Consider the following 288,358-nt stretch of genomic DNA (forward strand, 5'->3'; position numbering starts at 1 on the left):
CCGTTAAGCTGCTGGTTTGCAAAGGCCAACCTCATCCTCTGCGTGGGACTTTCTCAGCCCCAGGCACGGATGCCCTGGGAGTGCCCAAGGTCTCCCCAACCACATCCATTTCTAGCCAGAGCTCCTGCTGGTGAGGCAGTCTCCCTCCCCTTCACCTCCAGATGATGGTCAGCAGGTGTGGAGGCCCCTGTCCAGGCCAGAAGCTTGTCCGTGTGTGCATCTCAAAATCGTCTCAGGACCCAATCCTTAAATTGGTTAACCTTCATGTAGAAAGAAATAATGGCGCTCCTGCTACTAATTTCGAGGGGTTAAATAGTTACAAGAACAATTTCCGGTTTCGGTTTCTCGGAACAGGCGGAGCAGGCGACGGGACGCCTTGACTAAGGAGACTGCAATGCCTAGTGTGATCGCTAGAGGGGAGTGCAGGCTTTCGGAAAGTGGCCCAGACGTATTTCTCAAGGGGCCCGGGAGTTTTCTGTCACTCCCCACAACCCACGCCCCTTAACCACTTCCTCTTCTCCCCGCATGCCTCTTCCTAGCCCCCTTTCCAAGGAGTCACTCTCTACCCTGTAGAAACCCTCACACTTCACCCCCAGCAATCCCTCTGGCCTTGTACAAACTTGGCAGCGACAGGAATCTGCGCCTCCGCCACCAACTGCGGGGTCCCTGAGATTCTGGTTTAGTGGGAAAAGGGTCCCGCCCCACCTCAGCCCCTTAACACAGAAATATTGCCGCCAAATGCCCACAGAATCCGTTCGGGATGACTGGGTTATGACCATGCAATTGCAAGAGGGTAGGACTCTGAGCCTCTTTACCCATCCGGGGCATGGGTAGATGAGAACACGTGGAAAGAGATGTGTACCCATATGCTGCCCCCCCCCACCCCCCGAAGTGCTTCCCTTTCCCTCACCTGAGTTCCATACCAGCAGGCAGATTGGTATAAAACTGAACAGATGGGGTTCAAAATACCTGCTTTCTTCCTGATAAAAGCTACATTGGGACTCATGGCTTAGTATATAGCACAAAGGGATCCTTCAAACTGAACCTCCAAAATGAGCTTATCCACACAGCCTCAAGCTATTCTAATCAATCAGACACAACTTCAGCTTCCCCTACCCCCCCCAACCCCCCAACTTCCTGTCCCTGTGCACTTGACCTTGGAAAAGCCAACAGAGACCTGGCCTTTCCAGGCACCATGAGCCCTGGGAGACCCAGCAAGGAGGGGGCTCACCCCTTCCACCAGAGAGTGTGCAGAAAGGAGGGAAGGTTAGGGAGTCCAGATGAGTCCCACTGATGGATGTCCCTTTCAGGGACATTGGAGCAGGGCCTGAGTGTTCCCACTCACATCCCAGGTGCTGGGTTTCCCTCTGATTCCACATCCACAGAGGTGCCAAGGCTGTTATGTCCTTTCCCTAGCAGCCATTGTGGCTGCTGCCACCAAGCCTTCCCACCCTTGAGTTCCCAGGGACAAACCTCTGGTCCCCACAGGAGTCTCCTGAATTGGAGACTTAGTCCTGCTATGAAAGCGAACAAAAGCTGCTCCTGGGGACATTCACGGAGCCTGTGCCCTGGTGGGTCCTTTGCCCCATAATCCCTCCTCAGCATGCCTCTCCCACCTTCCAGGCCTCCAGGTCCAGCATTGGGCTACTCTGAGGACAGCGCCCTGGTGTCAGTGTTCCTCGCAGCAGCAGCCACCCGTGGATGTCCCCACCCCTGCTGGTCACTCAGTGGCCTCTATTCCAGGTGCCCTGTGCAGACCCACGGAAAAGCTGGCACATATATGCCAATACCCAGTATGGTGGTGGCCCTGGGTCAGTCTGCTGCCCAGGGACAGAGAAGGAGAGAGACAGGGGACACCAGAAAAGGCTGGTGTCATCTGTGTCCCATGGAGGCCAGAAGCAGAGGACAGATGTGCTCAACACTGCCTCAGCTTCCTGGTCCTGCTACCCCTGCAAGTGAGGGAGGGAGGGAGGGAGGGAGAGGGGGAGAGAGGGAGAGGGGGAGAGAGGGAGAGGGGGAGAGAGGGAGAGGGGGAGAGAGATCCAGGTATAGACACCTGGCCCATGGGTAAATAAGTCTTGTCAATAACCTGGAATCCCATCCAGACTGCCATTTGCTCCTTTGGGGGAAAGACAGAATATCCATGGAAACAGGACAGAAACCTCCTTCCCCCAGCGGTTTCAAATGTAATGAAGTCTTCTGGGTCACTTCTCAGGCTTTGTGGAATGATGATTCATATCTGAAGGAGACATCGTGGACAGATGGGACTCTGAGGCAGAGGGTCCTCCTCCCCAAGGGGCTCAACTGCCCATTGGCTTCCAGGTCCTGTCGGTTCCAACCGCCCTCTCCATCCAAGGCAAGCCGATGCTGCTTGGCATTCTGAGGACTGCTTTTCAGGTGTCTCAGGGCTGAATTCCCCGTCTCAGGGAAGTACACTTTAAACCCAGGCACCTGAGATGTTAACCAACATCATCGCCTTGGCTGTGGCCTTGCAGATTTCTCTCTTACCTTTGGTGGATTTCCAGGGACACTGAGCACACTTGCCCTGGTTTAGGATGCTGAGAATTTGGGCTCTCTCCAGTCCTGGGTTCCCACGCTGGCACCTTGCTGGGTCCAGGCTCTCCCACAGGAAGGGAGAAGATGTGAAATTTCTGTCTTTCCCCCTTCCCCCCTCAGCCATGTAGGTGAGGGGAGGGGGCAAATGCGGAGTCCCCACCCCGCCCCGCCCCACCGTGCCCACCCCATTATACTCAGAAACCGTCTTAGACAGAACGTCAGGCAGCACTGGAGGACACAGAGATGTTTCCGTGTCTTTGTGCCAACAAGTGCCCCCCTGGGGCCTAGCTCTGCTCCTCAGGGCCCTGATGTCCCTCCTCGGCCTCCATTCCTGCTGTTCTGTGTCTTGGGGCCTAAGAACCACCGTGGAGCTTCAGGAGGGAAACAATGCCCGGCAACTCAGAAATACTTTCACTTCTCTTTTCCCCATTTGGGCGGAGCTCTCTGAGTGTGAGGCAATTCACAAACTTCCTGCCCTGGGCTCCGGCAGCCACCCCGAACCAGGCCCTGGGACGGAGGGGATCGGAGGCCTCACTTGAGGCCCAGGCGGGGCCCAGGTGGGCCAGAGGGGGAAGATGGCCGATGGAGACAGTGGCTTCAGCACCAGGTCAGTCTCGATCTCCTTCCCTCTCACCTCTGTCTCTCTCTGGCCATGGACTGCTTCCCTGTCTTTCTAAAGACCCTGAAGTTGAGACACTAAACTAAATCTCTACTGAGACCCGGTTTATAAGAATGCTGGCTTGTAATATACTAAGGGCAGGAAGGGGTAACGAGGAAATGAGGTGTTCATCCAGCTTTCCACTACACATGTGACTTTCTTCCTTTCTTTTTTTTTTTTGGTCACCCGGTTCAGCTGGAGTTCTGTCTGAAGTTCCGCCTGAAGTACCGGTCCTTTAAGAGGCTTGTTGACAGGGATTTGCTGTCTCCTCGTGGCCTCTGAACTTTCTCCTTTCCCTCGGGCCTCCTCTCCCTTCCTGACTCACTGCAAAGAAGGCTGTTGAGAAGATATGCAGATCAGAGTCAACACCCGACTTACGCTCAAACATGGGGTGCTGTGGGCTCACACCTATCCTTTGGACAGGCCTCCTTCGGGCCCTGCTCCTCTCTGGCTGGGTCCTCGTCCTCTTGACCAAAGAAAGTAAAAGGAGGAGAAAGGCTCCAGACCACCCAAGAGAAGTGCAGGCTCAGGGGTTTTATCTTGACTATGATTTTCTGTTCTGGAATGGGTTGTGTCTCTGACCAAAAAAAAGGGGGGGATGTGTGGAGTGGGTGAAAATCCTATCTTTTTCTCTAGTAATGGGTCAGAAATAATATTACTTAATGTTTTAGTCAATTTATTATTTACTTCAAAAGAAATGCATTATACATTCTTGTTCATAAAATTTTAAACAAAATGGAAGTATTCAAGGGCAAGAGCCCTGTTTCCCACCTACCCCACTGCAACTTCCAGTTGGGTCCTATTAAGTGTTTCCTGAAGAGCCTTTCAGATCTTTTTCTGTGCATTTCTATATATAGCTTCTTTGCCTAAATGTGCACATTGTGCCTTGTCTTTTTAATAAATGGGATTATATTGTATATCCCATTTTGCATTTTTCATTTTCTCTTATTTTAAGAGTAAAAATCCTAGCGATCACCTTCGTATAGATCTACTTCATTCTTTTTAAGAGCTACATGCTCTTCCATAGAATCGATATATCGTAAGTTTTAAACCATCCCCCCCAGGCCCCACTGATGGACATTTAGGTCATACTCAGTTGTTCGCTTTACCAACAAGCTATGATAAGAATCATCTATTTCCTTATATTTTTGCACATTTACAAGTATTTGTCTCATGTCAACAACCAAAAAAGTGGAATCGTGGAGGCAAAGGTTACTAATATTTATTTGTTTATACATTCTGCCGGATTGTCTTTCTAAGTAGCTGAGCCAATATCAAATGAGAGAAACCCTCTCCCCACACCCAGACTTTGCAAAGGTGGTGGATAAAAGTTGCAACCGGATTTACTGTGCATTTTCCTGATTCCACGGGAGGCTGCATGGTGTTTATTGGCCATTTGCCTCTTCCATAAATTGCTGGTTCATTTATTAGCCAGTGTTACTGAGTTGACATGATTGTCATTTCTTTAACGAGAAAGGAGAATTTGCTAACTATTCTGAAAGTTATAAATATACTCTCCTTGTCTTTGAACTTTGTTTATGATGACTCGATCTTATTAAAGCTTAAAATTTACAGTTTGACTTATTTTACTATTGATTTCATAAGCTAGATGCACCCTCTGTTATAAATAATTCATGTGAGGGGGAAAAGTGACGATGAATTCTGTGCATGGTGTTCAGCCACAGCTCTTGAGCTCTTAAGATGGTGGATTCAAGTCTATCCCCAGTACTGATGGCAATGATTCCATCTTGATCCTAATCCCAAAGGGAAAGTTTTTATCACTGCATAATTATGGATGATGTTTGCTGTAGATTTCTTTTATAAAAAGGTTTTATAAAAGATCTAACAGATTAAAGAAATTTTAGGTTGGTATCTAATACTTGCAACATGGGAGGTGTTTGTGGCTGGCCCTGTTTTCTGTTGTTTCTGCTGCTTCTCACTCATACTTTTTTTAAAAACAAGCTTTTAATTTTGGAATAATTTTACATTTACAGAGAAGTTGCAAAGAGAGTACAAAGCTTTTGCATTCTGCACACCCAGATTCATTTCCTGTGACATTATCCCTCTGACATGACTGTGGCACTTTTTTCAAAACTGAAAAACCAGTATTGGTAACATCACTGTGAATTAAACCCCGGGCTTTTTTTTTTTCTTTCAGTTTCATCAGCTTTTCCATTAATACACATTAATACACTGTTCCACGATCCAATCCAGGACTCCACTCACTTCTGGTGTGTGACAGTTTTTCAGTCTCTCCTTTTCTTTCACGACCTTGACAGTTTGAAGAGCACCGGTCAGGCATTCTGTAGACTGCTTTTTAATTTGCATTCATCTGGATGATTTTCTCAGGATTAGAATGGGCCAATGGGTTTTCTGAGAGTGTACCAAGGAGGTGAAGTGCCCTCCTCATCACACCACATCAGGAGATATATGCCAACCTGACTTATCACCAGAGAAGTTGACTTTCATCATTGAATGAAGGTGGTGTTTGCCAGGCTTCTCCACTAAAAAGTTATCACTTTCCCCTTCCCACAAAGAAAAGGGAAACATTATGTTCTGTTCGCAAAGGTTTCTTTGCTCAGTATTTTTGTGTACTAGCACTGTATTGGGGAAATTATTTTTAGGTAAAATCAAGGACTGCAATGAAGGTACGACTTTGGAAAGAGTTTTGGTTTGCCACATTCAGGTGCCTCCAGGAACTCCTTAACACAGGTCCGGGTCTGAGAGCACCTGGGGGAAGCCACGTCTTTCTAGAGCTGCCCGCTGCACTCCATTCTCACGGGGAAGATGTGGTGTTGGTGGCCGGGACTCCCGCTGGACCCTCCACCTTGTGTGGACTCCAGACTTCACTTCTGTCCCCCTCACCCCTTAAAGCCGTCAAACCTGAGGTTCTGATTCCCTTGAATCAGCATTCCATCAAGTCAAAAGTGGCTCTGTGCCTGCTTCCCTCTCTGGTTTCTCCTTTTGACTTTACTTTTGCCTGCTAATGCCTTAGTTCCATCTCTTCAGTAACATTTTTAAATGTTTTTTTTTTTTCAACTTTCACAGTTTTTCCAACAGAAAGCTATATTGCTTATGGGAGTTGGGGGAGATTTTGAATCCTGCCTCACCACACCAGGAACGTACAGTCATGGATTGACTAGTTAATTAACTGTCAGTTTTCAAAGTTTATTGCTTGAGGTTTGGTTGTGGTTCATGAATTTGTCCTATGAATGCTTTTAAGATTTTTCTCTCAGCACTTATACTGTAGTAAGTCTAGATTTGTTTGTTTCTTAAAATTTTTAAATTTTGTTTTGTGTTTATCCTTTTTGGGGTTTCTAGACTTTCTTAAATTTGCAAGTCGATGTCTTTTGTTTTGTCTTTTTGTTTATTGAGTTCTGTTTTTTTTAAAACAAAGTTTAATTGGCATATAATATTATATTGGTTTCAGGTGTACAGCATAGTGATTTGACATGTATATACATTATGAAACCACCACCACAGTAAGTTTAGTTACTACCTGTGACCATACAAAATTATTACATTATTATTGACTGTATTCTCTGTGCTATACTCTACATCCCCTTGGCTTTTTTTTTTTTTTTTAAGATTTTATTTATTTATTTGACAGAGAGAGATCACAAGTAGGCAGAGAGGCAGGCAGAGAGACAGTGGGAAGCAGGCTCCCTGCTGAGCAGAGAGCCCGATGCGGGACTCAATCCCAGGACCCTGAGATCATGACCTGAGCCGAAAGCAGAGGCTTAACCCACTGAGCCACCCAGGCGCCCCTATATCCCCTTGGCTTATTTATTTTATAACTGGAAGTGTGTACCTCTTAATCCCCTTCACCTGTTTTACCCATTCCCCCCGCCTACCTCCTCTCCGGCAATCATCAGTTTGTTCCCTGTATTTATGAGTCTGTTTCTGTTTTGTTGTGTTCATTCGTTTGTTTTTTAGATTCTGCATGTAAGTGAAATCATATGGTACTTGTTTTTCTCTGACTTACTTTACTTAATGTCATACCCTCTAGGTCCATCCATGTCATTGAAAATGACAAGATTTCCTTCTTTTTACAGCTGAGTAATATTTCATTATATAATATATATTACCGAATCTTCCTTAGCCATTCCTCTCTTGATGGAAACTTAAATTGTTTTCATATCTTGGCTACTGTAAACAATGCTGCAATGAACATGAGGGTGTGCATATCTTTTTGAATTAGTGTTTTCATTTTCTTCAGATAAATATCCAGATGTAGAATTCCTGGCTCACACAGTATTTCTATTTTTAATCTTTTGAGGAACCTCCATACTGTTTTTCATAGTGGCTGTACTAATTTACATTTCCACCAACAGTGCATAAGTGTTTCTTTTTCTCCACCTCCTCACCAACACTTGTTATTTCTTGTTTTTTGATTCTGGCCATTCTGACAAGTGTGAGATGACATCTCATGGTTTGGATTTGCACTTACCTGATCATTAGTGATGTTGGGCATCTTCTATGTCTGTTGGCCATCTGTATGTCTTCTTTGGGAAAATGTCTATTCAGGTCCTCTATCCATTTTTTAATTGGATTGCTTATTTTTTTGGTGTTGAGTTGTAGCAGTTCTTTATGTTTTAGATACTAACCCCTTATGAAATAGATCATTTGCAAATATCTTCTCCCCTCCAACAGGTTGCCTTTTGTAGATGGTTTCTTTCACTGTACAAAAGCTTTTTAGTTTGAGGTGGTTCCAATTGTTTAGTTTGCTTTTGTTGCCCTTGCCTAAAGAGATCCAAAAATATATATATAAATAATATATATTATATGTAAATAATATATAATATATAAATATAACCTATATTATATTTATAAATATAACACATAATATAAAATATAATAATATTTAAATATAAATATATATAAAATATAAAAATATATAAAAATAAAATAATATAATATATAAATAAATATATATAATTTATATATAATATATAAATATATTTATATAAAGAGATCCAAAAATATATATAATATATAAATAATATATATTATTTATAAATAATGTATATTATGTAAATATAATAATATATAAATATAAATAATATATAATATAAATATATATAAGTAACATATATTATTTTATATTATTTATATATATATGTCTTAACCATATATATAAATGGTCTTAACGAGATCTATATAGATTTTATATAGATCTCGTTAAGACCATTTGGGGCACTTGGCTGGCTCAGTTGGTAGATTATGTAACTCTTGATCTCGGGGTCATCAGTTCAAGCCACATTTTGGTCATAGAGCCTACTTTAAAAAAATACTGTTGAGACCAATGTCCAATAGTTTACTACCTATTTTTCTCTTAGGAGTCTTACATTTAGGACTTTAATCCATTTTGAGTTTATTTTTGTGTATGGTGTAAGATAGTGTCCAGTTTTATTCTTTTGCATGTAGCTTTCCAGTTTTCCTAGCCCCACTAATTGAAGATACTGTCTTTTCCCCCATTGTATATTCTTGCCTCCTTTGTCATAGATTACTTGGCTGTACAAATGTGGGTTTATTTTTGGGCTCTATATTCTGTTCCACTGATCTTTCTGTCTATTTTTGGGCTAGTACCATCCTGTTTCGATTATCATAGCATTGTAGTAGCATGAAATCTGGGATTGTCATGCCTCCAGCTTTGTTATTCTTCCTCAAGATTGCTCTGGCTACTTGGGATCTTTTGTGTTTCCATACAAATTTCCGGATTATTTGTTTTAGTTTTTGAAGAATATTGTTGGTATTTTGATAGGAATTATATTGAATCTGTATATTGCTTTCAGTAGTATGAAAATTTTAACATTAATTTGTTTCGATCCATGACCATAGTGTATCTGTCCACTTATTTATGTCATCTTTAATTTCTTTCATCAATGTCTTACAGTTTTCAGAGTACAAGTCTTTTACCTCCTTGGTTAAATTTATTCCTAGGTATTTTGTTATTTTTGGTACTATTGTAAATGGGATTGTTTTCTTAATTTCTCTTTCTGTTAGTTTGTTATTCACGTATAGAAAATGCAACAGATTTCTGTATGTTAATTTTGTATCCTGCAACTTTACCAAATTTGTTTATTAGATCTAACAGGTTTTTTGGTGGAGTCTTTAGGGTTTTCTATATATAGTATCATGTCTTCTGCAACCAGTCACAGTTTTATTTCTTTACTAATTCAGATGCTTTTTATTTCTTTTTCTTGTCTGATTGCTATAGTTAGCACTTCCATTACTATGTTGAAAACAAGTAGCAAGGTAGGGGACATCCTTACCTTGTTCATTATCTTAGAGGAAAAGCTTTTAGCTTTTCGCTGTTGAGCATGGTGTTAGCTGTTGGTATGTCCTTTATGCCCTTTATTATGTTCAGATATGTTCCCTCTAACCCTACTTTGTTGAGAGTTTTTATCATAAATGAGTATTGAGTTTGGTCTAATAGTTTTTCTGCATCTGTTGAGATGATCATAAGACTTGTGTCCTTCATTTTATTAATGTTTGTATCATGTTGATTGATTTACTGATATTGAACCACCCTTGTATCCTTGAAATAAATCCCACATGATCATGGCATATGATCATTTTAATGCATGCTGAATTTGGTTCGCTAATTGTTGAGGACTTTCATTTATCTGGTATTTATAGCAGAAATAAAGTAGTCTTAAAATGATGTAGGGTGTGGCACCTGGGTGGCTCAAAGGGTTAAAGCCTCTGCCTTCAGCTCAGGTCATGATCCCAGGGTCCTGGGATCAAGTCCTGCATTAGGCTCTTTGCTCAGTGGGGAGACTGCTTCCCCCTCTCTCTCTGCCTGCCCCTCTTACCTATTTGTGATCTCTGTCTGTCAAATAAATAAATAATATCTTTTAAAAAAATGATTTAGGGTGATTTGAAAATTTATAAAATTGTATTAGAATGGTTTATTTAATATGGATATTATCTGTTCTTTGAAGGATTGCTGAAAATTTCTATAAAACTATTTGGAACTGATATTGTAGTGGGGGAGGCAGCAGGGTTAGGATTGGTCTTGAAATACATTATACATTCCTATTACTTTTAGTTCTATTTAGTTCTCAGGTTGATGCTTAGTTTTGATGATTCATATTTTCCTAAAAAGTAGCCATTTTTCCTAGATTGTCATATTTATTGGTAGAAAATTATACAAGGATTTCTTTTGTAAAGTTTTAACCTTTTCTTTAACTGCAGTTTTAATCTTTTCTTTAACTCATTTTCTTTCTTCCCAGCATTGTTCACTTATGTCTTTTCTTTTGTTCTCTAGATCAAACTTTGCATTTTGTTGTCCTTTTCAAAAAATCCCCTACTGATTGTTATCCATCCATTATTTTTATCTTTTGTCTGACATTTAATTAAATCCTACTGTTCTTTATTATATTTTTGTATTTTTTTAAAGACTTTATTTATTTATTTGACAAAGAGAGAGAGATCACAAGTAGGCAGAGAGGCAGGCAGAGAGAGAGGCAGAGAGAGAGGAGGAAGCAGGCTCCCTATGGAGCAGAGAGCCCGATGTGGGGCTCGATCCCAGGACCCTGAGATCATGACCCGAGCCGAAGGCAGCAGCTTAATCCACTGAGCCACCCAGGTGCCCCTATATTTTTGTATTTTTTTCCTTTCTTCATTTTTGTCTTTAGTTGGGGGATTACCTTGACATCTTTTCTTAATACTTTGATTTAAAATTTAATTTACTTTTCAATGTTTCTTGTTTTCTAATAAATACATTTTAAGCCATGAATGGGTGCCACTTTGGGTATATCTGGTTTTTATATGTCTGTGGTTTTATATGTTTTCATTAGAGTTTGTTTCTTACTCATCTGTAATTTCTATTTTGATTTACTTTTTAAACTAAGGACAGTTTGGGGGTACCTGGGTGGCCCAGTGGTTTAAGCCTCTGCCTTTGGCTCAGGTCATGATCCCAGGATCCTGGAATCGAGTCCCGCATTGGGCTCTCTGCTCAGCAGGGAGCCTGCTTCCACCTCTCTCTCTGCCTGCCTCTCTGCCCACTTGTGATCTATGCCTGTCAAATAAATAAATAAAATCTTAAACAACAACAGCAACTAAGGACTGTTTGGAAGGAGTTTTGAAAATTTCTCGGTGAATAAGATTGAAGGAGATCTTTCTTTGTCCTGGTTGTTTGTTCTGGTCTTATCAAATGTGGTTAGAAAATGTGTTCCTTAAGATTTTATTTCATTTCATTGTCAATTGTTAATTTTCTTGTGGCCTAGTACATGTGATTTTGCAGCTTCTCCATATTTAAAGAGTAATATAATGTAGCGATTCATAGTGTGTTATTTAATGCTGGTCAGGAGGGAGGATAGGAGCTCAGGGGGTAGGTAGGAAGTTTGGAGAGGGGTGTTCTGAACCCTAGCTCTGCCACTATCTAGCTATAAAATATGTCCTCTCAGTATTTTATTTTTATTTTTTAAATTTTTTTATTTTTTTATTAACATATAATGTATTTCCCTCAGTATTTTAAAGACATTTTCTTATGGATCATGACTTCTACAATATGGTCTGGTGAAGTGTATATTTTATCAGTATGAAATAACCTACATTATTTGTAAGGCTTTTCAACATAACTTTTATTTGCTTCTGATTTTAGGTTTGCTGCAAAGCACTCTTTGCATTTGCTTGGTGTGTCTTTTCCAATCCCTTTATTTTCAGTCTTGAGTTGTTTCATTTTTTTTATATACCCCTTATAAATAGAATATTATGTATATAAAAATTAACCCAAGTGAACTAAAGACTTGAATGTAAGACCTGAAACCATAAAAATCCTAGAAGAAAACATAGTCAATAAACTACTTGATAATGGTCTTCGTGTTGAATTTTTGTATTTGATCCAAAAGCAAAAGCAACAAAAGCAAAAATAAACAAGTGGAATACATCAAATTAAAAAGCTTCTGCACAGTGACAGAAGGCATCAGTCAACAAAATGAGAAGGTAACCTAATGAATAAGAGAAAATATTTCAAATCATATGTTCAATATGGGGTTAATATCTAAAATACATAAAGAACTCAACTCAATAGCAAAAAGCTAATCTGATTTAAAAATTGGCAGAGGCTCTAAATAGACATTTTCCCCAAAATGACCTATAGGTGGCCCACAAACTCATGAAAAGATGCTCAACACCACTAATTATCAGGGAAATGCAGATCCAAACCTCAATTAGCTTCCAGAATGTCTAATACCAAAAAGTCAAGAAGTAACAAGTGTTGGTGAGGATGTGGAGAAAAGGGAACACTCATGCACTATGAATGGGAAAGTAAATTGGCACAGCCACTCTGGAAAACAGTATGGAGTTTCCTCAAAAAGTTGAAAGTAGAGCTACCCTACAACCCAATTGCACTACTGGGTATTTACCCTAAAGACACAAATGTAGTGATCTGAAGGGGCACATGCACACCAATGTTTATAGCAGCAATGTCCACAATAGCTAAACTATGGAAAGAGCCTAGATGTCCATCAACAGATGAATGGATAAAGAAGAGGTGGGGTGTGTGTGTGTGTGTGTGTGTTTGTGTACACACACACACACATATATATTATATATATATATATATATATATGAATACTATGCAGCCATCAAAAAATGAAATCTTGCCATTTGCAATGACGTGGATGGAACTAGAGGGTCTTATGCTAAGTGAAATAAGTTAATCAGAGAAAGACATTTATATGATCTCACTGATATGAGGAATTTGAGAAACAAGACAGAGGATCATAGGGAGGGAAAAATGGAACAAGATGAAACCAAAGAGGGAGACAAACCATAAGAGACTTAATCTCAGGAAACAAACTGAGGGCTGCTGGAGAAGAGGGGGGTGGGAGGGTTGGACCCTGGGGAGGGTGAGTGAGTGCTATGGTGAGTGCTGTGAAGTGTAAGACTGACGAATCATAGACCTGTACCCCTGAAACAAATAATACATTATATGTTAATTAAATAAAAAATAACCACTATAATTGATAATAAAAAGCAATTTAGGGATACACTTATGTGCTTCTTTCCTCCTTTTTGTCTGTTGATGTACTAAATTATCTAAGGAGATGTCCTGATGTTGAACCATCTCTACTCATTTCATTATTTAACTTTTTCTTCCTTGCTATGATGGTTTCATGTTTTTTAGGCTAAATTTTTTTATTATTAATCCTTTTATTAATTGAAGTATAATTAACATACAATGTTATATTCGTTCAGGTGAACAGGGTACTGATTCAACAATTCTCTATATTATTCAGTGTTCATCAGGACAAGTATAATCATCATGTGTCACCATACAACATTATTACAATATTACTGACTGTATCCCCTTTGCTGTACTTTTCTTCTCTGTGACTCATTTATTTTATAACTGGAACTTTGTACCTTTTAATAACCGTTACCTATTTCATCCATTCCATCACCTGGACCTCCCCTCTGGTGACCACCAGTTTGTCCTCTGAATTTAAAAGTCTGATTTTGTTTTGTTTTGTTTGTTAGATTCCGTGTGTAAGTGAAATCATATGGTACTTGTCTTTTTCTCTCTGACTTCTTTAATTTAGCATAATACTCTCTTGGTTCACTCATGTTGTCATAAGTGGCAGGATCTCATTCTTTTAAAAATTAAAAATAAAATACCACATGATTGAGTTATCTACTACTGAGTATTTATCAAAAGAAAAACCAACCACTAATTCAAAAAGACAAATTCACCCCTGTGTTTATTGCATTATTTACAATCGTCAAGATGTGGAAGCAGCCCAAGTGCCCATTAATAGATGAATGGATAAAGAAAATATGGTGTATATATACAATGGAATATTACTCCTCTTCTATTTTTGAAATAGTCTCTAACCACAAGTTCTGTATTATCTTTGATCCAACACAGTACTTGTTTTCTTTTGTAAACTCTCTGGTTGGCTTATTTTCTTTAACCTGCAGCCTGTTCAGCATCCACTTATTATAATTTATTGAGATTTCTTTTGTGGCCAAGATTATGATCCAGATTGTACACATTTCATGGACATTGGGGGAAAATGATGTGTACCTTGTTTTTAGGTCACAAGATTAAATGATAAATTATTCTTGCTTATTTATCCAGAGCCTGTATATTTTTTTAAGGATTTTATTTATTTAGTTAGTTAGTTAGTTTTTTTAAAAAAATATTTTATTTATTTATTTGACAGAGATCACAGGTAGGCAGAGAGACAGGCAGAGAGAGGAGGAAGCAGACTCCCTGCCAAGCAGAGAGCCTGATGCAGGGCTCAATCCCAGGATCCTGGGATCACTACCTGAGCCGAAGGCAGAGGCTTAACCCACTGAGCCACCCAGGCGCCCCAAGGATTTTATTTATTTATTATGAGAGAGAGAGCTGGAGGGATGGGGCAGAGGGAGAGGGAGAGATAAAATCTCAAGCAGAGTCCCTTGTGAGCACAAAGACCTATCCAGGGCTCAGTCCCACCACTCTGACATCATGACCTGAGCCAAAATCAAGAGTCAGATGCTTAATTGACTGAGCCACCCAGGGCTGCCAGAGTGTGTATATTTTGATCATTTTTTTAATATGTGAAGAGTCAAAAATTAGAGGTGAAGTGTTTTCAACATCCATAAAACATTTGTTCCATTATCTGTTTCTTGATTTTGCTTTGATATGGTTATGAATAACCTTATTTTTTGTTTTGTTTACATTTGAATATTAAAATTTGCATATCTTTGATTTTAACAAATTTTATGTCACTCTCTTTTTTGTTTCTCTTCTTGGATTCCATTTTTCATCTGGGCCTTTCAATATCATCTTTTTTTTTGCATTTCCATTTAATATTTTAAATAATATATTTTTCATATGTGTGTTTTTTCTGTTTTAACTTTTAGAACTATTGTTTTTCTTGTTTTTTTCTCTCTAAAAAATGCAAACTACATTTTCTTTTTATTTTAGTTTTTAGTGTTTCATTGAGTTTTATAGAGTCTGGTTTCACTGAACCTGTGGTTCCTAGAATAATTTTCTGCATATAGACCTTGTACACATTTTGTTAGATTAATACCTAAGTATTTCATTTTCTTGTGCTACTGTAAATAGCAAATTCCAATTTTTCAATGCTGGTATATACAAAATCAATATTATATATTAACCTTATATCTAATGATCTTGCTATAGTTACCTATTAGTTCAAGGGTTTTTTTCTTAATTATTTGAGATTTTCCATATAGACAATTCAATAATCTGCAAATAAAAACAACTTTATTTCTTCCTTCCCAAATTCTAATGTTAATTTTGTTGTTGTTGTTGTTGTTTGTACTAACTATGCCTTCTAGTAAGATGTTGAATAAGAGTGGTAAAAGGGGACATCTTAGCCTTATTCCAGATCTTAGGGGAAACTGTGCAGTTCCCTGTAGTACGACATTAGCTATTGGGTTTTCTGTAGATATTCATCCTCAACTTGAAGAAGTTCCTCTCTATTTTTAGTTTACTGAAAGTTTTTACTTGACTGGGTGTTGGATTTTATCAAGTTACTTTTCTGCATCGACTGATATCATTCACATTTTCTTCTTTAGCCTGCTGGTATGGTAGATTCCACTGATTGATTTTGAATATTGAACAAGACTTGCATAACTAGAATAAGTTCGTGATGTATAATTTTTTTTTACATTGTTAGATGAGATTTGCTAATATCTTCTTGAAGACTTTTGTATATATGTTCTGAGAAATATTGATCTGCACATAGAAGGAATTAAGAAGTGTTCTCTCTGTTTCTATTTTCTGGACAAGACTGTGGCAAATTAGCATCATTTCTTCCCTAAATGTTTTGTAGGATTATATGGTGAAAACACCTGAACCTACTTACCTTTTTCAGTTATTAATTACTGACTCATTTTTTTTAAGTGGATATAGGCCTTTTGAAATTACCTGTCTTCCTGTGTAAGTTTTGCAGGTTTGTGATTTTCTAGGATTTTGTTAATTTTGTTTAACTTATCAAATTTGTGGAAATACTTTTATTTATAGTATTCCTTTGTTATCCTTTTAGTATCTATGGAATCAGTTGTATGATTCTATTTTCACTTCGATATTGGCAATTTGTGTCTTTTCTCTCTCTCTCTCTCTCTTTTTCCTGGCTAGCCTGGGTAGAAAGTTATCAATTTTATACATATTTATCAATATCCAGCTTTAGGTTCTGTGGAGTTCTCTCTTTTATTTCTATTTTCAGTTTCAATGATTTCTGCTCTAATTTTTTTTTCTTACTTCTACTGCTTTAGGCTTAAATTGATCTTCCTTTTCCAGTTCCCTTTTTTAAATTAACATATAATGTATTATTTGCCCCAGGGATACAGGTCTGTGAATCATCAGGCTTACACATTTCACGTCACTCATCATAGCACATCCCTCCCCAACATCCATAACCCAGCCACTCTCTCCATATCCCACCACTCTCCAGCAACCGTTTGTTTCGTGAGATTAAGAGTCTCTTATGGTTTGTCTCCCTCCTGATCCCATCTTGTTTCATTTTTTCCCACCCTACCCACCATGACCCCCCACCCTGCCTCTCAAATTCCTCATATCAGAGATATCATATGATAGTTGTCTTTCTCTGATTGACTTATTTTGCTTAGCCTATTGCCCTCTAGTTCCATCCACATCATTGCAAATGGAAAGATTTCATTTCTTTTGATGGCTGCATAGTATTCCATGGTACGTATAAACCACCTCTTCTTTATACACTCTTCTGTTGATGAACATCTAGGCTCTTTCCATAGTTTAGCTATTGTGGACATTGCTGCTATAAACATTGGTGTGCATGTGCCCCTTCCAATCACTACATTTGTGTCTTTAGGGTAAATACCCAGTAGTGTAATTGCTGGGTCGTAGGGTAGCTCTACTTTCAACTTTTTGAGGAACCTCCATATTGTTTTCCATAGTGGCTGCACCAGTGTGCATTCCCACCAAAAGTGTAGGAGGGTTCCCCTTTCTCCACATCCTCGCCAACATCTGTCATTTCCTGACTTGTTAATTTTAGCCATTCTGACTGGTATGAGGTGGTATCTCATTGTGGTTTTGATTTGTATTTTTCCTGATTCCAAGTGATGTGGAGCACTTTTTCATGTGTCTCTTGGCCATCTGGATGTCTTTGCAGAAATATCTGTTCATATCTTCTGCCCATTTCCTGATTGGATTATTTGTTTTTTGGGTGTTGAGTTTGATAAGTTCTTTATAGATTTTGGATACTAGCCCTTTATCTCATATGTCATTTGCAAATATATTTTCCCATTCTGTCAGTTGTCTTTTGGTTTCATTCACTGTTTGCTTTGCTGTGTAAAAGCTTTTGATCTTGATGAAGTCCCAATAGTTCATTTTTGCCCTTGCTTCCCTTGCCTTTGGTGATGTTTCTAGGAAGAAGTTACTGCGGCTGAGGTCAAAGAGGTTGCTGCCTGTGTTCTCCTCAAGGATGTTGGTGGATTCCTGTCTCACCTGGAGGTCTTTCATCCATTTTGAGTCTGTTTTTGTGTGTGATGTAAAGAAATGGTCCAGTTTCATTCTTCTGCATGTGGCTCTCTACTTTTCCCAACACAATTTGTTGAAGAGACTGATTTTTTCCCATTGGATATTCTTTCCTCCTTTATTGAAGATTAGCTGACCATATAGAGTTGTGGATCCATTTCTGGACTGTCTCTATTCTGTTCCACTGAACTATGTGTCTGTTTTTGTGTCAGTCCCATACTGTCTTGATGATTACAGCTTTGTAATAGAGCTTAAAGTCCGAAATTGTGATGCCACCAGCTTTGCTTTTCTTTTTCAGTATTCTTCTGGATATTCAAGGTCTTTTCTGGTTCCATACAAATTTTAGGATTATTTGTTCCACTTCTTTGAAAAAAAATTGATGACATTTTGATAGGGATTGCATTAAATGTGTAGATTGCTTTAGGTAGCATAAACATTTTCACAGTACTTGTTCTTCCAATCCATGAGCATGGAATGTTTTTCCATTTCTTTGTGTCTTCCTCAATTTCTTTAATGAGTATTTTATAGTTTTCTGAGTACAGATTCTTTGCCTCTTTGGTTAGGTTTATTCTGAGGTATCTTATGGTTTTGGGTGCAATTGTAAATGAGATTGACTCCTTAATTTCTCTTTCTTCTGTCTTATTGATGGTATACAGAAATACAAGTTATTTCTGTGCATTGATTTTATGTCCTGACACTTTACTGAATTCCTGTATGAATTCTAGCAGTTTTAGAATGGAGTCTTTTGGGGTTTCCACAAAAAGTATCATAACATCTGCAAAGAGTGAGAGTTTGATTTCTTCTTTGGTGATTCAGATGCCTTTAATTTCTTTTTGTTGTCTGATTGCTGAGGCTAGGACTTTTAGTACTATGTTTATAGCAGTGGTGATAGTGGATATCCCTGCCACTTCCTGACTATAGGGGAAAAGCTCTGTTTTTCCCCATTGAGAATGATAGTTGCTGTGGGTTTTTCATAGGTAGCTTTGATGATCCTGAGGTATGTACCTTCTATGCCTACACTGTGAAGATTTTTGATCAAGAAAAGATGCTGTACTTTGTCAAATGCTTTTTCAGCATCTACTGAGAGTATCATATGGTTCTTTTTCTTTATTTTATTAATGTATTGTATCACATTGATTTGCAGATGTTGAACCAATCTTGCAGCCCAGGAATAAATCCCACTTGGTCGTGGAGAATAATCCTTTTAATGTACTGTTGGATCCTACTGGCTAGTATTTTGGTGAGAATTTTTGCATCCGTGTTCATCAAGGATATTGGTCTGTAATTCTTTTTGATGGGGTCTTTGTCTGGTTTTAGGATCAAGGTAATGCTGGCCTCATGAAATGAGTTTGGAAGTTTTCCTTCCATTTCTATTTTTTGGAACAGTTTCAGGAGAATAAGTATTAATTCTTCTTTAAATGTTTGGTACAATTCCCCTGGGAAGCTGTCTGGCCCTGGGCTCTTGTTTGTTGGGAGATTTTTGATGACTGCTTCAATCTCCTTACTGGTTATGGGTCTGTTCGGGTTTTCTATTTCTTTCTGGTTCAGTTGTGGTAGTTTATATGTCTCTAGGAATGCATCCATCTCTTCCAGATTGTCAAATTTGCTGGCGTATAATTGCTTATAATATGGTCTTGCTGTTTGTATTTCTTTGGTGTTGGTTGTGATCTCTCCTCTTTCATTCATGATTTTATTTATTTGAGTCCTTTCTCTTTTCTTTTTGGTAAATCTGGACAGAGTCTTATCAATCTTACTAATTCTTTCAAAGAACCATCTTCTAGTTTCATTGATTTGTTCTGCTCTTCTCTTGGTTTCTATTTCATTGATTTCTGCTCTGATCTTTATTATTTCTCTTCTCCTGCTCTGTTTAGGCTTTCTTTGTTGTTCTTTCTGTAGGTTAGGTTGTGTATTTGAGACCTTTCTTGTTTCTTGAGAAAGGCTTGTACTGCTATATGCTTTCCTTCAGGACTGCCTTTGCTGTGTCCCAAAGATTTTGAACAGTTGTTTTCATTTTCTTTTGTTTCCATGGATTTTTTTCAATTCTTCTTTAATTTCCTGGTTGACTCATTCATTCTTTAGTAGGATGTTCTTTAGCCTCCATGCATTTGAGTTTTTTCCAACTTTCCTCTTGTAACTGAGTCCTAGTTTCAGAGCATTGTGGTCTAAAAATATGCAGGGAATGATCCCAATCTTTTGGTACTGGTTGAGACCTGATTTGTGACCCAGGATGTGATCTATTCTGGAGAATGTTCCATGTGCACTAGAGAAGAATGTGTATTCTGTTGTTCTGGGATGGAATGCTCTAAATATATCTGTGATGTCCATCTGGTCCAGTGTGTCATTTAAAGCCTTTATTTCCTTGTTGATCTTTTGCTTAGATGATCTGTGCATTTCAGTAAGGGGGGTGTTAAAGTCCTCTACTATTGTTGTATTATTGTTGATGTGTTTCTTTGATTTTGTTAGTAATTAGTTTATAAAATTGGCTGCTCCCATGTTACGGGCATAGATACTTAAAATTGTTAGATCTTCTTGTTGGACAGACCCTTTAAGTATGATATAGTGTCCTTCCTCATCTCTTATTATAGTCTTTGGCTTAAAATATAATTTATATGATATGGGGATTGACACCCCAGCTTTCTTTTGATGTTCATTAGCATGGTAATTTGTTTTCCACCCCCTCACTTTAAATCTGGAGGTGGCTTTGGTTCTAAAATGAGTTTCTTGTAGGCAGCATATCAATTGGTCTTGCTTTTTTAATCTATTCTGATACCCTGTGTCTTTTGATTGGGTCATTTAACCCATTTACATTCAGGGTAACTATTGAAAGATATGAATTTAGTGCCATTGTAGTGCCTGTAAGGTGACTGTTACTGTATATTGTCTCTGTTCCTTTCTGGTCTGTTACTTTTAGGCTCTCTCTTTGCTTAGAGGATGCCTTTCAATATTTCCTATAGGGTTGTTTTGTGTTTGCAAATTCTTTTAGTTTTTGTTTGTCTTGGAAGCTTTTTATCTCTCCTGTTTTCAATGACAGCCTAGCTGGATATAGTATTCTTGGCTGCATATTTTTCTCATTTAGTGCTCTGAACATATCATGCCAGTCCTTTCTAGCCTGCCAGGTCTCTGTGGATAGGTCTGCTGCCAATCTAATATTTCTACCATTGTATGTGACTGATCTCTTGTCCCAAGTTGCTTTAAGGGTTTTCTGTCATTGAGACTTGTAAGTTTTGCTATTAGATGATGGGGTGTGGACCTATTTTTATTGATTTTGAGGGGGCTTCTCTGTGCCTCCTGGATTTTGATGTTTGTTCCCTTCGCCAAATTAGGGCAATTCTCTGCTATAACTTGCTCCGATATACCTTTTCCCCCTCTCTCTTTCTTCATCTTCTGGGATCCCAATTATTCTAATATTGTTTCATCTTATGGTATCACTTATCTCTCAAATACTCCCCTCGTAGTCCAGTAGTTGTTTGTCTCTCTTTTGCTCAGCTTTTTTTTTTTTTCTTAAAGATTTTACTTATTTATTTATTAGAGAAAGAGAGAGAAAGGGAACATGAGAGGGGAGAAGGTCAGAGGGAGAAGGAGACTCCCCATGGAGCTGCAAGCCCAATGCGGGACTGGATCCTGGGACTTTGGGATCATGACCCGAGCCAAAGGCAGTTGCCCACCCAAATGAGCCACCCAGGCATCCTTGCTCAGCTTCTTTATTCTCCATCATTTGGTCTTCTCTGTCGCTAATTCTCTCTTCTGCCTCATTTATCCTAGCAGTAAGAGCCTCCATTTTTTATTGCATCTCATTAAAAGGCTTTTTTTATTTCAACTTGGTTAAATTTTAGTTCTTTTATTTCTCCAGAAAGAATTTCATTTCTCCAGAAAGGGATTCTCTAATATCTTTCATGCTTTTTTTCAAGCCTAGCTAGCACCTTGATAATTGTCATTCTGAACTCTCATTCTTACATATTACTAGTGTCCATATTGATTAGGTCCTAGTCATCAGTACTACCTCTTGTTCTTGTGTGTGTGTGTGTGTGTGTGTGTGTGTGTGTGTGTGGTGAGTTCTTCTGCCTTGTCATTTTATCCAGATGAGAATGGATGAATGACAGAACAAAATACTAAAAGGGTAGCAACGAACCCAGAAAAATATACACTACCCAAATCAGAAGAGACCTGAAAGGGGAGAAGAAAGGGGGGAAAATGAATATATATATTAGACTGGTGAATAGAACAGAGTCACACAGTTGATTTGGGGTATATTTTCATCTGTTAGAAGAAACTACCTCCCAAAATTTTAAAGAAAGAAAAACTGATTTATATACAAAATTAAGGGTAAACATGATGAAGGGATGGAATATGACTGTAAAGATGAAAATTAAAAAAGATTCTGAAAAAGGAATTGATAAGAAGTTGGTTTGAAAAAAGAAAAAAATAGAGGAAAGAATGTGATCCGGCTGGAGACTAAACAAAGCCATGTGCTAGGTTTAGGGTATATTTTGATATATTTAGAAGAAATTTTATCTCAAAGTTTTAAAGAAAAAAACCCCTATATGTATACAAAAAATAAGGTTAAATGCAATGAAGGGATAAAATATGACTATAGCAATGAAAATTTTAAAAGTATTGCATGGAAGCATTGGGTATGGTGCATAAACAAAGAATCTTGGAACACTGAAAAAATTAAATTAAATTAAAAATAAGAAATTAAAAAAAGATTTTTAAAAAGGTATTGATAAGATAGAATAGTTTAAAAAACTTTAAAATAAGAAAGAGGAAAAGTTAAAAAAATAGAATATGAAAAAAAATTCTAAAAATTTAACTTTGAAAGACTAAAGGATCATGGTATCAGGAAAAAAGCCATGAATTCTATGTGTTGTTTTCCCCTGGCTCTGGAGTTGTGCAGTTCTCATTGATTTGTGAACTTGGACTTGGCTGGATGTTCTTGCTGATCTGATCAAGGAACCTGTTGCAGTGATTCTCAAATGTCTTTGCCCAAGGCAGAACTGCCCTGCCTTTGCCAGGGGCCAGGCTAAGCAATCTGCTTGGGTTCACTCTCTGGAGCTTTTGTTCCCTGAACACTTTCCATACAGCTTTGGAAGATGGGAATGAAAATGGCGGCCTCCCAATCTCCAGCCCAGAGGAGCTGAGAGCTCAGGGCCCCACTCCTCAATATGCCCTCAGAGAAAAGCAGTCAGTCCCTCCTGTCTCCCTGGTCTCTGGCCACACTCTGTGCTCACCCAGTCTGTGACCAAGCATTTCTATCTCTGGGCATGGCCCTGTTTGGAGTCTCCAAACCCAGCAGATTCCTGCCATGTGCTTCCACACCACTCCTCCCCTAGGAGCAAGAAGGGGGTCTCTCCAGATCTGCCACTTGTGAGGTCCCTGCTTAAAGAGCAGTGTCCTGACTGTGCCTCAGATCATGGTTTAAGGTAACCCCAAGCTGAGCGCGCACTCCTCGGCTCTGTCTCTGGAGCCAGTTTCCCCACTCCGATACCTGGCAGGTCTGCCACACTCAGACATCCCTGGTCTTTCTGTGACCCTGTGGGTCCTGAGACCACACTGTCCCCACAAGGGCTCCACCCCCACTTTGCCTCTGGAGTGATGTCCCTCAGTGGAGCAGACTTCTAAAAGTTCTGATTTTGTGCTCCACTCCTCTCTCACTTGCTGGGAGGTGGCCCCTCCCCCTGAGGTCTATCTTCCCGTCACCTCAGATTCACTTCTCCACACGTCCTACCTTCCAGAAAGTGGGTAATTTTCTTTTCCTAGAATTGCTGCTCTTCTTCTGTTCTATCTCCTGTTGAGATTGTAGGTGTTCAGAATGGTTTGATAACTATCAAGCTGAACTCCTGGGACCTGATATTTTGGACTCCTACTCCTCCACCATCTTGCTCCTCTCTTCCCTTTTCCAGTTTCTTAAGTGGAGAAACATAGATTATTGATTTTAGATCTTTCTTCTTTTCTAATATTTGCATTTAATGAAATGCATTTCTCTCTGATCACTGCTTTTTCTGCATCCCCCAATTTTTTTTAAGAGAAATAAAGAGAGTGGGGGCATGCACACACAAGTGAGTGGGGTGGGGGAAGGGGCAGAGAGAGAGAGAATCTTAAGCTGGCTCCACACCCAGCACAGAGTCTGATGTGGGGCTCAAACCCACAACCCTGAGATCATGACATGAGCTGAAATCAAGAGTCAGATGCTTAAATGAGCCACCTAGGTGCCCCTTCATCCCACAAATTTCGATAAGTTGTATAATCATTTTTATTTAGTTCAAAATATTCTAAATTTTTCTTGAGACCTCTTCTTTGACCCAGACATTTTTAGAAGTGTATTTTTAAATCTCCAAGTATTGGGCATTTTCTACCTCTTTCTGTTATAGATTTGTAGTTTAATTCCTTGATGTCTGACAATATACATTTTATGATTTCTATTCTTTTAAATTTGTTATGTGTTTTATGGCTTTCAGTGTGGTCTGTCTTAGTGAGGGTTGTTATTCCCTGTAATCCATTGAGAAATATGTGTATTCTGATGTTGGATGGAGTATTCTAAAAATGTCAAATAGATCAAGTAGATTGATAGTGATGCTCAGGTCAACTGCATTCCTAATGCTTCTCCACCTGCTTGATCTATTAATTACTAAAAAAGGACTTTTCATATATCCAACTGTCGTAACAGATTTGTCTATTTCTATTACTGTTTATCAACTTTTACCTTCTGTAATTTGATGCTGTGTGTTTAGGTAGATACATGTCATGGGTTATTAAGTCTTCTTGGAAAACTGAACATTTATTGTACAAAATGCCCTCTTTCTCCTTGAAAATTTTTCTTGCTCTAAAGTTTTTTTGTGTAGAAATAATGTGACTACTCCATCTTTTTTGTCTGTTTGTTTTGTTAGTGTTAGCATGGTATCTCTTTCTCCATTCTTAACCTAAATCTTTATATTTTGGGGTTTTTTTCTTGGTGATGATATGTGGTTGGGTCTTGTTTCTGCAGTCACTTTGGCAATCTCTGCTTTTTTTTTTTTTCCAATTTTTAATTTAAATTCCAGATAGCTAACATATAATGTTTCAGGTATAGAATTTAGTGATTCAGCACTTACATACAGTACCCAAGGCTCATCACAATAAGTGCCCTCCTTATTACTCATCACCTATTTAACCCATCCCTCTGCCCACCTTCCCTCTGATAATCATCAGTTTGTTCTCTGTAGTTAAGAGTCTGTTTCTTGGTTTTCCTCTTTTCCCCCGCCCATGTTCATTTGTTTTATTTCTTAGATTCCACATATGAGTGAAATCATATGGCATTTATCTTTCTTTTACTGATCTATTTCACTTAACATAACACTCCATCCACATCATTTGAAATGACAAGATTTCTTTCCTTTTTATGGCCGAGTAATATTCCACTGTATGTATATGTGTGTGTGTGTATATATACATATTTATTTATTTATTTATTTATTATCATACCTTCTTTATCTGTTCCTCAGTTGGTGGATATTTGGGCTCTTTCCATAATTTGGCTGTTATTGAAAATGCTGCTATAAACATCATGGTGCATGTATCCCTTCAAATAAGTATTTTTGTATTCGTTGGGTAAATACCTAATCGTGCAATTGCTGGATTGTAGGGTAGTTCTATCTTTGACTTTTTGAGGAACCCCCATACTATTTCCCAGACTGGATGCATAAGTCTGCATTCCAACCAACAGTACAAGTGTTCCTCTTACTCCACATCCTGGCCAGCACCTGTTGTATCCTGTGTTGTTAATTTTAGCCATTCTGACAGGTGTGAGGTGATATCTCACTGTGGTTTGGTTTGTATTTCCCTGATGATGAGTGATGTTGAACATCTTTTCATGTGTCTGCTGGCCATCTGTATGTCTTCGTGGAAAAATGTCTATTCATGTTTTCTGCCCATTTTTTAACTGGATTATTTGGGTTTTGGGTGTTGATTTTTAAAAGTTCTTTGTCAGTTTTGGATACCAGCTCTTTATCAGATGTCACTGGCAAGTATCTTTTCCCATTTTGTAGGTTGCCTTTTTGTTTTGTTTATTGTTTCCTTCACTGTGCAGAGATTTTATTTTGATGAAGTCCCAACAGTCTATTTTTGCTTTTGTTTCCCTTGCCTCAGGAGACATATTTAGTAAGAAGTTGCCATGGCTAATTTTTTTTTTAAGATTTTATTTATTTATTTGATAGACAGAGATTGCAACTAGTCAGAGAGGCAGGCAGGGAGAGAGAGGAGGAAGCAGGCTCCCTGATGAGCAGAGAGCCTGATGTGGGGCTTGATTTCAGGACCCTGGGATCATGACCCGAGCTGAAGGCAAAGGCTTTAACCCACTGAGCCACCCAGGCGCCCCTGCCATGGCTAATGTTAAAGAGGTTACTGCCTATGTTTTCCTCTAGGATTTTAATGGTTTCCTGTCTCATATTTAGGTCTTTAATCCATTTTGAATGTGTGTGTGTGTGTGTGTGTGTGTGTGTGTGTGTGTGTGGTATGAGAGAGTGGTCCAGCTTCATTCTTTTGCATGTTGCTATCCAGCTTTTCCAAGACTATTTGTTGAAGGGGCTCTTTCCCATTGGATATTCTTTTCTGCCTTGTCGAAGATTAATTGACCATATAGATGTGAGTTCATTTCTGGGTTTTCTATTCTGTTCTGTTGATCTGTGTGTCTGTTTTTTGTGTCAGTACCAATACTGTCTTGATCACTACAGCTTTGTAATATAATTTGAAGTTCTGAATTGTGATGCCTCCAGCTTTGGTTTTCTTTTTCAACATACTTTGGCTATTTGGAGTCTTTTGTGGTTCTATACAAATTTTATAATTGTTCTAGCTCTGTGAAAATGCTGTTTGTATTTTGATAGGGATTGCATTAAATGTGTAGGTTGCTTTGGGTAATACAGACATTTTAACAACAACTGTTCTTCTAATCTGTGAGCTTGGAATGTTTTTCCACTTCATTGTGTCCTCTTCAATTTCTTTCATCAGTGTTTTATTGTTTTCACTGTATAGATCTTTTACTTCTTTGGTTAGCTTTATCCCTAGGTATCTTACTGTTTTTGGTACAATAGTAAATTAGTCTGATTCTTTGATTTATCTTTCCACTGCTTCATTATTGGTGTAGAAAAATGTAATAACAGATTTCTGTATGTTGATTTTGTATCTTGTGACTTTACTGAATTCACGTATCAGTTCTAGCAATTTTTTTGTGGAGTCGTTTAGGTTTTCTATAGAGTATCATATCATCTGCAAATAGTGAAAGTTTGACTTTTTCCTTGCTGGTCTGGATGTGTTTTATTACTTTTTGTTGTTTGATTGCTGTGGGTAGGACTTCCAGTACTATGTTAAGTAACAGTGGTGAGAGTAGACATTTCTGTCTTTTTTCTGACTATAGAAGGAAAGCTCAGTTTTTCCCCATTGAGGATGATATTAAATATAGGTTTTTTCTTTTTCTTTTTTTTTTAAGATTTTATTTATTTATTTGACAGAGAGAGAGATCACAAGTAGGCAGAGAGGCAGGCAGAGAGAGAGAGGAGGAAGCAGGCTCCCTGCGGAGCAGAGAGCCAGATGCGGGGCTTGATCCCAGGACCCTGAGATCATGACCTGAGCCGAAGGCAGCGGCTTAATCCACTGAGCCACCCAGGCGCCCCTTCTTTTTCTTTTTGTATATGGCCTTTATTATATCAAGGTTTGTTCCCTCTAACCCTACTTTGTGGGTTTTTGTTATGAAAGGATGTTACACTTTGTCAGATGCTTTTTCTCCATCTATTGAAAAGATCATATGGTTGTTACCCTTTCTTTTATTAATGTGGGGTATCACACTGATTGATTTGCAAATATTGAATCACACTTGCAGCCCAGTATTAATGATTCTTTTAATATACCATTGGACTCAATTTGCTAGTATTTTACTGAGAATTTTTGCATCCAAGTTCATCAGGGATATTTACCTGTAGCTCTTTTTTGGAGTCTTTTCTGGGTTTGGGATCTGCATGATGATGGTTTTATTAAATGAATTTGGAACTTTTCCTTCCATTCCTATTTTTTTGGAATAGTTGGAGAAGAATAGGTATTACTCTTCTCTAAATGTTTAGTAGAATTCATCTGTGAAGCCATCTGGCCCTGGACTTTTGTTTGTTGGGAGATTTTTGATTACTGATTCAATTTCTTTATTGGTTATCAATCTGTTCAAGTTTTCTATTTCTTCCTGTTTCAGTTTTGATAGTTTATGTTTCTAGGAATTTACCAATTTCTTCCAGATTGCCCTATTTGTTGGTATATAGTTTTTCATAATATTCTCTTATAATTGTTTGCTTTTCTGTGGTGCTGGTTGTTATTTTGCCTCTCGTTTGTGATTTTATTTATTTGTGTCCTTCCTTTTTTCTTTTCCATAAATCTGGTTAAGAGTTTATCAATTTTATTAATTTTTTTAAAAGATTTTATTTATTTATTTGACAGAGAGATCACAAGTAGGCATAGAAGCAGGCAGAGAGAGAGGCAGAGAGAGAGGCAGAGAGAGAGGAGGAAGCAGGCTCCCTGCGGAGCAGAGAGCCAAATGCGGGGCTCGATCCCAGGACCCTGAGATCATGACCTGAGCCGAAGGCAGCAGCTTAATCCACTGAGCCACCCAGTGCCCTAATTTTATTAATTTTTTGAAAGAACAATCTCCTGGTTTCATTAATCTGTTCTATTGTTTGTTTGTTTGTTTAGTTTCTATCTCATTTATTTGTTCTAATCCTTATTATTTCCCTTCTACTGCTGGCCATAGGCTTTGTTTGTTGTTATTTTTCAAGCTCCTTTAGGTGTAAGGTTAGGTTGTTTATTTGAGATTATTCTTTCTTCTTGAGGCAGGTGTATTGCTATATAGTTCCCTCTTGTGACTGTTTTGGCTGCAAACCAAAGGTTTTGGACTGTAGTGTTTTCATTTGCATTTGTTTCCATGTTTGTTTTTTTGTTCACTTTTGAGAGAGAGAGAGAGAGTGCCCATGAGCATGGAGGTGGGGCAGAGGGAGAGGGAGAAAGAATCTTAAGCAGGCATGCCCAGCATGGAGCATGACACTGGCCTAATCTCATGACCCTCAGATCATAACCTGAGAGTTGGATGCCCAACCAAGTCACACAGGCATCCCTTTGTCTTTGTCTTTTTCTCTTCCTTGTATATTTAAATTTCTTATTTGATATCCTGGTTGATTAATTCATTATTTAGTAGCATGTTGTTTAACCTCCATGTGTTTGTAGTCTTCTAAATTTTCCGTAGTTGACTTTAAGTTTCATAGCATTGTGGTCAGAAGATATGCATGGTATGATCTCAGTCTTCTTGTACTTGTTGAGGCCTGACTTGTGAGCCAGTATGTGACCTACTGTGGAGAATGTCCCATGTGCATTTGAAAATAATGTGCTTTCTGTTACTTTAGGATGGAATGTTCTCAATATATGTGTTAAGTTCATCTGATCCAGTGTGTCATTCTAAGCCATTGTCTCCTTGCTGATTTTCTGCTTAGATGATCTATCCATTGATGCAAATGGGCTGTTAAGGTCCCATACTATTATTGTATTGTTATCAATGAGTTCCTTTGTTTGTTATTGTTTTATATATTTGGGTGCTTTCATGTTGGGGTCATAAATATTTTAATTGTTAGATCTTCTTTTTGGATGGTCCCCTTTCTTATGTCCTTTGTAGTGTCCTTCATCTCCTATTACAGTCTTTGGTTTAAAATCTAGTTTGTCTGATTAAGTATTGCTACTCCAGTTTTCTTTTGACATCTATTTGCATGGTAGATATTTCTCCATCTCCTCCCTTTCAATCTGCATGTGACTTTAGGTCTAACATGAGTCCCTTGTAGGCAGCATATAGATGGGTCTTGTTTTTTTTATCCATTCTGATACCCTATCTCTTTTGATTAGAGAGTTTAGTCCATTACATTCAGAATAATTATTGATCGATATGCATTTAATGCCATTTTATTATTTGTTCTGACATTTCTGGAGATTTTCTCTGTTCCTTTCTTGTCTTTTTCATTTTTGGTCTTTCCTTTCCACTCAGAGTCCTTTTTAATATTTATTCCAGGGCTGGTTTAGTGGTCATGAACTCTTTTGGTTTTGTTTGTCTGAGAAACTCTTTAGCTTTCCTTCTTTTCTGAATGACGGCCTTGCTGAATAGAGTATCCTTGGCTGCAGATTTTCCCCATTCAGCATATTGAATATATCATGCCACTCCCTTCTGGCTTGCCAGGTATCTTTTGAGAGATCTGAAGCTAGCCTTATGGGTCTTTCCTTGTAAGTTAGGGACTTCCTTTGTCCTTTTTTGTCCTTTAGGATTGTTTTCTTTATTGCTGTATTTTGCAAATTAATTATAATATGTCTTGGTGTTGGCCTGCTTTTGTTGATTTTGTTGGGAGTCCTCTGTGCCCCTTGGATTTGGATGTCTGTTTCCTTCCCCAGATTAGGGAAGTTTTCAGCTATTATTTCCTCAAATAAATTTTCTTGCCCCCTTCTCTCTCTCTCTCTCTCTTCTTCTTCTGGGACTCCTAGGATATGAATGTTATTGTGCTTTATGGAGTCACTGAATTCCCTAAGTCTATTCTCATGTTCTGTAATTCTTTTTCCTGTCTTTTTTCAGCTTCATTATTTTCCTTTATTTATCTTCTATATCACTTATTTATTCCTCTGTTTCTTCCATCATGGTCATTATATCCAGTCTGTTTCAAATATCAGTTACTGCATTTTTCATTTCTGACTGTTTTTTAACTCTTTCATCTCTACAGTAAGGGCCTCCCTGAACTATTCCATTCTCTTCTCATGCCCAGTGAGTGTCCTTATGATTATTGCTTTAAATTCTCTCTCGTTTATTATTTATATCTGTTTCAATTAGCTCTCTGGCTGTGACCTTATCTTATTGTTTCATTTGGGATGAATTCCTCCATCTTTGCATTTTATCAAAGTCTCTGTCTTCTTCTGTGTGTTAGAAAAGCCCATTATGTTCCCTGCTCCTGCGAGTAATGTTTTCATGAAGAAGATGTCATATAGTGTCCAGGACCTGGTGCTTCAGGGATTGGGTCTGGTGTGTGCTACATGCAGTCTGCTATTGCACTTTGGCTGCTCTGTCCTTCAGGTTAGTCATCTGCAGAGGCTCTCCTTGTCTGCAGTAGGCAATGTTTGGTCCTTGGTCAGCATGTGACAAGTTTTAGCTAGATGTGCTCAGGTCTGCTTATTAAATGAAACCTGATGCTACTTCCACTAGAACTGAAGGCTTGCAGAACAATCTGGTTGGGAGATATGGTTGGGCCGGGGTTTCTGCTGGTGTTCTAGGGAAGAGGCCCATGTGCTGGGATTGAGGCAAATTTGACCAAGAATGGCAGTACTGGCAGAGCACAGGGATGTGGGACTTGGTGTAAACAGGTTAAGCAGCTAGTGTCAGTGCTGTGTTGTTTACTGCAGGTGGTTCTGTGTTTATGCTGAGGGGTGGAGCAGGGAAATGGTACCAGTCAGCTGCTTTGTTCCCAGACAGGGGTCTCCATGCTTGCTTTCTCAGGAAAGCATTCCTAGAAGAGTGAATAATATCCCCCTTTGCATCCCAGGCATTTTTCAGATAGCTGTTTTCACACTGTCTGCTCTGGGTTGCTTACTTACCTGCCTTTTCTCCTGCAGCAGCACAGTGCCTTCCAGGCTCTATCCCAAACCTGCTAACTTTTAAAACTCCAAACTTGCGCACCTGGGTGGCTCAGTTGATTATGTGACTGACTCTTGATTTCAGCTCAGATCATGGTCTTGGGGTTGTAAGATTGAGCCCCGTGTCAGGCTCTGTGCTTGGCATGGAGTTTGCTTGGGATTCTCTCCCTCTGCCCCTCCCCCTGCTTACACTCACTCACTCTAAAAAAAAAAAGTAAATAAAAATTTTAAAACTAAAAACTTTAAGGATGTGCTGTGGTGGGAGACTATGCTGGTCTTCTGGGGGAGGGTCTCACTGTGCTTGGGCTGAGGGAGAGCTAACCAAGAAGGGTAGTCATGCCAGATTGCAGGGGTGTGGGACTTGGGACAAGCAGACTAGACAGCCAGTGTTGGGACTGAGCTGCTCTAGTCAGGTGGCTCCATGCTTAGGCTGAGGGGTGGGGACAGAAATAGTGTTCATTGGCAACTTTGTCCCTGGAGAGGCATTTCTGTGAATGCTACCTCTCAGGGATGTGCTCCAAGAAGAATGAATAACCTCCCCACTGCATGCCCAGGGGACCCTCATGTTGTACCATCTGTCCCAGGGTTGTTCCCCTGCCTTTTCTCCAGGACCAGGGCAATGCCCTCAGGGCTCTATCTCACCATGCCCACCAACCTTTAAAACTCCAGTCTTCAAGCCCCACTGGTTGCAAGAACTCATGAAAATCAGCCCTTTTCATTTTCCCAGCCAGTGGCTTTGGGAAATGTTCTCCTTGTGCATAACTCTGTGTGCTTCTCTCTCTCTCTCTCTCTCTCTCTCACCTTTCTCCACAACCAGGGCTCCCTTCCCTCTGCAGCACCCATGATCTGTATCACTCCTCAGTCATGTCTCTGCACTTCCTACCTTCCTCAGTGTGGTCTCTTCTATCCCTCTCATCATGAAGTTTGTTCTGTCAGTCCCGAGGTTGATTTTTTGGGTATTTGGAATGATCTGATAATTATTTAGTTGTGTTTGAGGGACAAGATGAGCCTAGGGTCCTTCTACTATGCCACCATCTTAGCTCCCCCACAGACAAGCTGTGCTTTTAATTGGAATATTTAGACCATTCACACTGGATGTAATTATTTATAGAATGCATTAATATCTAGCATGTTTGTTATTGTTCCTTAGTCCTTGCATTTGCTTTGTTTCTTTTTCTTTCTTTTTTCCTGCCTTGTCTGGTTTTAAGTTAGCATTTTATATGATCCTATCTTGTCTCTTCTATTAACATATCAGTTGTACTTCTTTTCTTTTCTTTCTTTTTTTTTTTTTTTTTGTTTGTTTGTTTGTTTGGTTTTTAGTTTTCAAACCTCTATGAATTTAGGAATTTTTTAAAATTTCTTTTAGTGTTCTAGAATTCATTGTTTATGCACCACACCCAGTGCTTCTTGCAATACGTGCCCACCATAATACCCACCACCAGGTTCACCCAACCTCCCAACCCCCTCCCCTCCAAAACCCTCAGTTTGTTTCCCAGAGTCTATAGTCTCTCATGTACTTCTTTTCAAATGTTTTTAGTGATTGCCTACAGATTTCAGTATAGTTTCTACCATTTCATCTAGCACAGGTACCTTGTAACAGAGTATTCCCAATTCCTTCCTCCCATCCCTTACGATATTACTGTCCTTCATTGCACTCATCTGTACCTGGTAATCATCATCAGAGAATGTTCTTGAACTGCTGCTGGACTGCCCTCTTGGGTTTCCTTTTAATGTCTCTGGGATTAGATCCACTGGTTTCTAAATTTCACATCTTCCTCAATATTGGATTACTTGCCTCTTTTTCTGAATCCAACACATTGAATTATTTTTAAAGATTTGTTTATTTATTTTAAAGAGAGTGAGTTGGGGGAGGCAGAGGGAAAAGAGCAGAGGGAGAAAAAAAATGAGAATCTCAAATAGGATCCATGCTCAGCACACAGCCCAAAACAGGGCTCTGTTGCATGACCCCAAGGTCATGACCTGAGGCAAAATCAAGAGTCAGAAGCCTAACTGACTAAACCACCCAGGTGTCCCCATATTGAATGTTTTTAAGAGTGAGTGTGTGCTGCTCAGTATTAGACATCTGTTTATTAGATAAATAAATAAACACATTAGAACCATGCTAGGTGACTTAGTTTTAAAACTTTTTATATACATAAAGGAAATTTTAAAAATTATAGGAAAAATACTCAAGATTGATGTTTGTAAAGTAAAATTTCTGAGCTTACATATCCAAAGTTGTCCTGATTAGCTCTGAGTATTGCAGAGCTGGCTTTACAGTCACTGTTACTGATGGGATGTCTCTTTCAAGTTATTCTTGCCATCATTCCTCCACAGTTAACCAGTTTCTTGATTCTTACTAGGAGCTTTTAAGTTTCTATCTTTGTTTTTTAGATGTCATTTCATAATGAGGTGCTTTGGTTTATGTCTTTTTAAATTTAAAGAATTTAAAAATAAATTAAATTTCAAAATGTAAAAAAGTTTTTGAAAATTTAATTTTTAAAATTTTAAAATTTTAATTTAAAAAAATTTTTTAAATTTTTTAAATTAAAATTTTAAAAATACCCTTTAAAAAAATTTACGTCCCTCCACTCTGTGATATCTTTTTAAGTAATTCGCTTGATATGTTCCTCCTCTGCAATGTCCTTGCACAGCTTTCTTGACTGCAGTTAAATGGCTATTAGACTACCTAAATTTATCTTAATGCTCTTATATTTTCTTTCAAATTTAGGCTTTTTTTTTTCCCTTTTAATCTCTTAATTTTCTGGAAGACTTCTTCAACTTTGTTTTACAAGCATTTTAGTAAACTTTAGTAAATTTCCAAAAATCAATTTTAAAATTATGTAAGACCACAATCACTTTCTTTCTTTGTGTCTTGGCATGCAGTGTGTATTCTCAAATATCTCTAAAAATATTAGAGGTTTTGAAAGTTTCTCATTTCCTACAGTATCTCCGTTTCTCCCAGGATAACTATTTTCTCTTTTTGTATGTTATTCTTTCTGATATTTGAGAATTTTCTTAAAACTCTGCTGACTTGTGGTTATCTGTTCCTACTTAAGAGAAGACTCTGGAAATTAATTGATGTGATTCACTAAATTAAAGAATAAAGAAGGAAACTCATAGAAATATCTCAGCAGATGCACTTGATAATATTCAACATCTATCTCAGCAAACGAGGCATAGACAATATCTTCCTCAGTCTCATTAAAAATACACACACACACACACACACACACAAACACACAGTGTATACAGCAAACATCATACTTACTGGTGATACTAAGTGCTTTTTGTTCTAAGATTGAAAACAAGACAAGGAAGTCTACTACACTTTACTACTTTTCTTCAACATTGTGTCTAAACTCCTAACCAGTATAATGAGAAAGAAAAAGAAATAATTGTTGGAAAAAGAAAAGTAAAGTTTAGCTTGCTGCTGACGTGATTATTTATTTTCTATAAAATCTAAAAGAAATCTACAAATATATCACTGGAATACAATTTAGTGGGATTATAAATACATAGTTAATATTTTCAAAAACCAGTTTTATTTCCATCCAATTATAACAAGCAATTTAATAAGCAATACCATTTAAAGCAATACCAACTTAAAAAGCAATACCATTTCTAGTTAGGAATACATTTAATGAAAGATGTGTATGGCTTCTTTTTTTAATTCAATTTAGTTAACACATAATGTATTATTAGTATCGAGGTAAAATTTGTTCATCAATTACATATAACACCCAGTGCTCATTACATCAAGTGCCCTCCTCATGCCCATCACCCAATTACTCCACCTCCCATAACCTCCCCTTCAGCAACCTTGTTTGTTCACTATAGTTAAGAGTCTACTATAATTTGCCTCCCTCTCTGTTTTTGTCTTATTTTGTTTTTCCTTCCCTTCCCCTTTGTTCATCTGTTTTGTTTCTAAAATTCCCCAGCCTAGAGGTATAGGGAATTTACTGAAAACTATGAAATCTTCTAGAAGGAAAACTATGAACTCTTCTAGAAGGAAAACTAAATAAATGGAGAACGATACAATGTTAACAGATTGGAGCTCCATATTGTTATCAGTTGTCACCAAATTTATCTGAAGTTTCAATGTAAACTGAATAAAAATCCCAAAGGCTTTTCTTGTAGAAACTGACAAATTTATTTTAAGAGACATATGGAAAAACAAAAGACCTAGAAAAGTCAAGATAATTTTTCCCTAACTGACTTCAAGACTTTCTATAAGCTATAGAGTCTGCAAGCCAATATGCTATTGGCATAAGGACAGACAAATAGATCAGTGGTACAAAATAGAAAACCCAGAAATAAACCCATGCTTACATTGTAAATTGCTCTTTGAATATTTCCATTAACTTGTGGTAGGCAAAGATTTCTTAGTACATTAAAGTTATTAACCACAGAAGAAAAGAATTGATGGAATTGGCTTCCTCAAAATTAAAAATTTCTCCTCATCAAAACACATGGTTAAGTGAACCACAGACTGGAAGAAAATGTTTGTAGTACATGAATTAAACGAAAACACTTCTCTCCATAATGTAAAATAAACTGCTACATATCAATAAGTAGTAAAAGACAACCTGACAATATAAATGGGTCAAAAACTTGAACAGACACTTTACAAAAGGAGATGCATGAATTGCCAATAAGCATATGAAAGTGTGCTCAATATCATGAGTCGTTAAAGGAATAAAATTAAAACTGTATGAGATCCCACATCATACTCATGAGAATGGCTAAAATGAGAAAAGCTATTTCTAATAGACTTCGAAAAACAGTTTGGCAGATTCTGAAGTGGCTAAGCGTACTCATGCAATGATCTGCTCCTAATTACCCAAGAGAAATGAAAATGTCATGCCATAAAAGGAAGGGTACAAGAACAGCGGCTTTATTCATACAAGTCCCAAACTGGAATCAATCTAAGTGTCCATCAACAGGAAAATAAATAAGCAGATTGTGGTAGGTCCACACAATGGAATACTTGCAGCTACAAAAGGAACAAACTTCCATTCATCCAGCAGTATGGGTGATGAGCAAATGTCAGGCATAAAGGAAACATGATGGATTATCCACATATATGAAACCCAGTAAGAGGCAAAATTCACACATGTGATAGGTCAGCAATGTTTGCCTTTGAGAGGCTGCTTGGCTCTAGGTGGTCAGCTTGTAGGGTGAGGATTAGAGGTGCACTGTTCCGTTCTCCATTTTTAAAATAACATGTACGTTTTCAGCACCCTGTCTCCCTTGTGATCTCTACTGCCTCTTCGGGGTTCTTCAGGCATACCTGTTGTTTTTCTGACCTCTGGGAACACCCTTCACCTACAACAGTAATTATTAGCACTCTTCTGACCACTTTTGTCATTGAGATTTTCATTGAAATCTCTCTTGGGCTCATTGCCCCACAATTCTCTTTGTCATTGTGAATCCAATTTCTTTATTATCATTTTAGCAGGGCTTTTAATAAAAGGGAAGACAAATGCTTCTTTTCTATCTGCAATCTTTGAACTGAAACATTTCTTTTACAGGAATTTGACATAACGATGTGACATTATTATTCTCCGAGGCATACTAAGTGCTGGGAAGTGGGAATACTTCTCTTCTGGTTTGACAAAGAAAGCCCCTAAGTCTTTGTGTAATACAAGATGTTGATTAAAACATTATTATCAGAGCAATAAAATGATCAACTAAAAATTGGAATTATAGACTGAGGTTTAAAATTACTTTCACAGGAAACATCAGTGATTTCTGAAATTCAGATGCCTGAAAAGATTCACTATATATAACAATAATCAGGATAGATTTATATTAACACAAAGTAGGACCAGATGTCCCAGGAGAAATGTTTGATATTCTTGTGATATTATAAATTTATACTGTTTCATGTCACTATTAACCACATCTTATCCTTTATAAACTAATCTTATAATGTAGGATAGCATTTCTCTTAACAGCTCTAAGGGGAGAACTGGTTTTTATCTTTCTGATACTTTTTTTCCTCTTAGTTGTTAAGTATTTTCAAGGTTAAACTTTTATCCCATTGCTTTCCTTTTTTCTAAAATTGTTTTATTGGAGTACAGTTTATTCCATTGCTTTTCATTCCTTTGTTCACTCCATCTCAATTTTGTTTAAATTTAATTTTTTTAATTACAAAAATATTTCAGATATGTGAAGGTATCTTTATAATGGCTTTGATCCACACAGATTGGAATAGACTTTTTCAGTCCCACACTTAAGTCTTTCTTAACCTTCATGCTTTCTTCATCATGTCTTTGCTTATTACTTCAATTCCATTTATTCTGTCTCTGCTCAGCCCTATTTACTTTATGCTAGTTTTCCCCAGCTTATTGTTCATATAAATCTTACAGCCTCCACAAGCATCTTGGAATCTTCATGACCATTTTCACATGGTATCCTTTCTTCCTAGGACATCCACAGAAGACCAGTACAATGATGACAGACTTGTCTGTGAGACTCTATTCAAACACTTCAAAAGACACAAGGTGGAGATTTCAAGTGCAATAAAAAAGCCATTTCCTTTCTTTGAGTGCCTCCGGGATCGTGAACTCATCAGCAATAAAATGTATGATGTAAGTGATGTTTATTATGTCACTATTTGGTAAACTGGCCCCAAATGGAGTTATATTTTGATATATTGGACCCAAACGTCAGGCACAACTAACTGACTGAGGAGTCTCCTATGAGTGGGGACTTTTTCAAGTATTGTTGCAGGTGTTACCATAAGGTAAAAAGGAAAAGGAGAATCAGTTGTCAGCAGAGATAATCCCGCTTCTCACTGAAGGAAAGGTGCTTTATGCTGCCCCCTGGAGTTGGGCTGAATAGCATAGCAAATGGGCTGAACCTGAAGCAGAGGTGCTCCATAGATGTATAATGCCTTGTAGGAACACGTAGAATATAACATAAACTGAGAATTAAAGGTAATTTTAATAAATTGATGTAAAACTTAAAAGAGTTAATTTAATAAAATAATAACTGACAGATATCATTTCAGTGGGCATCAATTTGAGTGCTTAGATCTGAGAACATTAAAATCTACAGGGAATTGATGTCCTATTAGGAAATTTGGGAATTGATGATTATTATTCTTTTGCTAGCAGTTTTCAGTTTTTAGGGCTTTTTTGTTTTGTTTTTTCCTATTTCTTTTTCTTTTTTGTGGTATTTCTGGAGTCTTGGAATTTGGGTTTGATTTTATCAATAGGCATTGCTGGACATACAGAGATTCAAGTCTTCTCTTTGCCGTATGAATATACATTCTCTGTGGCCAAATTCACAAAAGGAGAGAACTGTCACATGGTTTCCTTGAGTTCTTCCAGGCCAAGTCCATCCTGGGGAAAGGGTAAAGGTCATCCCTGGAACAGGACAGCTGCTCATCACCTCTTAGTCTAGTCCTAAAACATCTGGCCAGGTTCCTAAAGCGCTACACATCATTTAGCTTTGAACCCACTGTTATTCTTCAAAACTGCTCTTACTTATATGTAATGTAGATGAAGGTGAAGAGAGATCTGTTTCACAAGTGAATGTTTTTAAGGAGGCAGGATTTACTTGTTTCATGTAGTATCTAAACAAATAAATAGAAATTCTAAAACTTTATGAGAAGATACCTATGGAGGGAAATTGGAAGACATTACCCATGAAATCACTTTCTAGGGCTCTTCTGTAACTTGGAAGTCTGTATTTATATTCTCTCCATTCAATATTTTTTTAAGGATTGTCAAGAGTCTTTTAGAAACCTGGTCCCTGTACCAAGAGTGGTGTATAATGTTCTCAATGAACTGGAGAAGACATTTGACCTGCCACTTCTGGAAGCATTATTCAGTGAGGTCAACAGGCAAGAATACCCTAATTTAAATCACATTTACAAGAGCTTCGAATTTGGTAATTGGGTTTATTATCTACCTTTTGACATCCAGGGCCACTTTTTTTTTTTTTTTTGGACAAATATATATTAAGCGCCTACAGTTTTCCACAGGCAGTGCTGGGGCAAGGGTAATAGTAGAGAAAACACAAATCATGAACCTTCTCAAAGCTTATGGTATAATAACTATGGTACAACAACCACCTAGAGTAGAGGTCTGCTTAACAGGCATTTAGACTCACAGGACAATCAGAGCCAAAGTGGCTTCAGATTTACTTAGAAGGACAAGTGATAGGAAACCCAGCATCCCCACAGGGCAGCATCACTTGCTCCTCTTCTGTGGGACTCCTTGTGGAGACCCCCACGGTGGTCCACCAAGGTGACTACTACTCGCCTCGAGTGTCTGTGGATGTAGGCTGCACCCTGGCTTAGCAGCGCCATGCCCATGTAACAGTGCTCAGTCATGTAACAGTCTATAGTCGCAACGTTCGGGAACCCTACTAGGGACAAACCAAGTTGTAAGTGTCACCTCTTTGAAGGAAGACCAAAGCCTGCTTTGTAGTCTATAGATAGTCCCTCCCCGTCCACATGCAATTTACTGGTCGTTTTTAACTCTCAACTAGGGCTAAACTAGGTATTAACCAGGCCGATGTTGGTCTAGTAGAAGAAAAGCCACCTTCATCAGGTTTCCAAAGTAATGAGTCAGAAAGTTAACCCAAGGTCAAATTTACACGTAAAGAAGGAGAATTGGTTTCAGTAACTCTTTGTCCACAAGGGGTGAAACAAACATTATTCAAATAATCACAAAACTAAAGGCTTGATTCTCAGGTTTTTTCCTGGGAAAACATGATTTTTATTTTATTTTAAAAATAACTTTATTTTAAGACCTGCAAGAGTTAAGAGAATGCTCTTTATATATATAAAGTATATGAAGTATATATATATATATATAAAGTATATAAAGTGTATATACACACACACACACACACACACACACACACATACTTTTTTTTTTTTAAACTTGCCTGGAAAACTTTTTATTCCAACACAGTTTGGTACCAGTGGAGTTCTCCAGATAAGGGATTAAAAATATAAGAAGAATGTCCCTGTGTCCTGAAGTGGGTTGGCACTGTGCAATCAGGCATGGAGTGTGAAAGGACCTAGTGTGTATTCATAGACAAATTCAATTTGTCTCAGAGAGTGAGAAGCAGAATGTGGAGCTTATTCCTGAGAGATAAATTTGAAGAAAATTTTAGGAAGCTAACCATATAAAGCTAAGCAATTGAAACGTTATTAGTAGGCAATAAAGAGATATCAACAGTTTTTATAAACAAGGAAAAAATTAAAAAGCATGTATAAAGCATGTGGTTTGTCGACTTGTGTCAGTAGTAACCCTGTCTAATTAAAAACAAAATAATTTCAACAGCAGGTCAGTCCAGTTTGAAATGGAATAAAGGCAATTAAGTCAATATTATATTGGTAACCAGCATGTCCTGGGCCATGGGAACAGAGAGAATGGTGGATACCTGTACTGCCCACATCTCAGGGGTTCTGATTCTCTTCATGGACTGCAGGGAACCCCCCCTTTCCAGGTTCAGTGTGCACATCACCTGTGTTAGGTTCTGGAGCTCCCTAAGCTGGGATGCCCTTCACCTACACTTGTTGCCACCCACCTGCCCCTGGGAGATGGCAGCGGTCGCCTCCCATACACTGTTGTCCACAAGAGCTGTGCACCAGTGACCCAAAGCCCAGAATCTGGAGGCTGTGGCCTGGGGTGCAGCACCCACTCCTGCTGCTCAGTCCCACTTTCATCCCATGCTCAGAGCCCCCGGAGCCCCCATGGGACCACCTACACACACACACACACACACACACACACAGACCCCCTTCACCTTTCCCTTTGTTCTCCTTGAATCTTCTACCTGGTTTTGCCAGGGTCTGAGGCCAGGTCCTGAGACAACAAACATCCGTAGCTCCCACTGTCCCGTGCAACTCGCCCCTGCAGATCCTGCCCCAGGAGGAGCTCCTGCCATGGGTCCTGGAGGAGCAGGTTCCCTGACTCTGTGGGGTCCCCTCCTCCCTGAACTCCCCACAGACATCCCCCCGACCTCCCTCTAGGCTTCCTGGTTTATTTCCTTCCTTCCATGTGTGCTGGGTCACCTACAGGCAGGGGTGCTGGGCTGGTGTCCCTCCCTCCCCTGACTGGCGACCTCCCCAGCCCTGGGCAGGCCAGTGGGGAGTTCCTCCAGTGCGGCTATCCATGCTCCCTGCTCAGAGCTGCAGAGTGTCCTTCCTCTGTTCCTGGGATCTGGGCCCCTGGGAGGTCTGTCTTGTTCCTCCAGGTGTCCTCTGCTTTGTGTCTTTGGGAAGCGCTCACCCTCCCTGCCCCAACCCTCCTCTTGTCTAGCAGCATCTTCAGAGCAGCTGGACTTTTTCTTTCATACCTGTGGATCTCTCTGAGAACCTAGCTCTTCCCCAGAGGAAATACCTATTTCTTCCTTTCAGTTTGAACAGTTCAGAAACACATTTCACTTCTATTATTTACTCTGATATATGCTTTTCCTGCCCATCCGCAAATTCTTTTACAAGAGTAACAGCATCATGATGTTTCCTTACATTGGAGTGGCTCCTTTCTGTGTGGGAAACATAGACTCTCTTGCTGGGAGTTCCCTTTTCTATCCCAGGGATGATGGGGGAGCTTTACAAGGAGGATCAGAGGCACTGAGCTTGCATGACCTGAGGCTTGGGAGTTGTTAACTGTGTAATTTGGAGATGTTGTTCCTGGTCTCTGATGGGATCCCTGTTGCCTCCTTCTGTCTCCCTGTCTTCAGCAATCCAAGAGAAAATTAATTACCAAGAAAGTGATGAAGAAGAGGTGGACAACAGTCCTAATACCCAACTGAGCATTGAACAAGGTGATTGTAACCTGATAAACTCTGATTCTCATCTGCAAAGAGGAAAAGGAGAAAGGGAACTCAGCCCTGAGTCCTGAGTGTATTTGGGGAATTGGGGAAAAAGTGTTAAGGACCAAGGAAAAGGCAGGGAGGGGTGTTTGCATGAGTGTCTAAGTAGAGGCCAGATCCTGGAGGAGTAGCTATGGTAAGAGACTATTGGCTCAATAACCAAGACAAAGGGACAGAATCTCAGTGTGAGAGTAAACAAGATTTAAGCAGATTCGCTGTCAGGAAGTAATTGTGATTTAGAAAAGTCCCCATAGGAAAAGGTCCATGTGAAGCCCTAAAGGGGCCATGGTCAAAATCAAATGACAGCGGAAGGGCTGATTTCAATGTGGGGATGTTGTTCAAGAGCCCAGAGAGTCAAGGAGAAAGCCAGTCACACATAGAGAGAAAAGAGGAAGTGGTAAAAAGATGGAAGGGAGGGTGTGGGTACTTTGAGTGAGAGAAGGAGGGAAATGAAAGAGAAGAAAGGATTAAAGGACACAATAGAAATAGCTGTGTTATTAACATCTCACTGGTTGAACATTTATGGGGACAGTTGTAGGTTTAGTGGTCAGGCTACCATTGGAGGTTGGCATTGCTTATGTGCCCATTTTACAGATAAGGAAATTGAAATCCAGAGGCTGTGTGTTTTGTTGGCATAGGGTCAAATGAGCAAGGGTAAACTCGGGCCTTCTGAACCCAGAGCCTGTGTGTGTGTGTGTTAATTGAAGTAAAAATTCACATAACTTAAAATTAACCATTTTAAAGTGTATGGTTAATGATATTTGGTGCATTCACAATATTGTGCAACCGCTACCTCTGTCTAGTTGCAAAACATTCTGATGACCTCAGAAGGGAACTCCATATCACTCCCTGTGCCCCTCTTGCCTAGCCTCTGGCTACTACTCATCTCGTTTCTGTCTCTTTGGATTTACCTATTCCAGACATTACATGTAAATGGAATCATATCAACATGCCCTTCATGTCTGGCTTCTTTCACATCTATGTTGTGTATGTTTTTCATCTATGTTGTGGCATGAATCAGTTCTTCATTCCTTTTTCTTGAAGAGCATTCCCTTGTATGGATATATTCATCACATGTTGCTTATTCATTCTTCAGTTAATGATGGGTTGTTTCTACCTTCTGGCTGGGACAGAGCCTGCATTCTTAACCCTGTACTGCCACTCCAGTATTCTAATGGAAAAGACAGAAGCATGAGACAAAAGGGAAATATATTCAGAGAAAGATACAGGAAAAAAAGAATACCAAGAATGGAAGGAGGTAGAGGAAATTTGGACATGGAATCCTCGAGGAAAGGCCAATGAGAAAGACCGAACAGATGTGTAGAGGGAGGGTGTAGAGGAAGAGGAGGTGGGGACGAGTCAGCAGGTCTATGTAGGACCTGAGTAATTCCACTGGTTAGGGAAAGCTCTGGGGACAAAGGCAGCTTCACTATGGCCATGGGAGTCAGGATAAGCCATCACCAGTTACTCAAGTGCCTTGAGTTGGACATGCAGTGAGGTGGTCTGGCTGAGACCCTTTTAGCCAGGGGTGCAGCTGACCCCATTCCTCTACTCTGCCAGTTGGGGTCTGACTGCAAGGGTTGCATAGGATCTGTCAAGTCCACATGATCTCTGTGGGGCTACCTGGGGGGGATCTTCGATTCTTGCTTTATAAAAAATGGGATTAGGGGAGAACGGCACAGACAATACTTCAATTTCTGAAATGAACTTGCAATTTCTTCCCCCTAGGAACTGATGAAAACTCTCATCGAAGCCTGACCTCGTCATGCCCCCAGTCCTCGTCTCACCAGGGTCTGTTCCTGTTGACTGTATTCTGATCCTTTGTGTTCTTATCCTATTCTGGAATGTGCTGAGAGGTGGTGGGGTCGGGGGCGGGGTGCAGGGGTGTGTGTGTTTTTTTTAATCACTGATTGCCCAAAATTTCTTTCTTTACTTCTCAATTTCTGTAAGGAAGTCCTGGGGTGTTTGCCCTAGGATTCATTCCTTACCTTCCCCTGTTCTGCTCTGCCCTCTATCTCTGACCACTGGCCCCTGTGGACTTACCTGCTAGCTCCCTTTGTTGCTGGCTTCCTGCTGGGTTCCTGACATGGGACACTAACAAGGTATCAGAGAACAGGAAAAAGGGAGAAGCTGGATATTTCCCCATCACTGCCTTTGTCTATAAATCTGACAGTGGCTGCATCTCATCTATGATACCACTTCCCACCAAGCAGGCCAGCCAAGGGCCAGCTTCTATCCACCCAGTGACCCTGACCTCTGAGCACACCCTTGGTCCCTCCCACAGCTTCCTATTAAGTATTCTTCTGGTCACTGCATTCTTCTATTTGGACTTCTCAGCTCTCCATCAATTGTATAACCAACCCCTGGATGGAATTCCCTGTGCTGCAAAACCTTAGAGTGATTTGTATTTTCTTGTTGGACCCTGATTGACACAGAGGGCAAATAAAATATCTATGAATTAAAACATGGTTTAGGTACAACCCCATCCGAAAATGCGCCCTTGAAGAACCTCTGCGAACCAGAGCAGATAAATGGAAACAGAACAGATATAACCAGTGACAAAAATGATGCACAAGAAATCCAACAAGCAAATGAGGAATATGCCCAAGAATCTGAGCCAGCAGGTAAGACTGATTGCCTGGGTTTGCATGATTGTAGAGGCCTAAGCAGTCCTTGTTGGTGGCGGAGAATGGAGTCACGCTGAACTTAAGGAAACATCTATTAACAAAGAAGGGAAATTCATGCAGATATAGAGAAGGCAAGAATGCAGCTGGATATATTGATGGGAGGAAGAAAATTAGGAAGTGTTAGCTTTTGCAAGCTACTTATTTTTTACTGGATTAAAAGCTGGTATTGGGTGAGATCAGAATTGCCAACTTCTACAATTTTCCTGCTGATAAAAATGCTAAATGAACTAATTTGCACTGTTTAACTGAAAAAGCAATATTTGCCTACATGTAATGGAAAATATACAAAATATGTTCCTGGTGCTTTTAAATTTTCTCAATGTTGGAATACCTCTTATTGATAAAAAAGTTGCAGTGCTAGGGACTGAAAATGTATTCTGACTTTAAGATCTTCAAAAGCTACTAAGAAAATTAAAGGAGTACACAGACAAATAAAATACAAAGCAAAATAAAATATATGGGCTGTGAGAGACATGGGTACATGCTATAGAAATTTAAAGAGAAAAAAAGATTGTTTCTGGCTAAGGAGCAAGGCAGAAAAAATCAGGACATGCTATAGTAGTATCAGTTTGCATACAGCCTCAGCAGAAGAAACTGGATATTAAGTTTAAAGATACCCAAATTTGAAGAAGAAAGAAAAATAAAACTTCACAGTATATATTCAAGTGTTGGGGCCCAGGGCAGGCTGCCCTAAAATGTGCCATTTAGGCATAAAGATTATTTTGAGTTAAAATTAAAATGTAGCAGGTGCAGGAAAGGTGCTCTGCCTTCTCCATAACTGCCTCAATATACCCTGAAAAGGAGAGCCTATTCCAGGAAGAGAAATACTAACAGAGACTCTGCTTTACCTAAGAAAGAACTTACCTGTATAATAGAACAATGTTACATGTTTTTCCAAACATCTCCTTTGACTTTCTTGCTAATGACTTTTCTCCCGCTGTATCCTCGGGCCTCTATCCCTCTCCCAAGCTCATATAAGCTTCATGTTGTCTCATGATGTTTGGAATCCCATGTCCATGTGGATTCCCCATATGTATGCCTATTAAATTTGGTTTTCCTTTATTAAAAAAGAAAAAAGAAAAGAAGAGAAAAGGAGAAAAGAAAAGAAAAAAAGGGAAAGGAAAGGAGAGGAGAGGAAAGGAAAGGAAAAAGGAAGGATAAATGAAGAGACAAAGGGTGAAAAGTTACAGTGCCCCATCAGGGAAGACAGACAGAAAGAAAATTTCAAAGTAGTCAGGGAGAGCTTGATCACAGAATCACTGAAGCACCAACACTTTCATGGGGTGAAGGTTAAGGTGGCAATATATTACAGACAATCTATAAAGGGAAACATGAGAAGAAAAGAGAAGTCAAGTGCGGTGTAACAAAATGCAAATAGGCAGAACAGGGAGGGTTCTGCGGTCTCAGCTGTGGTTTTTTTCATCCTCAGAGTCCTGTGAACAAGAACCCAACCAAGTGAATAATGGAGACACAAGAGAAGACACACCCAACCCATTGCCCTGTGATGGAAAAAGTAATTATCACTTATCTTACCAATTTTCTATCTTTGTTTTTCTATGAGAGCAAAAGCTTTCCTTTGTTCTCTGATACTAACCACCTCCCTGACCATAACAATATCCAAGACCCACAGCCTTGTGCACAGCCTCTGGCTACTTCTAAGTCATGTGAGATGCAAGGGGGTAAAAGAGCTGAGCTCTTTGATGAAGGGCATGTCCCTGAGGAGAGAATACAGAGAGAGAAAATATTTAAAAAGTGAACCAAAGAACACCAAATGACAAATCACAGGAACAACACGGGCTTTAGATAAATTGACATAGAATCTAAACGGTACCATTTTGTGGAGTTGGTGAAAAGAAATAAGTTGCAACTTGCTTCTCAGAAGTTGTAACAGAAACATGGAAACCATGCATGATACTGCTGGTCGGATTTGCAAGTACAGAAACTCTGGTGAAGGACTTTTAGAAAAGACGTGGCAACTGGAGGGACTTGGAGTAGGGGACAGTGACATAGGAGGAGAACTTTGGTGATGACTGGAATGCTCGAGATGAGAAAAATGAATAGGAAGACAAAAATCAATATGGAAGAGGCATACAGAAAGACACACTAATAATTAAGAAACAGAGATCAAGTAGGAGAAAGTAGGAAATGTAACAGAGAATGGATAAACTGAAAAATCTGGTAGGGGAGAGCAGGGCTAGTTCTAGGATGAGGCAAGGAGGTCCTAGGACACATGGGAAGAAAATCTTTATTCTTGGTATTTTCTTGTCCCCTTGGCACCTCTTCTGACTCTCCCTAGAACCTGCTGGATCCTGGGAGATAGTGATAAAGAATGTTGAGAAAAAGAGTATGAATAGGGAAATAGGCAGAAGGAAATTAATACCAGTAAATAGAAAAAATAGGGAGGACGCCTAAGGAGAATGAGTAGAGGATAGGTTAAGGGACCGTGAGTGAAAAAGTGATGAGAGTGGACCAAATAAAGAGAGAGAAGACAAAAATGGAACATTGTTCCATTTGAAAAGATGGTCACCAGGAAAAAGACACAGAGGGCTCTTCCTAATACCACTGAGAAGACATCATTAAGGTGTCTACAATTACCAAAATGACCCTTTCACTCCCTCAGAAAAAAATGGGCCTCTATCCAAGCATCTTATGTCTCCATGGCTTCAGTCACCATCTGTGATCTGTGGATTCCTACACACACCTCTGCTCCAGACCTGTCTTCAAGTTTCATTCCTTTAAGTGCCTGAAGACTTGCAGTCAAAGATCTGAAAGTCATTTCTATTCGGAAGCTATATTAGTTACCTATTGCTGTATAAAAAGCAGTCCTGAAATGCAGTGGATAAAAATAACTATTACTTTATTTGCCATTGTTGTCAATTCCAAGTTCAAAATATGTCCAACCTGCCCATTTCTCTCCATGTCCAGGATGCTTATGCTAATTCAGATTCCTATCACTTCTCACTTCGAAGTAGAGGAACTTTCCTGCTGGCCTCCTCCCTCCTATCTTGCTCCCCTCGATCTGCTCTCCATACTTCAGCTCAATGAGCATTGCCAACCAGTTCATATGGCTTTCCTATTTAAACCTAGTGCCCTCTTGTGATCCTCAGCATGAGGTCAACATAGCTTGGTGTGGAGTGTTGAAGGGTACCTCCCATACAGTTGCATAATCTCCCCCAACACTCTCTTCCACCACATTCCCACCATACCAAATTCTGCTTGTTTACTTGAATTGTCAAGCCCTCTCAATTGTATCTCTGCCTTTGCACATGCTTTTGGAAAACAGTTTGGTATACAGTCCCAAAGTTGAAAATACACTTAGCTTGTGACTTGGCAATTACATTCCTCAGCTGAAACCAATAGAAATGCACACTATGTTCAAAAAGAGAAAAGAAACACACAGAAAAGCAGTGTTATTCATAATAGCCAAAATCTTGAAACAAGATCCAATAATCCAAAAAAAAAAAGGGGGGGATTTTTTTTTTTTTATGGTTTTTTCCCCCATGGGTTATTTCTACAATGGAATACTATACAGATGTTAAAAAGCAAAATGAATACAGATGATTCTCACAAACATAATGGTGAGAAAGGAAGCCAAATCGTCTCCCTGCTCCCACCAAATGACAGAGACAGAGAAAGAACAAATGAGGGAAGAGACATAATTCAATTTATACAAACATGTATATTTTGGAAGGGGCAAAAGTAATCATAAGTGGTATTAAAAGTCAGGATGAGGGGCACCTGGGTGGTTCAGTGGGTTAAAGCCTCTGCCTTTGGCTCAGGTCATGATCCCAGGGTCCTGGGATCCAGCCCTGCCACGGACTCTCTGCTCTGCAGGGAGCCTGCTTCCTCCTCTCTCTCTGCCTGCCTCTCTGCTTACTTGTGATCTCTGTCTGTCAAATAAATAAATAAAAATCTTAAAAAAAAAAAAAAAGCCGAGATGAGCATGTCGTTAACTTGAGCTACATGCTGGAGACAGTTAGCGGGAGGCATCACTAAGAAGCTCCCAGGGTATGAGTAATCTTCCATTTCTTGACCACAGTGACAGTTACCCAGATATGCTTACTTTGTGATGATTCAAAATTTATGATTTGCCCATTTTTTTTAATGCACATTTTACTGAGAATATAATTTTTATTTTTAAAAGAGCAAAAAGTGGGGCTCCTGGGTGGCTCAGTCAGTTAAGCCTCTGACTCTTGGTTTCAGCTCAGGTCATGATCTTGGGGATGTGAGACAGAGCCCCACGTCCGGCTCCATGCTCAGCACAGAGTTTGCCTGAGATGCTCTCTTCCTCTGCCCCCACTAAAATAAATAAATAAATCTTTAAAAACAGAAAAGCAAAAAATAATTCATCAAAGGATGAGAAGAGAAAATAAAAACAAACAAAAAACCCCCCAAACCAGGGAGGGAGGCACAGAGAAAGGGACACAGTTAAGCAGCAGGAAAGAAGGGGGTGGGGCGGGGCAGAGCTTCACCGCTGCAGTGGATTTACAGGGAGAAGGACTTATCGGTAGTAGTGAACAGTGTGTACTCCCTTTGGGGGAGACAAATGAAAATTCTTCATTCATTAAAATTTTATCTAGGCTCACTGTTGCTATCCAACCATGGAATCCAAGTCAATTCCTGTTCTGTGTGTCTGGTGGATATAAAGAAGGAAAAGCCATTTTTCAGCTCGACACTTAACCAGGCATCTGACATAATAGGTAAGGCTGACTGAAAGAGTGTGTAATTTGAGTCACCAGTTCCAGGTAAGGGGCTGAGACTTGTCATCAGGGTCCATCGAAGCAGCCCAGTTGACCTTGGATGGAGGCAAGAGGGGAGGAACCAGCATCATACACAGTGAGCTCCATAGGAGAAAATCCCAGTAACCAGAAAAAGAAATAGTAGATTTAAGTACTAACGTATGGAAGACTATTTCTAAAGCAATAGAAGAAAGTATTGTGGTAGAAGTTGAAGAAAAGGGAAAAAACTTCAGAGAGCCAAGGTATTCATGAGAATATGAATGGACACACATGAAGACAAAGAGAGGTATAGAGGGATACCACTGCCAGAAAGACAGGCATAAATAAGGGCAATAGGCAAAGCCAAGAAGAAAGTGGAATAAATTGAGACTAAAAGATATAGGGAGCCCAGAAGTGGGGGTAGGGAGGGAGGAGTAGGAGATCACATGAGGGCAGGGATAGGAGGTCACACGAAGGTGGGGGAAGAAGAGTGTTGGCAGGGTGGGCAACGCTGCCCTCTGTGCATGAATTCCATCCCTTTTAGTTTAGGACTGGAGCAACCTGCAGGTCACACACATTCAAGCACAGACCAGGGTGCTTTGAGTTAACTTAGCTTCTAGGTTTCCCTAGTGGTCCTATTGCTGAATTGCCTGCTATGTGGGCTCATGGGCCCCACCCAGAAGCTAAAGGGCTTTGCTCCTCTGTGCAGTGATCAGCAGTGACTCGGAGGAAACCAGTGATGAAGACAAGGTCCCAGAAGACTCCATGTCAACACTGGAAAGTGGACCCGGTAAAGAAGTGGGAAAGCAGGCTTTGGCTACAAGAATCTGAATTAAGAACTACTGTTTGATGCACCTTATTCTGTGCCTATTCTGTATGATAGATTCAGTTTATCCTGGAATCTCAGTCTCTGCATTTATTTTACTCTACCTTTTTGGAAAATGCAGGAAGATTGAAAAATCATTGTATATATAGTTTTTTAAGATGAGGCCTATTAATTGATAGGTCCTATTTTTCAATACAAGGACCCATATATTGATTATATAGGAGAAAGGGGCTACCAAAATGATGAATTTTTTTTTTTAACTAGCTAGTTTCTGTGATTATATGGTATTGGATTTTTACAGTGATTTTTGTAGGGAACAGAAAGCTAAATAGTCCTTTATTAGAAGATCATATCATCATCTGAGCACAAACTGAATTGTGTCAAAGACAACTCAATAAGCTAACCGGTGTTAGCAATGCACTGGGTTGGGCGGGACCAGAAGAGGTTGTTGACACAGGATTTCCAAGGTTAGAAACAGCAGAGATGAAGAAAGTGTGAAGTGACAGTGGAAGGGGTAAGAAGTAGAAAAGAGGTAACATGGAAAGAGCAAACAGGGCAAAGTTGCCCCTTGCCTCTGGGGACAGGGAATGGAGTGGGACTACCATTCAAGGCAGGTCGCTTAGAAGGACAGACCAGGCTGGCACTGTTGCAGACCACAATTTGCATGGGTTTTCTAGATTTTTCTAGCTTTTCTTATTAGGATATTTCCTGCTAGTATTTCAGTTTCTTGGTCATACGCTGAGACCCCTAAAAAGCCCTTTTCCTTTGTGCAGCAACCAATAATCTTGACTCATTAGAATCAAGCGAGAGAGGAGAATCCCAAGAAGCTACCTGCTCACGACTTCAGATTACGCTGGGTAAGAGCATTAGGATTGCAGCCCTGGAGGACAAATACTCGGAGTCTAAGTCCAGAGCTGTTTTTCTGATGAACCTTGTTTTGAGCATGCTCTGTGTGCCTTGATTCTATAACTTCTAGGGACTATTTTCTGCATTTAATTTCTCTCACCCTGTTGGGAAGTGGAGGGAGGCAGGACGGCATTATAGATTGTTATTTAACTGCATGGGCCCATTTGACTGATATATAGAAAATGTAGCAAAAATATGCTGGTAAAATGACAAACTTTTTTTCTATGCGCTATCATGTATTAATGCAAAAAAGTTGCAATAATGTATCTATTCTGTACCAATATGCTTTATATTCTATTCAAAAGAGTAAGCATGGTGCACCTCTGTTTGTTGACAGCATTATCTTTAGTTCCAAACTTAAAAAGCCTTCAAAGAATAATTTATACTATTTAATTATTGATGGGAGAATGACTTCTGATCAGCTATTCTTAAACCCAAATTACTTAACTATTGGCTCACATTGTGAATTTTTAAAGGGATTTTATAAATAAAGCTTCATTTTGTTTTCATAAAAAACCTTAACAGGGAGATAGGGTAACTAGGTTATCCCTGCTTTATAGATAACGCAACTGTGGCTAGTAATGTTGAAGAGTCATTTAAAAATTTACATGGAGAGCAAAAGGAGAGCCAAGCAGGAATCCAGCATTATACTCCAGGCCATCAGAACTGGATTCAGTTGAAGGAAAGAGAGAAAAATGATCATCAAAGGATTGTTATGATTGCAAGCCCATTGAGCTGTCACAGAATTTTTAAGATCGTTGCATATAAATAATTGTTTCTTCCCTTTTACTTTATAGACCCCACGGATTTCAGAAAATTGCCTATATCCGAAGAAAGAGTTTGGAAAGTAGATAAGGGAAAATAAAAACTCTTGGTGGTTACAAATGAACAGTGTTTTCTACAAAAGATCCATTCTAATTCTTTGTTATATCTTTCAAAGTAGAATATAAGTTTGTTTTAATTTAGGATGGTTTATATTTTAACTTTAGTATTAATTAGTTGGGCTAATGGTTGTAGCAAGAAAATCACAAAAAGTCAAGGGCTCAAACACAATAAAATTAAATTTTTTTCTCAAGTAAACTTTCCAAGGAGTTTTAGATGGGGGAGGTATGGAACCCTGTTTCAAGTGGGCTTTAGGGAAGCAGCCAAGTGGGAAATCTGCCTTCTTCGCTACCGGACTCCCAAGATGTCCTAGGGATATTCTTGCCATGGCTTTTTAACCATTTGGTTCCTTTGTCATAAACTGAGACTTTCAAGGGACACTTGCTTCTTCCGCAGGGAAAAGATTTGTTGAGTATTTGGAATCCAGTGAGGATGAGGGGCCCCCAAGAGCCTCGTGCTCTGTACTGAGCAGTGATCCTGATGAGGAAGGTAAGTACTGACATCACTGGACTCCCAGACACGAGGAATCTGAATTCAGAGTTCTTGATTCCTGGGCATTTATCTCCGAGCACACTCCACAGCCTAGTATCCTATTCTCTGCATTTATCACATCTGGCCATTCTGAAAAGTGCAAAGAGAGAAATCATGATAAATTATTAATATAATTAATAATAAATATAAATAATATAATAATAAAATAATTAATTTATAATTTATAAATTATTTATATATTTATAAATTTATAAATTTATAATTAAATTTATAATTTAAATTAAATTTAAATTAATTTTAAATTAAATTTAAATTTAAATTTAATTAATTTAAAATTAAATAAAATTAAATTTATAAATAATAAAATTATAAATATAAGGTTTAACAAGATAAATTTATATATTTATAAATTTATAATTAAATTTATAATTTGAATTAAATTTAAATTTAAATTTATAAATAATAAAATTATAAATATAAGGTTTAACAAGATGGCTCTAGTTGATTGGTAGTGTCATTTTTATGACATGCTCTCAGGTTTATTGACCCCAAAGTATTGAATTATGTAGTGATTTCCACCCCTGCCCACTCTGATTTTCTAGAGAGCAGAGAAAATGGATATCTGCTGTTGCTTGATTTTGTTGCACACTTGTTCAAAAATCAGAAGATTCTGATCATAGACTCTGATTATTGACAGAAAGAAAAGCTTCTGGTTATGATCATCAAATTTAATTTATACCTTTTGGCAGATGACCCCAATATGACATTGGCCTATACAATATTTGAAAATATCTTCACTAGTAAGATATCCTTTTATAACAACTTCAGAGGTAGCCAGATAACTGTTACTGTCTCCACTTCACAGGTGAGGAAACTCTGGCACATAAACATTTAAGGATCTTCACACATCTTGTGTGGAAAGTTACTAGAAGAGACAAAACAGCCTGGACTCTTTGCAAACATCCATAGTTTTTTATTCAAAACCTTTGAAGCCAGGCATAAAATACCAATCTGTTAGAGAGACAATGTGGTTTATATCCTATATATTACCCCCCTACCAGCCACCACCAAAAATCCAACAGGGTCTGGGACAGAATCCCACTCTCAAATATACTATATTGATATTCCTGCAACAAATTGTGTGATTTCACACCAAGTGTGAGAAATAAAGTTTTTATATGGAGTCATGTCAGCTCAAGTCCAGATTCGCTGCCGAAGTAGTTAGCTGGAAACCTACAGGAAAAATATGGATTTTCAAAACTTCTTTGATTTTGCAGTTGGGGCCAAAGGATTATGGTTCTCTGTTCCATTTAGTAGTGATCTTTCTCCTTTAGATGGGAAGAGCCAGAAATGATCATCATAGTGTCTTTCTAGTCCAAATCCTGTCTACAGCGTGAATAGTCATAAGATTTACAACTCTTAGTTGTAGATTACTGGTTGTGTTTTCCTTTACTTTTTAGATCCTGTGGATATCCGAAACAAATCTATTTGGGGGATATGCAAGAGGAAAAGATGTAAGAGCAATTAAAAATCTTGATGTAACAGATACCTTTCTTTACTACAAAAACTTTGTTCAAAAAATTTTGTTATATCCTCTGAAATAAAAAAAATTAATTTGTTGGTAATTTAAAGAATTCACATTATACATTTTGAATTGGGTGGGCTGGACTAATTGATACAACATGTAGGCCTCAAAAAGTTCAATGGTACAAGTGCACTATAAATATATTCTTCATTTGCTTAAATAGGATAAAGTAACTCCAGGAGTGGAGGTCTGTTCTGTTCTGTATGATTATTGAAGACCCCAGCTGGCAAAGGTCTTGACATCTTGAAAATGTTGTTTCCACAGACTCCCTGGATAAGCAAGGGAACTGGAAGAGGAAGTGTGTTCCAACAAGTGGAGAGGGTAAGACTTGATGACAAAAGGGAGTGCCTTCCATGGCAAAGTTGTCCCCCAGCCAAGCCCTGGGGGTGGTTCCTTGAGCAACCTTGACCAACAGGTCAGAGGGAGCTACAAGGTAGCCTGGTAGTAGGAATATTCCTGCTTCTCCTACATGAACTTCCTTTTCTAATTTTCCTTTTAAAGAATTTGGTGCCAGATTGGTTCCTAGGACACAGACTGAGACGGCTAAGGAATTTTGTTTCTTTCTGCAGGGATCAGCAGTGCTAACTCTTCAGAATTAAGTCGTACAGAAGAACCTCAGGAATCTTCTAGCTCAGTCCTAAGAAGTGGATCAGGTAAAGAAGATTAGGATGCCAAGCCTTGTTATGCAGAATGTCAGGAATTAAAAGCTACTGTTTCCTGATGCATTCTATTCTGAGCACCTTGAAGACCTGTATCCAGTTAATCCTGAGAACTCCTTTTCAGCATTTTAGAAACTAGGAGACAGGAAATTATTATAAATTCATGTTTAACAGGCTGAATCCTATCAAATAAATTATAATTATAATTTATTTGTAATTGTACAATTTGTAATTGTAATATAATGTAATTATATACTGCTGTTGTGGAAAAAATGAATAGCAAAACGGTAGTATCTTTTTAATACCTACTGTCATGCCTACTACCACTAAGATCTTAGATTTCTATAGTGATATATTGACTGGTACTAATGTCATTTGCAATTGTAAAATTCTCAAAAGACGACTGGTCCTGCTATGTAATTATAGACAGAAATAAAAGCTTCAGATCCACAACTTTCAAACTTTAGTATAGTTCTTGACAGATGTCCACCACATTGTAACTTGATTATATTGTGTTATTTTAAAGTCCTTTGGCAAATAAGATCTTACTTTGTCATCACAATATCCTCAGGACTTAGGCAGGCTAATTTCTGTTATCCCTATATTGGGATGAGGAAATACACATTTGACCAAGTTGTCCAAGGTGACCAAAGGTCAAAAAGTATGACTGTTGTATTAACAGGCAGGAATATAAGAACTGTATCCAGTGATCAAAATCCAAAAAGGAGGTACAAGGGACCTGTGATATAGTATCAGAGAATGTATCAGTGCCTGATGCAAGAAAACTTAACACCTATATAGATGATTAGATAGATAGATAAATAGACAGATAAAAATGAAAATCGTGAAGAAAAATAAGATGGTAGGAGTGGTGCCAGCTATAAGGTATACAAAATACCTGGAAGGGCAGAACCAAAAGAATGAATAGAGAAATAAAAATGTGGACACCTGGGTGGCTCAGTTGGAAGCAACTGCCTTCAGCTCAGGTCATGGTCCTGGAGTCCCAGGATGGAGTCCCACATCAGGCTCCCTACTGAGCAGGGAGTCTGCTTCTCCCCTTTGACCCTCCCCCCCTCATGCTCTCTCTCTCAAATAAATAAATATAGTCTTTTTTAAAAAAGAGAAATAGAAAGGCACAGAGATTAAGAACATCACTGATGAAAAGAGAGAAAACAACACAGAGGACAAGACAAAGCTCACAGAATCAAGTAATGGAGATAGAAATGTGTAAGTCCGGGAAAGGGCCAGAAAATTGAGAAATAAGGAGGAGAATGAGTTGTGGCCAGATAGAAAAAGTGACAGAGCACATCTTTGTTGGATATAAGGTGTAGTCATTGGAGTGGGTGTTTTCTCAATTGACCTGAATAGTGAATATAAATGGGCTTGACCACATCAAAGTGGTCCCTGTCTGTAGTCTGTCATTTTCTTATTTCTCTTCAGTATCCTCTTGTGAATTCAAAGCTCTTCAGATGAATAGAGGAAGAGAGTTAGAAGAGATGCCAACATTTAAGCATCTGATGGAGATTATGATATTAATTATCTTTGTTTTCCTGTCTGCAAAGAGGGAAAGCTCTTCCTTCTTTAACTTACCTCTTCCCCCAAAACATAGCATGTACATACACACACAAATGCACACACACTCCCATACATAGACTTGTGCCCAGATTTGGACTGCTTTCAGCAGGTTTAGGGAGCAAAAAGAGAAAGAAGAGCTGTGCTCTTGAACAGAGGGAGTGACACTGAATGGATAATGTAAGGAGGAAGAATGGAAAAGATCAGCTGCAGTCTCCAATTGGAAAGACATCTGACTGAGTACACTTCAAGTTTTTCCAAGTGGACATGGAACCCAAATATCACCAGACTGGGGAGTTTTGTGGGGAAGAGTGATGATTTTCAAGATAACTCTCAAGAGTTGTACCAGAAACATGGTAATAAAGTCCATGACTGGTTGAATCTTGCAATGTAGAAAAGCCCATAGGGAACTGGCAAAAGTAATAATGGCCAACAGTGTGGTCAGTGTCAAAAGAGTAGGCCTTTGATTCATGAATGACAGTAGCAGTCTGTGAGATTAAGCCAAATATAGATAAAATATAAAGACAAAGATTGTAATTGTAGAAACAGCCAAAAGATCAAGAGAAGATTAAGAGAAACACCAGAAGCAAAGAGAAAATGGAAAAGGAAGTGACATGAGAAAGAGGATTACTTCAATAATAAAACTAGATCCAGGGATAAAATCATAGGAAAATAGATGGAAACAAGTACACATGTTAGGTTAACAAATGGAGAAGAGAATGAAGAAGCACACCAAGGACCATATAAAAAAAGAGTTAAAAGATGAGTGAAAAATGGTGAGTGTAAAAGGAAGAAAAGCAAGATGGGGAAATTGTGGGCTCTGAAATGGTCAGGAGATGAAAGCAATGTTGGTGCAAGGAGTGATTCACAGTAGCAGTGAGTTTTCAGGGCAAAGTGTTCCCAGGTATCAGTGTCCCCTATAACTCATCCGGATTACAAGAAACATCATCCCGGCATCTCATCCACTCCTATGGTTTCAATCACTATCCACAACTTAATAGTTCCTAAACATAACATATCCAGTCTAGCCCAGTCCTCTAAGCAGCTAAGCTCATCCCTTATGTAACTGAGGTTATCCATCCAATGGCAGAATGACCTCTGTCCGAGGTTCTGAAGCTCCTAGCCTTCACCACTTTAGGTGTCTTTCAAAACCTTCAAACTCGACATTTCCAAAACTGAGCAATTATCTTCCGAAAATCAGCATCTGCTCCTCCAGTGTTCGGTTGCTAAAACACACTATTAATTGTCCCATTCTTTCAGGCTGAAATTCACGGAGTCATGCATGACACTGCTATCTCCTCAACTGATACACCACATCTGTCACCTAACTCTATCAATTCTTCCTTTTAAATCTCCAGTCTGTCCCTTCTTCTCCATTCCCAGTGCTGACACTCTAGTCCATATCTGTATCATTGCTCACTTAAACTAGATATACAAGTTCCTGTTCTCCTTCTAATCTCCTTCTAATCTTGTTCCCACCAAATGTACTCTAAGTGATTTAGCTAAATTGGTCTCTCAAAACTGCATCCCATGTTCTTTAACTTCCTTTAGGATTAAGTCAGTTCTCCTTCATGTGACCTCCAAAGCTACTTACCTCAGGGCTCTTGCTTCTTTTCTCCATCCCATCAATGCTCCTTATTCTTTCACTTCGTGCTCAGATATACTAAACTCCTTGTGGTTACTGAATCTAGACCCTTGCACATGCTTCTTCATATTTCAATATATTCAGTCATTTGTTTCTGTGTTAATTCTCTGGTGACTCATAAGATTGACAAGCACTGATGCTTCAGTAGTCTTGTGTCTGAATTATTATCAGCACCCATCTTATTATCTCAGCACCTGGCACCTGAAAGAGGCTTAGGAAAGTCCTTGAGTAAGTGAAAAATACTGTTCATTTCCTGTATCCCAACATTTGGAAATTTGTCTGGCAAAAGTAACCTTATTATAGTGTTTATACAGAATATTTATAGAATCTATTTTAATTCATAATATATATATAAATAAAAATAATATTTCTAGAAAAGAATAATATCACAAAATAAATATAAAAGTATGTTAAAAATGTCATAAATGGATGGATGGGAAAAGTTATTAATGAAAATAGGAGAACAAAAATACATATTTGGGTAAAAAGAAAAGGATAAAAGGGAAAAATTAGATTGAAAGGAAGGGACAAAGACAATGGGGAACAAAGAAAGAGATTTCAGAGGTGGAGACATCCTTTAGTGGAGGGGTGGGGGAAGGGAGGATCATTGAGATGCAAAGGAAGACTTTTTACAAATCATAATTTAGGAGCAGAGCCACAAGGACTTGGAAGTGAAAAGTGTTCCTGTGTCATGTGTTTTTCAGAAGGTATTTCAAGAGACCAAGGAGCAAGGACTGAGAGTAGCCAAGCATCTGACATGATGGGTAAGGCTGCCTGAGGGTCTTGGGGTAGAGGTGGTTCTTCGGATACCACAGACCCTGAGTATGTAGTTAATCAGAGGTCAAGGACATCAGGCACCTCACCAATGGAATGGCCAGTTATGGAAGTGAAAGTTCACTGGGCCCTCGGCTGCAGGATGCCTGAAGTCTGAAATCAGAGCTTTTGTTTCTTGCTGCACTGGACTCCTAGCACACTTTGATAGGGAAGGGATACATCCATGCCAGAATCCCATTTTCTGCATTTGCTTAACCTGAGCCTTTTGGGAATGGCAGGGAGGCAAGAGATCCTTATAAAGTCATGTTAAACAAGGTGGGCCTTGTGGATTTACATGGATGATCTGGTAGAAATACACTGGTAAAAATGGCAGTATCTCATTTACTATATTAGTGAATCAGTACTAAAGTATTGGATTTATATAGGGACATCCACCCCTGTCCATGGAATGAAAAAATCCAAGCATACTTCAGCTGGTAGATAATAGTGTCACTTTGTCTCAACCTTGAAAAGCCTCAAAAGACAAACGGTCCTGTTTACCCGTCAGGAAACAAAGGCTCTAGATAACTATTCTTAAACAGCATATAGTTTTGAAGGATGCCCTCCAGAATGTTGACTGATACAGTGATTTCTCATTAGCTTTTATAAATAAGGTCTTATTTAATTGTCATAAAAAATTTAAAGCCTGAACAGGGTAACAGTTGCTATTCCTATTTCATGAACAAGGAAACTGATGTCCTTAAGAACTTAAAAGACTTTTCAAAGTCCCAGAGAAATAAAGGAAAACTTTTGATATCAATTCAGTACCTGTCTGTTTTCTTTAGAAGGAAGACAGAGAAATGATACTCAGATCATTATAAACTCAAGTCTTCCACAGTGTGAATTGTCATAAGATTTATAACTTTTATTTATAAATTACAGTTATATGACCACCACCTGTTACTTTCTAGATACCGTGGATATTGGAAACAATTCTACTTCGGGAAAACACAATGAGAAAATAAGTAAGAATGAATAAGAATTTCCTTGATTTTTATGTTACAAATGAAGTGGTGTTTAATGCTAAAGCTTATCATCATTTTTTATACCTTTCATAAGATAAACACATTTTTTATACATTTCATAAGATAAAAAATGAGTGTCTTTTAAAGTAACGATTTTTTTCCAAAATGGTTATATCTTCATGTTGCATTTTATTCTGATTTTAAAATATATTTCTTATAAGCATTGGTGTATGTCTTCCCAGAATTTTTCTATGCATATATTAACTCAGTTTGGAATATATTTTTATATATCTTCATGTGATAACTCTATACATATTTTTCCTTTTCATACTTTTTAAAATTAATATATCTTACCTAAGCAGTAAAAACATTCAACATTTTGATTGAACTATAAAAAGTCTTACTTGGTGCTTTCACATGTACTAGCCTTCATTTTTAGGGTGGTAGAGCATTTTTCATTTGTTATTGGTCATTCATTTTTCCTCTTTATTGAAGTATCTGTCATAGAGTGCTATGTCAGTTTCCTGTTGTGGTATTTGTCTTTTTCTTACATTGCTGAATGAATATAGAAAAGCTTATCTGATATGTACATTAAATCTTTGTCTTATGTGTTGCTAATATATTGCCCCATTTGTTTTCCTTTTATTTTATTTATTTATTTATTTATTTTAATTTAAGATTATTTCTTTATTTTAGAGACAGAGAAAGCATGAGTGGGGGTGGGGGGCACAGGAAGAGGAAGAGAGAGAATCCCAAGCAGACTCCTTGCTGAGCATGGAGCCCTACTGGGGGTTCGATCTTACCACCTTAAGATCATGAGCCACGCCGAAATCAAGAGTCAGGGGCTTAACTGACTGAGCCACCAGGTGTCTCTGTTGTTTTCCTCTTCGGTTTTGTTAATGGACTCTTGTCCTAGAGACGTTACAAATTTTTAGGTACTCAAATTTGTCAGCTTTTTTCTCTCTGGCTCCTGGGTTTCCCATCATTTTTATAATAGCCATTTCTAGCTGAAGACTTAAAAAAATAGTGTCTCATCTTTGATTCTAGAATCAAATGTTTGAAGAACCTGGTCATTTTTAATGTTTACATCTTTAATTCCATGGGTTTTGCCTCTTTGTTTTTATGTGAGGTTGGAATTTTAAAAATATTACCCACACTACTACATTGCGATTGAACTGCCACTTTAATCACACAATGCCTTTGCCTGTCTATATACTAGATTTTCTCTTGCAATCAAAGGGGCTGCAGAAAAGAAGAAAGAGCTCAAAGGTAGCACAATCCTGATGACTCACTGGGGGCAAATATTAGAATCAAACTCAAAAGACCCTCTCTTCACCTCCTTCCCAAATCCACTGGAATCCCTAATTAGATACTCACTGGATGTTATATGTAAGTGATGAGCCACTGAATTCTACACCTGAAACCAGTTTTACCATATATGATAACTAACTAGAATTTAAACAAAACTCAAAAAAAAGGGGGGGGGAATGCATTAAAATGCAGATTGATTTTGGGAGAACAGAGACTTTTAACCACATTTTTACATCTTATTTAATGTTCTTCCAATAAGAATTTTCTTACACTTTTAAAAAATTCTTACATGGTGTACAAATTTTTTATTATGAATATCTTTTTTCCCCATTACATAATACCTGGAGTGAATTTAAAAGAGACAAGGCTCTCAAAATCTTTATTTAAGTAGGAAATCTGTGGTCATTTTACTACCTACTTGCATGTGAGGAACTCAGAATGCCAAGAATTTTTTTCTAATTTAATATAAAATCTCAAAAGCATTTATATAGTTTAGGGATCCAGATATCAGTTAAAATATGATAGCCAGTATGGAATAGTTGAATCACTATAATCACTACACCTGAAATTGGTATAACACTCTATGTTAACTACATGGGAATTAAAATTTTAAGCATTTTGATGGCCAGGCCCAAGAATTATTAAGACAGCTGATCAGAATTAAGGTTTCTTTGGAACTGGTTTCATGAGAAGTGGTAATTTCTAATTTGGGCGAATATTACAAGACCCATTCAAATTAACTCTCCCAAGGACAAATTTTTATTAACAGAGAAAAGAACAAATTGGTAATGGTTATGAATAGACATATCTCCATATTTTACTATAGAATAAGGCTTACTTTTTTATGAAATTTCTCAATTTAATGCTTTGTCAAATCATATTCTTCATATTAGTTTATGGTGCACAATGCTCTCTCTCCTTCCACAGCTATAGGCTGAGGAGAAATTTCCCTCCATCTCTTTCTGTAATAAAGGCTTTTATTTATTTATTTGAGAGAGAGAGCATGAGAAAGAGCACAAGTGAGGGAGAAGGGGAGGGAGAAGCAGACTCCCTGCCGAGCAGGAAGCCTGACTCAGGGCTCCATCCCAGGACCCCAGGATCATGACCTGAGCGGAAAGCAGATGCTTAACCGACCGAGCCACACAGGCACCTGTCCTTGTTAGTTATAAAGACTTGTGTTTTTCAAATCTGACTACTGGATTTTGTTAGATAACCATATAAGAAATGCAAGCCCATAGAGTTCAGAAATAGTTACTTGGCAGAAAATAGAGAAAGGCATGAAAAGAATTTCACCTAAAAACAGTAATACAGGTACATAGAGATTTTTTTCTCCTATGGCTTCCTCTCTTATTTCTTAAACCAGAATCAGCTTGAGATCCTCTGTGTTTTTTATTTTCAGATTTCCTTTCTTGTCTTCACCTAAATACATGATGTGAATGATTTGTTCAGTATTTAGCTGATGATGCTTATCATACCTTTTTAATATTTATTTATTTGAGAGAGAGAGAACACAAGTGGGGGAAGGGCAGGCAGAGAGGGAGGAGCAGACTCCCCGCTGAGCAGGGAGCCCAAGGTGGAGCTGATCTCAGGACCCTGGGATCCTGACCTGAGCAGAAGGCAGAAACTTAACTGACTGGGCCACTCAGGCCCTCCAATGATACCTTTTCTTAAAAGACTACATCTTAATAATATTATATACACATTATTACATATAGGCTAAGTATTATTACTGGCATCATTAAGATACTTTCTATATTTTTTTCTTTTATCTCCAAATACTGACAACCTTCTTTATCCACATTCCATTTACCAGAACTCATCCTCATGAGCTTCATCATGCTTCCCTTTTTCTCTGCTCTGTTTACCCACTGCACCTCCCAACCCGCCCACAACTTCTCTTTCCTTTTAAATCAGACCACATCTACATTGACAACCACCAAAACTTAAGTCTCCTGTGAAAGTACTCATTTTGAGCTAAGATCCACAGCCTTCAAAACTGTCTATGATTACTGACTGGACTAGCATGAGGAATTCAGCAGAATGGAAGAAAGAGCCAGATTTGGGGGCAATAGGAATATCCCCCTAAACAGGGGTGTGAAAGGCTTCAGTAGAGAGGTCAAGATTTTGAAAGACTGGACAAGCTCGTGCTCATGCTAAAGACTGGGTAGAACCTTGTTGGCTGCGTTTAACTCCCCATAGCTCAGCCCGAGGTATAGAGCAGACAATTCACAGTGACCCCCTACTTCCACAGAATAAGGGGATGAACCCAGAGCTCCCTTTTTTTTTATAAGCTCGAAGTTTCACCCAGAAGCAGAGTCAAGGATCTCATTTGCAGCGTGGCTTAAGGTAGAATCACGACACTCCTTCCCAGGGACACTTGGGCTTATTCACAGAGCCCCACATTGCAGAAATCTTGAGTTTTTAAATGCAAGGTGAGAGGCTCCATATTTGCCTATGATAATGAAACAGAGAAGGGCTAATTCTGCAAGGTTAGGCCATTGTTGTACCCCAAATATTTAGCATGTTTTCCTCTTTTAGCTGTCCTTGCCCCAGGTCCAATGTACTAGTGTCACAGGAATTCCTTCTTCCTGCTACATGGCAGGCGAGAAAACACTGTGCATTAGAAATAGTTAAGATTTTATATATTGATGCATCCAAGAATATTTTGGGTGAGTAATTTAAATGAATAAATTAATTCTCTTTGTGAAAAATGGAATCCATGTATATAATTGTACAAAATATGTACTTAAAGCAAAAAAAAAAGGAAAGCACAGTAAAATGAAGAGAGGGATAAAGAAATATCAGAAAACTACAAATTACAAATTGACATGTAGATTCTTGTTTTTTTTTTTTTAAAGAGAAAGAGAAGGCGCACACACATGCATGAGTTGGGGGAGGGGCAGAGGGAGGGGAAGAGAGAGAATCTTTTTTTTAGATTTTTATTTATTTATTTGACAGACAGAGATCACAAGTAGGCAGAGAGGCAGGCAGAGAGAGAAGGCGGGGCGGGGGGAGGTTTGGGAAGCAGGCTCCCTGCTGAGCAGAGAACCCGATGCAGGGCTTGAGCCCAGGACCCCGGGATCATGACCTGAGCCAGACAGAGGCTTTAACCCACTGAGCCACCCAGGGGCCCCAGAAGAGAGGGAATCTTAAGCAAGCTCCACGCTAAGCTTGATCTCACGACCCTGATATCATGACCTGAGCCAAAATCAAGAGTTGGAGGCTTAACTGACTGAGCCACACAGGCACCCTAGTCCCTTTCTTTGAAGTTTTGTGATTTTTGATTGTTGACTTTTTGTTATGGATAGAAATGTTGTAATCAATGTTGTTGGTTAATGAGGGTTCTCTGTAGATTCCATTATGAAGGCGAGGCTACCTCTGGATTACCTGTTCTCGGGAGGACTATAAAGATTGACCATAGCTGGGTGGACCTCACAGGAGAGGCAGGGGGAGGCAGCATGTGTGGTGGAAGGGGAGGCAGACCTCTTCCCAGGAGCCTGGGCCTGAAGGGCTGTGAAGAAGTCTGTCCCTGACAAGCTGGTTTCTCCAGTCAAGAGGATGGAGCTAGTGTGGCTTGTCTGAGGGTGGCCTGCAGTGATCACCTGATAATGGCCTTTCTTTTTTTTTTTTTTTAACTTTTTTTCATTTTTCCGGTGTTCCAAGACTCATTATATATGCACCATACCCAGTGCTCCATGCAATCCGTGCCCTCCTTAATATCCACCACCAGTCTCACCCAACCCCCCAGCCCTCTCCCCTCTGGAATAGTCAGTTTGTTTCTCAGAGTCCACAGTCTCTCATGGTTCATCTCCCCCTCTAATTTCTCCCAACTCACTTCTCTCCTTCTCCCAATGTCCTCTGTGTTATTCCTTATGCTCCACAAATAAGTGAAACCATAGGATAATTGACTCTGTCTGCTTGACTTAGTTCACTCAGCATAATCTCCTCCAGTCCCATCCATGCTGATATAAAAGTTGGGTATTCATCCTCTCTGATGGATATAAATGGACCACATCTTCTTTATCCATTCATCTGTTGAAGGGCATCTTGGCTCTTTCCACAGTTTGGCGACTGGGGCCATTGATGCTATGAACATTGGGGTACAGATGGCCCTTCTTTTTACTACATCTGTATCTTTGGGGTAAATACCCGGTAGTGCAATTGCAGGGTCATAGGGTAGCTCTATTTTTAATTTCTTAAGGAATCTCCACACTGTTCTCCAAAGTGGCTGCACCAACTTGCATTCTCACCAACAGTGTAAGAGGGTTCCCCTTTCTCCACATCCTCTCCAATACATGTTGTTTACTGTCATGTTAATTTTGGCCATTCTAACTGGTGTAAGGTGGTATCTCAATGTGGTTTCGATTTGAATGTCCCTGATGGCTAATCATGATGAACATTTTTTCATGTGTCTGTTAGGCATTTGTATGTCTTCTTTGGAGAAGTGTCTGTTCATGTCTTCTGCCCATTTTTTTTATGTGAGTATCTGTTTTTTGAGTGTTGAGTTTGAGGAGTTCTTTATAGATCTTGGATATCAGCCCTTTGTCTGTAGAGTCATTTGCGAATATCTTCTTCCATTCTGTGGGTTGCCTTTTTGTTTTGTTGACTGTTTCTTTTGCTGTGCAGAAGCTTTTGATCTTGATGAAGTCCTAAAAGTTCATTTTGGGACTTTTGTTTCCTTTGCCCTTGGAGACATGTCTTGAAAGAAGTTGCTGTGCCTGATGTCGAAGAGGTTATTTCTATGTTCTCCTCTAGGATTTTGATAGATTTCTGCCTCACATTGAGGTCTTTTATCCATTTTGAGCTTTTATCCATTTCTTAACCAAAGAAAGACAGGATCCAATGAATAAATACTCTCTTTGATTTCTAAGATGAACAATTTTTAAAAATAGTTCTTCAAAGGATCCCCACCAAGATCAGGACCCAGTTAACCATAGTGGCAACCATCCCAATTGGCTTTCTCTCCTACTCTTTGCTTCTTCCCAGTTCCCCACCCCAGATCCTTGACACAGTTTCACAAGTAAACTTCCTGAACACAAACCCTTATCTCAAAATCTGCTTTTGGGAATACCAGGCTAAGACACTCCTATTTCTCTTCTCATTTAGATCTTTAATCCTTTTGGAATTGACTTTTTTGGTGTGATATGAAGTAGAGGTCAAGTTTTCTTCCAACATGGATAACCAATTGTCCCAGCTTCTCCAGTTACTCCAATATAATGTCGCATAGGGCATGCATCATGCTACCATATATCTATATGGTTTTGTTGGGGGGCTTTCTAGTCTGAGCCATTGCTCTATCTAATTCTACATCGATACATAGCACATTCTAGTACTATAACTTTGTAATATCTTGATATCTAGTTGAGCAAGTTTCTTTCGATTTGTTTTTCAAAATCATCTTAGCTATTCTGGACATTTTCTCTTTCATATAAGTTTTGGTAACATCTTGTCAAGTTCCCTTGAAAATCTGATTGAATTTTTATAGAAATTGCTTAGGATTAATTTGGAAAAAATTGACATATCTAAAATATTGAGTCTTCCAATTCATGAACATGACATATCTCACTACCTATTCATTCTGTTTTCTTTTTATATTCTTCATTTATTTATTCAACAAGTATCTATTGCCAAAGCTGCCCATTAGGGGTAAAGAAGTGGACAAAATCTCATTGAACTTACATTCTGGCTAGGGTAATATAGACAATACACAAATAAATATATAATATTTTAGATGCCTCTGATTACCTCTTGAAATCTCATTTCTCTCCATCCTTTTCTTCACATACCATTCCGACCTCCTCAAACAAACTAAATAATTTTCTGCTTCAGGACCTTGGCACTTGATTTGACATCACATCAAATGCTTTTCCCTTCATTTCAGCTCAAGTGAGGAAAAAAATACAGTAATGGAGGTATAGAGCAACAGAAACCATGTCTGGCATTTTCACTGTAAGCATCTTTGCCTTAGATATTTTTGCTACATTTTTTCCCACATAACTAATTGGCTGTAAGGTAATTTTGTCATAAAAATTTCAGAAATAACTGGTTGACAGTTTGGTTTCATTTCTTCATTGACTCAGTACTCACATTTTTCTATTACATAAAATTGTTGACTTCATAATGGTTTATGCAGTGGTACAATTTGAGCCTACATTTCCCACAGAATTTTGGAATGTCTTTCAATGGGCATGTGGCAATATGCTCAGAATAAACAACACTGTAGAAAACTTTCACAATGTAATACAAAGTTCAGTTACATATATGCATCCCAGTATTTGGAAACTGATACTTCTCTTAATGATGGAGGAAATTTTAGTGGAAAAAGAAAAAAATGCCATGCTGAACAAGGAGAAAAATCAACAGTAAAAATAAAATGTATAATACTATGAACAAAAGACTTTGAAGACAAGTGCTTGGGTATAATTCACAAAATAAAATCAGTTACTTGTATAGTATTGCCATGAATCTGCACTACACATTTTGAATGTATTCAAATATTTTTGAATTGCCTGGTAAAGTCCTTTGAATTTTGCTATTCATTTTTCATGTTTCATTATGTCCTTTTTAATGAATATCCCTCTTTTATTTTTCATGATTTTATCTTTCATGGCAGAATTGCCTTATGCATGGCCAGTTAGTCAAGCTGCAAAATGTTTGTAGTGAAAATGCTTGCAGCAAATATGCTTACTGAGCAACAACCTAGCATGAGCAGAAACATGCCATCTTATATGGGGTGGCCAGTGAGAGTCTCATTGACAAGCTGAAACATAAGTAGATGTCACATGAAGTGAAGGAATAATCCATGGTGCTTAGGCTGAGAAGACCTCAGGCCAAAGGCTGAGGCAGGATGTGGTGGATCTTTCAAGGAATGGCAAGGGGACTACTGGCTGGGGAACTAAAGAGGGAGAGTGGAAAGTGATTTTTAAGGTTATGAAGATCTTATAGGCCATGATAAAAAATTTTAGATTCTTGTCTCAGTAAGAGGAAAAGACACTGTTGAGTTTTTTTTGTTTTTTTTTTGTTTTGTTTTGTTTTGTTTTTTTAAAGATTTATTTATTTGACAGAGAGAAATCACAAGAGAGGCAGGAAGAGAGAGAGGAAGGGAAGCAGGCTCTCCGCTGAGCAGAGAGCCCGATGTGGGACTCGATCCCAGGACCCCGAGATCATGACCCGAGCTGAAGGCAGCGGCTTAACCCACTGAGCCACCCAGGCGCCCCGACACTGTTGAGTTTTGAGCTGGGGAATGATATAATCTCAGTTAAGTTTTTAAAGGATTGCTCTGTAAGCCACATGGAGAGTAGACTTCAGGTGGGATGAGAGATCAGTAAGGAGGCTGTTGTAATGACCTAGGCAAGGGTGTTGCTGGACTGGACTAAGCCGATAGTAGTGCAGGTGTTCAGAATTCGGCAGATTCTGGAAACACACATATAACACACCAACATGTATGTAAGTGTATATTTCATGTGTTTTGCTTATTTACAAATAAATAATTTAAATTATATACATATAGAATATAAATATATATATAACATAGAAATGTATTTCTACAGATAAACAGAATATATAATATATAAATATGAATGTCATATGTACAAACACATAAAAATTATAAATAAAATATATATAGAATATAACAATTACATATAATTAAATATGATATAACCAGCCCTTAGAATAATGTACTGCTTAAAATATAACTTATTTTACAAGAGAATAAAAACGATTATAAATGACAAAAAAACTTAGAAATAGACATTGTTAATGATTTGATAGGAGAGTACTATGATACGATTAGACAAGGAAACTAAGTTATTTTGTGATACATAACAGTTAGAACTAGAGTGTTATAAACCAAACAAGTCTAATTAGTCAACAAGACTTTGTTCATGATTTAAGTATTGGGGAAGTTTGTTAAAACCTTAGAAGCTTTGAAGTACATGCCTAAATCAGGGACTGTCGTCAGGAGGCGGCAACTGGCGCCTGAACGGGGACATGAGAGAAGAGAAATGAAACAGGAGAAGAAGCCCCAACGTGAGTTTTGCACGGCCATGCCTTTTTCCCGCTGGTGAGTTGTGGGTATGGGTAATATATCGCCGGGTACGGGTAATATAAAGAGCACAAAGGATTATCGCCCTTAAGTATGTTTGTTGAGATGGCTCCTAAGGTGGGAGAAGCAAAAGTCAGCAAGGGCAAACTTTTGGAGCTTTTAAAGGTAATTAAAGAACATTCCTCCTAATTCCCTATATTAGGGACTTTAGATTTACAGACATGGGAAAAAGTAGGACATGAGTTAAAACTTTTGCCTGCTAAAGGAAAACCAATTCCAATTGCTATATGGTCTACTTGGACTCTTACTCACTCTGTTCTGTAACTTTTACAAACCCCAGTGTCTCAGGTAAAAATCGAAAACAGGGTGGACCCAAGTGGAACATCAATCAGTATTTAAACTAAGTTAAGTTTATTGGTTTAATTAAGATAGACATGTCTTTAAAATTATCAGCATTAAATGTAAAACTTATTCTACTGAGGTTTGCTGAAGGTCAAATAAATTCATATTATCTCTGCTGAAATTTGTTAATAAGAAGATGACTAAACTGATAGTTAATTGTTTGTCTCAAAGTTTTCATGGGTAATTGTTGAGATAACTTTCAAAATCTTTGGTAAGCCAAAACTTTAAAGTTTTGCTTAAGTAATAAATGAAATAAAATTTGTTGAACATCGAGGTCTTTTCCAAATGGGATAAAGTGCTAAAACATTGATTACTGGACATAGATTTATGCTTTTAACTTACTACAAAGAACTAAGGATATTTAAATCTGTTGGTAAACATGTTTTGTGCTTAACTGATTCACAAATTTGCCATTCAAGAATTCTGGTGTAACAGTTCACAATTGGTTACTCCTTGGTCTTCACTGAAAATTAAAATTTCTAAAGAGTGAAAAATTCTACTAACTGTAAGTCTGATGGAAATAACAGACACAACTCTCTATGTAAAAACGTAGGAGATATATAAAAAAATGAAAAATGGAAATACAATTTTGTTAAAGGTAAAAAAGGTAATTTTGTCCTAAATGAGGTGGTTGTTTAAAAAAAATGGCTTAGGACAAAATCTAAATGCAAAAAAAGTTGTAAAAAGTTTGCAAAGAAAAATCTTTGGAAACAAATTTTAGGTGTGGTCAGGATAAACTAAAATTAAAATAAATAAATTTTAAAGACACTGGTATAAAATAGAAAGTCGGTTTTCACTCTGTTCAAAAGACAAAATATTCTCAATTTTTGGTCTGTTCTTATAATAAAATGCAAATAGTTGTTTTCTTTCTGCCTGCCTAGAAAAACCAGTTTCTGTGTCTTGCCGGTATCAGGTCTTTAAGATCCTTGCCGCCTCCTGATGGCGTCCGGGAGATAAATGAGGTATAAACAAGTCAGCTGCTAGAGAATGGGAGCATGGGGCGACAGTCTTTTCTACATTTATTTAAATTATATAATATGTAATATGTAAATGTATAAACTTTAAAAATATTATGTTTATATAATACATAATTATGTAAAAATACATAAAGTTCTAAAACTATTTTATACATATAAACATACATATATAGCTTATTTATTATACATAAATATGTAGTATTTCATATATAGCATTATAGCATAATATATAGTTTTATACATATAAGTATGTCATATGTTACATATAGTATATAAATATAGATACATATATATGTATATCTAGAACTCCCCAATATTCCTGACCATCTGGAAGGCCACACACAAGTCTAGGATACCCAGGGCTGGGCACAGGCTCAGGAAAGACCTAAGATAGCCCTCACCTGTCACCTCTGCCTAACCAGGAGGCTCTGTGCAAGCAGGAAGTGACAGCGAGGATGGAATTGTCAACTGTCTAGCTGTGCATTGAAGGCCTTGGCAAATACTGGGAGACTTATCACTTCCAGCTCTTTAGGGAAATCTCTTTCCAGTCATTAATTCACCACTAAACTGAGCTGAAACTTCAGGGGTCACACGGCAAAATACACAGACTTTACAGAATTAGTTGAGAAAAAAAGTACTAAATAAACAACAAAAACCAGCAGGAATAACAACAAACAGCAATGACAACAAACTTTGGGGAAAGTGGGGGGGGATAATCTGATCTCCAGGGTTATCACATATTATTTAAGATATTAGGTTTTTAAGAAAAAATTACTTGAAAACAAGCAACAAAGTAGGGCTCCATACTCAGGAAACAGAAACTGTATGTGAGGAAGACCAGACACTGGAATTACTAAACAAAATACTTTAAATCAGCTATTTTAAACGTGTTTAACAAAGCCACATAAGAGGTTAGAAAATGATTTCTCACCAAATAACAAATATCAACAAAGAAATAGAAATTATTTTAAAAGGACCAAATATAAATTCTTAGAATAAAAAGCATAATATTTGAAGAAAAAAAAAGAGAAAAGTACAGTATTTAAAATAAAAAACAATGAAAAAAGTGGATGGACTCTGAAAACACATTGCTTGTGTACTCATATATACCTATCCACATATATGTACATATACAGGCAATTCTCACTATTCAGAGTAGATATGTTCTATAAAGTCACCCCAAACACAGAATTTGCTAATTTTGAACCATTCGTTCTAGAGGAAGTATAGGGTTATGTTCCTGTGAGCCTCTGGCCACAACATACTAATCAATACATACCCTTTTTGGTGAGTATTTTTGTGAATGCTTCTATTTAAAGGTATCTTTTTTTTTTTTTTAAAGATTTTATTTATTTATTTGACAGAGAAAGATCACAAGTAGGCAGAGAGGCAGGCAGAGAGAGAGAGAGGGAAGCAGGCCCCCTGCTGAGCAGAGAGCCCGATGCGGGACTCGATCCCAGGACCCTGAGATCATGACCTGAGCCGAAGGCAGCAGCTTAACCCACTGAGCCACCCAGGCGCCCTATTTAAAGGTATCTTATTTAATGTATACGTTAATTCATAAATGTTGAACTCATAGCCAACAGTACTAGAACACATGCCTGAATAAAGCTTATCTAAAACACAGATTTTCTCCATAGATCACATCACAACCTTTTTGTGCTTAGGACATGACATAGCACATCAACACTACTACTATTTTAAACAACACAACCACCAATGAAAGCACTGAATAAATGTCCCATCAGTGACTTGAATGATCCACTGCTCTGCCCATGTCTATGAGTGACCGTGAAAGTGCCATGAGTATCGATTTGGGGGTTAAAAAGATAACTTTTAGCAAGTGGGTGAGTTCATAGATATGGACTCCATGAATAATGAAGACTACGCATGTATTTTTTTTTTCATTCTTTTTAAAATGAGTGTTTTTTAAAATTAGATAATGCATAGGTTCTCATAGGAAATAATTTCATTATTGTTATTTGCTAGATAGTCTACCATTTGGATTTATATTTCCTCTTTGCCCCAAGTGGGAAGAAATGTTCTCTATTTTTTGGACATGGAGTTGAATATGAATTAATCGTATCCACCTTGTTAAATGTATTAATTGGGCCTCCTTGTTTTGTGCACTTGATCTCTCATAGACTGAGGTGGTAAAAATAAAGTTGCTACTAGGAATGGTTGCTATCTATTTTTCATTGTATCTCCCATAATTACTACTGGCTTAAAACTTTTTGGTCTGAATTACATTTCCTTTGATATTCAGACCATGACTCCCTGGTTTCTTTTTGTTGATGTATGCTGAATATACTTTTGCCTCTACATTTATTTTCAATATTTGTAAAATATCTGTGTAGGATTAAAAGTTGGAGTTTAGGGGCACCTGGCTGGCTCAGTCTTTTGGGCATCTGCCTTTGGCTCAGGTCATGATCCCAGGGTCCTGGGATGGAGCCTCACATCAGGTTCCTTGCTCAGCAGGGGGCCTGCTTCTTCCTCTGCCTGTTCCTCCCCCTGCTTGTGGTCTCTCTCTCTGACAAATAAATTAGAAGATCTAAAAAAAAAAGTTGGAGTTTACTCTGTAATTCAATCTCAAAATCTTTATTTTAATAAGTGAGTTATGTCCATTTACTTTTATAGACAGGACCAAAATGCATGGTCTTGTTTGTGTCATACTAATTTTTGTTACATATTCTAGTGTGTTTTGGATATTAAAAATGTCAACACTCTGCATTCTAACTTCTATGCATTGATGTGCATGTATGTACTTCTAATAGGAACGTTTGCATTTCTGTTCCAGTGGTTATATTTGGGTACATGACTACCTAGCTAGACTAAACCTCTCAATCTTCCCTGGGGCTAGCCTTATGACAAAGTTCTCGACAATGGCCTCAGAGCTGAAGAAATGTGAGCCACTTCTGGGTCTTTCCCTTTGAAAAGAAATGAGTGGTTGAATTGTATTCATTTCTCATATTTTCACTGGTTAGGAGTGAGTGTGTACTTCTGATATTTAGAAATGTTTGTATTTTTGATCTAGTGATTACTCTTAGAATTACTTTTATATACTCCCTCTTTAGATAGTACCCATTAATTTCTTACTCCCCAAATTGATAACTTTAGCATGTGTCCTATTTCTTTGTCCACTCTTTCCTTTCCCACCCAAGTTTAGATCATAATGTTATTTTTTTTAATTTTTGGTGTCAAATAGGTTTTTTTTTTTTAATTTTAATTCCAGGATAGTTAACATACACTGTTACATTAGTTTCAGGTGTACAATATAGTGATTCAACAATTCCATACATTATTCAGTGCTCATCATGATACATGTACTCATAATCCCCTTCACCTAATTTGCCCATCTCCCCCATGCACCTCCTCTTTGATAACTATCAGTTTGTTCTCTGTTTTTAAGAGTCAGTTTTTGATTTGTCTCTTCTTTTCTTTGCTCATTTGTTTTGTTTAAATTCCACAAATGAGTGAAATCATATGGCATTTGTCTTTGATTTTTTAAAAATATTTTATTTATTTATTTGATGGATAGAGATCACAAGTAGGCAGAGAGGCAAGTAGAGAGAGAGAGGAAGCAGGCTCCCTGCTGGGCAGAGAGCCCAATGTGGGGTTCAATTCCAGGACCTTGTGACCATGAGTTGAGCTGAAGGCAGAGGCTTAACCCACTGAGCCACACAGGCACCCTTGTCTTTGATTTAGTCACTGAGCATTATACTCTCTAGATCCATCATGATGTTACCTTTATGTGTATCTTTCAGCTCTTAAATGTGCTTGATATTCCTCCTTGATTTGTCCAAATAACATGGCGTGAGTCCAACAGACAATGATCTTGCTCTACCACCCATATTTCCCCCTTCCTCACATATTTTTTTATTATACCATTTCTATATTGTCAGCGCATGTATGTTTAATATCCCGCTCTGTGACCTCATCCCCACTTTTATTTTTAACCCTTTTTGCCAAAATTTTTCCAGTCTTTTCTTGGTTTGCTGAGGTGGATCCTCAAGCGGTTTTCTCAATAATTATTCATAGGAACAACAGTCCCAGAATTTTCCTGTTCAAAAGTATTTGGTTTTATTTTTTATATGTGAAAAATAATTTACTCGCTATTTCTAGAAGCATCTTGTAGATTTTTCTCCACTTTCTTGTGACATTAGGTGTTTGTTACTATAGAAAATTCTATAGCAAGATCCCCCTCCCTTGAAAATGACTTAACATTTTTTATCTAGTTGCCCATTCCGTTTTTTTCTTTATCTTTAAAGTCCAGTAAATTTGTTGGAATATATATCAGCGTTGACAGTTTGGAGTCAATTTTCTCTGTTGTGGGGCAGAAATATATGTACTTAAGTATAGTCAGTTTTTTATTCTATTTCAGAAACTTTTTTCTTGAATTTATATCAAAGTGCTTCTATTATTTTGATTTTCTTCTTTAGGAAATATGCTGACTTGTTGACTATCTTCCATTGATTATTTTCTTTCTAATTTTTCTAAACTTCCTGGTTCATCTTTTATAAATCACCCTTAAGTAATCTCTTTTATCTCTTCTAAATTTGTCATCATTTTTCCAATGGGTTTTTTTTTTTTTTCTATTTCATACTTAAGTTCTGGCTGTTACAAACATGGGTTATAGCTTCAGTTTTTCAAGGCAAACCCCTAAATTCCTGGACATACACTTGTGATTTCTGAAATCTACTTTTCCTTGACCCTCTGACACTCCCCCTCTTCTCTGTCAGCTCCTATCTGATTTCAGCTACCTTTTGCGTTTTCTTTATTGTGAATGAGAAAACTTCATGTAAGTATACTGTAAACGACTAGCATAAATGTAGGTTGTTTTTGTTGCTATTTTTGTTTTCAGTGTGATGACAACCAAGGTGATGTATTGGTAGCCAGAGATTTAGCACTACAAAGGTAGAATAAAGACTTTAAAATATTTGAAGCTTACTGACATGTTAAACTTATTTTCTTTTCTGTTTGAAGGAAGAAAGGGAAGATATATACATAAAAAAAGCAATCTCCAAAAAGGTAAAAGTCTGAGAATTCATGCCTGTGTACTTACTGCAACCCTGGTCTTCCTGCCAGACTCATCTTTCCTGTACCCCAGAAATCTCCAATGGTCTTCATAAATAATGGTTGTTTAGAGTACAGGCTAAGTTGTTGTAACAATGAGAGCCCGAGATACAGTGGCTTAAACCATACCATTTATTTCTCTTTCATCAAACAATCCAGAAATGGAAGGAAGAGACTGCCTTCCTCAACACATGGTTTTCCTCTCTAGGTCCAGAAGAGCTAGTGTGGTTGCCATTGTCTCCCAGCCACTGGGAACGAGAAAAATGGGCAGGGAAATCACCTATTGATTTCTTTTAATGGAAAGATCAAAAGTCTTCTGCTCACATCCTGTTGCCCAAAACTTGGTATTATGGCCAGAGCTAGCTGCCAGTGAGGCCAGGAACTATAATCTGTAGTGAGGCAGCCATGGGTTTAGCTGTAAATCTATTCCTATGGAAGAAAGAGTGATTGTGGGGGACAAATAGCCATCTGCCTACTTGCCTTACATGTTTTTATCCAAAGTCACTGACTTCTTCATATTTGGAGGAAAACTCTGACTCATATTGGTTCAAACCTGGCCTCTTGTCACCTAAGACCTTGGCAAGAATAGGAGCTGGAGCCTGGACATAGCACGGAGCTACAAGGCCAGAGACAAGCTAACCTTGAATGGGAAATAAGGGACCAGGAGAAAACGTTAGAAAGGTTTGTTGTAACTAATGAACACAGCCCTCAACAGAACAAGGAGAAACAGAGGGAACTCGAATTAATTAAGCAGAAGCTAGAGTCCTGGTGTCACCTCAGATCTAAGCCTGGGACACAGTTATTTAAACCAAACTCGGGCAGAGCATACTGTGTCCATGCAGTAGACAATGAAAAAGATCAGTGATGCTTCGTTCTCTGCAGCTGGTTCTGCAATTGTTATTTCCATTGTGTTCCTTCTTTTCTTCGTCATCTTTGCTTCCTTTCTTTTCCCCTTCCTTCTCCCATTCTACTTGTTCTTCTTATAGACTTCCTTTCTTTTTGTTCATTCTTTACCATCACATCATATGAAATACTGTTACTAAGTTTATGAGACACTCAGAGGTGGCTGGGCTTTTTCTTGTGGAGTCAAATATATGGGGATATATTTTGTTTCCTTTCCATTTCTTCTGATTATTTCTGTCATTTTATCATTTTATATACATGCACACACACACACACACATATACAACTGAGTCCCTCCCATTTTATATATGCATATTACATATATTTCTGTAAATAATATAAATAAAATTTAAACATATAGTATAAATAAATATGCACATATATTTCTAGCATCTCTATCATTTTATCTTCATATTTGCTTGTATCGTCTTAGTTATTTCTTAGCTTATACTTACCCGGGTCCAAGATTTTGTTGTTCTGAGTTTTTGTGAAACCTATCTTACCTCTTTTGTTAAAATGTTGAAATTGGTAGTTTAAGCACAAATTGATTTTGTTCCTTCTAACTCCTTTTCAAAACTGTTCTCTGAAATAGTTCTCTTTCTGCCCCAAGATGAAGCCTTAGGTAACCCCTGGAGCTGTGCTAGTCCCTTTTTGACAACAGTGATATTCTCATTCAATATTAAGAAGCCTGAGCTGATATGCAGTAAGGAAGTTGGGTGAGACCAGCCTCTTCTCTTATCCACACTCTTGTCTAGCCCTCTTCAGTGTCAGTGCTTTTAGCTAGTTCAAGTTGTGGAAGAGGGAGAGAAGGACATAAGGAGCAGGAATAGCCCTCTTATGGGATATGTCCTTCCTGTCTCCAACATATGGAGGATGCATGAGCCATGTTTGTGGGCTTTTTAAAGAACCCATCTTTAGAAAGAATCTCTCCACTGAAGTTCCTCTAACGCAGGAGTTCCAGCTGATTGCCTACCACTTCCCCCTTAGGGGAGGTCCACAAACCTGCCAGGGTCATGTCATCCATTCAAATCATCTTTCTTTACAGAATATCTTTCAAGAAAATCTAACTGAGCTCCTCCCTTCCCCAGAGAAGCCCATGAGAATCGTGCCTTCTTATGATCCCAGTGGGTGTATAGCTGGTTCCCCATACTGTCACCATCTCTAGATTTGACTGTATTTGCTATGCTGTAATTTTTGTGCCTGTGACTTATCCATTCCATAACTGGAAGCCTATATCTCTCACTCTCCTTCACCCATTTTGCTCATTTCCCACATCCTCTTCTCTGGCATCAGTTTGTTCTCTGTATTTACTGACCTGTTTCTGCTTTTTGTTTGCTTGTTTATTCATCTGTGCTGTATCTTATATTTCACATATAAGTGGAATTAAATAGTGTTCGTCTTTCTCTATCTGACTTATTTCATTTAGCATAACACCTTCTAAGTCCATCCAGGTTGTCACAAATGGCAAGAACATATCCTTTTTATGGTTGGGTAATATTCCATCATGCATGAGCATGCACGCACGCACACACACACACACACACACACACACACACCTCACATCTTTATCCATTCATTTATCAATAAATACTTCAATTGCTTGCATATTTTGGCTATTGCAAATAATACTGCAATAAACATAGGAACACATAAATCTTTTTGAATTAGTATTTTGTTTTCTTTAGGTGAATACCCAGTAGTAGATTTATTGGATTGTATGATATTTCTATTTTTAACTTTTTGAGGAACCTCCATATTATTTTCCACAGTGGCTGCACTGTTTACATTCCCACCAACAGTGCGCAAGGATTGCTTTTTTCTCCACATCCTCACCAACACTTTTTATTTCTTGTCCTTTTGGTTTGGATTTGAATTTCCCTGATGATTAGTGATGTTGAACATCTTTCCATGTGTCTGTTGGCCATCTCCTAGGTTTTCTTTGGAAACAATGTTCGCATCTTCTACCCATTTTCAACCAATTTTTTAAATATTGAGTTGTATAAGTTCTTTATATATTTTGGATGTTTACACCTTATTGGATATATCATTTGTGAATATCTTCTCTCATTCAGTAAGTTGCCTTTTCATTTTGTTGATGTTTTTCCTTAACTGTGCAAAAGTTTCTATTTTGGTGTAGACCCAATAGCTTATTTTGCTTTTATTTCCCTTGCCTGAGGAGCCAGGTCCCAAAAAAATGTTCCTGAGGCTGGTGGCAAAGACATTAGTGCCTGTCTTTTCTTCTAGGAATTTTATGCTTTCAGATCTCACATTTAGGTCTTTAATACATTTTGAGTTTACTTTTGAATATAGTGTAAGAAAGTGGTTCAGTTTCATTCCTTTGCACGTAGCTGTCCAGTTTTCCCAGCATCATTTCTTGAAGAGACTTTTACTCATTGTATATTCTTTCCTCCTTTGTTGTAAGTTAATTTAGCATAAGTGTGAGTTTATTTCTGGGCTCTCTATTCTGTTCCATTGTCTGGGATGTTCCATCATCTATTCTATTCCATCCCATTTCTATTCTGTTTCTTTGCCAATACCACACTGTTTCAATTACTATAGCATTGTAATAGATTTTGAAACCTGGGAGTGTGATATCTCCAACTCTGTTGTTGTTTCGCAAGATTGCTTTAGCTATTGGGGGTCTTTTGTGGTTCCATATAAATTCTAGTATTATTTGTTCCAGTTCTGTGAAAAGTGTTGTTGGTATTTTCATAGAGATTGATTTTTATCCTTCATTCTGTTGATGTGGTATATCACACTGATTGACTGGCAAATGCTGAATCATCCTTGCATTTCTAAAATAAATTCCACTTGGTCATGGTGAGTGATCCTTTTAATGTATTGTTGAATGCAGTTTGCTAGTATTTTATTAAGGATTTTTGCATTGTTATTCATCAGGGATACTGGCCTGTAGTTGTCTTTCTTTCCTTTTCTTTTTTTTTTTCCTCTTCTTCTTCTTTTCTTTCTTCTCCTCCTTCTCCTCCTCATCCTCCTCTTCCTCCTCTTCTTCCTCCTCCTCCTCCTTCTTCTTCTTCATCTTTGTCTTTGCCTGGTTTTGGTATTAGGGTAATGCTGGTTTTATACAATGGCTCTGGAAGCTTTCCTTCCTCTTCTATTTTTTTGAAATAGTTTGAGAAGAACAGGCATTAACTCTTCTCCAAATGTTTGGTAGAATTCCCCTGCGACTCCATCTAGTCCTGGATTTTTGTTGGTTGTTGGGAATTTTTTGATTGTCAATTGAATTCCATTACTAATAATTGGTCTGTTTGGATTTTCTATTTCTTCCTATTTCTATTTTGGATGATTGTATGTTTCTAGGAATTTATCCATTTCTTGTAGGTTGTCCAATGTGTTACCATATATTTTTTCATAGCAGTCTCTATAATCCTTTGCACTTCTGTGGTGTTGGTTCTTATTTTCCTTCTTTCATTCCTGATTTTGTTTCCTCTCTCCTTTTTCTTGATGAGTCTGGCTAAAGGTTTATTAATTTTGTTTATCTTTTCAAAGAACTATCTCTTTGCTTCATTGGTATTTTCTTTTTTTTCTTTTGGTTTCTATTTCATTTAATTTTTGGTCTGGTCTTTATATTTCTTTCCTTCTACTAAACTTGGGCTTTATTTATTCTTTTTCTAGTTCCATTAGGTGTAAGGTTAGATCTTGTATTTGAGATATTTCTTCTTTCCTGAAGTATTCTTGTATCACTATAAATTTCCCTCTTAAAATTGCTTTTGCTGTGTCCCAAGGATTCTGGACTGTTGTGTTTCATTTTCACTTGTTTCTATATGTTTTATTTTTTTTTTTACTTTTTTAAAAATTTACTTATTTATTTTTTCAACGTAACAGTATTCATTGTTTTTGCACAACACCCAGTGCTCCATGCAATACATGCCTTCCCTATTACCCACCACCTGGTTCCCCCAATCCCCCCCCCCGCCCCTTCAAAACCCTCAGGCTGTTTTTCAGAGTCCATAGTCTCTTATGGTTCACCTCCCGCTCCAATTTCCCTCAACTTCCTTCTCCTCTCCATCTCCCAATGTCCTCCATGTCATTTGTTATGCTCCACAAATAAGTGAAACCATATGAAACTTGACTCTCTCTGCTTGACTTATTTCACTCAGCATAATCACTTCCAGTCCCATCCATGTTGCTACAAAAGTTGGGTATTCGTCCTTTCTTTCTTTTTTTTTTTTTTATAAACATATAATGTATTTTTATCCCCAGGGGTACAGGTCTGTGAATCACCAGGCTTACACACTTCACAGCACTCATGATAGCACATACCCTCCCCAATGTCCATAACCCCCTCCACCTCTCCCAACCCCACCTCCCCTCAGCAACCCCCAGTTTGTTTTCTGAGATTAAGAGTCATTTATGGTTTGTCTCCCTCCCAATCCCCTCTTGTTTCATTTATTCTTCTCCTATCCACCAACCCCCCATGTTGCATCTCCACGTCCTCATATCAGGGAGATCATATGATAGTTGTCTTTCTCCAACTGATTTATTTCACTAAGCATGATACCCTCTAGTTCCATCCACGTCGTCGCAAATGACAAGATTTCATTTCTTTTGATGGCTGCATAGTATTCCATTGTGTATATATACCACATCTTCTTTATCCATTCATCTGTTGAAGGACATCTAGGTTCTTTCCATAGTTTGGCTATTGTAGACATTGCTGCTATAAACATTCGGGTGCACGTGCCCCTTCGGATCACGACGTTTGTATCTTTAGGGTAAATACCCAGTAGTGCAATTGCTGGGTCATAGGGTAGTTCTATTTTCAACATTTTGAGGAACCTCCATACTGTTTTCCAGAGTGGTTGCACCAGCTTGCATTCCCACCAACAGTGTAGGAGGGTTCCCCTTTCTCTGCATCCTCGCCAGCATTTGTCATTTCCTGACTTGTTAATTTTAGCCATTCTGACTGGCGTGAGGTGATATCTCATTGTGGTTTTGATTTGTATTTCCCTGATGCCGAGTGACGTGGAGCACTTTTTCATGTGTCTGTTGGCCATCTGGATGTCTTCTTTGCAGAAATGTCTGTTCATGTCCTCTGCCCATTTCTTGATTGGATTGTTTGTTCTTTGGGTGTTGAGTTTGGAAGTTCCTTATAGATTTTGGATACTAGCACTTTATCTGATATGTCATTTGCAAATATCTTCTCCCATTCTGTCAGTTGTCTTTTGGTTTTGTTAACTGTTTCCTTTGCTTTGCAAAAGCTTTTGATCTTGATGAAGTCTCAATAGTTCATTTTTGCCCTTCCTTCCCTTGCCTTTGCCGATGTTCCTAGGAAGATGTTGCTGCAGCTGAGGTCGAAGAGGTTGCTGCCTGTGTTCTCCTCAAGGATTTTGATGGATTCCTTTCTCACATTGAGGTCCTTCATCCATTTTGAGTCTGTTTTCATGTGTGATGTAAGGAAGTGGTCCAATTTCATTTTTCTGCATGTAGTTGTCCAATTTTCCCAACACCATTTATTGAAGAGGCTGTATTCTTTCCATTGGACATTCTTTCCTGCTTTGTCAAAGATTAGTTGACCATAGAGTTGAGGGTCTATTTCTGGGCTCTCTATTCTGTTCCATTGATCTATGTGTCTGTTTTTGTGCCAGTACCATGCTGTCTTGATGATGACAGCTTTGTAATAGAGCTTGAAGTCCGGGATTGTGATGCCACCCACTTTGGCTTTCTTTTTCAATATTCCTTTGTCTATTCGAGGTCTTTTCTGGTTCCATATAAATTTGAGGATTATTTGTTCCATTTCTTTGAAAAAATGGATAGGATTTTGATAGGGATTGCATTAAATGTGTAGATTTCTTTAGGTACCATGGACATTTTCACAATATTTATTCTTCCAATCCAGGAGCATGGAACATTTTTCCATTTCTTCGTGTCTTCCTCAATTTCTTTCATGAGTACTTTATAGTTTTCTGCATATAGATTCTTAGCCTCTTTGGTTAGGTTTATTCCTAGGTATCTTATAGTTTTGGGTGCAATTGTAAATGGGATTGACTCCTTAATTTCTCTTTCTTCTGTCTTGTTGTTGGTGTACAGAAATGCAACTGATTTCTGTGCATTGATTTTATATCCTGACACTTTACTGAATTCTTGTACAAGTCCTAGCAGTTTTGGAGTGGAGTCTTTTGGGTTTTCCACATATAGTATCATATCATCTGCGAACAGTGATAGTTTGACTTCTTCTTTGTCCATTTGGATGCCTTTAATTTCCTTTTGTTGTCTGATTGCTGAGGCTAGGACTTCTAGTACTATGTTGAATAGCAGTGGTGATAAAGGACATCCCTGCCGTGTTCCTGACCTTAACGGAAAAGCTTTCAGTTTTTCTCCATTGAGAATGATATTTGCGGTGGGTTTTTCATAGATGGCTTTGATAATATTGAGGTATGTGCCCTCTATCCCTACACTTTGAAGAGTTTTGATCAGGAAGGGATGCTGTACTTTGTCAAATGCTTTTTCAGCATCTATGGAGAGTATCATATGGTTCTTGTTCTTTCTTTTATTAATGTGTTCTATCACATTGATTGATTTGCGGATGTTGAACCAACCCTGCAGCCCTGGAATAAATCCCACTTGATCGTGGTGAATAATCCTTTTAATATACTGTTGAATCCTATTGGCTAGTATTTGGGTGAGAATTTTTGCATCTGTGTTCATCAAGGATATTGGTCTGTAGTTCTCTTTTTTGGTGGGATCCTTGTCTGGTTTTGGGATCAAGGTGATGCTGGCCTCATAAAATGAGTTTGGAAGTTTTCCTTCCATTTCTATTTTTTGGAACAGTTTCAGGAGAATAGGAATTAGTTCTTCTTTAAATGTTTGGTAGAATTCCCCTGGGAAGCCGTCTGGCCCTGGGCTTTTGTTTGTTTGGAGATTTTTGATGACTGTTTCAATCTCCTCCTGGTTATGGGCCTGTTCAGGTTTTCTATTTCTTCCTGGTTCAGTTGTGGTAGTTTATATGTCTCTAGGAATGCATCCATTTCTTCCAGATTGTCCAATTTGTTGGCGTAGAGTTGCTCATAGTATGTTCTTATAATTGTCTGTATTTCTTTGGTGTTAGTTGTGATCTCTCCTCTTTCATTCATGATTTTATTTGTTTGGGTCCTTTCTCTTTTCTTTTTGATGAGTCTGGCCAGGGGTTTATCAATCTTATTGATTCTTTCAAAGAACAAGCTCCTAGTTTCATTGATTTTTTCTATTTTTTTTTTGTTTCTATTTCATTGATTTCTGCTCTGATCTTTATGATTTCTCTTCTCCTGCTGGGTTTAGGGTTTCTTTCTTGTTCTTTCTGCAGCTCCTTTAGGTGTAGGGTTAGGTTGTGTACTTGAGACCTTTCTTGTTTCTTGAGAAAGGCTTGTACCGCTATATATTTTCCTCTTAGGACTGCCTTTGCTGTGTCCCACAGATTTTGAACCATTGTGTTTTCATTATCATTTGTTTCCATGATTTTTTTCAATTCTTCTGTAATTTCCTGGTTGACCCATTCATTCTTTAGAAGGATGCTGTTTAGTCTCCATGTACTTGGGTTCTTTCCAGATTTCCTCTTGTGATTGAGTTCTAGCTTCAGAGCGCTGTGGTCTGAAAATATGCAGGGAATGATCCTAATCTTTTGATACTGGTTGAGACCTGATTTGTGACCCATGATGTGATCTATTCTGGAGAATGTTCCATGTGCTCTAGAGAAGAATGTGTATTCTGTTGCTTTGGGATGAAATGTTCTGAATATATCTGTGATGTCCATCTGGTCATCACATGTGTCATTTAAGGCCTTTATTTCCTTGTTGATCTTTTGCTTGGATGATCTGTCCATTTCAGTGAGGGGAGTGTTCAAGTCCCCTACTATTATTCTATTATTATTGATGTGTTTCTTTGATTTTGTTCTTAATTGGTTGATATAGTTGGCTGCTCCCACGTTAGGGGCATAGATACTTAAAATTGTTAGATCTTCTTGTTGGACAGACCCTTTGAGTATGATATAGTGTCCTTCCTCATCTCTTATTATAGACTTTGGCTTAAAATCTAATTGATCTGATATAAGGATTGCCACCCCAGCTTTCTTCTGATGTCCATTAGCATGGTAAATTGTTTTCCACTCCCTCACTTTAAATCTGGAGGTGTCTTTGCGTCTAAAATGAGTTTCTTGTAGGCAACATATTGATGGGTTTTGTTTTTTTATCCATTCTGATACCCTGTGTCTTTTGATTGGGGCATTTAGCCCATTAACATTCAGGGTAACTATTGAGAGATATGAATTTAGTGCCATTATTAGCCTGTAAGGTGACTGTTACTGTATATTGTCTCTGTACCTTTCTGATCTACTACTTTTAGGCTCTCTCTTTGCTTAGAGGACCCCTTTCAATATTTCCTGTAGAGCTGGTTTGGTGTTTGCAAATTCTTTCAGTTTTTGTTTGTCCTGGAAGCTTTTGATCTCTCCTTCTATTTTCAATGATAGCCTAGCTGGATAGAGTATTCTTGGCTGCATGTTTTTCTCGTTTAGTGCTCTGAATATATCATGCCAGCTCTTTCTGGCCTGCCAGGTCTCTGTGGATAAGTCTGCTGCCAATCTAATATTTTTACCATTGTATGTTACAGACTTCTTTTCCCGGGCTGCTTTCAGGATTTTCTCTTTGTCACTAAGACTTGTAAATTTTACTATGAGGTGACGGGGTGTGGACTTATTCTTGTTGACTTTGAGGGAGGTTCTCTGCACCTCCTGGATTTTGATGCTTGTTCCCTTTGCCATATTAGGAAGATTCTCTCCAATAATTCTCTCCAATAGACCTTCTGCTCCCCTCTCTCTTTCTTCTTCTTCTGGAATCCCAATTATTCTAATGTTGTTTCGTCTTATGGTGTCACTTATCTCTCGAATTCTCCCTTCGTGGTCCAGTAGCTGTTTGTCCCTCTTTTGCTCGGCTTCCTTATTCTCTGTCATTTGGTCTTCTATATCACTAATTCTTTCTTCCGCCTCATTTATCCTAGCAGTGAGAGCCTCCATTTTTGATTGCACCTCATTAATAGCTTTTTTGATTTCAACTTGGTTAGATTTTAGTTCTTTAATTTCTCCAGAAAGGGCTTTTATATCTCCAGAGAGGGTTTCTCTAATATCTTCCATGCCTTTTTCGAGCCCGGCTAGAATGTTCAAAATCGTCCTTCTGAACTCTTGATCTGACATATTACCAATGTCTGTGTTGATTAGGTCCCTAGCCTTCGGTACTGCCTCTTGTTCTTTTGTTTGTGATGATTTTTTTCCACCTTGTCATTTTGTCCAGATAAGAGGATATGAAGGATCAAATAAAATACTAAAAGGGTGGCAAAGACCCCAGAAAAATGCGCTGTAACCAAATCAGAAGAGACCCCAAATTGTGGCGGGGGAGAAAGGGGATAAAAAGAGGTTCAGAAAAAAAAAAAGAACGAAATTTAAAAAATAAAACAAAAAAAGAAGAAATATAAAAAAGAAAGAAAAAATATATTTTTTAGATAAACTAGTCAAAAACGTTAAAAAAGAAAAGGGTAAAAGTTTTAAAAATTTTCGCAGAAGAAGAAAAAAGAAAGAAAAAAATTTGAAAAAAAAATTGAATTAACCACAAGACTAAAGAATCATGGGGAGAAAGCCATGAGTTCTGTGCTTTGCTTTCTCCTCCTCTGGAATTCCGTTGCTGTCTTAGGTATTGAACCTGCTTTCCTTGATAGATGAACTTCGTCTTGGCTGGATATTTTGTTGATCTTCTCGGGGAGGGGCCTGTTGTAGTGACTCTCAAGTGTCTTTGCCCAAGGCGGAACTGCACCGCCCTTACCGGGGGCCGGACTAAGTAATGCGCTCAGGTTCGCTTTTGGGAGCTTCTGTTTCCTGAACGCTTTCCGTAGAGTTCCGGAGGACGGGAATGAAAATGGAGGCCTCCTAGTCTCCGGCCCAGAGGAGCCGAGAGCCCGGGGCCCCACTCCTCAGTGCGCCCCCAGAGGACAGCACCCAGTCACTCCCGTATCCCCAGCCTCCAGAGCTCACCCAGCCCCCAAGCTCACCCAGCCCGAGACCAGTTCAAGGTAACCCCGAGCTGAGAGTTCAGTCCTTGGCTCTGTCTCTGTAGCCGGCTTCTCTGTTCTAACACCTGTGAGCTCTGCGATGCTCCAACACCCCGATCCTTTTGTGACCCTGCGGGACCTGGGGCCATGCTGACCCCACGTGGGCTTCACCCCGGTTCAGCCTCTGGAGCAATGTCCCTCAGTGGAACAGACTTTTAAAAGTCCTGATTTTGTGCTCCGTTGCTCCGCCGCTTGCCAGGAGCCGGCCCCTCCCCCTGCAGTCTATCTTCCCGTCGTTTTAGATTCACTTCTCCGCCAGTCCTACCTTTCAGAAAGTGATGGATTTTCTGTTTCTAGAATTGCTGTTCTTCTTCTCTTCGATCTCCCATTGGATTTGTAGGTGTTTGCATGTTTAGATAAGCTATCGAGCTGATCTCCTGCTACCTGATGTAGTCTCAGCCTGCTACTTCTCCGCCATCTTGACTCCTCCCCATATGTTTTCTTTTTATTTCTCCTTTGAGTTCCTCATTGACTTATTGGCTGTTTAGTAACATGTCAGCAGCATCATTTTTATATTTTTGTTTACTCAGTGAGAAGGAGAGGCAGACATAGAATCCAAACTTTGAGTAACAGAGCCCTATGGAACAGAGGCAAACGAAAAGGTAAAAAGAAAAAAAAATAATTTAAAAAAAAGCATGCATTTTTTATTTTCAGTAACTAAACATCTAAATTCTCATGCTTTATTCTATGCTTTTAGTGACAAACCTACTTCCCTATTGCTTTATACTGTACTGTTGAGAAATATATCAGATTTAGTCAATTTCCAAAAGGTGACAGGGAGAGAAAGATGATAATACCACAAAAAAAATAATTCTGTGATGAATCTGCAACGAGAACCTAGGGCCCTTGGTGCCAGTTCAGTGCTCCCTCCACTGAACTGATAACTTTCAGGACTGGAAATAGTTGTAGACATGAAACACAGTGTAATTCATAGGTGATGTACCTGTCCTTCCTCATGTCCCATGACGTTGAGGTAATCATGTGGACTGGAGGGTGTCAATTTACCTCTTCTGCTTCAGTTTACTCATCTATAAAGTAAGATAAATAATAATAGCTTGACTGTCCTCCAAGGCCCATCTCAGCCTCATATAGAAAGAGCTTCATATCCTGTGTTTTTGATGAAAGGAGAATCTAGCTCACACACTAGTCCCAAGAGGATTTAAACAGAGAGAAACTGAGAGCAAGAGAATGTATGTTTGCCATTAGTGGCTACTGCTCAACAGACTCAGATTATGACCAGGGCTAGCTGGGGTATAAGTTTGGCCACCTCATGAGAAAGGAGAGGACAGAGAAAGCAAGGAGAAAGCAAAGAGGGTACAGGTATCTTCTCATGGGACAGTGGGCCTTGACCCTTGCAGGAAAAGAGAGGGGTGGCAGTAAGGAGGAAGGGTGGGAGAGTGAACCAGGACTGGCTAGTTTTCCTGGGTATACCTATCACTTCAGCACCATGAGTGACAGGAGAGGGGTGTTCCACAGAAAGCCACACTTACATGGATGCTTTTTACCCTGGCAATCATACTAACTACCCTACTTGGCACAGTCATGTTCTTTGGAACCCATCAGTGCAGAGCAATTTTTAGAGAAAGCTTCATCTATTTATTTTTGGTCTACATGTTCCCTATTTTACATGTCTTAAGTCTTTAGAACTAATAGCCATGTTGGTGATTCTTTTATGCAGGCTTGAGAAACCCTTCTCTCAGTATACCTTCATAATATCTTGATAAACTTCCTAAGGTAATATTTTGTAGGGTAGAACATGCTTGACCTTGGGATGTGATTCCTCTCAGAATAGGACTCATCAGTAAACATTTCATGGGTCCATTTTTATCTTGATGAGATTTTAAAAACCCTTTGGGTAATTGTTATAGCAAAGGCCCCACAAATGAAGGCTTTTTGTGCTTGGTTGAAGAAAAAAATCCTTTCCAGCCTCATCTGATCATAATCTACTTAAAGGAAAGATGAGTTATAGGTGAGTATCTGGAGATTTTTCTCCTGGGACCTGAACTATCCAAATTAGTACCCCAGGATGCCAGCCATGGGCACAGACCTTTAGATAGAAAAAGCGTCAAGTGTGTGTCTCTGACCCCAACATTCAAGAACTTTTGAATAATGACAGACCCAAACGTGTACATGGACATGACTCACTCTTTCTTTGGACACAATCAAAACATGAATCAGATACTATATTCTTCTGGGACATATTTAAAGTCAACCCTTTGGGCTATCTCTAACCCTATGCCTTTTAGAACTTGGACATCAGTTTCTATAAGTTCCCCTTCATTGAGTTAGTTTTGACCTCCTTGCTCATTTTTGCCACCACTTTCAGCACACAATCTTCTTTCAGATTTAGGGTTTGGGGAAGCTATCTGACTTGTAGAATCCCCATGAAATCTCCCTTGAAATCTTGTATTACTGCCTTTTATTGCTGTCTCTTTACTAAAGGAAATCTTTATTTAATCTGTATTTCTTTTCTGTGAGCATTGATTTTCTCATCTGTAAAGTGAGGATATTATTAGTTCCTGTTGGATAATTTGTTCTAAGGATGAAGTAAGTTAATAGAGGCAAGGTCTGAAGATAGTTCTTGACAGAAAAGAAGCACCTAGTAGATGTCTAACTTCACTATTTTTTCTCACCCAGTTGCTTCAGAAATCTACAAAACACTGTTTCAAATTTATTTGGAGATAATAGTAAAAGAAATATAGGATGAATCTCTGTTAGGTATCATCTTTGTAACTAAGTCTAGGCCAGGATTCAGCAAACTATGGCCCGTAGGACAAATCCAGTCAATTGGCTGTTTGTAAGTAAAGTTTTATTGGAATACAGCCACATCTTTTCATTTCCATATTATCTACAGATGCTTTCATAATACAACAGTGGATTTGAATAGCCACAACAGCAATTAAATACCTTAAGTATTTATTATCTGTTAGTTTACAGAAAAAGTTCCTGACTCCTGATTCATTCACACATTTGCTACGTTTCAAGTACTAGACAGTCTTCTGAAAAGTTATATTTGAATGGTGTTTTTGTAAAACACTACTATTTCCAAGGTAATGTTATAAACAAGGGACATTTGTGTTATTTTTTTACTTTCTCAGGGAGAAAACCAGTCATCACCAGGGCTTTGAGAAGTGGCAGAAGAAGAGGTAAAAGGAAGTAAATAATATACTTTTAATAATTAAGTATCTAAATTCTTATTTTATACCCTGTGTTTTGAGTGATCAATCAGTTTACTTAATTGCCTTTTTGAATAAGTAACAAATGTTAGGATAGTCATTGGCCTTGGTTAACTTCAACAACAAGACAAGATGATATAATACCCACTCCATTGATTAGCCGGTTGATCTGAGAGACCCCAGGCCTTCTTGGACCTGTAGAGGGCTTCTATTACTACACTGATAACTTTTGAGGAAGGAAATATAAAGAAAAAAATATAAAAGGTATGACTTTCATGATATTTAACTGACCCTCCTCTTGCCCACATAGAGAGCCACAGGTTGCCCATCAAGGGGGACCCTAGGTGGTAATACAAGACTTGTGTCCTAATTTCCAAACTTCTTTTGGTTGTGTGACTTTGGATTATCATTTGTGGGTTTTTGCTTTTGTTTTTGTTTTTTGGCCTCAATTTCCTTCTCTGTAAATGGGTGGGTGGCAGGTGAATTAGACTCAGTGACCTTCTAGGCCCACTCCAGCTCTAACAGAACTAACTCTGGAAGGACCATGGCCACCCACACTTCCCATTCCATAAAGAAGCCCCAGTTTGTGTCTTTAATGAATCCCCCTCAGTGCTGGTCAGAAAAGCAGGAGCACCTGCCTCTGAAGGTGCTCCTTCATTTTAAGACTTGCAATGCCTGCTTCAGCAGAATCAGATCCCAGTGCCCCCACCCAAGGTATGTGCAGAGGTCCCCTCCCTGAGTAATTTGCACTTCTAGCGCACTCTACTCTGAGTTCCCTTTTTAGCCACAGAGAAAGCTCACATGAAGGAGAAGTGAAACAAGCAGAGAGCAAGGAGAGAAGAGAGACAATGCCCCCAGCTAGGTGCCCCATTGCAATCTTGCTTTCTGTCCCTGAGCTGATTCTTCAAGACAAAACTAAAAGTTGAGACTTTTATCTCCAGCTACATAACTTCAAAGCAGTAATACAACAGGAGGAAAATCATGGCACAATGGGGAGTTGTGGTCAACAAATTTGGAGATTCAGACACCTCCGCACAAAGCTTTTAATGTAGGGTTTCAGAGAATGACATTATCTTTGTGCTCCTAATCTGCCATAAAAGAAAGACCTAGAAGGGTAATGAGTTCATGGGGAAAAGCCCTCCCATACATTTTAAATTATAAAAAAAAGATCTCAAGATGGGTGGATCAAAACAGTGCACAGTTGTTCAGAAAGATGGAATGAAAAAAATAATGCTGCTTTTCAGGTCCAAGAATTCCCAGAGATACAGGTATAAATTTTCACCTTCCAGAACTTCCTGTGACCTGTGGAGCGGCAAATGGGACTTTATATAAGGAAAAAATGATACAAGGTGGGTTTCATGATCTTTTGTGCTTTTTAACTGGAAAATACCTGTGTGAATAACATATTATTCAGGGGGTAGATGCCTGTGTGGGGGGTGATTCACTAGGAGGACTCATTGGACTCAGCATATAGTGAACTCATGGTAATATATTTTATTATATTGGAAGGGTACAAAGCAAAATCAAGGAAGGAAAAAATACACAGGACAAAGTCCAAAGGAAACCAGGTGCCAGTGTCCAAGAGTCTCTCCCAATAGAGTCACACAGGACACACTTAATTCTCTAGTAATGAATTGTAGTAACACATGTGAAATGCCATCTACCAGAGAAGCTGCCCCAAGCCTTGGAGTCCAGGTTTTTATCAAGGGTTAGTCACATAGGTGTCCTCTGCCTAGCACATGCCAAAATTCCAGACTCCCAGAAGGAAAGCAGGTTTTCGGCATAAACCTGCTTATGTTTTTATATTTATATAAAACTTATATATTTATATAATATATTTATATTATTTATAAATTTATATTGTTCATATAAACAGTTTAGGACAGTGAGGCACTCTTTTAAGTTCTGGGAATGGTGATACCCACCCCCCAATTGCACATTCCCCAATGCCAGCCAAGATCCAACCTTGCAAGCAGAACTTTCTAAAGATGGCAGCTTCCAGTCTAACCCATTAGCTCTTTTTTGTACAGCATCCCAGATAGGCTGGAGGAAAGATGGCATTTCCACACTTGTAGTTAATAAATATAACAGGACATCTCTCCTTTCCCCATGGATATTGTCACCAGGATGCCCATCTAGCACCCAATGCAAGACCAAATACTTCAATATCAGGGTGGAATACGTACACATTTGAAAAATCTGGCAACAGTCTTCACAGCCCCATTCCCCTTAACATATGTACAGCCTGTACCAATGGGGAGGAGCACAGAATTTAGAATTAGAGGACCCAGATTCAAGTTTCAGATACCACGAGTGTCTGTTCTATCTGGGCTAGTCTCTCTTACCCTGAACTTCCTCCCAGACAAAATGGGAATAATAATAAAACTTGCCTCACCATGTTATTATGAGGGGGGAACTGAGATGACAGATATAAAATACTTCGCAAATCCTAACTGTTAAAGTACAGTCCAAATGTTCATCTGCCATAATTGAGTCCCCTCCTCCCCAAATATAGTTCTTAGGCACCAACATGTATCAATGTTTGCCCTAGGACCATATTGCAGATGTGTAATTTAACTTTTCCCACTTGACATTTCCATAATCACTTTTCCCATAAAGTAGCTACGAGTCCAAAATATGAGAAATAATTTTTTTGAGAGGAAGAGAGAGAAAGGGAGAGAGAGGAGGAAGGAGAGAGGGAGAGAGAGAATCCCAAGAAGATTCCATGCCCAGTTTGGAGCCCAATGTGGGACTCAATCTCATGACCCTGAGGTCCTGACCTGAGCCAAAAGCAGGAGACAGATGCTCAACCTATTGAGCCATGCAGGTGCCCCCAAAATATGAGAAATAACTAATTGCCATTAGCTGGATGGTCAATATTGTGCAAGAGGAAGATGTGTGACAACAGCTGCCACATGGTCACCCATGGGACCTCATCTGCCGCCTCTGAAACTTAGCCTGGCTCTCAGAGAAGGGGAGGAGAAGAATCCTCCTCATTCATCTTCAGAGCCATTCAGATTTTCCTCTTTTGGGTATACTGAGATACTTTTTAAAAAATAAGTGTTGGTGCTAATCATTGTCCTGGTTGCACAAAGGTCAAAGACATGGGTGCACAGGACCAGGAGCTTTCTTCCACCCTTTCCTTCCAGGCTGCTTGTGGGCAACTGAAAGGCATGTCAGTTCTCCTGCTGTAGATTCAGAGCCCAAGACATGTGGCCCAGGTCTACGGCGGAGACTACATCCTGGAGGTTCTGCAGTCAGGGGCAGGGGTTACTCCCTGGTAACTCCTTGTTTTGGTCTCACAGGAACCTCAGAGAAGTGTATAAAGGGTGTGGATGGAAGGTGGTTCACCCTCGGGGAATTTGAAGTTGAAGGAAACCACTCACGATCCAAGAACTGGAAGATGAGTGTGAGATGTGGCGGATTCCCCCTGAAAGACCTGATTAAGGTACCCCAATGACAAGTGGCTTATGTCCAGGGTTTAGTGTCATCGTTCACCAGCTCCAAGCACTATCAGAATTTCTCAGTGTCCAGAAAACTGTCACGAGGCCCACAGGGCATGTGTTATCTATTAACATTGCACTCAGAAGCATCTTGGCTTCTTTATATTATAGCTTAATCCTCTAAATGCATGAGCTCTTATACTTTTGAAGGTGGAACAGTAAATTGTGGCCCTGATAGGGCCATAAATAATCACCACTGTGTAATGGGGTCACAGGAAAGTAATTTAAATTGGGGGGTTTCTTAGACTTTGGAGGCTGGAGGAAGGAGTCTGTACCCTTCCTTTAATCATGGAGGAATCACGGGGAGTTTTGGGACTGACTAACACAGGTGAAACACTGCTTTAGAAGTCTTAGTCTGATCAGAGAATGCAGGATGAGTTGGAGGGTGGAGTGCGGGCAGCCATGAAGACCTCACCTGACCTTCACCGCCTCTGGGCCTGAGCCACCCCTTCTCAACCTTCAAGGTCCAACTCAAACAGCACACTCTCACTACACTGGTTTCCTGAGGCTGCTCTAACAACCCTTTACAACCTGGGTGGCTTAAAACCATACAAATCCATTCGCTTAACAGGTCAGGAGGCTGGAAGTGTGAAATCGGTTTCACTGCGCTCCAGTCAAAGTGTTGTCAGGGCTGGTTCTTTCTGGAGCCTTCCAGGGAGAATTTGTTCCTTGCCTTTTTCAGCTTCTGGAAGTTGTCTGTGTTCCTTGGCTTGAGACCCTTCCTGGCATCACTGCAACATCGTGTTCTATCATTACATCTCCTACTCCTCACCCTAACCCTCCTGTCTCCCTGGCAACAGGATGCTGGTCATTACATTGGCCCTGCACAGATATACAGAATGATCTCCCCATTGCAGGATCCTTAATTTAATTACATCCATAAAGTCCTTTTTACCACTGAAGTTAACATATTCAGAGGTCTGGGGTTTAGGATCTGACCAACTTTGGGGGCCATTATTCAGCCTACTGTACTCACCCATCTCTGGATCCCAAAACACTCTGTCAAAGCATGGTTTACTCTTCATCGTCCGCACCCATTCTGTAAGGCTCATCCTACTTGTCTCCCCAAAGGCCTAGACACCTTTGTGTGCCCAGGGTCACTGATGGGGCCTATCCCCTGTCTGTCCCTCCCCAGATCTGTGGCTGTGGAGTAGTTGTAGCATGTGAGGTATAGACACACAATCTAGACGGGTCCTGGAGGATGGAAAGGAGGCAGTGGGTGCAGAAGACATGATGAGGAAAAGCCTGGCGAGGCTAGGAGGAAAGCAAGAGAGGATGCAATTTTTAAAGCTTACCTTAAAGCCAAGTCTGGGTAAGAAAGAACAGTGTGTTACAGGTTTGGAGAGGGATATTATTTTCCATGAAAACACCTTGAATTTGGGTTGATAGTGGGACCTATCTGGAGGGCAGGTGGAATGCCAAGCTCTCAGAGTAGAAACAAGGACCCATTATAGCATTAATCTCATTTCTCTTTCAGAAAAAATATCTACCAGAGCCACCAAGAAGAAGAGGAAAAGTAATTATCACATGACTTTCTGCCAGTGTCTTGCCCTCTGTGGATAATAGCTGTGTGTCACTTGGCGAAGCTAACAACCCAGATCGTGTCCTCTCCCTTTCTTATGTATCTTTCCTCTGCTTCACATGCACACATGCATTTCCACAGTGAGTCCTTCTCCAAGGGATCCTTCTTTAAGGGAACGTACACTCCCTTTATGGAGATACCACCTTAGAGAATAGAGAGATTGGAAGGCTGATGTGCCAGGGGTGAGACACTGCTAACCCAGAAGATCTTCTGCTTTTTGGAGAGACTACGCCAGAGAGATAGTTTTAGAGCTGGGTGTCTGCATGAAAGCATCAGGCCTCACCAGAGAGGCTTTGTAAACCTCAGTTCCATCTATAGAGGTGAATTCTCTTTCCCTCAAAGTCGCATGTGGAGTTTATGGACTACTGGTTTCCATGGTGCATGGATTACAAGGAAGGAGGTAGGACAGTTGGTGTTTTCCGTGTCCTCTCCAAGAACAAGTGCAAGAAAGAATCTATGTGGTGCAAAAAAAAGGAGATGGAAGAGCTTCCATTTTCTTAACCTCCAACAGAGGTCCCCTTGGTCCATCTCTGCTGTACAAAAAGTCACAGTCTTCACAAAGTTGGTTTCTGGGGCTACCTGCTCCACTGACTTCATGCTAGCAACTCTGTCACAGGGCCTGCACCCACTGGGTTTTCTGGAGAAAGACACGTTATTTGCTCTTTCATTAAGAACAAACATTTCAGGACGCCTGGGTGGCTCAGTTGGTTAAGTGGCTGCCTTCAGCTCAGGTCATGATCCCAGGATTCTGGGATCGAATCCTGCATCGGGCTCCATTCTCAGCGGGGAGCCTGCTTCTCCCTCTGCCTCTGCCTGCCACTCTGCCTGCTTGCTCTCTCTCTCTCTCTCTCTCTGACAAATAAATAAATAAATAAATCTTAAAAAAAAAAAAAAGAGCAAACATCTCTACCCAGTGCTAGGGAGTCAAGGGTGACTCAGTCCGGGTTTGTCAATTGAGTTGGCCGTCTCCCATCCCTTTATCACAGATGCCATCTCCGTCTGAGCTTACAACTCTTAAGGTGTCACTACCTCCATTCTCAGAACACCTCTGCAGAGGGCCTTTTCCTTCCCCAGCCCCTAGGCTTCTGTCCCTTGCACCATCAAATGACAGGTGGTGCTATTGGCAGTTTCCCTGCTCTTAAGATTCCTGTTAAACCTGATGGTGGTAGCTGAGGTGTTCCAATAGAGTAAGACAGAAAAGTCCACGCTAATCTTTTTTTTTTTTTTTTTTTTTGGACAGAGAGATCACAAGTAGGCAGAGGAGGGGGAAATCAGGCTCCCTGCTGAGCAGAGAGCCCGTGCGGGGCTCGAGCCCAGGACCCTGAGGTCATGACCTGAGCCAAAGGCAGAGGCTTTAACCCAGTGAGCCACCCAGGCACCCCATCCATGCTAATCATTTACGGTTGCTAAGAAACCTCATCTCCTGAGTGACAGCTGTGTTCATTTGTTTGTGTCCTTCTGTATCCATTCAACAAACACCTGTGGCACAAACATTAAGCACTAAGCATATGCTTGGTCAGTGGCAGGGCACAGGAGGCCAAAGAGACAGACCCAAGGGACTGTTTCAACTTTGTTGTCTAATGTGGAACAATAACTGTTGGGGTGGGTTGGGGAGTTCTAGACCACTCTAGTGGTCTAGCAGTGGCACGGCTGCCTCCCAGGTCATTGCACTCTGGATCACACCGAGTGGCTTATCTGTGGCCTCACTGCCTTGGGCAGGAGGTAGAAGCTAGGCAGTCGTTCTTCCAAACTGAAGGAGGCCAAGTCATTCCACAGATATCTAAGGTCAATGCATCCTTTTGGGATTCAGGAGAAAGTGCAGAGGTGCTTAGCTTTAGGAAGAAGATGAACAGGACTGGGGACCTTAGATCCATTTTATTTTCAGGACTAGGCCCTGGGTGAGCTGCAGAAGACAGTAGCGTTCTTTGGGACACATGCACGGTGTCCAGGACTCTGGGTGCTGTGGTCATGGGGGGCCATGGATATTCAGTCCTCAGCTTGAGTCCCTCATTGCAGCTCCAACTCCAGCTGTGGAATCCAGGACCAGGTTCCCTGTGTGGCTTTACAAAGGCCTGCTTTGGGAAGAGGAGTCAGAGAATGGAGCTTGCATTGGGCCAAACTGTCAGTGACATAAAATTTCATGATTTTTTATTCTCCAGTTAGACATATAGACCCATAAACACGGATATAAAGCAAAGGGAGGGCTGTGGCATGAATCCTTTACATAAAGAAGTTCACTCAAATGCTTGGTTAATGAAAAATCATATTCAATATTGTCACTCAATCTTTCTCCCTTTTCAGCAGACAATACCAGAGCCTAGCAGGTGTGACTTTTTTGACCCTTATGTAAGTACTGACTCCCCCACCTGTGACCTCAGAATAACCCAGGCCTTGTCCCTCCATATACTACCTGTGTCATTGCTGCGTTTTCCTGAAGCGTGCTCACACTCAGTTGGAGTGTGTCCCTGTGTGTGACAAGCAGAGAACAAACATATCATCCACCCCAGGGAGATGATTTTGGAGTTGGTGTCTCTGCATGAAACTTCCTTTCCATTTGTTCAGGGAAAGTCCCCTGTTTCCTTATTTCCCCCTTGAAAGTGGGTATGGGAGGCAGAGCACTAGACCACTGGGGTCTCTAGAGCCAGGACTTTAAGTGGTAATAGCCAAGGCTGGCCTGCCCATGACAGATAAGGAGTGAATTTGGGAGAAGAGCAGTATTTTAAAGAAGGTAATAAGGAAGGAAAGGAAGATCACCAACAACCACTCTTAGATAGAGGCAGAGCTAAGATGGTTTGAAACATCCACCAGAAGGAACAGGCTGGGCCACGCTGGCAAGTCCAGGGGCAGACCCTGTCCCCAGGCCTGCAGAGAAATGTACATAGGACAAGTGGGTGATGCAGATAAATATCACAGGGTCCTTTATGGAGACCTGGAGCCCATCTCAAGGAAGCTGTCAGGAACCTGAACTGGCTAAGATGGAAATTATCAACATGTAGCAAATCGCAGACATTTTTACTCAAACTGCTTGGCTAGTGCTTGATTATATACAGACCCTTATGATCCAAAGACCCTGCTTACTACAGCTGCCTGCATTAAAGTCTGCCAACATCACAGAGGGCCCCTCCCTCTAAGCCAAATCACAATTCGGTTGCTTTTATTGCAACAAGATGGAAGTTTTGGGCCGAATCACCTTTTTGCACCACTCCAGGGGGGCTCTCACTGTAGAATTATGTGCAGCTATATTGATAAGGGATGCTTATGGAGAGGGGATTAGAAAAGGATTGCCATGCCCCCTGGTCCTCTAGCAAATGCATTGCCCAGCATGATCTAGATGCATCCACATGACTTCGATTCCTCTGCTGGAGGTGGGACCCTTGTATAGTGGAATAGTTCTCAATTCTGAGGTCTGCACAGCCTTTCTGATAACTGGAATGGACATGGAGGGTTATTCCCACAGCTCACAGCCAAGCCCTCTGTGAAGATGAAAAGGCAACTCTTCTTCTTCTTCTTCTTTTTAATTATGTTATGTTAGTCACCATAGAGTACATCATTAGTTTTTCGTGTTGGGTTCCATGATTCATTGTTTGTGTATAAACCTCAGTCCTCCATGCAATCCATGCCCTCCTTAATACCCATCACCACACTCATCCATCCCCCGACCCCCCTCCCTTCTAAAACCTTCAGTTTTTTTCCCAGAGTCTCTTAATAAGAATGTCCACACTCCTTTTCATAGCCTTTCTGTGACAGATTTTGTAGACAGATAATGACTCTACTCATAGCTCCCACACTTTGCCAGAAGAAATCCCACCAGACCTTGGGCTCCCAACCTTGGCTGCACATGGCAATCAACTGGAGGTCCCACCCACAGAGGTTCTGATGCTAGTGTTCTAAGGGTCAAGATCTTCCAAAGCTCCTCTGGTGGTTTTAATACACGGCCAAAGTTGTGGGCCATGGTGGGCCAGGGCTGTTCAGTCTGCAGTGTCCATCTGAATCTCCTGGGCTTCTGATTCATTGAGTGAGGGATGGCCCCTGAGAATTTATACTTCCAGCATAATTCAGTGGACGCTGCTTCTGCTGATCCAGAAACCACTACTTTAGAAGCCAGAGGTCTCCACTAATGACTGCACCTGAAAACCATCTAGGTTTTCATGTTTAAAACAAACTGCCAATATCCTCCCCACCCTGGTGACACAAACAATCAAAAATCACATGCAACTAATTGAATCTCTGAGGATGGGGCCTCAGGCTTCAGAATTTTTTAAGGCTCCCCAAATGATTCTATTGTACAGCAGGTTGAGAACCATTGCCAAGCAAAAGGACAAATTTCTTGCTAAAAAATACATGTTGAGTTTGTGGGCTTCGTAGATTATAGACCTTCCAAAACAAGATTAGCATGTTTATTAATTCTTTCTTAGGGCCTCCTTATAGTGCACTTCATAAGATAATGGTCCAGAAACCTCCACCCAGCAGTTGTCAGCATCCATGAGTGTCATCTGTTATGACAAAAAAGAAAAATATTTATATGGCACATGCCAGCCCCATGTGGGGTTGTATACAGGGATGTCCCTGACAGGATATTCCATACATTTTTCCCTTTCAAAGTGCATAGGCAAGATACAGACCCTAGAATTTCCTCTTATGTGTGATTTTTGTTTCTCTTCTTATATTGAATTTATAGATGGAAAGAATTTATAAATTGAGATATATCCCAATTCACATCAGCTCACTGGGTACAGGGATGATATTCTGATTGTTGTGATTTAGAACCTGAAAAACAGGCTGCTGTGCTTTGGCTAATGCGACAGTGTTGTAAGTAGGACATCTGCGTCCTCATGGTCATAGACCTCATAGAAGCATTGAGAAGGAGATGGGATTGGCAGGATGGGATTGGCAGGACTGGCAGGACTGGTGATGAATTGGATATCTGAAAAAAAGAAGCAGAGGCTTAGAAAAAAATCCAAGAGAGCATAATATCATGGAACAAACCATAAAGAGTGTTTCTAGAAGGAAGAGATGGAATGGTGCTCCCTGTCACCTCCTCCCTTCCTCATCACCACCAAGAGTCCCAACCACCCATAGCTGGGTTGGCCAGCAACCCCCCCCCCCAATCTGTGCATTGTTCTCTACCTAGATTGTCACAAGAGGATGTAAACCCTTCTTCCAATCCATGGTGTAGACAGGGTATTTTCATCTACGTGTAGAGCTGCCGCCCATTGGATGAAATGTTTCCCTACCACATGGTCTTCTTCAGTTGGCTCTCTTGCTGTTCAGGTGGTCCCAGGAGAAGAGCCACGTGCTCATCCTTCTGGGCATTTCTGCAGCACAGGCACACAACCTTCTTACATAGAAATTGTAGTATGTCGGGATTCACATGTTATTCACATAGATTATCACACACACACACACACACACCAGGAAAACAATGTGATTTCTTTACCTACCAATGGGCTCATTCCTTGACCAAGTCTTATTTTGGTCTATTAATTCCATTGTTGTTTTTTTTTAAAGACTTTATTTATTTATTTGACAGACTGAGATCACAAGTAGGCAGGGAGGCAGGCAGAGAGAGAGGGAGAAACAGGCTCCTTGCTGAGCAGGGAGCCCGATGCGGGGCTCGATCCCAGGGCACTGGGATCATGACCTGAGCCGAAGGCAGAGGCTTTAACCCACTGAGCCACCCAGGTGCCCCAATTCCATTGTTTTTAACACATGTTTGTTTCTCCACAATATTTAGATACAAACACTATCAAATGTTTAACTTCACTAAAGAAAATTAAATTTGGCTTAAGGTCCCACATATTGTGATTGGTGAAAAATCAAGCATTAACCAATTTTGTGGCTCCTTTACTATATATATAGTATAGTATAGTATAGGTCTTCCATGTGCTCAGAAAATGAGGGTATGTCCTAGGCCTTCAGTTGTGGTGGTCACTGTTACCACAATCCGTGGCCATTTAGGGATGGCATCTCCACACCTTACATGCCAAGCTAAATCATGGGACATCTTACCCCAGGTTCCCAGAGCCAAAGAGCTCTGTCCTCCCTGGCATCCACCTGGTAATCTGTATCTATGTCTTTCCAAACCAAAGGTATGTCACAGGCCCAGGGGTCCTCCAGGCACAGAACCCATAGTGCAGGAACTCCTCCCCAGGCCCTTCAAATCATGGGGAACTTATGGCCAAGAAAACAGGATGCAGTGATATGACAGAAGTGTAATTTCTTACATTAAATCCTCGGGAAATCCCTCTTCAGTGAGTCAATTAGATGATGCAATGTAGATAACTAGATAAGACACTGTATTATATTCCTGAGCCAAGTTTTGCCAGCAAAATAATAAATTTCTCAGATTATCTTTAATACATCTTCTTTTGTGGTTATTGCTAGTCTCTGTCAGAATCTTTGTCTTCATAAGAACTTTAATGGTCTAATAGCCACTTCCTCCCAAACTTCACTGCAGACCAGAATGTCTTCTTCCAAAATCTTCACTCAGTGTTATTCCTTAATATTTTGAAAAGAGAAATCTACAAGTGTCCCCCGGGCACAATCAAAGACCATGGATTCTAGAGTCTCAATGTATCAACCTTCTGGGATCTCACTGATTCCAATGATGTCTGCATTACCTCCCCTTCTAGCCGGGAAACTCAAATATATGTGAGGTGTGCCGTCGACCTGGAAAGCTGTTCTGCTGTGATACTTGTCCAAAGTCCTTTCATGAGACATGCCACATCCACCATATAGATGTTAACAGGTTAGTGAGCCCTGGCCCCTTCTCGCCCTCCCTTCCTGTGGCACAGCTCGTCCCACTCTGCGCGCTCAGCCTGCAGCGTTTGTCTCTGGTTGTATGTGTCCTGATGTAGAGGGAGCAAGTCTTACAGTATCAATATCCTTTGTATAACAGTGTTAGCAGCAATAGATTAATGGGAAGCAAAAACTCTGCAAGGGTCACCCCCACATCTCTCACTTGGTTCCCAGACCTAGGCACTTTGAGGGGGTGATGGTATCATACATAGGGTGCTGGTTTAAAGCATATAGCACCTGCTCTGGGAACATCAAAAAGCTGAAAAATTTGGGACTGTGATGAGCCTTCAGATAACCATAGATGCTATATTTCCTTTGCCTTAAAATGTATTTTTGGGGGACGCCTGGGTGGTTCAGTGGGTTAAGCCTCTGCCTTCAGCTCGGGTCATGATCTCAGGGTCCTGGGATCGAGCCCCACGTCGGGCTCTCTGCTCAGCGGGGAGCCTGCTTCCCCCCTCTCTCTCTGCCTGCCTCTCTGCCTGCTTGTGATCTCTGTCTGCCAAATAAATAAATAAAAATCTTTTTTTAAAATGTATTTTTTGGTCAGAGATAATGGTATGAGGGATAGCATGAAGGTTGATAAGGCATTCTGTAAGTGATAGTGTAGGCAGAATTGCTGTGACCAAGAAGGAAGGATGATTTCCATAGCCTGTACCTATGAAGACAGAACATTGCACCCCTGGTAATGGGAGAGTCTAGTGTAATCCAGCTGCTCCCAGGTAGTTCCCAGGAATGGTGTCATCCTAGGGATTCTGCATAAAGCTCTGCAGTTGGGCATGCTATAGAGGCAGAAGACAGGTCTTCTTTATTGCTGTGCCCAAGTATAGTCCCCATCCTCACACCACGGGTACTCGGGAATGGGCCCCTTGAGCAAGCACTGGAGTAGCCAAGGAGAGAGGAGGCAAATGACATATCTAGGAAGGATCACTGTAACCACTTGATTTTTTTTAAAGATTTTATTTATTTCACAGAGAGAGATAGTGAGAGAGGGAAAATAAGTGGGGGAGTGGGAGAGGGAGAAGCAGGCTTCCCACTGAGCAGGGAGCCCAATGCAGGTCTCATCCCAGAACCCTGGGATTATGACCTGAGCCAAAGGCAGGCGCTAATGACTGAGCCACCCAGGTGCCCCTGTATCCTCCTGATTATCTTGATCCTCTTGATTTTCAGCACAGGGAGCCTAGCAGAGAAGAATGGCAGAGGCATTGAATGTAGAGGCAAATGGCAGATGTTTGACACTACTCTGTTCATAGATTTCTTTCCAAGAAGTTTCTGCAGCACAGATTCTAGGCCTAGGTATGGCAGTGCCAGAGGAGAGGATGCCTATACTCAGTGCTTACTCAGCAAAGTTGAGAAACAAGAGCTGGTTTCCTTTTACTGTGGTCTGATGGCTCATTGAAGCTCAAGACTCCAGTGCTGAAGGTACCAATTTGCAATTCTCAATTTTAAATGGCAGGGCTCATATCTAAGCCCATAGTGGCTCAGATAAGAACTCTTAAGTTTTGAGATGAATGAAAGACCATCATCCACAATAGCAGCTCACTCGACAAACTGTCAGTCCTGCTACCACTATAAATGGGAGGGGTGTCTGCCAACTATGCCCAAATGGGGCTCTAGCACAGAGAGAAGTCAGATACAGTGTGGAAACCACCAGTCATTCCTGAACAGAGGACTTTAGCAGCTGTAGAAACAGTGGCTGAGTCACAGAAAATCTACCTTTGCTGACCTTATGCCCAACTTCTCAGGGACCCATGGAGTTGCATCTTCTGTATGATAAAGACTCTTCAACCAAGTTACCCACAAAGCCAACAATGTCACAAGACATCTGAGGTCTTACAGAGGTGGATGGTGCCTGAGGAACAGTTGGTGAGTTGAAATACAAACCTGAACTCTCCTCCTTTCTGTTGACTTGAGAGAAGCAGCACAGTCTTGCAGGGGCTGGAGGGATGTCCCCTGCTCTACTCTGATCACATGAACTAACACTAAAATGTGTATTCCAGAGAAAATTCCTATTCCATGTTTATTTCATAGGTCACAGGTTTGGGAACCATCCATTCTGTCTGAGCATATGTATACTTCATTCTCTCCAAGCTGCTTCTCACTTAAAATCTCCTCTCTCTTTTGCAGAAATGTGAATTTGTCCTCTTGAAGGTCTACTGCTGTTCAAAAAGCCCCTTTTTTGCCTCAAGACCACATTATGTAAGTAACAGCAACAAAGCCCGAAACCGGCATTGTCAAATTTGGGATATGGGTCCAGTGGGTCCACTCATCATTATTTCCATCTTATTGATGGACATCTGAGTCAGCTTACTCAGTCCTTGGCCACTTAAGCTGCTACCACAAAATACCATGGACAAGGCAGCTCAAACAGTAGATATTTATTTCTCCCAGCTTTGGAGGCTGGAAGCCTGAGATTGGGGTGCTTGTGTAATCCTGCAGACTGCTAACTTCATTTTGTGTCTTTACATGATGGAAAGAGAGGGAGAGAGCTCTGTGGGGTCATTTTTATAAGGGTACTAATCCCATTCATGAGGATCATCCTTACAGTCTAATCATCTCCCAAAGGCTCAGCCTCCTAATACCATCACACTATGGGTTAGGATCGCAGCATAGGAATTTGGGGAGGACACAAACACTTGGTCTGTAACAGGGGGTGGACTTGAACTGTGCTCACAGCCTGCCCTTCCGCACCTCTGTCAACAGAGTAACAATGCATCTCACGGCCCAATAAAACCCATGTGGTTAAACAAAATCAAGAAAAAGCTGAATAAGAAACTGTACCTTCGAGTGAAGGGGTTCGTGCAGGACATGTGTCTCATCTTTGAGAACCACAGGGCTTTTTACAAGGTGAGTGGTTCCCTCTACATCCCTCTTTCTTTCCATTAAGCCACTTTGCCTTTCATCCACTTGTATCAGGTAACTGTTACCCTTTCCCTCAACGTGTGGCAAACCGACATGCATGCGTGCAAATGCTGGAAGTATTCTAAAAGCCTCAGGGGCCAAGGTATGGAAATAGTAACAAATCAGGTCTCCTTGCAGACATTACCTTAGGGCTATCCTAACTCACCCAGACAATGGGCTCCCGCTGGATGCCTAGGCATAGAGTATGCGCATGCGCCATTTGCTGGTGCCGCTGTACACCTGCTCTCTGGAGTCCAGGATCTCAGCAATGCGTGGGCAGGGGCTTCCCCCTCACACCTGGACATCTCTCTTCCTATCTCCACTGGTTCCCAGTGCTGCAGTTCGGAGGCAGAGCATGGGAGGTTGCTTACAGGCAGAACCTACAGGGCCATAGTGCTGGGAGGGGCATCTCTGTAGCAGCGGGTCTTCCGACATCACTCCTCTGGACCAAGGGCATTTTAAAGGCAACTCATATTTCTGTTCTCTAAAGGAAGATACCAAATTGAATTTCTCAAATTTCAAAATCTTGGATTTCTTTACTTTCGAATTTCTTAACACTATATCCAAAAGTTAACAAGGATTATCTCAAGGGATGAGGGAGGAAGAGGGACGCCATGAATTTGCCTTCAACATTTCTGTACCATTGTAGTGCTGCAAGTCATAAGTGCTGTATTTGAAAATACAGCCACTGGTATTTTTTTAAAATTAACAATAAATTTCTGACGAAGAATTAAACTGTAATACAGTACTCTTTTTTGCATCTCTGTCTTCCAGATAAAGAGAAATGATCAAGCTATCTGGGAACATAATACTCCTAACTGTGTTAATTCTCACTAAACATTTGGGGTAGTCTAAAATGAAGCTCTGGATTATATGAAACATGGAGAGCTCAAGCTCAGTTGCTATAGCCATTCTCATTTTTGTCTTTGTTTTTTCAGGATAACCAGAAATTCATCAAGCTTGGACTTCAGCTTGAGGCCATATTTGTGAATAATTTTAGAAACATTTTTGCAATTCAGGAAACAAGAGAGAACAGTTTTCAGTTGGAGCCCACTCTTTCATAAAGTAGCCCACCCCTCACCCCCCAAGTTTTTTTTTTTTATGTTTACAGATCTTTATTTTTTTTATTGTGTTATGTCAATCACCATACAGTACATCATTGGGTTTTTTATTTTATTTTATTTCATTTTATTTTTTCAGTGTTCCAAGATTCATTGTTTATGCACCACACCCAGTGCTCCATGCAATACGGGTCCTCCTTAATACCCACCACCAGGCTCACCCATCCCCCCACACCCCTCTCCTCTAAAACCCTCCATTTGTTTCCTGGAGCCCATAGTCTCACATGGTTCATCTCCCACTCTGATCTCACATCCCCATCCCTTTGTTTTTCCCTTCATTCTCCTAATGTCCTCCATAGGCAGTAACGTCTCTGACAAGGGCCACAGCCACTTCTTTCAAGATACATCGCCAAAGGCAAGGGGAACAAAAGCAAAAATGAACTTTTGGGGCTTCATCAAGATAAAAGGCTTCTGCACAACAAAGGAAACAGTTAACAAAACCAAGAGGCAACACAGAGAATGGGAGAAGATATTTGCAAATGACACTACAGACAAAGGACTGATATGCAAGATCTATAAAGAACTTCTCAAACCCCCCAAACAGTCTTCAGCAGCTACATGATAAGGGGCTGTGGTTCCTCCCACTGACAGTTCTGCCTGTTGCTGGGCAGACAGCTTTTTCAAACTTTTTTTTTGTTGCCATTTTTGTTCATTTATTTTTTTAAATAAAATAAAAAATTATCCTGTCAAGTTCTCTTATTGAATAATTTGGAATGAAATTTACAATAGAAAATATCGGGCCTTCCTATAAGGCATGGTATCGTGTGCTTCCATTTATATGACTTTTTTATTAGGTCCTTAAGGTTTTCTCTTCTTTTCCTGTCTCCACACAGAACTTACTCGTTACTTTCCAGCCACATGCAGTAAGCATGGCTGAATGACTGAGACACTGACCAATGGACTACGATCAGACGTGGCATACGTCATTTGCAAGTTGATTCGCAGAAGGGCAGTGAGAATTCTCACTGTGTAACCTCTCCTTGCCACGTTGATTACAGAGGTCTTATTTTGAGATGACAGAGCCTAGAGATTGACCCTGCCTGGTTCACATATTCACTACTACACCAGGAGGGCTCCCAGATCCACTGTGGCTTTGAGTAAGCAAGAAGAAGACTTTGGTGTCTAAGCCATTTAAACTTGAGGGTTGTGTATTGCCCATAAGCATAGCCCACCAAGAACTGGCTAATGTATATTGAAAACAAGAGAGAAACACTTGTAGGAGTGGGTTTTAAGGATGTAGGACCAGGAAAGGTAGAATATAAGACTAGAGAATGGAGATTCCATTGATATGAAAGCCATCCACTCTGATCAGGGCATAAGGCAATGGCAAGGGCATCTGGGCCTGGTCCTGTCTGTGACTGAACTGGCTCCTTGAAGCTTGGACAAAAGGATGGCCTTTAGCAAAGAAGGTGGAGATGCCCCAAAAGCCTTGGCATAGTACCAAAGAAGGAAACAGAAGGCTCAGAGAAGTAGGAATGTTTGCATGGGTATATCACATGAAGACATGCTGTATATACATGGATATATGCCTGAGACATGACTTGTAATCCAGATGAGCCCAGCGGGCATTCCCTTTATAAAACCAGTAAGAAGAACATTCTGTAGAAGTGCCAACAGCTTTGAGGACCCACTTTTGCCTATCCTCTGTAAACCATAGTGGACACTGATCCACACCCAATCTCCCCCATACCCCTCCTCCTAGTCATGGCCTGGAAGACCACAGAGATCATGCCTGCAAGTAAGAAACAACTTCTCTTGGGGCATCTGGGTGGCTCAGTCAGTTAAATGTCTGACTCTTGATCTCAGCTCAGGTCTTCATCTCAGGGTCTCAGGGCTGTGAGTTCAAGCCCCAAGTTAGGCTTTCCTACTGCTTGTGGTGCCTACTTAAAAAAAAAAAGAAAGGAAGGAAGGAAGAAGAAGAACGAGGTAGAGGAGGAGGAGGAGAAGGAGGAGGAAAAGGAGGAGAAGGAGGAAAAGAAGAAAGAGAAGGAGGAGGAAGAGGAGGAAAAAGAAACTTCTCTTTTGGCAATTATGAATGTTCAGTTTCTATATCATATAATAGGAAGCCTCTTTAATAAAAAAGATGAATCTGGATTCTTTGGAATTTATTACCTACTTTTGAATGATCCAGCAAACAACTAGATTTCATGTTTTATAGAAATGTTGTTAAAGATTCATTTGCACACTAAGAATTCTCATTTGCACATATTTCTCTTCTATGTCCAGAGTAAAAATAGTTCCAATATCCATGGTGTCTATAAAGCATGAGAGGAAAACAGTAATTTGTACATTGAAAAGTGGTAAATCTTGACATTTCACAGTCAGGATTAAGACATTTTGATTATCATTTCTTTCTACCTTTCTAAAGAAAAAAAAGAGCTATGGGATTGATTTCTAGAAATCAAGGATGGTAATTCTAGCTGTTCTTTGAATTCACTATTTAGCATTATGGAAAGAGAAGGAGGGGAAAACCTTAAACATGTGTGCTTTGGTTTCATCACGTATAAAACAGGGCTATCAACATCTGTTTTGCCTTACACCTCATGATTGTGGTGAAGTTAAAATAAGATTCTTCTTGAAAAGTCTTTTGATAAACCACTACTTACTCAGTGGCATTGAAAAAGTAGAAATTAGCTCAGTCTGAGATAAAAATCTGCCCTGTCATTCATGAGACTGGAATAACAGGTACAGAGAAGGCCAGCTGCAAGTTTAATGCAAAACATTCTCCTAAGAGCTTGCTGCAGCTGTGAAATGTCTTAACCTTTCTTTGAATGACTAGAGCTTCCTCACTCACTGAGGAAATTTGTTGTCAACTTTGTGGATTGACAAACTATCAGAAACTTGCTGTTGAAATGGTATCAGCAAGGATAAAGCATCTCACCCTTGCTTAGAGGGTCTAACTTATTTTGGTAAAGAGATGGAATCTTGATATCTAATCCAGGGGCACAGCTTCCAGTATGGGATTTCTAAAGACAATATTCCACATTTTCATAACTTTGTGGTTTTCCAGCAATAGGAACGACCCTGGGTTCACTTCACAATCCAGGCCTGATCTTCATGCAACTCTGGGTTGGTTTGAACCTATCAAATCACTGCATCCTATAAATTATACTTCAACTCCACCCTTTCAAAAACTGTATAATAACTCTTTCTCTGCCTCCATTTGCTGCAATGTCCATGGTTCTCTAGTGTATGGTCCTCTCCCAGATTGTTAATGAGTCAATAAATCTGTTGGAATACAGGCTTGTTTTGTCCCTGGGAATCTTAAACTGATTGAATCAGGACAACTTGCTGGAAGATGTCCATCAAAATCTAAAACTTGACTTTGCCAGTGTTTGTCTGACTCCTTCTTTCTTTCTTTTTTTTTCTTTTCAAGGGTAATTAGGCAGTAAGACTTCTGAGCTTTTCAAGATTTTTGACCAAATGATAACAATATTATTGTTTTTTTTTTTAAGATTTTATTTATTTATTTGACAGAGAGAGATCACAAGTAGGCAGAGAGGCAAGCAGAGAGAGTGAGAGGGAAGCAGGCTCCCCGCCGAGCAGAGAGCCCGATGCGGGACTCGATCCCAGGACCCTGAGATCATGACCCAAGCCGAAGGCAGTGGCCTAAACCACTGAGCCACCCAGGCGCCCCTGATAACAATATTATTATCCAGGAGAAGAGTACTTAGCATTCTGTGCTCCATAAAAGATAAAGAGGTGGAAGAGAATGGGTGGGAAACACCACATAAATTCAAGACTTCAGTATTAGATAGGCATGAAGAGCTAATCAAAAAGCACTCATTTTATGAACATATTTCTACAACATCAAAAATGAGCACATCTATTCAATCAACAGTGCTCATACTATTAAATATGAATTTATAATGATTACTTATGTCTTCACACACATAATAGGAAAAGAAAATGCAGAGAATGGGATTTTAATATCACTGATTCATTTTCATGTGCTTAGTGCTCAGAGTAAAATGCATCAGGTAAAAGTAGCTCTGAATTCAGACTCCTAAAATCCTCAAACCCAAGACTTGCACACCATATCTGACACAACTTTTGGTGGTGAGCCAGAAGCTTCCTGTTTCCCTTTTCCAATATTTGTTTTCAAATAGTTGTCCCTGGTGTTCTCTGAATAAATAAATGAATTTCCTTGTTAATTGCAGCATGTGTGGTCCACCAACATAGAATTCAAGGAATAGAGGTTTATAAAGTTGGCCAGAAAAGGCATGCTGGCTGAAACAAGTTTCTTAAATTAGAGCCCAAATTGGTTAATAAGGCAATAAGCCCACAATCTTTGGCACTATCTTTTCTACCAAACAAGTAATGTGCATCTCTACTGGACAAAAATCTATAAGTTAACACGCAAGCTTATAAAGTCAGGCCCTAATTAGTAGTAAATAACAAATTGCGATATGTATCCTTTTGCTTTATTGCTTTGTTGCCAAGTGTGAATAATTTTTGTTCATTGCCTGATATGCCTTAATCTGCCACTCAGGGAGAATATTACAACACATGTGATTAACAACTTACAACTTATAGAGGCTTGGGCAATGAATAGGCTGGTAAGATTAGAGGGAGGTAAATTGCAGAACTAATACATTGTTAGAACTTTCTAGACTGGTAGAGAAGTTAACTGCAAAGGTGGTATTCCTTTACTCTTCTATAAAAAGCTAACAAGTTGTATATCTAATTTAGCAATCTTAGTTGGACATTCATTTTTCCCAGCTATATGATTCTCTGTTCCTTAATGCTCCAGAGTCCCTTCAAATCCTACTGATAATTCCAGGTGGTGACCTGGAGGCTCCTGGTCTCCTCTGCAGCCCTCCCTTCCACACACTGCTGCTTTCTCTACAGAGCAATCAGATGTGGCGAGTGTGTGGCCAAGAAGCCAACAGAGAAGGAAATTCCTTAAGAAAACTACCAAAGACCAGGGAAAATCATGAAACTCCAAGCACTCCAGTCTGTTCTTTGAATTCAACACATTCACCTTGGTTAACACTGTTTTTAGTTGCCAGGAGCTGAGAAAATTGGGCATTTGGGCAGTTTTGCTCTATCTTGCTCTGGCTTTCCTAACACCTTTCTTTTCTACTTGCTATACTTCCAACTAATCCCTACACACTTCCTCTACCTCTATTGCTTGCCCAGGGCAACATTAGAAGATGGATCCTAGAATGACTGTAGATCAGAGCCCTGTCTTCTCCTCCCCACTTGCCCAAGTCTCACTCAACCCCCTCACCAACCTAAAACCTGTTGGAATTTTTTCCATGAATAGTAAGTAGACTTCTAGGGCTCAAGACATTACACGTTGGTTAAAAACAGATGATGGAAATTCCCTAAAAGATAATTTAGCTTTATTACTTACAAAAAATATAGCAAACAATAAAAATGGATCTTTTGTTGGAAAAAAATGTGAATTTTGATGTTAAGTTATCTTATTTGCTATTACACCTAGGGCATATTTCTGAATTTGTTTTGTTCATAAAATCCAAGGAAGACAAACAGTAAGTGCTTGATAAAAGTTATAAATCCTGTAACAAATAACACTAGCAGATGCATCTGATTAGTTTTTCTCCCCTTTCTTCCTTCTGAAGGAAACACATCTGCTGAACTGAGATCTAAGCACCCAAGACAATGGTCCTGGCTCTGCCTTTAATTCTCCATATGATTTGGGGAAAGATTCTTAAACAGTTACATGCTAGAATTTTCTCATCTACAAAACAAGGACAAAAATAATAGTTATTCTGTCTACTCCTTCCTGATGTTTTAGAATTCTGAGACATTATTTCCCAAATTATTTTTGGAAAAGCTTGCATATAAGCTAATGGCATGATAGAGAACACCTGTCAAAAAGACTTCTTTGGGCTTTTTGTGTCTTCCCAAGTTTCCAGTAACAATATATGCATCAAGGCAATAAAAAATTATCTACCTTTGTTTGTGATCAGATGACACAGATGACAGAAGTTGGTTAAGGCAGAAATCAATACTTACACTGAAGACATCAGTATGGTTAGGTATGTGGGCTTCTTTCTGACACCAAACATGTGGTGTCTTTTCCAACAATAAATAGGTCATTCCAACACCAATCAATTCTCCAGCTCTTCAGTATCAACTGGGTGTTGAAAAATTCAATTCAGTTCTGACACTAACTGCCCAGAGTTAGCACAGACCACACAGGGCAAGGGCTTAGTCCCATATGACTGACCCCACTTCAGGCACCAGCTACAAATGGTTTCTCCAAGTTACCCATGTTTCTGCCCAGCCAATTATAAATTTGAGGGCTCCCATGATGCCCACCTAGGTCCAATAATTTGCTAGGATGACTCACAGAACTCAGGAAAGTACTCTGCTTATGATACAGTTTTATTATAAAGAATACAACTCAAGAACAGCCAAATGGAAGAAATGTATCATTGAGGTATGGGGGTGGGGCATGCCAGGGTTTCCACACCCTCTCTAGTATGCAACCCTCCCAGCACATCAACATATTTACCAAGTTAGGGGTTCCTGACCCCATTGTTCAGGGGTTTTTACCAAGGTTTTTATGATATAAGCATGACTGGTTAAATCATAGGTCACTGGTGATTGAACTTAATCTCCCACTTCTCTTTTCTCCCAAGAGGTCGATGGGTAGAACTGAAAGTTCTAACCCTCTAATTGTCATGGAATCACTCTTACCACTGGGGAAATTCCAAGGGTTTGAGGAGTTCTGTGCCAGCAACTAGGGATAAAGTCTAAATACCTATTTTTTATTCTACCACAATAGGCATGATCACATGAAAGGAATAATAAACAAACAGAAATATTCTAGTTTATTTCTACTCTAACATTTATATCTGAACACACATATTCAGTGACCCTCCCATGTTTCCCAAAACGGCACAAGAGGTAAATACAGGAAATGTGTTGGGAGTGTTGACAGGACCATTGGCTGTAGAGCAACTGAAAGTAGGGCACATCAGAAAGCAGGAGCTCTGAATGCAGATGCCTCAGGGTCTATAGCCGGAAGCTGGTCGTCCTCACCCTCCTCCTCATCCTCACCCTCCTCCTCCGGCCCTCGGCATCCTGCAGAGCTCAGAGCTTCTGGAGGCCCTTCATCCTCACTGGATTCACCGCTGAAACCTGCTCAGAGAAACAAAACCCCTTAGGCCTCAATTTGGGGCCAAGGAACCAGCAGGAAACCCCATCTTTTTTTTTTTTTTTTAAGATTTTACTTATTTATTTGACAGAGAGACCACCAGTAGGCAGAGAGGCAGGTGGGGGGTGGGAGGGGGAAGCAGACACCCCGCTAAGCAGAGAGCCGCGCGTGGGACTTGATTCCAGCACCCTGGGATCATGACTTGAGCCAAAGGCAGAGGCTTTAACCCACTGAGCCACCCAGGCGCCCCCAGGAAACCCCATCTTAAGGGGACATCAGGAAAGACATGCCTGATGGGATCAGTTCTAGGCAGAAATGTCCCTGCTCCAGATGGTGCCATATTCTCATAGGCCCCAGGGTCCTGCAGGTTAATGGTGTTCCAGGCATGCTCACTGGACGCGGTGCTTCCCATTTGCTGACCACTCCCTCTCTTCTTCCCCTTGCAGCTGTCTCTCTCTCCCCCTATTTCTCTGCCTCTGCTTCTCTTTCTGGTTTCATACGTCCTCCTTCTCCTCTCAGCTTAGCACATTCTTTTCAGCACTCTCCGTCTCTGCCTCTTCTGACCTGATGCATCTTTTGTACCTTCATCTCCTCTTTCCATCTTGCTCTACCCATCTCTTTAATGCCCCCTTTTCAGTACTTTTCCACTTCACTCCTAGCTCTCCTCTGTTAGGCAAGAGTTCCTTCACTGAGCACCAGGGTCTCCCTCTCCTGCATCCAACCTGTCCTCCCTGCGCTGCCTCCTGACACCTTCGCTGGGACACACAGTGTCATCACATCAGACTTCCTTGGCCAGCCTTACTAATTATTTCAGGTGATTGGACATATTCTGTCCCTGCTGGCTGGCCTTCTTGGTTAATTTTGAGGTGACAAGATACAGTTGTCTTCTGTATATCCACCAGACCCCCAGCACAAGATTGTACTAGATGTTCGTATCTGACGAGCTCTGCCCCTGAAATACATAATGATCCAGAAAGAACCCTCACCTGTCTCCATCATCGACCTCCTGTTCCCCTCTCTCCCGACTCCACCTGAGAGGGTTGGCCCCCCACCATGTTGCCTCTCGCCTGCTCCCCTCCTGCTTGGCTCTGTGTCAGGACCTCTGTGTCCTTCTCTTCCCATCTCTCCAGGGTTTTCCTTTTTACCCCGAAATCTACCTTTTTGTTGTTGCTATTTTCTCTTAACCTTCTATTCTCATTCACTCGCTGGAAATTATCTTGGCTGAATTTTGTGTTTATTCTTGTGTCCTTTTCAAGGGTGGCTTACTACATGTTTACATAAACACAATTCTTAGGACTGTTTCTGTAGAACCTTCCATACAAATACATCAGTAATGTAATGTTTGCCAACACATACGTCCAGGATTCAAGGTTCTGAAAACTCACTATTGGTGGGGACGACCCCCTGCGGCAGAAGCTTCTGTGTGTTGACTCCCCTTGATGCTAAATATCCCACCATGTCTCCTCTCTCCTACACTGACCTCTAGCAAAATTCCATTCACTCCCACTGAACACTGTCTTCACGGTTTCATTTTGCCCCTCCCCCACTTTCTCTTCTACCAGTATTTGCTTTGTCCCTTATGTTTCTCTCTCCATATGATCTTTGTCACTATCCCTGGTGTAAATTGTCTTTCTTCTGTCTCTGTTTCTCTCAGGCTTACCTGGACCCTCTGCCTGCCTCTAGGCTTCCAGTCCTTTTCTTGTGTGTTGCCTTCATCTCAAAGGTTGCATCCTTTATCACTCCAGGTCTCTCATTGGGCTTTGACCCATCCGCAGGGCCCCTTCCCCAACTCTACCTCTAGGGTCTTCTCAGGGATCCCACTTACTGGCCAATCTGACCATCATGCGTATTATTTCCATGTTCCTGTGACAACTTCTGGAGAGTAGGATAAAACTATCTCCCTGTCAAACCTCCACCAAATGGGAGAATTTTCAATCTCATGTCCATTTAGGTAAAACCATGCTTTCCCTATAACTCCCACTGGATGGTCCAGTCCATCTACCTGTCTATCGTCGTCCTCCACTAAAGACTTCTGCTCCTCTTTCTCTCTTGCCTCCAGGACAGGGCTAGGGTGTGACAGGCAAGAGGCGTAAGGAACTTAATTTAAGGAGGCACCTATCTTTGGGTTCTCTTTAAATTTCATCCCCTAGGCCCTGCTGGTCTCAACCTGCATGCATGCCTCCCCCACACCTTGGAGAGGAGCTAGAGGCAGAGTTCAAGTCTATGGACTCTCCTCCTTCCACATAATGAGCTACCCAGGGAACTGGTCATTTAAAACATGGGATTCAGTCATAGTTACCTTGCCCATCAGTCAGTATGATGCACACCGTCTCTGACTTCTTCTCTTTCATTCTTAAACCTGTGAATTCATCCAGTGCTAAAGAGAGAGCAAAGGAAAGGAAAGGCCAGAGCCAGTGACCAGGGAACAAACTGAGGAGTAGTTTGTAGACACTGAGCTCTGAGGTTGGAGACGAAGGTGAGATGCTTCTTGGGCAGAAATACTCCTCCTGCTCCAAGACTCCACCCAAAATGCAACAAACCCTTCTCTGCCTCTTTCCATCATATTAGACTTCATTCCTTTCTCTCTCCTGCCATTTTCCACTAGGATCCAACTTCCAGGCACTCCTGCTTCTAACCTAGGAAAATATTTCTGCATCCTGGATTCCTTTGCCTTCCATGACCTTGTGTTTCCATCTCTCCTCCCTCCAGCCACTCTCCTGCCTCCACCTTCTTGCCCAGCTCTCTTCTTCTACATCTTCCCATCTTCCACGTCAGGCTCCATTCCTGTTCTTTTCAACTATTGATTTCCTCCACTCAACATATAGAAATGAAAAGATACACCTTTTAGTTATACCAGTGGCTCCTCGCAGTGGGAGAAGGGGAATGGGGAATGAAATGGGGTTACCTTTTGAGGCGATTGATATACTTTGAAAGTAGATGGGGGATAGTTGCACAACGTTGTGAATATCACTAAATATCACTAAACAGTTTGAAGTGGTTAATTTTATTTTACATGAATTTTACCTCAATTAAGACACACACGCATGGTTACTCATCTGACCCCAGGCCAACCACACACACATGCCATCTCCAGACTTCAGTCTCCTTATCTGCAAAATGGGCTCATAAGCAATGCTAACCTCCAATGGCAGCTTGAGCACTAAACCTACAACTGCCCCCTCAAATGTTCAGCCAATGAGATGTTAATAATACAGCTATTTCTAGTGTGTCTTCTAACCCTTTCTTCCTTGTCTTTCAGTTCCCTTCCTCTCTCACTCAAAGTACCCAATCCTTCCTTCCATCTTTCTACCACTTCCTCTTTTCTGTCTCCTTGTGACTGGTTTTCTCCTTGAATATCTAGGCTCTTGAAAACATTGAAATCAGTCCCTTCTGCCATCATCAAAAGTTCCCTTTTTGATGTTGACCCTGGGCCTGGAGTTCTTAGCCTTTAAGAGCTTCACACTGAAGGTCACCTCTGGAAACTCAAAATTCACATTTAGATTCTTACTCCACCTTCCAAGGTTATTGGGCAGAAATTCTGTCGTTGCCACCTTTTGTCTTGGATTCAAGTAGAGTCATGTCATTTTGGAATTGATACAAAGTCACATACGTCCATCTGCCCCACGTCCTTCTGGATTCCCTCTCCAACATTACAGTTGCCCTTCCTGAGTTCTGGCCCTTTTGTAACCAGGAAACAAAGTTTGTATTCTATCATAATTACCTTGTTCAGAGTTTGGCCCAGTGTTGGGCAGGTTTTGTGTCTCTTCACTACCATTTTTCTGGGGAAAATATTTGTCTTCATTTACTGAACAGAGGAAAAAATTAATTAGTGGTTGCAAGCAAATAATCAGGGACATCACCTCATAATCACAATCTGGACCACCCAAGAATCCAGGTACTTGATGGGGACTTCTGGACCCTGGGTCAGTTCATCTCAACGACTCCTAGCTTGGTGTCATTTGTTCCTTTTCCTACAACATCGAAGAGAAAAACACACACACGCAAATCTTACAGGCGATGAGCCTGTCGGGTTTTAGGATTATGGAGCAGTGGGGAAGTTACAAACAGTAACTAATCACCCAGCAAGATGGCCAGAGAAAAGTGAAAACGTATCTCAGTATAAATTCTGTTAAGTGGAATGTCTCTGTGAACCGTACAAGGAACAGAGGGAATTCTTTGGGAGAAGAGCTAGGCTCTCAGATCCATACCCATGGAGAAAGCCCAGCTGCTCTAAAGATGCTGCTAGACAAGAGGAGAGTTGGGGCAGGGAGGGTGAGCGCTTCCCAAAGACACAAAGCAGAGGACACCTGGAGGAACAAGACAGACCTCCCAGGGGCCCAGATCCCAGGAACAGAGGAAGGACACTCTGCAGCTCTGAGCAGGGAGCATGGATAGCCGCACTGGAGGATCTCCCCACTGGCCTGCCCAGGGCTGGGGAGGTCGCCAGTCAGGGGAGGGAGGGACACCATCCCAGCACTCCTGCCTTTAGGTAAGACCCAGCACACATAGGAGGAAGAAAATAAACCAGGAAGCCTGGAGGGAGGTCGGGGGGATGTCTGTGGGGAGTTCAGGGAGGAGGGGACCCATGGCAGGAGCTCCTCCTGGGGCAGGATCTGCAGGGGCGAGTTGCACGGGACAGTGGGAGCTACGGATGTTTGTTGTCTCAGGATCTGGCCTCAGACCCTGGCAAAACCAGGTAGAAGATTCAAGGAGAACAAAGGGAAAGGTGAAGGGGGTCTGTGTGTGTGTGTGTAGGTGGTCCCATGGGGGCTCCGGGGGCTCTGAGCATGGGATGAAAGTGGGACTGAGCAGCAGGAGTGGGTGCTGCACCCCAGGCCACAGCCCCCAGACTCTGGGCTTCGGGTCACTGGTGCACAGCTCTTGTGGATAACAGTGTGTGGGAGGCGACCGCTGCCATCTCCCAGGGGCAGGTGGGTGGCAACAAGTGTAGGTGAAGGGCACCCCAGCTCAGGGAGCCCCAGAACCTAACACAGGTGATGTGCACACTGAACCTGGAAAGGCGGGGTTCCCTGCAGTCCATGAAGAGAATCAGAACCCCTGAGATGTGGGCAGTACAGGTATCCACCATTCTCTCTGTTCCCATGGCCCAGGACATGCTGGTTACCAATATAATATTGACCTAAGGTATAAAAATATATCTCAATAAAGCTTTTAAAAATCATTCACTTGAGGGCGCCTGGGTGGCTCAGTGGGTTAAGCCACTGCCTTCGGCTCAGGTCATGATCTCAGGGTCCTGGGATCGAGTCCCGCATCGGGCTCTCTGCTTGGCAGGGAGCCTGCTTCTCTCTCTCTCTCTCTCTCTCTCTCTCTCTCTGCCTGCCTCTCTGCCTACTTGTGATCTCTCTATGTCAAATAAATAAATAAAATCTTTAAAAAAAAAATCATTCACTTGAAATTTGTGTGCAGATATTTGATTTTCTCTATTCCTTTCTCTTACTCGGGTATTAGTATAGAAATTATATTGCTCAGGGATGCCTGGATGGCACAGTGGGTTGAGCGTCCCACTCTGGGTTTCCACTCAGGTCATGATCTTGGGGTGACAGGATCAAGCCTGGCAGTGGGCTCCTCACTTAACACAGACTCTCCTTGAGTTTCTCCCTCCCTCCGCTCCTCCCCCCTGTACACTCTCTCTTTCTCTCTCTAAAATAAATAAATATTTAAAAAGAAAAGAAATTATATTGTTCTATTTTAATCAGTGTACTATTTTCACAAAGTAATACACTCCCTACTTTATTTTCGCTCTTTTGACTTTATCCCTTGCTTAAGAATTGGTGTGACTTCCCTGTTTTTATGAAAATAAAATTCCAGTTTCTCAGTTAGGGTGTCTGAAATGCACAATCTGCCTGTAACCGTCATGTCAGAATCAGCCTTCCTTATTCCCACACCTTTCCACACGCTGGCCCTCCTTCTGGGCGGGGTGGGCTCTTCTGACCTCTCGATTCTCTGTCTGGGGACCTAACTTTTTGTCAGAGGTCTCAAAGAAGGTTTTCTGTGGGAATCAGTGACAGTCTGGCCATCTTAGAAAAATGTCACAACTTGTCCAGGAACATTTCCTCTTTATCAGGCACCTATGACACAGAATAAATCACATATTCCCAGAAGAAGGAAAAGGTCTGTAATTAAACCTACAAGAGACCCTAGCAGAATAATCATGACTGATGATTTTGATGATGAGACCAGAGAACATGTTTGTTATTAATAATGGTGACTCATTCACACTGACAAGCACTGGTCCTGGGACAGAGTAAACATTTCATGAATACTTATTAAACCAGCAAAGGAGTGAATGAATGAATGACATGTAGACCTGGACCCCGAAAGGGAAGGGAGGATATCAATTACCATTTTCGAAGATTCTATGAACATGAATTAAATCAGGATACTCCTTCAGATGAACCCTGCTGAACAGGACTTGTAGAAGCGACCTATCAAAGGTCTTCTCGAGGTCGCAGAGAATATTATACACCACTCTCGCTACAGGAACCAAGTTTTTATGGGCTTCTTGAGAATCCTTTCTTTAAAAAAGTACAACAGGAAAAGAATATGAAATAGTTTCAAAGTTAATCACTGAGAAGTGATTGCATAGAACATTCATTCCACTTTCCCCGTGGAGATAGACTACTATTTTTCATATAGTATTTTAGAACTTCTTAAATATTTTATCACCTGCTTAAAATAACAAATGAACCCTTCTTCTTTTGAACTTTCATCCTGCGTAGGTTGTTTTACGAGTGGATCTTAGAGCAATTCTGCTGGCTACTCAACAGCCACTGCCCACCCTCCAGGTGTGAGGAGTCCGGCAATGGTTTTGGGAAGGAGAGGGTCCTGCCGTGGCTGTAAGGAGCACAGCCACAGGGTACAGGGATGGCTCCTCCTCTATTTCCCCAGGAAGACCCACTGATCAAATTCACCTGAATACCAAGACTCTAGAATCACCTTACAAAACATACCCTAAAGGACACAACAGCAAAGCAGAACAAATTGATTTATAGCACAAAATCCCTGGGGGTTTCATTTGATGTAGTGGATTTTATAAGGGAATACTGCCCCAATTCTCTTAATTATTTTAATTTTATTTAATTTTGTCATTTTGTATAAATTGCTCTAGGTTTTGTATAAAAAGCTATCAGTTTCCATTCAGCCTTATCACCGCTCCCATCCATCTCACTGCAACACGTCCCACAGGAGACAGGAGCTTCAATCAGAACAGAAGCCTCGTTCGCGAGCTGTTCTGTCACCCCCAAACTTTAAGAGGATTAACTCACTCAAAACGGTCTTTCCGTGAAGAGTAAGAAAAGGCCATCAACCAGTTAATGATACACTAAATTTTGAATCCAGGTGGCCACACACAATTAGGGTGGGGCTGGGTTATCAGGGGTGATATAATAGACTTAACGTACTTTGTAGATTTTTTCCGTTATAAAGGAGCGGTCTCTGAGGCTTTCAAGGAAAGGAAATGGCTTTGTTATTGCGTTTGCTATCTCCACCTTATTTTGCTTGAAGAGATTCAAAAGAGCCTCATGGGAAATCTCCTTGTTCTTAACTATTGAAAACATCCTAAGGAAAAAAATACAATGACAGAATGAACATCAAGACGGCAAGATGCCCTTCCCACCCAACAAAACCAAACAAACCAAAACCAAAACAAAACTCAAACAAACAAAAACTAATGAAATATAATATGTGAAGGGCCTTATTATGGAATCCCCTTAAGTCCCCCACAATAGCCTTGTTACAAATGAAACTGCCTCCCAGGACAGGTCCAACACTGACACACCCTCATGTGCCAGAACACAGAGTTCAGAGGGCAAATAGATGTCCAGAGGTTTTGAATATCCAGTGTGGATTCTGCGTGGAAAAGGGGAGTCCCAAGGAGCCTTGGGAACAGGGGATACTATCACTGAAAATTTACAAAATTGGCAAGAAGACAAATACCACTTTCTGAAAAAAAGAAACCGTTCAGATACGTAGATTTCCCCCCAGAATGTGGGTAATATAGCGCCACAATCAACCTTCAAGAGGGAAATATGCCCAGTTAAAATTAAGTTCTCAACACTGACAGGTGACTTTTCTTCCTTCGATAGTTGTCTCTCTTCCCCACATCCCAGATTAGAAGAAGTCTTTGCTAGAGTCTGTGGAGATAGGGGTCCTGGGATCAGGGAACTGTCACAGATTATACATTGCTAGCTTGGCTACAAATTAGTTTGTGTTTTTTTTTTTCTTTTGTGGGTTGGAACCAGATTTGTGATAATAATAATATTATTATTAATTATATTCTTATATTTATATAATTACATTTTTACTCTTATTATTAATTCTTATTATTCTGGTAACCCACTTGCTTCTTCGAATTAAGAGACATGGGACACATAAGTGGCCCAGGGTTGGACACACCCAGTCTGGCAGTGTGAAGGGGAGCACAGACCACTGAGGCCAGAGCAGTGGGAATCTGGACTGCCCCCAGTCCTCTGCAGCTAAGTCTGAGCACAACAAGGACATCAGCCAAAGATAACTCTGGAGCTATGATTTCTTTGGGAGACTAGCCTAAAAACCAGAGATTTCATTATGGTTCTTTAAGCTTACTATGCCGACTTAATAATGGGAGGGGATGTCAGGAAAGATAACAAAATAGGAAATGCCAGGTATCAGTCTCTTTGCTCAGACAGCAATCATACTAGCAGAAACCGTCTGAAGTCACCACTTCCGCACTCTGGAGTGTATCTGAATGCTTGCAGCTTCCAGGAAAAGGTGTGACCAGGAAAGTGTGGCTAGCTTTGGCCAGTTTCTGCCTCTAGCACCGCAATAGCTATCTATCCTCCAGAACCAAGTCCAGTAGCAGGAAGCTGTGCCCACATTTCTAGAATGGCTTGTTGCAGCCAAGGTGACCAATAAAGAATTGGTCCTCTAAATATTAGAGTTCTGTATCCTGATTGCTGATGACAGCTTTTCATTGCTGAGGTGTAGGCACAGAAACAGGTAGCCATTACTGCAATCTCAATAACTGGGGTGTTTCCCTGGAGACTTAATGGAGCTGCACCCGGTTTTTGGTTTGGTTGGGGTTTCCCCCTCCCCTTTCTTCCCTTTTGGAAGCCATTTATGATTCAGACCTTCAAAAGCAACTATAAACAAGGGAATTTAGAAAGCCACTGAAGGGTGCTGAGTTGGTTCAGTCAGTTAAAAGCTCACCTTTGACTCAGGTCACCATCCCAGAGTCCTGAGATGGAGGTCTGCATCCCTGCTCAGCGGGGGGTCTGCCTCTCCTTCTCCCTTTGTGCTCAGACTCTCTCTCTCAATAATAAATAAAATCAAAAAAGAAAGAAAGAAAGAGAAGGAGGGAGGTAGGGAGGATGGTGGGAAAGAGGAAGGAAGGAAGGAAGGAAGGGAGGGAGGGAGGGAAAGCCACTGCACATCTGTCCAGGGACAGATGCAGAAAAGAACTGAAAAGACCCTTTTTTAAGATTTTATTTTTTTTATTTGACTGAGAGAGAGAGAGAGAGAAAGCACAAGAAGGGGGAGCAGTAGGCAGAGGAAGGAAGAAGACGACTCCCCACTAAATTGGAAGCCCAATGTGGGGCTCCATCCCAGGACCCTGGGATCATGACCTGAGCTGAAGGTAGACATTTAACCCACTGACCCAACCAGGCACCCATGGATTGGAAGACTTAACATTTTGTGATGTCAATGCTACCCCCAAAAAATCTATTTGTTCACCACAATCTCTATAAAAATTCTGAAAGCCTTTTCACAAAAATGGAGAAACTGATTCTCAAAATTATATGGAATTGCAATGGATCCTGAATAGCCAAAACAATCTTGAAAAAGAATTAAGTTAGAAGACTCACACTTCCCAACTTTGAAATGCAGTACAAAGCTACAGTAATTGAAACAGTATGGCACAGGCATAAGAACAGACATATGGGGGCACCTGGGTGGCTCAGTGGGTTAAGCCTCTGCCTTCAGCTCAGGTCATGATCTCAGTGTCCTGGGATCAAGCCCCGCATCAGGCTCTCTGTTTAGCAGGGAGCCTGCTTCTCTCTCAATCTCTCTCTCTCTCTCTCTGACTGCCTCTCTGCCTAGTTGTGATCTCTCTGTCTGTCAAATAAATAAATAAAATCTAAAAAAAAAAAAAAAAGAACAGACATAGGGATCAGTAAAATAAAATAGACCAGAAATAAACCCTTATACATATGGTCAGTCAGCTGATTTTCAACAAGGGCACCATGATCATTCAATGAGGAAAGGATAGTCTTTTCAGCAACAGATATTGGGAAAAAAGGATATCCATATGTGAAAATCCCCATATACAAAAATTAACTCTAAATAGATCAAAGACTCAAAACTAAGAGGCAAAACTATAAAACTCTTAGAAGAAAACTGGGGAAAGTCTTCATAACACTGGATTTGGCAATTATTTCATGAATATGACACCAAAAGCACAGACAACAAGAGAAAATAGATAAATTAGACTTCATCAAAATTAAGACTTTTTGTGCATCAAAATATATGCTCAAGAAAGTGAAAAGGCAAACCCACAGCTAACATCATACTCAACAGTAAAAAGCTAAAAGGTTTTCCTCCAAGATCAGGAACAAGACAAGGATGTCCACTCTCACCACTTTCAACAAAGTACAGGAAGTCCTAGCCATAGGAATCAGACAAGAAAAGGGAATAAAAGACCTTCAAATTGGTACAGAAGCAATAAAACTGTCTATTTCAAGATGACATGACATTATATATAGAAAACCCTAGAGCCTCTATCAAAAACTATTAGAACTAATAAATTTAGTAAAGTTGCAGGATACAAATTACTCTACAGAAATCTGTTGTGTTTCTATTCACTATAACACACACAAGGAGAAAATAAGAACATGACTCCATTTAAAATTATGTCAAAAAGAATAAAATAACTAGGAATAAATTTAACCAAGGAGGTGAAAGATCTATATTCTGAAAACTCTAAAACGTTGATGAAAGAAATTGAAAATGTTATAAATAAATGGAAATATATGCTAGGCTTATGGATTGGAAGAAATAGTATTATTAAAATGTACATTCTACCTCTTTGGTTAGGTTTATTCCCAGGTATCTTATGGTTCTTGGTGCTATAGTAAATGGAATTGATTCTCTAATTTCCCTTTCTGTATTTTCATTGTTAGTGTATAAGAAAGCCACTGATTTCTGTACATTGACTTTGTATCCTGCCACGTTACTGAATTGCTGTATGAGTTCTAGTAGTTTGGGGGTGGAGTCTTTGGGGTTTTCCATATAAAGAATCATGTCATCTGCAAAGAGAGAGAGTTTGACTTCTTCCTTGCCAATTTGGATACCTTTTATTTCTCTTTGTTGTCTGATTGCCGTTGCTAGGACTTCTAATACTATGTTGAACAAGAGTGGTGAGAGTGGGCATCCTTGTCGTGTTCCTGATCTCAACAGGAAGGCTGCAAGCTTTTTCCCATTGAGGATGATATTTGCTGTGGGTCTTTCATAGATAGATTTTATGAAGTTCAGGAATGTTCCCTCTATCCCTATACTTTGAAGCGTTTTCATCAGGAACAGATGCTGGATTTTGTCAAATGCTTTTTCTGCATCAATTGAGAGGACCATGTGGTTCTTCTCTCTTCTCTTATTGATTTGTTCTATCACATTGATTGATTTGCGAATGTTGAACCAACCTTGCAACCCAGGGATGAATCCCACCTGGTCATGGTGGATAATCTTTTTAATGTACTGCTGGATCCTGTTTGCTAGGATCTTGTTGAGAATCTTTGCATCCATATTCATCAGTGATATTGGTCTGAAATTCTCCTTTTTGGTAGGGTCTTTGCCTGGTTTGGGGATCTGTACTCAAGGAACTACAGAACACTCATGAAAGAAATTGAAGAAGACACAAAAAGATGGAAGACCGTTCCATGCTCTTGGATTAGAAGAATAAACATTGTTAAAATGTCTATACTGCCTAGAGCAATCTATACTTTTAATGCCATTCCGATCAAAATTTCACCGGTATTTTTCAAAGAGCTGGAGCAAATAATCCTAAAATTTGTATGGAATCAGAAGAGACCCCGAATTGCTAAGGAAATGTTGAAAAACAAAAACAAAACTGGCGGCATCACATTACCCAATTTCAAGCTTTACTACAAAGCTGTGATCACCAAGACAGCATGGTACTGGCATAAAAACAGACACATAGACCAGTGGAACAGAGTGGAGAGCCCAGATATGGACCCTCAACTCTATGGTCAAATAATCTTCGACAAAACAGGAAAAAATATACAATGGAAAAAAGACACTCTCTTCAATAAATGGTGCTGGGAAAACTGGACAGCGATATGTAGAAGAATGAAACTCGACCATTCTCTTACACCGTACACAAAGATAAACTCGAAATGGATAAAAGACCTCAATGTGAGACAGGAATCCATCAGAATCCTAGAGGAGAACATAGGCAGTAACCTCTTCGATATCAGCCACAGCAACTTCTTTCAAGATATGTCTCCAAAGGCCAAGGAAGCAAAAGCAAAAATGAACTTTTGGGACTTCATCAAGATCAAAAGCTTCTGCACAGCAAAATGAACAGTCAACAAAACAAAAAGGCAACCCACGGAATGGGAGAAGATATTTGCAAATGACAGTACAGACAAAAGGTTGATATCCAGGATCTATAAAGAACTTCTCAAACTCAACACACACAAAACAGATAATCATATCAAAAAATGGGCAGAAGATATGAACAGACACTTCTCCAACGAAGACATACAGATGGCTATCAGACACATGAAAAAATGTTCATCATCACTAGCCATCAGGGAGATTTAAATTAAAACCACATTGAGATACCACCTGACACCAGTTAGAATGGCCAAAATTAGCAAGACAGGAAACAACGTGTGTTGGAGAGGATGTGGAGAAAGGGGAACCCTCTTACACTGTTGGTGGGAATGCAAGTTAGTGCAGCCACTTTGGAGAACAGTGTGGAGATTCCTGAAGAAATTAAGAATAGAGCTTCCCTATGACCCTGCAATTGCACTGCTGGGTATTTACCCCAAAGATACATATGTAGTGAAAAGAAGGGTCATCTGTACCCCAATGTTTATTGCAGCTATGGCTACGGTCGCCAAACTGTGGAAAGAACCAAGATGCCCTTCAATGGATGAATGGATAAGGAAGATGTGGTACATATACACAATGGAGTATTATGCCTCCATCAGAAAGGATGAATACCCAACTTTTGAAGCAACATGGACTGGACTGGAAGAGATTATGCTGAACGAAATAAGTCAAGCAGAGAGAGTCAAGTATCATATGGTCTCACTTATTTGTGGAGCATAACAAATAACATGGAGGACATGGGGAGATGGAGAGGAGAGGGAGTTGAGGGAAACTGGAAGGGGAGATGAACCATGAGAGACTATGGACTCTGAAAAACAACCAGAGGGTTATGAAGGGGCGGCGGGGGGGGGGGGGGGGGGGCGGTGGGAGGTTGAGGAACCAGGTGGTGGGTAATAGGGAGGGCACGTACTGCATGGAGCACTGGGTGTGATGACAAAACAATGAACACTGTTATGCTGTAAATAAACAAATAAAAAAAATATTTTAAAAAATGTACATTCTACCCAAAGTAATCTACAGACACTGTAATCCCTATCAAAATACTGACAAATCTTTCACCTAACTAGAACAAATAATCCTAAAATTTGTATGGAACTGCGAAAGACTCCAAAGAGCAAAAGCAATCTTGACAAAGAAGAAGAAAACTACAGGTACCACACTCCCAGATTTTAAACTATCCTACAAAGCTATAGTAATCAAAACAGTATGATATGGGCACAAGAAGAGACACATGGATCACAGAATAGAGAGCCCAGAAATTAAGCCACACATAGAAGATCAGTTAATCTATGGTAAAGGAGGCAAGAATATACAATGGGGAAAAGAAAATCTCTTCAATAAATGGTGCTGAAAAAAATCAGACAGAAAGTGGGACTACTTTCCTACATCATATACAAAAATAAACGCAAAATGGATTAAAAATCTAAATGTAAGACCTAAAACCATAAAATTGCTAAAAGAGATCATAGGCAGTAAACTCCTCGACATTAGTCTTAGCAATTACTATTTTTGGATCTGTCTCCTCAGGCAGAGGCAACAAAAGCAAAAATAAACAGTCAGCACTACATCAAACTAAAAAGCTTTAGCTCAGTGAGAGACACCATCAACAAAATGAAAAGACAACTTACTGAATGGAGGAAGGTATTTGCAAATGATATATCCAATAAGAGGTTCATATCCAAAATACGTAAAGAGCTCATACAACTCAAAACCAAAACCAAAACCAAAACCAAAAACAAAAGCAAAAATCAAAAAATTTTTTAAAATACAGTTTAAAAATGGACAAAGGACCTGAATAGACATTTTTCCAAAGAAGACATGCTGACGGTCAATAGACACATGAAAAGACGGTCATCAGGGAAATGCAAATCGAAACCACAATGAGATATCACCTCACACCTGTTAGAATGGTCAATATAAAAAAGACAAGAGGGGCGCCTGGGTGGCTCAGTGGGTTAAAGCCTCTGCCTTCGGCTCAGGTCATGGTCCCAGGGTCCTGGGATCGAGCCCCACATCGGGCTCTCTGCTCCGCAGGGAGCCTGCTTCCTCCTCTCTCTCTGCCTAGTTGTGATTTCTCTCTGTCAAATAAATAAAATATTTAAAAAATAAAAAAAAATAAAAAAGACAAGAAACAAGTGTTGGAGAGGATGTGGAGAAAAAGATAACCTCATGCACTGTTGGTAGGAGTGAAAACTGGTGCAGCCGCTCTGGAAAACAATATAGAGATTTCTCAATTAAAAATAAAAATACCATAGGATCCAGCAATTCCACTTCTAGGTATTTACCTGAAGAAAACAAAAGCCTTAGTTCAAGACAATATATGCACCCTTTAAATTTCATTGAAGCATTATTTACAGCAGCCACAATATACAAGCAACCTAAGTGTCCATCAATAAATGAATGGATAGAAAAGATGTGGTGTACACACACATAATGGAATTTATACAATGGAATATTACTCAGCCATAAAAAGAAAGAAATCTTGCCATTTTCAGCAACATAGATAGACCTAGAGGGTATTACATTGAATAAAATAAGTCAGACAGAGAAAGATGAGTCCCACATGATTTCACTTATATGTGGAACCTAAAAAACAAAAAACGAACCTGTTTTTCACAGTGGCTGGACCATATTACCAAAACAAGGGAACAAGCAAAACAAAACAGAAACAGACTCATAAATGCAGAAAACAAACTGGTGATTGCCAGAGGGGAAGTGGGTGGGGAGGGCAATGAGCAAATGAGGGGAAGAGGATTAAGAAGTAAAAACTGCCAGTTATAAAATAGCTAAGTTGTGAGAATGAAAAGTATAGCATAGAGAATGTAGACAATAATATTATAATAACATTATAAAGTGACAGGTGGGAACTACACTTAGTATGGTGAGCATTTCATAATCTATAAAAATGTCAAATCACTATGTTGTACACCTGAAACTAATATAGCATTGTATGTCAACTGTAATTTAAAAATAAATACTTTTGAGGTGCCTGGGTGGCTCAGTGGGTTAAAGCCTGTGCTTTCTGCTCAGGTCATGATCCCAGGGTCCTGGGATGGAGCCCTGCATCGGGCTCTCTGCTCAGCGGGAAGCCTGCTTCTCTTTCTGCCTGCCTCTCTATCTACTTGTGATCTCTGTCAGATAAATAAAATCTTTAAAAAATAATAAATAAATAAATACTTTCTAGATAATAAAAAAGAAGAAAAGAAAATGAAAAGACAACCATAGAATGGGAAAAAACATCTGCAAATCATTCTCTGATAAGGAGTCCATGTTTAGAATACATAAAGAACTTCGGAAGCTTAACAACAACAACAAAAAAACTGCAAACAACTCAAGGCAACATGAACAAACAAGTAAATATTTCTCCAAAGAAGGTATACAAATGATCAACAAGGCCATGAAGAGATGCTCGACATCATTAATCACTATGAAAATGTAAATTAAAACCACATTGAGATACCACTTCATACCTACAAGGATGGCTGCAATAAACGTTTTTAAAAGAAACAAAACTCACAAACAGACAATAACAGGTATTGGTGAGGATGTGGAGAGAATGAAACCCTGCCGCACTGCTGATGGAAATGGAAGGTAGTCCAGTCCCTCCTCCACCTTCCACCACCTGCTGCCTAGCCAGCCCACCTCTCCCTAACTCCCTGACCCCAAGACCTCCCAAATTAGGGACCTGATACCAATGGGTCCTTCAGGAACCTGCTTCAGCCTTCTGGGGCGATGGTTCTCATCAAGAGGTACAGAGCAGAATGAAAGTAAAGAAACTACTGTGGGGGCATTATTCTAAATTTGACAGGTAAATTTTAAATTTGCATTCCAGCTCCCCATCCTCTTCTCCCCCCCCCTTTTTTTTTCTGTTTTTAATTTTTTTTTTTAATGAGGCAATTGTAGTTTTTTGTTTGTTTTTTTTAATTTGATAGAGAGAAATCACAACTAGGCAGAGAGGCAGGCAGAGAGAGAGGAGGAAGCAGGCTCCCTGCGGAGCAGAGAGCCCGATGCGGGGCTCGATCCCAGGACCCTGAGATCATGACCTGAGCCGAAGGCAGAGGTTTTAATCCACTGAGCCACCCAGGCGCCCCTTTAATTTTTGTTTGTTTGTTTGTTTATTTTCAGCGTAACAGTATTCATTGTTTTTGCACCACACCCAGTGCTCCATGCAATACGTGCCCTCTCTATTACCCACCACCTGGTTCCCCAAACTCCCACCCCCCGCCCCTTCAAAACCCTCAGGTTGTTTTTCAGAGTCCATAGTCTCTCACGGTTCATCTCCCCTTCCAATTTCTCTCAACTCCCTTCTCCTCTCCATCTCCCCATGTTCCCATCCTCTTCTTTCCGCACCCTTTTTCCTCTCTCCAGATCATCTAGACAGTCTACACTGCCCTCTCGTGGCAGAATCTTCCTATTGCAAGTACCCTTGGGCACTATCTTGTACTTTTTCCTCTGAATTCATCCTGTTGTCCACCCTGGAAAAACAGAACTCTCTTCTCAACCCTCTAACCAAATAGCTCAATATCAAGGTTAGAAGTGCCATTACGTCCTTCTAGATAAGAGTTGAATAACGTAAGGAATTGGTGCATGAGATGGTTTTCCTGACCTAAACAAGGAAGTCTTTGTTCAAATTGTGAGAGAAGCCTTGTGTCTTTGACTCTTTCCCACACCCTTTCTGAGCTGTCCATTTTCCTAGGTTCTCGAAATCTTCATTGGGTTTAGGGCTCCCCAAGGACAAGATATCCCTGGCCTCTGGATATCCCCCTTGGGGCTGAAATGTTCTGAAGTTGAGCTCCCTTCCAAGGACTCATGCAGTGGGTGAGAGGGTATCTGAAGTCTCAGAGCAGTGAGATGGCTTCTGGAAGCCTCTCTGGACAGCCTCCATCGTAGCACAGAGCCTGTTGGCTTCCACTAGCTTGCCCTACGGATTCTCCACTCTGAGTGCTTCCTGAAAGTAGAATCTCACCAGTCACATGAACAGAGAAGAAAGGGCTGAGTGTATCAAGGTGAACATAACCAGAGGACAGTTGTCTTCTAAGGGGATATGTGAAGTGGATTGTATGAGGTAGATGCCATCAGCGGGCCTTCATCCCTGTAGCATCCCAAGTATTTTCTAACAAGGGTTAATGCACAACTTCTGACCATTGCTCGTGGAGAAGGGGCCCCACACCACAGGTGACATAACAAGGGCTCTCTTTGCCAGCAGGAGCTCTCTCTGTGAAATATGCAGGGGAAAGAAGAACCAAACACTTCGTATGTTCATGAGGGGCCCCCTACAGAGAACAGGGTGGGTCTTCTCAGACTGATAATCGCAACCAAAATGGCGTCATAGCTCCGGACCCAGAAAATCTGTCAGAGACAAACAAGTGTTGGAGCAGGTGTAACAATGTCTGGAGCTGACCTGTTTCTCCTGTCCTATGCAGATGAAGCAGCCTCTATAAAACAAAGAACTTCATGTCCCAAATCCTGAAGTTAAAATCCTGAGTAACTAAGAAATGTTTAATCTGTTTCTTCCCAGCACAAATATTAAAAACACTTTTTAAATTTTAAGTGTTTTACTGCACAAATACAGTCACTTTTTTCAAATGTTCGTTATCGGTACTTTTTCCATATGGCCTTTTGGAAGAGTGTTAACTTGAACCACAATGTTCCATCGACCTGTCCCCTGCTAAGTGCCCCTGGGTCTTACCTTCCTCGCCTGTGTGGCATGAAGCTTTTCCCGAACAATTAACTTCAGAGCAATCCATGAGGGTTGGGGGGGGGATGAATAGGTTGCATTCACGTTAGTATTTAAAAAATAAAAATAGGGGCGCTTGGGTGGCTCAGTGGGTTAAGCCGCTGCCTTGGGCTCAGATCATGATCTCAGGGTCCTGGGACCGAGTCCCGCATCAGGCTCTCTGCTCAGCAGGGAGCCTGCTTCCCTCTCTCTCTCTCTGCCTGCCTCTCTATTAAAAAATAATAATAAATAAATAAATAAATAAATAAATAAAAATAAAAAACAACTTCATACAAATATAAAATGAACACGTACCCAGTGGTTTTATTCAATTCATTAATTAATGAGGGACCCAGAAGCTATTAAAACTGGTTCAAAGGAGACTGCGAAGAAGTGAGATTCATGTCCGTCAAATCAAAGGAATGCTGAAATGAATTTGCTAATATGTACAAAACTGGTTACTATCTGACGGGGCAAAACATTATCTGAGGTCATCTTTTCTACCAGATACGAAGCCATTGTACCTCTCCCAGACAAAACTCATTTTGCATTTTTCTGGCCAAGACTCATTTACAAAACTTTCTGATAAGAATCATGTATGTTATTATCAGTCTTCTGCCAGTTAACCTCTACCTCTTGCAGTTATAAAATACCGGGGGCAATAAAAGTTCAACCAAAGTTGCATTGGCAGCACTGCACTAAAAGAATAAACAGTGATCTCTTCATTTTTCTTGACAATGTGTGAAATAGGATGTGTACATTTGACGTGGTAAGGAACTGGGGCATGACGTTCCCGGGCTCTGACCATTTCCCTCCTCTATGTTAATATAAATGCCAAATTCATTTGTAAATCCTGAGCCCATGGTGGTTTCCCCCTAGACGTTGTCTTTGTGTCAAGTAAGTTTATGCCAGTTGTGGGGCCCCTAAGGTCCCACTGAACCAGGCTGGCATCCCAGAGGGCTCAGTGTGGGATAGCACAGAAGAGCACCTGCAGCTGGCCTTTCTAGAGATGCATGAGGGGAGGCCTGGAGCAAACTTGTCTATCAAGGACCAGATAGTAAATACTTTAAGCTTGACAAACTAAGAAGCTCTCTGCAGCAAATACGCAGTCACTGCAGCACAAAAGCAGTTGTAGACAACACATAGCAAATCACGTGGCTGTGTTTGGGCGCCTGGGTGGCTCGGTCGTTGGTGCGTCCAACTCTAGATTTTGGCTCAGGATATGATCTCAAAGTCCAGGGAGCAAGTCTTGCATTTGGCTCTGTGCTCAGTGGGGAATCTGCTTGAGGATTCTCTCTCTCCCTCTCTCTCTGCTCCTCTCTCCACTAGCTCGCTCTCTCTCTCTCTCTCTCTCTCTGTGTCTCTTTAAAATAAAAATAAATAGGGGTGCCTGGGTGGCTCAGTTGGTTAAGCATCTGCCTTTGGCTCAGGTCATGGTCCCAGGGTACTAGGATCAAGCCCTGTATTGGGTTCCCAGCTCAGAGGGGAGCCTGCTTCTCTCTCTTCCCGCTGCTCATGCTCTCTATCTCTCCCTCAAGTAAATAAATGAACTCTTTCAAAGAATAATTATGAATAAATACATACCTACATATTGGTTGTGTTCACAAGTAAGCCGTCCCCAGACAGATCTGATCCCTGTCCTTGCCAAGCTCTGATATGGCAGAGGAGGCCCAGCTTAAACATGGAATTTTAATAAAATGCAAAGACAAAGTGAGCAGGCCAAACAAACATAGTTCAATGAGAAAATGACATTTAAGATGAAACACAAATGTTTATTGAATTGCTAAATTTGAAGTCCTGGTGATATATCCAAGCAGAGATGGCATATCTCCCCAGCAGGCTGGGTAGATATACTGAATTGAGAACTCAGAAAGCAGGTCTCAGCTGCAGACATTTGGAAGTCATTGAAACCATGGGGGTGGTTGAGGTTGCTGAGGAGAGCAAGTGGACAAGATGGGCTGTATGAGTGTCTACACCAGTGTTTTCAAACTCAAGCAAGCCTCAGAGTTACCTAGAGGGATTCTTAAAAGACAGATTGCTGGGTCCCACCCACAGAAGTTCTGGCTCAGCAGGTCAGGAGTGGGGCCAAAAATTTGCATCTCTACCAAGTTCTCAGAGAAGGTAGCTAGAATATAATTTGATTTTAGAAAAAGAGTGTTTAGGGGCGCCTGGGTGGCTCAGTGGATTAAGCCGCTGCCTTCAGCTCAGGTCATGATCTCAGGGTCCTGGGATCGAGACCCGCATCAGGCTCTCTGCTCTGCGGGGAGCCTGCTTCCTCCTCTCTCTCTGCCTGCATCTCTCCCTACTTGTGATCTCTCTCTCTCTGTCAAATAAATAAATAAAATCTTTAAAAAAAAAAAAAAAGAGTGTTTAATTATGAACTGAACATAAACAGGAGAGATAGTTCCTTATATCTTTCAGAGAAATTAAAACATCTGAGAAAAGTCCAAGATCTGACACTTTGGCTGTTGAGCCAGGAAATAAACCTTAACTAAAAAAAGTCACCACAACAATCATCACCACCATCACCACCACCACCAACACCAACACCATCACTACCATCACCACTAACACCAACAACACCAGCACCATTATCACCACCTTCACCACCAATACTAGCACCACCATCCCCACCACCACCACCAACAACACCATCACTACCACCAACACTAACAAGAACAACACCACCACTAACACCAACACTGGCACCACCACCACCATCATCCTCACCACCAACAGCACTGACACCACTGCCAACAACAACCACAACAATACTACCACCACCACCAACAACCACAATAACAGCATTGCTACAGCCACAGCCACCACCACCATCAACAACACAAACAATAACAACACCATCACCACCATCATCACCACCACCATCATCGTCATTGTGGTGAATCCCAAGTGCACTTCTCTAACATTAGTCATCTTGGACCACCTATTGCAGGACAATAAATACCTTCTGTATTGCTGGGTATCTCTTTGGCCTCCATGTAAACGATATTCTTAAAGATATATTTATTTATTTATTTTAGAGAGAGCGAGCAAGTGCAGTGAGGGGCAGAGGAAGAGGGAGAGAGAGTCTTAAGCAGACCCTATACTGAGCATAGAGCCCAACGTGAGGCTCAATCTCACAACCCCGAGATCATGACCTGAGTTGAAACCAAGAGTCAGACACTTAACTGACTGAGCTACCCAGGGGTCCCTCCATGTAAATAATTTTTAAAGAAGCAATCTCAGTAGACACTGATCAATGAGACAGAAGTTGTTATAGCACAAGATGTCTAAAGGTAGACAACCTCCATCTCTTGAGCAGGACTTAGCCTTTGAGTTAGTTCATCACCACTGAGCTGAGTATGGCTCTTGTTATTGGTGCTCCGGCCCAGAGAATAATTTGGCTCCAACGGGCCCTGAGGAGAAGATCTCAGAATTTAGTGGGAAGGTTACCAGCAAGGACTTCAGCATCAGCCAGGCCTGGATTTGATTTCCAGATCTGTCATTTACTTTCAGAGACCTAGGGCACATTCCCTTCTGTGTTTGTTTCCTTATATTAAAATAAGAATAATTCTAGGGGTTTTCTGAGAATTAAGTTTAAAAATATGCAAAAAAAAAAAAAAAGCAGAATTCTTGGCCTATGGTAAGTACTCAATAAATAAGTATTTTTTTGTCACTATTTTTATTTCCATTGTTGTTTGGAGAAGAAATGAAAAGTTGAAGAATGTTTAATCAGCTCATAAAATTGTCAAAATGTTTTAATAGCTTGCTATAAAGTGATAAAACAGAAATTCTGCTAACCTTAGGCAAGAGGCTTAAGAGAGTCACACAGGAAATTGAATGGCCTTCATATTGTTATATAATGAAAACTCATCACAAAGGAAGTCACAACTTATTAATCCTTTCCCACCTCAGCCCAGACGAACAATTAACAAAACAGGAAAATGCAAAGGCAGCTAGCAAAGAATGCTAAAGAGAGGCAGAGAACCATGCACAGAGGAAAAAAACAATCATTCCCAGATTTACAAATAATGGGCAACAGGTCATTTTTCAGAGAGCACTGGTGCAAAACGCTCTTCATCACAGTTGGAAAACAGTTTGATTTCATAAGGAGCTGCTGCAGGTCCAGAAGCTGAAGTACCAGGAAGTAGCTGCACAGGGCAGAACAGGGCAGGATAGTATCTGCATTTAACATACAAACAGAATTAACTAAACCAGGACATGACCAAAGAGAAATCCTGGTGAGACCAGAAAGGTGACATTTCAGAGCCCTGCTCAAGTGAGTTTTCATTTAAGAAGAGGAATTAAACGTTCATCTTTGGGCTTTTCCATATCTATAATTGCTTGGTTGTCTTTTTGAAGTCTTGAGTTGGAGAACTATCTGGGTAATACCAAAGACAGTCTTATTAACCATCCACACCAGCAGGCGCTGCTGTCAAAGCTGCAGAACCATTCCAATAAGATTCCCCAGGGACAGCTTTTACAATTGTCTCTCTTCCCATTTAGACTCTTTCTTGTCACAAAAGACTTTTTCTTTTTTTGCATTGAAAAAGAAAAGAACTTCACAAAAGTCATTTTTGTCTCCTGAGACATGTAAGATTGTTGGGAAGGAGTGAGGAGGTGGAAATCAAATTTAACCCCACTCATCAAAAAAAGAAGAGTTGTAGGGTTTTCCCTGCTGCAACACTGTGCTCCAAGATGCTAGAAGATGCTCCAAGATGCCAAAGAGAGATGTCCTTTGGGGCAAGGAGACACATTAATGAGCTTGAGGTTATGTGTCTAAGCTTAAGTTGAGTAGACCCAAAAAGAGAAGGGTTGGAGGGAAGCACTTAGTTTCTAAAGAAGCAGCTCCTAGGAAAGGAAAGCAATGTGGCTTAATTTTTGGCTTCGTGAGAGCCTGAACTAAAGATCCAGTTGAGCCCAGTTGGGACTTCTGACCAAAAGAACTAGGCGATAATAAGGGGGTGTTGTTTAAAGCTGCTAAATGTATGACAATTTCTTAAATAAATAAATAAATAATAAAAATCTGTGGTAATTTGTTACATCAGCATTGGGAGACTAACACAGTGCCTCCAACTAGACAGTTATAAGGAGGAGATATTTGTGAAACTGTAGCTCTGTGGATCTGTGATCATGAAAAATGTCACTCAAAGTGTGGCAGGAGTCTTGCTTCTGTGACATGGTCCTTCTAGAGAGGCCTTTCGTTGCCTCTCTAGAGGCAGACTGGATTGACCCTGGGACAAAGAACTATTTGGTCAACAAGAAAATTCTCTCCTACCCAGTTACTCTTGAAAGCTTAACAAAAATAACTTTCCACTTCACCCCTCCCCTTGGTGAAGGGGTGAGCTCTTCCTTAGAATATGATACTAGGGCCATGGACAGGGAAGAACGTAATTTAAACTTTCCATCAGTTCGTGGTGCTGCTAAGACCAAAGGCCTGATGTATTATCAGGGTTCTCCAGAGAAACAGAGCCAATGGGATCAAGAGAGAGAGAGAGAGACAGAAAGAGAGTTTAAGGAATTCCTATGCAATTATGGAGGCTGGCAAATCTAAAATCTGCAAGGTGTATTGGCAGTCTGAAGACTCAGAGAAGAGTGATGTTGCCATTTAAGTTCGAAGGTTGTCTGCTGGAAGAATTCTTTCTTTCTTGGGGTTAAGTCAATCTTAAATGCTATTGAGGCCTTCAACTGATTAGATGAGGCCCACCCACATTGCAAAAGGCAATCCCCTTTCCTCAAAGTTTGCCAGTGTAAATATTAATCTCATCCAAAAATATCTTCATGGAAACATCCAGAATAATGTTTAGCCAAACACATAGGCACATGGCCCAGCCAAGCTGACACATAAAATTAATCATCACAACTGTATGGACTAGTTGACCAGTTAGTTTGTTTAGGAGTGTGCATATTTTCTATAACAAATAAGTAGGTTTAAAACATGAATTACAATACTGCATATAATTATAGGCATAAGTAAAGAGAGAAGTTAAAAGTATTATAAGTTCATGGGATGCTAACTAAACACTAGAGTCAGAATAGTTATTACTAGTGGAAGAGAGGAAGGTAATCCATGATCTTCAACTTACTAACAACATTTAATTTTTTAAACTGAGTGTTCATTGTATTGTTCTTTGTACATTTTCATACAGTTGAGTTATTATGTAATTATGTTTTAAAGATAAATAGATAAATTATTTGGGAGATCAGACTTATTATATCTAAACATACATTATAAAGCACCAGTAATTAAAACAGTTTGGTGTCAGTGCAAAAATGGACTGATCCCTGAAACAGAACAGATCCAGAAGTAGCCCCCAAATGCCTAAGGAATAGAGACTATGGTAAGGGTGCGTTTCGGATTAGTGGAATGAAATATAGGATTTGATGAATGGTCTCGGGGCTACATTTTGCCCTTACTCCTAAAATGAATTTAAGACAGTTTTTTTTTTTAAATGAAAAAAATTAAACCATAGAGGAAGGAAACATGGTTAAAATGAGTTATGTCCTTGGCACGAAAAAGGGTTTTGTATAGCATGCCTGGTTGGCTCAGTTGGAAGAGCACGTGACCCTTGATCTCACGATTGTAGGTTCAAGCCCGGGTTGGGTAGAGAGACCACTTAAAAGTAAAATCTTAAAAAAAGAGAGAGAGAGAGAGAGAGAGAAAGGCCTTTGTAGTATAGCATATCCAGAAACCATAAATGGGAAGATTTTTAAAAATTTTATATTTTTTCTAAATAAAAAATCATAAATAATATAGAATAAAAATAAAATGTTTTATTAAATTATATAAATAAATTATAAATAAAAATTTTACAAGTAAAAAATGTAAATTTCTGCAATGGAATAGACAAACCAGGAGAAAGTATTTATAGATGTATAGCTACTTTCCTTAAATCCACTGAGGTTACATTAGTCAACAACATAAAAAATAACCCAGTAGAACAGTTGATGGGAAAAAAAGCATTAAAAATGTACCACTTTATTAATAACTAAAGAAATACAAAGGAAAAAACAACTAGATATCATTTTTATAAAATCAGATTTGCAAAATTTAAATATTTGTGAGTGAGGCTAGGAGAGGGAGAACAGGAGGAGAGGTAAATAAGAAAAGCTCTTTGTAGAGTAATTTTGCAATAGCTGCTAAAAACGTCAGTGCATACCTTTTGATTCACCAGTTCCAGTTCTTGGGGTGTCATCCGCAGATCTACTGAGAGGTGGTGTAGAAGTGTTCTGCATCACTGATTAGGACAGCAAAAACATGGAAAGAACTAAGTACCCATCAGTAGAGTAATACGTAATGCTCTGCACCAATCTAAAGAATGGGGTGGATCTCTGCGTCAATATGGAAATTGCCCTAAGATATATTATTAAGTAATGAGAGCAAAGTATACAGCATTTTATTGCATAATCCAATTTGTGGCTTTTAAGAATCACATTTACTGAAGTATACATAAGCACTTGTGAAAGAACATGTTTTTCTTGTACACCCTTTTGCAATTCTTATTTTTAACCACATAAGTATAATGCTTTTGTTTAAAAAAAAAAAACAAAACCCTTGTTTTTCAATGAGAAAAGATTACTGACATGGAGCAATATTACCATTAAGTGAAAAAAAAATTGGGTTATAAAACAGCGTGCATAATTGTAATCACATTTTTTTCCCTATACATCTATAATTATTCACACATACACTTGTATGTGTAAAAAGCCATCTGGAAGAATTTGGCCAAAATGTTAATTGGGAAAATGCCCAGAGGCAATGATTTTCCATTTGCTTCTTTGAATTTTCTATTGTTCCAAAGTAGGATTTCTCAGTCTTAGCCCTAGTGACACAAGTTACATTTGGGGCCAGATTATTCTTTATTGTGGGGCCATCCAACATCTTTCCAGATGTTTTGCAAAATCATTGGCCTCTACTCACTAGATGTCCATAGAGTCCTCCAACTGTGACAAACAAGGTATCTCCAGACATTCCAAATACCTTCTGGGAAGCAAAATCATGACCCCTACCCCCAACCACTGGATTTATAGTAAACATGAATTATTTATGTAATAAAAATTAAAATACATACAGATTGGATAAATATGTCTGTATCATAGGTAGATAACAGATAAATAATGATAGAGATAGATGACAGATTAGATAGATAGATAGATAGATATGAAAGAAAGGATGGGATTACAAAACACACAGGACAACCACTGGGAGGCAGATCAGTTGGGAAACCCTTGAGAGATGAGCAGCTGAAAAGACCACTCCACTGAGATTTTCTTCTGACGCTTTTCTAGGCTCCTCTAAGATGGGGATAGCATGTGTAACTGTTTCCCAAACCCACCAGAAGTGTTTCACTGAATGAGCAGGTGCCCACAAGACTACCCTTTGCAGGCTTTGCTTTTATTTGCCATGAAGATGCCGGGATAAAAATATTTTTGATATGCCTCTTTGGTATATATTTTATCTTCAAAATAGATAACATACACTTTTTAATAATTTCAGAGGGGGGTCAATATTTCTTTTTTTTTTAAGCGAAGCTGCTTATAAAAACTAAACGAATTTAATTTTGGATGCAAGCGTGATGATTAAGTTACATAATCAAATTAAACAATTCTGTGCAAAATAAGCTTCAAGAATAGTTTTAAGTAGATGTTTGTAGGTGTCTCCCCCAAAAGATAGGTTGAGGTCCTAATCACTAGTATCTCAGAATGTGACCTTATTTGGAAATAGGGTCATTGCAGATTAGTTACAATGAGGTCAGAATCTAGCAGGCTGGGTGCTTAATCCAATATGACTGGCGTCTTTGTAAAGGAAACTATGTCTTTGTAAAGGAAAACGATGAGAAGACACATGGGTGCAGACAGCCATGTGCCCGGAGGGGGGCTTCTCCAAGTCAAGGAATGCCAAGGATCTCCAGCAAATACCAGAAGCTAGAAGACGCAGGGAAGGATTCTCCCTTAAAGCTGTCAGAGAGAGCAACGCCCTACCAACATCTTGATTTTGGACGTCTAGTTTCCAGAATCATCAGACAATAAATTTCTGTTGTTTCAAGCCTCCTGGTCTGGGGTACTCTGTTATGGCTGCCCCAGGAACTAATATAACCTTTCTAACAACTAATATTATATTATATTAATATAATTAATATTATATTATAATAATATATAATATATAATAATATATATTATAATATATATTATTCTATATAATATATAATAATATTGTTAATATAATATAATATTATATTAATAACAACTAATAACTAATATAACCTTTCTAACAACATTCTTATTATCATTTCGACAGCTAACCACATACTACAGGGGAAGAAGGAACCTACTCCAATGCCAGGTCAGACCCTGGTTGGCTTAGCCCAGCAGCATCTTCCATGCCCTCACCTGTGAGTCACTGTTAAGTGGGGGAAGGGGGTGTATCTTAAATTGGGCCAGTGTGACTTTCAGGATTCTCCCTTAAAATGGTGGGATCTCCAGAGAAGAATGTGAACCACCAGCTGGGAACCAAAAACCAACCAGTGCAAGGAGCTTTCAAAGGACCTCTTGGAGAACTCAACAGGAAGGACATAGGGCTGGAACCATACCTGCAGAGTCTAAAAGCTGGAGGTTGTGGCTAGAACACACCCCTTGAGTTGTAGGATGCTGGAAGCTGAAGGAAGAGACATGGCTATCTGTAGTGGGAATGTCCTGATGGACAAGGATGGGATGTCCATCTCCCAATGGCCAGAGGTGGGCTTGTTGGAGGAGGTCTTGTTGAGGGACGCTCTAACCAAGAAAACCACATGGGAGTAGAGCAGGTGAAGGAATTAGAAAGCAGAAAAGGGAGTCTTTCACTGGTAATCAGTTGGCCAGCAAGAGGAGACATCACCCACTTCAATGGAACAACTGCAGGTACAAGATACCGAAAATGGCAGAATCCTTGCCAAGACCCCCAAAAATGCTCCCTGAGAAAATAATCTAGCACCTGGGGGGCCTCTGCACGCAAAGAACACCAGCATGAAATTACAATGGAACAGGTCAAGCCAAGCCTTTCCTGCGCCTTCCTCTCCTCCCCTGCAGAGCAGCCCTGCAGAAACTGAAAAAAGCAGATGGTAAAAGAGGAAAATGAGTGATTAGGAAAGAAAAGCCATCAGATCACTTCCCTATTGGTCCTCAGACTAAGTCAGGCCCCAGCTAATGTCAGGGAGAAGATTTAAGTCTGATACAATATCAAATATTAGAGCATATGAAACTTGTTTGATTATAAACAGGAGTCTTTCCTTGTGATTAAAGGACCTGGGAAAAAATATGGGCCCTCCTCAGATTTTAAGCAGTTTTAACAGACACAGTCACACCCATACCCTGTGGCGTTAACCCTAGACGGAGGATGCACACTGCCAATACTTACGACTCTGGCTGGAGGCTTCTATCTGGCCAGGGAGAGCACCCAAACCTAAAGCAAGGCCAACCGGAAATGCTGCAGAGCTCAAGGGTCCGGAAGCCATCTTCAACCAATGAGGGGCAGGAGGCTGTGGAGTCAGGGCACAGCTTCCTGGTCCCCCAGGTCAGGTAGCTCTGCTCGATCAAGCCTGAAAACTCTCTCTTCATTGGCTGGTTCACTTTCCTGTCTCACTTCCTCATTCTACCTACCCACGTGTCCAGGGATTGCCTCCATAAAACCACTGGCTCTCAAACTCATGTCTCAGGGTCTGCTTCAAAGAACACCCAAACCAAGACACCAGGAAAAGATAAGATGATTTGAAAAATCAGGTTGGAGTTGCCATTAGGAGAAAAAAAAAGATTGGTTTCTTGCTGCTTGTTCATTCGACATATCAATCACACTGGTAACTGGGGTTTGATTCATCAAAAAGTTTCCTGCCTAAACCTGGGGACAGGAGGCAGTGGGGTTTTCCATTCTCTTTTGCATGCTCTTCACATCTTGAAACTGAATCTATATAAAGTCAGATGCTAATCACACAACTCTTCTGACTTCTTCCTGCCTAGTGAACTTTCCACTCCCTCCCATGGTGCCCTCAGAGTGAGATGAATTGTACGTGGGGGCAGAGCTCACCCGATGCACAGTGCATAGCGTTGGGGTTGATGGCTGATCTATGTCAAGGTCGCTAGCTCCCAACAGCCCAATCGCCTTACTTACTTTATTTTTCCATCTTCTAATCCAAGTATAATTTACATGTAGTAAAATTCAAACATTTTCAGCTATCGTTCTGATACCTCTTTCTTGCTTTTTAAGTAAATTTTATTATGAAGTATGATTCATAGATTTAAAGAGTTTAAAACATAGAGGACTAGATGAGCTACCACAAAGTGGACAAACTTTTAACAAGTTCACATAACTACCACCAAAATCAAGATATTCCATCATGTTTACTATTTTAACTTTCACGTTTAGAACTACAGTTTATCAATGTAAAGGGTGTGAGGTAGGAGGTCAGGATTAGTTACATATGGATGTTTAATTGACCCACATCACTTATTGAAAAAAACATTGTTCCCTTACTGATTTGCCATGGAACAAGTGAATCCAGGTACCATATATGTGAGGGCAGTTTCTTGACTCTCTTTGTTATTCCATCAACCTATTTGTCCGTTTTTGCACCACTACCATACTGTCTTAATTACTATAGATTTATAGTAAGTCTCAAAACCAGGTAGTATAAGTCCTCTAGCTTTGTTTGTATACAGAATTGCTTTGGCTATTCTAAATCATTTAAATTTCCATAAATTTTAGAATCATTTTCTCAATTACCACAAAGTAACCGGCTAGGATTTTTATTAGAAATTGCCCTGGGGGCACCTGGGTGGCTCAGTGGGTTGAGCCTCTGCCTTGGGCTCAGGTCATGATCTCAGAGTCCTAGGATCGAGCCCCGCATCGGGCTCTCTGCTCAGTGGGGAGCCTGCTTCTCTCTCTCTCTCTCTCTCTCTCTCTCTCTGCCTGCCTCTGCCTACTTGTGATCTCTGTCTGGTCTGTCTGTCAAATGAATAAATAAAATCTTAAAAAAAAAAAAAAGAACTGCCCTGAATTTTTAGGTGAATTTAGGAAGAACTGAAAATTCAATTCTTAACAATATTTAATCTTCCAATCCTCAAACAAGGTGAAAAATCTTTACTTATTTTGTCCTTCTTTTTAAAATTTTTTATTTGAGAGAGAGAGAAAAAAAACACATGACAGGAGGGACAGAGGGACAAGGAGACTCCCCACAGAGCAGGAGCCCCACTCAGGGCTTGATCCCAGGCCCCCAAGATGATGACCTGAGCTGAAGGCAGACACCCAACCAATTGAGTCATCCACACACCCTTACTTTGTCCTTCTTTAAGGTCTCCCAGTAATGTTCAAAATAATTTGCTGCAGAAATATTGAACATCTTTCACTGGATTTATTCCTGGCTATTTCATATTTTTCCATACTTTCTTTTTTTAAGATTTATTTATTTAATTGAAGACAGCAGGGGCAGAAGGAGAGAACCTTTCAAGCAGACTCCTCACTGGGTGCAGAATCTGACGTGGGGCTCAAACTCAATACCCTGAGATCGAGAGCTGAGCTGAAACCAAAAGTTACTGACTGAGCCACCCAGGCACCACCCAATACTTTCCTAAGGCCAGGACTAGAGTCAGGCAAGACGAGAGAATGAGAAGGAATATTTCCTTAAATCTTTCACACCAGATGCCACCCTAGCCTCCTCCTCATCCCAGCCTTGGCGGTTCTACATGATATTTCTTTAAAATTTTTGTTTTTACTATTTTGTTTCTAATATGTAAGAATTCATTTGATTCTTATGTACAGACTTTGTATCCAGGAACTTTTGTAGCCCTGACTCTTAATTCCCAGAGAGGAATGGGCCATCCATGGCATGATTCCTGCCTATCAAAGCTTGGTGACATGCAGATTAGGAAGGGGCTGCCCATAGACTAGAAAAGAATGGAGTGTCTGTGTTTTCAGGTATCTGTAGGCTGTCTCCCAGAGCTCTCGCTTGATTGCATCCCTCCACTTCTGAGTCATTTACCAGGCTCCCAGGTCATCATGGGCAACTGGGGATCCAGGAAGTGGAACAGGAAATCAGAACCAGATAAATAACTGCAGAAGGGTTAGAACCAGGAGGACCCCCACTTCTCTAAGTCCACAGAAGCCAGGAGTCCTTCATCCATCTTCTGATCTACCACCTCTTCATCTTTATTTTCCCATGCTTTATCCCCATCGCAAAGGGGATATGAGGTAATTTACAGAACTGCCTACACTTTGGCAAGATGAAATTAATATACATAAAGAAATGGAAGGGAAAATGGGGACATGGACATAAAATGAAATCAGGCAGAGGTGAACAAAACTATAGGCAAAAATAAATAGGTCAGAGCCAGGGAGAGTCAAAGACAATGCCAGGGACAGAACCAGACAGAGATTTTAGAGCAGACCCAAGGATCTGCCTTACAACTCAGGGAATCAGAACTCATTTTGACTGCCATTATCTCTTGTCTGGATAACTGCATGAGCCTCCTGTCTGTTCCCAATTTCCAACCCTGCCTCCTTCCCATGGTCAGTCTACTGTCAAAATAATAACCAGAGTGGTCTTTTGAAAACACAAGTCAGCCCCAGAAGAGGAGAAAAATAAGTCATATAGGTGATAAAATTCTTGTACCCAGAATATTTAAAGAACGCTTAGAGCTCATCTACCTGAAAGACAAATAACCCCATTTTAAAATGGGCAAAGAGTTTGAATAGACTTTTCTCCAAAGAAGATACACAAATGCCCAAGTAGCATGAAAAGACTCGCTCTGCATCGGTAGCCATCAGGGAAATGCAAATCATTCTGGGGTGGACCATCACTTCACCTCCTCTGGGATGGCTAGAATCCAAAAGCAGACAATATCAAGTACAGTGTGCATGTGGAGAAATTGGAACCTCATATTTTCAGGTGGGAGCTTAAAATGACATGATTGCTTTGGGGAACCATTTGGCAGTTCCTCAAAGAGTTAGCCTAGAGTCACCACATGGCCCAACTATCTTATTCATGGGCGGGCAGTCAGTATCTCTGGAATACTGTGTAGCAGTTGAAGCGGAAAAGTGCTATAGGCAATAACCTGGGTGAGCCTCGCTCATGTACTGTCATGCCAAAGAAACCAGGACAGATAAGTACAAACTGTACATCTCCATTTATACAAAGGTCAAAAACAGGCAAAACTAATTTTTTGGCGCATATCAAAAGTAGGGGATGAGACTGAGAGCCTCTGGGCCTTGGGGATGATAAGAATCAGGGCCTCACTCAAGGCTTGGGCTCTGGAGCTTTCTTTGCCTTTTGACTGAGTTTCTATTTAGAAGTGAGCTTCAGTCTCTGCAAATATTTTTCTCTGCAGGGCAGAAAGCATGGCTCCTGGCTCCCTCTGGACACACATTTCCAATCCCTTCACCTGGAATAAGACCTCTCTTCCCCTTACTTTCCATCCAAAAAATTTTAGGGAAGGCTTTTAATTAGCCAGAGATTCTATTCACTGATCCCTGCCTGGGCTGGCAAACGGTAAAACCTAGGTAGATCCTACTGGAACCCCATTCCTGGAATCGGGCATTGAAAAGAGTTCTCTCCCAAAGGGATGTGCTGTTACAAAAGACAGAATGGACGCCAGACAGACAATTTTATAAACGTCCTTGCCATTCAGGGGAACATCTCTCTACTTGTTATGAGGACTATATTAATAAACCCAATCACATCTTCAAAAAAAAAATATGTCTGTGTTATTCAGGCTTCACGTTTCCTGGAATTCACTCAGCTGATTTCTGTACTTTCCAGACTGATAGTTGATGCCTCTGATCTCTCCTGGGTTAGTCTTCACACTCAAAAGACGTCCTAAGCCTTGCAGGCAGGTGGGAAACACTCTCGCGAGGGCACCCCAGACGCACAGCCACTACTTGTTGCCGACATTGAGTCCTCTAGGTGTCCGCCAGCATTCTCCACCTTCAGGAAATCGACAGACTGAACAACAATGCTTGCTTTGTCAATTTGACAATGCCTGCTACATTTCAAGTGCTTCTACCTTTGACCCAGAATTTCTGCTTTCTTACTCATAGAAACACTTTCACAACTATGTGAAAACATAGACGCAGTGTTGTTTCTATATAGGAAAAACTGCGTTAGAGGGGGTAGAATTTCAAATATCTGTCAGTAGGGATCTTACGAAATAAATGATTCATAGACACAACGGAACACTACGCAATTGTTAAATTAGAGAGATCCTAACAGGGAAAAGAGTTTAAGATGCGTTAAATCTAAAAAGCAAGTTGCCAAACAAGACCTATGGTCTGGTGATAGAAAGGAGGGTGAAAATAATAATACTTGTCTATGTTAGCAGGTACAGAGGGGAAATATCTCAGCAGGATACACCAAAGTATTCACGATAGTTATCTGGCCTTGGGGGAGGGGGAAAGGGAGGCACAGATTTATGAAGAACTTCCCTCTTCGAAAGCATACATTTCTGTACTATTTGGATTTTTCAAAGAAAATGCCTTTCTTTCAGAACTAAAACATAAAATAATGATTTGCTTCTTAAGAAAGTGTCTTGAAAGTTGGGGACGGTGTGACAGATGTTGTTTGATTGCCTTTCAGACAGATGTCTTGCCTTCACAAGGTTGTTTAAGAATGCAGACTTATCTCCTTGCTCACTGACCCATAACACAACAGACTAAATGTTTGACATGGGAAAATTCTCTGGGACAAAAGGGCTTATTCAAGCAGACCTAACAACCATGAGCTATCTCATAATCAGCCCAGAGACGAAGACCTCACCCGATCCTGGGCTGGGGGTTGGGGAGGAGCCTGGTAGGGACTGCTGTGGGCTAGGAAGGTGACCAGCTCCGTTCTCCCAGTACCAGCTCTGGTGGCCTTAGCCTGGCTGAAAATGGAGCAGGGGTGGCCTGCTGGGGAGTGGCTGGGCTGGTCTGAATGTTGGAGAGCCTGGGGCGGAGGCCTCAGGAGACTCAGGAAGCTGTTGCAGGGAGGAAGGAAGTTATGTACTGCAGAGGCTTCAAAGCTGGAGCACTCACAGAGAAAATGCACAGGGTGTTTGAAGGCGGGTGGTTGGGGAATTGCTCGCCTTTGGAAAGAAGACCTATTTCCAGAAGACCGGAGTAGAACCTGCATCTTGAGCTTTACCAGGGTGGGGCAGGTGAGGTCTGAATCCGATGATAGGAATAATAAATCCCTGATTCTCCAATTGCCTTCTGCTTTTCCAGGTATGGTCCCACCTAATCCTTGTCTTATGTGATCATCACCACCTTCAAGGGATGGAGGCACAGTAAGTACCATCTGTACAGACGAAGACACCGAGGGTCACCCTCATGTTCTCAGCTCCCTCCCCGCTCAGGGTGTGGCGCTCCCACCCGAGACCCATCTCACCATACAGTCACCATGAGCCTGTTTCTGCTGGAGTCCATTTAGACACAAGTGAACCCTCTACCGCATGTTTTATTGTTATTTTAGGGCATTTACTTGTGTGATATTTAGGGCATATTACTTGTGTGATAGCTTCTCTTCATGGGAGGAGCTAGGAAAGAGCTATTTCCATGTCTCCTCCCCTAAACACAGGCACAGCCGCGGCCCCCTTCCTTCTTCAAGGCAAGTGGGCAGGCAGGACACTGGTTTCCCACCAGTCTCAGTGCCACTGAAATTCATCGGAAATTTGCTTGTGTGTTTCATCAGGAATGCTGACTTCTTCCTGGGAGAAAATGATACATTTCATCACACACAAAAAAGTTCTGTCCCAGACCAGTTGGGGAAGAATTTTTCTTTTTCAGTCTATTGAGCTAAAGATTACCCCAGGTGTTAACTGAAGAGCCAAATGTGTTCCTGGAGGGGTTGGGGTTTGTCCCCAGGTTTGTCCAAGAGACCCTGCTCCTCAAAGGTGATCCTTTTCAAAACTGTCTGCTGTACCAGGCACTGACCCCTTGGCTGGTGGTCACACCAAGAAGGCAGGCTCTGGGTAAGGGCAGCTTACTCCCCGCAGAGCCTCCCCAAGGGCAAGGTTGGGGAAGGGAATTTGAACATGGGATGGAAAGAGCCTCCCTTCCTTTTCCAGAGTGAACACTCCGAATTGGGTGCAGCCTACTTTATTGAAAGTGCAGGGAGACAAATGGGTCCACCCCACCAAAGTGAATTATAATGGTCCCTTGACCCTTCAGCCAGCGGCTCACTCCACACTCTACCCTCCCCACTCTCCCCCTTTCTTGATGCCCAGAACTCCACCCCCACTCCTACTCCAAAAATATTCCTCCCTACTTTATTATAAAGAACAATGTGCCCAGGACTTCCTACCACCAACCTGGACCCCATAGGGCTTTTCTCCATGTTCAAAGACTCATTCTGGATCATGGCTCTTCTGACAATGGGACATTTCTCCCAAGTCTACCCTCTCTTCGAGTCCCTCCCCACTTTTGAGGAAGGAAGCGGGAAGTGGGCAGATACATGGCTGCACACCCATCACCTCTTTCCTTAAGGTGCTATTTTCTCAGGGAGGGACCTTGAGGTTTGGGATTTGCAGGGGGAAGGGGCCCTCGGGTATGAATAAAACCACCAGCCCCTGCACTCAATGGTTGTCCCCTCCTGTCTTCTGCAACATGCTGAGAATTCATCTCAGTGACAGCTCAAGGCCAGATGCCAAATGCAAAACAAAGAACAGAGCTGATGCCAACGAGGCCTCAGTATGCACCCCCCGGGACCCGCCTCGGCACCCCCGTGTCTAGACACATCTGAGATGCACCCTCATAGGGATCCTGCTACAGAAGCAAAGAGGAGAAAATGGAATAAATGGAGCATAACTGGACCGTGAGGGACGAGGGTCACCGAGATGGTGGGTTTCTGGAATCAGCAAATGTGTCTGCCATGAGGCAAAAAGGGGGCTGAGGACAAAGTTCAATGGTGGAATAATTAAACCCTGTTTGAAATTCACACGCTTGGATCTATAGCGTTGAAATGGGATTTGCTGCTCCATGTTAGATATTTTCATTAGTATCTCTATTAAGCACCTAATATCATTTATGAGGATACAACAGGAGAAACCAGCAGAACGCACAGTTACACGCAGACTACCTGTGCATTCATCACGGGCGCTGGGGAGTCCACATGAAAAGCAGACAGACAGGGAGTAGAGGAAAATATCCCACCCGCAGGAACCCCTGAGCAAGGCGATCGTGCGTCACACCTACAGCCAGCAAACAGTGGACACTGTTGGTCAATAAATAAATAAATAAACAGAAGTAAGATAGTGATGAAAACATTGAGCCAGAGTTAGGGGAAAAAACAGCTTGAGGTGCCTGGGTGTTCCAGGAGGGGGAGCAGGTACAAAGGTGTGGGAGTTCCAAGAAAGCGAGGTCCACAGGTTTCAGGTGGACATCAGTCGGCCTGGACCCAGAAGTCCAGGAGGTGGACAGGTGGGAGAGAGAAGGACTGTGGGGCAGAGGGCCTGATTTGCTAAGGAATTTGGTTTTTTTTCTAGAAGATTATTGGGGATCATTAAGGGGAACTCTGGCATGGGGTTTGCATTTCTAAAAGATTCTTGTTTAGCTCTTTGGAGAATGGCCCAGAAGGGGAGAGCCTGGAGGGGAGCCAGACGTGGAGACGTTCATGTAACAACAGGCAGGAGAAGACAGGGGCCTGGAGAGGAGAGGAGGGAAGATCTGAGAGAGTCTGGAAAGGCCAGAAGAAAAAGTCAGTTGGATACATGTGAGAAAGAAGTCAGAACGATGATGGGCAGAGTAACACCTGGATAGGTGATGGGACCATGTCTCTGGATAAGGAGCAGATTTTGAGGCACAGAGAGTCATCCAAACGATCCCCTGGCTTCCTGTGGGTGGGGCTGGGATGAGGCTTCCTCATCTGGGTTCTGGAATGTGTGGAAAGTGTTCCAAAGTGCCTCAGAACCACACTTGGGCCCTTGGAGTAACAGAAAGGACAGCCTGAATCCTGCTCTGGGCAGTGAAGGCATCACCCCAAGTTGCAAAGGAACTTGCCCCGTCCCTCTCCTGGTGTTACCCCCAGTGGGAAAGACCAGGCCAAGGTGAAAGGACATCTTGGTCCCTTTCGGAGGAGCCGACAACGGTGTAGGCTGTCCCACAGGCCCCTGGCTCTGGAGGGCCGGGCCGAGGAGGAGTGCAGGGTACACCCAGGGCCCAGCTCCGCACGTGGGGACAGAGAAGGGGTTAGAGGACAGAGAGCCACCCGGGTTCGCTGACACTCAAAACTCAGGCTGGCTTTCAGTTTGCTGGGGGCCCAGCTCTGTGGTGATATGGCTACTGTTCACCAGGCCCGGAGCCAGCCCTTCGGAGCATCTGGTTTCACGCCCATAGTGACTGGAGCTACAATTACTAACCCCTAATTACTGTTAGCTGTTGTCCTTGTCACTGTGACTCCTCAGGCCATCCCATGCACCTCCCACCATCCTTGCCCCTGGGGTCTCCCTGTCTAGGGCCCATACAGCTCTCAGGGCCCCGTTCACAGTCACTCGGCACCCCAGAGCACTGCGATGGCCCCACTCTGGAGCCCACATCTGAATCTTTAAAAACAAAACACAAACAAACAAACAAAAAACCCCTTTGGGTGCCTGGGGCTTTTTGCTTCTCCTGTGAATTGTTCACCTTTCTCTCCCAGGCACTCTGCACAGGCCAGACTCTTCGTGAAAGGAAGAAACTAGCCTTTCAGCTGTGTAGGGGTCCCCAGAAGGGGGATTTAGTAGTCTCTGCACCCCAAGCTGGGGAACTGACGCCTCAGTGGCTATTATCTCTAAACCACAGGCCTCTGCCACAGCCCTAAGGTGACCAGACAGCACAGGCTGGCCGTCCCTCCTCCGGCTGACAGCCCTCCTCCAGGGGTAGATCCCAGCACAGCCTCAGGACCCCTGCAGCAGCAATACACTTGGCAGGCTGTTCCAGAAAGAAGTTCCTTGTTCTCCTGTCTCCTATCCTATCCTGACCTGAACATCTATCTACCCACAGATGGAGGCTCCCTTGCCTCCTCCGAGGCCCCCTGTGATCTCAACAGTCTTGCTGGCCTTACACAGCCATCTCAGGTAGGCCCCTGGGACCCTCTGCTCCTCAGATAGCCCCTGCCCCACTCTCCAGCTCCCATGGAGCCACGAGACATGTGTGGCACGCTTCCCAGGGGAGTCAGAAAGCACCTTCTCAGAACGCAGCAGCTCCTAATTTCTAGAACTGCAGAGTCATTCGGGAGATGAGAAGCAGGGTGTTGTGGGGCTGATAGTGGGTTGAGAGGGGTTGCAGGTGATGGGGGGGTGGGTCAGAAAGGATGGCTGTTATACTGCTTTTTTCTCAAGAAGAGCCCAGAAGCCAGCCTGCACAGTGGGATAAGTGTGGTTAGAAGATGAAAGCCCTGCCAAGAGAGCCCCCCTCCCAACACACAGGGACACGCCCTCCCATGCGGCTCTCCTCCATCAGCCGGGACCCAGCCCAGCCCTTGTAGGCCGCAGCTTGGGCACAGCCCTTGGCCTCTGCAGGGCTGCCGGGCACTGGAACTGGGGCCTGGTCACTTCCTCAGACTCCAGCAAGTGGGCGTGGCCTTGGGCTGCCTTGTCATGCCCTCTGGCTTCCCACCAAGGCCATCCAGTCCACCTGCCTCTGAGCCCCAGTCTGTTGACACCACTGCCCTCTTCCCATGCCAAGCACCTCCTGGTGGCTGACAGGGGGCAGGCCCCCTCGCAGGAAGGGTAATGTTCCTGGGCACCTGCACTCCATCCCCACACTCCTCCCCCAACACAGCGAGGCCCATCAGATGTGGGGAGCACACCACTACCACCAGACCCTGCTACCCGAACACTGGGAGAGGCCATGAGGTCATGGGGAGCTGCCCTCTGGAAGGAGTAGAGAAGGGACTGCCCACTTCACCTTCACCGAGACTCTGACCCCCAGTGTCCCAGGCTGCGGAGCCTGAAGCCAAGCTTACAGAGCAGATGGTCAAAGCCTCCGAAGGCCCTTCCTCCAGGCTCTTGGAGCACAAAGGGAAACAGCCCCACACTGTCACAGAGCACAGGCAGGTCAGCAGCCGGTACTTGTTTCAGACTGACTCCAGGCTGTCCTTGTTCCTCTGGGAAAAGCCTGGACAAGTGCGGCCCCAAGGGGATTCCCTCCCCCTACTGTGGGCTGGCTGTGGTATCTCACAACCAGACACAGATGACACAGAGCTGGGGCCAGGGGACACCTCTGTCTTCCCTGTGAACCCAGCGGAGATAAGCGCAAGGGGGCCTTGAGGGGGAAATCAGACAGAAAGGATGGCCTCAGCTCCCAGGGAGACGTTGTTGAGGGGCAAGGAGAGCAAAGAGGAGAGGTGACCAGCCACCCACTCGCTCAGGAGTTCCAGTCTTTGTCACACTGGCTGGCAGCATCCATCTTCTCCTCCACAAACTTCCTTCCTAATTCTCTCTCCAGCTCAGGGGGGTTTGGGGAATGTTCCCAACTACAGCCTACAACAGCACATGGCAGGGTGTACAACTGATGTCGGTTAATGGGGATGCGAACCAGCTCTGGAGTCAGGTGGGATCCCAGTCCAGCCACTTGCTAGCCCAGGGATCAAGTGGCTTGAGCTCTCTGAGCCTCAGTTCCCTTATCTGTAAAACGGTGACAGTATCGGTGACCATCTTGCAGGGCTGGTCAGAGAAGTGAATGAGCAAGTCTATATCGTGCACTTGACACCAGGCTTGGCACGTGAGAGGAACTGGCCTGACATTAGCCGTGGCTAGGAGCAGTAGTGAAGAACCGTGGGCTCTTCGCTGAGGGAATGTGTCTTCCCCAAAGCTGTCTTACTTCTCCCTCCATTGGCCTCAGCATTGAAATTGCGCCATGGAGGGCCAGGCAGGGCTCAGATAATGGAACTCTGGGCAAAACTGCTGGTACTATCAAATAAAGAAATAAAATCTTTTTTAAAGGGGGCAGGACGTGTGGGTGGCTCATTCGGGGTTAAGCCTCTGCCTTCAGCTCAGGCCATGATCCCAGGGTCCTGGGATCCATCCCTAGTTCAGGCCGGGTTCCTTGCTCAGCAGAGAGCCTGCTTCTCCCTCTCTCTCTGCCTGCTGCTCCCCCTGCTTGGGCTCCCTCTCTCACTATCTCTCTCTCTCCTTCTCTGTCAAAGAAATAAAATCTTTAGAAAACAAACAAACAAAACCAACTTCTGGTAGAACAGGTTGGGGTGCAAGGGGTCAGCACAGGCCTGTTGAGGGGTGGGTTTGGGAGTGGGGCAGATCAGAGGATGAGGATGGGCCTGATTGTCCACAGAACTCCAGGTAAGGGGAGGTCTGATGAGTCAGTGACTGGGGCTCCTGCCCCCAGCCCCACGAGGCCCAGCACCCCAAGAGGTAGCAGTCCTCGGGCTCCCCCATCAGCACTTCCGGGCCTTAGTGTTTGCCTCTGTGGCATAGGTACTATCTCCCAGGTTGTGGTTAAGATCAAATGAGACAACGCCTACAAAAACTTGCTCGACTGTGCCAGACATGGTTGCTGGGTCTGTGTGCTAGGGATGCCATCGCTGGGGGCCACTGGCGGGTGGCTGAAACCAAGCGTGGCTGAGATCAAGGTGTCAGCAGGGTTGGTCCCTTCCAAGGCCTCTCTCCTGGGCTTGCGTTGGGCATCTCCCTGCTCAGTCTTCACGACGTCTCTGTTTGTCTGTGTCCTCATCAGCTCTTCTAGTGGGATCAGAACCCATCCTAACGGCCTCATTCTAACTTAATTACCTCTTCAAGGCCCTATCTCCAAATACAGTCATATTCTGAGTACTGGGGGGACTTCAACGTGTGAATTTGGGGGGACACAAGTCAGCCCAGAACACTTGGTGCTCAAGACACATAGCTATTAATTCAGTTCGCCAAATGCCTTCTACGTGCCAGCATTATTTCAGGCTTTTAGAAATGTGTGAAAGAACAAAGCAGATCAAGACCCTTATCTGAATGGATAGATGGGGGTGGGGGAACAGGGGGCAGACATCACACAGTCAATGTAATAAAAGTAAATTGTATAGTGTCCTAGAAGGTGATCCACTTATGGGGCGGGGAGGGGAAGGCAAGGTAAGGGGAATCAGGGAATATGGGTTGAAATTTGAAGAGGTAATCATGGTAGGCCTTACTTAGGTAACATTTGGCAAAGTCTTCAATGAGTTTGCTCTATTATTATTATTTATTATTATTCCTAGGAAATAATATCAGATTTATTGGGCTGGGAACCCCCTCATCTCTGCTCACCCACCCCACCCCCCCCATTCAGTTCTAGTACTAGAGAAGAAAAGGTGTCCCTGGGACAAAAGATCTGACTTGGACGTTTGACTCTGCTCCTTACCAGCTGTGTGATACAGGGCAAGTCACCTACCTTCTCTGAACTTGTGACCCCCACTGCCTGCCCACCTCTGGGCCATCATCTCTGTGTGGTGGGGTCAGGGCAGTGGCCCAGTCATCTTTGGGTGAAGCTGCTCTGGGGCTGGGTAGGTGCTGAGATTTCAGAAGGAGCTACCAGATTTTATGTAGGAAGAGCTGTGTGTCAGTTAGGACCATGTTTGGCTGCAGGGGACTGAAAACTAGAATCACAAGAGCTTAAACAAAGAAGGGATTTTTTTTTTTTTTTTTTTTTTAATCTCGCACAGAAAAAGAAGCTTGAGTTGGCAGTAAAGGACTGGAGCTAATTCCTCCGTCAGCCAGCCTCCCGTCCCCTCCTCCTCCAGCATATTCAGCCCCGGGCTTTTATCCTCATGGTTGAAAGATGGCTGCTGTGCCTCCAGGCACCTAATCTGTCTTCTAGGAAGGTAGAAAAGGGATAGGGTGAAGTCAGCAGTCAGAGGTAAAGGGCTGATGAGCATGCCAGATGAGTCACTTCCTTTTTTAATATCTCCCCGCTGACTTCCCCCTCTCATTCCATTGGGCAGAACTGGGTCAACATGGCCACCACCAGTTCCAAAAGATCCCAGGAAGTATTTTACCTGGATCCGAGGCTACCCCCCACCCCAGGCAGGGTCCTGCTGGTAGGAAGAAGGGGAAACGAGACATTGGGTAGGTGTCCAGCACACTGTTCTCAGCCCAGCTCAGTACTGAAGGGGTGGGGTGGGGGTGCAGCAGACTCCTGGTGAGGCCAGAGCCTGGAGCCAAGAGCCCAGCCCAGGACCACCCCTCATCACCAGCCACGGCTCTAGGAGAGGGAAGAGCCTGGGGCTGCGGGTCTGGAGGGCCTGCGTGGCATGGACAGGCCAGGGGTAGGTAGATTTTTTTCCCTTCCTCTAACATTGTGCCCTTCCCTCTCCTCTCCTCATGGGGCCCCCATGAACCAGCATCCACAGCCCCCATTTCTACAGACCGCCACTCTCTTATCTCTCACACACACACTCGCCACAGGGTCTCCCTGATGCCGGGAGTGTGGTACCAATGGGTGGGGGACGGAGACCGCCCCTCATCGCTGCCTCTCGAAGGTCTGCCCCCTCCCCTCTGCAAAAGTAGGGCTGCAAAGCTGGGGAGTGGGGGTTGTATGCTAGTTTTATTTTCTTCCTAGTGAATCCTGGTCGGCCTGCCCTTGCTAAGGTCTTTCATAGAAGGGCCATGCTAGGTTCCACCAGTTCATAAGGCTGGGACACACAAGCAAGGTGTTGTGCTGGAAAGGGGGTGAAGGCAGTTGTGGAGAGAGAGGAACCCCAAGTTAATATTTCAGCGGGTGATGCTGCTGGGCCTGTGGGTTCCAAGACGTTGACAGCTGTGCGAAGGACGGGCCCCGCTGCCTTTAGCTTGGGCTGAGCCATTTACAAGAGAGTTTTAGGGGCTTGTCCTCCTCACACCTGCTTATGGAAGCCCTCCAGGGCCCTCCTGCCCATGCTGAGTTATGCTTCCTTCTCCAGAAAGTTCCAGCACACCTGCCATTCAGGAGACATCACGGGCCCAAGGGCTCGCTTTTAAAATGGTCACAGAGACTGTGAAAGCTGGAGCTGGTGGCCCAGGAGGGAAGATCCCAGAGTGGAGAGAGGTGAGAAGACAGGACACTGGACAGGGCATTCTGGGGAGAAGAACTGTATTAGTGGGTTGGGGCCGCCATGATAAGCACTACAGATTGGGCAGCTTGAACAACCGAAATTTATTTCCCACAGTCCTGGAGGTAACAAGTCCAAGATCAAGTCAGCAGGAATGGCTGCTTCGGAGGGCTCTCTCCTTGGCTTGTAGCTAGCCGTCTTCTCCCTGTGTCCCTACATGATCTTCCATCTGTGGGTGTCAGCATCCCAATCTCCTCTTCTCATAATACAGTAGGACCCATCCTCATAATGAGCTCTTTAAAGATCCTGTCTCTAAAGATAGTCACATTCTGAGGCACTGGGGGTTAGAACATCAACATGAAATCAACATGAATTGGACCCAGTTCAGCCCACAAGGAAAGCCATGCTGGGGACATCTGAGGTGGGTGGGGATGGGAGCTGCATGGGAAAGGGGTGGGAGGACACCGAAGAGGCTGTCTAGCTCCCCAGCCCCCACTACTGCCACCACCACTGGGCTGGCCATCTCCTCCCACCTCCCCGCCCATAATTCCCATGGTGCCACACTGCTCCTTACGTCTCAAACCAGCCCCAGCGCCTTCTAAGGCAAGATTAGCTTTTCAAACAACTTCTAAGGCTTGATGACAGCACCTGCTCTTTGCTTGTGGTGACTAATGGGGGAAATTCAGGCAAGGTCAGGAAGGAGGCTGGCACGGGGTACAGTGAGTGAAGATAGGGTTTTCTGGTTGCCCCTCCCCCAGTGCTCCAGGAAGGTGCCTGTCCTGGCCTCTGCCCCGGGTTGGGTTTGTCCTGCCCGCTGGCCGGGGCGGCATTCTGACCTGCCCCTGGCCACAGTGCCAGAGGCTGCAGATCTGGAAGGGGAATGAGGAAGCAAAAGAGGAAGGAGTACCGCGAAGAAGATGGGGAAGGGCAGGGGCTCCCCCTTCCCTCTTGCCTGGCCCTGCAGGACTGGGGGGGGCACCCAGGGGAGACCACATCCCTGCTGGGAGCTACATCCCTTGCCCAGCCTAGCCCCAGGTGACCCGTTCTGCCTGCAGTGACCCAGGCAAAGCACGCTGTTCCTAAACACACTCATGCTTTCTGAAATCCGAGGAGGCTGGGGGGGGGGGGGTGTTGGGGGGGGGGGGTCCTGCCCAGCCCAGGCCCAGCTGGTCGGGCTAATTTTAGGTTTTTCCCCAGCCTGCCTGAGGCCCACTAATCTCCATCGGCCCAGAGAATGCACATTGATCAGATGGCGCCTTCACTCACCGTGTCCCCCGCACCCACCCTGCAAGGAAGCCCCTTCCTCCATCTCATTTCGAGCCCTCTCTTATCTACCCCTGTTCCACCTCTCTAAACGAAGCTGTCCTGACCACCTCCTCCCAGAGAGAGCTCTCCTCCCCCAGCGCCTGGGGCATCTGCAGACTGAAGGCACAGTGGAACCCTGTGTTCCCAGTGCTGGCTGGGTACCGCACCCCAGATAAGCGCTAGGTAAGTATGGTTGGAACGGACAAATGAATGAATGAATGACCACTTTATTACTCAGCAGCATCAGGAGTCTCACAGAGGTTAGCTCCAAAGTTAGCAAATAACATCCAAAGAGCTCAAAGTTTAAATCAGCCTTGAAACTCCATCTGGAAGGCGTAAACCCCTCACTATGTCTGGCGAGACCATGTTTCTTCCACAAGACCTGTCTCCTCAGATACTTACCCCCCCCCCCCCAAAAAAAAAAGCTCAGGAGAGGGACCTAGTTCTTCTCCCTTCTCCACCTAGAATCCCAGATGTCTGCCCAAGACGTAGGGATGACAGGAGCATTGCAGGGATTCTCAGGGTTTATCCCAAATGTCCCCCCAAAGAACCCACATCTTGAAATCTTAAAAATAAGACGCTCTCTATCCTCTCTCATTCTCCTCCAGGGGCTGCTTCTCTGTTGCCATGGCAGCCAGGCCAGGGTCCGGTAGCTCCTCAGAAGGTCCAACAGGCTGAGGATGAAGCCAGTGAGAGGAACAGAGGAGGCCCCAAGGTGGGCAGCAGACCCTGGATGCCTGGAGTGAACGGCCTGTACGCCCAAGTCTTAAAGAACCCTGAAGTACACAGAGAAATGCTATCCAACTTCAGGCATGAAAAGGGAAGTGCTGTAGGCTAGAGCCCAAAAGTACCAGCCAGGAGGGGACAGCTGTTCCTCTTACCTCATCTTTCCCCCAGAGTCCAGTGGGTTTTCCCCCACCTTTTTATTTGACAATTTCCAAACAGAGAAAAATGGAAAGAATATACAAGCACTCATGAAGCCTCCAGCTAGATACAACAATTGCTAATCTTTTTTTTTTTTAAGATTTTATTCATTTTCTACAGAGAGAGAGAGAGAGATCACAAGTAGGCAGAGAGACAGGGGGAAGCAGGCTCCCTGCTAAGCAGAGAGCCCGATGCGGGGCTCGATCCCAGAACCCTGAGATCATGACCTGAGCCGAAGGCAGAGGCTTAACCCGCTGAGCCACCTAAGTGCCCCGCCAATTGCTAATCTTTTGCCCGAGTCTCCATCTACCGATCTGTATTTGAAACATCTGAGAGTGGGCTACAGACATGGAGACTCAACAGCCCTAATTGCTTTAGCAGCATGGTCGGTTAAGCCTCTGACTCTTGGGTTTCAGCTCAGGTCGTGATCTCAGAGTCCTGATCTCAGGGTCATGAGTTCAAGCCCCTTGTCGGGCTCCGCGCTCAGCACAGGGTCTGCTTGAATTCTCCCTCCCTCTCTCCCTCTACCCCTCCCATCATACACGCACACACGCTCTCATGCTCTCTCTCTCAAATAAATAAATACACCTTTAAAAAAAACAACAACTTGTAACTAATATTTATTCTAAGTAAAGAAGCTTTGCATGACTAGAAAAATAAGGGAGGGTCAGGCATTACAGAGTAAAATCATACCAAGCCAAGCCTGAATTTGTCCTCAGAAACTTCTAAATTGGGTTCTCATCACAGAGGAACAAGTAAGCTTTTCAGCTCTGCCAAACATCTACCCAGGAAGCCTCTAGGTATATATTTAACAGCAAGCCTGCAAGTCGTGTATTTATACTTCCCGAAATAATATTTTGTGAAACTGTGGCTATTCTACAAATGTATGCGGATCGCATAGTAGGTGCTTAATAAGTCCAAGTGCAAACCCCTCTGGGCTGGTACCAAATCTTCCAAGTCCTCCACCTGGGTCAGCTGGGGGCTGACTCAGCTTCCCCAGCCCCAACCCAGCCTCTTGAGAATGGCTTCTATTTACCCAAAGAGGATCCTTTTGGTCCCACTGGACACCTGCTCTAGCAGTGCTGAGACCTCCTTAGCCACACAGTCCTCTCTTTTCTTCTTATCTAATTCCTATCTATCTGTGGCCAGTATCACAAGTTAGCTGTTATTTGTCCTCTGTTTTCTCACCATGGGTTGGTCTTATTTCCCCAAGCAGAGCCTAACGCCCTCTCCTCTTTCTGCAGTTCGAACTCTTTAGCTAGAATTGGTCAGGGACTCCAGGCAGGTAAAGATCGGATCGCCAGAGTCCCTGACCCCTGGAGTGCCAGGGACTTGCTTAATCCCTTCCGAACATAATCTCATTTAATCCTCACAAAACCCTGTGGCTGAGTCCTAGCATAATCCTCAATGTATAGATAAGGAAACTGAGGCTCAGAGAGTTGGACAGGAGTCCCACAACCAGTGAGTAGCAGAGGCAGATTCTAAACTGGCTGCTCAGGTCCCAGACTTTTAGGCACTAGGTGCCAGAGTTAGGATGTAGGGCAAAGGGGACCCATGGAGATAGGTGGGGGTGGGGGAGGGAGGAGACCACTGATGATCGGGTGGGTGGAGCTGCCATATCATCTTCGCTATGGTTCTCTGTTCTGAGTGGGAGTCTCACATCTTACAGAGGGAGTCCTACAGAGCAAGGGACTCAGTTTCCTCTGTGAGCCTTCTCTCCATCAGTACTCAGTAAACACAAGCAGGTATGAAGAAATGCATCTCCCAAGCAAAAATCCAGATGACAGAGTGCTGGGGAATGCCTCAACCCACCTATTTGCATTCCCTTGACAATTGCGTGTTGAGTGTGTTCAGGTCGTGTCCTGAGATGCTGGCACTGCATTCCAGGGGGAATGGTTTTTCCGCAGCAGACAACCACAGGTTGATACCCCACAGTCTTCTGTAGCATGTGGGACAGCTGTGGGTTCCCAGGGAGAACAGAAAGGGAGCAGAGATGGTGGCGCTTGGGATGAGAGAAGAAAAGGCTGCCCCAACAGATTCCATCATTTGTTTGACTCATTCAGGGTTCAGAAAATATGAAGACAGAAACAAAGAGGAGATCTCAGTTCTGTTCCTCAAAGAGACAAAACTTTTTTTCTTTTGAGCAAGAACTTTGTATTTGTACATGAGGAATGGCTGAGTAGCAAAGTGTATGGTTAGTTTAAAAAATATTGATGAGAACTTGAGCTTTTGCCTTAGTCTCTGCTCCATCTGCCCAGGGAAATTTTAGGATTTGTTTTGGAAGTTAAATTAGGAAAAATAACTAGGTGTCATTCAATTTCTATGGAGGGAAAAAAACAGCCTCACAAGTCAAGCTATTGCCTTAAGAAAGATGTTCTAAATTATTTGATCTCCCCTGCCCTACCTCCAACTTAGCTTTTAACAAAATGTATTCTTCCCATCCTGTGTAGAAGCAAGGGAAGAGCAGGGTCCCTCCAGCTCAGGAGGTAGCCTAAGCAGAGCTTAGGAGAGGAGAATACAGAGCAACACAACGTATGTCCCAATGTATGTCCCAATCAGTGCAAGGTGGATAGGATATAAATGAGAGCAAGGTGAGGGGAGAGGGGAACCCTTCTTCTCCTTCAGCCCTACTGGACCCTGCTCCCTACTTCCTGCTCAGGTCTCTGGGGAGGAGCTGTCTGTACCTGCCTCGGATATCAGTCACTCCTGTGTCAACCTGGGAGTCCAGCAAAGCTCAGCTCACATTTGAGCTCTGCCAAGCCACATTTGGATCCTGAGGACACAGGCTGGACTTTGAAGAAGCTGCTGTCCAAATGGGGAGTGTTCCAGAGGGGGCCAATGTAGCAAGGAAGTTAGGGCACAAGCGAACTGCTAGTGGAACCAAGTGCAAGCTCCAGTCTGACCCCAGAGGGGCCCTCTGCCCCCGAGGGAGCTAGGTAGGACCAGTCAGAGGTGTGATGCTACTGGGAGCATTGTGGGGCCACAGAATGGTCTCTGACGATGCAGCAGCCAGTGTTCAAGGTCATCGCTCCTTGTTCTGCAGAGCTGGCCTGGGTACAGGTAGGCATCCTTGCATAGGGGCCATGGAGCCCTCCCAGAACAAAAGCAACCCAGACCCTGGCCCCAGGACTTTTGGCCCCTGGTATCATAAGAGCACCTCTGGTGGACTGAGGTTGTCCCAAATGAGGATCAGAGGGAAAATCACCATGAGGACAGCTAGTGACAGGTCTCAGGGCTCAGATTCAACACAAAGGTTAGGGACCCCAGTTCTCCCTAGAATGGCCTTCATAGACCACGGCTGAGCATGAGACTGTAAACTGACCATTCAGGAAGGCCAGGGTGGGGCTCTTCTGCTGTCAGAGCTAAAAGCGGAGCAAGGGCATCATCCCAAGCAAGAACAAGGACGCCTTCTTCTGCGCCGGGCCTTTTTCCCAGCAGCAACTCCCTTGTGGCAGGGGCACGAGCAGCGGCAGCCAAAATGAGGAGTTGGATTGAAATCTCCAGCCACTTAATGCCCCCCCTCCCCCAACACTGGGAATCCTGTGCCATGCAGAGTGCTCATCTCCAGGTCCGGGCCCCTTCTGTCCCACCGCTGTCCAAGATTCTGAGCCTTTCTCGGTTACAGACTGAATCCCAAAGTGCCCATAGCCCTGTGGTCCAGTGTGACTGGAGAGCAGAGCGGGTTGGCTATCCAGTTCCTGGAAGAGGCCGCCATATGCCAACAGTCTGGCCTGAGTCCCAACACAGGACTGAGCGCCTGTGTGTCACCCAGCCTTACCCACCTCAAAGAGCGACACCTGTAGCTTCTGCTCTTCTTTCCTCCAATCAGTATCTGCCAGCCTGGGCCCAGAGCCACTGCAGCCACACCCACATCCAGAAGCCTTCCCACACCGCAGGGTGGTGTGGGGGGGCGGCAAGGATACACCAGGCTGTTCCTTCCTTCTATCCTTTGTCTGTGATGCCCTCCTTCCTCTTCCTACCCAGCCTGGCAAATGCTTAGAGATGCAGCTTAGGCATACTGGCTAAAGAAAGCCATCTCCAAATCCCTAGAATGGATTACTTCTCCAGTACCCTACACCGACCTTGCTCCTAGTGTTTCATTCATTCCTCTAACGAATACTTAAGTGCCTACTATGCACCTGTCCCAGGTCCTGGGGAATGCAACAGTGAACAGAAGAAAAACAACAACAAAAAATCCCTTCCCTATGGAAGCTACACTCTAAAGTGTGTGGCAGGAAGACAAAAATATAAATAAGTAAGTAAACTACATGGCATGTCCGATTTGAAGTTCTATAAACATAAACAAAGCAGCAAAGTGGATGAGGCACAGAGAGATTAGTTATGTGTGTGTCTCTCTCACTGCGTGGTCCCAGAGGATAGGCATTTGATTGTGTTTGCCTTCTGCCTGGCCAGGCACCCTGCTGGGTGGTCCTCTCCACCAGGGTTGCCTATCTGAGCTATGGCCTGGAAGGAAACAATACTCATTTCTAGTATAACTGATTAAAGGAATAAAGCATGAACAAGAAACTTCTAGAAAGCAGCATCAAACCTAGCTTCTTTTCCCCATGTCCAGAACCAGTGTCTCCAAGTGGATTATGGTTCCTATGAAGTTATCGGGGGGGGGGGGGGGGGGGACTGTCTGCTAATCAACTAGCTGTTAGTACTGCATTGTGATTCATATGTTTGTGGAAATCAGAATTTTGATAGATTCTTTGCCTGAAGTCCTCCTCTTTAGGGGCTCACAAAAATAACATTGGTTCATTCCCCAGAACTGGTTTCAAGAAAGCCTTGAGTTGGCAGAGGTTCCTTGGGTGGTCCTGGGATCCTGTGGGAGCCATTTAGCCCTTGAAAGCCCCAAGATCTCCTAGGTGTCTGAACCTGCCTCCCCCTCCCCAGATCACTCAGCTGGTCTCCAAGGAGTGAGGGCCCAAGAAAGTCAAAGCAGGGCTCCCACAGAGAGGCAGCCTATGTTTCAGGAGAGAACTCTCCAACTCCTATCCCGGTTTTCCCATGGACCATCCCTGACCCGAGGTGGGCTAATCACTTTCTCCTAGGGATGTGGAAGTGGGTCCCGAGACCCAGAGGTGCTGCTGCTTTTTGGAAGCTAGCTCGGGGACAGTGCAGCTGGGAGGGGACATAGCGTCTGTGATGGCACCACAGGTAAGGCAAAACTCCATAAATGGTGAGTGAGACCTTGGAGCAAGTGTGCAGAGGGCTGGGGGCTGTGAGAGAGAGAGAGGAGATGGAGAGGTAGAGAGAGGCAGAAAGAGGGAGATAGAGGGAGGCTGGGTCTGATCATCTACACAGTATGCCATGATCCATGAGTGGCAGAGGCCTGCCCAGAAGAGGGGCACGTGGCTCTGCCTGAGGACACCAGACAGGTAAAGCTTCCTGGCAGAGAGGCGATATCCAAGGTGTGCACTGATGATGAGTAAGCATGAGGCAGGGAGGAAAGAAGCAGAAAAGGGAGTTTCGGGCTACGTGTATCAAAATTCAGAGGTATGAGGCATCCCGGCATGTACTGGAAAGCCCCGTGAGTCTGGAATGACTGCGCAGGGAGTAAGACTGAAGGGCGAGCAGGAATGGAGACCCAAGCGCACATACACCAACCTGAGGAACTTGGCCTTGGTGGCCAGCCATGTGGTAATGTTCATGGGGCAGCTAGACATGTAATCCATAGGTGATCGAATGATTTATTAAACCTTAGAAGACGTAGAAGGGCTAAAGATAGACATCAAGTCATTGGCAGCATAGAGGTCATGGAAATTCTTTTTTTTTTCCTAAGATTTTATTTATTTATTTGCCAGAGAGGGAGAGAGGGCACAAGCAGGGGGAGTGGCAGGAAGAGGGAGAAACAGGCTCTCTCCACTGATCAAGGAGTCCGACATGGGACTCGATCCCAGAACACTGGGATCATGACCTGAGCCAAAGGCAGCCACCCAACCGAGCCACCCAGGTGTCCTGAGGTCATAAAAATTCTAACGTGGTTGGGAAAATGAGGCAGAATATGGGGGAAAATAGCACTATGCTGAGCACAGAACCCTGAGGAGGAAGACTCAGGTCTCAAGACCCTGAGTCTCCATCAAGGACTCTCAGAAGAACTGGTTAACGAGTAGGAGTGCCAGGTGAGAACGAGGCTATCTTGGAAGCCAAGGAAGTGGGAAGTCCCAAGAATGAGATCATGGTCACCAGATCGAATCAACAAAGCAGTCCAGGAAGATAAGGAATGACATACAACCAGTGGGCTGGATCATCTAGAACTCACTGCGGACTTCTGGAAACAGTCGTAGAAGCAGAGTGCATGGATGGGGAGCGACGAGTGGATGGGGGCCTTCCACTCAGTGACGTTAGCTCGTTCACTAAGCTCAGGGTGCAAGGAAAGGAAAGAGGGAATACAAGGTCAAAGGAAGGTGCTTTGGAGGTGGAGTAAAGTTTGAGCATATTTCCAGACGTAGGATAAGCCGGGAGAGGTTGAAGGCACCACAGGGTGATAGGAGCGGATGGAGCAAGTCCTGGAGGCACCAGAGGGAACAGAATCGAGTGGAGGGGCTGGACTTGACCCTGAGGAGGGATACCTAATCCCCAGAGACAAGGGTGGGTAGAAGGGTGTGTGAAACGCAAGGGAAAGCAGGATGACCAAGCTGCAGCGGCACTTCATCCAGGGTGAATACTGGAGAGAAATATTAATGAAGAGCTTACCTGAGGATCCTGACTGTTTCCACAGGGAGGCCAAAATAATCTTCCAATTCCAAATCAATGGCACCCTTTCACCATCACCCTGGGATTAAGGAAGGATTGGACTTCGACTCAGAAAATGGGCAGTTTGTACCATATATTTTGGGCATGGAGTAGTTCGAGGTGATAACAAGGTCCAGGATTTGGATGTGGTCTGGTGCTGAAATGAAGCAGAGGTTAAGAGTCGTCGGAACTGAGGAGATCAGAGAAATCTGAGGCTAGGCTCCCAACAGGTGTATCATGTAGGAAAGACATTCATCTGCAAGCAACAGAAAATGAGAACAGTGGCTTACGTGAACAAGGAGGTATATGTAATACGAAGTCCAGAAATTGACAGATGTTAATGATAGTTCAATAACCTTTTGATGACAGGGTGACCTCCATCATCCATTTCCTCATGGTTCATAAATGACTGCCCCTGCTCCAGCCACCACATTTGCAGTCAAGGAGGGAAGAAGGAGAAGAGGTGGTATCGGCCATAACAATAACAGGTGTTCCCAGTTATTAGGAAAGCAAAAGCATTTCTGGAAAACACTGCCTCCCTCCCAGGAGATCCCCGCCTAACCCCTCTTGAAGTAACAGAGCACATGGTCTTCCCAGCTATAAGAGAACCAGAACTGGGCATGAGACTGCCATGATAGATTTACACCCCGAGGCTGGACACATGGCTGCATGGGACTAAATTCAAGGAAGAAGCAGGGACTGGATATTGGCTAGGCAAGCATGCAACCCATGACAACAGGTCTTGTCCTGCTCCACAGGGTTAGGACTTTGGCCAGTGAGGGAAGGGATGGAGAGGAGAGCAGCAGGAAGGTAGTCAGAGGCCAGAGCTTCAGGGTCCTTGGACTCCAGGCCCAAGTTTACACTGTGCTAGAAGGGGAGCTCTTAGCAGGATTTTGAGCAGGTGTGTGGCAGGTAGAGCTGTCCTCCAGGAAATGGAAGAGCCAGGCTTGGTCAGATGAAGTGGGGGAGCAGGGGGAATCACGGTACCAGTTCGGGTGGCAGCAAGGGCTGCCCAGCTTCCCATGCCCCGTTGAGGCCTCTGGGCAGCATGGACATGTGAACTGGGCAACTTAGAAGGATGCATTCTTCCCAGGGTTCCTGCCCCTACCAGGGCCCTATGGTCCCCCTAGAAAAATAGGCACAGCAACACAGAAGGATGGACTATGGGCAAGACACTGGTTGTGAGGGGCCAAGAAGGGCTGGAAAAAGCAGAACACACAGAGTATTTGGGGAGTGTTATCTCTGTGCAGCTTTCCCTGAGAACCTTTCATTGCAGTTGTCATTTTACATCTATCTGCAAGTTTCTTAGATGACATCTGTGTCTTCTGCTAGGCTGTGAACCCCATAAAGGCAGGAATTGTGTGCGTGTTGGCTTACAGTCAGTCGTCAGCATACCTGCACATAGTAGCTGGTCACTAAATAGGAAGAAACTGAACAGTCAGTCAGTCAATCAATCAGCGGAACAAACAGGCAATGGGCACGGAAGTTGGGAGTTCACCTTTGGAGACACCTGAGCATCAGCTCAGAGGGGTGAAGTTGAGTTAGGCATCAGAGCAGCAGCTCATTTGGACAGAGAAGAACAAGAAGATCTGGTAAGGAGAGGCGTGAGTGGGTTATCCCAACATTTTCTAGCTCCCTAAACCCCATTCTGTTAATCTACTCGCTCTGCGGTGGCCCCTGCCTGCCTGGGTCGAGGAGTAGAGAAGCAAGAAGCTGTGGGAGAGAGAGGAAGGTCACTAGCCTTCCCTGACACCCACTCCTTCCCCTCTGACTTACCAAGAGTCATGTAGTGGCAGCAGAAGGGTCAATCTCTATAATTAGGCGCCCTGCAGAGGGGAAGTAGTTGCAAAAAAAGTGGTTGTTTTAGCTCGGTTAGCAGTCTGGCTAGCTGAGAGGGAAGGCTCTGTTCTCCAGGACAGATGGCTTAGAAACTGGTCGCTGACTACGGGCAGGCAGGGCAGAAGAAACTGCTCAGGAAAATAAAGACTTTGAACCTCCCAAGAGGTAGTGGACTCTAGAACAATCTAAACTCAGCTCTGGCTCTTATCAGTTCTGTGGTTCTGGCCCTGTTACCCAACTTCTCTGTAAAATTCTGTCGTCAGTTCTAATGTGCACTTTTTTTTTCCTCCACACATTAACACCTCTGAAATTAGGATGCAATTTGCAGTCAGTGACAGGTTACAATATAGATGGTTGTGGGGGTTTTTTAATGTTACATGAAGTAATGGTAGGTCTTACAACTAAGGTGTGCTGGATTTGATGAAATGCAGTATTTCCCTTTTTCTGGATCAGCAATCATGTAGGTAAAGCCTCTGGCATGGGACCTGAGCATAATATAGACTCAAGAAAAAAATTTCTATTTTAACCCTATTACTTCAAGATATTAAAAAATATCTTCAGAGTCTCTGTGAATTGCTTGACTCCTTGCCTCAGACTCTGCATGAACCTTAGGATGTGTCCTTCCAGGACTTGGCTGTCTGGCTTTGCAGGTGGGACTGGGATTCAAAGCTAGAAGACTGGGGGAGGGAAAGGGCAGAGGGAATTAAGCAAGAGGAAAAATGAAAGATGAAATAGTAATTGATCACCTCATTGGAACCTTACAAAGGTGATTGAAATGTAGGAGATGCTGGTTCCAAGCCTGGGAGAGGCAAAAGATGAAGCCTAAGGACTGATTCAGCAAGGAGCAAAGAACAGCCAGAACAAATCATCTTTGCCTCGGAGAACAAGACCTGAAAGACTCAAGAAACCATGAACTTCGATTATTATAAAGTTGTGAGCTGAAAATATACAACTTTTTCTTTTCTTTTTTCCTTTTAATTGAGAAGATAGAGACCATTGCTTGATGCAAAGCTCCCTATTGATTTTTAAAGAAATGGAAGAACACTGTTAGGTCCCTGGCAGCAGATCTGGAAAGAATGTCTGATTTTGACCTCTGGCTCAGAATCCAGCTGTTTCCCCCACTTATTCCCCTCCCCCCCGCAACAAACACATACATATGTGATTTGCTCAACTTGGATTTTATCAATTTTGTTAAAATTTTGTTAGTGTATGAATATCTGGATGAATACTTGACTTTAATATTTGAATGTTTAGATTGGTTTTTGAAATGTTTTTTTGTAAAAGGATTTCATTACTTAATGGAGTAGGGTAATATTTACAGTAAGATCAAGGTTTGATCTGTATTGATCTGAAGAAGTTCTGCAGGAGGTCAAGTGTTTATGGTTTTGCAGGTCCCAGTTATAAGAATCAGGGAAGGACATTGAAATAGAAGATAAATAAGCTTACCAAGACGTTTGTGTAAGTAGTGATTCAGGATGTTCATTATTGGGGGGAGAATGGGCCCAGCACGCTTCCGCTGCGCAACTCTGCTCATTATTGGGGGGAGAATTACTAATGAATTATTCTAGGAGTAGAATTGCCCACTGTCCTGTTACCTTGAATAGAACTCATTTGAAAATGCTCCATTTTGTTTATAATTAACTATATGATTATATAAGTGTGGCCAATTCTGCTCAAGAAAGTATACAGCTGTATGACAGAATTAAATTCAGAAAATACAGATCATACAAAAATGCAGAACTGAGTTTTTGATCATAAGATAGCTTGGCAAGTAACAACATGTTTATAAATAATGTCTATGATGTCATTTGTCCTTTAATTTAATCAAGATGCCTTTTCTTTAGAGATAATTTTTGTCAAAACAGTCTGTGATGGAACTTAAATTTGAAACACTGAGATGGAAACTGGGCTGGTTTGATGTAATTTTAATTGAAAACATTCCATAGTGTAGGGTTAATTTGCTTGGTACTCTTGGTGAGGGCACGCAATGTTTATCAGCGAACTCAATGGAATTTTATGTTTTTAGCAGTATCTCATCTACCCATAACCTGGCCTGTGTTCTGGGGTGGTTTGTGGTGAAAACACCAAAAAATAGAGCTGGCCAGCAGGACCCTTGGGGTCAGCCCAGGCTTACGCACAGACAATAGACACTTAATGAAGATGTTACACTGTTGATACTTTATATTTCTTGAAAGTAATTTTTATCTCTTAATTCTAAACTTGTTTACTGCTTAGTCAGTACCTATCTCTCCGCTGGTTCTAGAAACGGCTGAAAGTGGATTTGCATGATGCTGGGGGTAGCTGGGAGAGGGTGCAGTGGCTTTGGAACCGTAGAGCCGCAGGCACTGGGGTGGGCAGAAGCTGCACCAAGACTGTGACTACAGACACGGATCCTCAGCCTGGAAGAATTCAAGCTTCAGTTTGATAAATCTGATCTGGGCCATCTCCAGCACATTTTATGTGCCTTATGTACCGTTCCTCAGACACTGTGGCAGTACAAATAGCATCTTCTGCATGATCCTAAAATAGCTGGAGATACTGCAGCTCCTTCTTGGGGGTCCCTGCTGGCGAATGGAGGCCAAGTGCCAAGTCCATTCGCTGCGTCCTAGCTGCACCAACCCGGACACGTGCCATGGAGTGCTGTCATCCAGGCTATGCTTGGACTGGAAAGACCCTGTCTTCTGCACCATTCTAGGTCTGAACAATCCTTTCTGGAAGGAGTAGGACTAAGCCACAGTGACTGGCAGCTTCCCCGGGCTCTCTTCCACTGTAGCAGAATCTCAAGGAGGCTGAACTCCCGCCAAGGCTGCTGCTGGTGTGTCAGCCTGGATGGTCCTGGTCCCCAGATCCTTTCACTTCTTCCAGAAGGTAAGCCATTGCACACAATGGCAGAGGTCACTGATTGCCCTTCTGTGGGAGGTCAGGGATGCCCCTACCGGCTGGGGCTTATCCCACCTGGCACCCCAACCCCCCCCCCCTTTTTTTTTGTAAGGAATGAACTAGGCAGAAGACATTTGGTTAATAGAGCCCTCCATCTTCCTACCTTCCTAACCAGCTCAGCATGCACTGCCTGGGGTGGGTCAGTGGCTTCCTATGTAGGTATTATAGGCAGTCCTCTTGCCATACCTCCCTCACAGGTACACACACTCACACTTATGCTCACACAGGCTCGTTCACCTGTGTGCATTTCACACTCACACACCCTTACCACCAAATGGGCAAACCATCCAAGGGTTGGGAACCATGCATGGCACTTCCTCAGCTTAAGAGATGCTCCTTTGCATCTACCCCTGCCAGCCCCCTAAGGATAATATCATTCACCAGGAATTAAGACCCAACCCTCCACCCTAAAACCCCAGGCAGAGGTAGAGGATCTGGCTACCTATGGGATTGCAGGTACTATCGTCTTTGTCATGACAGATTGCAGAGTGTCAAAGAAGCTTCTGAACTCTGGTCCCATACCAATGTGGACAGCCAGCCAGCACAGATGAGTTCCAGCTACTGGGGCGCCCCCCTGCTGCTAAGAGTGTGCCCACCAGCTCCTCAACTGCTACCCATAAACCCTGCTAGAAACCGCACCTAACTGCAAACCCTTGACTGGCATCCCCTCCCCCATATATATATTCAAAATGCTTGAGGTTAACTTGACCAGGTTTCTGTAATCAGCAAACCTATTTGAATAATAAAAATTTTCTGTTTACTGTAGGTATCCCAAAACTCACTTTTCCATTACCACCTTGTCAATGGACCCCCCCCCCCCCCGACATGAAAGCACTATTATTTGGACCCCAAAGTGAGCAAAAATTCCTCAGGAGACCATGGATTTGTTCTCTTCTGCTCTCATCCAAAGCTATCCTAACTCAACCCACCCATGTCTGCCTGTTGTAGAAGCCTCCCAACCATGTATATGGGCCCACCATGTTGCTAGGAAACTTCTGCTCTTAACGCCTGTTTTTCATAGACTCCAGTTCTGTGTGAAGCCAATCCATGTCCTGGGGTTACATGGCTTGGAGAGACGAACTCAATGGAAACAGGCATTGGTGGGCCTTGAAGTCTAACCGCTGTGGCTTGAAAGAACTCTAAGAGACAGGCAAACTCAGTTCTGGCCACTTGGAGTGGACACTTGACCTTCAGTGATTGGCATTTTCAAACAACTAGCCTAGGTAACCACTCAACAAAAACCATGTCATACCATCCCAAACCATAGGAGCCACTGAGGGCACCCTAACTTGAGGAAGATCCTCTACTGTGAAAAAAAATTGTAGCTATGATCAGACACCAGCAAAAGACTTGCAGTCGGCAGCCCCTGGACCAGGTCCTGCATCATTCTGTAGGGACTTCCAGGGTGCAGAGAATAGGGGATACTTGCTCTACCATGGAGACCTCCCCAGCATGTTCCCTGAAGAAAAGGCAGAGCATAGGTATTCTGGATTGCTGCCAGAATGCCAATGAAGAAGGACTGGATGTCAGGTCTTCTGGCAGAACATGCTTCAAAGTCAAGGTGAGGCCCAGAAAGACCCTGAAGCCTTCTTTATCCATCTCAGATATCAGGAGCCCCTGAAAAACTGGACTCTGGGATGGTCTTGGCCTCTTGAATTGCTGGTGTTATGGATGTCATCATCAAGACGACAAGTGTGATCTCCTGGACCAGTTCCGCTTCCAGCCATCATAGTCGCTACTCACCAAGGTCAGGTTCTAATCAACTGGGCCTCAGTTGGCACCTCAATCCTGGAGGCATAGTTCAAAGCTTAATATGTGCCCAATCCATTTTTCTGTCCCTTGTTTTTGTTTTTAAAAAGTGAGCCTAAAAATAAGTCCTACATTGCTACACACAGAGCTGATTTTCAGCCAGAACCCATCCTGCTCAGTAGGTGCTTGTGTAGTTCTAGTTGTTAAATATTTTTAATATGACCACGGCCTACACATCAGACATGACCGATTCTCTGCTTCTGATGAGTTTTCTGACTTTGCCAGTCTTTATATGACCCAGAACACACACTTTGCACAGGAAGTTCCGATTTCCAGCACTGTGAAATGTCTCCCCAGTCCCAGGGACCACACTCCACTGGAGGACAGCACAGAGAATGTGCAAGGACCCTGAGAATTCCCGGGGACCCCCTGGTTATCACTGGCCCCGGGGACCTCGCTCCAGACATGCTTGCTTCACTCAGGGGAATCAGCTTCTGGCACGTCGGAGGAAAACCTACCACAAATGTCTAGAGCCTTCAGGCTACAAGAGAGATAATTGCACAATGGTGGCATCATCTGGATGTCTCACCCTTCTCGGTGACATGTCCCTGCTGCAGTTGGGAAGGCCACTTTCTGGTTGCTGTAAAGTTGCAGAGGCAGCGGCTACTGTCACATGCTGCCTTCAGACACCCCTGACTCTGCACATTCTACCCAGGGAAGTGGAGTCTTGCCCCCACAGGGAAGTACCTGCCCCCACACTCCCCCAGCAAGAAGAGGAATGAGAGGGGTCAGGGTTGGCTAAAGGCTTACATTTTATTTATTCTTTTTTGTTATTTTTATTTTTTGGCCAGTCTTATCCCCTGGTCTTTCTCTCTTTGGGGCCTCCCCTCTGCCCCCCACCCCAACTTATAGAGCTGCCCCCTGGCATTTCTAACTTTCAGGCTCACCCTTGACCTTCATACTGGCCATTCAGGCAGCTCCCCAGACCTGAGAGACACCTGTGCTCTGCCCGGCACCTGTCTGGGCTGGGACCTCAGATGTCACAATAGCGTTTCCTGTTTCCGGGGGGTGTCTATGCCTGGCTGAGCTCAGGAAGATGTCAGACTGATTTCTTCCTGTCCCCCTTCCACAACTCCACCAGGATAAAAGGTTTGTGGGGCCACATGTCCTTCTCTCAGTTCACACATGTCTTGAGCTGTTGAAAGGTGGATGCCCACAGGGTTAAGTCACGGGAGGCTGAACAGAGCCTCAGAGCGTTTTACCTCAGGAGGACAGTCAGGGGTGATGCACTGGCAGCCACCAAAGGAGAGGGGTCCTCCCTGGAGCTGCGACAGGCAAAATTCACCTGAAAATTAAGAAGAGAGCTTTGGGGTGCCTGAGTGGCTCAGTTGGTTAAGCGTCTGCCTTCAGTTCAGGTCATGATCCCAGTATCCTGGGATCGAGCCCCACATCAGGCTCCTGGCTCAGCAGGGAGTGTGCTTCTCCCTCTCTCTCTGCCTGCCTCTTGCTCATGCTCGATCTCTCTCTCTCTCTGTATCTTTCTGTCTCAAATAAATAAATAAAATCCTTTAAAAATTGTTTAAGAAGAGACTTTTTTATTCTGGCTATTTCAGTAAAAAGCACATTAGTGAAGAACACCTCAAAGAAAAGGAAGGAGGCCTGGAATTTTACAGAGGCGGGTAAACAAGGGGGCGATCTTGGAGTCTTATGGGAGTCACAAGAAAGGATGGAGATGAGAGCTCTCTTGGAAACACTCAGGGCAGTGTGGTCCTTTGTAGTTAGCTGGTTTTCCATTTCCATTTCCGCCACAAAGTAGGGGAGGGGAGGTTTCATGGTTGAGGCTGCACAGGGCTCAGATGGAGTTCAACATTGTCAGAACCACATTTTGTTCAAGAAGAATATTGTTACCGAATAACTCTGAGGTGGTCATTATACTTCCTGAGTGGGATAAAGAAAGGCCTTTTTGGAAATAGTCCCTCCAGGATTCTCGCTGGTGTTGTTCCTGCAAAATTGGTGAGCCATCTCTTAAGAAGTCGGGCAAAGGTCGATGGTTTTAAGGTCTTAAGGATCAGCATCTTAAAAGAGAGATGCCCCAAGTAGAGAAATAATGCTATAGAAGTGGTATCAGAGTAAGGAGCCAGGAGTTGAACGTTGAGAATTAACCAGTCCAGTGGATTCCAGAGGTCCACAGAAGAAAAACCCAGCAATATCACTGAGTTGCTTGAAAAGCACCATGCTTTTGGTGGCATTGTCCAAAGTCTTCAAAAGCACGTGTGACCCAAGCATTTTGTCGGACTTCCCTAGTCCCTAGCTGGTTCAGGGAGAATTCTAGCCCATGCATGGTCTGCTGCAGTGCTGGGTCCCTTGAGGTTAATGCCAAGTTATGGGGCTTCAGCTCACAGAGCTTCTTCGGATTCTGGGGAAAGACCAGCTGCAAGGCAATCGAGCGTGCTTCATTGACAATTGCTCTAGTCTGCGGCTGACTGCCCATGCTTTCGGGGAAGCATCAGAGGAAAACAAAAAAACTATCTGCACGTGACAAAATAAAATGGCTGTGGTTAGCCTATTACTGACAATTTTCTTTCTTTTTTTTTTTTTCTCTTTTTATTTGACAGATAGAGATCACAAGTAGTCAGAGAGGCAGGCAGAGAGAGAGGAAGAAGCAGGCTCCCTGGTCAGCAGAGAGCCCGATGCGGGGCTCGATCCCAGGACCCTGAGATCAGACCTGAGCCGAAGGCAGAGGCCTTAACCCACTGAGCCACCCAGGCGCCCCTGACAATTTTCTATTTAAAAAAAAATTAAGATTTTATTTATTTGAGGGATGCCTGGTTGGCTCAGTCATTAAGCGTCTACCTTCAGCTCAGGTCGTGATCTCAGGGTCCTGGTAACAAGCCCCACATCAGGCTCCCTGCTGGCCTGAATCCGGCTTCTCCCTCTCCCACTCCCCCTGCTTATGTTCCCTCTCTCGCTGTCTCTCTCTGTCAAATAATAAAATATATTTTAAAAAATCTTTTAAAAAATATTTTATCTAGTTGAGAGAGAGAGAGCACAAGCAGGGGCACAGCAGAGACAGAGGGAGAAGCAGGCTCCCCGCTGAGCAGGGAGCCCAACTCAGGGCTCGATCCCAGCACCCTGAGACCATGACCTGAGCGGAAGGCAGAGGCTTACCCGACTGAGCCACCCAGGCGCCCCACTGACATTTTTCTAAAGTGTAAGATCTCTTGGGTGTTCATAACAGAAGCAGGACAACTGACAAGGACATTTGGTCATTTACAAGGTTATTAATAATATTAAAAAATAAACTCGATTCAGAAAGCCTTGTAGACAAAATATTAACACCATGTCGAACTCTATTTTCAAAGAGGAGCAGATATTATACCTAACTTATAAAGGCAGACTCTTAACCCACTGAGCCACCCAGGCATTCCCGGAATAAGTTCTATACATGTACATATGAATATAACTCCACAGTTAGGTGATAAGACATCCAGTGGAAAAACTGCCTCTTCCCCTCCAGAAGATGTTAGATTCAAATGAAGGAAGTTGTAAGTGAGTTACCATTTGGAGACCCTGCTGAGTTTCTGACTGACAACATCTACTATGGTTGGCTACTCTCAGCTACAGCAGTGCCAAGAAAAGACAGGGCCAGTGAGGGCATTGGCAAAGCTCTGGCAATTTCCCACATAACACACAGTTCTGGAAATCTGAATGTAAACACCTATTACCTATATAACCTGGGACAGGCTAGGTTGCATCTCTTCCTACACAACTCATCAATAGTAACGGTTAGATAAACCCAAATATTTCCTAGCATTTCTCTTCTTACAAAATGAAAGAACAAATCATATGTGGTTTTTCCTTTGGGAAATCTCAAAGACAGTGGTAGGTGCAAAAGCTATCACTCAGGATCAGTTTGGGGGCCCGGGCTCTCTGCTCTGCAGGGGGCCTGCTTCCTCCTCTCTCTCTGCCTGCCTCTCTGCCTGCTTGTGATCTCTGCCTGTCAAATAAATGAATAAAATCTTTAAAAAAAAAAAAGTTGTCAGGAGATTTGAATAACTGAATAAGGCATTATTCAGTTATTATATTATTATATCATTATATATTATATTATATATTATTATATATGATATTATATATAATATAATATATAATATATATATCATATATAATTATTATATATAATATAATATATATTATATTATTATATCATTATTATTATATCAGGATCCCGCATTCCTGAGAAATAGTACTTGGCTACTTATTTAAAGTGACAATAAAGGATTTAAAAAATAAACAGAAAGGGTAACATGATTGTGGAGAATCATAGCTCCTTCTCAAGAGAGAGAATTTTGTTCTTTTTTACATAATCAAGGACCTCAGCCAGTCAGCATAAACCATAGAAGGTTCTGGTAAAGCACACAATCTTTGTTACCTAGGCAAACCACGCAGAAGGTAAAGAATCATCTAACAACCTCATATTCATTTCCTATTGCTGCTCCAACAAATTACGGCAAATTAAAGAGCTTAAAACAACATAAACGTATTATGTTACAGTTGTAGGGGTCAGAAGTCCACAATCAGTCTCAAAGTTAAGATGTCAGCAAAGCGACTTCTTCTTGGAGACTTTAGGAGACAATCTATTTACTTGCCTTTTCCACCATCGAGTGGTCCTTTTCACTCCTGGCTCATGGCCACTTCCTCCATCTTCAAAGTCAGCAGCACTTTATCTTTCAATGTCCTTTTGCTTCCATTGTTATATGGCCTTTTTCTCATTCTGACTCTCCTGCCTCTCTCTTATAAGGACCCTTGTGATCCTTATCACAAGGCCCAGGGGGTGATCCAGGATAATCTCCCCCATCTCAAGGTCCTCAATTCAATCTGCAAAATTCCTTTTGCCATGTAAAATAGCATATTCACAGGTTCCAGGGATTGGGTTGTGGCCATGATTAGGGGGCCATTGTTTGATCTACCACAAACTTCTTATGAAGGGCAGATAAATAATTTTCTCATTTTAACAGAGGAAACCAAATTCTAGTTTCCCATCAACCTACTGGATGCCAAAGCTCTTTTTGAAAATCTTACAAATAAATCCAGCCAGCCAGCTTTAACCATAACAGATAAAATTCTCTTTTCTAGAACATTCTATAACTTTCAATATCCACCCCGGTGGCAAATATACATTATATGTTAATGAAAAAAACTTTTAATATCCATTCTAATTATATCCTATGCTTTCTTGTTTCTCATTCAAACAAACCAGCCATTTTACTTTAGGACAAAACCACTCTTTTTCCTTAACAAAACACATTCTGCATGGCTCAGTTCCCAAAATTCCCCCTTATTTCACTCAGCCATCCTTTCCCTGGACCTCTCTCCTCTTTTTTCTCTATGGCAAAGAAGGAGCCTCCCTTCTGTGTACCCATAAAGCCTCTTCCCAATGGAAGGACCTCAAGGTATCTGTGATAATTTCTCTTTTAGCTTCTTCTTTAGTGGTTTCTTCCCATCAGCATTTAAACATGCTCATCTCTGCTCCCCTCAGGCCCTCACCTGACCAGCCCTTCTTCTCCACCTTCCTGTCTTGGAAGTGCTACCTGTGCTTATTATTCCCATACTTTATCTCCTATTCACACGTTAAACCCACTGCCATCTACAGGTCTCTTCACCAATCCCTCCACTGGTAGAGCTCTCTCCAAGGTCACCAAGAGTCCCTCCTGTTGCCATATCCAACTGATGCCTTCCAGTCTTGTATTACTTGATCCCCCAGTAGCTCTGGACTGTCGCCTAGCCTCTCTCTGGAATTGTGCTTGTCGTTTTCCTCCTGTCCTCTGATTGCTCCTAGGTGGTGTCCATCTGAGCAAACAGCCCTACTGTCTAACCAGGTGCTCATGTCAAAAGCCTGCTTTTCATCCTATGATCTCCCCATCTAGATCCATCAAGTCACCAAGTACCACCTTCTAAAAACTATTTTTTTCTAACTGATTCATTCCCCTCCAGGGCCCCTGTCACCATTTTAGCTGAGGCCACGTTTTTCCCTCACCAGGATGAAAACAGCCTCCTACTGATTCCACTACCTCCCATCTGGCCTTCTTCCCATCCGCAGTGTGCAGAGGGTCAGAGTGTTGTTTCTGAGCAGTACACATCTGAGCTCCATTCCATGGCTTCAAGTCTCAATGCCCACTCCTCCCAACTCACCCCCACTGCCTTCCTGTTGAAACCCAGCCTACTTAGCTGTCCTGTGGACCTTTGATTATCTTCCCAACTTTATCTGGTGCCAGCTCCCCTCCTCAAATCCTGCCACTTGCGACGACATGGATGGACCTCAAGGGTCCTTCACTAAATTAAATAGGCAGAGAAAGGCAAATATTGTATGTTCTCACTTAAATGCAGAATCTTAAATCTCTGAGCCCTTTGAAATAGAGAGTAGAATGATGGTTGCTAGGGGTTTTGGATGGGGGAAATGGAGAGATGGTCAATGGATACAAACTCCCAGCTACAAGATAAACAAGATTTGGAGGTCTAATGTGCAGCATGGTGACTATAATTAACAATACTGTATTATATATATATATATATATATATATATAACATTATATATTATATATATATAATACAGTATTGTTATATATATATATATATATATATATTGAAAGTTTTTAAGAGACTAGGTCTTAAATGTTGTCACCACACACACAAATCATTATGCGAGGTAAAAGATGTTCATTAACTGTATTGTGGTAGCCATTTTGCAATATACATGTGTCTAATCATCATACCGTGCACCTTAAACTTACATATGTTGTGGGTCAATAATTTCTCAATAAAGTGGAGGAAAAAATAGCAATAAAAAATTTCTCTTCTGGGGCGCCTGGGTTGCTCAGTGGGTTAAGCCTCTGCGTTTGGCTCAGGTCATAGTCTCAGTGTCCTGGGATCAAGCCCTGCATCGGGCTCTCTGCTCAGCGGGGAGCCTGCTTCCCCCTCTCTCTCTGCCTGCCTCTCTGCTAATTTGTGATCTCTCTCTCTCTCTGTCGAATAAGTAAATAAAAATCTTTTAAAAATTTCTCTTTTAAAACTAAGCTCTATATCTGAGCGATTCCCATGCACTTCCCTAAATTTACCATGCTTTCCTGTTTTTATGGTGTTTGCATGATTTTCCGAAACATTTTATCTCCATCTTCAATGGCCTAACTCTTACTCATGCCCCATGTCTCAGCCTTTTGTAACTGCCTGTTTACTTGTGTGTCTCTCCCGGACTCTAAGATCATTGAGAGCAGGGACCATGCATTGTTCAACGTCTCATAATCACTGCTTATGTCCAGTAATTATGTGCTTTCAAAAAGTATTTGTTGAATAAATAAGGTTTCAATGAGATTTAGAGCAGGTCTGGTGGGTCTGAGGGAGTGGTGAGGGTAGGTGGAGGGGAGAAGCAGTTACCCAGGAAAGTCACAGATGTCAAGCTTCAAAGGTAGAGTCTGGCCACTGCAGAGACCAGAGTAGGGCCAATTAAGTGGCTGCTGAAGTGGAAAGGAAGTGAAGGTCACCAGGGAGGATGATATGAGGGAACTATGGTCCAAAATATTAGTTGAGTGGCATTAACGTTGCCCAGGAGAAGTCAGGCACTGGGTGGGGTAAGGAGGAAGCTGTGAGTCAGGCTTCAAAGTCCTTTCACAGATGGTGTGGTGAAGGGAGGGAGGTGCCTTCCTCTGATGACCCAACTTCAGTGGAGGAGAGGAAAGGAAATGAAAGTGACAAGACATTTACACAGGACCATCACTGATTGGTTTTCCTTGAACATGAGGACCCCGCCTTACGTCGCTGAGATCTGCAGATGCTGCACTAGAAGGTGGGGGTGGGGGAGACGCTCTGTGAAGGGAGTTTCAAGATGAAGGGGTAGAAGAATTTCTCAGAAAGAGGTTGTGCCTACAAAGAAATACATTAGTAGAAAGGGCTTTCCAGAAGGCTCTATAGAAGGACTCAGAGGGTGTCTCCCAGCATATACTCAAGAAGGCAAATGACATGACGCCTTCCACTGGGCTTCAGAATTTGTTACAAACCCTGGCTCCAGAAATTTCTGCTGTCTTGCCACAGCAGTGGCTTTATCCCAGTGAAGAGATTAACCTGGAATCCTGATCTGACCCTTAAAACAAAGGACTCAAACCCCTGCTTAGGGGATTATCAACCCTATGCATTCTTTTATTTTTTTGGGAAATTGGGTCCTCAGGTTTTTTTGTGGAATGTGAGCACACTAAAGGCTTCCTTCTCCCTTTGGGACTACAATTAAAAGGAACTCTTGGCTTTAAACACACACACACACACACACACACACACACACACACACATCACTATGGGGTAAAGTCCTTATTGAACAAAGTTTCAAACTTAGATAAAAGTTGCAGACTGCAGGCACCTCCCTTCCACCATTACCAGAGGAAAACAAAGAAACAGCTCCAGGAATCAGCCACTCCCCAAGTCCAGAACTTGCTCTTGATTTCTTGTCAATTTATGTCTCTCTGAGCAGAGACAGCCCCTCATCAGCTATGGTTCTTCTAACGAGCTTCTAATATGCTTGGCATAAACTGTCCTTGGTTAGGGTGGACTTTACTTTTAACGTGCTTCCATTTCTTGTACCTGTTCACTAACAAGGTTAGTCTTGTTTTCTGTGTGAGTGTGTGTATACTAGATTAACTGAGGTTTGGTATCAAGGCTATTAATAAGAGTAAGACTAATCAACATCCTCCCCATCCCACCCTAACTTGTTGGAAACGTGAGATCATGGACTTCCACCCCGCCCAAGCCAATGCCATCAGTAACCGCATTTCAATAAGATCTTCCCAGAATGCCCATGGACATCACGGTCTGAGAAGCTGCCCCAGGCCTTGCATTTACTGAGAACTGTGCCTCACATAATCTCACTGCAAGCAACCTGCCTCTCCCACCACCAGCACCTCTTTCTTTCCAGCTCACCCCACTCCTGTGCTGATTCCAACAATTTCTGCCCATCATTCCATGGATTCCAGCAGGTTTACAGGGACTCTCCTCTACCACTGCCCCTACCTCCTGTCAGCCCAATTCCTCACCCTCCTCTCATCTGGCTTGGATTCAACAGCTGGTCATTGTACAATATTACTTCCTTGCATATACATACCTCTCCTTCCTTTCCCTTTCTCTCTCCACAAAAATAACCCCGGTGGAATCCTACTCCCCACCTTCCTGTGCCTGCACCTGCTCAGACAAATGTGGCCAGTGAAAACACAGAACCACCCTGCTGACTGATCCTTCTTTACACCTTCTCCTCTTCCCTCAAGTTTCTGACACCTCTTCTCTCTCCACACTCCAAACTGATGACCTTGCTTCCTGTTTCCCTAAGAAAATAGAAGCTCTCAGAAAGACAAGTCCCCACGTTCTGGTACCTCGTCCATCCGGCTCCCTGTCTCTATGCCCACACCTTGCCTGCCCTCTGTTACTGTCCGTGAACATCGGCCTTGCTGGTACCTTAGGTACCCTGGTACCCTTGCCTTCTCTTCTTGCTCACTCAAGGATGGCTTTCCAGAAAATGTCTCTCCACCCCACATACCTTCATTATCGAATTTTTTCCTTGCTACTAAATTGTTCCCATTGGCATTTCCATTCTAAAGACAAAACAAAATGAAACAAATAAAAAATCTGCTTTGACCCTACATTCCCCTCCAACTGTCACCCTGATTCTGCTCCCTTTAGAGCAAAACTTCATGAAAAAGTGGTCATGGTCTCTTTCTAGAGCCCCATTCTTTCTAGGTCTCATTCTTTCTGGAGACCATGCCAAGCAGGCTTTCCCACCCACCTCTATTTCAATGGCACTTACCAAGGCCACTAGTTACCTATGTGGTAACTGACACTAATGTCCGATTACCAACACTAGCCTTACTTAACTACTGGCTGCATTTGGTGGCACCAATCTATCCTCCATCCCTGTTCTCCCAGCCTGTGATGTTTTCTTCTCCCTGCCACCCTGGCTCCTTTCCTCAGAATCTTTTTCTGGGTCCCTGTTATCTTACTGTCTGACCTCTCAAAATTGGGGGGTCTCAGGCTCATCCCTGGCCCCCGCACTTCACTAATACTCCCTAAATGACCTCACTTAGTCCTGAGATTTTACCTATTCTGCAGGCTCCCAAAGTTCTATCTCCAGCCTGGACCTCTCCTCCACACCCCAGATTTCTATATCCAGTTTCTTAGTTGGGTGTCTAACAGGCAGCTCAAACTTAATACGACCCCATATGTATTCTTGAGTTCCTCCCTTCCTGTCTCCTTCTGTTTAAATCTTCATTTCACCAACTGTATCTTCCAGTTGCTTGAAAAGCCAAAAACCAAAAAAATCAGCAAAAATCTGTGAGCTCTACCTTTTTTTTTTTTTTTGAGCTCTACCTTTTCAATGTGTCTAGAACCTGACCGCTTCTTTACTCTTCCACTGTTACCACCCACCGCTGAGCCTGTCTTCTCTTGATGGGATTATTTCAAAGGCTTTCTAACCAGTGTCTTGGCTGAAACCCACAGGCCCTTCGGACTGGTCTTTACAGTCTTTTGAAGGCTCAGCCCACGGCCTTTCTCTGCTTGAAACCCTCCAAATAGCTTCCCATTTCATGGAGAGTGAAAACCAAAGTCCTCACTTTGTTTTATTTGGTTCCCCCTTCTCTCCTCCTATTTCCCCCTCTCCCCTCCCTCAGTGCGCTTGCCTTGTTGGGCTTCCTGGTGTCCCAACTCGGGGCCTTCATCCTTGCCGTTTCCTCTGCCTTTCCATACAGAAAGCTCACAACCTGCTTTCTTCATGTAGCTGTTCCCTGTAGGAGTGCTGTAACTAACAGTATCTTCCTTTCTCTTCCCTCCTTAGTCTGTGCTGTTCGTCTCCACAGCACCAGAAACCACCCAATGTCCTCCTATATGTGTTGGTTTATTTATTGGCATATCTCAGGAGCGGGGACTGCTCTGTCCACTGTCCTGCCGCCTAGAATAGCCGCACACAGTAGATGCTCGAAAATACCCGGTTCTATTACAAATTAAACCAAAGCAACAGAATGAAACAAAAATATACATGCATGGCCTTTCTATGTATCTGCTGCCCGAGCTTTGCGATGCACTATCTTGTTCATCCTCATAAGCCTATCGTCCTGTATTGCTATACGTTGTGTGCGTGTGCGTGCGTGCGTGCGTGTGTGTGTGTGTGTGTAAAGGAACCCCGGCACAGGGACATGAAATAATCCATTGGAGACCACATCGTGGAGCTGGAGTTTAAATCCAGACTGTTGAGTCCTATTAATCTGGATCATTCCATCACTTTCTGCACTCTTGCTCAGAGGATAGTTCATGAGAGTTATCTGTCCCTCGCAAGCATGAAAGACTCTTGTCTACACAAAGTGGGCCCCCTGGCATTTAGAAAAAATAAAGCTTTGTTAACGGTTGAGGAAGTGGTCGTAGAAGGCGGACGAAGGATTCTTCCAGGAAGAGTGCTGAGTCAGCCGAGAAAGGCTGAGCACCAACACTGAAGCGGCAGGTGAAAGAACACCCCCGCCCCGCCACACACACCTTCCCTTCCTCCCGCCGCTGCTTTTTCTCTGCGTCCCCTTCCTCTTTGGCCTAGGCGCGGACTCCGCTGTCGCGAGTCCTCCCCGCCGCTGGGGCGCGCCCGAGGCCGCAGGGGGCGTTGCGGCACCGCCCGACGTCGCGCCCTCCGCGGCTGCGCAGTGCGTACGTCAAAGCCGGGCTCGGGCCGGGAGCGGGGAGCGGCGAGGCCTGGGAGAGACTGATCCTCCAGCAGCAGGCGAAGGCGGCGCCGGGTCCCGCAGCAGCAGCCGCAGCCGCAGCCGCAGCCCAAGCGAGTGAGCGCAGCAGTGCAGCGGCCGCCGCGGGAGCCCCTGGGCCGCCGTCTGCCCGCGCACCGCCGCCGCCGCCGGTCGCCGGGAGCAGGAGCAGGCGAAAGACAACGGAGGGGCCGAGCGCCCGAGCCGCGCCGCGGGGACCCAGCGAGCAGCCCGAGGCGGCGGCGGCCGAGGACGGGGACGGCGACGACGCGGAGGCGGAGAGGGAGCCGCCCGGCCCAGCCCGGTGAGTGACCCCCTGCCCGGCCCTGCTCGCGGCGCAGACGCCCGCCCGGCTTCCGCCTGCCCCGGCCCGTCACCGGCCCCCGGGCTGCCTCCATTTTCTCCGGTGGCGGAGGCGGCGGGCCCGCCTGGCCCGCCCTCCCTGCTCGGCTCGGCCCGACCCGGCCCGGGCCCCTTGCGGAGCCTTCCCTTCTAGCCCCCGCCTGCGCGGCTCTCAGCGGCCTGTGGCCGGGGCTCTGGGCGCCCGGTGCTCCCCTGCCACCCTTCGCGGTTCTCTGGCAGGGCTGGAGAGTGGGGGCGTCCGCGGCCAGAGTCGGATGAGCAGGGAGGTGCGGGTCGGGCCAGCTGTCATTCCCATCGCACACGGCTCTGGCCGCCTCACTCCTGGCCCCTGGTAAACTTCCTGCTGTGGGGAGGCAGGTAGCATCTTTTGTGATCTTCATTTGGGGAAAATGCCTAACTGACTTATGGTTAGGAATTGTGCGGCCGGAGCGTTCCCGAGTTCGGTTGAACCAAGCCGAGCGCTGCACTGCGTGCGGGCGCTGTGGTTGGTCCGCGCCAGAGGGATTCGAAGGGGAACCGGGGCCCAAGGCCCCCTCCCCCGAGGAGCTTACGCTCTGGTGTGGGAGATAAGACCAGTACGCAAATAACCTCGATACCAGGAAAGAGGTGATAAGTCCTGTGAAAGAACTACAAAGTGCTAGAAAGACACCCCGGGATGACCGTACCGATCGATCGCTTCCGCCTAGCAGAGATCTGGAAGGCTTCCTGGGCGAGGCGGTGCCAAGCTGGGTCTTGAAGGCCCGATGGGGTTTGGGAGAGGACGGACGGGGAAGAGACGGTATGAGGAGGGACAGCAAACTAGAGGACAAAGATAAAAAGGCATAGTCTAGAAATAGTGGATAATTCAGTTGCCTGTGGCCATGTTGGGGAGTTAAGGGTAGGCTACAGAGGTATTGGGGGGCCAGACCCTTGAATATTGTAGAGGATCTATTCGAGTGGCATTCTAAGGTAAACTTAGAGCTCCTTACTCAGTGACTCATGAGCCCGGAAATGTAAGCTAGGAGATATTAAAGGCCGTCTTGTGGAAGAAAGAGAAGGGGGCCCAGTGAAGAGTTGACGTTCTGTGCCTTGAATATAATGTAGTTTGAGATCGATTTTGACAGCTACAAATAAATTCATGTCCAGGCTAAGCAAACTACCTTTTGCAAAAAGCTTCATTTAGATATCATGCTCTTAAGAGGTAATGGAAAGATGCGTGTAAAATAAGCTCTTCGGCACATAAGGCAATTCTGTTGGTGAGGTTCACTAAAATGCATCAAAACTTCTCCCACGGTGTATAATAAGGTGGCTACACTTTGGAATTACTGAGTTGATCATAACTTCTTCGAAATGGCATTTTGTAAAGCGGTCTAAATTGATGATTTTAAAAAATCAGATTGTTACTAGCATTCTGGGATGGCAAGTTGGACATAGAAATTTTTTATAGAAAGGTAAACATTTCTTTATTTTCAGTTATATAAATATGGGAGAGTGAGAAGTGAAAATCTAGCTTGATTTTGTACATTTTTTTCCCAAATTACTAGCAGATAATTAGCTTTACTTGAGGTCTAGAATATATGATTTGTGGAAGCAGCTCAGAACCCATGTTAGTTTCATAAACACTTGTTTGTTGTTTGTTTATATGACGAGTGAATGTCAACTTTTTTCAGTTGAAAAAACTTATAAAGTGAAATAGGTACTGGAAAATTTTTTAAAATTATCTTCTGTAATCTTACCACTTAGATTTGGTTTTGCATATTTCCTTTTCAGTCTTCTTATGCTTATTTTTTCCTCGCGTGATGAAATAAAAACTGCACATATATATAAATTTTATTAAAGTTTTTTGTCATTAAGTATCTTTATGTAAAATATTTTTACCCAAGTAAGGGAAGTCTTAAGTGTATTCCTTTTTTCTGACAAGTTTGTATTTATCTCAGATAACATGCAGTAGTCATGCTTAATAACTGCTGCTGTGGGCTGAACTTTTTAAAAAAGGTGTATTTATTTGTTTATTTATTTGAGAGAGAGAGCATGAGAGGGGAGAAGGTCAGAGGGAGAAGCAGAGTCCCCGTGCGGAGCTGGGAGGCTGATGCAGGACTGGATCCAGGGATTCCAGGATCACGACCTGAGCCTTAGTGGCTTAACTAACCGAGCCACCCAGGCGCCCTGGCCGAACTGTTTCTAAAGGTGCCTTGTTTGAAGTATATTTATTATTTGTAGGATTTAGATCCTATTGCTGATTGAAGAAAGGCTTTATTATTCGGGGTGTGTGTTGTCATCAGATATGGAAGAGATCACACATCTCTGCTATATGAGTAGATGTGAACTTTTTTTAAAGATTTTATTTATTTGACGGAGACGTGGCGAGAGAGGGTAACACAGCAGGGGGAGTGAGGGGAGAAGCAGGCTTCCCGCTGACCCGGGAGCTGGATGTGAAGCGGGGGTGGGGGAGGGGCTCGATTCCAGGACCCTGGGATTATGACCTGAGCCGAAGGCAGACATTTACAGCTGAGCCACCCAGCTGCCCCGAGTAGATGTACTTTTTAAAAAGATTTTCTTATCTGGTGTAGTATCTCCCATACACAGTGATACACCTCCCCATCCCACCTTACCCTCCCTGCCCTCCCACCTCTAAAAAATAGTCTTTATACCAGGGCTATATATATAGGTTAATACTTTTTGATCATGACATCACAAAGATGCAGGCTACATGTAGTTTTTATGTTGGTGTTTCGATAGTAAAATACAGAATCTGGTGAAATAATTTGCTGCTATAACAAAAGGGACTTTTTTTTTTCCCGTTTCAAGACAGTTCACTTTAGTTCATTAGCATTTAGACTGCAGGTTCTTGCTTAAACCAGTTGTTTTTCTTTTTCCTTTTGCTTTACATTCTAAATGTATTAATTCTCTGTTTCTGTTTCTAATGGGATATAAAGTGAGATGTTGAGTTAGATTGTATAAATTTTCATAAAGTTAGTGTAAAAGAGTAGTTAGGAAAGTCTAATGTAGGTATGGGGTTTGGCTTTATCATTTGGTTTTATTTGAATCTTTATTTTTATATTGCAAAGGTATATACCACAAAACATCCTTTATAATTTTTGAATATTTAAAGTTTTTTCTTTGACCATCTTTTGTAGTTTATAGATCTCTGTAATTACTACCTTGCTTTCCCTAGAGCATTTTTTTCCAGGAGGGATTGATTATTGATTAGTCACAGCTTTGCCATCTGCCATAAAAATACAGACATAAATCCACATCCACCTCCAGCACACAAAATATAAAATCCACTATAGGGTAGAATTTCACTTCAGGTAGTGTCTTCTGGCTACCTTTCTGGTGGTGTTTCTGTTTTACAAATCCACTTTCTCCTTTTCCACTGCTCCTTTTAACTAGGAATTTTATTTTATGGATGTTGTCTGGTGTTCCAGAAATAGGAATGTGTTAGGTGGATTAGTATGGATAACAGCAGAAATGTTGGTAAAACTTTGTTGTGTTATAAAATTGTGGGAAAGAAAATCACATTCCACCTCTATCAGGTTAGCTTGCTTGGGACTTGTTTTATTATTTCTAAAGATGTAAAGATCTTGTATTTGTATGAACGCAGATTAAATCAAGTAGCCTAAAAATTGCATAACAATTTAGTCATAAGTCTGTAGTTTGGTTTTTACTGGAAAGAAGACTGGTGTGGGGGCCACCCTTAATTAAAGAAGGAACTGAGCTGTATGGGAGTTCTTCCTCTGTTGTCTCATCATTCTGATGCTATCTGACTGGACCCTAGTCACCGCCTTTATCAGTCCAGAGTATGATGGCAGAGCAAAGTGAGGCAAACATTTCTACTACCAGCAGTTGTAGAGTAGACCGGTAAATGTTAAATGTTTGTTCCACGTCCACGTCTGCTTCTCAGACCTTCCCAGGATTGTGAGAAGAGTTACTACAAGTTACTATAAGAGTTACTACAAGTGACAGGTGCTGGACTGATAGTGATGAATGAAGGTTAACAGGTTGTTGCCATTAGCATTTTATTTTGGGATTTGTGTGTGTGCATATATGTAGGTATCATTCTCTACGATACTGAGCCTCCTGGCTCCACTGTGCTTTTAGAAGGGGTGAGGGGATGGTGGGATTGTGCTTTATTAGCAGCTGGGATGGTAAACTGGCAGAGGAAGGAAGATTGGCATGCAGGGAATTGCAGGAGGTCAGTCAGGTGTGAAGTGGCCCCAGAGGAGGGAGGTAAAGACCGCCTGGCCATTTATGTAGGCAGTGTCCAGCACACACCCATTCACATGATACAGTGTGTCTAACTTGAGATTTTGATACTCAAAGTACAGTGTTGTAGGTTTGGGTTTGCTTGTTTATATGTATATCCGCATTTTCATATGCATGGTTACAAAAACGGAGAAAGTCTAGTTAACCAGTATTTAGTAGCAGTCTGGTTTTACATGATAATTATTCCTTGGGAACATTATCCATCAGATCACTCCTTGAGGACTAAGGAGGTATGATAATGTTAAAACATCACAACATTTGGATTATTTTCATAAAATGTTCAAGAAACAAAATACACCTTTTGTAGCTTGATCTTAAGTTGCTGTTTTATAACTTTGTCTAACGAACTGTAGCTTGATCTCCTACAAGGAACTGTGAACACATCACTCATGGTTCTCTCCCTCCACAGTGCATTAGGTATGAGCTATATTTGGGCCCAAAGAAGAAATACATTTCTTTCTACATGTCTGTAGTTAAAGCCCACTCTGGAATTTATTTACTTCTGAGTGGCATTGTTACTAGTGCTTCAAAGCACTAGCAGACTCCCTGCAACCAGACTCCCTGAATGGTTAAACCCCCACTGTCCTGTGGCCTCTATGATGTTAGGCAAGTTCCTCCACTTCACTGTAGCTTGGATTTCTTGGACAGGTGTGATATACACCATATCTGAGAAAACTGTAGCGGAATTAAAGTAGTTACTACATCTGACATGCTCAGAACAGGGCCTGGCACATACCAAGTGCTGGACATAGTAAGTTTTGTGATGCTGCTGATGCCAGACTGTTTCAGGGGAGAAGAAAGGGGAGAATTTTAGAGACCCTATTTCTGCAGATGGGCACAGGTCCACCGTTACTAGAGCAGTGCGTGATGAACCTTGACCTGTAACTGGTGGGGCTTTCTACAAAGTGGAGTCAACCTGCTCAGGGTCGTGTGACTTATTAGCCACGGGACTGGCCTCAGAGCCTGCTTCTCTTCATTCTTTATCTAGTTTGCTTGAAAGAAATTAAGTTTTATACTTTATGCAGTAATGTCTTTTTTGAACCTTTACACTAACATTTACAAAGATTATTTTCACATATTAAATGGTCTTTGGTGCATAATCCTTTTTTAAAGGTGTTTATTTGTGTTTATCATTTTGATGTAGCTGGCAAGTTTCTTAGGGGTGGTTGTATGAAGTTAAAAGTTGAAATAGACAAAAACCCAAAATAGATCGGGGAAGAAAATTACCATTGAGTACCGAGGAGTGTTGGACAGACTTCTAAGGAGGTAGTTCTCTAGCATCATTCCAGATGGAAAATGAAAGTGGAGGGACTTGTCCAAAGTTACACAGGCATTGTACAGTTGAGCTGGGATTTGAACCCAGATTTGCCTCACTTTAAAATGTGTGCTCCTTGGAATATGGTATTGAGTTTTATTTTCCTTAATAGGGTCTTGGTTTTTTCCTGACCATTTTTGATTCAGTACTTCAGAATTGAGGTTTGTAAATAAAGCTTAATGAGGATTTTAGTAGATTTCCAGACAGTAACCCTGTTATAGTACAAAATGAGATGGTTTGTTCGACATACTCTGGTTGTTGAGAGCTGTAATTTGATTAGTGGTTTCTAGTTTTAGTTAGGCCAGTGGGTAATGTTTATTTTTCATGCTTGTCTTGTTGAGAAGATGGGAGGCTTTTGTTACAGTGGGCAGCACAGAAGCCTGGAGATTGGAAGGCCTGGGCTGGGTCCTGCCTGACTCAGTGACTAATCATTTCACTCTGGGCAAGTCACTCCACCTCTTTGGGCTTCAGTCATGCCATTATTATGCGAATGGGACCAGACTGAAAGTCCCTTTCTTTTGCTCTTATTTTCAGTGATCCTGTGTGTAGACTTTTCTGACTTGTCTTTTTTGCTCTTGTACTGCGTACCTCTCCTTTTGCTGTAGTCTTTAAGACCATTTCTTTACAAGAGCTTTACGGCCTGTAACCATTCTTTAACATTGTTCTCTTCTGGTTGGCCAGGTGCCTGGTCTTACTTAGTTCACCATATGGTAGCTCTCTGCTTCAGGTAATGTAACATCACAATATGTATTTTCTGCTTTTGTACTTAGGAATAAATGGTTAAGAACTAAATGTTATCTGCTTGTAAAGTACAAGCTTAGTAAGTCAAGTTAATGATTAACAAATCCACAAGCTTTACATCAAATTCATTGTCAGCTTTTAAGTATATATATACTGTGAAGTTCTAAGAACTCTTCGTTTTGGGAAAAGGAAAAATATTACCAAAGGCAACAAGAGTGGAAAAGTGGAAAGGACCAAAATGTAGAATCACATTTGAAGATGTGAAGAACATGCTTAAGATAAGTATTCTTCGACTGTAATTGATTCTAATCTGCTAATAAATGTGGTATGCTGGCTTGGATCATAGGGTCATTTCCAGCTGAGGTTCTCTCACTGATAAGAGATGGCAGCTGTTTGCCACCCCTGAGCGTTCATAACTCCTAAACATCTATTATGAGTTAATTTGTTCCACAAGCAGTTTTTATAGCCCATTATGCTGAGTCCTATTCTATATGCCAGTTGCAAAGAGTTCCTAGTCTAGGTAAACAACTCTTTCCCTCTCTGCTGGCATGTTGTCAGCCAGTTCATTTACTTCTGAATTCTCCAGACAGGGAGACGGAACTCAGGTCACGAATGTGACCTTTACAGATCATTTGGCCCTGGATAGTATGGTTTTATTCTCTGTTCTTCTTGTGTTCATGTGTGAGTTTTTCTCTAAGTTTTGTACTGTAAGTATCTAAGTTTTGTACTGTAGATAGTAATTTATTTGAAATCTTTGAAATAGATAGTAATTTATTTAAAATCTTTTTTCATACCTCTTCTCTTCCCTCTTCTCCCACCTTGTGTTTTTAGATTAGAATACTTGTTTCTGTAAATGCTTATTAAATGATAGAGGTGTGTGATATTCTGATAAAACTGCTCAGCAGAGATGAAATAGTAACCAAAATACCATTTTCTGTGTATTTTATTTATCTCAGCTGTATTTGTGCTTATTTCAAGGTGTACAAACTATAATAGCTGAAGTTTATTAGGATCTCCCTTTTTCAGGTAAGCTCACTTAAACCAGTGTTTCACAGATTCTGTTTTGTACAACATTAGTCTTATGAGAGATTGGCTGTTGGTGAGAGAAGTTTCAGAATGAAATTTAAGTTTGGGAAAACATTGGGTTAAAAACTGTCAATCAGATTTTAATTTTTGGTAGTGATTATTGTTTGGTAGTGTTATTGTTTTTCATCAGAGTTTGTCAGAGTTTTTAGTAATGTACATTGTGGCTGTCCAGAAAGGAAATATAATGTGCAGTATTTCCCAGTTTGCCAATTTTTTTTTTTTAAGATTTTATTTATCTATTTGACAGATCACAAGTAGGCAGAAAGGCAGGTAGAGAGAGAGAGGAGGAAGCAGGCTCCCTGCTGAGCAGAGAGCCTGATGTGGGGCTGGATCCCAAGACCCTGGAATCATGACCTGAGCTGAAGGCAGAGGCCTTAACCCACTGAGCCACCCACGTGCCCCCCAATTTGCCAAATTTATTTGGTCACAAGAACACCCCCTCCACTCAGGAAACACTCCCCCCAAAGTCTTGGAGGGTTTCTACTAGAATACAGTTTGAGAAATCTTTTTTTTTTTTTTTTTTAAGATTTTATTTATTTATTTGACAGAGTGAGAGATCACAAGGAGGTGGGGGGGGGTGGAGAGCAGGCTCCCTGCTGAGCAGAGAGGGAGCCCGATGCAGGGCTCTATCCCAGGACCCTGAGACCATGACCTGAGCCAAAGGCAGAGGCTTAACCCACTGAGCCACCCCAGCACCCTGAGAAATCTTATTTACAGACTATTTAATATCCATACATAGTATGAAATTCAAAGAGCATTTACTTTTTGATTGTGATGATTACTTATGTCAGGTTTGAAATCCAACAAAGGTTGGAATAATTTATTTTCAGTTTTGTTAAGTAAAAGAATGAATACTTCAGATAAGTGGCTTTTCAAGCCTTTTTCTTTCTTTTTTTAACTTCAACCTATGGTGAGAAATTACATTTTTGATTAGTGACCCAGCACCATACATAAACACACTGTCAAAACTGAGAAAGAAGTTTCACCAAACAATACTTGGGTCTTCCTGTGTACGATGTGTTCAGATAGTTTTCATTCTGCTTTATTTTTTAATGTAATGAGCGACTAAAACAATGCTCCATGTAATTTGAGAAACACTGAGCAATTACATGAGTTTATAAATGCCTAAGGTACTACTGGGAGAAGGCCTTGGAGAGACTGGTAGAAAACTAAAGCTCAGCATTAAGATAAGGAGAGGGGCTCTAGACTTGGAATTCCTGCATTTAGATTCTGGTGGTGTTTTGTTGGGTGGGTATTTAATGCCATTTTGCCTCAGCTTTCTCATCTGTAAAATAACAAGAATAGAACCTACACATAAAGTACTTGCGAGAATTCAGTGAGAAATGCTTTACATAACATGCCTGATATGCTCTAAGTGCCCAGTCCATTTTAGCTTTTGTGATAACTGAGGCTCTAAGACTCTCGCTGTACCATACACATTTTCAAAAATACTTTAAGCCTTTGTAAGTGTTAAAGTGGCCTTCAGTGAACCTGGACTCTTTTTGATCTGTAGCTAGATGTGTCATTCGTTGGGATATCAGCCTTCTGGAATAGTTTTAAAATAGTCAAAAGGACCCACTTAAAATTGTTTTGCCTCGTAGTTGCAAATGGACTCACAATTGGTGATCTTTATGCCATATTGTATATTTTTAAACTATTCTCTTTTAACGGTATCTTAAATTTAGAATAATCTTGCTTTTATAATGTCATGAAGTACAGATATGTACATAGCTACATCAGTGATTAATTTGGCATTCTGGTAGTTTTAATTCACTAAAAGAAGAACAAGGCAAAGCAGAAGTTGCTGTTGCTTGTTTTATGCTCATTTCTGCAGCTTTTAAAATTCCTACATCCTCAGTATTTTATATTGCTCTTGGGAGTTTAATTTTGTGTCCTGACCCAAGAAAAGGGATCTTTAGAGGAGATTTACAATGGTGGGGGCCAAATCTAGTTTGTAGACTGTTCACTGTTGTCCTGAGCATAGCTTGGCAACATTTACCTCACCTACTGAGGTGTTGGTGTTGTCGGTCCCTGAGTAAATGTTTCTGTTTGTCTGTCTCTCTCTTTTTTAAACATTTTATTTATTTATTTGACAGAGAGCTAGTGAAAGCTGGAACACAAGCAGGGAGAGCGGGAGAGGGAGAAGCAGGCTTCCTGCTGAGCAGGGAGCCCACTGTGGGGCTCTATCCCAGGACCTGGGATCATGACCTGAGCCCCCAGGCGCCCCAGCTGTTTGTCTATTTTATTGCCCATTTGTCTTCGTTGAGGTATACCAGTTCAGTGTTGAGGTAGCCTGAAGGTTCTCTACGTGTATGAGCAAAAAAATGAAGTAAAAATTAAAAATCGCTAACATAGCATATATATGTTAGTGGCTGGCATAAAGTTGAAAGCCTCTCTATCTTGACCTCATTTAATCCTATAATAACCGTATTTTCATTCCCATGTTTTCGGGTGCGTAAATGCAGAAAAAAGAAGCTAGATAATTGGTCTGAAGTCGTACACCTAGATTTGAAACCCTGGTCCCAGAGTGTACAGTCTTAACCCACCAAACTCTTGCTTCCACCACAAGGTACTGAACATAGAATCATCCAGGAACATAGGGAATTTCTGTTACAGAAACGTGAGGTCCAGTTTTCTGGTCAGGATGTGTGAGGTCCTGGGACACTGAGAGAATGTTCACATTACTGATTTGCTGTCAGTGACCTTTGAGGAGCTGTGAAGAGAAGGAGCTGTGCAGGAAGATTAGAGATACTGATGCACTGTTTGTCCAAAGAAGGGAAAGATGGAATCCACAAATTGTAGAGACTGAAATTGATGTTGATTGCTGGGACATACTCCAGAAGGGAGTGAGTCCTTAGCAAAGTGTTGATTTTTAGAAGCTACCCAGTATAGTTTAGTAACTATTTCCTTTTGTAATAGAATTCTCTGTGTCTTAGGTAAGGATGTAGGGAGGATACAGGTATCTGTAAAGATTCATAGTTTCATTCATACTTGAGATTATCTAAAAAATGTAAAGTGTGTAAGTTGGAATATTTGCTAGGACTTGAAGTTATTTTGATGTTTTTACAAGATTATTTTACTTATGTTCATTGCATTAGAATATAAGCTGTATCATATGCTTTTCCTAAGTGCTTTATAGCAAATTAGTCACAGATTGAATGGCCCACATCCCTGTGCCTTGCCTTCTCAAGTAGGCAAGGCACTTGAAGGAACTAGAACTGGTAACTTCTTCCTGGTTTGTGCACACAGCATGGTAAATATTTTCTAGCTTTATATTGTTAAAATTATTCATCTTTGTTCTTTATAATTGGTCATACCCATTTGTTTACTCAAGAGCTAGTCTTGCTTTTATTCCTCAACACTGTGTAGTGTGTGATTGGAACCTGTGTTGATGGGAAGAGTGCTGAACAGTAGAGTACATTCCTTCTTCACACAAGGTAAAACCCTCATGGGGGTGGTGGAGAGGTTAAGGCATGTTCATTTTTTTCTTGTTTGTCTTAGGAAGGCTGCCCCACTTTTAAACTTACATATGGTGAAGGAAGACAGAGATGAGTCTGCTTAGCATCGTATACTGTGTGCAAACACCCCATAGGTGTGTGGAAGGGGCAAAACTACCTTTTACAGAGGATTTTATTGTTGAAAGGAGGAAGAAATAAGAAATAGAAGGAGCAAGACAGAGGAGTACATCCAGAAAGAATTGAGCAGAGAAAACTGAGTCTAAATGAGTGTGTTATGTACAGTTTTGAAAGATCTAATGATAAAAGTAGAACTGGTTGCTTTTCAGAACTGTCTTAAGAAGTGGAGCACTTGGGGTGCCTGGGTAGCTCAGTGGGTTAAAGCCTCTGCCTTCAGCTCAGGTCATGATCTCAGGGTCCTGGGATCGAGGCCCATATCGGGCTCCCCGCTCACTGGGGAGCCTGCTTCCTCCTCGCTCTGTCTCTCTGTCTCTCTCTCTCTCTCTCTGCCTGCCTGCCTCTTTGCCTACTTGTGATCTCTCTCTCTCTCTGTCAAATAAAGAAATAAAATCTTTAAAAAATTTTTAAAAAATGCAATGTGTTTAAAAAAAAAAAAAAAAGAAGTGGAGCACTTAAAGGGGTGCCTGGGTGGCTCAGTTGATTAAGTGTCTGACTCTTGGTTTCAGCCTCAGGTTGTGATTTCAGGGTTGTGAGATCGAGCCCCATGTGGGGCTCCAAGTGCAGCGTAGAGTCTGCTTCTCTCTCTGTCCTCCTCTCTCCTCCTTCTCCCCCCACCCCTTGCCCCATGTACATTCTCTCTCTCTCTCTTCCTCTCAAATAAATAATTTTTTTAAAAAAAGTGGAGCACTTGAACAGATTATTAATCATGGAATGTAATGTATTACATACAGTTTAAAGGCCATGGCCTCCCAGCCAAAAAAGTGAATGGAGATCTGGATCTGGATGATACAGAAATTATAAGTTCTCTTTAAAAATTTAAAGAGACTTTTCAATAAATACTCATTTATTCTAGATCCTAGACTACCAAAATATAACAAAATCATGTTTCAAAACTAGCAAAAACCCTTAGAAACCTGATAGAATATAAGAACAGCAACCTGATAAGACATTTCAAAGGAAGAATGCTATGTTTCAGTTTCATTTATGGAAGTAGTCACGAAAATCCTAAGTAAAACATCAGCAAATAATTAAATAGGAAACTCTCTTAATTAAAGAGGGCAAATAACACGTAATTCTTGGTATGTACTGTGTGCCAGCCATTCTAATTATTTCAATTAATCTCCCCAATAACCCCGACAAAGAGGTTGTTATTGGTGTTATTATTACCTTCATTTTGCAGATGAAGGAGTTTAGATCAAGAGGTAAAATAATCTGCCCCAGGATAAATTGGTGGTAAGTCACAGAGCCTGGAGTTTCAAACCCTTGACGTCTCAGCGGTACATATTGCCCCCTCGTGTGCCAAGATAACAATGCTGTTTGACCAGTTCTTGATTATGAGCTCTTTAAAAGCTGGTGGGAGATAAAAGAGTATCTGCCTTAAACCAACAGCAAACAGCCTGCCAACGGGAAAACAGTAGTAGAATTCCCCCTTGAAATAAGAAAGTGAAATAGGCATGCCCGGTAACACTTCTCATATTCTATACCACCCTGGCCAATGCAAGAAAACATCAAATAAAACATGTAACTATTGGGAAAAAATGGTGGAAAATAACAATGTGTGCAGATGTTAGAATAAAACCTAGGAAAACCGACAGAACCAACTGAAAACTGGAAGTAAGAGTTCAGTAAGAGAACCATATACCACATAAAGATATGAAAAATTTGTAGCATTTTTTTTCTTTCTAGCAGTGTTCAGTTATAAAAATATTAGCGGAAAAATCTCATTATACAAAAAATGAAACACCTAAGGTAGGAGGGACTGTGACATGGGCATATTCCTCTACAAATGCAGTGAATTATAGATATAAAATGATTTGAAATAACCAAATATTGCCAAGAGAGACTGATTTTCATCACCACTAATATTTATGTGCAGGTGACCACGTGGCTCTGCCTTAAGTGGAGGGTGCTTTGCCCTCAGGGGAAATAAAATAGAAAAGTTGGCTGGTCATAGGGGAAGGAAGATAGCCACAGTTTGGTATGCGTGACCAAAAGCCCTATTTGCCAGGGAAAGTCCAGGTTTATGCACTCTTGTCCGTATGTAATTATTCATCACATCCCCCTTCATTTGCCAAATTGTCCTGGTTAGGATGATAAATTATGTCATCTAACATTTGGCCTTTGCAAAACTAGCTGTTTCTTGACCCCCGTCCTCGTTTTTGGTGCTCAGGGCACAAGGCTGTCTTGTCAGATCCTCAAGTTGCTTGGTTTTGAGGCACTAGTTCCAGAGCCACAGCAGCTACCTGGTCCCTCAGGAACCAAGAGGGCTTTTCACTCCATTGCCTTGACTTTGCTCTCTGAATGAGAGCCATGATGTTCTAACTCTACAGTATTCTGTTTTACCTCAAGTCAGACACTGAGACTCTAAATGTAAACACCTTGTTTTCGCCCAGATTGCCTCTTCCACTCTCCCTCCACTTCTCAGGAACGACTAAAGAAGAGAAGGTATGGCGTTCTAGTTAAGTGGTCATGCTTGGGTGCCATAAAACTTTTCAAGGAGGTAGTAACACCACTATTCAGACACTTATATTTATGTAGTTTTTTAATCTGTATACTTTCTTTTCCATATTCCAAGTTTTAGAGCAGTGGTATCCAAAAGGAAAAATCAGGATTTGACAAGATCATCTTGAGAGTTCATTTTAGGATGGCTAGGAGAAAAGTGCATTTAATTTGCATTTGTTTGAATAATCTCGAACTTTATTCTCAGAATAAAGAGACACACCTGTTTTCACGTTGTTACTATTTTCATGTTTCTTCCTCTGTCATTTAATGACACATTTCAGATCTTCAGCTGCAAATGCAGGTATGCAGAGTACATCAAGAATAAAGACAGTGCCAGTCTTAGTGTCCATGAGGCAGGTCTGGGTCCTCTCAGAGGTTGAGAGGACAAATGTCTGAGTCCTGCCTTTGTTAGAGCTGCCTTTCTGGGGCACAGGAGTAGAGCAGGGATAGCTTTCAGGTAGGCTCTGTGTTGCTTGGAACTCTTGTTTTTTCCAACAAGGTAGGGATTTAGTGAAAGCTTATCTCAGGCAGAGTCAAAACACTGCAAGTGTGGGAAAAGGCAACAGTGCCCTAGGGTCTTCACCAGCAATTGGAACCAGGAGCACAAACTCCATTATGACCGTGCACTCGCTCCTGCATTTCTCTGCTTACTCAGACTCATTGTGCACACAGGTCGTTCCCGCCTGATAGCAATCCTGGCCATCTGCATTTCATAAATGTGCTTTTGTGGAGCTTCAGCCCCGCAATAGAGACTTCAAGGAGAGGTCTGCCTTCCCCTCTAGGTTACTTTGCTAGGGCCGGCAGGAGTGTGGTTCTTACGGGACTGTGGCACCTCCCACTGTAGTTATGTTAATGGTTGGGGGTGGGGAGCAGTTGCTAGAAGGGAGATGGTGCTGGGTGCAAGGTAGAATGACCCTCTGACCTTCACAACTGTGAGGATTATTGAGGTTCTTCTCCTCCCGTCTGATTTGTTTCAGGCGTCCAAAAATAAGTTGAGATGAACTTCTTGGTTATTTGTCCATTCCGAGGCCACATATTCCTTCCTGTTCTCATTTTGTCCCTTATCTCTTACTTTGGCCTGAAAAGCAGGCTCCTCTGCCGGTAGATATCCTCAAGGCCCAGAGGAGTCTAAAGGCCTGGATCACAGAATCCCAAAGGAATTCCACCCCTGACTAAAAGCTACTGCGCTGATAGTCCCTTGGCAATCCCAGAAATACACAGGGAGGGATTGGAATGTTTGCTACCCAAGGGTGGAATGTTCTACTTTGTTAATCTGCTTTTAGTCTAAAGTACCAGTATTTGATTGGGTGGCATTTTAGTTTCTCATCATTTGTAGTTTGTTAACATTTACCTTGTGCCCTTTGCCTGTCACCCTCCCGCCCTGCCCTTACCCAACTTGTATTCTTACTGTTGTTTCTCATTTCTGAGAAGAGATAGGAGTAGAATATAGAACAGAAATTTAAATGTACAACTTAACCATTTTAATTTTTGAATGGTATTTTTAATATTAGTTGAATGGAATACATTTCATATAACTGATTAAAAAGTATTTTTCTCGAAAGGCAGCCATTTAGAACTTAATGTCTTCAATGCCTCACACTTAGTAGGGGCTTGAAAAAGATGTTGAATAAACTTGGAAATACTTTTATTCATTCTCACCAGAATGACAGGGACTAAATAGGCCTTGTGCACTGGAGTAGGGGCTGTTTGAGAGACAGAATTGAAGGCCGGGGCCATTGTTACACAGGTAGGAATTCTTTGACTATAAAGAAAAATGACAGAAGTTCCTTATTTTACTGTACTCCATACATGCTGATTGCCTTGATACACTTTCCCTGTTTGACTTGATTTAGTAATGTCTCCCAGACAGAATGTCCCCTTAGCAGGGTCACCTATTTTCACCTAAACAGGAGAATTGATCACACAGTATTTAACAAATTTATCATGATTAAGGTTAAAAGCCACACCCTCATGCTAAAATTAGCTATTCTTTCATGTTCCTTGCTTTCCAGTTGAGGGAAATGGAAAAAGTTAGGGTAATAGTTCCTTCTCTTTTCTTCCCCCTTATGTCCCCTCTTTCCTCCCCACCTCACCCCAAACACATAAGGAGCCAAGGAAAAATAAGTAAAGGCGAAGAGAATGATTCGCTGGACAGGGTAATAAGTACATGAATAAAGATGAGTCTTTGACACTAGCTAGTTGGGAACCACACCTGTGGCTCTGAGTTTTAGTGGCCAGAACAAAGAAGAAAACAAGAATAGCAAGACTGTTCATGAGATAAAAAACAAATCAGCCACTTAGGAGAAATGTAGAAGTTATTCTAGGAATTGAGACCCTGTGGATCCTTTATTAATATAGGCTCTGAGTCCTTAATACTTCTCTCAATTCTCTACAGTACCTGTAAGAGTGAAGTACCCAAGTTCAAGTTTAAGCTATCTTAGTATAAAAACAAGGAATAATATTAGGCCAGAGTACAGTTCAGTTAAATCATTACTTTTCTGATGTTCTGGAGCTTTGGAACTGGCCCTCTATAATTGTTCCTACCATTGAACTTTTTATTAAAATTGGGTACTAGAGAAGTCCAAGGTTATAGTGTTCTAGTAACCACTCTGCTTTAACAGATAGCTGAACTGGCCAGCAGCACCAGTATTGGCCCTCGAAAATTAAAGAGCTTAACCAGGACTTGATTTTATTTTATTTTTTTTTTATTTTTAAAGATTTTATTTATTTATTTGACAGAGAGAAGATCACAAGTAGGCAGAGAGGCAGGCAGAGAGAGAGGAGGAAGCAGGCTCCCTGCCGAGCAGAGAGCCCGATGCGGGGCTCGATCCCAGGATCCCGAGATCATGACCTGAGCCGAAGGCAGCGGCTTAATCCACTGAGCCACCCAGGCGCCCCCAGGACTTGATTTTAAATTTAGTTATAGAAATTGATTCAGAGGCCAGGTCAGTGTTTTCCTCAAAAAATTGTTCTGTATTTAACATGCAGGTATGTTTAACGTCATAAAGTAGTAGTTTAAAAATTTTTGTTAAATCTCTGACACCGAAGTGCAGTATAAAAAATTGGTAAGAATGAGGTATTTGGGCTCAAAAACATGATTCATGGCTGACGTTACTTTAGTCTGGAAAAATTTCAAAGCCTGCATTATCAGTCTCCCACTGGGGCAAGCTCACCCTCTGCCCACCTCCCCCGCCAAGAAATACCTGTAGAAAGCCCAGTTTTCATTAACATTAACTTCCTGTTTGAACCACTAAGATTCTGACAGTTTGGCGATATGGCTAGCAATAATCCAAGCATTTCGGAAATAAAAACCAAGAAGGTCGATTTTTGAGGCCAGTGCAGAAATAATCTCTGTATGGCTTTTTTGCAGATTATAGATCACTCTCACAAATATTGTAGTCCCTACATTCACTTGAGTTAGTAGATTCTTCTGCTGAAATAGTAAAGGAAACATGGAGTCCCACATTCAGTACTTTTGTAGAAAGAAATATATTTTCAGTCTTAAGTAGATGCAGGTACTTGGATGTATATATGTAATATGCAGGCATCCATCATAGTGCTTTCTGAATGTTTTGGGGTCTCTACCTAAACCTTAACTTTTTTGGACTTCCTTGGATATGTTTTTGTTGTGTATTTTAGATACAGCTTTCAGATTAAAAAGCAAGTTTTCCATTGTGACTGTATTGTGATGTCAACACTCCCCTGGAAAGCACCACTCCATCAAGTGTGGAATGTTCTTTGGGCAATAAAAGAAGGCATGTGATTATTCTGTAAACAACCCTTGAGTTTACAGTGAGGTTGTTTTTTGTGTTTTTTTTTTTTACCTTCTGCCTTCCTCTTCACTTGATACTTTATTACCCACCAGAGCTTGATAACATTACAAAATAATTTTTGTTTTCTTATCATAATTCAGATTGTTGCATGAAGCTCTCCAGCTCTCAATTGTAATACATCTTCTGACTCTGATCCAAGTTTATCCTGTTTATAAAACGCAGCTCAAGAAGCATCTCAGTTGAAATCTGAGGTCTTGAGCACACAGTACTGTGTCTTTCCCCTGAACTTGCTCCTTATATCACTTATTTGGGCTTTTTCATACAGGATCTTGTGGCATGCGTTAGTCTCTATAGATTATAGTCTTTCTGTGTGTACAGCTTGTCTCCCCAAGTTGTATTCGAAGTCCTGGAACAACAACTAGTGAATGTGTACCACAGGCTGAGGGGTGGAAAGGATGTGTTGACTCCTTAGGAGAAATCCTCTTTGGGTAAAATGTTTTACATAATCCTCTAAAAGGCCCCGGAACTGTGTATTCTGTGACTCTGAATACTTTCTGCTGGAAAAAGCCTATTTACACTAAATACCACTCTATACGGTGGCCTTAGAGCAGTTTAAAAAGGAAACAGATCTTCAGATCTCCAACTATGGTGCTGCAGCTCAGGCTGGTTTTGTGGCATGTTTGTGCTTTCATGGGCGTATGGCCAGAACAGAAATAGCAGTGCTGGACCTTGAAGGAGAATGATTTTCCAGGTTTATATCTGATCCTCTAGATAGAAGTTTGAAGGTTGCTAATTTTCTTTCTTTCTTTCTTTTATTTATCTGAAAAAGAGACCGCAAGCACACATATGCATTGGCGGGGAGGGGCAGAGGGAGAGGGAGAGAGTCCCAAGCAGACTCCTTGCTGAGCGTGGAGCCCAGCATGGCGCTCGATCCCACGACCCTGAAATCATGGACCTGAGCTGAAATCAAGAGTCAGACGGTCAACCAGCTGAACCACCCAGGTGCCCCTGAAGGTTGTAAATTTTCAAAAGGCAGTTGTTTTTTCAAAATGTGGTTTTTCATCAGAATAACTAAAAAGAAAAAATAAAAATCATTTCACCACTCTCAGGTGTACCCTTTTAGAACCACAGCATTTTTTTTACTTTTTTGATCTATCTTGACACAAAAATAATTTTCTAAAAACCTTTTTTTTCAGTATTTGACCTTTGTTTCCAATTTTCTCACTTCTTTACAGTTCCAGTTTTTAATTACACATTCTTTTGAGGGAATTATCATCTTTTTAAAAGAGCAGGATTGGCTTTTGCTTTTCTTATTTACTAAAACATGAGTGAAACCATGATGTTTGCCCATGATCATGTGGACTATGTTTACACAACCCTGCAGCAAAGTGAGCAGTAAATTTAACTAGAAGAGAAATGGATATATGATTTCATGCTTGAGACTGATGGCTTCATATTTTAAAATGTGGACATTGATTAACCTTTTGTATTATTAAATTTTGTATTATTAAAATACAGTATTAATTTGTAAAGAAATAGTTTTGACGTTCACATTTTCTGGAACTAATTCTAAAACTATAACAATGTCACTCTTAAATCCTTAAGACCATCTGTAAATGAATCAATGTAGATAAAATTAAAGATGGCACATCATATTGATAAAAGGCCTTTAACATATCCATGGAATTAGTTAATTCATGTATTACAGATGTTTCTCAATAAGACTTTGTAGTATGTAACTAATTTTGACTCTTTTTTTAAAGATTTTTTTTTATTTATTTGACAGATCACAGGCAGGCAGAGAGAGAGAGAGAGGAGGAAGCAGGCTCCCCGCTGAGCAGAGAGCCTGATGCGGGGCTGGATTCCGGGACCCTGGGATCATGACCTGAGTCAAAGGCAGAGGCTTTAACCCACTGAGCCACCCAGGCACCTCCTAATCTTGAGTCTTAAACCAAGTCATGAAATCTTTTTGCCTTACGATAATTGGAAAAGTTCAACACTGTAAGTTAGCTGTCATTAGTAAAAGAGCTCCTCAGATTGATTCTAAGTTTTACAAACTATAGATTCCATCCTATCATTCTTTTGTGAAATCAGCTTAGCATTTAAAGAGGGAGGAAGGAAACAGGGGACTAGGACAGAATAAAATAGAATGGAGAATAACATGGTAATTTTAGTATGTAAGGATAAGTACTCTTTGGTACTGTACGTGTATGTATGATACTTATTTTTTATGTGTGAATATATGTGTGTCATACGGTCAGAGAAATCTGTAAGCTGTCACTGCTAGTGGTAATGCAGTTAGGTGGCCTGGTGGCCTTGTGGTTGTTTAAATGGCTGTACACACAATACAGATTGATGGCATGCTTTAATTGGAAAGCTTCATTATTTGTACTATTAATAGGGAGTAAAGGAAGACCTGTGTGACTGCTGATCAGATTAGTAGTTGGCAGGAATCTGGTAGGGAAAGCTAATAAAACACTGGATAACAGATGTTAGGATCCAAGAAAAAAATTTGAAATATCCTATTGTATACTGAATCTAAGATAGAAGTGCTTCAATAGGAAGAATTATTCAGTCCTGCAGGTATGTCCCAAAATGTAGAAGTATACAGTGGGTGAAGATGTAGCTCCATATAAAACATGTGGAGAAGACTTAGGTCAATTAAACTGCTCAGTGGAAAGCAGCCATGTATGTGACTATCAAAGCTCTTGACGGACTCTGAGAGTACATTTATGAAATAATACGGATGGGTAGTCTTGGCTGGTCAGATCACATATGGAATATATGGTTCAGTTTGAAACTCTGCACTTTTAAGGACAGTGACAAGCTGGAATGCCTGGAGAATAACAGGGGTCCTCTGAGTCAGCTCCCCCACAGTTAATCTTTATCTGCCACAGAACCCAAACTGGATAAATTGTATAGGACTTTTGCTACCCACTATGCTTGGTGTAGTGCAGATTCAAGGTGGATCCCATGGCTTTGGCACACGTAACGGCTCACAGGCTAGGGTGGTGGTAGTAATTTACATAACGTGTCTGATAGGCTGCTAGGTAAGCTTTGGGTTTCTTCTACTGGAATCTCTCACTTTCCTTTTAGCCTAGTCCTGGATGCATCAGTGCTTAGGACAGGAGGAGACATGTCTACTGCAAGATATTCCTACCTGATGTTCACTGAAATTGCTCCCGTGGTTTGATGGCATATTGTCAGTTTCCTTCTAATCCTGGTATTTGCCTCTGGCTTGCTTAGATTGAGGTAAAGTCTAGGAACAAGAAATTGGTCACATCATGTTGGAATCCATGTCTAAAAGGCATGTCTAGGAGGGCCTGGGTGGCTCAGTAGTTAAGCATCTGCCTTTGGCTCAGGTCATGATTCCAGTGGCCTGGGATCCAGCCCCACATCGGGCTCCCTGCTGGGTCGGGAGCCTGCTTCTCCCTCTCCCGCTTCCCCTGCTTGTATTCCCTCTCTCACTGTCTCTCTTTGTCAAATAAATAAATAAAATCTTTTTAAAAAATCATAAAAAATAAAAGGCATGTCTATAGATTCATCTTAAAAATATTCTCAAATCATAGACCTATAATTTTGAAAAATGTTTTGTGTTTATTTAACATTGTACTTACTTAACATGCGTTTTAGTGTAGTTATATTTAAGAATGTATTCTCTGCTGCCCACCCTTCCAGATAACTTAATTAGTTGGTGATTAGCTGGAGTAAGGTCATGAACTCCTGTTATAGTGGATTTCTTGATTGGCTTCCCCACAACTAAGGAGCGTTAATATAAAAGTTGACATGCCTTGGGGTGCCTGGGTGGCTCAGTGGGTTAAGGCCTCTGCCTTCAGCTCAGGTCATGATCCTGGGGTCCTGGAATCGAGCCCCACATCGGGCTCTCTGCCTACTTGTGATCTATGTCTATCATATAAATAAAATCTAAAAAAATAAAATAAAGTAGCCTTTCTCAAAAAAAAAAAGTTGATGTGCTTTGTCAAGTTGAATAATTTAGTGAGGTTTGTTAGATTGTCCTAGAACATCATTTCAGAGAAGGCTATTCATTGTTTAATTGTAAATTATGTTTGATACCTGTAATATGAAATCTCGCATTTATATTCAGCATGTAGTTACAGTCCCAATAGAAAATCTAAACTTCATAAAGAAAATGGTTGTAGATAAAGCTGTAAGAAAATGATTTGTACATTAAGTTTAAGAAGTTGAAATGCAAATGGCAAAGTAGGACACATATTTGGGAAAAAAAAACAGCCAAAGAGATGATATTGATAATTATACAGTATCCGACAAATCAGTAAGAAGACATACTCCAAACCCAGTAGACTAATGAGCAGTAGAGATGTACAGTTTTACTAAGGAAATGAAAATGGACAATAGGCATGAAAATACGTTCATTGTTACCAATGATCAGCAATTCAAATAAAAAGAATTGCAAGGATGAGAGGTATAGGGAGAGGAGGAGATCAAGAAAACAGCAGTTTTTAATCTGACAGATTGGCAGGAATCAAAAGGATTTCTAGAGCCTACCGTGGTTAGCTGGTGCACAGTTAATGGCAGTGTAAGTTGGCCTAAGCTTTTGGTACAAGTTAAAAATCTTCATGTTTCAACTCTCAGACTGCTGCCTTACCTGAGTCACTCAGAATCTCCTTGGCTTCTTTTACTGCAGTATCTGGCATCCAGAACTGCATAGAACATTGTGTGCTCTTTTTGTGGCCAGAGCAGCCTGTTGGCTGGTCATTCTTCATGAGAAATTGCTCTCTAAGGTGGGCACGGCAGGGGTCAGTTCTTCTGTGTTGATTAAGATTAAGAACTGACACTTCTATTCCGTGACGGTCCTGACTCAGATGCATCTGGCTAGTAGAGAGAAGACAGGGAGTTTCTTTATCTTCTCTTGTTTTATGATTTCCAGGGACAACTGGCCTCATACCTTAATACAAAGTAAAGCTGGGCAGATCCTGCCCAGAAGGGAGGGGGCATCCAGTCACCCATTGGAGATAAGACCCAAAGCTGTGACCCGAGTATTTTTGCTGAAGAAGTTATAAAACAGCCCCAGCCCATCCTTTGGGGAAGTGCTGCAGTGACCCCCTGCTGACTCAGAAAAGAGCTATGTTGATCCAACAATTTCAGCTCTGAAGCATTATTTAAAACACATTGTTAGAGGTATATTTTGCATAGAATTATTGATATAAAATACCAAGCTTTGCCAAACTATATTCATACAGAAAGTTGAAACATGAAGACATGGACCTTAGGTTTTTGTTTTTGTTTTTTTTTTAATATTTTATTTTGACAGAGAGAAATCACAACTAGGCAGAGAGGCAGGCAGAGAGAGAGGAGGAAGCAGGCTCTCCGCGGAGCAGAGAGCCCGATGCGGGGCTTGATCCCAGGACCCTGGGATCATGACCTGAGTAGAAGGCAGAGGCTTTAACCCACTGAGCCACCCAGGCGCCCCTGGACCTTAGGTTTTTGAACTCAACTTTATTTCTAATATTACTAAGCTGATTTAGACTTTGGTATTCATTTGGTTAAAACTAGAAGAAAAGCATTTTTAAGAGTACTCCCTTTCATGGCTTCTTGGTTTAGTCCTGTGCAGGCCATCTTTAAACAACAAAAGACATTTGAAAACTGCTCATGGGGCCAGTCTTCAGCTGGGGTGAAAAGCAAATCTGTATACAAAGAGCACACTTTTTTCTGCAGAAGTGAAGTTAGTACACTTCTTAACTCCTAAGAGTTACTTAGCTGTGTGTTCACTTTAGTCAAAATACTTCCAACTCTGTCTTTAAAGTGAACTGTAGAACTGTTGGAGTGGGTGTTTACATATGCCCCACCTTGTTCCAGAAAGGATTTGAGGTAGCTTGAAATATTCTCTTGTATCTAGTTATCATAACTTTAGTCTTGAAAGTCCATAATGACTGCATGGCACACTGAAATCACCACAGTAAAGCTTGACATTAGTAATATGATTCTCTCAATAAGTGAAATTTAACATGAGGTTCCTGTTCATAAAATTAACACACAGCTTTTTTCTTTTTTTTCTTTTTAACGCAAGCTGGTGGTTTAAAACAAGTTCTTGTAAAATTACTTTTGTCTATAAATCAGCTACTAAAGCAAAGCCCTCTCCTATAAATGTGTATCTTGCTTTGTTGCTCAAATCTAAAATGAACTTTATCATTAGAGAATATTTCATAAGCATTATAATTTGACATTCCCATGTTTGTGTGAGTAAAAGAAACTCAAGGATGAACAGAAAGCTAGTTTTAGAAGAACACAAAATTGAAATTATTTCTAAACATTACTTTAAGCCCGTTTCCTTAAGTACTCATTCTGTAATTCACTTAAAACAAGAGGATCGAGGGCGCCCGGGTGGCTCAGTGGGTTAAGCCGCTGCCTTCAGCTCGGGTCATGATCTCCGGATCCTGGGATCGAGTCCCACATCGGGCTCTCTGCTCAGTGGAGAGCCTGCTTCCCTTCCTCTCTCTCTGCCTGCCTCTCTTGTGATTTCTCTCTGTCAAATAAATAAATAAAATCTTTAAAAAAAAAAAAAAAAAAACAAGAGGATCGAAAAGCTCATGGTCATGGTCACTCAGACCTCTGCATGTGTTTGGGAGTCTTACTTGAACCTGGAAGGGTGTAAACAGTTTTCATAGCCTAGCTCTTTATGCGGGCATTTCTGATGTTTCATAGAAAAGGAACTTCAGTTGTCAGTAATGAGCAGTAAAAATCCATTCCAAAGTGTATGAAATGGAAGGATGGGCCAATTTTTGTTTTGGGGGGGTAAGGAAGATTCAGGGGTATCTTTTCATGTTTATTTAACTCAGTAATCTTAGAAATTGCCTTTTGCCTATTTGATCAGAATTTTAAAAATCAGTATTTCTTAAAAAGTCACTTGGTGAACATTTATTTCTGAATACTCTGGTAATTTAATACTATTTTGTTGTATGTTTTTATAATCCTTGATCTGTATGTAAGATGAAAAGACAGATAAATACAAAGAGAATCTGGAGTCAAGAGACTTGCCTTGAATCCTGATATCCACACTGATTATGGGACCTCAGGGCCAGCCTTTTCTGTGAATCTAAAGATGTATAGGAAATATTTACCATAGGAGTTCAAGAAGGTGGGAGGGATAATTTTATGGATAGAAAGTGTTTATCATAGTAAGAATATAAAAACACTAGTTTGAAGGAATGTTTGCACCTCTGTGTTTATTGCAACATTATTTATAATAACCAAATTATGGAAGCAGCCCAAGAATCCATCGATAGATGAATGGGTAAAGAAGATGTGGTAGCTATATGCAATGGAATATTATTCAGCCATAAAAAAGAATGAAATCCTGCCATTTGCCACAACATGGATGGAGCTAGAGAGTATAATGCTAAGTGAAATAAGCCAGTCAGAGAAAGACAAATACCATATGATTTCACTCATATGTGGAATTTAAGAAACAGAGCAAGTGAACAAATTAAAAACAAAGAGACACAAACCAAAAAACAGGTTCTGAACTAGAGAACTAACAGAAGGTTACCAGAGGAGAGGTGGGTGGGGGGAAAGGGTGAAACAGGTGAAGGGGATTAAGAGGACACTTATCTTGAAAAATACACGGAACTGTTGTATCGCTGTGTTGTACACCTGAAACTGCCATAACATTGCATGCTGACTGAAAAAAAAAAGCCTGTAGACACTGGACTAGAGAATATACACCACACTATAATGCACAAGTGATCAGTACTGTTAATGTTTATTCTAATTTAACATTAATAAAAGCAGTCCGTGCGAAAAAAGTTGTGAAAATCCAAAAGAGGATAGTTCTACCAATTGTGCCTCGGTCTCAGGAACCCAGCAGTATTCCATGTTGGTTAACTACCTGAATCCATCGCACTTTAATCAGAATTTTGCCATGTTTATATTCTTGGCACAAACAGCATACAGATGGGCAAATTAGAGTTGCTCAGCAAGTAGGGGTCCGGCTTTGTGCATAGCAACAGGTAAATTATAGGTGCTTTCCTAAGATTTCCTGCTCACTTCACCTACAAAACCATTTAAGTGGTGGCCCCTAGCCCTTTTCTGGCTAGGTTTCAAATTAAAACTTTCTAGTTAGGGGCGCCTGGGTGGCTCGGTGGTTTGGGCCGCTGCCTTCGGCTCGGGTCGTGATCTCGGGGTCCTGGGATCGGGTCCCGCATCAGGCTTTCTGCTCGGTGGGGAGCCTGCTTCCCTCTCACTCTCTCTGCCTGCCTCTCTGCCTACTTGCGATCTCTCTCTGTCAAATTTAAAAAAAAAAAAAAAGTTAAAACTTTCTAGTTAACTCCTACTTGTTTATATTTCAGTCATTTCTGTGGCCTTCTCTGTTTTTGAGAAGTGTTTTTCAGTGCCCGTCAATAAGTGTATCCGGAATCCTGGACAAAGTGTGTAACAAGATGGTTAATAATCAGTTTTGCCCCCACAGGGCTTCCTGAGTCATTGGGCTGATACACATGTAAATAACAAGAGCACAGCATCATCAGGGTTTTAAAAGCTTAGGTGTGAGGAGGGAGGGAACTTGCACTGTGGGGTCTTCCTGGAGGGGTTGGCATTTAGACCTGGGGTGGGGATGGGCTGGATGTTGGACAAGTAGAGAAGGGTGCTCGCAAGGAGGGGCTACCCATGGTGGTATTGCTGTAGTTTTCCAAGAATTATTTCCAGGAGGGGCACTGTAAGTCAGCTGTTGAAGGACTTGCCCATATACTTATTCCTCTGTAGATGTGCTTCCTCTTCCTGTCTGCCATAAACAGAAAAGTTCATTTATGGAACTGCAGTGGACAAAATGAACACATGTAGATTAGAACAGTGAAGTAAGAGAGCTGTGAGGCCCTGTAGAGGAGAATGGGTTGTTTTTATACCAGAAACATCAATTACGGTAGTCTTTTGTAGTTACCCATAAATTTAACCTTGGACAGTTTGGCAAATAAAGGGACAAAGCAAAACACAATAGACATACCCATTAAAAGAAACATACCAGTTCTTCAGAATAGGAACTTTGTCTTTTTTTATTAATTTTCTTAAATTATGAAAATGTTCCAGCATATACAAATAGAATCTAGTATAATGAATTTTCAACTTCAACAGTTGTCAATAATTTGCTAGCCTTGTTTCATCTGTTCCCCCACCCCACCTTACTCTGAGGGGCACTGGAATATCTTAAAGCAAATCCCAAATTACTTGTACTTTGGTATGTATTTCTCAGTAAGGGCATTTTTTTTTCTTAACCTACGATAGCCCATTATACTACCTGACAGAATTAACAGATTCCTTGATTATCTCTCCAGTGTATAATTTTTCTGATTGCCAGGATACCTCTTTGACAGTTGGTTTATGTGAATCAGGGTCCATAGAAGATCCATACATTTGACTGTGTCTTGTGAGTCTCTTAATATTCTCTGCTCCCCACCCTTAGCCTGCCTTGTGCTGTTTCATCTGTTGGAGAAACCCAGTTATTTGACTTCTTCCTTGTTCTGGGCTTGACTTACTGCTTCCAGTGATGTTTTTTTTTTTTTTTTTTTTTTTTTAAAGATTTATTTATTTGACAGAGAGAAATCACAAGAGAGGCAGGCAGAGAGAGAGGAAGGGAAGCAGGCTCTCCGCTGAGCAGAGAGCCCGATGCGGGACTCGATCCCAGGACCCCGAGATCATGACCTGAGCCGAAGGCAGCGGCTTAACCCACTGAGCCACCCAGGCGCCCCTCCAGTGATGTTTAAATTGTTCTTTATCCCCAGTTTCCTGTAGAAACTTGATTAGATTCAGAATTTTTGTTTTATAGTCAGGGGAAAGGAGATCAAATACTTATAGATGGTGAAGCTTTGTGTTTCCTATTGCATTATGTCATGAGACAGATTGATATCTGGCTGTCCTATTTTTAGCAATAGACCAGTGTCTTCCAAATTGTCAGCTCCAGTGTTTCCACTGAAGTTCTCCATCATCCTTTCGTCTAGAATTTTAACGATCATCACTGATGATTGTTGCCTAGATCCTAGATTCATCAGGGATTACAAAATGGCAATTTTCTGCTTTTCTTATGTTTATTAACTATGTGAATCTTCTATAAAGAACTTTTCCTTGTCACCTATTTGGTTGCCCTCAGACACATCCTGTCTCAGAGAAGACAGGATAAATGTGCTGTTCCCCTTCCTTTATTTACCAGTTTTGGGGCTAGTGAGTTGTTGCTCTCAAAAACTGCAAGGTGACCGATGGATTTTTTTAGTACTATAATTTTCATGGATTTTAATGTTTTACTTATATTAACTATATTAAATATACTTATATTATTAAATATATAATAATTTATATACATATGCAGATGTTTAATTTTTGTGTCAATTCATTGTGGTCATTTTTTTAATGCCCAAATTATATCTTCTTAGGTCTATGAGAGCCTTCAGATTGACTCCTGTGTCTTTTTTTCATGAACCTATTCATCTTTGCTTCCTGAAGTAATTAACATGTCCCAGGCTCATCTTGTTTGTGTATTTCCTGCCCCTTCGTGGAGACTTGTTCCTTTTACAAGGACTGAGCTTGTATTAATTTTTTAAAATGGCACTTTTGGAACACCTGGGTGGCTCAGTCAGTTAGGCCGGTGCCTTCTGCTCGGTTTGTGATCCCAGGGTCCTGGGATTGAGTACCATATCAGGATCCTTGCTCAGTGGGGAGCCTGCTTCTCTCTCTGCCTCTGCAGCCTGCTTGTGCGAGCTCACGCTCTATCTCTCTCTCTCTCTCTCTCTCTCTGATAAATAAATAAAATCTTTTTTTTAAAAGGCACTTTTATCAAGAAAAAACAGTATTACATGCACATTGTAAATACTTAACCTTAAAAATTTAGTATATAACTCATATTCTCACTACCTGTTACTAATCTCTGATATTTCTTTCTCTTAGTATATGTATCTGCACATATATATCACACATGGGATTGTTTTATACACATACACAGTATGTATATATATTTGCACTTTTGTATCTAAAGTATTTTCAGGAAGGAAGACTTGTGGACATTTTTTCATGTCCATGGAAATCTTCAGAAGCATTTATTTTAGATGACTTTACAGTGTTCAATTATATTTACTGAGGATTTTTGTTGTTTTCCCATTTTCCACTTTTGAAAATAATAATTCAGCTGCCATCATGGCACATAAATCTTTAAAAAGCAGGTTAAAGCAGAGAGAGACATTTTTTAAGCATACTGCTATGTAATGAACATACTTATTATAATATGAAAGATACTGATAACCTGATCGTGCATAGGAGTTGTTTGAAGTCTTAGCCCTTCCACTTTACTAACTAGTTTCATGATATTTAAACAAATTATCCAGTATTTTTGAGCCTTACTTTATTCATCTATAGAACAGAAAAAAATAAAACTTCTGTTAGGAATGAAGGATCAAAAGAGTTCTACTCTTTCCTTGAGGATCAAAAGAAATAGTTCATTCATTCTACAGATATTTCAAAGTATGTACCAGGCACTTTTCCGGTTTCTGGGTCTACAACAATGAATGAGTGAAACCAATAAGGTCTTTGTTTTCATAGGACTTTGTAACAGAAAGGAGCAGATAAACTTATGTCAGTTTATGGTGATAAGTGCTGAGAGAGCAATGAAGAAGATAAGGAGATGAGAGCAGGGAAGAGGTGCTATTTTTGAAACAGTGGTCTGGGAAGGCCCTATTGATAGGGTGTCATTTGAGTAGAAGTGTGAGTAAAATGGGGGAGAGAGCCATGGTGATTTGAGCTAAGAGCTCTTCATAAACAGTATGGGGAATGTCGTTAGGCCTGACCGGGAAATTCAAGCCTTAGAGTGTGCCTCAAGTCTAGAGCACAAGAGATGAGAACAGGGAGGAATGGATCACAAGGAGCCTTACGAGTCTTGGTTAGGAGTTTAGATTTTATTCTGAATGAAATGGGAAGTCATTAGCAGGAGGTATTGAACAGAGGAGTGAACACTGCTTTGTAATCATTAAGTGTCATATGAGAGACCTTATTTTAAATACTGCTACTGTTACTACTACTACAGCCTTCTGGTTTACCATCTAGGCTATGCAAGAGTGTCAGTTTGACTCCTGCATAGTGTCCAGTGTTGAACATCCTTAGCCCCTGGAAGTCTAGTCAGGGTATATTAATTGCAAAAGACACTCCAAAGTCTTGTATCTTTTGGGCACTTAATTTTGGTTTTGACATAGTTAATGATGAGGTATCTATTTGGTGGCTTTGTTCATTAACCAAAGGTTCAATTATTTCTTCAAGCTATTGATAGTTTATTTTAATGGAGCTAAGTCATTGCATCTTATTTACAGCTGAGAAGGGCATGTATCCTGTCCCTCCAGAAGCTGAATTAAAACTTTTAAAATGCAAGTTTAAAAAGAAAAATAAGATCACTTATTTTGTTATCCAGTCTGTGACTAGTCCTTTTTTTTTTTTTTTTTTGCTCATTTTTCATTGTGGAAACAGTCACAAATCAGATTTTAGAAGGGAAAAAAAGCTTGCATAACTATCCTTTATTACTGTTTATTCAGTTTGACCATATGCAGATGCTGTGTTAAACACATTTAAACACATGCTATTAATTCTTATGCTAAGTTTTGAGGTAGCTATTGTTTTTCTCATTTTAGAGGTGAGGAAAAGGGGTGTAGAAAAGTCTGAGTAAGCTAAAGCATGAAGTCAGGATTTGAACGCAGGTTATCTTTAAAGCCGTGTAATTAACCATTGTGCTTTATCTCATTGCCCTGCACAACTGTATGGATGGTCTGGCACCTAGCATGACATCTGGCATGTTGTAGATATTCAGTATTTGTTTGAATTAAGGAACATGAACCCTAGAAGCAGCACATTAGGCCTCAGAGCTGGCTATCTAAAGATGGGTTCAGGCGTGTACAATATTTCACACTTTCCATAACTGCTTAATTAAGGTACTTTAACAGTCTTTGTTTGTAGCAGTCTTCTTACTGTGTGTGGGGTTTTTTGTTTGTTTGCAGTTTCTGCTTTTACCACCAAGTTTATGAGTCAGATCTAACAGGTTAGTATAGAGTCCTGTGAACTCAACTGCCTAGGATGTGTCATCATTCAGCACTTTTCCTTATTGTCCCTGTACACATACGCCTACGTCCGTGCACATGGGAGTGTTGTCTTCCTCAGAGCAGGCGCCCCGATGCCTTTAGTTTGTGGCATATAGTGAGTGTGCAGTCAGTATGTGAATGGTTGCATGTCCTATGGACCACTTGACTACTTTTCCATATTTCTCAGTTCATAGGTGAATAGAATTAGATACAGTTAAGAGGGAGTCACACAAGCCAGAAGCAGTCAGATGCCTAAGGAGGGCAGTGCCTTGCAGTGCTCACTCTAACAATGTTAGACTTTTATTTTCCCCGTGGGTGTTCTGTATGTTCTCCAGCACTTTTTGGGGTGGAGCCTTATGCTCTTAGGAGTATTCACATAACAGAGCAGTTAATTTGCAGATTTTGTTCTTTGTGAGATATTAAGTGACCATTTCTAGTATCATCTGGTCTCCATCTGTTTTGAAGAGAATAGACTTCCAGTACAAAAGACCACAGATACAGAGCAAGTAATGAAAAGGAGAATGTATACTGAACTGTTTATACCCATTCATTGTCTTTATAGGCTGTGCTAGTGACTTTCACGGTCTACCTTGTGTCATCCTTTAATATTTGAATTTTGCATAATGAATAATGTCACCATTTCTTTAAAAAGTAGAAGTTTAACTCTCAGTGATAGACATAGGTGCAGCAGTAGATACAAAGACTTTGATTATTCTGACCCCCATCCCAACTTCCCCCACTCTAACCCCCAAGGATATAGAAGATTTGCTTATGTGAACAAAAGCACAAAGTGTTTTTGGATGTCTTGGTGATTTCAGTGATCCCAGTCATTATGTGAACCAGATTTCCCAGAGCATCCCCTAAGGGTGATACTTGGCCCCATTTATAACCACTGCCCTATGTGGAGGATAGTAAAGTTCTACATTTGGTGTCTATAGCATGGAGAGATTGAGAAAATAGAATTGACTGAAACTGTGAACTGATTATATATGAAAGAGCTAGCAACTAGAAAGAATTGGGTATGATGACCAGGGTTTGGGACTAGATGAAAGAATTCATTTGCCATGAAGGGGAACTTAAAAAAAGAAGTAGGGCTTAGGGATGAGGTTTGAGTTGCCTGGAGGACATTTATAGAGAGCAGTACTTGGAAATGTAGGCCAGTTGGTTGGGGAAGGAGATGGATTTCAGGTTACTGAAACCATAGGTAGTTGGTCACGCATCTGACTCTTGGTTTCATGATCTCACGGTCATGGAATTGAGCCCCATATCCAACTCTGCATTCTGCACTGTCTACTTAAGCTTCTCTCTCTCTCTCCCTCTCACATGTGTGCGCACACGCTCTCTCTCTCTCTCTTTCAAATAAATAAATAAATAAATCTTTAAAAGAAAAGAAACCACGGGTAGATGAGATCGATCGGAATATAGAATAAGAACACAGCCAGGGGTGGAACCCAGAAGGACATCAACGTTGTAGTAAAGATAAGTCATTGAATTAAATGCAGAAAGAAAGGGCATTTGGAGAGAAAGGAAAACAGCTAAGGGAAAGCAGTACACGGAAGCAAAGGGGTATGCAGTGCTCGGTATTCACACAGACTCCTTTCCTGCAGCTTTAGCATAGAGTTCATAAATGTTGGTTTTAATATGAAACAGTATATTTAATTATTCCTCACCCCCACCCCCAGTCAACTACCTCGAATTTTCAAGTTAAATTTCCTGTGTAAGGCTTCTTTATCTTTGGGATAAATACAGCATACAGCATGGTTCGGCATCAGGAGCAAGCTTACCTCCAGTTTGAGAATTATAGGTGTATGGTTTTCCACAGCCCTCTAGAATGCTAACAGTGGCTGGTTTTCCTGATTGCATTAATAATTTTGGCTCAGCCTGAAGAATCCTGCTGAGGTATATTACGAACCCAAAAAACCTTTTTTTAAAGGGATGGAGGAAATTGGTTGTATTTGAAAGCTAAATGGATTTTTCAATTATATATTTTTGTCCATTTCCGTTCATGAACTCCAGTTATGTCCAAAACATAGTTTAGGCAGTTTTAAAATAGTATGAAGAAATAGTTTGAACACATGGAAAAGTTGAGTAACAAAGGAAAACCCATATACCCATCCTCTAGATGTAAAAATTAAGATTTGTACCATATTTGCAAACATGGTACTCTGGCTTAGAAGTAGTTGGCATATACTGGGAACAAAAAGAACATCAGTGTGGTTGGACCTCTGTGATAAAGGCCAGGGCACTGGGCTTGACTTGGAAATGGGTAAAGCCTAGGAGGGCCGTGGTAGGAATTTGGATTTTATTATAAGGGCAGTGCAGAATTATTGAAGGGCCTTCATCAATGGGCTCTTGTTACGAATCCCTAAAACTCCTTCAAATACTTGTAATGAAATATTGCTGATGGTAAAGAAGGAAAAGAGGGAACCTGGAAAGGCAGGCAGGTCCTTATGCTGAAAGGTATCTTTTAACCATCTCAGTCTTTGTTACCATTGCTTCTCAGCCAGGGTATCACCATACTTGGGATCGTCAGCTCCAGAACTCAGATATGTGCCTGAGTGTGTTTCATCTCCAAGGATCTTGCTGAGGAGTGTCCACTTCTTGTTTTGGGTACTCGTTACTAACTATATTTCCTCAGAGTACAGTCTTACTAGTTTATATGTTCTGCAAAATTTTGGCTGCATAGGAATGATTGTGTCATGCTTCCTCTTTTCCCTCACAGAAGCACATTATATGGGTTCTCTTCAGCAGCTGTACCCTTTCTGCTATGACGAGTATTTGGTTTATGGCAGAACTTCTTAAAACCCCCTTTGCCCTGGAAAGTTACTTCTTCCACCATTGAGCCAGAGCTGAAAATATCTCTGTTGCGTAGCACCGTAACACTTTCTGCAAATACCATTAAACATTCCTACCCTCCACCCAGCATTGACTTGTAGCATCATTGCTATTATTTGCAGAGTACAAATAGGAAAGATTGTATTTTCAGAGGATTTATTGTGAGTGTGAATTCACTGTTTATGGAAAAGCAACCTGCATTAACCCCTCAAAAAAAAAAAAGTAATGGGAAAGAATGATCCAAGATTTGTGGATATCTGTGCCTATGAACATAATTTGTGTATCTAGCCAGGTAATCAGATAATGTAACAGCCACTTGGGATAACTCAGTTATAATTGATCTAAACTTCTTGTCATAGAAAAGATATTTAGATACAATTTTATGCATCTTTGGATTTTAAGAACCTGTGGTTCTCTTTGGTCCTGTGATCAAGCAGATTTACAAGCTGATAGAAAGATGGTAAGTTATATAGGTGATACTTGGGTGTAAAGATTGGTCAGAACAGGTCATATCAAAACATGTCAAGAAATAACACACTTATTCATGTTTTAATTGTAGGCTTAACGTTAGCGTGAATTTGCATGCTCTTCCCCCCAAGTGTGTGTTTATAAACAGATACGCAGTTCCCTATATCTCAGACTTCAGAGAAAAAACATTCAAATACTTTATTCAAGTAAAGTCTTAGGCAAAGTCCAAAAGAAGTGTTAATGCACTGCTATGCAGTGGAGATATTTTGTGTTGACATGGGGGAAAAAACTTGGGCGGTGGTGGGCAGTGGGCCCCAGGGACAGTTAAATATAGGAGATTGAAAGTCACAGTTTGAAAACCACTGACCTAAGTGCTCTGTAAGGTTCTTCTCAAAAATGTTACCTTTTGGTATCTTATATGAGGTTGTTTAATGTCTATGAACTAACTTCTTTCAGTGTATCTAGTAAAAGTTATTATAAGTTCTGACATATTCCCAAGTTACTTCCATTGTTTGTCTTGTTAGTAACTTTGTTTTTTCATGGTGACTTCTTGGAATAGTTGATATCCTCCTTTTACATGATGTAATATTGTGGTTTATGTGGTTGAAATATTGTTTTCTGCTACCCACAAAAAATTAAGAACTTCCAGAAGTTCATTATTCCCAGGGTTTTATCCAGTGAGTTCCTTCATAGGAGATAGTCTTATCCAGGCAGAAAGAGTACACATTGAAACTGTTACTTAAGGGACTTGAGGATCTGCCTGGAGATTTGCTCAAGGCTTGGTCCAAGATTCTCTCCAACTCTGAGACCCTTACTGACTAAAGAGAAGGAGGTGTGTGCCCACTGGGTACTTGGGAGGAAACAGTGAAAACACTGGCCAAGACCTAGAGAGTGAGCTTGTTGCTAGTGCTGTTTGGCTGAGCTCCTTACCTAGCTTTTTTGCCTCAGTTTCCTCAACTGTAAAATACAGATATCTATTAATTAGAGGTATAGTGCAGTGACTAAGGACACTTTGGATCAAGACAGACCTGAGCTGGTTTTATCGTTTAGTACCTTGAGTCAGTTTCTTGACCTCATTAAAGTTCACTTGTAAATGGGAGTAGAAATGGTAGTAATGTCCCTCAGGGAATTGTTTTAAAAGATCACATAAGATGATGAATTAAAGTGCTCAGTATGGGGCCTGGCAGTACTAGTTGCCCTGCTCATCAGCACCAGCATGTTCCTCCTCAAATGAGTAGTTAGGAGAGCAGGTGATAAAAAAGGTATTTTGAAAAGTACAAAGTGTTCTGTAATTCTAAGATATTTCTGCATTATCATTTCCTTTGATTATTTGTGGGTTTCTCAGTTCCTGCTCATTTTGAAAGTTCTGTCGTAAAGTGACTTTCTCAAACACTGGTTTTCTTCCCATGTTAGGATTTAAAAAGCATGTTTTTTTTCTATTGACCCCGCTTTTTCTCACCTGTGCCTTTCTGTGTCCTCAGGTAAAGCAGGCAGAGCGCAGCGAGGCATCCATCGCTGCCGCCATGCCGTTCCCGTTCGGGAAGTCGCACAAATCTCCAGCAGACATTGTGAAGAACCTGAAGGAGAGCATGGCCGTTCTGGAAAAGCAAGACATATCTGACAAAAAAGCAGAAAAAGTATGTATTTGGCTTTATTTTATGTTTTAAATTTTTTGATTAGGAACAAATACAATACAGATTATGGGGTGATTTTAAAAGATCAATAATTCCCAATTTGGAGTTTTTGAAATAGGGTCCTAAACTAGCATTTGCTAATGCTTAAACACCACATGCTTTCTTCTGTACTTCCATCTAATAGATTGATTTCTAACTTTTTTCTCGGTTTTTCATTTCAGGTTTTCAAGTTTGTTTAAATTGGGAAGATGGTCGTTTTGTTTTTGTTTTTGTTTTGTTTTCATTGTTGAAGTGGTTTATCTGATTCCTGAAATCGCTGTTTCCACTGGTGGTTGTCTTAGAGCAGTACCTCATCTGGTTTCCTTTCCTCCTTTCCGTGTTGCCTTTATCTGTGACTAGTGTCTCCCTCTACCCAGTCACCATAGCCTAAAACTTGGCTTTCATCCCAGTCTGTCTCCTTCTTCTTTTCACAAAATAGTATCAACCCCTACTTCCTAAGGGATTTATGAATTGATCATGACATCCATTCCCACTTGATGAAGACCCTCATGACCTTTCTTAAGGACCTTAGCAGTAGCTTAGTCCTTAGTATTCTTTCTAAAATACCTCCCCTACTTTAAACCTTCCTTGCAGACTCCTCCCATGGCACACAAGACCCTTCATGACCTGGTCTCTGCTTCTCAACCCTTCTTCCCTTTATTCTGTGTACTCTAACAATCTCAGCTTGCCTCTGTTTGTTAGAGCAACTAAAGCAAATAATCAGGTATACTGTTTTTAATGCCTTTGTCTTATCCACCCCTTCCATTTCTACCTCAGACCCATTCATCTTTCAGAACCACCCTGTACCTTTCTTTTTTCCTAGATGGCTTCCCAGAGTACTCCCTTTCCTTCCTCATCCTTACCCCTAAAACAGATCTCTACCTTTTGGCCACCTCCTTTGGAAATGCCAGCACTGCCACCATCTTAAACATGATTTTGTTTGTGTCGGATATTTGTCTCCCTTATTAGAGCATGGGCTCTTTGACCCATGTGTTATTTCTGGTCCACTTATGCCCTCCACAGTACCTGATTCCCATGGGCTTGGACTCCCTACTATTATTTGAATGAGTGTTTCAGCACTCATTGGAATGACATTTACCACCCTGTTGTTTGTTTTAGAAGGTTGTTTCCTATCTTGGGTTGTTGAATATTCTACTGCTTAACATCTTTTTTAAGTCCAAGGCTCTGGTTTACCTATGTTCTTGTGAAGAAGAGAAGTTCATACTCATGGGATTAAGATTTGTTACAGGCCATTCAGTTAGATCTTCCCTGGAAATTTTAGTCTCTCACATTCCCATCATAAGAGATCAATAAATGTTAATGATATGATAAAACTTTAAAAAAAAAAAAAGGTCTGGTGTAACAGGTGACAGCTAGATTCTCATATTTGTGTTTGCATTCAGTCTGCTGTCATGTGTTAATTATTTTGGTTGAAATACATAAAGAAAATCTGGCCTCATACAGATGTATAGGTAGGAAAAGGAGGTATATTTTAAGAAAAGGCTTTCAAATAATTTTGAATATTTTTTATACCAAACCAAAATTCAATAATTGATAGTTTCTTGGTTGTAGTAGAACCCAAAAGTATCGTGAATATACTTTTCATACTCTGTATTTTGAAAAGACCTTTTTTTTTAAAGATTTTATTTATTTATTTGACAGAGATCACAAGTAGGCAGAGAGGCAGGCAGAGAGAGAGAGGAGGAAGCAGGCTCCTTGCTGAGCAGGGTCCTGGGATCATGACCTGAGCTGAAGGCAGAGGCTTTAACCCACTGAGCCACCCAGATGCCCATAATATTCTGTATTTTGAAAAGATCTTTTATCCATGTATGATTTTGTAACATTCATTGATCATTTAGAAAGTATTAGATCACTGACATATACACATCTTCCAAATGCTAACACATTATACAATATCAAAAATTCATATTTTTAAATAGTACTACTAATCCCATCAGAAAAGTCTTAAGTATTGGGAAGTGGTCTGCATTTTGTATTCAAAATTTAGATTTGGTAACAAATACTATTGGGTGTTTTCCCTAAAAGTGACAGGTTTACTTCATTCATTTTTAAGAAAATATCTGCCAGATGTCCAAGCCTAAATGATATGTCAGTTTTCTTTCAAGTAAAAATGATTTTCCATTAAAAAAGTGGATTGTTCAGCTCATAGCTCAACAATTGTATGTTTCCTTAAGACAGCCAGTTACACTTCTGGAAGGGTCAGAAGGTGCTTATGCATGCTCCCCATTTATCATACCAGTGTTAAAAAGACATATGTGTACTCAAAGATCAAAATTTAATAAAATGAATATTTTGTTCCTGCTTCCTCCTGACATTCTTAAGTGAAACTGACTTTTTTTTTTTTTTTTTTTTTTGGTTAACTGAGTGCATGATGATAAAGATTACAGTGATAGCTTAGTACAGTTTGCTGTCCATGTCTTGACTCAGTCTCGGAGGTCATTGCTATCAGTGCAGATGGCAGTATAACAGAAAAAGGCAAATAATGTGTTAGTATTGATTGAAAATAATTTTGACCTCATGGTTCCCTTGAAAGGGTCTCAAGGGTCCCCAGAGGTCTACACTTTGAAATCTGTGGTAGTTAATGGAAGGTGTATGTGTGTGTAGGTCAGTTGCATCAGGTAGGGGGAGTATCCTAATTTAGATGGGTTATATGAGGAAGCTTCTTTGAGGAGGTGGCATTGGAGATGAGTTCTGTAATTATAGAAAGCAAGTTTAAGATTGCCTGGATGGCTGAGTCAGTTAAACGTCCAACTCTTGGTTTCAGCTCAAGTCATGATCTCTGGGGATCAAGTCCCGCTCTCTCAATGCTCTCTCTATCTGTTGGAATTCATATCATCTACTTTACTAAATCAGTGGTTTTCAGCCAGGAGCAATTTTCCCCTTTATGGGACATTTGGCAATATCTAGAGACATTATTGGTTTTAACACTGGAGGGAGGACTGCCACTGCCATCTAATTAGTAAAAAGGCCAGACATGTGCTAAGCATGGGACAGCCCCCACAACCAGGAATTATCTGGCCCAAAATGTCAGTAACACGGAGGTGAACTGCTGCTTTAAACCTTAGCAAAAATGGACTTCCTGCTATTAGGATAAACAAAGCATAGAAAAATAGTTGAATTTATGAAAAATTTCATTTCAGAGGAGAAGAACAATTCTGAAAGGCAATCCATGTAAAGTATTTACTCTGAAATAGATTAAGGAGAGGGAGGAGGACCATGAATTTATTGACTCACCTTGTTATCAAGCTTCAAAAGAAAGTAGCAACTGATGTAGATGGTGAAGAGGGAACTGAGACCTGAAAACAATGAAAAGATGAAAATCTCATCACTTGTTAAAAACCATGAAAAACAACTTAGACTTCATACTTCAGACTGAAAACTTGAAGGTAGTCCCAGTAAAATCATGCTAGCTATGACTTACTTAGCATTGTTCTGGAAATCTAGCCAGTACATAAAGAAATTGTTTAGAAATAAAAATAAATCTGCTACAAATAAACAGGGAAAATTACATTGTTGAGATATTCATATATCTGTGTAAAACACAAGTAAACCAGTTTGAAAGTGAGAGTTCACCAGGGCAGCTAAATTGATAGAAAATCCATAGCACCCCTAAGTGCCAATCAGAACTATTTAGAAATTGTAATATTTTAAGAAAGTACTTCATTTACAATAGCAACAAAAAAGTATAACATGTCTGGGAATACTTTCATCAGGAGGTATGAAGAACCTATATGTAGAAAACTATAAAACCTTATTTGGAGGCACCAAAGAAAACATGGTCCATGTTATCAGCTGGCATACAGTTAAGATGCCATTTCTTCTCAAATTAATTTTTAAGCTTAAAGCAATTTAATTCAAATGCCAGTAGGATTTTTGTAATTTAAAAAATTATTCTGAAGTTCTAGAAGAGTAAATAAAATAGCTACAAAGTTGTGGCAGGATTGAAGGAATATAAATTCTACTTTATTTTGAAGCAAAACACTCACCATCCACTCACAGTCTTTCCAACCATGGTTAATGAAACACGGTCCTTCTTGTTTTTCAGGCCAAGAGTCTCGCATCATGCATGACTCCTTTCACATTTCCCATATCCAGTTCATGAAGCAAATCCATTGACTTTATTTGGGGGGAAGAAAATTTAAAAGGCCAGAATCTAACCACGTCTCCCATTTTGCTAGTTACCACTTTGGTCTGGGCTACCATTATCTCTGCTCTGGATTACTAGAGTATCCTTTTAACTGGTCTCTCTTGTCTCACCACTCCCATAGTGGTTCTTTCAAAACATGAGTCAAATAATATTTTCCTTAGAGTAAATATCAGAGTCCTTACAAGGGTCTGAACTAAGTTCTACAGGCCAAATCCTTGTCTAGGCCTGTTTTTATGAGACTTGTGAGCTAAGAATGGTTTTTACATTTTTAAAGGATTGGTTTAAAAAGCAAAGAAGTATATGCAACAGTGATCTTATGTGGCCTGCAAAGCTTAAAATATTTGCTGTCTACCCGTTAGCGGAAAAATACGCAATGACAGTCAGGCCTGTGGCTTTAATAGTCCCTTCCCCAGGTGCTCCCCGCACATTGACTTCCTTTCTTTATACACTCCAGTCAGGCTTTTGCCTTTAAGCCTTTGCATTTGGCTGTTTCTTTTGCCTAGAATGTTCTTCCTCAAGCTCTCTGCTTGGCTTACTCCCCACCTTCAAGTCTTTGCTCAAATGTCACTTTTCATACAATGCCCTATTTAAGATTTTATTTATTTATTTGACAGACAGAGACCACAAGCAGGCAGAGAGGCAGGCAGAGAGAGAGGAGGAAGCAGTCTCCCTGCTGAGCAGAGAGCCTGATTGGGGCTCGATCCCAGGACCCTGAGGTCATGACCTGAGCCGAATGCAGAGGCTTTAACCCGCTGAGCCACCCAGGCGCCCCACACAACCCCCTATTTAAAATGCAGCTCTCCTCTCTGACATTCCTGTTCCTCTTGATCTTGCTCTATTTTCCTTTGTAGCACTTAACATTTTTTTTATTTATTTATTTATTTATTTTTTAAAAAGATTTTATTTATTTATTTGACAGAGAGAGAGATCACAAGTAGGTAGAGAGGCAGGCAGAGAGAGAGGAGGAAGCAGGCTCCCTGCGGAGCAGAGAACCCGATGCGGGGCTCGATCCCAGGACCCTGAGATCATGACCCGAGCCGAAGGCAGCGGCCTGATCCACTGAGCCACCCAGGCGCCCCTGAATGATGTTTGTTTATTCTTTCTTCCCCTGTTAGACTATAAACCTTCCAAAGACAGCTTAATAACTATTTGCATTTATTGAAAGTGGAATACAAGGCACAGTTAAATTGAAATGCTGTTACCTTTTGATTCTTCTGAACTCTTAATTCCTACTGAATAGGATAAAACAGGTATTACTAAGAGTATGTAACAATTTGTATTTTGAGTTTGTGACTAATAAGAGTGTATTATAGCCACGTATCTTCAAGATTTTTATGATGTTGGCCAAGAATCACATTCCCTTTTAGTAGTACCACGCATAGAAGTAGTGAGATAAATGACCCTTCACAGGAGATCTACCCAGTGTCTTCCATACAGTTTTATTTCATTAATTATCTTCCCCTGTAGTTCAGGATGCCCAGGGGACATTTTTAATGATGGGATGAATATACCTAGTGGACATGATTAGTAGATCACTCAGAGCTTCTAGGCAGGGTTCTAGTGATCTGTTACAAGATACTATCCTCAACTCTAAGCTGTTGATTTGTTGTTACTGATTTATATGAAGAGAATTAAAGGGCTTATTAACAGAGGTTGTGAATGACAAATACTGTAGAAGGATAGTAAACTCTATATGTAACTGAATCCAAACCAGAGGAGGGTTAGTTAGCAAGGGGTAGTAGTGCAGAGGCTGAAGGAGTGGCATGGTCTTAACTGATAAAATGCAATACAGAAAAAATACAGCTTTGCACTAGAATCTTCAAAAACAAAGCAAAAAAACTACATGCCAAAGGAGAAAGTAAAACAAAATCACTAAAAATACTTGATTAAACCAAAAGAAGGCAGAAAAAGAGGAAAAGGGGGGATTAAGGAACAGATGGGACAAATGGAAAACAAAGAGCAAGATGATAGACTCAGATACCATAGCAGTAATCACATTAAATATAAATGGTCTGAATACCTCAATTACAGGACAGAGATTGTTGATTTGAATTGATATAACTTTATGTGCCTGTAAGAAATGAACTTTAAAGATAATGACACAGGGATACCTGGGTGGCTCAGTCAATTGAGCCTCCAACTCTTTTTTTTTTTTTTTTTTTTTTTTGAGGCGGTAAGTGTTTTATTTATTTTTTTTTCCATTTTATTTATTTTTTCAGCGTAACAGTATTCATTCTTTTTGCACAACACCCAGTGCTCCATGCAAAACGTGCCCTCCCCATTACCCACCACCTGTTCCCCCAACCTCCCACCCTTGACCCTTCAAAACCCTCAGGTTGCCCCAACCTCCCACCCCTGACCCTTCAAAACCCTCCGGTTGTTTTTCAGAGTCCATAGTCTCTTATGGTTCTCCTCCCCTCCCCAATGTCCATAGCCCGCTCCCCCTCTCCCAATCCCACCTCCCCCCAGGAACCCCCAGTTTGTTTGAGCCTCCAACTCTTGATTTCGGCTCAGGTTGTGATCTCAGGGTCATGATATCCAGCCCCACAACAGACTCCATGCTCAGTGTGGAGTCTGCTTGGGATGCTGTCTGTCTCCCTCTGCCCCTCCCCTCACCTGTGCTCCTGTACTCTCTAAATGAATGAATGAATGAATGAATGAATGAATATTTTAAAAATAAATAAAGATAAGGACTCAGCTTACAAGAATGGAAAAAAGATGTGCCATATTAATACTTGTCAAAAGAAAAAACTGGAGTACCTCAATTAATATCAGGCAAAAGTAGATTTCAGAGCAAAAGAGTATTGCCAGGGATAAAATCATTTCATGATAAAACAAAGGTCAACTAATCCAAGAGACACAGCAATCCTAAATATTTATGCAACTAGTAACAGAGCCTTAAAGCAAAGTCAAGCAAAAACTGATAAAATTGCCAGGTAAGTTAGTCACGTCCACAATTTTAATTGGGGATTTCAGTACCCCAATCTCAGTACTTGATAGAACAAGTAAGTAGACAATAAGCAAGGATATTCTAGTAGACCAGAAAGATACTATCAACCAATTTGACTTGACTGATAGTTATAGAACCATAGCAGAACACTCCCACCCTTGTGACATATGGCACATTTTTCGTAAATGTAGACCATATTTTGGGCCTTAAAAGAAGTTCTAGTACATTTAAGTGGATAAATTTATATATGTTCTGTGACTACAGTAGAATTAATTAGATACAGTAAATTAATGAGACATCAATAACAATCTTAGAAAAATTCCAGAATATTTGGAAACTAAACATACTTCTATGTTCTTCTAGGTAATTGAATCTAACAGTAGGACCATACATCATGACCAAGTGATGTATTATTTCTAGAACCCATGGCTGGTTTAATGTTCAAAAATCAATCAGTATAGTTCATTGTATTGACAAATTACATGTCAGTAGGTGAAAAGAAAGAAGAGGGGGAAAAAACCTATCCTGATGAAAACTCTCAGCAAATTAGGAATAGAATTTCCACAACCTGACAAGGGGCATCTACAAAAACCCTACAGCTGGCATTATATACATAATGATAAGGCTGAATCATGTATTTCCAAGATCAAGAATAAGAAAGGGGGAAAAAGAAAAAGGGATGTTCACTTTTACCACTTCTATTCAACTTTGTTCTAGGAGTTTGTAGCACAGTCAGGCAAGAAAAAAATAAAAGGCATGAAGAGGAAGATATAAAACTCTATTTGTGGATGATGTGATCATCTACATAGAAAAGCTGAAGGAATTTTTAAAAATGGTAGTAGAACTAATACATAAATTCAGCAAAGTCACAGGTTACAATATAAATATACGAAGACAGTTGTATTTCTGTAATAATACAATAGAAAATCCCAAATTGAAATTGAAAAAAAAAATCATTTGGAGTAGTATCGAGAAAATACAAAACATTTAGAGATAATCTTACAAAGTAAAAGACCTATACACTGTAAACTACAAAATCTTGCTAAGAGTTGAAAGACCTAAATAAGTGAGAAATATACCTGTTCATGGGTTGGAAGACTCAGTATTGTTAAAGTGTCAGTTCTCCCCAAATTGTGATTTTATAGATTCGTTGCAATCCTAGCAGGCTTGTTTATAGAAATTGTCAAGCTGGCTCTAAAATTTGTACGAAAATTCAGAGGACCTACAATCAAAACAAATTGGAACAAAAACAAAGTTGGAGAGTTCACAGCATCTGATTTCAAGAATTCTAAAGGTGCAATAATCAAAACAGTGTGGCATCAACATTAAGAAGACACATAGGCCAGTGGAACAGAACAGAATTAGAAATAAGCCTATATGTATATGGAAAATTTTTGACAAAGGAGCAAATGCAGTTCAGAGGAGAAATGGTGGTGGTTTTCAACAGTTGGTGCTGAAACATTTTGATGGCTACATATGTGAAAAAAATGTTGGACCCCTAACTCATGCCATATATGAAAATTAACTCAAAATGGATCAAACAACTAAATATAAAACCTAAAATTATAAAGCTTCTAAAAGAAAACAGAAAATCTTTGTGACCTTGGGCTAAGCAAAGAATTCTTAGATCTGATACCAAAACATACTCTATTAAAAGAAAAATTAGTAAATTGGAATTGATCACCACTAAAACTTTCTGCCCTTCAAAAGACACTGCTAAAAGAATGAAAAGACAAGCCACAGAAGGAGGGAGAATCTTTGCAAAGCATATATCTGATAAAAGATTGCATCCAGAATATATGAAGAACTCTGAAAACAGCAATATGAAAACAAACAATCCTATAAAAAGTGGGCAAGAAATCCAAATATACACTTCACCTAAGAAAACACTCAGCTTTTGGATAAGCATTTGAAAAGATATTAATCATTAGGGAATTGCAGAGTAAAACCATGAGGAGATACCACTACACACCTATTAGAATGGCAAAAATTGAAAACTCAAGCTATACCAAATGTTGGTGATTATGCGGAACATTTGAAACTGCTGGTGGGAATGTAAGATGAGAAACCACTACCAAAAACAGTTTAACGGTTTCTTTAAGAGCTAATTTTTCATCTAGCATCCCATTCCTGGGTATTTACCAAGAGAACAAGAAATACATGTCCACACAAAGACTTGTACATAACTGTTCATAGCAACATTACCTATAATAGTGTAAAGTAGGAAATAGTCCAGGTGTGTGAATAAACCAGTTGTGGTACGTCCATAGAAAGGAATACTACTCAGCAATAAAAAAGACAAATTGTTGTTGTACACAACAGCATGAAGGAATCTCAAAATTATTATGTTGAGTGAAAGAAACCAGTCTGTAAAGAATACATAATGTATGGTTCTGTTTCTACAAAACTCTATGGATAGCGTAATGACAGAAAGTAGATTAGTGGTTGTTTTGGGATTGGTTGGCATGTGGAGGGTTAGAGTGGGGTTGGCAAAGTAGGGGACTTCAGAGGACTCTTAGTGGTGATGGGTGTGTTTAATATGTCTTGATGGGTTCATGGGTATACACATAAGTTTAAACTTGATCAAATTGTACACTTTAAAATCTGTCTGGTTTCTTGTGTCAATTATAATTCAATAAACAGAGTAAGAAAAAACGATCCATGGGCCAGCTGAGATAGAGGTGGCTTACAAACCGCATGCCTTTGCCCTGAGAATAGATCATGTAGTGAAGTACCCAGAAAGACTGTTGAAAGCCTAGGTGGCAATAATAGAAATACAGTATTTAAATTTAAAGTGATTGTCTTCTGCTGTATATAGACCAGTCCATACTTGAGGATACAGAGAAACTAGAATGTGTTGGGAGAGGAATGTCCATCTGGCACAGAGATTGAGAACTCTACCATGAGGAATAATTGAATGAACTGGAGATGTGAAGTAGAGAAAGAATAAAATGTGAGCCCTAGGCTCTTAGTTAAAGGTTTTTAGGGGATCATCTTATATGAGGAAAGGGAAGGTTCCAGATGGTGGCAGGAGGTAGAATTAAAACCTGTAAGTGGAAGTAAAACAAGGAGTCCAATTTCATCTTGCTATTAGGAAAAATAATAGGTAGAAATTGGCTTCCCTTCAAGAGAGCAGATTTCTGTCTCTGGATATGCATTTGGCACAGGCCAAGAGCCCACCTAGGTCTTGTAGAAGAAATAGAAGTTTTGCGTGGTTGATAACATCCTTATGTTGAAAAAACACCATATTTTGCAAGGTGACTTCATAGAGAATAGCCATCCGTCTTATTTTGAAGTATAATAGTTTCCTGTCATTATTCTCAAGATCCATATAAAGAAAGTGTTGTTCCTGATATAACCATGCAATGAGAATTCACTCTCGGCTCTGCCAAACCCATGGTGAATCTTTGCCTGTTTCTGCTTTACTCATTATATCCACGGGCATTTTCTCATTCATTTCTTGTGATTTTCTGGACGAAATGGTAAACACAACATTTGAATGCTTATTCTCCCATTTGTAATATGTTATTATTTTTTTGTTTTATATGGTGCACAGCTGCCTTATTAGGAATTGTATATAATACAAATAGATTAGTCCCTTAGGTGCCACACCTTTTTAAAAGAATTTGAAAACTACTTCCCTTATACTTTTAGGGAAAAAATGGTTTATCTTACCATCCTTATTTTTAGGTAACTGGGGCATGAGGGTGGAGTGGGATGGGGTGGAATTTGTTCTTTCATTGCTAACAGCCACATAAATCTGTGGATGTAATGGCTATTTACACACTCTTTACCCTCCGCATGCTATATAAAGAAGGTACAACTGCCTGTTCAACTTATACTTGGGTCCCTTCATTGCTGTGAATACATGTGTTCACAGTGTTGAATGGCTATATTCACTCATTTCATGAGAGGAATAAGTTTGCTCTGTGTTGGCATATTCAAGAGGGGCAAAGGGAGTAGCCTTTTCTAGCATAGCTATTTAACAGTGACTCATGGTTACTCAACTTGTTTAGAGTAATCTTTGACACCAGAAGGTTATTAATAGGTTATTCTTAGTCCATGATCTTTCAGCTTCGACTGCTGAGACATTTTCTTTATTAGAGAGAGGTGTGTGTGTGTGTGTGTGTGTTTATTGGAGAAGTCTTTTTTTTTTAATTAACACAAGAATTAATGTGAAAATAGAATTGCTTTTATCAAATGTTTAGCACCAGCAATATTTTTCAGCTTTCTTTTAGATTCCGTCTCACATCCTTTATCTTAATTTACTTTGATTTAAAAACTTCCTTTTGTTGGGGTACCTGGGTGGCTCAGTGGGTTAAAGCCTCTGCCTTCGGCTCAGATCATGATCCTGGGGTCCTGGGATCGAGCCCCACATCAGGCTCTCTGCTCAGCAGGGAGCCTGCTTCCCCCCCCCCCCCCCCCCGCCTGCCTCTCTGCCTGTTGTGATCTCTGTCTGTCAAATAAATAAAATCCTTAAAAAAAAAAACAAAACTTCCTTTTTTCAATGAGATCATATAATAGATCCCTTTTTGGGAATGAATTGATGTTTAAGGCATTAAATATAGATTGGTACATATTTAGAGGACACTTGTTTAAAAATGATTCTTTTACTAAAGAGTGGGTATAAAGAAATTCAAAGAAAGAAAAATACAAGACAAGGGTTGCCTGGGTGGCTCAGTCAGTTAAGTGCCTGACTCTTGGTTTTGGTTCAGGTCATGATGGAAGGTTCCTGAGATTGAGCCCCACATTAGGCTCCATGCTCAGTGGGGAGTCTCATTCCTCCCTCTCTCTCTCTTCTGCCCCTCCCCTTGCTCATGTGTGTGCATTCACATTCCCGGGTGTGAATGCACACACTCTCTCAGATCAATAAATCTTTATTTTTAATTTTTTTATTAACATACAGTATATTATTTGTTTCAGGGGTACAGGTCTGTGAATCATCAGTCTTACACAATTCTCAGCACTCACCATAGCACATACCCTCCCTAATGTCTACTCCCCCAGGTACCCCAAGCCTCCCACCCCCTCCATTCCTACAACCCTCAGTTTGTTTCCTGAGGTTAAGAGTCTCTTACGGTTTGTCTCCCTCTCTGGTTTCATCTTGTTTCATTTTTTCCTCTCCTCCCCTATGAGCCTCTGCCTTGTTTCTCAAATTCCACATATCAGTGAGATCAGATGATTATTGTCTTTCTCTGATTGACTTATTTTGCTTAGCGTAATACCCTCTAGTTCCATCTCCATTGTTGCAAATAGCAAGATTTCAGTTTTTTGATGGCTCCGTAATATTCCATTGTGTATATATACCACATCTTCTTTATCCCTTCATCTGTCGTTGGACATCTAGGCTCTTTCCATACTTTGGCTATTGTGGACATTGCTGCTATAAACATTGGGGTGCACATGCTCCTTCGGATCACTACATTTGTATTTTTAGGGTAAACACCCAGTAGTGCGATTGCTGGGTCATAGGTTAGCTCTGTTTTCAACTTTTTGAGGAACCTCCATACTGTTTTCCAGAGTGGCTGCACCATCTTGCATTCCCACCAACAATTGTAGGAGGGTTCGCCTTTCTCTGCATCCTTGCCAACATCTGTGGTTTCCTGACTTGTAAATTTTAGCCATTCTGACTGGTGTGAGGTGGTATTCCTTGTGGTTTTGATTTGTATTTCCTGATGCAAGTGATGTGAAGCACTTTTTCATGTGTCTGTTGGCCATTTGGATGTCTTCTTTGCAAAAATGTCTGTTAGTGTCTTGTGCCCATTTCTTGATTGGATTATTTGTTCTTGGGGGTATTGAGTTTGATAAGTTCTTTATAGATTTTGGATAGTAGCCCTTTATCTGATATGTCATTTGCAAATACCTTCTCCCATTCTGTCAATTATCTTTTGGTTTTGTTGACTGTTTCTTTTGGTGTGCAGAAGCTCTTTATCTTGATGAAGTCCTAGTAGTTAAATTTTTGCCTTTGTTTCCCTTGCCTTTAGAGATGTGTCTAACAAGAAGTTGCTGTGGCCAAGGTCAAAGAGGTTGCTGCCTCTGTTCTCAAGGATTTTGGTGGATTTCTGTCTCACATTTAGGTCTTTCATCCATTTTTAGTCTGTTTTCGTGTGTGGTGTAAGGAAATGATCCAGTTTCATTCTTCTGCATGTGGCTGTCCAATTTTCCCAACACAATTTGTTGAAGAGACTATCTTTTCGATTGGATATTCTTTCCTGCTTTGTTGAAGATTAGTTGACCATAGAGTTGAGGGTCCCTTTCTGGGCTCTCTGTTCTGTTCCATTGATCTGTGTGTCTCTTTTTGTGTCAGTACCATACTGTCTTGATGACTGCAGCTTTGTAGTAGAGCTTGAAGTCCGAACCTGTGATGCCACCAGCTTTGCTTTTCTTTTTCAATATTCTTCTGGATATTCAAGGTCTTTTCTGGTTCCATACAAATTTTAGGATTATTTGTACCATTTCTTTGAAAAAAGTTGATGCTATTTTAATAGGGATTGCATTAGATGTGTAAATTGCTCTAGCTAACATAGACCTTTTCACAATATTCTTCCAATCCATGAGCAGGGAGCATTTTTCCATTTCTTTGTGTCTTCCTCAATTTCTTTCATGAGGATTCTATAGTTTTCTGAGTACAGATGCTTTACTTCTTTGGTTAGATTTATTTCTAGGTATCTTGTGGTTTTGGGTGCAGTTGTAAATGGGGTCAACTCCTTAATTTTTCTTTCTCCTGTCTTCTTGTTAGTGTATAGAACTGCAACTGATTTTCTGTGCATTGATTTTATATCCTGTCACTTTCCTGAATTCCTGTATGAGTTCTAGTAGTTTTGGGGTGGAGTCTGTTGGGTTTTCCACATAAAGTATGTCATCTGCAAAGAGTGAGAATTTGCCTTCTTTGCCAATTTGGACACCTATTTTTTGGGTCTGATTGCAGAGGCTAGGACTTCTAGTACTATGTTGAACAGCAGTGTTGCTACTGGACAGCCCTGCCATGTTCCTGACCTTAGGGAAAAAGCTCTCAGTTTTTCCCCATTGAGAATGATACTTCCTGTGGGTTTTTCATAGATAGCTTTGGTGATATTGAGATATGTACCTTCTATCCCTACACTGTGTAAATAAATCTTTAAAACAAAGAAAAAGTAAGACAAAATAATAAATGATTTAAGCCTCTCTTCTCCCCACCCCCACTAAAAAATCTGAGCTCTTTGAGGTATTTCTCAATAATAACTAGTCACATGTCAATTATAATAGATTTGATTATATAAACTAATGGTGAACAGAAGCATGGAAAATTCTGCTTAATAGATCATTTCAAAATTGTTCTTTAAAAAGATGACTTTATAAACAGTGATTCCCTTCTGAATTATGTTTCCTTGTGCCAAGTTTCATGTGCACAGTGATTGGTAGGACAGGCTCTTGGAAAAGATGACTTTGCTTCCATTGTCATCTTTTGCAAAAGATTCCCAAGTTGATTAAATCCACAGGCATTTTAGTGCCCTCATCTCTGTGGGCAGATAGATGGGCACATAGATTAGATTTTGTCCCTGTTCTTAAGGAGTTTATAATCTACTAGAGGAAATAGGTATATAAATAATATAATGTATAGAGAGACTTAGAGATATGCATGAAACTCTGTGGAACCAGGGGGATAAGACAGTACTACTTGTGTCAGAGACAGGTACAGATACAGCATTAAGTTTGAAGTGACATTTGAACTGGATTTTAAGGTGTTGCCAGCAAAGAGTGAGAGGGAATGGAATGTGAAACAGTTTATGGTATGTCCAGAATATGGTGACAAGTTCAAGACGACATTATAGGGGTGACTGGATAGAGGGGTCTGGTGAGAAATGAGGCTACAGGTGTAGGTTGTGGTAGATTGAAAAAGGCCTTATATATAATGTAAAGATACACTGAGGGAGCTGCAGAAATCTTTGTGGTGGTGGTTTTGCTTTGTTTTAAATCTATTTTTAAACAATTATTCATTCACAGGAAATTGCAGAAAAGTATATAGGGAGAGTCCTTGGTATCTTTCCCCCAGTTTCCCCCAGTGGTGGAATGGCACATAACTATATCCAATATCAAGACCAGGAAATTGACATTGATAAGGTCCACAGGCCTTGTTCCCATTTCATCAGTTTTCTGTGTGTGTGCGTATGCGCCTATTGCATGTGTATAGCAGTGTGGTTTCTTTGTAACCACCACAGTCAAGACACAGAACTGTTTCGTGGCCACAAGGCCCCCCTTGCTATCCCTTTATAGCCACACCCATCTCTTCTCCCCCTTCCCTAATCCTTGCTGGCAACCACAGATCTGTTCTCCAAATCTGTAATTTTGTTATTTCAAGAATATCTGTCTTATAAATAGAATCATACAGTGTATAACCTTGTGAGACTGGTTTTTTTTTCCACTCAGCTTAATTCCCACATTATCAGGGCAAGTAGTCGTGTGAGTAATGATAATTCCTTTTGATTGCTGAGTTTTATTAGTCCATTCTGTGGATGTACCCCCCTGTGTTTAATCAGTCACCTGTTGAAGGACTTCTAGACTGTTTCCAGTTCTTGGCTATTACAAATAAAGCTACTCTGGACATTTTTGTACAGGTTTTGTATGAACGTAGGTTTTCATTCCTCTGGGATAAATGCCTAAGTGTATGATTCTTGGGTCATAAGGTAACCACATGTTTAATTTACAAGAAATCACCAAACTCTTTTGGTGTTGCCGTACCACTTTTCATTCCTGCAAGCAATGTTTCAGTCAGAGATGGGGTGAGATTGGAAGTGTATTGGTGAAGATACAGTGGCAGAAGATGAACTTCGTGAGAGAACTCTGGTGACAAGGAAAGCTAAAGGATGAGGAGAAGCCAGATACGTAACTAGATTTCTGAGGGAGAATTGAGAGGATTTGATAGTTGTATACAGCTGACTCTAGGGTCACATATCCTCTGGCCTGTTTTCTACCCACCAAATATTTTCCAATGCATGAGTCAATAAACTGCAACCCAGGACAGCCCATTACCTGGTTTAATAAATAAAGTTTTATTGGAACACAGCTATGCCCATTCATTGACATATGGTTTGTGGCTGCTTTCCTGCTACAGTGGCAGAATTGAGTAGTTGTGACAGACACTATATGATCCACAAAAAGTTTGCCACCTACTTATCTAGAGAAACTGTGATATTTCTGATGAGATCGATTAAAGGAGGGATTCTTCTGGGGGCTAGGGAAAGGGCGTGTTTGTGTGGTTATTTGCTTTTAAACCTAATATTCCGGTGGTGTGCTCTAGAGAAGCCGACTGTGGTTTCAGGTGCTCCTTCTTCCTTTGTCCGTTTTTTTAGTTTTACTTTATCCTCATTTGTATATTGGGATTCTATGTAAGACTTTTATTTTGAAAAATGGTGATGGACAGAAGTAGGGAGCAGGAAATCAAAACCCAAAAGGGTTTTAAAACCACTTGGGGCGTCTGGGTGGTGCAGTTGGTTAAGCGCCTGACTCTTGGTTTTAGTTCAGGTCTAGATCTCAGAGTCGGAGATTGAGCCCTGTGTTGGTCTCCGCAGGCAGCCTGCTCAGTACTCTCCGTCTGCCTCTCCCCTGCCCATCCCACACACATGTGTTCACTTGCTCTCTCAAATAAATCTTTAAAAACAACAACAACAACACTTATTTGGATGATCGTTGATGTTCCTTTCAACATTTAAGATACTCTGACTCCATACTGCAGCATCACTTTAAATCTAGCATTTCAATTCATAATTCATTTTCTCTGAGAAAATTGTTTGGTCCCTCTCTCCTCCTGACTGACTGATACAAGAAATGTTGCCTTGGGCGGTCGGGCCAGCTCATTCAGGAGAGCCTGGGACTCCTGATCTCAGGGTTGTAAGTTTGAGCCCCAGGTTGGGTGTAGAGATTACTTAAAAATACAGTCTCTTTAAAAAAAAAGAGAAAGAAAGAAATGGTTCCTCTGTATTCCTGGCTCACAACCTTTGTCATCAGATTCTTTCTCCTAACCTAAGCATCTATTTGCCAAAGCCCTGTTCATTTGAAGACATAGAGGAGGCTGACATCGGCAACTTCTCTTTCTCTTTTCCTGAGCACCCTGCAGGTAACGAGGGGATGTGAGGCTTCTGGGGGAGGTGTATAAGAGAGCTGTGTTCCTTCCATTATGCCTAGTAGTTGTGATGGATTTCTATGTGTGTATCTTTTTGTTGTTGTTGTTACAAATATATATATATATTTTTAATTTATTTTCAGCATAACAGTATTCATTGTTTTTGTACCACACCCAGTGCTCCATGCAATACGTGCCCTCCCTAATACCCACCACCTGGTTCCCCCAACCTCCCACCCCCCGCCCCTTCAAAACTCTCAGGTTGTTTTTTAGAGTCCATAGTCTCTCATGGTTCACCTCCCCCTTCCAATTTCCCTCAACTCCCGTCTCCTCTCCATCTCCCCGTGTCCTCCATGTTATTTGGTATGCTCCACAAATAAGTGAAACCATATGATAATTGACTCTCTCTGCTTGACTTATTTCTCTATGTGTGTATCTTTATGTTTAAAGCTCCTTCTCATTCCACTAGCACATGAAGTGACTACTGTTGACATGGTAGGATATCCTTACAGATTCTCATTCATATGTTCCCCCTTCTTCTCTCTCCTAGCAAATAAGTAAATGAATGTGGGATCATACTGTTCTGTAACCTGGTTTATCTTTCAGTTTTAATGTTAACGTCTTTGCATATCAGTATAGATATACTTAATTATCTTTAAAGCTTGCCACGGTCTTCCATTTTATGGGTACATTATAATTTAACCAGTTCAGTGGTACAACTTTTCATCTAGTTCTTTGCTATTATAAATCACACTGCTTAGGGACGCCTAGTGGGTTAAAGCCATTGCCTTCGGCTCAGGTCATGATCCCAGAGTCCTGGGATCGAGCCCTGCATCGGGCTCTCTGCTCCGTAGGGAGCCTGTTTCCTTCGCTCTCTCTGCCTAGTTGTGATTTTACTCTGTCAAATAAATAAAATATAAAAAATAAAATAAAAAAAAATCACACTGCTTATACTTATATCTTTGTGTAATTATCTATTTTCCTAAGGTAAATTCCTAGACGTTTAATGTGTGATTTATGGAGATTGCATCTTTTAAAGCTTTTTGATACACTTTGCCAAATTGCCATCCAGTTTGTTGGACCAATTTATTTTTCACTCACCAGACTTCTTTTAGAAGTCTTTACTTCTGGCAGGAGGAAATAAATACTATACCATTTTAACTTAATTATTATTATGAAATAGAATATCTTTTTTTAAGGGTTTTTTGCCTTTTAATTTCTGAAGCAGGCATATCTATATTTTAAACATACTACTTTTGCCATGTTTATCTTTAAGTGTGCTTTATATTTAAAGTTGGGCTTACCTAGTAACTTTATTAAAAACTGGGTCAGAGAGTGGATAGACCCAGTCTTCTACCACACAGCCCCATGTCTGCACCTCTGAAGAGCCACCTTGTCATCTTTCACTCCTGCTGTGAAGCCACTTTGAGATCTCCTGAGTAGTTGGGCCTTGTTGGGTCCAAGGGAGGAGTGGGTGAAAAGGGCTATGAGCACTTCCGGGACATGCTCTAGAAGCATTAACTCCCTTACCAAGTGAGGATCTCCTTTTGTCTTCTAAAATTGTATTGTCACATCGCTATTTTGCATCTGAGTGGTTGCCACTAATGTTGGTAAAATAGTACAGTTATGGGTACTGTGGGAACGTTGGCCTTAAGGTAAGAGTTAACACAAAACCTGAGCCTTTGGAGGTCTTGATATGGGCCTTTTTTTTTTTTTTTTTTTTTTTTTTTTATTGTTAAAGGATGTTTTACCTCACATGTATTTTTTTTTCCATTTTATTTATTTTTTCAGCGTAACAGTATTCATTGTTTTTGCACAACACCCAGTGCTCCATGCAAAACGTGCCCTCCCTATTACCCACCACCTGTTCCCCCTTCCTCCCACCCCTGACCCTTCAAAACCCTCAGGTTGTTTTTCAGAGTCCATAGTCTCTTATGGTTCGCCTCCCCTTCCAAATTTTTTTTTTTTTTTAATAAACATATAATGTATTTTTATCCCCAGGGGTACAGGTCTGTGAATCGCCAGGTTTACACACTTCACAGCACTCACGATAGCACATACCCTCCCCAATGTCCATAGCCCCCTCCCCCTCTCCCATTCCCACCTCCCCCCAGCATATATGGGCCATTTTTACTAGTGTTTGGCTTGCTAATTTATTTTCCCACTTCGTTGTATTTTTTAATGGGAAAACAGGCAGTGGAAAGGCTCCCAGCCTTAGTTCTAATTGGAGAGTTATTATACAGATACTACACTTTAAAAATTTGAAGTAGTTCCTATGTCCTCACGCTGGGAGAGAAAGAGCTCTAGTCTATAGCCTTGATACTGTTACTAGTGAAGTGAGTGTGAGATGTGAACTTTGGAATATTGGTTACTACTTAAGTTGATCCTGTAATTTAAATCATTTAATTTAAAAAATATCCCTTGGGATATTAATTAAAAAGGAAGTGTGTTACTGTCAGTTGTATGTGGAAGTCAGTGAGGGTTTCTGACAGAGGATTAACGTGCCTGGCCCCCAGCAGTTAGCAATAACACTTCTCAACTCAGAGCCTTTCCCTGAGAAGTTCTGTCAAGCCCCAGATTGTTTTCTCTGTGACTCTGCTCCACTGAGTATCCTCAGATTTCCACGTGTGTGGTTCAGAAAGCCTCAAGAAAACAATTAAGAACTTCGAGTTTCGTGCTTCTTACCTCCATGGGGCAGCAGCGTGATCCACAGCAGCAGGCTTAGTGAGGTGTGATCCACGTCATCTTCCCGTCAAGTGAGTGGCTGATCATGAGGGGCTAATGCTTTCACATGCTTCTCTTCATGACCATGTATTTGTAAAACTTGGCTGCTCTTAGTAGTCTGTGTCCATGAAACTTTTTTTTTTTTTTAAAGATTTTATTTATTTATTTGACAGACAGAGATCTCAAGTAGGCAGAGAGGCAGGCAGAGAGGAGGAAGCAGGCTCCCTGCTGAGCGGAGAGCCCGATGCGGGGCCCAGATCCCAGGATCCTGGGATCATGACCTGAGCCGAAGGCAGAGACTTTAACCCACTGAGCCACCCAGGCGCCCCCATGAAACTTATTATGATGCTCACTGGTCACCCAAGGGTAGTGTCTGTGTCCCAGAACACTGTGTTCAGCTGACAAAATGTCTTAGACAATTGAGTCAATTAGCAAAATCATGATCACATCGTGTATAAGTCACCATCGTAGCCAGTGGAGTGGGGACGGAACAAAAAAGTGTAAGCAAGCCTTTTCCAAAGCCCTGTAATAAGTTAGGGAAGTGAGAGGTAGAGATGAGAAGATCTGACCCTACAAGGCAGGGGGCTGAAACAGGGGAGCAACTGCTGTGGCATCAGAGGAGGAGAGCGGGGGAAGTGAGGGAAGGCTTTGTGGGTATGGGGGCTCTGAGGGTGGACAGGAGTAGTGTGAGCACTCAGGGTTGCTTGAGGAGAGATAAAAATGTGAAGGTGATAGAGTGAGGAGAGAGGATGGGGCGGTGGAGAACTGGGAGAGCCTTTATTTGGAAGTTGAGATCTTAAGGTGTGGAATCTGCACGTTCCCCGAGGCCCACACAACTGGCAAAATTGCATATGGGGGACTGGAGGCAAGGGGCCCTTTTCTCTAGCACATATATAGAACCATCATCAGCCTTGGAACTCAGGAGGGATGCCTCTCACTTGTGAAGAAGAAGCAAAATAAGAAAGTAGATGAACTTTTTAGACTTACAAAATGATTACAAAAAGAGTACCTTTCTGTCAGCTTCCTCAAATGTTAACATTTTTCATAACCAGTCTAATGATCAGAATCAGGAAACTGACATTTATATGATAATATTAACTAATCCATAGGTCTTTTTCAGATTTTATCATTTGTCCTATTCATGTCCTTTTCCTGGCCCAGGATCCAGTTCTGGATGATACATCGCATTTAATTGTCACATCTCCTTACTCTCCTTTAATCTGGAAGTGTCCCAGTCTTCCATCGACTCCTATGACTGTGACACTTTTGAAAAGTACTGGCCAGTTATTTTGTAGACTGTTCCTTAGTTTGGGTTTGGCTGATGTTTCCTCATGATTCAGTGTAGGTGATGCCTTTTTGGCAACAAAACCATAGAAGTAATGCTGTACCCTCGGCAGTGCCAGGAGGCATGTGAGGTCAATGGTCCCATTACCATTCACTTACTCTGTCACACAGTTATGATGGTGTCTGATGTGGAAGAACTATTTTTCCTTTTGTCATTAACAAGTCTCTTGAGGGGATTGGGCATCTTTTTAAATTTTTTTAAGATTTCATTTATTTATTTGACAGAGAGAGAGGGAGAAGCAGGCTCCCTGCCAAGCAAGAAGCCCGATACGGGTCTCGGTCCCAGGACCCCAGGATCATGACCGGAGCCAAAGGCAGACGCTTAACCAATTGAGCCACACAAGCGCCCCTTTGAGCATCTTTTTTAAAAGACCCCCAAGTGATTCTGGTGTGTGTCCAGGGTCAGGATGGAGGATGGCAGACGTACATCAAGATGAAGAAGTTCATTTTCTTTTTTTTAAGATTTTTATTTATTTATTTGACAGACAGAGAAGATCACAAGTAGGCAGAAAGGCAGGAAGAGGAGGGAGGAAACAGGCTCCCCTCTGAGCAGAGAACCCGATGCAGGGCTTGATCCCAGGACCCCGGGATCATGACTAGGCCGAACGCAGAGGCTTTAACCCACTGAGCCACGCAGGTGCCCGGAAGTTCATGAAGTCAACATGGAAGGAGTGAAGCTAGTTGTTCAGATATGGAGCAGAGAGTGAGAGAGACACTGAAGTCTCTAGAGGAAAGTGGAACAGTTTTGAAGCATCTGTTATTAGGAGTTACTGGTTGAAAATAATCCAGATGGAAGAAATGTTTCTGACTGGATTGAAGGCCATCGAACAGCATGAATTTTAGCCAGCTAAGTGTACACAGGTTTCCAGCACTTTCTCTACAGTGCCAAGAAACCTGGGAGCTGAGGTAGAGAAGTAGAGAAAATTTCGGTGAAGAACATCCAGCATTGTTTAGGGGAACAAGAGACCCGTTGCTGTGGGGCACGCACAGCACGGAAACATGCAGTCTTGGCAGGACAGGTTAACATGGTCGTTGAGGAGCCTGGTGGATTAGGTGACACAATGGTCTCAGCAGCTTGAAAAAAGGTATAGTGCTTCGAGAAGTGGTAAGTGTGACTCGCTTACTCGGTAGGTGTGAAGGGACAGACAGGGAGGTGCAATAAGAAGGATGTGGTCAGAGAGGCAGAGAACATGTTGACTTAATGCCAGCAGGCCAGAGATGGGGGACTAGGCAGGCTCCCTGATGTGAACGTCGATAAAGGGTACCAAGCCAAGCCTACACAGGAACAGACAAGTTTATTTGTTCTGTGTGCTATCTTCATTCAGTAAACACTTGCCACATCACCTTTTCTGGTGAAATCCTTCTTAAGGTTTTCTGATCATCTTTTTTTTTTTTTTTTAAGATTTTATTTATTTGAGAGAGAGAGCAAGAAAGAGATCACAAGGAGGGAGGAGGGGTAGAGGGAGAAAGGCAGACTCCCCACCAAGCAGGGAGCCTGATGTAGGACTCGATGTGGGACTCGATCCCAGGACCTTAGGATCATGACCTGAGCCAAAGGCAGACACTTAACCCACTGAGCCACCCAGGTGCCCAAAGTTTTCTGATCATCTTTCAGGAAAATTTGGACATGTTTCTTTTTTCCTTTTTTTTTTTTTTTTTAAGGTTTTATTTAATCAACTTGTAATTACCCATGTAATGGGGAACGGAAATCACACAAATAGTTGAAGTATGCCTAAAATTAAGTCATCAATTGAAATATGAACTTACTCTCTCTCAGGACTGCTAATAATAAGGTTGATGAGTTTTAATTTTTTGTATCATGCTGTCGATTATCCTCTGCAGATGGCAACTAATCATGGATGTAAAGGAAGGTGTAAACTGTGAAATATACAAGGCTGAAGTAGAGCAAGTGAAAAGGGAAAGTATTCTACCCTGTCCTTACAGGCAGACTCTGTTTTCAATTGTGTTAGGCTTGAGGTGCCTTGAGACATTCAAGTGGAGACATTTCAAGTGGGCTCTTGAATGTATTAGTAAGAGCAGGGGATTAGAGATAGGAATCTGTGAGGTATCTGCATTGAGGTGTTAATTAAAGCTGTGGATGTGGATGACATCACTTTGGGAGAGATGATAGAATGAGAAGAATAGACCTTGTACCCTGCCTTGAGGGATTCCCAATATTTAAATGGCCTCATCAAGAGGAATGAGTCAAGAAGGAGGCAAAAGGAGCAACCAGGGAGACAGGCAGGAAAAATTAGGGTGGTGGTGAGTCACAGAGGACAGGGAGGAGCAGTTTTAAAAGAAGGGTGTAATCAACACCTTCAGCTGCTGCCAAGAGCTAACATGTACTAAAGACAGAGAATTCTATTTCCTGGCAGGCAGGTCTTTGGTGAGTGGCTAAAAGCTGTAAAGCGCTAGGTGGAGAAGCCCCATGGGACTGGGCTGGGAGGGACCAGGAGAAGATGTGGACTATAGCACACACAGGTGGACGCTTTTTAGACGTTTGCTTAGGGTGAGCAGTAGTGGGAAAGGGCTCTGGGGTTGGCCAAGGGAGAGCTTATTTGATTTGTTAATGGGAGTCTTGATCATATTTGAAACTGACTGGGGAGAAAAAATGAAGGGAGAAGGAGTTGGCTGTATGAGGAGGGTGAGAAAACAGACAAGTGAGTTCCTCAGAAAGCCAGAGGGTTTCCATAAGTAGCCCACTAACTGATTTCCTTGAATTCCCTATAATCCATTCTCCGTATCACAAGGATCTGCATAAGCAGGCCAGTACAGTGGTTAGCAGATAGGGGAATGCCATTGATGTCCCACCCCTCCCCAGTCCATAATACAGGTGACAGTACCATCTTCTCAGTGGGAAGAAGAGGGCTTTACACATGGGTCCAGGTTGCCCTTCATCTAAGAAATACCATAAGTTGCTTTCTATTTCCTGGCTTCTCCCCTTTTTTAAATAGCTTTATTGAGATAACTCACACATACCATTCACCCATTTAAAGTGTACATTTCAGTGGTTTTTAGTTTATTCACAGATAATGTGCAGCCATAACCACAGTCAATTTTAGAACATATCATCACTTCAAAAAGAAACCTCCTACCCTTTAGCTATCACCCCCCTCCCTTCTTATTCGTCTTTTACTGTCAGAGCATAGAGTGTGGTCTGAATTCAAATCTAAAATCATATCATGATTTCAAAGAAGAGCACATGTAAGCTGAAGCATGTGAAAGGTTGCCAAGAGCCTCAAAAGTATCTAGCCAGATACTTTTGTATCTCAAAAGTATCTAGCCAGAGATGCACAGGGAGCTGGGCCTACTGCTTAGGGTCACTGGTGTTAAATCAGCAGATAACACACTCAGGAAATGCACTGAATGCCAGGTTCTTCCCTGCCAGAGAAAATAGCTTAAGAATAAAGATTAATAAAATGAAATTACAGAAATAACACATGTAATTAGTTTGTAAGAAAACATTTTTCTGTTGATAAATGATTTTATATACTTGTCCCCCAAAAGCACATTTTGGGGTACTTAAACCTGGTATGTGGGATGATGAGCTGCTATCAGAAACCTAAGGCATTCACAGAATCGGGCAGTAACAGCTGACAGGAGAAGGTAAAGATTCTGCAGACCACTGATACTGAAGAAGTTCTGCATGGGATGGCTAGGATCATTTTAAACATTTCGAAAAGAAAATCCTAGTCATCAGAAATCAGCATAGGCTTAGGGAAAAGGTCATAGCAAATTAACTTAATTTCATTGTCTTATATTCAAGAAATGTGGAAGAAATAGTATATAGCTGACCCTCGAACAACACGGGGGTAGGGGGCACAGACTCCCCACACAGTCAGAAATCCACATAAAACTTTCAGCTGCCCCAGAACTTAACTACTGGTAGCCTGCTGCTGACTGTAAGCACTGCCGATAACAGCAGTCACCACATTTTGTATGTTACATGTATTGTATACTGTATTCTTACCATAAAGTCAGAGAGAGGAAAGAAAATGTTACTAAGAAAATCATAAGGAAGAGCAGGGGCACCTGGGTGGCTCAGTGCATTAAGCCTCTGCCTTCAACTCCGGTCATGATCTCAGGGTCCTGGGGTGGAGCCTCGCATCAGGTTCTCTGCTCAGCAGGCCCCCTCTCTTTCTGCCTGCCTCTCTGCCTACTTGTGATCTCTCTGTCAAATAAATAAATTAAAATCTTAAAAAGAAAGAAAATTATAAGGAAGAGCAAATACACTTCTAGTCCTGTTCTGTAAAAAAAAAATGGGTGTATAAGTGGACTAGCACAGTTCAGACCCTTGCTGTTCAAGGGTCAAGTGTTATTTTATCCAGGTGTTTAACAAAAAGCCTTTTGAGGGGCGCCTGGGTGGCTCAGTTGTTGGGCATCTGCCTTCAACTCAGGTCATGATCCCAGGGTTCTGGGGTCGAGCCCCACATCGGGCTCCCTGCTCAGCGGGAAGCCTGCTTCTCCCTCTCCCCTTGCTTGTGTTTCCTCTCTCACTGTCTCTCTGTCAAATAAATAAAATCTCTTAAAAAAAAAAGGCCTTTTGAATATGATTTGGAAATAGGTTTATGTGTAAGTGGCTGAGTGACCATGCCCAAAGATTATTAGTAGATCATTCATGAAAAGAGCATGATGATTCAAAGGCATAATGGTAGGTTCCATTCAGAGTTATCTCCTTTTCAGTGTTATGGTTAATGATTGAGGCCGTGGGTGGTATACTTATCAAATTTGCAGGTAATGCAGATATGAGAGTGATAGCTGGTATGTTGGATGTCCTTCAGAATCCAGAAATAACCTCCACAGTGTTGAACAAGGGGCTGTTAATGAGGTTAAATTAAATAGTGGGAGGAGTTGAAGCCTTCATTGCAGGGTCACTCAAAGACCTGGCTTCAAATGAATTATATGATTTAATTGCAAATATTCTTAATGGTAGCCTCAGGCTATATTAATGTTTGTGACATTTATAGGGAAGTTGTTGTCTAGTGTCTTCTACATCTTTCCATCCTAGGTGGGACTGGAACATTAGCCCTACCTTTCTTAAAGGAATAGTTTCGGAGGCTGAGAGGAGGTTTTCTGGAGAAGATCAGAGATGGGCATGCTGCTCCCTGATTTGGGGTGTGTCTTTGCACACTTCTCTCCGCTCTGGTATTCTGCCTTGCGGATTCCCAGCTGTCTCCGCAGGGCCTGGAGACCGGCTGTTGGGCCTGCCTTCCCCCTCCCTGTGCAGTGGCCTGGAAACTTTCCAGGCGGCAAGCTGGGGCAATTGTGAGTTTTTCATTTGTTCCCCTTCTCGTGAGGGTCACTGTCCTATGCTGTCTGAAGTTCAGTGTTTTAAATGTAGTGTTTCATTTAATAAATTCCCCTATTTTTTCATCTTTTTCATGGGGGAAGGTAGAGCAGGCTCTTGTTCCTCTCTTAGCCGGAAGTGGAGGCTCTTTGGTGATTATTTATTGCTAACATTTTAGTTCGGCATCCAAAGCTGCCTTCTGCTATCATTCCCTTGTTCCTGCCACACTTTCCTCAGACAGACTCTGTGCTTCTCCCCTCACTCATCCCCACCGCATGCCAGTCCTTTCCCTCAGTCTCCTCTTCCCTCATTCTCGCTCATCAGTGGCTCTCCGTTCTCAGGGTCAGCCCGGCGGCCTCTACCACGTCCTTTCCCTCCCACGGGAGGCAGAACTGAACCTTCTCTCTCTGTTCTGCTCCTGCCATCCTAACACAGTTTTCGGCATTCCAGCGTGCCTGTTGTCACTCTGCTGGTCTTCCTCCGCCACGTGTGTGTCCTCACATGTGTGCACACATGCGTGTGCTCAGCTCCCGAGGGCCAGCATGGGCTGGGCCTGCCCGAGTGTCTCTCACGGAGTTTTGGGGATATCATATGGAGAGAAGGTATGTAACAAATGGACGGATGCCATACATGGTTTTTTAAAGGAGTTGTTTTTCTCCTCTCCCCCACATCAGGCCACCGAAGAAGTTTCCAAAAATCTGGTCGCCATGAAGGAGATCCTATACGGCACGAACGAGAAGGAGCCGCAGACAGAGGCCGTGGCGCAGCTGGCACAGGAGCTGTATAACAGCGGGCTCCTGGGCACGCTGGTGGCCGACCTGCAGCTCATTGACTTTGAGGTGAGAAGCCGCTTTCTTCCCTTGCAAACGCGCTGCCTTCCTCGTGGTCCTTTTCCTTGTGTTCTCTCCTTTGAAAGATCCCAAGATTCCATCAGGCTCTTTGCTGCAGAGTTCCTGCCGTGTGAGCAGGCGCCAGCTGCCTGCCCCGTGAGCGGAGCCAGGCAGGGGTGCAGGGACGCCTCCTCTCTCCCCACACTGTGTGAAGTTTCTTAGGTATTCATTGTGTCCTTTTGTTTACATTATATTTAATAAAGAGCTGCTGCTTTACGTAATTCACTGGCGTTGGGTTCTCAAGGAGTCAACAATCTAAAGAAGACTAGAATTTCTGGCTTCTCTTGAAAATTTTGACTCTGGCAGCGTGGAGCCTGCAAGGCCTACCTGGCCTCTCAGCTGGAACGGAGCAGCTCCCACCCCGTGGCACACCAGGGTGTGCTGCACACAGCAGCTTGCTTTTCTGTCTCAGGGCCTGCTTCACCCAGCTCTGGCTCCTGCCTGGCCCTGGGAGGCATTTGATACCACTGCCCGAGCTTATACAGCTGAATCGTGCCACGTTAGATGTTCAGTGAATTTAGCAGTGACAGTAATGGTCCTTGATTCCAGTCTGAAAGGTAGTCTGAGAAGTCTATATGGTAATGAAGGGCTCTAGCATGGGTATGAGCAGGTTCCTCTGAGTCTTTGTCATGGGTGTGCTTTGTTTTAAGCCCAGGGTTTATCATCCTGAGTGATCAGTTCGATGTCTGTCCAGGTGCTTGAAAAACCAGGGGAGAGGATTGCAGACGGGTAATCAGATCCAACTTGGGAGAGCAATGGGAGCGTGTGGTTCATAGGTTACTTGAATATAATTTTAATACTAAAGGACAATAAAAATTTACTTCTTAGAACAGATGATAAAGTTACATCCCATGTATATAGATGATATCATGTATTTTTAATAGTGTATCAAATTCCACCAAAAGCAATTTCTATTTCCTCTGCAAAGTTGGGAATGCAGTGTTCTGCTTTGTCCACCCATCTCATTCCCTGACCTGGACACTGAATTTAATATTCATTTGAGACTTAAATTTAAGAGCAGTGTGTGCCCTTGAGGTGTATTCTTAGAGATTGCCATTGCTACTCCTGACCTAGCGCAGGGCCCAGGATGATCTCTGGCGCTGGAAAGCTCTCGTTTCACTTACTCTCCTGCAGTCTTGTCAGCCTCGTACCAGGTGGCCATTCTGAAAAATCTCAGGGGTTTGTTTTCCATGTGTTAATTTCTTGTGTAGTTCTCTGATTATAAGATTCACTGTATAGCAGTAAAGTCCTTCTATTTTGTTTGATACAGGACGGTTGTATAGTTCTGATCTCTGAACTGCTGCATCTTGTGGTACTTAGAGCCTTCATTATTAATCCATATAAAATCTCTCTGAAGTAGGCCTAGCTTAATAGGGGGATATGTCTACTTGCCATGGAAGCTCAGCTGTTTACAGGATTCTTTCAGTTTTATTATACTAGCAGAAGGCAGCTTCTCTTCCTTCTATCACTATAAAAGGAAATTATATGTATTGTTTACAACACGAGCATTTTATTTGAGGCTGCTTGTTCCATATGGGTGGGAATCAGATACCTGAACACTGTAAGCATATAGCAGGGTTTTATTTTTCATATCTGAGTCCACATGATCCGAAGGGCTAGAAATGGTTGAAATTATATGCAGTAGGATTTCACTTTGTGAATATAAATTGCTCATGTTAAAAACAGTGTACTACTAAAACGTAGAATTTGGAATTATAAATAAATATGAAAATTTAATATCTCTGAACATTTTAAAGTCAGCTATTCAGTCATACTTACAAATATGCAGTGCATTAATTTGAGTTTACTTGGGAGGGTGGATGGACTTTTTGGCGGTTAGTCGGGTAAACATTTTAATGATTGTATTCCTAATAGGGCAAAAAAGACGTGGCTCAAATTTTCAACAATATTCTCAGAAGACAAATTGGTACAAGAACTCCTACTGTTGAATACATCTGCACTCAACAGAATATTTTGTTCATGTTATTGAAAGGGTATGTACAATGTTACAAAATTTATATTCTCAGTTGAAAAATAAAAAGGAAAGATGGTCTTGGTCAAAGACAAGATGGTAAATGTGGGAAGGTATTTTGTTGTAGTTCAGTCAGCTCATTTTTCCATACAGCTTAAACACATTTCCCTCCTTAAAATTCAGCCAATGAGCGAAACTCCCATATGGGAGTCGAAAGGTAGGTGAATCATGAGCCCTTAAATTCTCAAATCCTATACAACTGAAGGAAATAAGTCTTCTGTGGTCTTACCTCTAGTCCTTAGATTTTAAAAGGTTTTCTGAACTATCAGTTAAATGATGTGTTTAAAGACGTCTTCTTTGGGCAGACTTGCACACTATGAGGCAGCAGAAGCTGCCTAGGAAGTAGAGCTCAGGTACTGTATAGCTTATCTGTGTTGTGTCAACAAAGGACATGTTTATGAAGTCTGCCCTTTGCTTTTTACCTACGTGTGTCCATTCACTAACCCACTTAGTTGGTAACTCACCTTGCATCTTCCTGGAATGAATGACTGGGCTGATAAGCAGGCATTTATGGTAGTGTGTTAGTATCAGCAAACAAACAAAAAACAAAAAAGCCTGAAAACTTCAAAACAAAAGAAAACAAATCTTCTTCTCCCTCAGGAGTGAGCCTCTCTGATTGGCAAGGTCACCCCCTGTCATTTCGCAGAAGAGTTGTTTGTCAGCTCTGGGTCTGTTGTGCATCTGTTTGTCCCAGCATTGGTGCTGTTCAATTAAATTGGCGGACAAGCGTTTTACTGGCATCCCTGTTGGCGTGAATCAGCTTGCTCTCCTACCCCTCGCTTTATAGCTTGCCTCCCTCTGATTCATATCTCTGCGGTTTAACACTTCCCCCAAGTTCAGACTTGTTTAGACAGAGTGTGAGTCAGTGCATGTGTTTGATGCCAGCATTCTATTTCCTTCTTTCTATTTCTAAATATCTATGTTGCTTCTTCAGATGTTGTCATACAAAACTTTTGGCATCTAATTTTTTGTTGTTACCAATCCAGAGTTGCCCATGTAAACATGTAGTGAGTAGTTTGAAAATTTGGTGTTCTTAGAGCACCTTCCAGATGCCTTTGTGTATTTTTTTTTTTTTAAGATTTATTTATTTGACAGAGAGAGAGACCACAAGTAGGCAGAGAGGCAGGCAAAGACAGAGAGAGAGGGAAGCAGGCTCCCTGCTGAGCAGAGAGCCCGATGTGGGACTCGATCCCAGAACCCTGAGATCATGACCTGAGCGGAAGGCAGCAGCTTAACCCACTGAGCCACCCAGGCGCCCCAACCTTTGTGTATTTTTAAACCAAGTATTTCCTTTTCCATAGAAAGCAGTGGTTATTAAAATCTGTAAATTAGTTTGCCTATATTTTCACTTAAAAGTAGCCAGAGGTATGATATAAATATTGTTAAACATCATGTAAAGTGAGAATTTTAAGGTACAATTTAAAGAATTGAAAGCTCTCACGTGAGCGGGCCGGAGAAGCCTAGAAAATGCAGCTGGTATTGGTCTCCCCTTTTTAGCCTTTAGAGCAGAAAATGTGCAGAAAGCTGGAGGGAAGAAAATAACCAGCCTTTTCCTACCTCTTCCCCAGCTCTGCTGTCACTAACCTCCTGTCACTCTTACTTGTAGCCCTTGCCTCCTCCTCTCCCTCCTTACACACAACAGTGCTTCAGTATGCATCCCTAGGATTTTAGACATAAACGTCCGAGGATTTGTTTTTTACCATAGTTGTGATACCACGTACAAACCCAATGTTATCATATATTCAGTGTTCAGATGTCCTGGATTTTCACCTACAAAGTGCCATTTTTCAGTTAGTTTGTTTAAATCCAGTTCCAAGCAAGGTCCACAAACTGAATTTGGTTCGTATGACTCTTAAATGTCTTCTCCTTTCTTTCCTTTTTTTTTTTTTTTTTTTTTTTTTAATACCATTTACCTGTTAAAGCAACTGGGTCATTTGTTCTATAGAAAAATGACATATTTGGGATTTTGCATCCCTGTGGTTTCATTCAGTGTGTTTCTTTGTCCTCTGTTCTTTTAAATTGGTGAACTAGTCATTATGAACTCAAGTCTGGGGGTAGGGGGAGTTTCCATATATTTGATGTATTTCAATCCATTGCAGTCATTATGTCCAGATTTTTATATCCACATTGTGTCATCATTGGGTCATTGGGAAGCTCCTTCAAGTTGGTACTCGTGTCCTTTTGGCAAGACCCTGTTAGTCTTTGACTGCTTCATGCTTTCTGGCACGAGATGTTCCTTGCTCATTTTGTACAGGTTCCTGCCCCAGATGTGGAAACGGCCATTTCCTCAAGGAGCCTTGCAAGCTCCTGTTTAAGATTTCTGTGCCTTAGTTCATGGGTTGAGACAGTTTGCATGCAATGTGACCACCTGCATAGGCTGGAAGTACTTTGTTGTTAGACATCAGGGAGAGACTTCTGCTGCTGGTGTCCGTGTGTGCTTGAATGTAATCTTGTTGCTAGCATTCAAAGGCATCTGGAGGCAGTAATTTTTCCTCTGGTGACTTGACGTTGATGTGTTTTCCTCCCTAGTGCTAACAGGTTGTGCAGCATAACTGTCTGCCGCGTACTCAGTGGTTTATGGCTTAATCATTTAAGACAAGCTTGACAAACCACCATCAAAACCTGCCCAACTTGTTGTACCAAACTGTCTTACTCTTGTCTTTCTAGTCTCCTGATTATTAAATTAAGGTCAGTGAAGGTGAATTGTATGATCAGCCATTTTGTGAGCAGACATTTTCAGAACCGAAGCACTGGTCAGCATTCTAGTTGCTGGGCCACACGTGATACAGAAGAGTCATTTGGATCTTCCTGAGGCTCCGTGATGAACCTGTGTATGACAGAGGGATACCAGTGCTTAGAGACTGAGTAGTAGTGTAGGATTTCAGGGGAGGAAGTGTTTAGTCAGTGAGGCGCAAGGGTTGGTAAAAGAGGTGAGACTAATGATTGGAGTTCCAAAGGTTTGGAATTTGCATAGTTAGGAAAAAGGAGATTGGGTCCAGGGATAGGGATGAACATAGTGATGGGCAGCAATAAGGAAATAGGAGTGAGTGCTTGATGGCAGAGTGAGAGAGGACATTGTACAGTAGGAACAGATCATGAGGGGAAGTCTGGGCATTAAGCCCAGAAATTTGTCTTTATTTGATTAGTAAGTAGAAATCATTTGGAACTTCTGAACTGGAAATGCTATTGATATCCTTGTGTGTTGGGTAAATGGGTTAAGACACAGCTTAAACAAAGATACTGGTCAGGGAGCTCCTGCCTTTCTCTAGGGGAGAGTTAATGCAACAGTGGGGATGGATGAAAAGAAATGAAACTAAAATATTTCAGAGAAGTCTTATTAAAAAGGATGGGGTGGTGGCGACACCAAAGATGGGAAGGTTTGGATGTGCTGAAAGGGCAAAGGTATAAACTGTTCTGTCCAATGCAGTACCTCCTAAACACACTCCATCATTTTGCTTTAAATCAAATAAAATAACATTTAGAACTCAGTCCCTCAGTCAGGCTAGCCAAATTTCAAGTGCTCACTAGCCACATGTGACTAGCAGTAACTACCACAGTGGACAGCACAGGTATAGAACACTTACATTATCAGATGAGAAAGTTCTGGAAGACCTGTTTTAGACCTGGGTATCAAACAAAATCGTGGCACTAAGTTATAAAAATGAGGAAGCAGGGGAGGGCAGCTGTTTTGCAGAGGGAGATGAGATTTGAATTTAGATATGTAGTACTTCTGGTAGACCTTTAACTGAAGTTGTCCAGAGGCAACAGAAAATGCCTAACTAGAGTTCAGGAGCAGACCTGAGTAGGGGAATTGTGGAGTCCTGGTAGGAGCCATGAAAGTGTATGAGTAATCACTGGTAGGCTGGCAGCCACGGAGGTAGGCCCTCAGCCAGGCAAGAAATAGGAACGGTCAGAAGGGTAGAAAGGAGAACTGAGACAGCTTTCTCTTTTCCTTTTTCAAAGACAGAGATGCAGAGGTTGGCACTGTGGGGACACTAAGTAGGGAGTAGAACTTATGTTGTGAGAAAAGTTTCTTTTAGCCAGGAAAGGGTCTTTTGCAAGTAGAACATTGGAAAATGCAACGAGTGCGGGAGGGTTGAGGAGCCAGTACATGGGAAAGACACAAAGCCGGTGCATGCAGCCCAAAAGGCGGTGGAGGGGCCAAGGGCTGTCCACAAGGCTGGACCCCCGTCAGAAGGGACCGGGCAGTGCAGCTGAGAGGAAAATGGGGCTCCTTCCTGATCGAGGTGAGACACAACCGTGTGTGCGTGACCGATGCCAGGGTATCCCCAGCACCCACCAGGGGAGTCCTCCAGGCTCTCCTTGACAAGCAGACTATGACCTCCTCAGATCAGGCTTTCAACTTTGTAGGGTTCATGTTGCCAAGAGTCTCGAAGGTTCTGTTTTGACTACTATATTGAAACAATGAAGTATAAATGCTGTATATTTGATATACTGTTTTGGATATCAAAATGCTGTTTTGGATACTAGGAATTAGAGAAACCATTTTGTTTCATAATGGTTTTTGATTCAGCTTTTGGCTTTTCTGAAGTCTTAAGAGCACCCCACGTAAATCTTACCCTATTTGGAGGTGTGACCCTAAATACTTCTCTGATCTTTTAGCTAAAATATGACATTTATTTATTATTTATTTATTGTTATTTTTCTTTGGTTTGAAGCATTTATCACCAGCTAGTGTGTGCGCGCCCTCTAGAGTAACTTCCCCTGAGCAGTAACCTGCTCTGGTCACTTAATTAGGACACATCTGAAACTTCCTGTTCTAAAAATTTGAGCTGTTCAGTGTTAGAAGAGTTTTAAAACAGCAATCATGGTTTGTTTGTTTTCTTTTTGTAGGTATGAATCTCCAGAAATAGCTCTAAATTGTGGAATAATGTTGAGAGAATGCATCAGACATGAACCACTTGCAAAAATCATTTTGTGGTCAGAACAATTTTATGATTTCTTCAGATATGTCGAAATGTCAACATTTGACATAGCGTCAGATGCATTTGCCACGTTCAAGGTAACATAAAACTATAGAATTCTAAATACACTTGTAAGTCTGCTTAACTTGTTTGCTGTTTTTTCCCTAAATCTCTAAGCTCCAAGTCTATACACGGCTGCCCTCTAGCGGAAAGAGAGAAGATATGTTTTATGTGAGTCTGTGTGACTTAGGTGTATGCGGTGGAGTCACCGCTTAAAAGGGGTGGTTGAGTTTGACTGTAAGCTAAGTGTGATCGGTGTGATCAGAAGTATACTTTTCTGTTAAATTACACATTAGGTGTCGTATATTGATACATGAACGTCTGACAAATGGGTTTTTCTCTTGTTGGAACATACTATGGTAGTTTCTTTGGTTAAACACCAGACAAAGTAGTTGTCTTCTGTTCAGGGCTGTGCTAATTTGGAATAGGCATATCTTCAAGTACTAGAACCACAATCAGGACAGAGATTTCCACATTGTGGACAGCACAAGGGAATGATAGGCTGAGCTCTCCTACCTCATGCTCATGCCAAAGCTTACTTGTCAAATGCTTGGGGGAAAGAGAACAATCACCTGCATTATCCAAATTACTCTGTAGCCTCTCTTTCCTGTATACGTCATCTCCCTGTTGTGTATTTGTATAAACTAAATACACATCTGATACGATACCACCGTACAACGTGTGTATTTTTGTTTTGAATTGCAAGGTTCTATGCTGTTTACGGTACATAAAGCAGCAATATATATTAGCGTTCTTCACAATGAAAGTAAGCTTTTAGATGTTACATTCCCTTATATAAAATGTCTGTCCTCCTAAGTGAATATTTACTGCTACTTTAATCAGAATTTAATATAGTAACCCACAGACTACTTTGCTCAGAAACCATGAACACTGTTTTAGTGAGAAGTAGTCACTTTTCTTGTGAGGGTTTGGTTTTATGATGATAAAGAGCCCTTGAGATAATGAGCACACGCCTTGGTTCCTGGGTAAAATTTGTCCCTCATGGTGAATGAACACTCTTAAAACAGGATGAAAACCTGGGGAGCTGGCCATTAGGGTTTCTCATGGAACGAGAATAAGGTAATAGTGTGAGAGGTGCCCAAGGATTTATTTCCCGGAAACCATTAAAGAGGATATCAGAAGCCTTAGGTAAGATCTTAGATATTTTTATGTCAATGTACAAAACAAAATGAATTCAAATTCGGGTTTATAACAGAGCCACAAATGTGATGTCTTTTGTGTCCCTGCATTTTGGGGCTAGGACTTATACTTAGGATATATCGGTGGAAGGGGATACCCCATTCAAAAGCAGCAGGCCTATTTCGGAGAGAGGTATGGTAGCCCCATGTGTTGGGAAGAGATCTGTGCAGAAAGCAAGCCACAAACTGAGGACGACCACTGTGGGAGAGGCAGGTGGGGGAGAGCAGAGGAGCGCACATCAGTGCCTAACCCAGGAGGGCGCGGGCAGCACAGCTGGCCCGTGGGTGAGAGAGCCTTGTTTACACGGGCCGGCGGGGTGAGGCGCAGTCTCTAACCGTCTTCATTGGCCTTGCCGATAATTTCTTGATCAGCCGTCAGTTAGGGCTGCTGCTTGGAGTTACATTCTCACCAGGGAGAAAGCAGTGGTGGGAATCCCTGTGGGGAAACCCGCCCTGTCAGGTCACATTAGCCAGAGAGGGAGAGACTGGGCAGCGCCTGGCAGGTAGGTCTGCCTGAGGAAGAGAAGCTTTCTAGCACAGTGCAGGATGCCAAGGGTGGACTGTGGAAGAGGTGCGCTGAGAAGCTGCCCTGGCCTGTGTGTCTTAGCCGCTCCTGACCACACGGCAAGGGAGGAGCCCTTTCAAGGGGACCCTGAACAGAGAGCTCTCCCAGGAAACAATCAAGGAGAGTCCAAACCAAGACAGCATGGGAGAGAGCAAGCGACACAGAGCTGTCAGGCAGACCTTCCCTCCCCACCCTTCCTAGAAGGAACCAGGGTCAGCGCAGGGACAGTCTCACACTTCCCACCTGAGAATTCTCCTCGTTTGCTCGTGTCCTCTTTGAGAGACTGTTTGTGTCATGGAAAAAGGAGGCTAGATCTATGGCTTGCACCATCCTTGAAGAATATGACCAGACCCATGTCTCCAGAAAATGCACCCTGCACATAAAAACTGTCAGAGAAATGCAGCTCATCCATAAACCTGAATTTATAAGAATTATAAGGAATAATATAGGATAATAAGGAAATTATAATTATAGAATAATTATAGAATATATAATATTATATATAATATATATATAATAATATAATAATATTATATAGAATATATAATATAGAATAATAAGGAAATTAAAACTACCTGTTCCAGTGGCACCCGACTGGCTCAGTCGGAAGAGCATGTGACTCTTGATTTCGGGGTCGTGAGTTCGAGCCCCATGTTGGGTATAGAGGCTACTTAAAAAATAAATATTTTAAAAAAAAAATCAACAAAACTACCGGCTCTAAATGTGTCCACGATTTGTAGCTTGAATGAATATGTACTAAGATAGTAAATCAGTGGCCAAATGTTGTTCGTGTTTTCTTTTTTGAGGACTTAAGGAGATGGGGGGGGGGGGCGGGCATCAGAAGGCCAACAAATATATTTCCAATTTTTCCAGAGTAAAAGAAGGTAGATTCCCCAGAAAGACTGGTGGAGCTTGGAGCTTGATGTTATACCTGTGTAAGGTTCTAGAAAGTATTTCTAAAGAGATGATTTCTGAGCATTTTGGAAAGGAAACCATGTACCCACAGCCAGCATGGATTCACGAAGAGTAAGTTCAGTCCTATTAATCTCATAGATGCCAGTAGCTGAGGGGATAAGAGTGTGTGGCTCCCTGGGTTCATTTCCCAGCTCTGCTGTGGATTTAATCTCAAGCTCTTCATCTGTTAAGTTGGAGGTAATAATACTAGTATGTCAAGGTTATTGTGCCTCTATACAGTGTGTGTGCAGAAAACAGTGACTATTAGAATTATCCCCTTATGACCATAAGGATATACTAGATTTTGAATAATCATACAGATTTGTTTTTATGGAATCGATGAAAAGAAAGGAGCTAAAGTTTTAGCATAGTGATTTACATCTAAATGAATGCCCTGTCTCTAAGGTGCTCGAGAACAGATTTGCCATCACCCTGGAGAGAAATTTCTTGTGGCTTTTCACTGGGCTTTGTCTCAGCCCAGCTGAACATTGTTAATGATTTAGATAAAGGGTGAGGAGGCCTTCTTATAAAATATGGGGTGATAGCTGTGAAGGGAAAGATAGCAGACAGTGGTGATCCTAGAATAAGGCTTTACAGCGATCTGCAGAGGACATAATGGAACAAGATGATGACTGAGGTCTTCCCCTTGAGGACCCAACTCTAAGGGATGTGGGAATAAGACATAATAATATAGTTAATACTCAGTGTAATACTTTCTAAGTGTAATAATTACTAAGATGTAGGCAATTTCATATCCGACTCAACCATCTCCTTTACAGATAAGGAAACTGGAGTCTAGAAATGTTGGGTGAAGTCAGGCTAAAAATGGGGAAGCCAGAATTTGAACCCAGGCAGTCTGCCTCCAGAGCCCACTCTGAGGAAACAAAATTCTGAATCCGTCCTGTAACATTAAACAGTGTGATGCTGCTGCCCCAGAGCTACATGCGACCACATAGTGTCTGACCTAAGGAGCTGACGATGGTCTCACCCCACTATAAGCCATTAAGGTAACAACACATAAATGTGCTCCGTTCCAGGCGCTACACTTTAAGAGGCACATAGACAAATAGATGACTTTCAGAAGACAGTAGATGGTGAGGGGGACTCAGAACCTGCCGTGCGAGGAGTGGTTAAAGGAACTTGGACGTATTTAGCCTGGAGAAGAGAAGACTCGGTAGGGACTTGCTGTGAGAGCGCCACATGTATGTGAGGTGGGGACCTGTAGAAAGTGGGTTGAACCTATTTCTGTCAGCTCTGGCAGTTTTCTGGAAATAACCAGGGGATAGGTTTGACTCCAGCGCAGGGAGAATTTTCTAACCCTTAAGAGCTCCAAAGGAGAACCACACAGTTGGGAGAATTGAGTCTTTTGTCTTGGGACATGGTCAAGCACCAAGGAGAAAACGAGCCACACAACTTGCCAGGGCTCTGTGAAATCGAGCCCTGGGATCAGTGGCATTACCTCAGGGACCCCAGGGCCATCTTTGCCACGTGGTGTTTGAGGCCCCAACTTACTAGCTTTTAAGAATCTTTTCAAATTCAGTATACCCTAAAAGTTGGCTGCTCATTCTGCTGGGCTCGGGAGATGACCCCTGCCTTCCTCCCAGTCCTGCCAGGGCCTGGGGTATACTAGAACTTAAATAGGGAAGAAATCAGAGATCCCGCTCCTTCCCCCCACTGCTAGTGGACCCAGCACCTTCTGGTCTGGGACCACTTGGCATTCTGGAAATTTTGCAGGTTGCTGACCACTGACTGCATGACCTTTCCCCTTTGTCTTCTCTGTTGAGTTCCGTGCCCCACTGTGGTTTGAAGTCTCCAGGCTCTAGCCCTGAGGCTGAGTTTCCTTCTCATGTCTCAGTAGGTAGAGGCTCTGCCCAAGTCCCCACCTCTTTTCCCTGCTTAGAATCCGCCTTCTTTGGGGCTGGCTGTCAGCAGTTGCTCCTTTCCTACAGAAGTGTCACTCCTGTCCAGGCCCTGGTGTGTCCTGTCTTGACAAGGAGCTTTCGTCCTGTGCTGCGTTGGGGTTTGGCTCCTACTTCAGCAGTCTCAGAGCTCCCCTTCAGTCTCCGACCCCAAGGCTGTGAGATTTGATTCCTAAATTGACAGTAGTTTCCTGAGTTACCTGGTGTCTTGAAACCAGATGGTGATAGAATCTTCCCCAGATGGCGAGATGTTTGAGGTCCCCCCTTTTCCTATCCGGCCCAGCTGTGAGGCTCTTGCTTCTGTTTGAGATCTATCCTTCAGAGTACTTTCCTTACTCAGAACTTCAATAAAAATCTGTTGTACCACGTATTTAGGACTTTTGCTTTCTAGAGCAATATTTTCTACCTACCTGTCCCTAATTTCAACCCCAGTTGAAAGCCACTGTCTTTAAGACCCCTGCCTTGAGCATTTCTTCTGTCAGATTATGGCAAAGCCACAGACAACTGGGTTCCTTTTACTGTACTTCCTTATATTGGTCTCCAGGATGACTTAACCACAGAAAAAGTGGAAATGATGCTTACTTTTGCACAGATCCTGACACACTAATCCCTTAATGCGCTTATTCATTTGTTCATTCAGCTCACGCCTGGAGCCTGAGCCCCAGCCCGGTGTCAGGCACTGTTTTGTTAGGTGCTGGGGCTCAACAGTGAATGAGACAAACCCTTGCCCTTGAGGCTCCTACGCAGGGAGGACGTCAGTAAACAGACAGTAGCATGGAGAAGGAGGAAGGCCTTTAACAAGCATCCCTAATGTATTCGAGGTCTTGTGTACCTCTCTCCCGGATAGCTGACTCCCACGGGCCAGTATACTAAGATAATACAAATTCTCGTTTCCCTCCCTGCCCCCGCCATCTCCTGCCCCATTTGGGGAAGCTTCATGGCATTTCTTTACCAGCTTCTTGAGGATGCTCAAACGTCAGGTTTTCTAATTTTATCGATTTAATCCCCAAGGGGAATTTGGAAAAAATTAGGTCTTTCCTGGGCATGCAGTACATACCCTATCCAGCAGTTTGAACACCTGTAAATCTTTGGGGTGGTTAGAAGCCTTCTTAAAAGCATACTTTGAAGATTGCTTGGTGTAATATTTTCCCAAAACTGTTCCCTGCTTTTTGTTGGTTCATTCATTTATTAAATATTAAGCTCTTACTGTGTGCTGGGCATTGCATGGGTGCTGGGGATTCAAAGATTAGTAAAATAGACATGTATTTAGAATATAGAGTCTAGCATGAGAGAGATGGTAATCAGATAATCCCACAGACATAAAGACAACTCTGTCCATGCTTCGGTGCTGGTGACCAGTCTGGAAGATTTCTCTACGGCAGTGATGTGGGAGCAAGGTTCGGAGGTGGTAGTTAGCTAGGCCAAGGGGAGAGCCGTGTGAGGAGGGCCTTTTAGGGAAGGGCAGTCACATAGTAAACGACAAAAGAGCTCCCTGCAGGATCACTCGAAACCTGCCAGATCCCCACGAGGAGGCCAGAGTTGTAGTGCTTTCCACACGTGTTTGACCATTGAGCATTTCCTAGATCATTTCTCAGGACTGGCATTACACTTGGACATACTTCAGGAAACACTAGTTCATCGTGACCTGGGCCACTCAAACATGAACAGCTAAGAAAACAAGGAGAGTTGGTTTGGAGAACAGGAATTATTGGCACTAAGCTCTCCAATGGGCGGCTCTAAAGGAATTGTATTCAATTTAGTAATTCACCAAGTAGTGACTGACTGTTTCTGCTGTCACATGTTCCATTCTCTTCCCACCTGGTGAGACCAAGGCTAGTTCATTGCTAGCTTCCAAGTCCTTAAAGGCAGGGACCACATCTTTTTATCTTTGTAGCCCCAGCACCCAGAACTTTACCTGGCACATATTAGATATTTTCTGAATGAATGACCCTTGAGTTGCATTTGGGAGGGCCATGTGGGTGAGGCATAAGCTGTAGTTTGTAGTCATGCGTAATTGGACCCTGAGACATTCTGAGGTTTGATTCTACATTTTTGCAGCCTTAATCTGCTTACTTAGGAGCTGATATTTATAAGGTGGTGGGGTTTTTAAAAATTCTGTCCCTGAGAAAAAGATTGCATTAGATATGAAAGTGAATGTAACAGAATTTAGGAGGAAGAAAATGGAACCTCCAACTTTTTCTAATGAAAGAAATTTCCTCTTTCTCCACCAGGAACAGTATCCTATTTGACATTTTACCGCAATCATTTATTTTTATTTCACTTTATTGCTTTATTCCCTTTGTTTGAATTTGTATTTCTTTGAATTTATATGTTTGTTTTTAAATTTTTCCTTCTAAGATTTGTAGACCTTTGATTAATCACAGCCATTACAATCACAGTTTCAAATTATTAATGATTTGATTCACTTTTACCTAGAATCAGCATTTTGAATATAATTCATGTTCAAATGTTTTTAAGTATAGTGATTTTTAATAACAGTTTTTATCAGGTAAAGTGGCGTGGCATGTTTTAGGATTCTCTTTTCTAAAAGAATTTGAATGCAGAACAACTGTAAAATTGTGTCTTTTCTTTCTCTAGGATTTACTTACAAGACATAAATTGCTCAGTGCAGAATTTTTGGAACAACATTATGATAAAGTAAGTGTATGAACTAGTACCTTAAAATTATAAGTTTGGGAGCATCCGGGTGGTCCAGTCAGTTAGGCTATATGACTCTTGGGGCGCCTGGGTGGCTCAGTCGTTAAGCGTCTGCCTTTAGCTCAGGTCGTGATCCCAGGATCCTGAGATTGAGCCCCATATCAGGTTCCCTGCTCAGTGGGAAGCCTGCTTTTTCCTCTCCCACTCGCCCTGCTTGTGTTCCCTCTCTCGCTGGGGGACTCAGACGTCCGTCCTCCTTTTAAAGTGAGGACAGTGGACTAGCCCAGCAGTAGGGTTCCTTCTGGTTTGAGCCCATGTCACACTGCCTGGTACTGAACTCCCGGAAGTTCATCAACAATCCTGAGTGTTCCTGGTCTGCACAGCAGCCCTCAGGCCGCAGTGCCCAGGCTCTGCTCCCCACCACACCCATGAGCGCCTCTTAATGCTAGACTGTCTTAATGCCGCGCTGTCCACAACTGGATGTGTCTGCTTAGAGAAGCTGGGATAGTAACATCCTGCTTAAAATTCCTGTCTAACCCGTGAGATCTGGCTTAACTTTTCATTCTTCCACTGGTCGTTTGAATTTTTGAAATCCTAGGCACATTATGTTCATACTGTTCATTGTTCACTTTGCTGTTCAACTAAATTGTAAGATTCTCGGAGGAAGAATCTGCGCTTTTGAACTCCTCCGTGCTCCTCTCTCCCTCCCACTCAGTAACATCCATCATGCAATGCTCAGTATATGGGGAGTCCCTCATAGAAAGCCTCACGAGTGGCTTAAACATTGCTGGTCGCCTGGTTTTTTTAATTTTCCATTTGGATATAGTATGTTTCTTTGCATGTGTGTTGGTTCAAAATGGAGGCCTTTCTACAGCAGTTAGAAGCATGGGCTTCGGCACCAGGCTACCCAGAGTCCAGTTTTAAGTCCCAGCCCCACCTTGGGTGGCTACCTTCATTCACCCTCTGCCCTCAGAATCCTCAACCCTAAAAGAAGGCTTGTAATAGCAGCGTCTCTGTTGTCATGGGTTGTTGTGAGGACCTAGAACGTGTGTGTCATGGGCATGATGGCAGCAGCTGGAACACAGCGAGCAGCTAGTAAATGTCAGCGGGTTGTTCGTGTTGCTACCAGGTCTCAGGGATTCTCTGACTGAGCACACTGGTGTCTTAGCTTAAAGCCCACCGAAGATACAAACTAACAGTGACATTGGTTTAGTTTTGTAGTACAATAGTTTCCTACATGTTATTAATGGATGACATTGGTTAACAGGATTTCAGGAGAATTTCTGGGAGGCAGCTGACAGAAGTGTGTAGACCGTGAGGTCAGATCTGAGGGATCGGGAAGGCGAGCGAGGCCAGGGATGCAATTACATAAGACTGTGTCACCGGAAGTCCTGCATACCTGGGCCCTGAGCTTTCTAATAACCAGAGGGATAGAGGGAAACAGAATCCATTAAAAAAATCACAGCACCTATAAAACAAAACACGTTTCTCCCATTGGGGTTCTCAGAGGAATTGGATCAGAGTGGCATGCAGTGGACACAGCCCTCAGGATGACTGAGATGCCGAACTGAAGTGCAGTTAGTTCCCTGAGAGAAGATCTTGGCGGAGCCGCAGCGGTGCCTGTCCTCGCCCCGATTCCTAACCCAGGGAAGAGAGTTGACTTCCCCGGGGGGGAGCGGGGGTGGCGTGTGGACTGCACGTGCACTCTTCAGCCAGTCCTCCGGCCAGACAGTCTCTTGTGCTTACGCTTATCGGAAGAACTGGGCCGCAGACCATCTTAACCTGCATTTTCTGTTAAGAACTTGAGGGGAACATATTCTGTGTCACCGACTGAAGGCAGATCCAGCTCTTTGGATCATTGGTTTGATGATCCTTTGAGCAGAAATGTGGGTTAACATCCTTCTCTGCAGAGGTGTCTCCGTCCCACCTCTGCCTAGACAGAAGCATAGGTTCTGGGTTAGCTCTAAAAGCAAGGGTCAAAAAACTTTTCTGTAATGGGCCAGGGAGTAAATATTCGAGGCTTCCTGGCGGTGCAGTCTCTCTCTCTCCCTCTCCCTCTCCTCTCCTGTCTGTGGTGCACCCATAAACAATACACAGACTCATTTGCAGTACGTCGATGAGCATGGCTGTGTTCCAGCAAAACACAAAATAAAAGCGGGTGGCAGGCTCGATCTGGCCCAAGAGGGCAGTTTACTAGCGCCTGCTGTATGCAGACCCATGGGAAAGCATAGGCACAAACGGCTGCAGCAGGTGTGGCCTTGACCTCTGTGTGTCCCTCGTCTCCCTGTCCTACCCCCTGCTGGGCTTCTGCTCCTTACCCAACCAGTGACGCTGTGCTTGTTCGTTTTATAAATGCAGTGGACACGTGTCACTTCCTAAATATGTCACATTGTGCATTCTCCAGTCTTCACTCATGTGGTGTCCTTCCCTTTTTTATCTCTAAGAAAAATTCCCTCCTCCCCTTTTCTGAATGAAATTGTTGCTCTTAGTTGAGATTGAGCCCAGGTCCCAACTACTCTAGGACACCTACCTATTTGACAGTCCTGAATTTCTCCTACTCTGTTTTTCAATTATTTTCTCCTTTTGCTTGATACACTGAAAGAACAGGTAGCTTTTCTCTGTAGTTGTGCTTCAGGCTCACTGAACTGTAAAATACAGAAATTTTCTAACACCAAGAAATGAGAGCTGACTCCACCTTGAGAAACAGTTGGGGGGTAGGAGTTATGTTTTGTGCATACGGAGTTTGGATGACAGAAGACGACGAGATTTAAGCCATGTGGGCCTAGCTAGTCTAGCACTGGGCGAGGGTCAGTCCCAGGAGCCCTACTCCTGGACATCATCTTCGGGAGCCCCTAAGGAACTCTGAACACCACTGAGGAGGGCTGTGTGAGACAGAAGGGCAGCTGGTGGCCTTTGTGGTGTTAGAAGTTCATGATCGGGGCACCTAGGTGGCTCAGTGGGTTAAAGCCTCTGCCTTTGGCTCAGGTCATGATCCCGGGGTCCTGGGATTAAGTAAGCCCTACCTCGGGCTCTGCTCAGCGGGGAGCCTGCTTCCTCCTCTCTCTCTGCCTGCCTCTCTGCCTACCTGGGATCTCTGTGGGATAAATAAATAAAATTAAAAAAAAAAAGTTCATGCTCAAGGGTGCCTGCGTGGCTACTTAGTTAAGCATCTGCCTTCAGCTCAGATCACAGTCTTAGGGTCCTGGGATCGAGCCCCACATCAGGCTTCCTGCTTAGCAGGGAATCTGCTTCTCCTGCTCCTGCTGCCCCTCTCCCTGCTCATACTCTCACTCTCTTGCAAATAAGTAAAATCTTAAAAAAAAAAAAAAAAAAAAGTTTGTGCTCAAGCTTTATAATGTTCTCTTTCGGTCTTTAAAAATATAACTCCTGATACATGTTTTCTTATCTTTTAGTTCTTCAGTGAATACGAGAAGTTACTTCATTCAGAAAATTATGTGACAAAAAGACAGTCACTCAAGGTATGATTGATTATTTTATGTGGTTTACTTCTCTTCACCCTGTGTTTGAAACTTGTCTTTGGGAGAAAGGGAGATATGCTGGTATGGGTCTTAGACCTATGAGAGGAAAATACATTTCTCCATGGTCAAGATTTTTGTGGAAAGGAAGGAGTTCAGTGGTCCACACAGGGCACCTGCATACCTGCCTGTGAATAGGGATACCAAAGTGGAATATACGGAGTTTTGAAGAGGTCTCTACCTCTTAGCAGTGCTGTATTTTACATTTGGAAGCCTGTTTTTGACATTTAGAATCATCTGAACCAGAGGAAGATCCAGTAGCTGTTGTACTCCCCGGGACGGCACAGGCCTGTTTCGGGAGCAGGGGGGCTGCAGAGGGGACATGAGCAGTGAACTCTTGATCAACAGGCAGTTTTGGCTGTTTTGTATCAAACTGGGATATGGACAGTTCCATCTGAAATTTAAATTTCAGATTTAAAACACTGGAACAGGGTTTGGCAGACTGTAGCTCATGGGCCAGATCCAGCTCCCTGTTTTTGTAAATGTTTGTTGGAACCCGATACATTCATTTATTTACATATTTACATATTATATTTCAGAGGATAACAGATTTGAACGGTTGCCACAGAGACCATATGGCCGGCAAAGTCTAAAAACGTTTCCTATCTGGTCCTTTACGGAAAGCTTGCTGAATGACCTCTGCTTTAGAAAATTCTCAATGCAGTTCATAAAAGCATACCTCTCACTCTGTCAGTAAGTGGTCCTGACAGGAATTATAGATGGAAATCACAAAGGATTTGGGGGGAAAATCCTAATTCCATTTATACTTTTTGTCATGTCCACTTTAAATTCTACTCTGCTCGGAGTTCTTCCTTCAGAGCTGTCTGCATTCATCTGATCAGGCCTGCATTCCTGCTTCCCTTCCTGCCACGGGGAGATCACTCGTGAAGGTCTTATCTTTTTGTGGGAACCTCTTTCTGTGGGAACCGACTAAAGGACATCAGGAGTGTCTTTTGTACTTTGTGTCCTTTGATAAGAACACTCTCTACCATCCAAATTTTCAAAAGAATTCTTTCTATCAGGCCAGCTACTTCCTCCTTTTCCCTTAAGGCTGTGACTCCTACAGTGGGGGACCAATCATAACCACAGTTTGGAAATGAGTCGCTGAGGAAATGATCTGGTCAGGCTGGGGCACTTCCCACTCATTGCTGCTGTTCAGGCCTCGCCTCCCAGCCTGGTCTGTAGTTCAGCATCCGGGATCCTTAACCTCCTCCCTTCCCTGGGGGTGCTGACTGGCGAAGGCCAAGGATAAGACCAATCTTTTCATCTTGAGCGAGGCAGGGGGTGGTGAATGGGTTGCAGTACTTCTGGTGGCTATTTAAGGACATTTTCTTCCCGGTACACCAGTATGATGTAATATATATTTGTAAGGTTCATGATACAGTATAGGCTCCCCTGTGATTGTGCACACAGTAAAATATTAGCCTTCTGTCAGCAACCCCTTTCTATCGCAGGGCCAAGATGCCCTGTCTCCCCAGCATCACACAGATCTGAGCAGCTGGATAGAGCCAGCGTCTTCTAAGGCCAAGGACACCAGGCAGGATTACCTAGGGTAGTAGCTTCCAGGGCCAATACCTCTTCACAGGATGGGGAGCAAGGTAGTTTATTGGCAAATCGGTAGACTTTGACCAAGTTCTGAATTTTGGTGCTGCTTAGATAAGGAAGAGGGCTTTCAAGACCTTTCTGCCACTTAGGCATTGCCAACATGAAAAGGAAGGTTAAGACTGCCAGTTGCAAGACCTTAGTCATGGACACAAAGCCAGTCTTCGGCTCCTACAGTTTCGTAAAACCTCGTGAACGCATGGAGCAATTTTGAGGACCAGTGTTACTTTAAAAAAAGGAATTTTAATTTTTATTCCTTTTTTTTGCAGCTACATTGGCATTTATTATTCCTGTATTTTATCAGCAAATGTATATTCCCTGTGCAATACCTCAGACTTTTATTTTTATGTCTAAAGAAATATAATGAATTACCAGTTACCCTCCTCCAAATAACTAAACTGATAATCTCCAGATAACCAAATGGGTCATGTTCTGTATTTCTTTGATAGAAAATTAATGCTGGTAAAGCTACAAACCTTCACATACTTAATAGTAGCTTTTGAGTCTTCATAAGAGTCAATACTTGTTGGTTCTTACCTTGAAAGTTGTACTATTTGTGATCCAAATTGATGTGAAGCCTGAACTTGAGCTTCTGAATTCTTTTTTTTTTAATTAATTAATTTATTTATTTGACAGACAAATCTCAAGGAGGCAGATAGGCAGGCAAAGAGAGAGAGGGGGAAGCAGGCTCCCTCCTGAGCAGAGAGCCCGATGTGGGGCTCGATCTCAGGACCCTGAGATCATGACCTGAGCTGAAGGCAGAGGCATTAGCCCACTGAGCCACCCAGGCACCCTGAGGTTCTGAATTCTTAAAATTTCTTTAAAAACCCTAAGCAGAATAGGTTTGCTCTCCTATACGTCAGGGTATTTTTTATTTCATACAACGACATGTTGCTTATCTAGAGACCAGTCTTCTGGCAACTTCCAAGTATCTAGAACATAACCAGGAATCCAAAAAGGAATTAACTAAAGCAGTAAATCCAGAATAACTGTATTCATGCATTTTGCTTCCCTCGGACCTCACCCCGTGTCTCTGTTCAGACTCAAGTCTAACTTGCTTTGCACATATTTATGCTTTTATTCCTCACTGCACTCTCATGAGATGTGGGAACTAGGACTTAGGGAAAGTTAAATAATGTGCTCAAGGTTCCAGAGCTCGCAGGGAGCAAGGAGCCAGCATTGGAACCCTGGCAGGCGGGCCCGGCCCTCTACCACTCTGCTTCTGCCGCTGTCCACAAGGACTGCAACGCGACCCCTATCCCCCTGGGTCAGGCACGCTAGACCCGCAGTAGAAGCTGGCCCAGTGACAACACGAAGGGGTGACTGCTAACTAGAGCAAGCAGTGACAGTGTGAAAACCAAGAACTGATAGGGTATAATAGACTCTTTCCAACTCAGCAGGCCCTTGAGACAGGCTCTTTTAAGCTTAATTGATGTCATTAGTGATGATGAGGAGTCATTAAGAAAAAAATTGGAGTATCTTCAGGATACTTAGCTAAAGAAAGAAAAGAGAAATACTCATTTTTATAGACCTTCCTGAAGCCTCTACGCTGAAAGCATAACTTTCGCAGGCTTAAGGGTACCCTGTGTTCCAGCTTTGAACCTGGAACCCTCTGTCCTGGGAGGTCCAGATAAATAATTTTTCTATTAGGCTAAGATTTGTAGTTAAACAAGAATTATCAACAACTTACCTTCTGACCATTTTCTTTGATAGGTTTGTTTGTTTTTTAATGAGATAACATAAATGCATCTTTAAAGTGTAGCTCTGACAGTTTCAGATTCAGGGCCAGTGTGCCTTGGACTGTGTCAAGAGCAGAGAGCAATGCTGGACTCGCCATAGGTTTACCCCCGGAAGAAAGGCCTATAGGTGTTCAAGTGGCAAGTAGAGTACACTCAGTAATTTTTCAGTTATAATTTCAGTTCAGCTCATTGGTCTTCTGAGTACCTGCTAACACCACTCTGTGCTTAACAATAGTGATTATAAGATGAAGTTTCTCTTTCAACTTTGCTTTTACTTGAAATCTTGATGATATTGTAAGAGTTAATTGTTTAAATGTCTTCTCAGCTTCTTGGTGAACTACTTTTAGACAGACACAACTTCACAATTATGACGAAGTACATCAGTAAACCAGAGAACCTCAAATTAATGATGAATCTCCTACGAGACAAGAGTCGTAACATCCAGTTTGAGGCCTTCCACGTTTTTAAGGTAGAGTGCTAGAACTGTAAGCAGTATTTTCCTCCAGAGTTGTTAATCTCATTTCATTGACCGGTCATTGAAATATTACTCACCTAATTTTGGTAATCTAAGTGATCCAACAGTCAGTGTTCACATTTGTATAATATGGTATTTAAATAGACCTAGAAACAGGGTATATCATCTGGACTGGGGACCAGAAAAGCATCTGTCAGTTACCTTTGGCATAGAATATTATTAATCACAAAGTAAAGGGTAATCCATTCCTTAATCCTTTTCTTGGAGGTTTAGTACTTAAAATCCATTCTGGCTTTCTGTGCCTAGAAATAATTTCTGCCCATTTTATTCTAAAAACAGTCTGTATTTAATACCAGCTACTGAATTTCAGAGCATGAATGAATGCATCAGTCCTTTGGACTGACACATAGAATCTCCCCCCTCACAGACACATGCACGCACACACGCGCACACCCGTCTTGTCAGATGAGCAGCAAGCCCAAGCAGCAGCCTCTGCAGCTGCCTTGACCGCGGGCCGCCGGGCTCCCGTTCTCTCCTGTTCCTGATGCTGGTTTCTCTCTTTGCAGGTGTTTGTAGCCAATCCCAACAAGACGCAGCCCATCCTAGACATCCTCCTCAAGAATCAGACCAAACTTATAGAGTTCCTCAGCAAGTTTCAGAATGACAGAACCGAGGATGAACAATTTAACGATGAGAAGACCTATTTAGTTAAACAGATTAGGGATTTGAAGAGACCAGCTCAGCAAGAAGCCTAATTCCAATCAACATCTAAAATATTAAATCCAAATTCAGCATTTGCTGTTAGCTATTCAGCATCAGGCGCTCTTTATCGGTTCATGAGGAACTTTACTGCTAACCTGCTGTTAAGTGAACGGTTTTTCATTTTACCTTTTTTTTTTTTTTTAGTCCAAGTTGGAGAACGTAGCTGCTGCTTTCTTGCACACTAGAGCACACGTGGACTTTCTCTTGATCTTTGTGTCGTTTCAGGGTTCAAGGACTCTGTTTGCTGTAGGAGTTCTGAATGTGGCTAGGTTTCTGGAGGCAGGTGTATAGACGGTGGTGTGGGTTGGGGAAGAAGGGGATTGCTGTTAGCAGATGAAACCTGCGTGTTTGCGTTGATCTCTGAGCATGGCTTCTTGGTAAGGTTGTATGCCTTCACTAAAGGACGATGGAGCAGAGCTGTATTTGAAACGAGAGGGCAGCTGTATCCGAGATGTGAGCTTTTTGGGTGGATAAAGTTGATGTGCGAATAAACTGATAGCAACTTCTCGAAGGTATGAAGCTTCATAAGGTCATAAGGAAAATGTATATATGCTTTTCACAGCTTTCTAGAATTTTTTGACATTTGATTTTCTTGAGACTTGTAAACCTGGGTATGTTGAAGGGTATTTGTTAATTTTACTCTTTGGAAGGTATTTTAAACCAGTAGAGCTAACAGTGACACCTTGCATTTCATTTCAGCAATGCTTACAGGTTTCTTTTGTATATAATTCTTAGAATGCTCATTTCTTTTAAATGATTTAATTTGTACAGCAGAGGAATGTTACTGTATTAGTATGTAACTATTACCTAATATTGAGTTTTTGCAAAAAAAAAATGAATGCTCATATGTAATTGAAATACTTCTGATCACATGAAAATGCTGATTTAACATTTAAGTATCACAGCATTAAAAGAAAAAATGGAAACCAATCCTTTGTATTCAGTTACCTACTGGGGAGCCGTCAGTCAGTCGGCTACGCTTTCCTGTGCGATGTTGGCCTTATTCATTTAAATGAGTCATGAATTTGCCAGATACGGATGACCCCGATTATGCTAAATGACTGCTGATTCTCCATGTGTGGGGGGAGCCTCTGTAGAGCACCTTTTCCTTTGTAGAATAAGTAATCCAGTACAATAGTTGTGAAACTGAGTAATTAAAACTTTGGCTTCTCTTAGGAAAAGAAGAGTCCCTAGTCCTAGGTGTCCCATGGGGAAATTTATTTTTTTTAATGTCCTGTTCCTTAATGCTGCAAATGATCAGTATTTATGAAGTAACTGATTTTGCACCACTTTTTGTTACTGTGACCACGGCAGAACAATGTTTCCTAGAACATACCTGTGTAAAGTTACTAGAAAGGTATCTGTTCATCTTAGTAATACAGGATCACAACTAATAACTTAACAAATCAGAGTTTGCCAGTTCGAATCCAGCATGGCTGTAGCTGATTAAGAAATTTATATAATTACTCTTTGCTAGCCTCTCTCACTAATTGAATTATTTATCAGCCAGCAAAATGAGACGCCCAGTGGATGTTTTAAGCATGAGGTTTTCAGCCCTCCTAGGAATACCAGTGGGGAAAATAGCTCCAGGAAACATAGATGTGTTTTATTCCATCTCATTAAAAAGGCAGCCTACATTATAGCTGGTTTTTCTGAGGCTGTCTTTTCCAAAAATCTGTGTAAAATGATTCATGTTTTTCTGTCGGAAGTATGGAAAGCAACCCAAGCTCCTCGAAATGAAAATATCCAAGATGTTTAGGAAGGGAACGGCAGACTTGACCGTGACAAAATGTTCTGGTTCTCATGGTCTCGTGCTTGGTATCAGGGTTTAGCATGAAAACGTTAGTCACACCAAGTGGAAAAAAGGTTTCCTTCCTTGCCAAGCTGGTTCTTCAGATTTGAAACAGCTTCCACTTGGGGGCGGCTCTGGGGCACTAGCGCCTCCGTGTGGAAGGCAGTGGGGGTGCAGCCCGTCAAAACCCATATACCTCCAATGCACTGGGATCTGGACAGAGTTAAGACTTGTTTTGTTTGTTTTTTAACAAAAATGTGAAAACATTCAAAGTTGAAAAATTGCATTTGAAGTTATGAACATTTAATATATTCATATTACCAAAATTATTATACTGGAAGTGGTTTCTTTTTGTGTTATAAAGGTTTAATTTTACATAAGTCAGTTACAGTTACTCATTGTGATTTTTAACCCTTTTAAAAAAAGGTGGAGATGTATACAGTTGTTAACAATGCCATGAAAGCATTTCTTTTCTCCTGAGGAAACGTAAATTTCTTATCAGAATATCTGGCTGGCCCTGTAATTTAAATTAAAATAAAATTTTGGAGAAACAGCATTGTCTGTTCTTATGGTATCTTACAGATAGCTGCATTTGTGTATGTGAACAGCCCCACCAGGAGACACACAGGCACAAATCTTGTCACAGACTAACCGGAAACAGTTAATACACATGCCTCTCCGAGTCTTTTTTCCTATTCCCGGTTTTATTTTTGGTGTCAAATACGACTTTCCCTTACCTGCTGGGGCTCCCAGGTCCCTGGCCCTGCCTCTCACAGCATTTGGGGAGTGGGTCCTTCCTCCATGGCTCTGTGACCTTTTATTGTGAACGTTCAAGGGTAAAACTGGACCACAGGGCAGGAGGCTTACAGATACCAGGTGAGATTGCAGTGAAGGTGAGAAAGCGCAGAAGTACCAGAGCGACCATCTATCCCCGGGCCGCCTGGGCTGGGGGTGCGTAGCCCCGTCCTTGCTTCTCATTTTAACCTTGGTCTGTAAATGGGACGGCCGTTCTCTGTGGAGATGGCATGGGACGTGTTCTTGCCAAAGCACTTCACGTGAACAACATCTTACTTACTGCTTATTTCTTCCAGGTAGTTCAGTCTGTCATCTCCAAAGGTGACAGGGTCCCATAAGGTCAGAACTTGTGACTTTGCTCTTTCTCTGATCAGACAGGAAGAAGTGGCCACGATGAGGGCTGGCCTCATGCGTTACCACACATTCCACTTCTTACCAGTCACCAGTCAGGTGTCACTTCCCCATGGCAAGAAAAACTGAGTCTCAGGCTGCTCAGATGTAATGCGTAGCTTTCCCCCACTTCCTTTATTTACATATATTATTTGTAAGGACCAAAGAAGTTCATGACTCTAAAAGTTTTTAAGGGCTCAATGCTCGATGCGTTGTTCATTGAGGAGACTAGAGCCACTCTGAGATAACAAGTCATCCCTCCTGGGAATTCACTAGAAATGCCCCAGACACCCTTCCATTCAGCTACTGCTTCTATAAGGAGTGTTTCTCCCCTTGGCCATTTGTGTCCTTACAGCAGTTTTCAGAGCCTGGTACCCTCTCTCTCTGACCATCCTGTTTCTAGAAGGTGTGAAGGACAAGGTAAGACACCCCACACTGCAAGCTCAGAGCCCTCTCAGCTGGCTGGAAGCTAACTGGAAGCCAGCCCCACGGAAAAACCTCCCTCGGGAGCAGTCCGGACACGTTCCACTTCAGCTCTGCTGTGACAGGACCATCAGCTTCCGGCTGCCAGTGCTTGCCTCACTTCTGGTCGACCCGCATTTCTCCAGCAGGCCCCAAGAACCCAAGACACAGTTAACAGGGACAGAAGCCCTCAAGCCCGCTCTCATAGAGCCTTGTCCCTGCCCTAGTGCACACTGACGGAGGCCGTGGTGATCTTTGCTCAAAGCCCTGTGGCTTCCCAGCTGACACAAGGCCTTTGTGTCGTGTTTATTCGCAATGACCTCTACAGCCCCGCTGATGTTTGGTTGCCCAGTGTGACCAAATGGGAACGGACGTCCAGAAGGTGGAGCACATGCCCGAGGCCTCAGGCCTGGCGTGTCCCTGGGGATCTAGGTCCCCGAGTAGTACAGTGACCATGGGGTTTCTAGGCAGGAGGTCGTGTCCCCTGTAATTTGTGAAAGAACATTTTTCTGGGTTGACTTCAGGGAGAGCGGACACTGGAGATTGGGGAGAAGGTCTGTATTTCTCAACATTCTCTACAAGATGAGCTTTAGCTCCTTGGTAATAAATGTTTATCACCTAAGTGCTTGGTGTTCTGTGGAAATAACATGGTCCTGTTCTGTTTATCAGTACCTGGGTCTTCCATTTGGTGGAGATTCTGCAGGGGCAGTGGACAAGGCTGTGGGAGGAGCCTCGGGCTGGCCCAGGGGAAGCTTCCAGACAGGCCATGCCCTCAGCTGGCTCCCTCCCACCCTGGTGGGCGGCCAGCATACTCCCTTCCACACTAGAGACATTTGCATCTCCCCACCTTACGAAGTCTCACCTGCGTGGAGAAGGCAGTGAGGGTCCCCTCGTGCCAGCCCTACTCCTAAGCCAAATAGGACCTTCTCTTGCTCAGTTGGATCTCCGCAGCCTTCAGGCAGCCCCCGCCGCGGGACCTCTCCCCGGATGAGGTGGGGGAGGGGTAGGATTGAGTGCCCACCCACCCCAACACGGACACATTAAGGACCCAGCAGGGCCTCAGCCCACCTCCTTAGCACACTTTTGCCCTCAGAACTGTTTATTGTGGCCCAGGGCACCGAAAGGGTGCCGTTAATGTCCCCAGAAGCAGCCCTCACCGCAGCGTCAGATGGGTGCGTCCCAGCAGAACCGAGCTCCCAAACCACGATGTTAATGGTTTCAGGACGTAGCTCTGTCAGATTCTTTCTCTCCCGTCGCTCCCGTCCCACTCTGTACCAGAACTTCCTGGGATCAAGTCCCAAATAAATGACCAGCATTTGAACCTTTGTCCTAGGCTCTGCTTCTGGAGAGACGCAAACTAAGACATACTTGTTTTGTTCCTTCTCCTAACCGAGAGGCATGTGGTCAGCCGTGTCACACACAGGGTCTCTCCTAGAGGAGGCGGCCATGCTTGCTGCCTGCCCTTTGGGGCACACGCTTCCTGTCCCTCTGGCCTCGGCATTGAGGAGAGGCTGTGGCCACAGCGTGTGTGTGTCAAAGCCTGCCACTGGGTACCTGTGACCCAGCGCAGGCTGCAGACCCAGGCCCCAGTCAGCCGAAGCCTCCAGGTACCTAACCTTTAAAAGCAGCTACACAGGCCAGGCCGCCACTCCGAAATTATTCTTCCTGGTCGTCAAAAATACTAGCAAAACTGGAAAGTATCTGATTCCTTCATGCTCTATCTCCTTCCCAAAAAGACTTTTTTGGAAAAGTGTGGTATATATAACCCTACAAAGTGACTGCACAGTTGGGAACTGGGCCCAGGATTAGCAAATGTCTGGGTTTAGCTAAAAATTCACCACAGGGCTCAAGGGTCCTGTGCTGCTGGGCTCAGACATGCTCCCAGCCAGAGGCGACCCCTGCCTACCTGGCCTCCAGCTTCCTCCTCCCCAGCACACAACTTTAATTTTTAAAAAATCCACTGGGTGGCAGTAGAGCTCCTTGTTGCCAGCAGCCGCTGAGCCTGGGGACCCTGCATTGCCAGAGGGGCATTCCCGGAGCACAGCTGTACCTGGGGACCCCCTGGTGCTGAGTCCCCACCTGCTCCAGATTCCAGACTGCCCTTTTGAGGGAAAAAAAGCGGGCAGTGAAGAGAGGTACATAAAGAGCCAGAGGGAGGGCTAGATGCGTCTGTCATACACACGCAAACCGTGACAGAGACAGAAAAGTAGGAAGTGTCCAAGTTAGGTGGTGGGTATATGGTGGTTTTGTTTTGAAGCAGCTTTATATTTTAAAAAATTTTAGATTTACAGAAAAAATGCAAAGATAGCAAAGAGTTTCCATATTCCCCACACATGGTTTCTCCTATTATTAACATCCTAAATTAATATGTTTGTCGTAATTCATGGACCAATATTGATGTGTTATTATTAACATTTCAAGTCCATACTTGACTCAGATTTCCTTAGTTTTTGTGATCCCCTGTGTCGGATCTCACCCAGGACCCAACATGACGTTTATTTGGTCCATCCTGTCTCCTTCAGCTCTTCAGATTCCCTTTGTTTGCCATGAGGAGCATTTCGTAGAATCTCTCAAAGGTGGGATCTGAACTTTTTCTCCTGATTAGAATGAGACTATGGGTTTGAGGAGGGAGACTACCCAGATAGATTCCCGTCCTCATTACATTGTATCATTGTATCAATGTATCATATTATCAAGTGACTTATCACTTGATGTTGACCTTGAACATCTGGTGGAGACCCTGTTGTTGGGTTTCTCTGCAGTAAAGCTGCTCTTTCGTTTTCCCTCTTTCGATTCTGTCCTCAGGTAGAAGTCGTGACGTCAGCCCACGCTCCAGGAGTGGGGATCAAGCTCCACTTCCTTGGAAGCAAGTAGCAAGTATCTACACGGATTATTTGGAATTTTTCTGCATGAGAGATCTGTCTCTTCTCCCCATTACATCATTTCCCCCTGTAAACTTGCCTTGTAGAATTTTCTGTTTGCTTGAAATGTTGGGAGGAGGGGGATACAAGCCCCACAGACACTGCTGAGCCCCAGGGGAAGAGCCCCATGTTTTTAAGGGGGCTGAGCAGCATGCACCGCACCTTCTCTGGAGTTTACTCTCCCACTGCCTCATGGGTGCCCAGCCGCAATCCCAGATGTGCTGGCCCAAACCGGAACTCAGGGCAGCCCACCTGCCACGGCCCCCAGCTCTGCTCTCATTCCTAAATTCCTGCCTCATCTCCCACCCGTTCCTCCCATCCTGTGCAGGGCAAATCCTGCTTATTCTGCCTTGAAGTGCGTTGGTCTCAACGTTGCAAATGCGACATCCTTGCAATGGTTACAATAAGCCTTCTAAAATCCCAAGAAAGCTCTTTTTCCTTCTTAGGAAACAGATTCAATTATGTGATGATGCAGTAGAGAATCAGTGTTGATTTCATGTGTATTTTGTGGTGACTGGCAGGTAAATATTTGCTGACCTTCCGCATCTAAGTCCTCCTGAAGCACCCACGTCAACAGATCCCCATCCTTCCAGGGCTCCTGGTTAATCACCAACAATCCTCATAATACTGGGTGATCACCCAGTGCTCTACAAGGGTTAACTCAATCCTCATGACACTCAGCTGGGTAGGTTCTCTGGGATCCCGACTTTACAGATGGGGAAACAGAGGCACAGGAAGGGTCAGCCCCTTGGCCAAGGCCACATAGCAGTAGGTAGAAGAGCCAGAAACGGACTCGGCGGGCAGAATCTCTTTTCTTGAGTCTGACCCTCTACACCGTCTTCCCATGGCCTGTCTCCCTCCAAAAATCAATAAGCCGATAGTTGTGGCCCAATTGTCACCAGCCAGACCTCCAGACCTAAGCTTCACTGCTCACCTGCTTGTTTGTACCCATCGGCCTTTCTCCCACATTGTTCCGTAAGCTCTTCTTTCCAGCAAAACACCCAACAGGCATAGCATCGCATGATGGAACCAAAACTACCCTTGAAGAATGACTGCCCAGAAGAGCTGGGGCAGGCAGTCGGGGCTCCACACCGCCCCACCGCCCCACCAACTGACGACTGAAGCCTGCGCCTGCGCAGAGGGACTGAGAGTGACCCCTGGAGTGAGTCATTTACCTTTACCTCATTATAATACTAACCCCCCCCCACCCCGCCGCCCAAGGCGGAGCACAAGCCTCACTCACATGACAATGTTTGCTTAAAACACAAGCCCCCCTAAGCCGCCTCCACACAGGAAGGTAAGTTTCCCCTTTCTAAATATTCATCCTAACCCTAAATAAGGGAAACCCATTCACCCTCGCTATGGAGTCCCAGCTTCAGACACGACTCTCCTTGATCTCTTCATTTGCTGCAAATAAAGTTTCCTTCCTGTGTCCGTTTCCACCTGCGACTCACCAAGGAGCAAACTCCAGATGGTTCAGTTACACAAGAAACCATGTCTAAGGAGTTCTTGGGATCCCACCCGTTCTGACGCACAAGAGGAGTGGCTACTGGCCCGGCACTCACCGTCCTCATAGTTGGGAGCCCTGTGGCTCTCTGAGGTGTTCCCAGCTCCCAGGTGGTCTCTGGTCTCAAAACGTGTTGTCCTTGCCACTCACCCAGGGGCTTTGACGAAAAGCTCGTTCTGATCCAGAGGGTGTGGGATGGGGCCCAAGACTCCGCTTTTCTAACCGGATCCCAGGGTGCTGCGGCCGCGGGACCACAGGTGGAGAAACCAGACAGGCAGGTGCTCCAACTTGGCCGCAGGTCCTCCCGCTTCCATGCAAATGAACAAGGAGCAGCCCCAGGCAAGCCCATCCTCCAGGATGCGGGCCGGCAGTGGGCCCCGGTGAGGGCAGCTGTGATGCCAGGCCTCAAAGCCCATGATGCCCAGGGCCACCAGAGAGAGCTGGGAGGCAGGGCATGGTGTGGGCCCATCTGGGGACCAGAGGCCTGGGTCAAGTCTGGGCCCAGCACCCAGAGCTGGGATCCTGAGCTGTGCGGCCCCTCAGAGAGGGTGTGGGTCTGAGCTGGGCTCCCAGTTTGCTGTCCATCCCTCTCCTGTGTCTCACACCTTGTGTTTCTGGCTCTTTCCTTGTGCCCCTGACCAGGAGCTTCTGCCGATCAGGGAGATCAGCGGTCAGGCATCATGCAAGCTCAGCTGAGAGCAACACCCCCACAGGGGAGCCCGCTATGGGCCTCTAGGGGTCCCATCATTCTTACTATATCCAGGTTTGTGTATTTAATCTGACCATGTTCCAGCAGGTGGCAGAGAAGCGTCTCGGGGACAAGTGCCCACAGAACACCATCAGGGCCACTGCTCCGAGATCAAATGAAAGACCAGAACCCACATGGGCCGGTAGCTTCGGTCCTTCCCACAGGTAGGCCAGGCACTCAGATGTGCTGAAGACCGAGGCAGCTGGCTGCCCACCCCTCGCTGGGAGCTGGGCCACCAGAACAGCTGTGCCCGTGCTGGCCGGGACGCCCTGAGACATGGCCAAGTTCCGAGGATAAGTGGGCACCCAGCCTCCCATCGGACCTTCCCAGAGGGCCTCTGCCCCACGGCCCATCACCAGCAAGGATTGGGGCGGAAGGGACATTCCTGAGCTGCCGCTGAGGTTCTCAGAGTCTTGCCGGTGGAAGCCTCCTGTGCCCACATGGGGACAGAGATCTCTGGGTCCTGTCCTAAATGCAGGCGGGAGTCAGGAGCCTGGGTTCCTCCAGGCGTGGTGGTGATCCTGGAGGTCCAAGCATCTTCATTCCACAGCGCCCTGTTTGGGGTCCATGCACAACTGAGGGCCTCAGGGAGCCTGGGAAAGCCCCGGAGGTGCCTCGGGAGAGCAAGCTGCTGGCTAAGGGGTGGGGGGACTCTCCAGAGGGCTGGGGACATCTGGCAGCTTCTGGGAGTTCCTCTCCAGCTCAGGGCAATGCTAGGTGCAGGCTGGGGGACCCACAGGAGCCTGGATGAATTAGCTGCTAAGAGGACTGGGGCTCTGGTGGCTGAGCTGAGGGGAGCTTTTGTAGAGAGCTGAGGCAGCCTTCAGATCCCAGGGGGACTGCCTGGTCTGGTTAAGAGCAGTCCTGGCCCGGATGGAGAGATTTTGCAAGGACAAGGGGAAATCAGGCAGATTTCAGAAAGTGGAGAAGGTTCATGGGACAGACTGGAGTCACAAAGAGCCCCAAACACAAGAACAGTTCTCTCAGCCCAGAAATTCCCTCCTCTGAGTTTAGCCAAGAAAACAGGGTAGAGGATGGTAAATAGAAGGAAAGTAGATAATCCCAATCACTCATGGGGTGATTGGATTCTGGGACTCTTCCAGAGCCCAATTTAAAAATGGGCCACGACTTTATTAAGACACCTCACCAAAGAAGATACTCCAGTGGCAAAGATCCATAGGAAAAGATGGCCCACGTCGTATATCATCAGAAAAATACAAATTAAAACAACAATGCAATACCACAGCACACCTATCCAAATAGCCAAGATTTGTAGGGCAGTGAAAAGAACTGACGGTTACCTGTGATACATTTGCCCAAACCCACAGGGTGCACAACACCAGGAGGGAGGCCTGGCACAAGCCGTGGGCTTTGGGTGCTAATGGCACATCACCGTCGGTCTATCACCTGTAACAGATGTCTCACTCCGGTGGGGGACATTGGTGGTGGGGGATGCTGTGCATGAGCGGATGGCATATGGGAAGTCTCTGTGCTTTCCTCTCAATTGTACTGTGACTCCAAGATGGCTCTAAAAAAAAAAAGAAAGAAAGAAAGCTGGGATGACTGGGTGGCTCATCAGTTAAGCATCTGCCTTTGGCTCAGGTCATGATCCCAGGGTCCTGGGATCAAGTCCCATGTGGGGCTCCTTGCTCAGAGGGGAGTCTGCCTGAGATTTTCTCTCTCTCCTACTCCCTCTGCCCCTTCCCCGACTCATTCTCTCTCTCTCTCTCTCTCTCTCAAATGAGTAAACAAGTCTTAAAGAAAAAAAAAGAATAGAATAGAATTTTTAGAAACCTAGGGACTGTTAATAAAGAGCTGGGAACCACCAACCCTTAGACTTAAAATAGGGCTTAAAAACAGAAAAAGAGGGGCGCCTGGGTGGCTCAGTGAGTTAAGCCTCTGCTTTGGCTCAGGTCATGATCCCAGAGTCCTGGGATCAAGCCCCGCCTCAGGCTCCTTGCTCAACAGGGAGCCTGCTTCCCCCTCTCCCTCTGCCTGACTCTCTGCCTACTCGTGATCTCTATCTCTCTGTCCAATAAATAAATAAAATCTTTATTTTAAAAAAATCAGAAAAAGACATATCAAAGGAAAGTCTAAGCATTTAGAACAAGTGGGGCTGATGGCTAGCATTAGGGGAACCACGCAGCCTTTAGAAGATGCAAGAAAACACAGCCACGTCCCTGCAACGAGGACAACCTTCAAAACACATGAGAAAGGAAAAAGAGAGCATTGAGCAATACTACAGATGCTTTGGATGAAGACCACGATGGTCAGGGATGCACGAAGCTGCTTTCACAAGCTGCCAAAGAAGGGAAGGGGGGAGTAAGTGAGCAGATTAAACAAAGGGAAATGTTAGAAAACGGAAGAAAATCAGATCACACCTCCAGGCAACTACTTGCTAAGGAGGAGTAACCGGGTGGTGATCTCAGGGGATGACAGCTTGGATGATGGGGCTGGGGACTGTGAGGAACACAGCAGAAAACGGACACTTCTGGACGAATCCAAAGGACTCCCAAAGAAACGGATCGGTGCCCCTTGTCAAAGCATTATTTCAAAACACTTTAAAGGAAATCAGATGTACGCTACACTGGCTAAAGAAGAGGAAATCATGGGGGCGCCTGGGTGGCTCAGTGGGTTAAAGCCTCTACCTTTGGCTCAGGTCATGGTCCCAGGGTCCTGGGATCGAGCCCCGCATCGGGCTCTCTGCTCAGTGGGGAGCCTGCTTCCTCCTCTCTCTCTCTGGCTGCCGCTCTGCCTCCTTGTAATCTCTCTCTGTCAAATAAATAAATAAAATCTTAAAAAAAAAAAAAAGAAGAGGAAATCATTGGTGTCCTCGTATGTAGTATGTAGTCTTCAAAGCTTCTTCAAAGCTTCACTGATGTTCGGAAAACATAGAAAGGGAGGGATAACAGCACCAGCAGGTATTTCAAGTTCTTCTTGATTTACAGCAAGACAAACAGATGAAGGCTCACCAAATCTCCAAGCTACAGGGAATTTGCCCTTTAATGTTGGAGGAGAATCTCTCCAAAGCAGATGGCAGGACCGGCCGCGCTGGACAACCACAGAGCACGAGCCAAGATTCTGTCGGGCAAATTCCAAAGGATGCCGGGCCGTTACTGAAGCCAGCTTATTTCCCATGAGTGAAAAGACTTATGGTGATGGGTTGAGAGCTCAGGTGGCTGGAAAACAAAACAAAAAACAAAACAAAACCAAAAAACCTTGAGCACTTAAGAAAAGAACATTCATACATCAGACAAAAATTACTGGGGAAAGACATACATATTTCGAGGAGTATCCTTACATCCCCCATATTCCACACGGACATCTGGACATCTTCTCCAGGAGGACAGCTGGAGAGGGTTGCCCGATAAAAGGCGGGATGCCCCGTTAAACTGACAAATGTCTCCTCACCCTGGTGACTGATCACCAGCACCGATGGGAGTGAGCCATGTTGATCACGTGTCTCTGACATGATGCGGTAAAGAATGACACTTGACCTCTGATCTTCCTCCTCCAGACCCCTCACCCCCATCTGATCATAACAAGCACATCAGACAAACCCTTAACAGGACATTGACAGACTCTCTCAAAACTGTCAAGGTCATCAAAAACAAGGGAAGTCTGAGAAGCTGTCACAGCCAAGAGGAGCCTAAGGAAATGGAATGACTAAATGTCATGTGGGATCGTGGGTGAGATCCTGGAACAGAAAAGGCACATTAGGTAAAAATTAAGGAAATCCGAATAAAGCATGAGCCATAGCTAATAATAATATATCCGTAGGGATTCATGATGGTAATAAAAGTACCATCTCCATGTGAGATGTTAATTTCAAGGGAAATTGGATGTGGGGCATATGGGAGGGAACTCCTCTGTCCTATATTGGCAGTTTTTCTGTAAATCTAAACTGTTCAAAAAAAATAAAGTTAATTTTTTTTAAAAAGTTACTGAGGGTACAGGAGATGTGAATAATGTTACCAACCAACCTGCTATAATTGAAATTCATAGAGCGTAAGACCCCAAACTGCACAAAATACACATTTTGGGGGGCACCTGGGTGGCTCAGTCATTAAGCATCTGCCTTCGGCTAAGGCCATGATCCCAGGTCCTGGGATTGAGCCCCGAATTGGGCTCCCTGCTCAGCGGGAAGACTGCTTCTCCCTCTCCCACTCCCCCTGCTTGTGTTCCCTCTCTCCCTGTTGTCTCTCTCTGTCAGATAAATAAAATCCTTTTTAAAAAAAGATACGTGTTTTTTTCAAGCGCACCCAAAATGTCTGTCAAGATCAACTATATATGGGACCACTGAGTGAGGCTCAACAAATCTGAATGAAAAAGAATTTAAAATTTAGAGTGTGTTCTCTGAACACAACAGAAATAAATTAGAAATCAATTGCATAAAGATAGCGGTAGCGGGCGCCTGGGTGGCTCAGTGGGTTAAAGCCTCTGCCTTCGACTCAGATCATGATCCCACCGTCCTGGGATAGAGCCCCTCATAGGGCTCTCTGCTCAGCAGGGAGCCTGCTTCCCTTCCATTCTCTCTCTGCCTGCTTCTCTGCCTACTTGTGATCTCCGTCTGTCAAATAAATAAATAAAATCTTAAAAAAAAGACAGCTCTCACACCCCAAACATGGGGGAATTAAAGAACACTTTTCACAATAATCTTCTGTCAAAAAAAAAGAAGAAAAAAAAGAAATCACAAGGGAAATAAGAAAATATTTTAATATAAATGAAAATAAAAAGCTAACGTATCAGGCATCATTCCAACCTCTGGCTTCTTCATCCAGGTGACCGGATGTAGTCCCACAACTTGAAATTCCATCTGAATCCCACGTTTTTATCTCCAGCCCAATCTGCTTGCAGAGTTCACGTATCTAGCTGCTACTAGATGTCTCTGGATACTTCAAGAGCATCTCAAAACCCAGAGAGCTAAGAAACATATCCCCTCCCGTTTCCCCACCACACATCCCTTCCCTTAGAGCGCAAACCCAGGAATCATCTGGAAACTGTCTCACCTCCCCACGTGTCCAGTCTCTCTCCATGTTCTTCTGCCTCTACCTCCAGCCTGTCTAGAATCCACCCACCTGTCCCTCTCCCAGAATAGAAAGCCTGTATTTGCAAACATTTCTTATAGGAAGTCATTTGTGTCAACCACCACACTTTCTTTCAAATTTCATTCTAAAGATGACATTAATCTACATGTATGAGTTTGCTAGGGCTACTGTAGCAGGTAGGGAAGATGGTCTTGCTCAAGCAGCAGAAAGTTACTTCCACACAGTGCCAGAGGCCAAAAGTCCAAGATCAAGTCGCAGGGTTGGTTCCAGGGGTGGCCTCTCACCTTGGCTTGTAGAGAGGGCTGTCTTCTCCCTGTGTCTTCACGTGGTCTTCCCTCTGTGTCCCTAGGTCCTAAGGTTTTCTTCTTATGAGAACTCCAACCCTATGGGATGAGGACCTACTCCAAGGACCCCATCTTCAAAGGCACGATTTGCAAACACCACCACATTCTGAAGGACTGGGGACTCAATTCAACTTGTGAAGCGGGGGCAGAGTGTTGCCCAGAACACTACACGTTATTGATTCTTAGACTTGCTCTTTTATATCGACAACGGTAATTATAAGCAAAAAATTTGTCATGAAGCCAGCCTGAAAGCTCCAGGCCAGGAGAGGAATGCCTCCCACACACAGGCGGAAGTTCCAACATCCACATTCCCCAAACAAGGGCCCATTTCTGGACCTTCAGACCCCACTTCCTCACATGACACACAGAACTTCACTCGTTCTTGTGGCTGAAACAACCGCGATGTGAGACATTTGAAGGAACGCAAAAGCAACAAAAACGTATATCCCACTTTTCTCCTAATTGAATGTTCCCCTCTATAATACGGGATTTGACAAGACGGGATAATACCTAGCCCACCCGTCTTCCCGCGCTGACTCATCCTCCACCTGCCCCTCCGCGCGACAGAAGTCCGCCCTGACCTCCAGCCCCTGCTGGTCACCCCTCCCCCTCCCCCCCTCCCCCACCCCCGTCTCTGTTCCTGCTTTAACTTTTTCAAATTATTTCTTTCCCTTGGAGATAGTCACATTTATTTACTTGATTATTTTTGTCTCCTTTCAGTAGAACAGACGATGCGAGGGAACAGTAGGGCTCTTGTCTGTCCCGGTTTCCATTTGAACCCCGCAGCCTGGCCCAGCAGACAGCTTGCTTGCATCAGCGGATTTGGAGTGAGTAATAAACAAACAGCTGCCACATTTTCAAGAGTCGATTTGGCTTTCGGGTGACTTTTTCACGCTCATCTTCCAAAGTGTATTTTTGCTGAATCCAAAATATTGGAAATCGTACGGGAGGTGACTCCAAAGTCTGCAAGGAGAGGAAATCCAGCCAGGCGATGATGCTTGGGGGAAATTCAAAGGTTGTAGAAGCGCCGCTCTGGGAGCGACCACCAGGGAGCGGGAGCGTGTCGTCCCTGCAGGCGGCGGAGGCGCCGGCTCGGGACTGGGGCGCTGGGAGGGGGGCTGGGATGGGGGACTCTGAATCCAAGTTCCCGGCATACGTGCCTCTCACGCTCTCCAGGTGTTCCCGCGGCTGGAGGAGGGGCCCGGCCTCCGACAGCGTCCCCAGGAAAAGGGCTGGCCGCGAAGGTACTCTCTTCACGAGAGCACCAGCGAAAACCCAATTTCTGGGCATTCCCTCCACGACCTGTGTAAAGAAAGGCGCAAAACTCTACTGGGGGCCTTAAAGCTTCCAGTAAGTGGAGGGAGAAACCGTATTCCTGCATGGGAATATGGAGTCTCCCCCAAATTAAAGCAACGCCAACAAAAATGCCCCTAGGTTTTTGCGGGCAACTAGAAAATCCATTCTAAAATTTCTCTTGAGAAGCCAATACAATTGTCAAGAACTTAAAAAAAAAAAAAAAAGTACTGACTAGTGGTTTTGATGTTCTCTCTATATAACAATGCTAGAAGGAAATGTTGGTGACTATATAAGCTTCAGAGGAGCCTTTCTAAGGGTACAGGTAAGGAAGAAATCAATCGGAAGTGTGATGGATTTACATGTCAAAACAGTCAAGAATTCAATAGAGAGGTCGATGTCAAAATGGAAAAATACCAGTGACTTCTGGTGGACAGAGCTAGTATTCTGAATATACAAAGGGATCTTCTCTGTTTTTTTGTGAGATAAACACAGAAATGGAAAACCGGGGAAAGGAGACAGAAAGGGCCTCCCGGAGTGGGGTCCGGAGCCCCTGGGTAGGGCTGTGAGGTTGATTCCGAAGGAACCTGGAAGTCCTCGCGGAGGCCAGGCAGGGGCCGATTTACGGTTGAAAGTGCGCCCTCTGGCGGCTATTGCGAGAACAGACTTTGCGGGGCCCGTAGGAGACCCTGCCAAGGTCCAGGTGAGAAGCCAGGGGGATGCTCCCGGTGCGGGGGAGCATGGCAGAGATCAAGACGGGAGACGCGGTCCGACTGCATGGACTTTGGAGACAGAGCCCAGGGGACGTGCTGATAGCGCGAGGTGCGAGGCAAAAAGGCGAGGAGGACTTCAAGCTTTGACCTCAGCTGCCAGCGGGGAGCTGTCCAAGCTGAGGTGTGGTGAGCTGGGGAGAAGCAGGTTTGGAAGAGAAAGTGCTTTTTGGCGGCGGGACTGTGAGCGGCACAGCGTTTCTGGAGGGAAGGTTGTCAATGTGTGTCAAAATATTTTGCCTGACGCAGGCCATTTTAAACCAGCAGGCCCGCTTGTAAGCAATTTATCTCCGGAAAATGGCAATCTAGGAATCAAGAGAGCACGTTGCATACAAGTCCCCTCTCCGCTGCTCTGCTCCTCAGAGCAAACATTTGGCAAAACAAGTATTCTTCAATCAATAAAACATGGCACATCAGAGAATAGAATTCTATACACCCATGAAAATATAATCTGTATTTGGTGACGTGGGAGGGTGTTCAGAACACTCAGTTAAGTGAAAAACTGTATAATTCCATTTTGACAAAATAAACTTTGTGAGTGTGTACATATGCCATTAGATCGAACCTGGGAGAACAGACACAATTGCATACATTAGGTGCCATTAGGAACAAGGCTGCTGTTGCGGGTCAAATTGTGTCCCCTAAAATTCATACGTTGAAGTCCTAAGCCTTACAGTACCTTAGAATTTGACCTTCTTTGAAAATACAGTCATTGCTGATGTAATTAGTTAAGATGAGGTCATTGGGATGGGATTATAGGTGTCCTGATAAGAAGGGGGAAAGAGGAAATTTGAACACACACACACACGGAGAACACCATGTGAAGCTGAAGACCGAGATCAGGGTGAGGCGTCTACACACCAAGGAGCAACAAAGATGACCAGTAAACCCAGCAGAAGCCTGGGGGCAGACCCGGGGCAAACTGCCCCTCACAGCGTCAGAAGTAACTATTCTTTATGGCAGCAGGGTGATCTGGATTTCCAACCTCCAGAGCTGTAAGACTCTACATTCCTGTTGTTTGAGCTACTCAGTTTGTGGGACTCTGTCGTGGCAGCCTTAGCCAATGAAGACAGCTGACTTTCTTTTCTTTCCATTTTTTTTAAAGAGAGAGCACTTGTGCGGGCCTGAGTGGTGGGGGAGGGTGGAGGGAGATGGAGAGCATCAAGTAGGCTCCGCGCCTGCTGTGGAGCCCCAAGAGGGGCTCAGTCCCCCCACCCCACCCCCGACCCTGAGATCATGACGTGAGCCAAAGTCAAGAGTTGATCCCTTAACCCACTGAGAGGCACCCAGGTGCCCTAATACAGCTGACTTTCCATACTGTCTGAAATTTCTGCAATATGCACTTAATTAATTTATCCTCTGAAAAACAAAGTATTTCTACTGTAAATAAATCTGTATTAAAAAGTAAGTCTCGGGTGCCTGGGTGGCTCAGTTGGTTGAGCAGCTGCCTTCAGCTCGGGTCACGATCCTGGAGTCCCAGGATCGAGTCCCACATCGGGCTCCCAGCTCCACGGGGAGTCTGCTTCTCCCTCTGACCTTCTCACCTCTCGTGCTCTCTCTCACTGTCTCTCTCTCAAATAAAATAAATTAAATCTTTTTTTAAAAAGTCTCTGATACAATGTGATATAATGGGTAAAAACAACTTGCTCCTCAATCTATTTCAAAGTATCCCATTGATACTTGTATTTTCTGAGCCGTATTCTGGAAAGTGCAGATACAAGGTCACTCGTTGTTGTTGGGGTTTTTTTTTTTTCAATTATTTAAATTGGAAAAAAAAAAAGTAGAAGTCCCCCCTGCATTTGAGGCTGTAGGAAGGAAGCAGCAGGAGTAGCAGCGCAGGTGGGTTGGAAGCAAGATGACTTTAAAAAAAATAATGACGGTGTCCCCAACGGCATTGTTTGTATTAGGGAAAACTGAACGCACCCAGTCAGCAGCAGAAAGTTACTTGGGTTCCTATAAGTACCTCCAGGTTCTGTGCTGTTTGTTCTCTCATTGGAGCCTTAATATTAGGATTTAATCATCATCACCTATGAGAGAGTTTGACCTGTCTTCCCTAATTTGAACATGAGAAAAGGAAAGTTCATCTTTGGTAGCAACGACAACAACAAAAAAGTAGTTGGGAAAAGCAGAACGGAATACACATGAAGAAAACAGAAGGAAATTAATTTTTTTAAAGGCAGAAATAGGGGCTCCTGGGTGGTTCAGTCGGTTAAGTGTCTGACTCTTGGTTTTGGCTCAGGTCATGATGTGTGGGTTGTGAGATCGAGCCCCATGTCCGGCTCCATGCTCAGCCAGGAATCTGCTTAAGACTCTTAAGACTCTCTCTCCCTCTGCCCTTCTTGCTCTCTCTCTCTAAAAAAAAAAAAAAAAAAAAAAAAAAAAGTAATAATAAATAAATACAAAGTAAATTAATTAGAAAACAGGAAAAAGCACAACTGATAAATCCAAGAGGTAGTTTTTTTCAAAAATACATAACTAGCAAACATCTCACTGTAAATTATTTTAATGAAAAAATGGACAAGATATAGTATCAAGGTATATGTTTTTACTTATCAAATTAGAGGTTACCTTTTACATGATTTCACTAAATGTTAGTAAGAGAAAGGTGTAACCACTTCTCTCAAATATGTCTGATGATAAATTGGGAAAAAAAAAAAAAAGTTTCCAGAGAGGAAGCAGGCAACGTGTGTAAAAAGCCCATGGGAGGGGACAAAGATTTACACACACGGAGGCTGGTGACTCTGGAAGAATTGTTAATCGTGCCGTACGTATTTGTTTTATATTGCTGTGGCAACGTTATCATAAATTTAGTGGAAATACAATTCATCATCCCAGAGCTGTGTCGGTGGGTCAACAGTGCAGGTGGGCTCTGCTCTTTCCTCTGCGCCCCGTCAAAAGCAAGGTGTGGGCCAGCTCAAGCTCCAAACCTGGAGGGTCCGGGGGTGGGGGCAGGGGAAGGCACTTTGGGCTCATTCAGGTTGTTGACAGAGTTCAGTTCTGTGTGGTGGTTGGGCTGAGGGCTCTGTCTTCCTGTCCTCAGCTGGGAGTCTGGCCTGCATTCCTTGTCACGCAACGCCTGCCCCATCGTCACCCAGCCACACCATCCCGCTCCCTCCATGCTTCGGACCTGAGTTCTC

At 42.0% G+C, this 288,358-nt stretch overlaps 3 protein-coding genes across 19 annotated transcripts; 2 read left to right on the forward strand and 1 right to left on the reverse strand.

Annotated features, from left to right (window-relative positions):
- Positions 1 to 2,853: 2,853 nt before the first annotated feature.
- Positions 2,854 to 105,897, forward strand: SP100 (SP100 nuclear antigen). 15 transcript variants are annotated; one of them, XM_046018811.1, is made up of 27 exons: positions 2,854 to 3,163; positions 37,789 to 37,951; positions 39,089 to 39,257; positions 42,069 to 42,152; positions 44,675 to 44,824; positions 46,317 to 46,400; positions 49,468 to 49,587; positions 50,315 to 50,395; positions 51,205 to 51,288; positions 52,616 to 52,708; positions 54,172 to 54,225; positions 54,561 to 54,617; positions 54,866 to 54,949; positions 58,820 to 58,936; positions 59,897 to 59,950; positions 75,671 to 75,715; positions 87,280 to 87,351; positions 89,848 to 89,895; positions 91,170 to 91,274; positions 93,231 to 93,373; positions 94,906 to 94,944; positions 97,315 to 97,356; positions 101,643 to 101,758; positions 103,551 to 103,671; positions 103,933 to 104,004; positions 104,509 to 104,652; positions 105,645 to 105,897. In XM_046018811.1, exons 1-27 carry the CDS (start codon positions 3,132 to 3,134, stop codon positions 105,768 to 105,770), a joined length of 2,499 nt encoding a protein of 832 aa, XP_045874767.1. In that variant the 5' UTR covers positions 2,854 to 3,131; the 3' UTR covers positions 105,771 to 105,897. The 15 variants fall into 15 exon arrangements, with proteins under 15 accessions (XP_045874767.1, XP_045874770.1, XP_045874766.1 ...); XM_046018810.1 differs by having other exon boundaries at positions 2,855 to 3,163; positions 97,312 to 97,356; XM_046018813.1 differs by having other exon boundaries at positions 2,855 to 3,163; positions 91,215 to 91,274; positions 97,312 to 97,356.
- A 6,290-nt stretch (positions 105,898 to 112,187) lies between these two features.
- On the reverse strand, positions 112,188 to 141,805 carry LOC123950326 (nuclear body protein SP140-like protein). Of its 3 annotated transcripts, none has more exons than XM_046018095.1 (7): positions 141,699 to 141,805; positions 138,466 to 138,543; positions 120,381 to 120,537; positions 119,323 to 119,491; positions 116,681 to 116,764; positions 115,259 to 115,336; positions 112,188 to 112,943 (listed from the first exon to the last, which is right to left on the reverse strand). In XM_046018095.1, the coding sequence occupies exons 3-7, from the start codon at positions 120,534 to 120,536 to the stop codon at positions 112,780 to 112,782; spliced, it is 651 nt and encodes a 216-aa protein (XP_045874051.1). In that variant the 5' UTR covers position 120,537; positions 138,466 to 138,543; positions 141,699 to 141,805; the 3' UTR covers positions 112,188 to 112,779. The 3 variants fall into 3 exon arrangements, with proteins under 3 accessions (XP_045874051.1, XP_045874052.1, XP_045874049.1); XM_046018096.1 differs by lacking the exon at positions 141,699 to 141,805 and adding an exon at positions 140,896 to 140,936; XM_046018093.1 differs by lacking the exons at positions 138,466 to 138,543; positions 141,699 to 141,805 and adding an exon at positions 127,756 to 127,787.
- A 41,696-nt stretch (positions 141,806 to 183,501) lies between these two features.
- CAB39 (calcium binding protein 39) lies at positions 183,502 to 270,081 on the forward strand. Its single transcript, XM_046018880.1, has 9 exons — positions 183,502 to 183,855; positions 219,072 to 219,227; positions 246,510 to 246,674; positions 248,601 to 248,719; positions 253,612 to 253,780; positions 260,978 to 261,037; positions 264,451 to 264,516; positions 268,240 to 268,383; positions 268,956 to 270,081. The coding sequence occupies exons 2-9, from the start codon at positions 219,114 to 219,116 to the stop codon at positions 269,142 to 269,144; spliced, it is 1,026 nt and encodes a 341-aa protein (XP_045874836.1). The 5' UTR covers positions 183,502 to 183,855; positions 219,072 to 219,113; the 3' UTR covers positions 269,145 to 270,081.
- The last annotated feature ends 18,277 nt before the right edge of the window (positions 270,082 to 288,358 follow it).

The sequence above is a fragment of the Meles meles genome, chromosome 9 (assembly GCF_922984935.1).
Source record: "Meles meles chromosome 9, mMelMel3.1 paternal haplotype, whole genome shotgun sequence".
Lineage (NCBI taxonomy): Eukaryota > Metazoa > Chordata > Mammalia > Carnivora > Mustelidae > Meles > Meles meles.

Coding starts and splice junctions, on each gene's coding strand:
- CAB39 (XM_046018880.1), top strand. CDS start 219,114: ATGCCGTTCCCGTTCGGGAAGTCGCACAAATCTCCAGCAGACATTGTG. Junction 253,781..260,977: donor ATGCATTTGCCACGTTCAAG/GTAACATAAAAC, acceptor TTCTTTCTCTAG/GATTTACTTACAAGACATAA. Junction 261,038..264,450: donor TGGAACAACATTATGATAAA/GTAAGTGTATGA, acceptor CTTATCTTTTAG/TTCTTCAGTGAATACGAGAA.
- SP100 (XM_046018810.1), top strand. CDS start 3,132: ATGGCCGATGGAGACAGTGGCTTCAGCACCAG. Junction 52,709..54,171: donor CAGTGATCCTGATGAGGAAG/GTAAGTACTGAC, acceptor TTTACTTTTTAG/ATCCTGTGGATATCCGAAAC. Junction 87,352..89,847: donor GAACAGAGGCAAACGAAAAG/GTAAAAAGAAAA, acceptor TTACTTTCTCAG/GGAGAAAACCAGTCATCACC.
- LOC123950326 (XM_046018093.1), bottom strand. Junction 116,765..119,322: donor TCATAGAATCTTCGAAAATG/GTAATTGATATC, acceptor TCCTCTGTTCAG/TAAATGAAGACAAATATTTT. Junction 112,944..115,258: donor CATACTGACTGATGGGCAAG/GTAACTATGACT, acceptor TTCTCTGAGCAG/GTTTCAGCGGTGAATCCAGT.